Genomic DNA, 260,491 nt, shown 5'->3' on the forward strand with positions numbered 1-260,491 from the left:
CCAGTGCTCATTACATCAGGTGCCCTCCTTAATGTCCATCACCCAGTTACCCCATCCCTCCATTCCTCTCCCCATTAGCACCCCTCAGTTTGTTTCCTATGATTAAGAGTCTCTTATGGTTTGTCTATCTTTCTGATTTCATCTTGTTTTATTTTTCCCTCCCTTCCCCTATGATCCTCTGTTTTATTTCTTAAATTCTACATTCAAGTGAGATCACATGATAATTGTCTTTCTCTGATTGACTTATTTCACTTAGCATAATACCCTCTAGTTCCATCCATGTCATTGCAAATGTAAAGTTTTCATTTATTTTGCTGACTGAGTTGTATTCCATTGTATATATATACACCATATCTTCTTTATCCATTTATCTGGCAATGGGAATCTGAGCTCTTTCCATAGTTTGGCTATTGTGTACATTGCTGCTATAAACATTGAGGTGTGCGTGACCCTTAGAATACTACATTTGTATCATCAGGGTAAATACACAGTAGTGCAATTTCTGGGTCATATGGTAACTCTATTTTCAACTTTTTGAGGAGCCTCCATACTGCTTTCCACAGTGGCTACACCAGCTTGCATTCTTTCTCCATTCTTCTTTCTCCATATCCTCGCCAGTATCTGTCATTTCGTGACTTGTTCATTTTAGCCATTCTGACTGGTGTGAGGTAATACCTCATTGTGGTTTTGATTTGTATTTCCCTGATCTTGGGTGATGTGAAGCATTTTTCATATGTCTATTGGCCATTTGTATGTCTTCTTTAGAGAAATATCTCTTCATGTTTTCTGCCCATTTCTTGATTGGATTATTCATTCTTTGGGTGTTGAGTTTGATAAGTTCTTTATAGGTTTTGGATATCAGCCCTTATCTGGTAAGACATTTACAAATATTGTTTCCCATTCTGTCAGTTGTCTTTTGGTTTTGTTGACTGTTTCCTTTGCTGTGCAAAAGCTTCTTATCTTGATGAAGTCCCAATAGTTCCTTTTTGCTTTTGTTTCCTTTGCCTTTGGAGGTATGTCTAGGAAGAAGCTGCTGTAGCCAAGGTCACAGAGGTTGCTGCCTATGTTCTTCTCTAGGATTTTGATGATTCCTGTTTAGGTCTTTTACCCACTTTGAATCTATTTTTATGTATGGTTCAGGGAACTGGTCCAATTTCATTCTTCTTCCTGTGGCTGTCCAATTTCCCAACACCATCTGTTGAAGAGACTGTGTTTTTTCCATTGGATATTCTTGCCTGCTTTGTCAAAGATTAGTTAACCATAGAGCTGAAGGTCCATTTCTGGGTTCTCTATTCTGTTCCATTGATCTATGTGTCTGTTTTTGTGCCAGTGCCATACTTTCTTGATTACAGCTTTGTACTAGAGCTTGAAGTCAGGCCTTGTGATGCCCCCAGCTTAAGTTTTCTTTTTCAATGTTCCTTTGGCTATTTGGGGTCTGTTCTGGTTCCATACAAATTTTAGGATTTTTTGTTCCAGCTCTGTGAAAAAGCTGATAGTATTTTGATAGGGGCTGCATTGAACGTACAGATTGCTCTAGATAGCATAGACCTTAAACAACATTTGCTCTTCAGTCCATGAGCATGAAAAGTTTTTTCATTTCTTTTTGTCTTCCTCAATTTCTTTGATGAGTGTTCTATAGTTTTCTGAGTACAGATCCTTTGCCTGTTTGGTTAGGTTTATTCCTAAGTATCTTATGGTTTTTGGTGCAGTTGTAAATGGAATCAACTCCTTAATTTCTCTTTCTTCTGTCTCATTGTTTGTGTATAGATATACAGTTGATTTCTGTGCATTGATTTTACATCAATTTTGCTGAATTCCTGTATAAGTTCTAGCAATTTTGGGGTGAAATCTGTTGGGTGTTCCACATAGAGTATCATGTCATCTGTGAAGAGTGAGAGTGAGAATTTGACTTTCCCAATTCAGGTGCTTTTTATTTCTTTTTATTGTAGGGTTGCTGAGGCAAGGACTTCTAGTACTATGTTCAACAACAGTGGTGATAGTGAACCTCTCTGTTGTGTTCCTGATCTTAGGAGAAAAGCTCTGTTTTTCCCCATTGAGAATGATATTCACTGTGGGCTTTTTGTATATGGCTTTTGTGACTTTGAGGTATGTTCTCTCTAACCCTACACTGTGAAGTTTTAATCCACAAATGCTTTTTCTGCATCAATTGAGAGGATCATATGGTTCTTGTCCTTTCTTTTATTAATGTAGTACATCACATTGATTGATTTGTGGACGTTGAACCACCCTTACAGCCCAGGACTAAATCCCACTTGGTCTGGTGAATAATCCTTTTAATGTACTGTTGGATCCTATTGGCTAGTATTTTGTTGAGAATTTTTGCATCCATGTTCACTGGGGATATTGGTCTGTAATTCTCCTTTTTGATCGGGTCTTTGTCTGTCTTGGGGATCAAGGTAATGCTGGCCTCATAGAAAGAGTTTGGGAGTTTTCCTTTCATTTCTATTTTTGAAACAGCTTCAAAAGAATAGCCATTAATTCTTCTTTAAATGTTTGGTAGAATTCCCCTGGGAAGCCATCTGGCCCTGGAGTCTTGTTTGTTGGGAGATTTTTTTTTTCTTTTTTTTTCTTTCTTTCTTTTTTTTTTTTTTTTAATTTGACAGAGAGAGATCACAAGTAGGCAGAGAGGCAGGCAGAGAGAGAGAGAGAGAGAGGAGGAAGCAGGCTCCCTGCTGAGCAGAGAGCCCGATGCGGGACTTGATCCCAGGACCCTGAGATCATGACCCGAGCCGAAGGCAGCGGCTTAACCCACTGAGCCACCCAGGCGCCCTGTTGGGAGATTTTTGATTACTGCATCAATTTCCTTATGGATCTGTTCAGGTTATCTATTTCTTCCTGTTTCAGTCTTGGTAGTTTATGAGTTTCCAGGGATGCATCCATTTCTTACAGATTGCCTAATTTGTTAGCATATGGTTGTTCATAATATGGTTTTATAATTGTTTATATTTCCTTGGTATTGGTTGTGATCTCTCTCCTTTCATTCATAATTTTATTTATTCAAGCCCTTTCTCTTTTCTTTTGGATAAGTCTGGCCAGGGTCTTATTAATCTTATTAAATTTTTTTAGGGGTTCCTGAGTGGCTCAGTCAGTTAAGCATCTGCCTTTGGCTTGGGTCATGATCCCAGGGTCCTGAAAAACAGATATGCATTCATCAGTCAATGGAAATTTGGGCTCTTCCCATAATTTGGCTATTGTTGATAATGCTGCTGTAAACATCGGGGTGCATGCCTAGGTTGCATGCCCTTCAAATCAGTATTTTTTGTATCCTTTGAGTAAATAGTGAGTAGTGCATTTGCTGGGTCATAAGATAGTTCTATTTTTAACTTTTTGAGAAACCTCAATACTGCTTTCCAGAATGTCTGCAACAGTTTGCATTCCCACTAACAGTAAGAGAGGGTTCCCCTTTCTCTGCATCTTTGCCAAAATCTGTTGTTTCTTTTGTTGTTAATTTTAGCCATTTTGACTGGTATGAGATGATATATTATGGTGGATTTTATTTGTATTTCCCTGATGATGAGTGATGTTAAGTATCTTTTCATGTGTCCATTAGCCATCTCCTTAGCTGGGTTATTCATTTTTGAGTGTTGAGTTTGATAAGTTCTTTATAGATTTTGGATACTAACCCTTTATCAGATATGTTGTTTGCAAATATCTTCTCCCGCTTCATGAGTTGCTGTTTAGTTTTGTTTAGTTTAGTTAATTTTTTTTTCATTCACTGTGCAGAAGCTTTTTATCTTAATGAAGTCCCATAATTCATTTTTGCTTTTGTTTCCCTTGCCTCCAGAGATGTATCTAGTAAGAAGTTGCTATGGCTGAGGTCAAAGAGGTTGCTGTCTGTGTTCTTCTCATATGGAGTCATATAGTATTTGATGGTTTCCAATCTCACATTTAGGTCTTTTAACCATTTTGAATTTATTTTTGTGTATGGTGTAAGAAAGTGGTCCAGTTGGGGAAACTGGACAATAACATGGACTTTTCAAGTTTTCTGTCTCTTCTTGATTCAGTTTTGGGAGATTATATATTTATAGGAATTTACCTACTTCCTCTAGATTGCCCAGTTTGTTGTCATATAATTTTTCATAATATTCTTTTAGAACCCTTTGTATTTCTGTGGTGTGAGTTATTTCTCCTCTTTCATTTCTGATTTTCATTATTTGAGTCATCTCTCTTTCTCTTTCTCTAATGAGTCTGGTCAAAATTTTATCAAAATTTTTTTTATCCTTTCAAAGAACCAGCTTCTGGTTACATTGATCTGTTATATTCTTTTAGTTTCTATTTTGCTTATTTCTGCTCTAACATTTATTATTTCATCCCTTCTACTGGTTTTAGGTTTTGTTTGTTATTCTTTTTCTAGCTCCTCCACGTATAACATTAGGTTGTTTATTGGAGATTGTTCTCGCTTCTTAAGTTAGGCCTGTATGGCTGTAACCTTCCCTCTTAGGTCAGGTTTTGCTTCATCCCAAAGATTTTGGACTTCTGTGTTTTCATATTTATTTATTTTACAGACAGATCACAAGTAGGCAGAGAGGCAGGCAGAGACAGAGAGGGGGAAGCAGGCTCCCTGTGGAGGAGAGAGCCAGATGCAGGGCTCAATCCCAGGACCCTGGGATCAGGACCTGAGCTGAAGGCAGAGGCTTCAACCCACTGAGCCACCCAGGCGCCCCTGTGTTTTCATTTTTATTTGTCTCTATGTATTTTTAAATTTCCTCTTTGATTTCTTGGTTGACCCATTCATTGTTTAGTAGCATGTTTTTTAACCTCCATGTATTTCTTCTGTTTCCAGATTTTTTTCTTATGGTTGATTTCTAGTTTTATAGCATTATGGTGGCCCAGTATGACATCAATGTTTTTAAATTTGACTTATTTTGTGGCCTAATATGTGATCTGTTCTGGAAAAAGTTCCTGTGTACTTCAAAGAAATGTGTATTCTGCTGTTTTAGGATGGAATTTTCTGAATATATTTGTTAAATCCATGTCATCCATTCTGTCATTCAAAGCCACTGTTTTCCATGATTTTCTGTTTGGATGATCTGTCCATTGATGTAAGTAGGATGTTAAAGTGCCCTACTATTATTGTTATTACTATCAAACTTTCTTTATGTTTGTTATTAGCTGCTTTATGTATTTGGGTGTTACTATGTTGGATGCACAAATATTTACCATTGGTATATCTTCTTGTTGGATTTCTTTGTTTCTGAGTATATAGTGTCCTTCTTTGTCTCTTGTTACAGTCTTTGTTTTAAAGTCTATTTTGTCTGATACAGATATTACTACCCCAGCTTTCTTTTTATATCCATGTGCATGATAAATTCTTCTCTACCCCTTAATTTAAAATTTTTTTATTTTTTAATAGATTTTATTTATTTATTTGTCAGAGAGAGAGAGTGAGAGAGAGTGCACAAGCAGACAGAGTGACAGGCAGAGGCAGAGAGAGAAGCAGGCACCCTAATGAGCAGGGAGCCCCACGCGGGGCTTGATCCCAGGACCCTGGGATCATGGCCTGAGTGAAAGGCAGTGGCTTAACTGACTGGGCCACCACCCAGGTGTACCCCCTTTACTTTTTTTTTTAATTTTAATTTTAATTTAATTTTTAAAAAAGATTTTATTTATTTGACAGGCGGAGTTCACAAGTAGGCAGAGAGGCAGGCAGAGAGAGAGAGGGGAGGAAGCAGGCTCCCCGCAGAGCAGAGAGCCTGATGCAGGACTTGATCCTGATCAGGACCTGAGCCGAAGGCAGAGGCTTTAACCCAGTTAAAGCCAAAGGCAGTGCCTTTAACCCAGGCACCCCTTCTTTTTTTTTTTTTTTTTAAGAAATTTTTATTTAAATTCCTGTTAGTTACCATACAGTATAACTTTAGTTCAGGTGAACACTATAGTGATCCAACACTTCTGTACATCATGAGATGCTCATCACAACAAGTGCTCTCCTTAATCCCCATCTCCTGTTTAATCCACCCCCACCTCCCTTCTGGTAACCATCATATTGTTCTCTATAGCCAAGTGTCTGAGGGGTACTTGGCAGGCTCATTCAGTAAAGCATGCAACTCTTCATCTTAGGGTTGTGAGTTTGAGGCCCACATTGGGGTATAGTTTACTTAAAAAGATAAAATAAAGAGGCTGTTTCTTAGTTTGCCTCTCTCTGTCTCTTTTTTTCACCTTTGCTTGTTTGTTTTGTAAACAAACAAATAAATTCCACATATGAGTGAAATCATATGGCATTTGTCTTTCTCTGACTGACTTATTTCACTTAGCATAATACTCTCTAGCTCCATCCATATCCTTGCAAATTTCATTCTTTATGGCTGAATAATATTCAACTGCCCATACACATTTACATTCAAAGTAATTATTGATATATATGTACTTATTGCCATTTTATTACTTGTTTTGTCATGGTTTCTGGAAATTTCCTCTGACCCTTCCTTGTCTTTCTTTCCTTCGTGTTTTACTGATTTTCTTTAGAGATACATTTGAATTTATTTCTTTTTATTTTCTGCATGTTTATTAGTGGTTTTAATATATTGTTGCCATTAGGTTTGTATATAACCTTTTCTGTATATAGCAGTCTATATTAGGTTGATTGTCATTTAAGTTTGAACCCATTGTTTTCTCCTTTCCTCCTCATGTTTTAGGTATATGTTATTATATTTTATATTTTTTGTGAGTTCCTTGACTGATTTTCTTACAGAAATACTAGTTTTCACTGTTTTTGTATTTCTTACCTTTAAACTGTCACTTTTGGTTTCTCCTTTCCACACAAAGTATCCCCTTTAGTAGTTCTTTCTTTTTTTTAAAGTAAACTCTGTGCCCAATGTGGGGCTCAAACTCACAACCTCAAGATCAAGAGTTGCATTCTCTCAACTGAGCCATTCAGGCCCCACCCACACCTATAATATTTCTTGCAGGGTTGGTTTATTAGCCATGAACTCCCTTAATTTTTCTTTGTCTGGGAAACTCTTTATTTCTCCTTCTAATCTGAATTCTTCTAGCCTTGCTAGATAGAGTACTCTTGGCTGCAGATTTTCCCCATGCAGTGCTTTGAATATATCATGCCACTGTCTTCTGGCTTGCAAAATTTCCGTTGAAAAATCTCCTACTAGTGTCCACAATAGCCAAATTATGGAAAGAGCCAAGATGTCCATTGACAGAGGAATGGATAAAAAAGATGTGGTATATATACAGTGGAATATTACTCAGCCATCAGAAAGGTGAAATATTATCATTTACATGGAAATGGATGGAACTGGAGGGCATTATGCTGAGTGAGATAAGTCAAAGAAGGACAATTATCATATGGTTTCACTCCTGTGAGGAATATAAGAAGCCACACAGAGGGTCATAAGGAAAGGGAGGGAAAAACAGAATGGGAAGAAATCAGGGAGGGAGACAAACCATGAGAGACTCTTAACTATGGGAAAGAAACTGAGGGTTGCTTGAGGGGAGGTATGTAGGGTGATGGAATAACTGGATGACAGGTATTAAGGAGGGCACATGATGTAAGGAGCATTAGGTGTTATATGCAACTGATGAATTACTGAACTCTACACCTGAAACTAAAAATGTTCTATATGTGGCTAATTGAATTTAAAAAAAGAAAAATCTGCTAGCCTTTTGACTTTCCCTTCTAAGTTATTGATTTCTTTTATTTGCTGCTTTTAAGATTTTTTTTATCACTATATTTTGCGAACATAATTACAACCTGTCTTGGTGTGGGTCTGCTTTTGTTGATTTTAATGGGAGTTCTCTGTCCCTCCTGGATCTGGATAGATGTCTGTTTCCTTACCCAGATTAGGAAAGCTTTCAGCGATTATATCTTCAAATAAATTTTCTTTCTCCCTTCTCTCCCAAACGTTATTATGTTTGGTGGAGTCACTGAGTTCCCTAAGTTTATTCTCCTTTTGTATAAATTCTTTTCTCAATTGTTCAGCTTTATTGCTTTCCATTTCTTTGTCTTCTAGAGCATTGGTTCCTCTGCTTCTTCCAGCCTACTGTTCATTGCATCAGGCATGTTTCTGAACTCATTTCTTGCACCCTTCGTCTCTGATTCTTTTTTAACTCTTTATCTCCTTGGAAAGGATCTCACTGATGTCTTCCATTCTTTTCTCAAGTCCAGTGAGTATCCCTACAATCATTGCTTTAAATTCTTCATCAGGAGTGTTACTTATATCTGTTTCACTTAGATCTCTGGCTGTGGCCTTATCTAGTTCTTTCATTTGGATAAAACCCTGTGACTTCTCATTTTGTCTAAGTCTCTACTTGCTTTTCTGTGTTAGGAAATCCAGTCCTGGGTCATCTGGGTGGCTTAGTCGATTATGCCTCTGACTCTTGATTTTGGCTCAGGTCATGAGCTTAGGGCCATGAGCTACAGCCCTGCATTGGGCTCTGCGTTCAGCAGGGAGTCTGCTTCTCTTCTTCTCCCTCTCCCTTTACCCTTCCCCACTGCAAATAAATACATGAATAAATCTTAAAAAAAAAAAAACAAAAAGAAAGACCAGTACTATCTCCTGCTTCTGAAAGTAATGGTCTAATGAAGAAAGGTCGTGTAGTGCCCAGGACCTGGCACTTCAGAGAGTATTTCCATTTTGTGCTGTGTGCACTCTGTTGTTGTGTTCTGGCTGCTCTACCCTTCAAGCCAATCAGAAGAGGCTCTCCTTGCTTGCTGTGAGCAGTGTTTAGTCCCTGGCCTGAACGTATTGAGTTTTAACTAGTTGTGCTCTGAACTGCTTGTGAAATGAGACCTGTCACTACTTCCACTGAAACTGAGGCCCAGCAAAACTTTCTGGTTAGGAGATGTGGTGTGGGCAGGGGTTTGTGAAGGTCTTCTGTGAAAGGAGCCTTCCATGCTGGTGGAATGAGGTAAGTGTGATGTAAGTGTGATGTAAGTTTGACTGAGAAAGGCAGTTCCTTTGGAGCTCTGAGGCAGGGATGGGTGGCTTAGTGTACACAAGTTAGGCAGCCAGTGTCCATGCTGCATTGCTTCCCACAGGTGGCTCTGTGTTTATGTTGAGGGCAGGAGAAAGAAATAGCACCTGCTAGTTCCTTTATTCTCAGACATGCTCTGAGAAGAGCAAATAATCTCCCTGCACTGTGCCTCAGGCACTCTTCAGATAGCTTCATACTGTATGCCCCTGGGGTTGTTTGCCTGCCTTCTCTCCTAAAGCAGCATAGTGTCCTCCAGGCTCTATTGTAGTCAAATCCAGTGACCGTTAAGCTCCAGTGGTTGCAAGAACACATGAAATTGGGCCTTCCTATTTTCCAAGCAGTTGGCTATGGGAAAACGTTCTTCTTGTGTGTTCCCCTGTGTGTTTCTCTCTCTCTTGCCCTTCTCCATGACTATGTCTCACTCCCCTCTACAGCAGCCAGCATCTATTTCTCCCCTAAACCATGTCTCTGCACTTCTAACCTTCTCCAATGTGGCCTCTCCTCTCCCTTTAGTTGTGAAGTCTGTTCTGTCTGTCTTCAGGTCAATTTCTGGAGTGCTTAGGATAATTTGATAGTTACCTAGTTGTATTGATGGGATGAGGCAATCCTAGTGTCCAAATCTGCCATCTTCCTGTCATTCAATCCCTTTATTTTCAATCTGCATGTGTCTTTAGGTCTGAAGCGAATCTCTCATAGGTAATATATAGATGGTCCTTGTTTTATTATGCTTTCCATCACCCTCTGTCTTTTGACATCATTCTGTGTCTTTTGATTAGAGCATTTAGTCCACTGACATTCCAAGTAATCATTTTCCCCCAAATATTTCATTTATTTTACAGAGAGAGAGAGAGGGAGAGAGAGAACACCCACAAGCAGGGGGAGCAGCAGAGGGAGAGGGAGAAGCAAGTTCCCTGATGAGTAGGGAGCTCAATGTGGGGCTCAATCCCAGGACCCTGGGATCATGATCTGAGCTGAAGGCAGATGCTGAACCGACTGAGCCACCCAGCTGCCACATCTGCCTGACTTATTTTGCTGAACATAATGTACTCTAGCTCCATGCACATCATTGAAAATGGCAAGGTTTAATTCCCTTTGATGTCTGAGTAATATCTATCTATCTATCTATCTATCCATCCATCCATCCATCCCACATCTTCTTTATCCATTCATAGTTGATGGACATTCGGGCTCTTTCCATAGTTTAGCTATTGTTGATAATGCTGCTATAAACTTCAGTGTACCTGTATCTCTTTGAATCTGTACTTTGTTTATCCTTTGAGTAATATCTAGTAGTGCAAATGCTGGATAGTAGGGTAGTTGTATTTTTAACTTTTTGAGGACATTCCATGCTGTTTTCCAGAGTGGCTGCACAAGTTTTCATTTCCACCAACAGTCCAAGAGAATTCCCCTTTCTCTGCATCCTAGCCAACACTTGTTTCTTGTGTTGTTAATTTTGCCATTTTTTTCTGTTAGTTACTGTGGTAATCTGGCCATGTTGCTGCAGGTAAATCTCATAATATTGTGGAAGCCCTCCATGACTGCTTCCCCCTGGAGTTATCAACTCTCAGGCTTCTCTGCACTGAGCCCCCAGTGTCTCATCAATTATACTTCAGTGTAATCATCTTAAGCACTCTAGAACTTACCCAGAACTTTCCTAATCCAGTACTTATTACCATGGTGTTTTCTACTCTTGAGTCTCTGTACCAGTAAGCTGTGACTTCTTGTATCTCCCTGTGATTCTCTAACATTGAAGTCTTTGGTTTGTCCTGTGTCCTCCCATCTTCCCATCTTTTTTTTTTTTTTAATGTGACAGAGAGAGATCACAAGTAGGCAGAGAGGCAGGCAGAGAGAGAGAGAAGAGGAAGCAGGCTCCCTGCTGAGCAGGGAGCCTGATGCGGGACTCGATCCCAGGACCCTGAGATCATGACCTGAGCCGAAGGCAGCGGCTTAACCCACTGAGCCACCCAGGTGCCCCCATCTTCCCATCTTTTACACATCCAAAGAATTATTGATTTTTCAGTCTGTTCACCATTTTCACTTTTGTTGAGATGGAGTAGTGATCTCCAAGCTCCTTACATTTAGAACTAGAAACTGGAAGTCTTTGTAGTATCTTTTTTTTTTTTTTAAAGACTTTATTTATTTATTTGACAGACAGAGATCACAAGTAGGCAGGGAGAGAGAGGGGGAAGCAGGCTCCCTGCTAAGCAGAGAGCCCCATGCGGGGCTTGATCCCAGGACCCTGGGATCATGACCTGAGCCGAAGAAGAGGCCTTAAACCACTGATTCACCCAGGTGCCCCTTTGTAGTATCTTTTAATGGAAAATATTTTCTTTCAATTTTTATGAAGTCTAATTTGTCTATCTTTTCTTTTGTTGTTTATGCCTTTAGTATCATATCCAAGAATCACTCCCAAACCCTATGCAGTTTTCCCCCTATGCTTTCTTCTAAGAATTTTATAATTTTAGGTTTTATATTTATATCATGGATCCATTTAGCACTCATTTTTGTATGTGGTGTTAGGTAAGGATATAACTTCATCTTTTACATCCTGTTTTTCCAGCACCATTTGTTGAAAGACTCTCTTTTCTCCCATTGAATGGTCTTGGCATCCTTGTTGAAAGCATTTGACATTATATGTGAAGATTTATTTCTGGAATTTCTATTCTATTCCATTGGTCTAGATGTTTGTCTTCATGCCAGTACACCCTGTTTTGATTACTGGAGCCTTGTAGTAAGTTTTGAAATTGGGATGTGTGAGTCCTCCTGTTTTGTTCTTCTTGTTCAGGACTGTTGTCTGTTTGAGATTCCATATGAATTTTAGAATGAGATAAACCTGTAGATCACTTTGGGTTGTACTGACATCTTAGCAATAATAAGTCTTTCTTTTTTTTCTAGAGAGAGAGATACAGAGAGATGGGAGGGGGGAGGACAGAGGGAGAGGGAGACAGAGAATCTTTTTTTGTTTTAAATGGAGCTTATTTTATTTTTATTATTTTTATTTTTTAATAGTACATCATTAGTTTTTTATGTAGTGTTCAATTATTCATTAGTTGCATATAATACCCAATGCTCATTACAACCCATGCCCTCCTTAATACTCATCACCCCGTTACTTTTTTGAAAAGATTTTATTTATTTATGAGAGAGAGAGAGAGAGAAAGGGCAAGAGTGAGCACACATGAACAGGAGAGGCACAGAGGAAGAAACAGTCTCCCCACTGAACAGAGAGCCTGGTACAGGCCTCGATCCCAGGACTTTGGAATTATGACCTGAGCCAAACACAGACACTTAACCAATTGAGTCACCCAGGTGCCACTTAACAGTAATATGTCTTTCAATACATGAACATGAGATCTCTTTCCATTTATTTATGTATTCTTTAATTTATTTCAGAAATGTTTTTGTTGTTTTCATCATACAAGTTAAGTTAATTCCTAAGTATTAGTGAAGTTAATTAAGTTAGTTAATTCCCAAGTATTTTCATGGTATTGTAAGTGAAACAGTTTTCTTAACTTCCTGTTCAGATTTTTCATTTTTAATATATAGCAATGCAACTGATTTTTGTGTGTTGACTTTGTATCCTGCTACTTTGTTGAATTCATTTAATAATTTTAAGTTTTCTGTGTAATCTTTAGGGTTTTCTACATTTGAGATCATATCCTTTCTGAGCAGAGGTAATTCTGCTTCTTCCTTTCCGTTTTGGATGCTTTTTTTTTTTTTTCTTGGCCCAATTGTTCTGGCTAGAATTTCTAATACTATGTTGAATAGAAAAGGTGAAAACAGACCTCCCTGCTTGTTCCTAATCTTAGATGAACAACTTTCATCTCTCACCACTGAGTATTTGTTTGCTGTGCATTCTTCAGAAATGGCATTTTATTATATTGAGGTAGTTTCTTTTTATTCCTAGGATTTTGAGTGTTTTTATCTTGAAGGAGTGATGAATTTTGGGGTGCCTGGGTGGCACAGTAGGTTAAGCCTCTGCCTTCAGCTTGGGTCCTGGTCTCGGTTCCTGTTATGGAGCCCTACGTTGGGTTCTCTGCTCAGTGGGGAGCCTGCTTCCCCCATCTTTCTGCCTGCCTCTCTGCCTACTTGTGATCTCTCTCTGTCAAATAAATAAATAAAATCTTTTTTAAAAAAGCAGTGCTTAATTTTGTCAAATGCCTTTTCTGCATCTATTGAGATGATCATGTGTTTTTTTTTCTTCCATTCTATTAGTGTGGTGTATTACATTGATTGATTTATGTAGATTGAGCCATCCTTACATTGCAGGAATAAATCCTACTTGCTCATGGTGCCTAATTCTTTTAACATGTGGCTGAACTCCCTTTTCTGATATATATTTTTTGAGGATCTTAGCATCACTGTTCATAAGGGATATTGATCTGAGTATTATTTTCTTGTAGTGTCTTTCTCTGACTTTGGTATCAGGGTACTGCTGGCCTCATAGAATGACAGTGTGCCTTCCTCTTCATTTATGTGGAGAAGTTTGAGAAGGATCATTATTATTTCTTCTTTAAATGTTTGGTCAATTTCACCAGTAAAGACATGGGGCCAAGAACTTTTCTTTGTCAGGAGATTTAAAAAAATTACTGATTCATTGACCTTACTAGTTATAGGTTGGCTCAGATTTTAAAAACAAGACTTATTTACTTTAGAAAGAGTGTGTATGCATGAGTGGGGGGGGGAAGGGAGAGAGGAAGAGAACCTTCAAGCAGACTCCCAGCTGAATGTAGGAGCCTGATGTAGGCTCCACCCTACCACCCGTGAAATCATGGTCTTAGCTTATCTGACTAGGCCACCCAGGCATGCTAGATCTATTCAGATTCTATAGCTATTTGCTCTGTAGTTACCATGGACATTGTATTTAATATCTTAAGGTTATCACAGTCTAATTTGAGTTTATACTAGCTTAACTTTAACTGTTATTTTAACAGCTCTGATAACAAATTTTGCAGGCATTATATTCCTATTTATTTTTCCTTTGAGGATAGTATTATGTAGCCTTTTATTTTCATAATCACAACCACGTAATCCATGATTTACTATTGTTTTGTTTCAATTAATTGTCACCTGATCATTGTAAATGACATTTTTCTAATATTGAGGATATCTTCAAACTGAAAAATTTTTATAAAAATAAAGAGGATGAAAAATTATAATATGGCTGAAATTATATTTAAAGATTGTAGTTTTCAACATTAAAGCTTGATAACTATATAGTATTTGGTTAAATATATAAAAGGTAAAATAAGTGTTTAACTGTAGAAAACAAAGTATATTTGATTTAACAGTTTTATGTTTGAAATATTTGGATGCCAGTAAATTGTGGTTAGCTTTTATTCTATGTATTCTTCATAGTAATAAAATGCACAAAAGGAAATTTATACCACATTAAAGTACCTTGCACATTAAAATATTAACAGTATTGTCTAAATTTACTGGTATTTTTTAAAGTTCCAAATTCTGAATTTGCTTCATTTTAAGAATAAATGAGATTTGAACTGTATCACTCTTTAAAAGACATAATTGAAAATGATTGCATTGAGTAAATTGCAAATGAATATATAGACATTTGGAAATCAATGAATGAATCTAAAATCCACACCATTAGCCACATGATGTCGCTGTATACCACAAAGTCTTGTCATCAAAAACTAAAGAGGAAAGCTCCATTTTGTCACAGTCTGAGAGAAGACAAAAACGGCCGGGAAATATATTATTCGAGATATAAAGTAAAGAGAGTATGACTTTGAAGTGAGTGAGAGGTACCAAATTTGTAGTGGTTTTGCGATGCTGTTTCCCAGGCAAGAAGGCAAGGGAACCCTGCATTTGCTGCTCTGCGTTCTGCTCCTCGCAGCCTGGCAGACTGGGAGTGGTCAGGTCTACTATTCGGTCCCGGAGGAGGCCAAACACGGCACCTTCGTGGGCCGCATCGCCCAGGATTTGGGGCTGGAGCTGGCAGAGCTGGTGCCACGCCTGTTCCGGGTGGCGTCCAAAGGCCACGGGGACTTTCTGGAGGTAAATCTGCAGAATGGCATTTTGTTTGTGAATTCTCGGATCGACCGGGAAGAGCTGTGCGGGCAGAATCTGGAGTGCAGCATCCACCTGGAGGTGATCGTGGATAAGCCGCTGCAGGTTTTCCATGTGGAGGTGGAGGTGAAGGACATTAATGATAACCCACCGGTTTTCAGAGCAAGAGAACAAAGGTTTTTTATTCCTGAATCTAGACTGGTGGATTCACGTTTCCCGATAGAGGGCGCTGCTGATGAAGACATTGGTACCAACGCTCTTCTAACATACACCCTCAGCCCCAGTGATTATTTCTCTTTGGATGTACAGGCAAGTGATGAACTCAGTAAGTCACTTTCACTTGAATTGAGGAAGTCTTTGGATAGAGAAGAAACACCAGAACTTCATTTATTATTGACAGCCACTGATGGGGGCAAGCCAGAGCTTGAAGGTACAGTTCAGCTGCTGATCACAGTGCTGGATGTTAATGATAATGCCCCATTGTTTGCCCAGGCTGGGTACAGAGTCCATTTATTAGAGAGTACAGCAAATGGAACATTAGTGACTACATTAAATGCCTCTGATGCCGATGAAGGTGTAAATGGCGAAATTGTTTTTTCCTTTGGCAGTGATGTTCCTCTAAACATTCAAAAAAACTTCAAAATTGATTCCAGCTCAGGAGAAATTAGACTAATTGGTAGACTGGATTATGAAGAAACGAAATCCTATGAAATTCAGGTAAAAGCAGTTGATAAAGGAAATCCTCCAATGTCGAATCACTGCAAAGTTTTAGTGAAAGTGCTGGATGTAAATGACAATGCTCCACAACTGGCAATCACACCTCTGTCTTTGCCGGTCAGAGAGGACTCTCCACTAGGCACCGTCATCGCCTTTGTCTCCGTGTCCGACCGTGACTCTGGTGTCTATGGGCAGGTGACCTGCTCTGTGATGCCTCCTATCCCATTCCAGCTGGTGTCCACCTTCAAAAACTACTATTCGCTGGTGCTGGACAGCGCCTTGGACCGCGAGAGCGTGTCCAACTATGAGCTGGTGGTGACCGCAAGGGACGGGGGATCGCCTTCGCTCTCCGCCACGGCCAGCATGTCCGTGGAAGTGGCGGACGTGAACGACAACGCGCCGGCGTTTGCGCAGCCCGAGTACACGGTGTTCGTGAAGGAGAACAACCCGCCCGGCTGCCACATCTTCACGGTGTCGGCGCGGGACGCGGACGCGCAGGAGAACGCGCGGGTGTCCTACTCGCTGGTGGAGCGGCGCGTGGGCGAGCGCGCACTGTCGAGCTACGTGTCGGTGCACGCGGAGAGCGGCAAGGTGTACGCGCTGCAGCCGCTGGACCACGAGGAGCTGGAGCTGCTGCAGTTCCAAGTGAGCGCGCGCGACGCGGGCGTGCCTCCGCTGGGCAGCAACGTGACGCTGCAGGTGTTCGTGCTGGACGAGAACGACAACGCTCCGGCGCTGCTGCCGCGGCCCGGCGCGGGCGGCGGGGGCGGCGCGCTGAGCGAGCTGGTGTCGCGGTCGGTGGGCGCGGGCCACGTGGTGGCGAAGGTGCGCGCGGTGGACGCGGATTCCGGCTACAACGCGTGGCTGTCGTTCGAGCTGCAGCCGGCGGCGGGGGGCGCGCGCAGCCCGTTCCGCGTGGCGCTGTACACTGGCGAGATCAGCACGACGCGCCCCCTGGACGAGGCGGACCCGCCGCGCCAGCGCCTGCTGGTGCTGGTCAAGGACCACGGCGAGCCGGCACTGACGACCACGGCCACCGTGCTGCTGTCGCTGGTGGAGAGCGGCCAGGCGCCAAAGGCGTCGTCGCGGGTGTTGGCGGGCGCCGCTGGCGCCGAGACGGCGCTGGTGGACGTCAACGTGTACCTGATCGTCGCCATCTGCGCGGTGTCCAGCCTGCTGGTGCTCACGCTGCTGCTGTACACGGCGCTGCGGTGCTCGGCTCCGCCCAGGGAGGGCGCGTGCGGGCCTGGGAAGCCCACGCTCGTGTGCTCCAGCGCGGTGGGGAGCTGGTCGTACTCGCAGCAGAGGCGGCAGAGGGTGTGCTCTGGGGAGGGCGCTCCCAAGACCGACCTCATGGCCTTCAGCCCCAGCCTACCTCAAGTTCCAGGCTCCGCAGAAGAAAGACAACAACCCTCCGAATCAGAACACTTAGGAAAGGTGAGTCTTTCCCCTGGATTCCAGAATTGCTCTATTTCCTTTATTTATGATTCTTATTATTTTGATTCATAGCTTTGTCCTTATTTTTTTTATCATTATCCTGTTGTGCAATATATGGCTTGAGAGGTTAATTTCTTCATTGAAAACAATTTATTTAAATGTTTTTTTTCACATTTTGTTTTTTTCATAATTGAATCTGTTCGTGAATAATTGGACTTTGAAGGACTGAAAAACAATTCAGCTACTTTTGAAAACTTATTTCCTGTAAATACTTTTCTCAAAATTAAAAAAAAATCATAATTGGAAAAATTTTAAAGAGAATGAATATATAAAATGCATATTTCCAATTTACCTCAACCATCCATGCTGTTAGAATATGAATAGCTGTATGTTATTTAGAATAGGTGTATATTATTTAGCTGGACATTTTCTGAATTAATTTTTTGATCAGTAATTCATTTGTCTTTATCTGTTTGTGCAACAGGTAATAAGTTAGGTTTTCTTTTCCTTGCTTTTGAAAGCAGCCTGAATGGATCTTTTAATGCCAGGACTTCTGAAATTACCTATCATAGATCATTAGAATACATGACATCACTTAGGAATAACTGCTAATAATAAATATGTCTTTCAGTAGTAAAATAACCTGTTATTTGGGATAAAAATTTCACACTTGCAAAATCCATAGAGTTTTAAGGCACAATAGAGAGTTCATTGAGAATAGAATACCTTCTCTGGAGCACCTGGGTGCCTCAGTGGGTTAATCATGATCTGTGGCTCTATCTGTTGGGTGCCTGACTCAATTTCAGCTCAGGTCATGATCTCGGGGTAGTGGGATCCAGCCCAGTGAAGGGTTCTGCAATCAGTGAGAAATCTGCTTGACCCTCTCGCTTTGCTCTTCCTACCCCACCCCCAGCAGGCACTCACTCTCTCTCTCTCTCAAATAAACAAACAAACAAATAAAATCTTTAGAAAAAAAGAAAAGAATTCTCTTTCAGTTTTGTTAAATATATATATATATATATATATTTTTTTTTTTTTTTTTGAGAGAGAGAGAGAGTATGTGCAGCTGAGTGGGGAGGGGCAGAGGTAAAGAAAGGGAGAATCTTTTAAAAAAAAGATTTAGGGGCGCCTGGGTGGCTCAGTGGGTTAAAGCCTCTGCCTTGGCTCAGGTCCTGATCTCAGGGTCCTGGGATGGAGCCCCACATTTGGCTCTCTGCTCAGCAGAGAGTCTGCTTCCCTCTCTCTCTCTGCCTGCCTCTCTGCCTACTTGTGATCTCTCTCTCTGTGTCAAATAAATAAATAAAATCTTTAAAAAAATAAAAGATTATTTATTTATTTGTCTGAGAGAGAGAGAATGAGAGCGAGAGCATGAGAAGGGACAGGTCAGAGGGAAAAACAGACTCCCTGCCAAGCAGGAAGCCTGATGTGGGACTTGATGTGGGACTTGATCCTGGAACTCCAGGTTCATGACTCAAGCCTAAGGCAGTTGCTTAACCAGCTGAGCCACCCAGGTGCCCAAAAGAGAGAGAGAGAGAGAATCTTAAGAGGGCTCTATACCCAGCGCAGAGCCCCGTGAGGGGCTAGATCTTAACAATCCTGAGATCATGACTTGAGCTGAAATTAGGAGTTGGACATTCAACAGACAGAGTCATCCAGGCACACTAAAATATTTTAACATTAAAAAAATCTTAACATTTAAAAAATTACATTGTGGCGTGGCCAGGTGGTGGGACTTTTTTCCCCCCCAAAAGTGGTGAGTACTCGTTGTTATGCTAGTGGGTTGCTCAGTCATCCTTCCCAGTATCTGTATCATTAGGTTAATGTATGCAGGCCTCCCACTGTGTAGAGAATAACTACCTGCCTCTGGCACCATACTCTATGCCTGGGATAACATTTTCCACAAGTGTGAGATCACTCACTTTCTCCTGGCAGCATCCATATAACTAAGGAAGTTGGAGTTTTCCCAAAAGGTGAAGACTGATATTGATAGACTACATTTTAATTGGAAACTCCTGTGTTGTGTCATTAAAATGTAAACTTGACAAGTAAATGTTACACTTGGAAAAGAATTTTGAAACTTCAAAAGAAAATGTCTTAGACAGTGAAATGATAGTCTAAAACTGTCTTCTATTTTGTTCTTAGTTATTTGCTGTTTTTTCCCTGTATGTATGTGAGTGGGTATTGAAGTGTAGAAATTGAATTGTAGAAATAACTTCCACTAAGTGATCTGGCCTTAGCCATTCAAAAGATAGGCCATATATTCATTTTCATCTGAGATCTGCTTTTAAAGGATTTGATAAGTTAGGTGGGGAATTCTTTAAAGGACAATCCATTTCTACAGAAAACTTCTTAGCTCCTAAACAGTTAATAAGTCTCAAAGTTTAGGGAATCAGAAAAGTTTATCTGAGGCTGGGAATCAGAAAAGTTTATCTGAGGCTAAACAGGGGGAAAAGTGACTTGGGCAAATAAGTAAGAAGCTCTTTCTTGGGAGGAGTCATCCTACCTACAGTGTCATAGCTACTCACCACCTTTGAAGCTTGTATGCAGAAAACATAAATGATCACTGAACTCTGTACTACTAGAAGTTTGGTCTCTATGTTTGTAGTACAGGTAAATGGTAAGCTGTTAGAACTATATCCAAGTATACTCAGATCTCCAAGAGTCACAATTTGTCACTTAAATTCTTATTGGTTTCTTATTCCTTATTTATACTTTTAAAGTAAGTTATCTAGGGAGATATCTAAGTGAGAGTAGATTTTATTCACTGATACTTTATCTACATAGTGACTCAGTCTTCTAAACTCATGTGTCCTTTAGTATTACTTTCATTGCCTAATAATCATTATGGAGTCTACTCTATCATAAATTGCCTGTGTCATTCTACTTTGCAATTAGTGTACTCTCAAATGTCATGAAATGTATAATATTATAAGAAGTTGTCAGAGATATTCCATTAATATGGAGTCCATGATGTCTTTAAATTTATTTTTATTTTTTAAAAGATTTTATTTATTTATCAGAGAGAGAGAGCACAAGCAGAGGGAGAAACAGGCTCCCAGCCGAGCAAGGAGCCAGATGCGGGACTTGATCCCAGGAATCTGGGATCAAAACCTCAGCCAAAGGCAGACACTTAACTGACTGAGCCACCCAGGTGTCCCATGGAGTCCATGATGTTTTAAAATTTTAATTCTGTATCTCATTTTAAAACTAGATATTTCTTTTCAAGATTCTTCAAGGCACTAACTGGCATACAGGTTTCTATAATTATTACCTTGATTCATGCTTTTCCAAAATAATTCTTAAATGTTTACTTAGTTCTTCTTCATGAACTAGTACAATAGAATCAATTAGAAATTATATGTTTGATATTAAAAAATATTATTAATGTAACTTACCTCTTATGTTACTTGAGAAAGTTTAAAATACTCATTTATCAGGGTGCCTGGGTGGCTTAGTGGGTTAAGCCGCTGCCTTCGGCTCAGGTCATGATCCCAGGGTCCTGGGATCAAGCCCTGCATCCCTCTCATCGGGCTCTCTGCTCAGCGGGGAGCCTGCTTCCTCCCCTCTCTCTCTGCCTGCCTCTCTGTCTGCTTGTGATCTCTGTCTGTCAAATAAATAAATAAAATCTTAAAAAAATACTCATTTATCCATTTAAATGCTAATTGATGACTTATTCTATTCTAAATATGAATGATAAAATGCAAGTAAGTTGCAATCCCGGCATGCTTTCATTCAGTGCATGGGGGAAAAAATTGGTATGAAAACTTATCTCCTAATATTTAAATCGTATATTTGGTTTTATTTCAAGAAGCTCCGACTATAAGCAAAACTTTGGACATCCTCTTACCTCTCTACGTTCAACTTCTGCCCATGAATTTTCTCTGGTTAACTTTCAAATATTCGGCAAACTTAGGCTGCTTGCTGAATTCACAGAGATCTTTAGAATATTACATTGCCTCATCTTTCAGATATTGAATGGTGAATTATGTTCCAGTGTTATTTTTCTCTACTGATCCATTAAGTTACCAATACTTCCCAATGACAACTTTTTAAGAAACTGGGATCCAGAAATTCATCTGGAGTGGAGATCATTAAAAACATAATTATTTCATACAGTGAATATTTTAGGATAAGCAGGTAAGTTGAAATGTATAAATGATGAGGAAATTTAAAAAACAAATATAGTCTGACTTGGTGTCATGAATGTAACAAATATTTAAATCACACGGTATTGTCATATAGTAAACCAAAGTTATAAAAGAACTGCACTGTAAAAAATTAACCTTTGGCATCCTTATAAAATAACATTTAAGACAGACAGCAAGGGTATAATCACTTGATAAAGGATACAAGAGTCCTTTATCCATAATAAATAAGTAAATAAATTTGGTAAATTAATAATTGCCATAATAATGTAGAAGTGAACATTTATGTATATATGGATATGTATATACACATACATTTTGTTGTTGTTATGATCCACACCCAATGTAGGGCTTGAACTCATACCCTGAGATTAAGAGTCACATGCTACACCAACTGAGCCAGCCAGGCATCCCTATATACACATAATTTCAGTGTCTTAATGTTTTGGTGGGCACGAGTATCAAAGGCCTGAATTTTTTAAATCATCTTTCAGGAATTCTTTTTTTTTTTTAAAGATTTTATTTATTTATTTGACAGACAGAGATCACAAGTAGGCAGAGAGGCAGGCAGAGAGAGAGAGAGAGAGGGAAGCAGGCTTCCTGCGGAGCAGAGAGCCCGATGTGGGGCTCGATCCCAGGACCCTGAGATCATGACCTGAGCCGAAGGCAGCAGCCCAAACCACTGAGCCACCCAGGTGCCCCAGGAATTCTTTTTTTAAAAAAAAGATTTTATTTATTTATTTGAGAGAGAGAGAAAGCAAGAGACAGAGCACGAGCAGGGGGAGGGGCAGAGGGAGAAGCAGACTCCCTGCTGAGCAGCGACTGGAACCTACGACCCTAACCCGGAATCACACCTGTGCAAAAGGCACACGCTTAACCAACTGAATCACCCAGGTGGCCCTAATTTTTCCATAAAATGTAGACTTTCGGCCAACTGGTAAAAGTTAGGGTCTTGAATCAGATTGAGATCCCACCCTAATATTACTAGTTAATATTTTTAAGTTACTAACCGGTATGTGTTTTCACTTTCTTGTTTGTAAAAAGTAATTGTATCAATACCTGTCTTGGAGAGTTGTTGTGAGAATTTAATGGAATTAAAAAGGAATTTAATGGGCGGTGCTTGGGTGGCTCAGTGGGTTGAGGCAGCTTCGACTCAGGTCATGATCTCAGGGTCCTGGAATCGAGCCCCACACTGGGCTCCCTGCTCGACGGAAGCCTGCTTCCCCCTCTCTCTGCCTGCTTCTCTGCATACTTGTGATCTCTCTTACTGTCAAAAAAAAAAACTTAAAAAAAGAAGAATTTAATCGGATAACCCCATTAGAACACCATGCTTGTCACATGGGGGAATATTTCACTACTGTTATAATGTTAATCATTCTACTGTATTTTACTATGTCATGGATTGGAATATTTGCAAGTGATGAATTAGTATGAAAGCTGTAAGGATGTATTTTTATAAATATAAAGAATTTGACAAGTGCTCGAAGAGAATTACAACTAAAGTAGAAATTTTGGAAAAGATGAGACAAGTTACGGAGAAGGTTAAGTACATTTATTTAATACTTACCCATTTAGCCACATGATGTCGCTGTCCACCACAAGGTATTTCACCACAAAAGAAATGCCGCATGCGTTGTGTACTCTGGTGCTGCTTTTCCTCACCATCTCTGAAATACGGGCATGGTAAGGCTATTAAAAAAAAAAAAAAATGAGGAACTCAAATTCTTTTCTGAAGTTTGGATCGAGGCAAGAACGACGCAATATTTGGGAAAGGCTTGCAACGGTGTTTTCATGGAGAGAAGAAGGTTCAGGAGCCCGGCAATTACTGCTTTCGCTTCTGCTCCTTACAATCTGGGAGACTGGGAGCGGCCAGGTTCATTACTCAGTCCTGGAGGAGGCCAAACACGGCACCTTCGTGGGCCGCATCGCCCAGGATTTGGGGCTGGAGCTGGCGGAGCTGGTGCCACGCCTGTTCCGGGTGGCGTCCAAAGGCCACGGGGACCTTCTGGAGGTAAATCTACAGAATGGCATTTTGTTTGTGAATTCTCGGATCGATCGGGAGGAGCTGTGCGGGCGGAGTCTGGAGTGTAGCATCCACCTGGAGGTGATCGTGGACAGGCCGCTGCAGGTTTTCCATGTGGAGGTAGAAGTGAAGGACATTAACGACAACCAGCCGGTTTTTCCAACGGCCGTAAAAAAATTATTTATTTACGAATCCCGGCTGCCTGGTTCTCGGATTCCGCTAGAGGGCGCATCAGATGCAGATATTGGAGCCAATTCTCTGTTGACCTACAGTCTAAACTCTAATGATTATTTTACCTTGGATATTAAAAGAAATGATGCGAATATTAAATCCCTTGGACTCGTGTTGAAAAAAGTTTTAAATCGCGAGGACACTCCTGAACATCACTTACTAATAACGGCAGTTGATGGTGGGAAACCAGAGCTCACTGGCACTACTCAAGTGAAGATCACCATTCTAGATGTAAATGACAACGCTCCAGAGTTTGAGAGGTCTGTCTACAAAGTCAGTTTATTCGAAAATGCACCAAACGGTACCCTAGCAGTGATTGTTAACGCCTCTGATTTGGATGAAGGAGTAAATAAGGACATTGTATATTCTTTCAATACAGACATGTCAGCAGATACTCTTTCAAAATTCCACTTAGACCCAGTTAGTGGATACATCAGTGTAAAAGGTAATATAGATTTCGAGGACACTAAGTTATATGAAATCCAGGTAGACGCGACAGATAAAGGAAATCCCCCAATGGCAGGTCACTGCACGGTTCTGGTGGAAATTTTGGACGTCAATGATAATGTACCTGAGTTGGTTATCAAATCACTGTCATTACCCGTATTAGAAGATACTCCCCTCGGCACGGTCCTTGCCTTAATAAGTGTGTCTGACCGTGACTCTGGTGCCAACGGGCAGTTGACCTGCACCCTGTCACCCCATGTTCCTTTCAAGCTGGTGTCCACCTTCAAGAACTACTATTCGCTGGTGCTGGACAGCGCCTTGGACCGCGAGAGCGTGTCCAACTATGAGCTGGTGGTAACAGCACGGGACGGGGGATCGCCTCCGCTCTCCGCCAGGGCCAGCATGTCCGTGGAAGTGGCGGACGTGAACGACAACGCGCCGGCGTTCGCGCAGCCCGAGTACACGGTGTTCGTGAAGGAGAACAACCCGCCCGGCTGCCACATCTTCACGGTGTCGGCGCGGGACGCGGACGCGCAGGAGAACGCGCGGGTGTCCTACTCGCTGGTGGAGCGGCGCGTGGGCGAGCGCGCACTGTCGAGCTACGTGTCGGTGCACGCGGAGAGCGGCAAGGTGTACGCGCTGCAGCCGCTGGACCACGAGGAGCTGGAGCTGCTGCAGTTCCAAGTGAGCGCGCGCGACGCGGGCGTGCCTCCGCTGGGCAGCAACGTGACGCTGCAGGTGTTCGTGCTGGACGAGAACGACAACGCGCCGGCGCTGCTGCCGCGGCCCGGCGCGGGCGGCGGGGGCGGCGCGCTGAGCGAGCTGGTGTCGCGGTCGGTGGGCGCGGGCCACGTGGTGGCGAAGGTGCGCGCGGTGGACGCGGATTCCGGCTACAACGCGTGGCTGTCGTTCGAGCTGCAGCCGGCGGCGGGGGGCGCGCGCAGCCCGTTCCGCGTGGCGCTGTACACGGGCGAGATCAGCACGACGCGCCCCCTGGACGAGGCGGACCCGCCGCGCCAGCGCCTGCTGGTGCTGGTCAAGGACCACGGCGAGCCGGCGCTGACGGCCACGGCCACCGTGCTGCTGTCGCTGGTGGAGAGCGGCCAGGCGCCAAAGGCGTCGTCGCGGGTGTTGGCGGGCGCCGCTGGCGCCGAGACGGCGCTGGTGGACGTCAACGTGTACCTGATCGTCGCCATCTGCGCGGTGTCCAGCCTGCTGGTGCTCACGCTGCTGCTGTACACGGCGCTGCGGTGCTCGGCTCCGCCCAGGGAGGGCGCGTGCGGGCCTGGGAAGCCCACGCTCGTGTGCTCCAGCGCGGTGGGGAGCTGGTCGTACTCGCAGCAGAGGCGGCAGAGGGTGTGCTCTGGGGAGGGCGCTCCCAAGACCGACCTCATGGCCTTCAGTCCCAGCCTTCCACCTGGTCCCATTGGCGGGGATAGAGAAGAGCAGCTGAATGTGGACGGTGATATTTCTGCTAAGGTGAGTAGTTTTTTAAATCCTTTGAAAATGCCCTTGTTTATTATTCCTCAATGTTTTTACTCTTTTTGAAACATGTTTTGGTAATTGGTTTTCAAGGATTTTGTGGTTAAAATGTTTGAATTTCCTTTGACTAATGTTTTTGAACTGAATCAGCAGTTAAGTAATGAGAACCATACTTGTTTTTGTCATTGTAGTAGTAGTAGTGGTTGTTGTTAGTAGGTGCAGTAGTGGGATTATTTTACTGATAATGAATGGATAGAAGCCAAATATATTTTCCTTGATGAATTGTACTGTTTAGAATATTTGACTCCAATTGTGGTGTACTAATCCTTGCTCAATGCTTCATTTGGAATTCATTTGGAATTCTTTCTTACATGTGTTAGTCCAAATGTCACTGGCTCATTTTATGAATTTACCATAAATCTCACCACTTCCTAATTGTTCTTTACATCTTCAGTTCCAAATATTAGTTTATTAAGCTTGTTGTCTCCCTGAAGCCTTTTTACTCACTCATTTATGTGGAGTCTTAGTTCTTTCTTTCTACTTGAACATGATTCATTTTAGTTCTTGTGCTCACATTTGGTAATACGTTGTGTTGTTGCTAGTTTTGCAATTGGGTAAAGAAAACCACATACACAACACTCCATAAAAATAATTTTATTGCTTTAGAATCATATCTTTGTACATCTTAAGGTTCTCACTACTTTTACTAGTAAGCATTGAAAGAATCAGTAGGAAGTGAAATTTTATACTTTCTTCCCTACATCATTTACAAAATATTCTTTTCAAAAGGTTATTAATTTTGTTAAGAATTGATTTCCATCAGAACAATTTGTTGAGAATACTACTCTATATTTAATTTAGAAACTATTAGGGGAGCTTGGGTATCACAGTCGGTTAAGCATCTGACTCGGTTTCAGGTCAGGCCCTGGTCTTAATGTCCTGAGACTTAGCCCCTCCTGGGGCTCCGCCCTCAGTGGGGAGTCTATTTTTTAAACAAGATTTTTAATTTATTTATTTGACAGAGAGAGAGATCACAAGTAGGCAGGCAGGCAGAGGGGGAGGAGGAAGCAGGCTCCCTGCTGAGCAGAGAGCCAGAGGTGGGGCTTGATCACAGAACCCTGAGGCTTAACCCACTGAGCCTCCCAGTTGCACCAGTGGGGATTCTTTTTAAGACTGTGTCACCCTCTGCCTCTGCCCCCACCCTATGCTCTCTCTCTAAGATAAAAAAATAAATATTAAAAAAGACTATTCTATAGCAAACTTATTAATCATTAACCTATTTCGCAAGCAGTATTAAGTATGCTAATGTTCAAAAACTCTAATAAGTTAATGTTATTACTCCTGAGTGTTTTCCTCTGAATACCAGCCTGTCCATTAATGTGTGTTATATACTACATAAAACTCCAAATAACTGGAACCAAATAAAACAAAATGAGATTATTTTGTAGCCATTTCCCTATTTGGCATTTGATAATTTCTCCAAATAGATGGACTTCCATTCAAGTTTCCTTGCCACTGGAAACTGAATGCTATATAAGAGACTAGAAAACAAGTGATTATTTCTCAATCATGAAAGATAAAAATAGAATATTAACTTTCTTCTGAGAGTCCATTGGGTTCCAGTGTATACAATTATATGGAACATTTTACATAAATTGAACTACAACTTCCTACCTCCTGTACAAGCTTCCTTGCTGAAATCTGGTTAATACTCAGTGACATTGTGGGTGAGGCTAACATATACAAGAGAGAGATGATTCTCTTTTTTCCTGTTTTCATTTCATTTCCTGTCACTGTTCTTTGTTGACCCCTGTCCATCAAGTATTAGCCACAGCCTGTCCCACCTGAGTTCACATATTATTTCATTTGGCCTGGTTTTCATCCTGTTGAAATTAATAGGGTCATCCAAAGTTCTTCTCTCCCAGGATGTGGGACTTCAGTCTTCAAATTGAGCTCTATTCTTCCAATTCTTGTCTAACAAGATTCTCTATTAATAAGATACTTTAAAGACTTTTGAGCTTTTCTCTTTAGAGATAAATTGCTGCTACACCAGAGGAGTACTAATAGTTCTCACATAAATGTCCTTTATATTTTGTTGCATTCCTCATCTATGCATTTAGTTATTTTCAAAAGAAAGTAAGTGGACAGGGAGTCATTTTCGGTTTCTTCCAGTATGTTTGAAATTTATGATCATTTTGTACAAATCTACATTTTGGGTCCTCAAACAGAGAAATTACTCTGATTTATGTTTTAATTCAGAAAAGATGTTTTTATATGTATGAGTGTGGCTTTTCGTAAAGTGGAAATATGAAGCTATTTCCAGTAGATTGATCTTTTTGTTCTAATCAACCATGAGGGAAAGAGGTTTATGAATGAATGTAAGAGGCAAAGAGAGTTTGAAAATATTTACCATCATTTCCATTTATGTTAAGTTTCCTTATGTCAGGAAAATATATTCTGCTCTACTGATTCAGAATTCTTCATTGAGTATTAAAATTCAGGATGTGTCTAAGATTATGACTACCAAGAACCAGTATGAAAACTAAGCTAAAGTCCAGGTTTTCGATATGGAAATTGAAATATATCTTAATTAGGGCAATGTCCAAGTAAAGTATTTTTGTATCTCTGGAAAATTATAGCGGTTGCTGCTGAGACATAATATTTTCCTAACCAGCTTTGTAACCACCTTAATTTAATGCATTTTATTAGACAATTGAAGAGAACCAAACCATTCTATAGGTAAATATTCAGCAAATACTAGGTTTGTATTCTGAGCTCTTAAACTAAGAAGACACAAGTATGCTCTTTAAAAGTTCATATTTTGGGGTACCTGGGTGGCTTAGTGAGTTAAGTCTCTGCCTTTGGCTCAGGTCATGATCTCAGGGTCCTGGGATGGAGCACCAGAGTTGGGCTCCCTACTCAGTAGGAAGCATGCTTCTCCCTCTCCCTCTGTCCTTCCCCCTGCTTCTGAACTCTCTCTCTCTCTGTTAAATAAAGTCTATATAAAAAATAAAAGTTTCTATTTTATAAAAGAAGTTTCCAGTTATTTGGACCTTTGTATTTTTTACATTACACCCATGTCATTAGACACACATACCTAAATGCCTACAAAAGAGATATTAATGTAATAAATTACCCAAATGATTCCATTTGTATGCTACAGTATATAAAAGAAAGTAAAAGTATCTGCTTAATTGGGTTATTCATGAAAGTCTTCATTTTATGAAGAGGTCAGTAAATTTTAAAAATGGTTATATAATAGGGGAAATTGCTTTGTGAAGCATTTGGAAATGATGGATAGTACTTAGAGGATGAAATGAGTGTTTTTTAAGTGAAAAATAATATTTGAAGCAGGAAATGATCCACTTTGGCTAAAATACATGAGCACAGAAGTTTATGCATCTTAGATACTGGAGAACAGGATTTACAAATTTAAGAGACAGAATTTATAAATCTAAGAGAATACCCAATCTTGCTTGGAAGTGAATGTATTTTTTAATAAAATCACTTGCAATAGTTTCCCATACCAATTATATACCACAACATCCTACTTCCTTTATAATGCTCCTTGAACTTTCAGCCCTTAGATGAATTAATGACTTTCAGTTAAATGCTGGTGATTTTTCTTCCTCTTTAAGTACATTTTAAAATGTCTGAACATTTTTAAAGTTCTCTTTCAATGACTTATTCTTGGCATTGGAGGTTACCTAGATCAGAGGATTCGCTGAAGTCTTCAACGCCACCAATATGAAATCCAAAGAGGAAGACTGTGTCATCATTAATAACTACTTTCCCCCATCCTCAGGAACACACAAACTCTGTCAAGAATTTTCATAATCAACACTTAACAATTCTATGTTTACAAAGTGTGTGTCAACTACAACTAGGTCTCTATAAATACTTAAAACCTTTGCAGGAAAAAGGATTTCCACTGAAGTAAAAGCTGCCCCCGTGGTGAAACTAAGGATCACAGTCAATCAACCGTACAACCCGTGGAGCTTAATAGTATAAAATGTGTTTCTAAAGTATGCGGAATGGCTGAAAGAAAAAGACTAGGGGTGAGGGGCGCCCAGAAGGCTCAGTCCTTAAGCGTCTGCCTTTGGCTCAGGTCATGATCCCAGCGTCTTAGGATCGAGTCCCACATCGGTCTCCCTGCTCAGCAAGAAGCCTGCTTCTCTTTCTCCCCCTTCCCCTGCTTGTATTCCCTCTCTGTTTCTCTCTGTCAAATAAATCAATAAAATCTCAAAAAACACCGGTATCAGAATCCATTACTTACGGTTTGGAGCCACATGATGTCGCTCTGTACCATAAAATCGACCTGACAGCGAAAGAAAAAAATCCCTTCTGCTCTTAAGAAGAAGCTGTATCCACCATCCAGATGCTGAGAAATGGAGGATACAGCGGTATTGGACTGAACAGTTAGATTTGTCTTGATTTTGAAACAAGGTCCCTTAATAAAAACAAAGCACTGCCGGCTGGAGATGGAGTTTTCCTGGGGAAGCAGCCAGGAATCCCGGCGTCTGCTGCTCTCTCTTCTGTTCCTCGCAGCCTGGAAAGCAGGGAGTGGCCAGGTTCACTACTCGGTCCTGGAGGAGGCCAAACACGGCACCTTCGTGGGCCGCATCGCCCAGGATTTGGGGCTGGAGCTGGCGGAGCTGGTGCCACGCCTGTTCCGGGTGGCGTCCAAAGGCCACGGGGACCTTCTGGAGGTAAATCTACAGAATGGCATTTTGTTTGTGAATTCTCGGATCGATCGGGAGGAGCTGTGCGGGCGGAGTCTGGAGTGTAGCATCCACCTGGAGGTGATCGTGGACAGGCCGCTGCAGGTTTTCCATGTGGAGGTGGAAGTGAAGGATATTAATGACAACCCGCCTGTGTTCCCTGGAACGCAAAAGAATCTATTTATGGCAGAATCCAGGCCTGTTGACTCTCGGGTTCCACTAGAGGGCGCATCCGATGCAGATATCCGTGCTAACGCTATGCTGACCTACACACTGAGCCCCAACGAGTATTTCTCGTTGGAAAAACCGTCAGATGACGAGCGGGTGAAACGTCTCGGGCTACTGTTAAGGAAATCTTTAGACAGGGAAGCAGCTCCGGAGATTTTTTTAGTTCTCACAGCCACTGACGGCGGGAAACCTGAGCTGACCGGCTCCGTTCAGTTACTCATCAAAGTGCTGGACGCAAATGACAACGCCCCAGCTTTCGACAGAACACTCTATGCGGTGAAATTACCAGAAAATGTTCCCAATGGAACGTCGGTAATGAAACTTAACGCCTCAGATTTAGATGAAGGCTCGAATGCGGACATTATTTATTCATTCTCAACTGATATTTTACCAAATGTGGAAACCAAGTTTCGCATAGATCCAATTACTGGAGAAATTATGGTAAAGGGATCTATCGATTTTGAAGAGAGCAAATCCTATGAAATTCTTGTAGAGGGTGTTGATAAAGGACAACCCCCACTCTCTGGCCATTGTACTGTTATGGTAGAAGTTGAGGACACCAATGACAATGCCCCACTAATGGAATTCAAGTCCCTGTCCCTCCCAATCGGAGAAGACACTCCATTAGGCACCGTCATCGCCCTGATCAGTCTGTCTGACCGCGACTCCGGTCTCAATGGGCAGGTGACCTGCACCCTGTCGCCCCACGTTCCCTTCAAGCTGGTGTCCACCTTCAAGAACTACTATTCGCTGGTGCTGGACAGCGCCTTGGACCGCGAGAGCGTGTCCAACTATGAGCTGGTGGTGACAGCACGGGACGGAGGATCGCCTCCGCTCTCCGCCACCGCCAGCGTGTCCGTGGAAGTGGCGGACGTGAACGACAACGCGCCGGCGTTCGCGCAGCCCGAGTACACGGTGTTCGTGAAGGAGAACAACCCGCCCGGCTGCCACATCTTCACGGTGTCGGCGCGGGACGCGGACGCGCAGGAGAACGCGCGGGTGTCCTACTCGCTGGTGGAGCGGCGCGTGGGCGAGCGCGCACTGTCGAGCTACGTGTCGGTGCACGCGGAGAGCGGCAAGGTGTACGCGCTGCAGCCGCTGGACCACGAGGAGCTGGAGCTGCTGCAGTTCCAAGTGAGCGCGCGCGACGCGGGGGTGCCGCCGCTGGGCAGCAACGTGACGCTGCAGGTGTTCGTGCTGGACGAGAACGACAACGCGCCGGCGCTGCTGCCGCGGCCCGGCGCGGGCGGCGGGGGCGGCGCGCTGAGCGAGCTGGTGTCGCGGTCGGTGGGCGCGGGCCACGTGGTGGCGAAGGTGCGCGCGGTGGACGCGGATTCCGGCTACAACGCGTGGCTGTCGTTCGAGCTGCAGCCGGCGGCGGGGGGCGCGCGCAGCCCGTTCCGCGTGGCGCTGTACACGGGCGAGATCAGCACGACGCGCCCCCTGGACGAGGCGGACCCGCCGCGCCAGCGCCTGCTGGTGCTGGTCAAGGACCACGGCGAGCCGGCGCTGACGGCCACGGCCACCGTGCTGCTGTCGCTGGTGGAGAGCGGCCAGGCGCCAAAGGCGTCGTCGCGGGTGTTGGCGGGCGCCGCTGGCGCCGAGACGGCGCTGGTGGACGTCAACGTGTACCTGATCGTCGCCATCTGCGCGGTGTCCAGCCTGCTGGTGCTCACGCTGCTGCTGTACACGGCGCTGCGGTGCTCGGCTCCGCCCAGGGAGGGCGCGTGCGGGCCTGGGAAGCCCACGCTCGTGTGCTCCAGCGCGGTGGGGAGCTGGTCGTACTCGCAGCAGAGGCGGCAGAGGGTGTGCTCTGGGGAGGGCGCTCCCAAGACCGACCTCATGGCCTTCAGTCCCAGTGTACCTGACTCTAACGACAGAGAGGATCTGCAGCCAGCAAATGGAGATCCCCTTTCAAAGGTTAGTTTTAAATACCCTTTATTAATTTTTATTTTTAATCTAAAGTTTTATTTTTTGTATTCTATCAATTTCTTCCTAATTAAAAAACGCTCAGGATGAATAATTAATTATGATTGGCGTAGTTTAAAATAATTCCTTAAATTTCCTTTCTACTTCTCTTTCTTTATTATCTTTATCTGGAGTAGTATATTTTAATTACTCGTTTTCTCTATTATCTTTTCAATCATACAGTATATTCTTTACCAATTTCTTTTTTTTAAGAATTTTTTTGGTGGGATTTTATTTATTTATTTGACAGACAGATCACTAGTAGGCAGAAAGGTAGTCAAAGAGAGCGAGAAGCAGGCCTGCTGCCGAGGAGAGAGCCCGGTGCGGGGCTCGATCCCAGGACTCTGGGATCATGACCTGAGCTGAAGGCAGAGGATTTAACCCACTGAGCCATCCAGGCGCCCCTTTTACTAATTTCTTTATTGATTTTCTGGACTTTAAAATAGCACTAAGAACTTGTTAAAATTTAAATTAAATTAATCCTTTTACCACTTCAGACAATGGTAGGACCTTGAATAATAATTCCATTTGCCTGCTTCCACTTTTGTTTGGTATTATGCCTTTCAGTTATACATTTGTTCTACATACACATTATGTAATTATCATGTTTTGTACAGTTAGTTCATCTGGGATAATTTTTCTTCTGAAGAAATTCTTTAATGTTTGTCTTACTGGTGGTTAAGCATTCTCTAACTTTTTCTATATCAGAACGATGCTTATTTTTGAAAAATAATGTTGCTGAGTACCAAATTCTGAGTTAAAACTGATTTTTTTTCTGAGCACTTTTAAGGTGATATCCCTGAAATGAATGCCACTCTTGAAATAAATTGCTGTCAAGTTTATTGTTCACGCGTGTTCCCTTCTTATTTTCCTCCAGCTGCTTTTTATACTTTTCTTAGTTTTTTATTTTCAGTGGCTTTATTATATCCTGTTTTAGTTTTCTTTGATCTTATCTTGTTTGCAGGATTCAAACCTTCTTGAATATGTGGCTTTGTGTCTTTCATCAGTGCAGTAAAAATTTCAGCATTCTGCCTTCAAGTATTACTTCTGCATCATGTTTTTTATCCTCTTCTTCTGTAACTCAAGGGATATGTGTGTAAAATATTATCACCATATCTCTCCTATCTTCTATGCCCCTTTTTGTTTCTTAAAGATAATTTTTGGTCTCATTACATGCTGGACATTTGTTCTGACTAATCTTCTAATTTAGCACTTTTCTCTTCTTACTTCAGTCTCCTATTAAAATCATCAATGGACTCTAAACTTCAATTGTGAAATTTTTTAGCTTTAGAATTGTAGTTTTTCTTTTGAAAATAGATTTCATTTTTCTGGTAAAATTCCTTATTTTAGTATGTGTTTATTTCAATACAGTAATCATAGATTATTTGTGCTCTATCAGATCACTGTGATATTTTTTTCTCATGATCCTCTTGCTCGGTAAGCCTGATAGTTTTGTAGTGAGTTTTGGATATTGTGCTTGAGAAGTTACAGTTGTTGTAGGTGTCATTATTTTTCTTAAAAGATGGATAACATAAATAAATATCTCACAAATACAGATTTAGGGCATTTATGGAAAAGTTTTAATTAAATTAAGTATTTTATTTCTTTTTCTTTTTTTATCTCCTATAATGATGTCTGTCATTACAAATCTTCTGAACATTTTTTCTTTCCCACTCACTTCCCGGTTCTATTATGTAGTATTTGAAATAAAGTTAATAGAACAGAAATTTTGTACCTTATTTGAAACTTTGTTTCTTCTCCCTCACCACTAAATCATAAGAATCAAGCTTATTGAATTTTATTACTGTTTAATTACCCTGCTTTCTTCTTTTCTACCTTGGACACTGGCTAATGCTATAAGAATCTTACACCTCAGCAAGTTTCTACTAGCTTGATTTTGGATTTTAAAACTGAATATGACATAAAAGAGCATAGTTTCTCTCAATTAAATGATGAATAAATTGTGCCCAAGACAAAAAAGTTGCTTGAGGCTACACGGATTTTAATGTGAATACAGATAAAGAATCAAAAGTTTAAAATTTTAGCTCTCTTGTGTCTTTCTACTTTTAAATGAGTCTATTTGGCAGTTAGAAAGGCAATAGAACTGTGAGTAAATATTATACTTAATGTACTTTACTTTTTCACTTAGAGGTTCTTTGAAATTAGTCTCAGATTTTTCTCCCTAGAATACATATAAAATATAAATATTTTATTTTATTTTGTTTATTTATTTTTTAAGATTTTATTTATTTGTCAGAGAGAGAGAGAGAGTGAGCACAGGCAGGCAGAGAGGCAAGCAGAGACAGAGGGAGAAGCAGGCTCCCTGCGGAGCAAGGAGCCCGATGTGGGACTCAATCCCAGGACACTGGGATCATGACCCGAGCCGAAAGCAGCTGCTTAACCAGCTGAGCCACCCAGGTGTCCCTAAAATATAAATATTTTAGCACAATATTTTATAGGAATGATGAACCATTAAAAAGTAATATAAAGATATATATTATATGCACAAATATGCTTTCATAGGGTAATTTTTATAATTAATTTTTTGGTCAAATTTGACACAGCTGCATAAATTATTTATAAATCCTTATAAGATGCAACTTCACCTGTAGTCTCTGGGCAATGTGGTAGAACTATGTAAAATTTTACAGATAAGGGAGAAATATAGCTTATTAAAATTTTATTCTGGAGTTTTGTAGGTAATTTTTGTTATGAAGGTTTTGAAGAGTTTTGTTTTGAAGGTTGTTTTGAAGAGTTTTGAAGGACATCTAGATTCCAGTCCAAAGTTAAATTTTCTAGCATAGCTTTGTCTTAGAATACTTCCCATTGTATTAAGTAGAGATGCCTCAAAACTCTATCTGATTTTCTTAACCTAAATTCATGGTCAAGGAAGGAGTTTAATTTCTGTAACAAAGTTTTAAAATTATAAAGAAACTAACAAGTGAAAAGATCAGTTAATAAGGTAATCTATAATATTTGATTGAAAGAATGATTTGGAAGAAGATTTAAACAATTTTCACTACCTATGGAGATGTCTGTGGAATTAAGACAAGAGAGTCTTTAATTATTTTTTTTTTTAAAGATTTTTATTTATTTATTTGACAGAGAGAAATCACAAGTAGGCAGAGAGGCAGGCAGAGAGAGAGAGAGAGGAGGAAGCAGGCTCCCTGCTGAGCAGAGAGCCCGATGCGGGACTCGATCCCAGGACCCTGAGATCATGACCTGAGCCGAAGGCAGCGGCTTAACCACTGAGCCACCCAGGCGCACCCAAGAGAGTCTTTAATTATTGAGAACTCAACCTCCCCCGGAACAGTTGAGCATTGAAAGACTAATGCAGGGGCACCAGGGTGGTTCAGTGGGTTAAAGCCTCTGCCTTCGGCTCTGGTCATGATCCCAAGGTCCTGGGATTGAGCCTCACGTTGGGCTGTCTGCTCAGCAGGGAGCCTGCTTCCTCCTCTCTCTCTCTGCCTGCTTCTCAGCCTACTTGTGATCTCTATCTGTCAAATAAATAAATAAAATCTTTAAGAAAAAAGACTAATGCAAATGGCAATTCAAAAACTTAATATTATCTAACAGATGTGAAGATGGGTCAGATGACAAAAGTCTTGTTTTCTCTTGAAATATCTATATATTTACATGAAAATATTACAAATGAGCAAGTATGTGATACTGTTGATGCCATTTTTCCCATTGTGTATATTTTCAAAATGTTGAAATATATGCTGAAAATATTCTATAAATCACCATGCATACATAGCTAACATCATACTGTCAGTTTGGCTGTTAAATACTTGACATTTACTTTTTTCAAAAATAAATTTATTTATAGTATGGTTTTGGAGTTTCATATCAGTCATGGTTCCATAATAGAAGATAAATAAACCATAACTAATGATATTTTCAACACATTTAATATTATTTTTGTTTTTTTAGCTGTTGTATATTAAAATGTTTTCAAATTATCATTATCAGTAACAGTTAAGTAATCTGGAAAATTGATTAGTGTTCAGATTCCTTGGTGTTTGGGTAATCTGAGTCCTAAGGAGAAAGTCGTATTAGTAGCGAGAGTAAGAATCTTTGAAAAACTAAAGGAATGTTAAATATTATATATAAATGAATCCAGTAAAATTATTCTAATTCTTGCTTACTTTGAATACTGGGAAGCAAAAATATTTCAAATGATTTTGTATTTTCTAGTAATTTCTTATTTATCTTCTCACTATCTTTATATTACCATTTTCCACATTTGTTTTATAAATTGACACAAAAATAATACTTAAAGTCTCTCATGCAACTTAAACCAAAATTAAGGAATATATTTGGGGTTTATGCTTTACATGTAAAGGTGTCAAGTAATAGAATTATTGATCTCGGGACGCCTGGGTGGCTCAGTTGGTTGGACGACTGCCTTCGGCTCAGGTCATGATCCTGGAGTCCTGGGATCGAGTCCCGCATCGGGCTCCCAGCTCCATGGGGAGTCTGCTTCTCTCTCTGACCTTCTCCTCGTTAATGCTCTCTCTCACTGTCTCTCTCTCTCAAGTAAATAAATAAAATCTTTAAAAAAAAAAAAGAATTATTGATCTCCAATGTCTTCATAAGTAAGGAGGATTTTTTAATATTTAAGGAGTTCCAGGTAGTTTATACACAAGCAGAAGGTTAAATTTTTTTGTCAGTGGAAAAAATTGGTGACATTTTCTTTTGGGACATTTTCTTCTGGTCATATTTATAAGTAAGTCTAAGTGGTATCATGCAGTAAATCAAGTGGATGATTTAAAAGAGATGAAATTAACATAGTGCAGTTAGTAATGTGGTTTATTTTCAATGTTTTAATTTTTACTGGAACTCAAATATTTAATGGAGTACTCTATCTACAGGAAAATATTGGTATTTTGATTTGCTGCATTAAAACAAAGATATGTACTTTCACAGTTTATATGAACTGTGATTTATCAGTAGTTGAAGAAATGCTGCCTAGATGCCTCTAATTTGAAAAATGGCGTCAAGATACTGACCAAAAGTGTTTTTACTATGATTTTGGCCTCTAGAAAATTTAGATATCCACATACGATTTTTTAGTCAACATTAAAAGTAGGTGATATAGGGAGAAATTAAATGAATTTTTTAGCAATTTGAATATCAGACTTGAAAACAGTAACTCACATAAGAACGCTATTCAAATAGTTTGTTACTTTAAAGATAACATCAACAAAAAGCCAATATTAAGTGCTGCAAATAGGAGTGTAAAATTGTTTCATGAATAACATAGTAGTGCACAAACATCCCATCAAAATAATAGAAAACACTCAAGAAATTTAATAAGATATATTTAAATATGGAAATAAATGAAAAACTAAAACCTTTAATTTTAATTAGGAATTATAGAAAGCCACTCCCTAAATGGAATAGACCAATACAAATTAACTCTAGTAAAGACTGGTGTGGCACGACTAAAGTAGTATTGATTTTGCAATATTTTAATGAAAACAGATATTCTTTATTATAGTCTTAACGATGCGTTTAAATTAGAGATAAGGAAAATAAAGAACACCTAAAAGTCATCGTAATTGGGAAATATTTAACAAATCTAAGGCAAATAAAGCATAATAATGGGCGCCTGGGTGGCTCAGTGGGTTAAGCCGCTGCCTTCGGCTCAGGTCATGATCTCAGGGTCCTGGGATCGAGTCCCGCATCGGGCTCTCTGCTCAGCAGGGAGCCTGCTTCCGTCTCTCTCTCTCTGCCTGCCTCTCCGACTACTTGTGATTTCTCTCTGTCAAATAAATAAATAAAATCTTTAAATAAAAAAAAAAAAAAAAAGCATAATAAAGTAAAAACTCACCCTTTCATCCACATGATGGCGCTGGAAACCGCAAGTTTGGTGGTTGACTCCCCCCCCCCCCAATAAAGGGAACGGTGAGTTTATTTTCCTTAGAAAGGAAAAGGCTACTCCGTGTTTTACTGGGCTGCTGAAGCTGAAAAGGTGAGCAAATAAAAAATTATAGTAAATTGGGAATTAGGTTTCCAAAAGCTATCCTTGTTGTAGTACAATAGACATTTGAAAATTGCAGCGTATTTGCGATGGTATATTCCCAGAGAAGTCCAGGTTCCCGGCGCCTGCTGCTCTCTCTTCTGCTCCTCACAATCTGGAAGGCCGGGAGCGGCCAGGTCCACTACTCAGTCCTGGAGGAGGTCAAACACGGCACCTTCGTGGGCCGCATCGCGCAAGACCTGGGGCTGGAGCTTGCGGAGCTGGTGCCACGCCTTTTCCGAGTGGCATCCAAAGGTCATAGAGACCTTCTGGAGGTAAATCTGCAGAATGGCATTTTGTTTGTGAATTCTCGGATCGACCGGGAGGAGCTGTGCGGGCGGAGTCTGGAGTGCAGCATCCACCTGGAGGTGATCGTGGACAAGCCGCTGCAGGCTTTCCATGTGGAGGTGGAGGTGAAGGACATTAACGACAATCCGCCAAGGTTCTTCCGAAAGGAACAAAGATTATTTATTTTAGAGTCAAGAATAGTGGATTCCCGGTTTCCGCTAGAGGGCGCATTTGATATGGATGTCGGAGCAAACGCAGAATTGAGATACAAACTAAATACTAATGAATATTTTGATTTGGATGTTAAAGCAAATGAAGAAGAAACAAGCATTTTAGAGCTAGTCTTAAAGAAAGCAGTAGATCGGGAAGAAATCCAGGAACATCTTTTATTACTGACGGCAACTGATGGAGGAAAACCTGAACTAACAGGTACAGTTCAAGTATTGATCAACGTATTGGATGCGAATGATAATGCCCCCAAATTTGATAAATCAGTTTATAATATCAGATTATTAGAAAATGCACCAAATGGGACATTAGTTATTAAACTGAACGCCTCGGATGCAGATGACGGCATTAATAAGGAAATAGTATATCTCTTTAGTGATCTTGTTCTTGACAATGTCAAATCTAAATTTATAATCGATTCGAATAGTGGGGAAATTAGAGTTAAGGGAAAACTGGATTACGAAGACTGTAATTTATATGAAATTAATATTGATGCTGTAGATAGAAGTCCATTCCCATTAACTGGACACTGCAAAGTAATAGTAAAACTCCTGGATGAGAATGATAATACCCCAGAGATGGCCATAACCTCCATATCTCTGCCGGTACAAGAAAACGCTTCAGTGGGGACCGTCATCGCCCTGATCAGTCTGTCTGACCGCGACTCCGGTCTCAATGGTCAGGTGACCTGCACCCTGTCGCTCCACGTTCCCTTCAAGCTGGTGTCCACCTTCAAGAACTACTATTCGCTGGTGCTGGACAGCACCTTGGACCGCGAGAGCGTGTCCAACTATGAGCTGGTGGTGACAGCACGGGACGGAGGATCGCCTCCGCTCTCCGCCACCGCCAGCGTGTCCGTGGAAGTGGCGGACGTGAACGACAACGCGCCGGCGTTCGCGCAGCCCGAGTACACGGTGTTCGTGAAGGAGAACAACCCGCCCGGCTGCCACATCTTCACGGTGTCGGCGCGGGACGCGGACGCGCAGGAGAACGCGCGGGTGTCCTACTCGCTGGTGGAGCGGCGCGTGGGCGAGCGCGCACTGTCGAGCTACGTGTCGGTGCACGCGGAGAGCGGCAAGGTGTACGCGCTGCAGCCGCTGGACTACGAGGAGCTGGAGCTGCTGCAGTTCCAAGTGAGCGCGCGCGACGCGGGGGTGCCGCCGCTGGGCAGCAACGTGACGCTGCAGGTGTTCGTGCTGGACGAGAACGACAACGCGCCGGCGCTGCTGCCGCGGCCCGGCGCGGGCGGCGGGGGCGGCGCGCTGAGCGAGCTGGTGTCGCGGTCGGTGGGCGCGGGCCACGTGGTGGCGAAGGTGCGCGCGGTGGACGCGGATTCCGGCTACAACGCGTGGCTGTCGTTCGAGCTGCAGCCGGCGGCGGGGGGCGCGCGCAGCCCGTTCCGCGTGGCGCTGTACACGGGCGAGATCAGCACGACGCGCCCCCTGGACGAGGCGGACCCGCCGCGCCAGCGCCTGCTGGTGCTGGTCAAGGACCACGGCGAGCCGGCGCTGACGGCCACGGCCACCGTGCTGCTGTCGCTGGTGGAGAGCGGCCAGGCGCCAAAGGCGTCGTCGCGGGTGTTGGCGGGCGCCGCTGGCGCCGAGACGGCGCTGGTGGACGTCAACGTGTACCTGATCATCGCCATCTGCGCGGTGTCCAGCCTGCTGGTGCTCACGCTGCTGCTGTACACGGCGCTGCGGTGCTCGGCTCCGCCCAGGGAGGGCGCGTGCGGGCCTGGGAAGCCCACGCTCGTGTGCTCCAGCGCGGTGGGGAGCTGGTCGTACTCGCAGCAGAGGCGGCAGAGGGTGTGCTCTGGGGAGGGCGCTCCCAAGACCGACCTCATGGCCTTCAGTCCCAGCCTACCTCAGGGTCCCAGCTCTGCTGACACTGTGAGTCTCAAAAATATCTTTCACAATAAATTTTCGTTTTACATCTTTAATATTTATTATTTCTCTCTCTCTTCTTTTTAAGTTATGGTTTTATACCTATTATCTCTTCACTTCAGATATAAGTTTTGTATTGGTACTAATTCATTTACTAAAAACTACAGTTATTCTTAGAATTAATTTTAATTTGTGGCAGACAATCGCTTTGCAGAATGAATTTATTTCAGGAACGTTCCACTTTTTAAAGTTTTAAAAGTTGGCGTGAATAGATTACTTTTCTTTGCATGATAGAAATTGTTTCCCAAAATAAAATTTAATAAATATTTTTCAGTCTGTAAGACGTAGGGAGGTACTTATATGACATATTTGGAGTTATTTACTTTGAAATCTCATATTACTACTGCACTGAAATGTTTTATCATTTTTGTGTCACTTTCCCTTTTCTTTTTCACTGAATATCAATTATTTTAATGTTTTTATTACACCAATTTAATTTCCTTTTTAAGTAATATTTGTACACTGTTTCCTTTAGGTTTTTCTAAATGGTTGGCTTTTGCATACTTATGATGAATTTGATATGTATGATTTTTTCTTAACTGTAGGAGTTTTATTTATTTCTTCATATGAAATACACTTACATGGTTTACAAAGTTTTAAAATCTTTCCCTTCCACCTCCAGTATCAAGCCACTTAATGTACCTTCTTGGACATTTCTAAGGTGTGTTTTTTTTTTAGGTGATATCTACACCCAAGGTGGGGTTCGAACTCACAACTCTGAGATAAGAGTCATATACTTTACTGCCTGCCAAGTGCCCCCAAGTGCCCCTCTTCCTTGACTATTTCAAATGTTGCAATTTCTTGGTTATCTTCCCACACATCTTTTCTTTATATACAAATAAATACTCCTCTTCTATTTCAAAACATATGGTCATATAGCTTTTCCTCTGTTTTACTTAATATGTCTTGATAATCATGATGTAGCAGTACTTGAGAATGTGCCGTATCACTTCTTCCAGATTTTTGGTGCCCCACTTTGCAGATATATCATCATTTTTCCCCTTACTCTAACATCAACTTTTAGTGGAACAATGATTACTTTTTCTTTAACTTGCCTTTTTTTTGAATTGACAAATTATTATATTGGTAAGAAGCAATTCTGAGCTCTCACTGTTGGGCAAATCTTAACATATTCAAATTAGACATTACTGCTATGGTTTTTTTTTTTTTTACAATGTTATGTCAGTTTTATTTCAATTTTAAAAATGCACACCAAATTTCAAAGACAGTACAAAACTAAAAATGAAAATATTTCATCAGTACATTCAAAAGTAATATGTACATGTTGAAATGGTAGTATTTGGGATACATTCAGTTAAATAAAATATCATATTAAAATTTCACTTACTTGTTTTTACTTTTTAAAAATGTAGCAACTGGGATTCCTGGGTGGCTCAGTTGGTTGTGTGTCTGACTCTTGGTTTTGGCTTAGGTCATAATCTCAGGGTCTTGGATGAGTCCTCCCTCAGGCTGGGCACAGCGAGGAGCCTGCTCCAGATTCTGTCTCCCCCCCCCACTCCCTTTTGCATTTTCTCTAATTAAAAAAATGGGGCTACTAAGGGACACCTGGGTGGCTCAGTATATAGAGTGCATGACCCTTGATCTCAGGGTTGTGAGTTTAAACCCCACATCAGGTGTAGAGATTATTTTTAAAATGTGACTCCTTGAATTTTTAATTACACATTGGCTGCAGCATATTTCTTGCAGAGCTTAACAACATGGAGGTCTTTCACAAACTTGGTAAGAGTAGACTACGTGAGATTCAGTAATCCCTCAAAAACTGTTTATACTCAGATAAGGTGGAATAATTATCTAATACTATTATGTCTAAAATTAAATAACAAAATTCACCAGTAAAATTCCCCTAGACTGTTTTTTCATGGGTCTTGCTTTAGAACACAATGATGAGTTTATGTATGTACATATAGGTATTGATATACAGTGTTATGTTAGTTTCAGATGTACAATAGATTTAACATTTCTATACATTATTCAGTGTTCATCACAACACGTGTATCCTTCATCTCCTTTACCTATTTCCCATTACTACCCCCCCCCTCACTTTGGTAACTATCAGTTTGTTCTCTATAGTTAAGATTCTGTTTTTTGGTTGGTCTCTTTTTTTCTTCATTTGTTTTCTTTCTTAAATTCCACAATATGAGTGAAATCACATGGTATTTGTCTTTCTCTGACTTATTTCACTTAGCATTATACTCTCTAGATCCATCCATGTTGTTGCTAATGGCAAGATATTTTCTTTTTTCTGGGTGAGTGATATTTAATTCTACAAACACCCCCCCCCCCACATCTTCTTTATCCATTCCTCTTTTGATGGTCACTTGAGATGTTTTGTAATTTGGCTATTATAATTAGTCCTGCAGTAAACACAGGGGTGCATATATCCCTTCAGTATAGTGTTTAAATACCCAGTGGTGGAATTACCGGATCATAATGGCAGTTCTATTTTTAATATTTGAGGAACCTCCATACAGTCTTCCATAGTGGCTGCACCAGTTTGCATTCTCAACAGGAGTGCATGAGTGTCCCTCTTCCTCCATATTCTAGATAACACCTGTTGTTTCTTGTGTTCATTTTAGCCATTCTGACAGGTGTGAGGTGATATCTCATTGTTGTTTTGATTTGCATTACCCTGAGGAAGAGTGATGTTGAGCATCGTTTTATTTGTCTGTTGGCCATCTGGATATCTTCTTTGAAGAAACGTCTATGTTCATGTCTTCTGCCCAGTTTTAATTGGGTTATTTGGTTTTTAGGTGTTGAGTTGTCGAAGTTCTTTATATTTTTGGATACTAATCCTTTATTGGATGTCATTTGCCAATATCGTCTCCCATTCAGTTGGTCGTCCTTTAGTTTTGTTGACAGTTTCCTTTGCTATGCAGAAGGTTTTTATTTTGATGTAGTCCCAATAGTTTAATTTTACTTTTGTTTTCCTGGCCTCAGGAGGCATATCTAGAAAAATGTTGCATTGGCTGATGTAAGAGAAATTAATGCCTGTGCTCTTTATTGGGATTTATTGTTGCTTTTTGTTGTCAGATTAAAAAAAAATAAGTACCACGATACAAAATCCTCTCTTGAGTATGTTGTTTACCAATACAATTCGTTATAACAAAGTTGTACATTTGACTTTACCATAGGCAAGAGCAGTCTCTATCTCAAATACACAGAATTGTTTTTTTTAAAGATTTTATTTATTTATTTGACAGAGAGAAATCACAAGTAGATGGAGAGGCAGGCAGAGAGAGAGAGAGAGAGGGAAGCAGGCTCCCGCTGAGCAGAGAGCCCGATGTGGGACTCGATCCCAGGACCCTGAGATCATGACCCAGCCGAAGGCAGCTGCTTAACCCACTGAGCCACCCAGGCGCCCCCAGAATTGTTTTTCTACACTTCTTCAGAAAACAATGTGGGTCTAGCAGGAAATAAGTGGTCCACATTTCATGTGATAAAAATTTAATTTATTTTTATTAGTTTGGCTATTTCTTGCATTCTCTACATGTTTTTAATTGTATAAATTATATAAATACACGTGTATCATACTATTTAAGTATTTCTAGTACTGTATTTCTTTGAGGAAGTCCTGTACATTGAGAGGGAGTTCTCACCACTAAATTGGTAGTTAACACTTGTCAGCTTTTGAAAAAATTAAGTTAATTTATTTTTAAAATATAAACTCTTTGATTTATATTATTTTTAAAAATTTTTTTAAAAGATTTTATTTATTTATTTGACAGAGAGACATCACAGTAGACAGAGAGGCAGGCAGAGAGAGAGGGAAGCAGGCTCTCTGCTGAGCAGAGAGCCCGATGTGGGACTCGATCCCAGGACTCTGAGATCATGACCCGAGCCGAAGGCAGCAGCTTAACCCACTGAGCCACCCAGGCGCCCCTTTGATTTATATTATAACTAAAATATTTCTTTTCTGGAAGAGGAAGCTGTCCATAAATTGATCAAAGTTTTTCTCTACATACTCTTCTTCCTTGACTGGAATGAAGTATTTGAGCAAATAAATGAACAAAAATATAAGCTGTTTCTTATGAGAGGACCAATATTTTCCTTTTCCATGTTTATTTTACAGGAAAGATTTCAGTAAAATTGCATAATTTTCTACTGGGAGCCAATAAACAGGATTATTACAAGAGTCCCAATAAACTGGATTGTATATCACTCTTCTAGAAATTGTAATAGAGATTTGATAGTTAACTTTAATTAGCTAATTTTATTTATTTTTTATTTTTAAAAAGATTTTACTTATTTATTTGACACAGAGAGATCACAAGTAGGCAGAGCAGCAGCCAGAGAGAGAGAGAGGGGGAAGCAGGCTCTCCGCTGAGCAGAGAACCTGAATGGGGATCGATCCCAGGACCCTCAGATCATGACCTGAGCTGGAGGCAGAGGCTTAACCCACTGAGCCACCCAAAAATAGGCGCCTGTATTTTTATGTTTTTTAAAGATTTTAATTATTTATTTGGTAGAGAGAAAGAGAGAAGGGACACAAGTGGGGGGAGCGAGGGGCAGAGGGAGAGGGAAAAGCAGACTCCCTGCTGAGCAGGGAGCCCTACAAGGGTGCTCAATCTTAAGGATCATGGCCTGAGCAGAAGTCAGATGATTAATTGACTGAGCCCCCTGGCACCCCTAATTAGGTAATTTTAAAGTTGAAATTCAAAGGCACTCTTCACATAGAGCAAAATTTATGTAAAATCTTAACCACTATATAGAGTATCCAAAATCTATAAAGAACTCAAACTCAAGACCCAAAGAACAAATAATCCAATCAAGAAATAGGCAGAAGACATGAACAGACTTTCCCGCAAAGAAGACATCCAAATGGCCAACAGACACATGAAAAGGTTCTCACCATCACTCGGCATCAGGGAAATAAAGATCAAAATCACAGTGAGATAGATACCAATTCACACCAGTCAGAATGGCTAAAATTAACCAGTCAGGAAATGACAGATGTTGGCGAGGATGTGGAGAAGTGGGTACTCTCCTGCACTGTTGGTGGGAATGCAAGCTGGTGCAGCCACTCTGGAAAACAGTATGGACATTCCTCAAAAAGTTGAAAATAGGGCTACCCTATGACCCAGCAATTGCACTACTGGATATTTACCTTAAGGATACAAATGTAGTGATCTGAAGGGGCACGTGCACCCCAATGTTTATAATAGAAATGTCCACAATAGCAAAATGATGGAAAGAACGTAGATGTCCCTCAACAGATGAATGGATAAAGAAGATGTGGTGTATATATATACAATGGAATACTATGCAGCCATAAAAAAATCAAAATTCTGCCATTTGTAGTGATGTGGTTGGAACTAGAGGGTATTATGCCAAGTGAAATAAGTCAATCAGAGAGAGACAATTATCATACGATCTCCCTAATATGATGAATTTGAGAGGCAGGGCAGAGGGTTGTGGGGAGTAGGGAGGGAAAAAAATGAAACAAGACGGGACAGAAGGAAGACAAACCATAAGAGACTCTTAATCGCAGGAAACAAACTGAGCGTTGCTGGGGGATGATGGGGAAGGGATAGGTTGGCTGGGTGATGGACTCTGGGGAAGGTATGTGCTATGGTGAGTGCTGTGAATTGTGTAAGTCTGATGATTCACAGAGCTGTACCCCTGAAGCAAATAATACATTATATGTTAATTTTTTAAAAAGGGAAAAAAGAGAAAACTCTCTTAAGTCTTAAGACTGCAAGCTAGGGGCACCTGGGTGGCTCAACTGGTTAAATGTCAGTCTCTTGATCTTAGCTCAGGTCTTGTATCTCAGGGTCGTGAGTTCAACCTTGCATTGGGTTTAAAACAAACCCCTGTAAGCTAATACACTTCTGTCAAGGCTTATCTTCCTGCAAGCAAAGGCAGATTTCATTTGGGGGTATATTATTGGTTAGCACATAAACTCTTTGTTTACCCAAAATGGCAGCAATAGAAATTCAGTGATAGGGAGTAATACACAGATCTAGGTTAATTAGTTTAAGATGAAGCCTCTTATAGTGGTGGAGGAGCTTTGTATTACAGTGGTCTGTGAGGATTTTACAGGTTTATCAGAATTTTGGGGGGATGAATGTCGGCATGTGTCCATTTGAAAAATCTTTTTTTTTGTACCTATCATTTTCTCATTTTGAGGAAGAGTTTGATCATCTCCAATTGATGACATTACAGATTAATTCATGGTAAAATTGACATTTGTGCTTCATTTTGATACCAAGATAACATTTTTATAGGTGAAGATGGAGGTAATTTTAGAAACATCTTGAACAAGGGTTGTGCTGAGGAAGAAGACAAGGAAGTGATCTATAATGTCTGCAAAATAGAATTCATATTGGAGAGTAGTTAAAAATAACATTGGAAATGTTGGCATCTGATTGCACCTCAGGTCATGTAGAGGTGACTCTAATGTCATGAAATTCCTGCCTTTAGTTCAGTTCACTAATAGCTGTTTTCCTGAAGATAAATGTAGTGGTATGTGAAAAGACAGATGGACTGTTGATAGACTTTGAATAAGGTAGGTAAGGGAGGAGGACTAATAAAAAATTAATGTAGGTGACGTGTAGAATGTTCATGCCATTAAAATAAAATGAGGTTTTCAAGGGTTTGAATTTGTGGGTTAGTAATGATATCTACATAATCTTCAAATTGTAATCAAATTATTTTCTGAGAGTCATTAGCATGCATGGGTGAAAATGATAATTAGAACCATTAGAAAGGAGGGGTACCTTCGTGGCTCAGTAGGTTATGTGTCTAACTTTGGCTCGAGTCATGATTCCAGGGTCCTAGGATCTAGCCCCGAGTCTGGCTCCCTGCTCAGTGGGGAGCTTGCTTCTCCCTCTCCCTTTGCCCCTCCCACTGCTTGCTCCTACATGCTTTGTCTCTCTCTTTCTCTCTCTCTTTTGCTCTCTTACTCTCACCCAGCTGTCTCTTTCTCTCAAAAAAAAAAAAACACCTTTCTTTTTTTTTTTTTTTTTAAAGAGAACCATAGAAAGTTGGGGGGAGGAAGATGTGCGTTTGGGAATACCTTTAGTAAAAGTCTTATTTGAAACACTGAGAGTGGATGAGACATTTAATGGAAAGCCTATACAAAGTTAAGATTGAGAGAAAAGGATAAACTCATCCAGGAGCAGCTGAAGAATTAGAGCATGAAAGTATGATGATGGGTAGATATCCCACTAGAATTTGCAGTGATGAAGTATGTGAAGGAGAATTTTTTGAGAGGGAGGCTCAGTATAAAGTGTGGGAAAATTTGGAAATGCTGTAAAGAATATGCACTAAAAATTTCATCTTCCATCATTAAGTAAAAGAAAAAGCTTTGGGAGTGTTTGATATACATCAGACAAAGAAAAAATGGACTTAAACAATCTATAAGGTTTTAAAAGTGTGGATAAAATTTGTTAATTAAAAATTACATTCCATTCTTTTCTCAGAGCAAAATATAATAGCATGTCCTAGAACAGAAATATATACACGTTTCTTCTCTACACAAAGAGTGTAGTATAGTTTGCACTTCTAATTCCCAGACCTACTTCAGATCACACGTTTTCTGAACTGGTTGATAACAGTAATCAAATTATTAGGAGAGAGATTGTTTTGCTAAGAATTTTCTAATCCCTCACACTACTCTAAATTGATAAAAAAATAAATAAAAAAGAAATCAGGCAAGGTGAAACTGGCTCTGCAAATTATGAACATAAGGAGATTTACTATTAAATTAAGGCAAAATAAGAATTTGGGCGGGGGGGAGGGGGGTTGGTGCCTGGGTGGCTCAGTCCTAAAGCATCTGTCTTAGTGGACCGCAAGGTCCTGGAATCGAGCCCCGCGCTGGGCTCCTTGCTTAGCAAGCTTGCTTCTTCCTCCCCAGTCTCCCTGAGTGTTCTCTCTCTCTCTGTGTCAAATAAACAAATAAAAATCTTTAAAAAAAATATTTTTTTTTTAATTTAAAAAACTACAGCTTAGCGCGGTTATGTGAATTCATTTCTTACCCTTTGTAGCCGCATGATGTCGCTGTCTACCATGAAGTCAACCTAGTTATTACAGTATGCAAAATCCATTCCTCCTATTACGGATTAGTTCCATGAGTGCCCAGGGATGGCAAGCTCAGAAGAATTGGATTAGCAGACTCTGGATCGCACAAAATTTATCTTAGCTGCGAGACAAGATCTTCTGATGGAAATAAAACAAGTATTTGACATGATTATTACCCTGGAAAGCAGACTGGGATCTCAGTATCTGCTGCTCTCGCTTCTGCTCCTTACAGCGTGGGAGGAGGGCAGCGGCCAGGTTCATTACTCGGTCCCGGAGGAGGCCAAACACGGTACCTTCGTGGGCCGCATCGCCCAGGATTTGGGGCTGGAGCTGGCAGAGCTGGTGCCACGCCTGTTCCGGGTGGCGTCCAAAGGCCACGGGGACCTTCTGGAGGTAAATCTACAGAATGGCATTTTGTTTGTGAATTCTCGGATCGATCGGGAGAAGCTGTGCGGGCGGAGCGCGGAGTGTAGCATCCACCTGGAGGTGATCGTGGACAGGCCGCTGCAGGTTTTCCATGTGGAGGTGGAGGTGAAGGACATTAACGACAACGCGCCAGTGTTTCGTTTAAAGGAACAAAGAGTGCTGATTTACGAATCAAGACTGCCAGATTCTCTGTTTCCACTAGAGGGCGCGTCAGATGAGGATGTTGGCTCGAATTCCCACTTAACCTATAAACTCAGCTCCAGCGAATACTTCGCCTTAGATGTGAAAACCAACAGTGAGGACAATACACAAATTGGGCTCGTGTTAAGGAAATCCTTGGACAGAGAGGAAGCTCCTGAACATAACTTACTGCTGACAGCCACTGACGAAGGCACACCTGAGCTCACTGGCTCTGTTCAGCTGCTGGTCACTGTGCTGGACGTGAATGACAATGCTCCCACTTTCGAACAGACTGAATATGAAGTAAGGATCTTCGAAAACTCTGGCAACGCAACAACAGTCATCAGACTGAATGCTTCTGATCGGGATGAAGGAGTGAATGGGGAAATTTCATACTCTTTAAATAGTCTTGTTCCAACCACGGTTAGAGACCAGTTTAGAATAGATCCAAATACTGGAGAAATAGTAACTAAAGGGAATTTAGATTTTGAAAAATTAAATTTATACAAAATTCGTGTTGACGCGACGGATAAAGGTCACCCACCCATGGCTGGACATTGCACTGTTTTGTTGAAGGTTTTGGATAAAAATGATAACATCCCTCAGATTTCATTGACTTCCTTATCCTTGCCTATCCGAGAGGACGCTCAATCAGGTACTGTTATTGCCCTAATTAGCGTGTCAGATCTCGACATAGGTGCCAACGGGCAAGTGACCTGCTCACTAACACCCCATGTCCCCTTCAAGCTGGTGTCCACCTTCAAGAACTACTATTCGCTGGTGCTGGACAGCACCTTGGACCGCGAGAGCGTGTCCAACTATGAGCTGGTGGTGACAGCACGGGACGGAGGATCGCCTCCGCTCTCCGCCACCGCCAGCGTGTCCGTGGAAGTGGCGGACGTGAACGACAACGCGCCGGCGTTCGCGCAGCCCGAGTACACGGTGTTCGTGAAGGAGAACAACCCGCCCGGCTGCCACATCTTCACGGTGTCGGCGCGGGACGCGGACGCGCAGGAGAACGCGCGGGTGTCCTACTCGCTGGTGGAGCGGCGCGTGGGCGAGCGCGCACTGTCGAGCTACGTGTCGGTGCACGCGGAGAGCGGCAAGGTGTACGCGCTGCAGCCGCTGGACTACGAGGAGCTGGAGCTGCTGCAGTTCCAAGTGAGCGCGCGCGACGCGGGGGTGCCGCCGCTGGGCAGCAACGTGACGCTGCAGGTGTTCGTGCTGGACGAGAACGACAACGCGCCGGCGCTGCTGCCGCGGCCCGGCGCGGGCGGCGGGGGCGGCGCGCTGAGCGAGCTGGTGTCGCGGTCGGTGGGCGCGGGCCACGTGGTGGCGAAGGTGCGCGCGGTGGACGCGGATTCCGGCTACAACGCGTGGCTGTCGTTCGAGCTGCAGCCGGCGGCGGGGGGCGCGCGCAGCCCGTTCCGCGTGGCGCTGTACACGGGCGAGATCAGCACGACGCGCCCCCTGGACGAGGCGGACCCGCCGCGCCAGCGCCTGCTGGTGCTGGTCAAGGACCACGGCGAGCCGGCGCTGACGGCCACGGCCACCGTGCTGCTGTCGCTGGTGGAGAGCGGCCAGGCGCCAAAGGCGTCGTCGCGGGTGTTGGCGGGCGCCGCTGGCGCCGAGACGGCGCTGGTGGACGTCAACGTGTACCTGATCATCGCCATCTGCGCGGTGTCCAGCCTGCTGGTGCTCACGCTGCTGCTGTACACGGCGCTGCGGTGCTCGGCTCCGCCCAGGGAGGGCGCGTGCGGGCCTGGGAAGCCCACGCTCGTGTGCTCCAGCGCGGTGGGGAGCTGGTCGTACTCGCAGCAGAGGCGGCAGAGGGTGTGCTCTGGGGAGGGCGCTCCCAAGACCGACCTCATGGCCTTCAGTCCTAGTCATCCACCCTCTCTGGTAGTGGGGGATATGAGCGAGCAACAGGATTTAAATGATGAGCATTGTGCCAAGGTAAGTCTGAATTTTCTTAACAGTTACACGTACATGAAATAGTAAATCCTTCCGTAGAATTTTTCTTTACATTATTCATTTTTTAAAAATTTGAATAAATTTCCTTAAGATAATCTGTTCATTTTTCTGTTAAGTATTGTAATCTATTTAGTTTGTTATTAGTCTTAATTTAAACTGTAATCAGACATTGTATCTATTTGTGGTGCATTTTTAATATGCATACGTAGTAGCATTTTTCTAATTATTATGTAGAATTTTCATTTCTTTGCATTTGATCCAAATAGTGGTTAAATAGAAATTCAAGGGAACTTGCACTTGATCAAGTAAATTCATATAAAATTTATATTCCTCAGACACTGCACATCTCTTATGTTTGAATTTTATTTGGTGTGTTGCTTTTCATGGAGAATTTATTTCTTCTTCTTCTTCTTCTTCTTCTTTTGTAAATATTTCTTCTTTTTAAAGAGTTTTTATTTGGGTGCCGGGGTGGCTCAGTTGTGCCTTCCACTCAGGTCATGATCCCAGGGTCCTGGGATCAAGTTCCCATTGGGCTCCCTACTTGCTCACTGTCTCTATCTCAAAAAAAATAGAGATTGAATCAAGTTTTTATTTAAATTCCAGTTATTTAACTGTTATGTTAGTTTGATGTGTACAGTTTAGTGATTCAGCACTTTCATACAAAATTCGGGTTTCATCAAAAGTCGACTTCCTAAAAAAAAAAAAAAAAAAGTCGACTTCCTTAATCTGGGTCATCTATTTAGTCCACCCACTTCCCTTCTGATAAGCATCAGTTTGTTCTCCATGGTTAAGAGTCTGTTTCTTGGTTTGCCTCTCTCCCTCTTTCCCTTTCGCTCTTTTTTTCCTTTGCTGATTTCTTAAATTCCACATATGAGTGAAATCATATGGCGTTTGTCTTTCTCTAAGTTATTTAGCTTAGCATGATACTCTCTAGCTTCACCCACATTACTGAAAATGGCAAGATAGTTTTCTTTTTTATGTGGAGTTATATTCCATTGTATATATATATGTATAATAACAAATAACAAATAACAAATCACATTTTCTTATCCATTCGTCAGTCCCTGGACACCTGAGCTGTTTCCATTTTTGGCTATTGTGGATAATGCTGTTATAAAACATCAGGGTGCATGTATCCCTTTGAATTAGTATTTTTGTATCCTTTGGGTAAATACCCAGTAGTGCAATTGCTAAATCATAGGTTAGTTCTATTTTTAGCTTTCGAGGAACCTGCATTCTGTTTTCCAGAGTTGGTTACACCAGTTTTCATTTCCACCCACTGAAAGGGAATTCCTCTTTTTTCTGGTCCTAGCCAACACCTATTGTTTCTTGTGTTGCTGCTTTTAGCCATTCTGACAGGTATGAAGTGATATTTCATTATAGTTTTGATTTGTATTTACCTGATGATTAGTGACGTTGGTTATTTTTCATATGTCTGTTGACACATACATGTCTTTGAAAAAATGTCTATTCATGTCATCTGCCTATTTTTATGTGGATTTTTCATTTTTGGGTGTTGGGTTTTACAATACTTAATGTATGTTGGATACCAACCCTTTATCAGATGTGTAGTTTGCTAATATCTTCTCCCATTCTGTAAGTTGCCTTTTAGTTTTGTTGATTGACTCCTTCACTATTTAGGAGCTTTTTATCTTGATGAAGTCCCATTAGTTTTTGTTTTTGTTTCTCGTGCCTCAGGAGATATATCTAGAAAGAAATTGCTATGTCCACGTCAAAGATGTTACCTCTTGTGTTCTCTAGGATTTTTATTGTCCCGCTCTCCCTGCCTGCAGAGATGACGCAACACCAACACACACACAGGTCGATGCACAAGCTCTTGTTTATTCCCTGGTCGATCTTTTTTTTTCCTCTGCGGGGAAGTTCCCTTGCCTTATATAGGGCATAACAGCCAATCACAGAGGTGTTCACGTGAACAGGAGGTATCTGGGACTCCTAGGCAGTGATGGCATGCGGTGTTCCTGTGACGAGCACGAGGTCATGTGTGGCCAGGGCGGATGTTTTTCAGGCTGTCCGTGCTATGTAGCCGGCGCCATCTTAGGGGCGTGACCCTGACATTTTATGATTTCAAGTCTCACATTTAGGTCTGTAATCCACTTTGAATTTATTTTTGTGTATTATTTTATGTAAGAAAACGGTCCAGTTTCATTCTTTTGCATGTTGCTATCCAGTTTTTCCAATACCATTTGTTGAAGAGACTGTCTTTTCCCCACTGGATGTTCGTTCCTGCTTTGTTGAAGATTAATTGTCCAAATGGTTTTGTGTGTTCATTTCTGGGTTTCCTATTGTGTTCTGTTGGTCTCCGTGTCTGCTTTTGTGCCAAAACCATACTGTTTTGATCACTACAGCTTTGTAATATAATTCAAAGTCCACAATTGTGATGCTTCCAGCTTTGCTCTTGAAGTTGCTTTGGCTATTTGGGGTCTCTTTTGTTCCATACAAATGATAGGATTGTTTTTTCTAGCTGTGTGAAGAATGCTGCTGATATTTTGATAGGGACTGCATTATATTGCTTTGGGTAGTACTGACATTTTAACAATATTTGTTCTTTCAATCTATGAGTAGGAGATATCTTTATATTTTTGTCATCTTCAATTTCTTCCATCAATGTTTTACAGTTTTCAGAGGACATGTCTTTTACCTTTTTGGTTACGTTTATTCCTAGGTATCTTACTGTTCTTGGTGCAGTTGTAAATGGGATTTATTACTTAATTTCTTTCTGATGCTTCATTACTTGGTATATAGAAATGCAACAGATTTCTGTATTTTGAATTTATATTTTGCAACTCCAATGAATTCATTCATCAGTTCTAGAAATTTTTTGGTGACATCTGTTGGGTTTTCTATATAAGGTATCATGTCATCTGCAAATAATGAAAATTTTACTTCTTCCTTGTTGATTTGGATGCCTTTAATTTCCTTTCATTTTCTAATTGCTGTTTGGGACTTTCAGTACCGCATTAAGTAACAGTGGTAAGAGTGGACACCCTTGTCTTGTTCTTGACCATAGAAGAAAAGCTATCAGTTTTTTTTCTCATTAGGGTGATACTAGCTGTGGGTTTTTCATAGATGACCTTTATTATGTTGAGGTATGTCTCCTCTAAACCTACTTTGTTGAGGGTCTTTATCATGTACTTTGTCAGATGCTTTTTCTGCACCTACTGAAAGGATCATATGGTTCTTATTTTTTCTTTTGTTAGTGTTGTGTATCATGTTGACTGATTTGTAAAAATTGAATCACTCTTTCAGCCCAGAACTAAATCTTAATTGATCATGGTGGATGATTTTTTTAATGTATTAAATGTATTATTTAATGTATTTAATGTATTAAATAGATTTCGTTTGCTAATATTTTATTAAGAATTTTTGCATGCATGTCCATCAGGAATATTGGCCTGTAGTTCTCTTCTTTTTTTTAAAAAAAGATTTTATTTTATTTTATTTGACAGAGAGAGATCACAGGTAGGTAGAGAGGCTGGCAGAGAGAGAGAGAGGGAAGCAGGCTCCCCGCTGAGCCGAGAGCCTGATGTGGGACTCGATCCCAGGACTCTGAGATCATGACCTGAGCCGAAGGCAGTGGCTTAACCCACTGAGCCACCCAGTTCTCTTCTTTAATGGAGTCTTTATCTGGTTTTGGCATGAGGGTAATGCTGGCCTCACAGAATGAGATAAAAAATTCTCCTTCCTATTCTATTTTTTGGAATAGTTTGGGTAGAATAGGTATTAACTCTTTTTAAAATGTTTGGCAGAATTTGCTTTGAAGCCCTCTGACCCTGGACTTTGTTGGGAGTTTTTGATTGTGGATTCAATTTCTTTACTGGTTATTGGTCTGTTCAAGTTTTCTATTTCTTCCTGTGTCAGTTTTGGTAGTTTCTATGTTTCTAGGAATTTATCCATCTCTTTCAGGTTGTCCAATTTGTTGGCATGTGGTTTTTCATGATATTCTCTTATAATTGTTTATATTTCTGTGGTGGTGGTTGTTATTTATTCTCTCTTATTTGTGATTTTTTTTTTTTCATTTGGGTCCTTTTGTTTTTGCTAAGGCTAGAAGTTTTTCAATTTTATTATTTTTTTTTAAAGAACCTACTTCCGGTTTCATTGATCTGTTGTATTGCTTTTTTAGTTTCTTTATCATTTATTTTCTTTAATGTTTATTATTTCCTTGTTTCTCCTGACTTTGGACTTCATTTGTTGTTCTTTTCTAGCTCTTTAAGGTATAAGTTTAGGCTATTTATTTGAGATTTTTCTTGCTTCTTGAGTAAGGCCTGTATTACTATATACTTGCCTCTTAAGACAGCTTTTGCTGCATCCCAAAGGTTTTGGACCATCATATTTTAATTTTCACTTGTTTCCATGTACTTTTAAAAAAAAATATTTTCTTTGATTTCCTAGTTGAGTCATCCATTGTTTAGTAACATATTGTTTAACCTCCATGTATTTGTGGTCTTTCCAAATATTTTCTTATGGTTGACTTGTAGTTCCATAGCATTGTGGTTAGGAAAGGTACGTGGTATGATTTCAGTATTTCTGTGTTTGTTAGGGACTGATTTGTGACCCACTATGTGACCTATTCTGGAGAATGTCAAGCCCCACATCAGGCTCCACGCTCAATGTGGAGTCTGCTTGAGATTTTCTTTCTCCCTAAATAAATAAATAAAATCTTTTTTTTTTTTTTAATGGAGAAGTTTTCTCTGAGAGAATATGGAACATGATGGGCATTCCTGGGAACAGACAAACTTAAGTAAATATGTACACAGAAAATCCCAATGTGTCTAGAAACAGAATAGTCTGCTTTGGTCAAAACATATGGTTCTTACAGGAAAGAGTATGAGATAAGGCAGGAAAAGTAATATGTGAAAAAGGGTTTGGATAAGTTAGAGTACTAGACTAAGATTTTTAAAAAGATTTTATTTATTTATTTGACAGACAAGTGGGCATAGAGGCAGGCAGAGAGAGAGAGAGAGAGAGAGAGAGAGAGAGAGAGGAGGAAGCAGGCTCCCCGCTGAGCAGAGAGCCTGATGCGGGGCTTGATCCCAGGACCCCAGGATCATGACCTAAGCCAAACACAGAGGCTTTTAACCTAACCCACTGAGCCACCCAGGCGCCCCTAGACTAAGAAATTTTGACCCACCTCTGAAGTCATCTGAAAACTAAAAGTGTGAAGCAACAGGAATAAAAGGTGTATTTCAGGAAGATTTAGTGATGGATAAATGGGGTTGTGGCAAAATAACACAATAAGAAGCTCTTGAAGTAATCCAGGGTAGCAGCAATATTTAGACCTCATTTAGGCAGAATCAGGAGGCAGAAGCACTATGGAGGGCCAAAACGTTGTGGAGCCTCATGCTGGGCTCTGTTTGGTGGCCTCTAAGTAGTGCACCCTTTGAGAACGCCATCCCGCAACAAGGAAGTCTCAGATGTTCTTGTGGCCCTGGTGACTAGTACCACTTATTGCCACTGAACATAGTTGGAACAGAAAATTGGAACATGGCAACAAACCCTTCAGGACAAGATTTCAAAACAAAAACAGAGCTTCAATCTTGGCAGAAATGGGCAATGAAGAAAGAAAGTTACTAGTGTAACCAATCTTCAACCAGATCATCCTGGAGCTAGTAATGCCCTCTCTTAATAAGGACTTTCAGGGGCACCTAGGTGGCTCAGTCAGTTAAGCATCTGACTCTTGATTTCAGCTGAGGTCATGATCACAGGGTCATGAGATGGAGCCCAGTGTGGGGCTTGCTTAAGATTCCCTTTCTCCCTTTCCCTTTGTCCTTCTCCCACCCATGCTTGTGTGTGCACATGCTCTTCCTCTGGAAAAAAAAAAAAAGACTTCCAGGTCATGTGAGCAGTAGCATATAACATTCCAGCAAAAAGTGAGTTTGCAGCATGCATGCACACATTCATCTGGATGCTTCATAACTCAGGATTCTGCATTTGGGAATCATGTTCTTCCGCTTTTACCTCTCCCTGACCTAGAATTAAGGAAATATTTGTAATGAAAGTGATTTCAATATCAAATGCACAAACTACTGTCATCCAGATACTATCATTCAGAACTGAATTCAGTGACTTCCAGAATTTTATTGAACATTTATAATTTTTGCTTATTTAATAGAAGGGTATGTGTAAGTCAAAACAGAAAAGGAGGGTCGCCAGGATGATGTAAGCTTTGGAAGTGGTATTATCTGAGTGACTGATTATGTTACTTATGGCTGTAAATTTTTTGTAATATAGCTTGATTTTTTTTACTCTAAATCAGCGTCTGATTTGGATGGTCACATAATTCACTCCTGCACCCCCCAACTAGTTGGGCTAATATGTCCACAATAGACTTTCAAGAACCATTTATAGTACTTAAATCTAAACAAATGAGGATTTTTAAAAAATGTGAACCAGTAGGCTTAAGTAAGTTATATTAATATTTATTGTTTATAGAACAGGTATCAATGTACCTTTTGAGTTTATAGTCAACATGCCATCTTGAAATACTGTTTAACTCACAACTAGCTCCCCTCTTCTCCATTTTAAAAGGAAATCTAAGTTAAGACTAAGACTACCAATCAGTCTTAAATATTTTTATAAAGCTACACCACTATAAGTTATATGACTAAATGGTATTAATGACAATTAGTTTTGAGAAATGTAGTTTTGAAAATTCGACATGCTTTTATTTAGTGTTACTACATAAATGGTATGCTTCTGTGTTTTTATTGTCAATTTTTTGCTAATTGAAAACATATACAAGTTAGATAAAACTCATTTAGGCAGGTATCAAAACTGGAAAACAATATGGGTGTAATTATTTAATTTGCACTTGGAAACAAAAGAATGAAACATTCAAGAAAATTTGCTCTGTGAAGTAAAATTAAAAAGGATAAAACACCTCAAACTTGATTAAAGGACTGCTCTAAGTCTGACAAATGAGCACCAACATTTATCTAATGAAATAAATTTGTTATGAAATAAGGATCCAAGTTAAATTGGAGGTTGTAAAAACAGGTAGATATCCATAAAATGTGGAGCTTAGAAAGGATGGAAAGAATAAAGAGATAAGAATGACAAACTTTTGGAACAGAGTTTATAAATTCTGATGAAAAGAGAAATTCAGAATACCTCCTCCATGCAAAATTCACTTAATACAAATGATTCTTCTTCAAAGATTCCCTAAACCTTCTATTATTGTATTTTTTCAGAAGTATATGAATTAGTTGCTTATATCCCTTGATTCCTAAAAACAAACAAATAATGCTTCTAAGTTTTTCTTCCGCTAGTAAATACTTGAGATCTTGGATTCCTAAGAGGGACCAAGAGTTCTCTTAACAGAAACCTAAGAAAATGGAGTAACCTGAACTCTGAGCAAATATTTTAAAATATTTTAGTGTTCCTGCCGTGATTCACTTTATTGTCAGATTTTTATTTTAAAACTGTAAGAAAATGTGTTTTCAAGGCATAAGGAGACCACAGTAATGGTCACACTAAAGATTTAGAAGTTAAGTTTCTTACTGCTTTCAGTAAGCATGAGAATTGTGGTCCTGTGCTTTAACGAAACTGAAGGGAAAAAAATCAGAGGTTAAAATAAACAACACTTATTAATAGAAAGTTAGTATTTGTAGTCCGTACTTACTATTTGGCCACATGATGTCGCTCTTTACCGCGAAATTTTCTCATTCAAGACAAGACTAAGTCATCCGTTTTCATACTGGAAAGACGACTCATTCTGTTTCTCTAAGCCGACGAACAATGGCGAGCGCTTCAGGATAGTAAGGAAGAGATGAGAAGATTCCTCCAGATTTTGAGACACGTTACGATTTGAATGAAAAAAAAAAAAAACAATTAATTTGAAATGGTGTACTCGAATCGAGGCGACCGGGAGCACCGGCATCGACTGCTGTTTTTTATAATTCTCACAGTCTGGGAGACTGGAAGCAGCCAGGTCCACTACTCGGTCCTGGAGGAGGCTAAACACGGCACCTTCGTGGGTCGCATCGCCCAGGACTTGGGGCTGGAGCTGACGGAGCTCATACCACGCCTGTTCCGGGTGGCGTCCAAAGGCCACCGGGACCTTCTGGAGGTAAATCTGCAGAATGGCATTTTGTTTGTGAATTCTCGGATCGATCGGGAGGAGCTGTGCGGGCGGAGCGCGGAGTGTAGCATCCACCTGGAGGTGATCGTGGACAGGCCGCTGCAGGTCTTCCATGTGGAGGTGGAGGTGAAGGACATTAACGACAACGCGCCTGTGTTCCCCCAGACACAAAAGAATCTGTTTATAGCAGAATCCAGGATGCTAGACTCTCGGTTTCCACTAGAGGACGCTTCGGATGCAGATATCGAGGAGAACGCTCTGTTGACTTACAGACTGAGCCCGAACGAGTTTTTCTCTCTGGACGTACCAACAAATGACGCACAGGTAAAACCTCTTGGACTTGTATTACGGAAACCTTTAGACAGGGAACAATCTCCGGAACTTCATTTATTGCTCACGGCCACTGATAGAGGCAAACCTGAGCTGACTGGCTCCGTTCAGTTACTCATCAAAGTGATGGACGCCAATGACAACGCCCCCGCTTTCGATAAAACACTCTATGCCGTGAAATTACCAGAAAATATTCCCAATGGAACTTTGGTAATTAAACTTAACGCCTCAGATTTGGATGAAGGCTCGAATGCTGATATTATTTACTCATTCTCTAGTGATGTTTCCCCAGATATAAAATCTAAGTTCTACATTGATGCCATAAACGGAGAAATTGTAGCAATAGGACATATCGATTTTGAAGAAAGTAAAACCTACAAACTTCGAATAGAAGCGATCGATAAAGGCTCCCTACCACTAGCTGGTCACTGTACAGTTCATGTGCAAGTTTTGGACGCTAATGATAATGCTCCTGAGTTGACTGTTACTTCCCTGTCTCTCCCTATCTCAGAGAATGCTCAGCCGGGCACAGTCATCACCTTGATTAATGTGTCTGACCGAGATTCTGGAGCTAATGGGGAGGTGACCTGCTCACTAACACCCCACGTCCCCTTCAAGCTGGTGTCCACCTTCAAGAACTACTATTCGCTGGTGCTGGACAGCGCCTTGGACCGCGAGAGCGTGTCCAACTATGAGCTGGTGGTGACAGCACGGGACGGAGGATCGCCTCCGCTCTCCGCCACCGCCAGCGTGTCCGTGGAAGTGGCGGACGTGAACGACAACGCGCCGGCGTTCGCGCAGCCCGAGTACACGGTGTTCGTGAAGGAGAACAACCCGCCCGGCTGCCACATCTTCACGGTGTCGGCGCGGGACGCGGACGCGCAGGAGAACGCGCGGGTGTCCTACTCGCTGGTGGAGCGGCGCGTGGGCGAGCGCGCGCTGTCGAGCTACGTGTCGGTGCACGCGGAGAGCGGCAAGGTGTACGCGCTGCAGCCGCTGGACCACGAGGAGCTGGAGCTGCTGCAGTTCCAAGTGAGCGCGCGCGACGCGGGGGTGCCGCCGCTGGGCAGCAACGTGACGCTGCAGGTGTTCGTGCTGGACGAGAACGACAACGCGCCGGCGCTGCTGCCGCGGCCCGGCGCGGGCGGTGGGGGCGGCGCGCTGAGCGAGCTGGTGTCGCGGTCGGTGGGCGCGGGCCACGTGGTGGCGAAGGTGCGCGCGGTGGACGCGGATTCCGGCTACAACGCGTGGCTGTCGTTCGAGCTGCAGCCGGCGGCGGGGGGCGCGCGCAGCCCGTTCCGCGTGGCGCTGTACACGGGCGAGATCAGCACGACGCGCCCCCTGGACGAGGCGGACCCGCCGCGCCAGCGCCTGCTGGTGCTGGTCAAGGACCACGGCGAGCCGGCGCTGACGGCCACGGCCACCGTGCTGCTGTCGCTGGTGGAGAGCGGCCAGGCGCCAAAGGCGTCGTCGCGGGTGTTGGCGGGCGCCGCTGGCGCCGAGACGGCGCTGGTGGACGTCAACGTGTACCTGATCGTCGCCATCTGCGCGGTGTCCAGCCTGCTGGTGCTCACGCTGCTGCTGTACACGGCGCTGCGGTGCTCGGCTCCGCCCAGGGAGGGCGCGTGCGGGCCTGGGAAGCCCACGCTCGTGTGCTCCAGCGCGGTGGGGAGCTGGTCGTACTCGCAGCAGAGGCGGCAGAGGGTGTGCTCTGGGGAGGGCGCTCCCAAGACCGACCTCATGGCCTTCAGTCCCAGTCTTCCTCCGTGTCCTGGGTCTCTAAATGCAACGGAAGATTCAGAAGCTTCTTTGGAGTCCTCTGGAAAGGTGGGTTACTCAAATATTTTATTCACTATATATTTATTTTCGAAGTGTGAAAAACATTCTTATTTGCAGACGGGTCTCTTGAATAGTTTTTACTCATTCTAGAGATCTGCGAATATTTTATTTATTATTCAGAAGTTGAATACTTTAAGTTTATACCTGCCTTTTGTATTTTGACTTCCAAATACGAATCATTAAAAGCCATTCATTGATTACTATTTAGTGGGTGCTGGAATCAATTTCATTTAAAACCTGTCATGGGAATCATATTGAATTCCTAAAGCGGTGCTGCCACTGCACCTGAAAATTATTCGGTGAAAAGTAACTTAATTGCTACACATTAAGTATACTTCAACACCAGTCCATCATTTATTCATTTCTTTAAAAAGAAAATCTTATATATTTATTTGAAAGAGACCGCGTGCGCGAACACGAGAGAGAGGAGGGCAGAGGGAGATGGAGGATTAGACTCTGTGCCGAGCTGGGATGTGGTGGCTGGATCCCAGGAATCTGGGATCCTGACTGGAGCAGAAGGCATAGCCTTAAATGCTTAACTGACAGAGTCATCCAGATGCCTCTCATTTCTAAAGTTTGCATGATACTTTAGTATATAATCTATTGTTTAAAAGAAACCCAAAGTGGCAATATATAACTGTACTTTTCTACCTTTCTCTGGTTGGATACTAAAGGCATGGTTGGCCAGCACTACTCAGTGTTTATTATTTCAATGAATAAATTTCAGTATACCCTAGAAAACACTTACTTTACCTTAGGAATCTAATTCTGACAACAAATGCTAGAAATATAACTTTCATTTCAACTTTTGTAAAATATGTTTCTATATACTTGGTTGAGAATATTGTGGTATATTGATTGAGAATCTCGTTTACATTTAGAACATTTCTTGAAATTCATCTTTTATCTGATATTGGAGAAAATACTTCCTTGAGGTACTTTCTTTTTTCAAAAGACTTTTTACTTTTTACTGAAATTTTTGTTAGTATACATACATGTTTGTGCATTACAGATATATGTATATTCTAAACTTTTGGGACGCCTGGGTGGCTCAGTTGGTTGGACAACTGCCTTCGGCTCAGGTCATGATCCCAGAGTCCTGGGATCGAGTCCCGCATCGGGCTCCCGGCTCCATGGGTAGTCTGCTTCTCCCTCTGACCTTCTCCTCGCTCATGCTCTCTCTCCCTGTCTCTCTCTCAAATAAATAAATAAAATCTTAAAAAAAAAATAAACTTTGAATTCTCTTGAAATTTAGTCTATAACTTTAAAAAGTTACTCCTATCAGGGGAGATGATGATTTACTTTTTCTCTCAATATTCTGAAAGACAGAAATCTGGAGATGGTAAATTGCACCTTTAAACTCATTACATATTAAATTTATATTTCCTGAATTGTGGCATGTGACTTTCAGATTGGTGGTTCTTCATACTGTGTTTAGTCCAAGTTTTTGTTTTCTAATTTATATTTTAGAAACTTCATTTGTACTTATGTTGAGTTTTGTTACATGACTTATTTTTCTATTCCAGTATTTTTTTATTGTGTTAGATTTTTAACAAGATATTCCTAATTGAAAACTCAGGAGAGCAAAATCAGTAGCTTTGAGAATAGAGTTACAATAAAACCATGAAAGTGCAAGTAAAAATCACTTAAATAATATGTTTCAATATTTCTTTTCCCTTTTAGAGGACATGTTTGGCATATGTTACAAAGCAGTTTATTTTCTCTTCATTATACATATACATATATATGATTTATTTATTTGTTTATTTAAAAGATTTATTTATTTGTCAGAGAGAGAGCACACACACACACACAAGCAGGAGGAGCAGCAGGCAGAGGGAGAGGCAGACTCCCTATGAAGCAGGGAGCAGGATGCCGGACTCCATCCAAGGATCCTAGGATCATGACCTGAGCGGAAGGCAGAAGGCAGACACCTAACAACTGAGCCACCCAGGCGCCCCTTTTGCACTGTATTTCTTTCATAACTTGAGTATTCTCTGAGCTCCTGTAATCAATCCTGTCCATGTCTGTCAGCATAATTCACCTTAAATCAAATATATTTGTCCTTGTACTTTTCATGTGCAAGAGCAACTGAATCAGAATTTGAATGGACTTTAACTTAAGATCAGTCTAAAGAAGTAGAAAAGTATAAAAACAATTTATTAGAATAGATGAATCAATTAATTAAATGAATTGGGCCCAGGTATTTGATTATATGTTATGTGGATTATGTGGATTGAGGAGTGCTAGAAATTTAACCACCCTGCCCCACTCCTTTAGTCTCTTAGAGCTAGTATGATTTATTATTTACTAGGTCTTCTATAATTATACATTTTATTCTTTATTATTGATGGCTGTATTGATATAATTGGTAATTTTGTCCTTAATATTTGTTTTCTCCTGATTATGGGCGATCGTCATATGCAAATTTTCAGAAGATCAGTGAACATCTAGCAAGGAATTTATTTACCTTTTACATCATCAGGAAGCATGAGCACACTGTAATCTCTTTTATAAGGCACAACATCATTAAAGTAAATAAATTAACCTTTGGATAAGACCAAAGTTCCTATTATTAAGTTTTCCCTTCTTGGGAAAAGAGAATTTTCTCTTTTTTTTCAGTAGTGTAGATATATAAAAGAGAATTTCAGTTGCTGAATATTAGGTTCCAAGAACTTTGAGAAACAAAATATTTTTACTTCAGGTAGTGATGAAGAGCTTTATTGACACTGATAAAACTATTAGATAATTCCAAAATTGTAATGGGGTCCTTGAAAAGATTAAATATAACAAAGATGAAAGCACTTGTCTCTGCAAGTGGAAATCACACACTTTTGAATTATTTTATTTAGAATCACAATTAAGGTTATTTTTGCCCATGTAAGATGCATATCAGAAAGTGAAACTTCTCCCTGTGTAACTGATTTCTCACTAAAAGTACTTTTCTGTTTTCCTAAAGACCGGAACCACCAATCAGCCTGTGCAGTAGTAACTGTGAAGGCCTTGCACAGTTATAATATTCTACAGGTAATAATTTTTTTTAACCAAAAAGCTTATTGTGGTCTTAACACAATGTGAAAATAAATGTGGCTAAATTGAGGCCTGAGAATATTGCCATTTATGAACCACTCACTCCCCTTAAGGTACAATCCTAGGCATATAATATATCATAATTCATACAACCACCATATTATTATTGTATGAATGTTATAAAACTGAAAAGAGACAGAGAGGTAAAATTATTTTCCCCAGGTCACACAACTAGTAAGTTTAAGAATAGGAATCAGAATGGAGGCATTTCTGATGTTAAAGCCAGTGATCTCTCAACGAACTAGTGATGACTGAAATTTAGGGGTTTTAAACAACTTAGAGAATTGATTCTTCAGATTAGTGTCTACTAAGTTTTATTTAATCTCAGATAATGACAAAGAGAAGTGAATTGAGTATCAAAACTTGAAAATATTTGGGGCTCCTGTCTTCAGCTCAGGTCATGATCTTAGTGTTCTGGGATCAAGTCCCTCATGAGGTTCCTGGCTCAATGGGGAGTCAGCTTCTCCCTCTCCCTCTGCTCCTCCCCGCCACTCGTTCTGTCTCTCAAATAAATCAGATCTTAAAAAAACTGGAATTGGTCTAAAATTGTCGTCCAGTAAAATACTAATACACTCAGTATATACAAATATTAAGACTATTTTCCAAAATAGCTAATGATAATCATTGCTGGGGAAGAAATTGCTTCTCTGAGGTTCTCCACTCAGGAAACCCTGCATACTCAGGAGTATGCAGTAATTATTGTTATATACAAAGGAGACATCATGTGAACTTTTGGAGATCTGTAGAGATACAAATCCATCAAAATACAATGAAAAGCGATGACTGAAAGACAGGTTAAAAGCACGGAATTGTACTTACACATTCAGCCACCGGATGTCGCTGTCTTCCACGAAATGTTTTTTAGAACAAAGGCATAATCTTGTTTCTCAAGGATAGAAAGGAGCTACGTTCTCAGATCTCAGCCATTTATGATAAAATTAGATGTAAGAAGTCGAATAGGATAATTTAGAGAACATGTTTCTTCTAGACCGCTGGTTCATCAATTTGTAAATCGGCAGAGAGACAGGATGTTGGTCTACACACCCAGCAACCAAAGAGCTTTGCGCCTCCTCTTGCTTCTGCTTCCCGCAGCCTGGAAGGCGGGGAGCGGCCAGCTCCACTATTCCGTCCCGGAGGAGGCCAAACACGGCACCTTCGTGGGCCGCATCGCTCAGGATTTGGGGCTGGAGCTGACAGAGCTCGTACCGCGCCTTTTCCGCGTGGCGTCCACGGGTCACGGGGACCTTCTAGAGGTAAATCTGCAGAATGGCGTTTTGTTTGTGAATTCTCGGATTGACCGGGAGGAGCTGTGCGGGCGGAGCGCGGAGTGCAGCATCCACCTGGAGGTGATCGTGGACAGGCCGCTGCAGGTTTTCCATGTGGAGGTGGAGGTGAAGGACATTAACGACAATGCGCCGGTCTTCTCCGTCTCAGAACAAAAGCTTTTAATACCCGAATCTCGACTGCTTGACTCTCGATTTCCGCTAGAAGGCGCATCTGATGCGGATGTTGGAGAGAATGCAGTGCTTACCTATAGACTTAGTCCAAATGAGTTTTTCATTCTTGATATTATAAACAAAAAAGACAAAGGCAAATCCCCAGTGCTTGTTCTAGAAAAAATGCTGGATCGTGAAGAAAATCCTCAGCTTCAGTTGTTATTAACCGCAACGGATGGAGGTAAACCGGAGTATACTGGATCTGTTACTTTGCTGATCTTGGTGTTGGATGCCAACGATAATGCGCCTGTATTTGACCGATCCGTTTATGAAGTTAAGATGTATGAAAATTCAGCGAACCAAACGTTAGTAATATGGCTAAATGCGTCTGATGCAGATGAAGGAATAAACAAGGAAATGATATATTCATTTAGCACTTTGGTTCCACCCAGCGTAAGGAGGAAATTTCTAATGAACGAAAAAACGGGAGAAATAAGAGTAAATGATGCAATTGACTTTGAGGACAGTAACACTTATGAAATTCATGTAGATGTTACAGATAAAGGAAACCCACCTATGGTTGGTCACTGCACCGTACTAGTGGAAGTTCTGGATGAAAATGATAATTCACCTACGGTAATTATCACTTCTCTGTCACTCCCGGTGCGAGAAGATGCTCAGGTGGGAACTGTCATCGCCCTTATCAGCGTGTCCGATCGTGACTCTGGTGCCAATGGGCAGGTGACCTGCTCATTAACACCCCGTGTCCCCTTCAAGCTGGTGTCCACCTTCAAGAACTACTATTCGCTGGTGCTGGACAGCGCCTTGGACCGCGAGAGCGTGTCCAACTATGAGCTGGTGGTGACAGCACGGGACGGAGGATCGCCTCCGCTCTCCGCCACCGCCAGCGTGTCCGTGGAAGTGGCGGACGTGAACGACAACGCGCCGGCGTTCGCGCAGCCCGAGTACACGGTGTTCGTGAAGGAGAACAACCCGCCCGGCTGCCACATCTTCACGGTGTCGGCGCGGGACGCGGACGCGCAGGAGAACGCGCGGGTGTCCTACTCGCTGGTGGAGCGGCGCGTGGGCGAGCGCGCGCTGTCGAGCTACGTGTCGGTGCACGCGGAGAGCGGCAAGGTGTACGCGCTGCAGCCGCTGGACCACGAGGAGCTGGAGCTGCTGCAGTTCCAAGTGAGCGCGCGCGACGCGGGGGTGCCGCCGCTGGGCAACAACGTGACGCTGCAGGTGTTCGTGCTGGACGAGAACGACAACGCGCCGGCGCTGCTGCCGCGGCCCGGCGCGGGCGGCGGGGGCGGCGCGCTGAGCGAGCTGGTGTCGCGGTCGGTGGGCGCGGGCCACGTGGTGGCGAAGGTGCGCGCGGTGGACGCGGATTCCGGCTACAACGCGTGGCTGTCGTTCGAGCTGCAGCCGGCGGCGGGGGGCGCGCGCAGCCCGTTCCGCGTGGCGCTGTACACGGGCGAGATCAGCACGACGCGCCCCCTGGACGAGGCGGACCCGCCGCGCCAGCGCCTGCTGGTGCTGGTCAAGGACCACGGCGAGCCGGCGCTGACGGCCACGGCCACCGTGCTGCTGTCGCTGGTGGAGAGCGGCCAGGCGCCAAAGGCGTCGTCGCGGGTGTTGGCGGGCGCCGCTGGCGCCGAGACGGCGCTGGTGGACGTCAACGTGTACCTGATCGTCGCCATCTGCGCGGTGTCCAGCCTGCTGGTGCTCACGCTGCTGCTGTACACGGCGCTGCGGTGCTCGGCTCCGCCCAGGGAGGGCGCGTGCGGGCCTGGGAAGCCCACGCTCGTGTGCTCCAGCGCGGTGGGGAGCTGGTCGTACTCGCAGCAGAGGCGGCAGAGGGTGTGCTCTGGGGAGGGCGCTCCCAAGACCGACCTCATGGCCTTCAGCCCCAGCCTTCCTCCTTGTCCAGTACAAGACGGAGAAATGGAAGAGCAGTCTATTGAAGGGGACTATTCTAGGAAGGTGGGTTATTACTTTTTTATTTCAATATGTTGTTTTGTGAATAATATTTTACTAACCGCTTTCCACCCTCATATATGTCTCAGAATATCTCCATCCTTTCTGATATAGCATATTTCCGTAAACCTCAAATATTTCTAGTAATATCTAATCTAACATAATTTATTTTAAAAGCTCATTGGGGGGGGGCATCTGCTGGCTCAGTGGTAGAGCATGTGACTCTTAAACTCGGGTTGTGAGTTCAAGACCCACGTTGGGCATGCAGCTTACTGTAGAAAATAAAGAAAGAAAAGTGAATTTTGTAATTTGTCTAGTGTATCCTGTGCAGCAAGTTTTTCTTGATACTTCAATTTTTAATTATTCAGCTTATTTTTAAGTATTTATATTTCCAATACAAATATTTGATGTAGTTTGTAGGTTTGGGTTTTTTTTTCATAAACTAGTGTCTTTTTTATTTTACAGGTATTTATGAGATTAGTACTTTATTTAACTAGTAATTTAATTTACTAATAGCTTAACTTTCAAATCTGAATTTTGAATCACCCTCTTACCTTTAAGACTGCTCTGATTGTTTGTCTTTAGGGTGGATATGTACGTTTTCCCTCTTATTAAAGTCCCCTGCACTTATAAAGAGTGCAGGGAGTGGGGCTCAGGTCATGATCCCAGGATCCTGGGATGGAACCCCATGGGGGGTGTCCCTACTCAGCGGGGAGCTGGCCTCTCCCTCTCCAGTTCCCACTATTTGTGCACACACACATACTCTCTCTCTCTCTCAAATACATAAGTAAGTAAAATCTTAAAAAAATATCTGAGGGTGTCTGGGTTGCTCAATTGGTTAAGTGTTGGACTCTCCATTAGGGTCAGGTCATGATCTTGGGGTCCTGGTATGGAGACTTGCTCAGACCTCCACACCTGTCAGGGGAGTCGGCTTGGGGACTTTCGTCCCTTTCTCTCTGCCTCTTCCCCCTTCTTGCTTGGGGTGTGCGCGAGAACACACAGGTGCTGTCTCAAATAAATCTTAAATATCTGTAGTGCAATATAGCTTATAATGCATACCATATCCTCAGTATTCAGTGTTCATATTTTATTTTTAATGGTACTCTATGTAGACTTGAAGTTCATTTATAAATATCCTAATCTATAAAATTTAGGGTTTTGAGCTTTTAAAATGTTTTTTCATTTTTATTTTGGTAGTGATGATATCTCTGCTGTGTGTACTATTCACTTCTTTGAGCGGAAGAAAATTTTTATAGTTCTGTTGTAAAATGAAAGAGTTTAATGAGCTGGTTATAATCTACACTCTTATCAGCATGAAATATTGCTTATTATGTTCAAGTCTAAGATTTTGCACTGTGACGAAAAAGTCATGATTATGTTTAATAATGGAGAACATTTGAAAATCCCTTCTAATTTTAAGGAGGTTGAAAATAATTACTTTAGTCCAAATTAATATGAGAAATTTGAAAAGAATGCTGAATTGTTCTATTAGAACGTTCTCTATTGATTTGAGATTGTAGGGTGCATTTAGTTTATAGTTTCTCTAGTCATCTTAAACAGAGTTGTGTTGGATGAGGTAGACTGTGAAATGCAAGACAATTAAAGTGCAGGGTGCCAACACTATCCTATTCAATATTCCTTTCTGAGACTAGTTGTTACCCGACACCTATGATTTCATTTTTGTTTATTTTACTAAATCATATTTTATGAAAAAATAGTAGTGCTAACTAGTTTATCATCTCAACTCTGGTCCTTAACAATACTTTTTCCTTTCTGTATGCAGGCTGAGTTTTTATTCTGTATGTGCTTCACAAATAGCTTCTAATAAAATGTGAAATCTCCTTTCAAGTTTAGGAACACCAAAAAGACAGTTGTGGCAGGAATTTAAGCACAGCATTGCCTATTTATGTTAATACTTCCCATGGCCAGTCTCCTATTCTCAGAGATTACAGATGGTAAATTAATGCAGAGTATTTCAACTTGCATATAGAATTCCTTTCCCTTGTATCTGCCTTCTCTTTCCTCCCCCTTTTAAAATTTTATTTATTTATTTATTTGACATTGAGATTGAGAGAGAGAGAGAGAGAGAGAGATCACAAATAGGCAGAGAGGCAGGCAGAGAGAGGTGGGGGAAGCAGACTCCCTGCTGACCAGAGAGCCGGATTCGGGCCTCCATTCCAGGACCCCAGGATCATGACCGGAGCCAAAGGCAGAGGCTTAACCCACTGAGCCACCCAGGTGCTTTTTCTGCCCTTTATAATGTCACTTTGTCCCTCTTGCAGAAAAGTCTTATCCAAAGGTATCTCTTCATCTGAGCAATTAATGAAACATAGAATTGTGTGTTTACCAATTTATTCCTATTTATTTTACTTCACTTTTTGGGGGGACATGTTTAAAATACAAGCATTCACCAAAAGTTTAACACAACCAGTTACCATTTTATCCAGCAACCTAATAATTTTAAAGTCTTTGGAGGAGGAAATGCAGATAGGGGAAGAAATGAGGTGAGATTTCAGGAGTAGTTGAGAGATAGCAAAGACACATTTTACTGTTTTTAGTTTGCCATTGTCTTCCTCTATCTGTTTTTATTTTTAAAGATTTTATTTATTTATTTGAGAGAGAGAGAGAGTACAAGCGGTTGGAGTGGCAGAGGAAGAGGGAGAAGCAGGCTTCCTGCTCATCCCAGGGACTCCATTCCAGGATCTTACAATCAAGACCGGAGTGGAAGGTGATGGGTAACTGACTGAGCCACCTAGGTGCCCTGTCTCTGTTTTATGATAAATATTTTTAAACAATTCATGGATAGTTTCGTTCATTTAACTCAGAATTATGGAAACTTCAGGATGAAATAAAAATATTTCAAGTTAAGGATTTAACATTCTTTCCAAAAAAGAAACTAGTCAATTTCTTTTAAAACGACGACATCTTGAGGTGCCTGGGTGGCTCAATGGTTAGCGCCTCTGCCTTCAGGTCAGGTCATGATTCTGGGGTCCTGGGATTGAGCCCCACATCAGGCTCCCTGCTCAGTCGAAGCCTGCTTCTCCCTCTCCCACTCCCCCTGCTTGTGTTCCCTCTCTCACTGTCTGTCTCTCTCTCTGTCAAGTAAATAAATAAAATATATATATTTTAAAAAACCTGTGACATCTTAGGAGTGCCTGGGTAGCACAGTTAGTTAAATGGCCTGCTCTTGGTTTTGGCTTGGGTTGTGACCTCAGGACTTCCTGAGATTTAGCGCCCCCATCAGGCTCTAGTCAGCATAGAGTTCGGTTGAGTTTCTCTGCCTCTGCCCCTCCTCCCAGTGCTTACACTCTCTCTCTCTCTGAAATAAATAAATAAATATTAAAAACCTCTAACATTTTAATTTTATAATCATGTTTAATATAATCTTTATTAAATGGCATTAAAATGAGGCTAATTCTGAGTACTCTATGGCTGTTGATGGCATAATATTTGTTATAGTCCATTTTAAGATGAGTAACCAACCCATTTGGCTTTATTGGTATACTACAATTATTGAGCTATATGATAGCCTTGGTATTCTGATGGGTTTAAAAACTATCTTTGATGTGTACTTAACTAATGAAACAATTCCTTAAAGCAAAAATGGAATGGACCTCCAGCCTGGCATATTCCCAAAGGGACTAGATTATTTATATCAGCAAAAACAAGGAGTCATGTCTTAGTCATGTCTTTTTCTGAATTTAGTAACCCAAATGTCCTAAAATTTTTTTTGCTCCTCTTTATGCAATGTCTTCAGCTTATGGTTTCCACAATTTAAAAAGGAATTACAAGTAGTGAGAACTATAAATCTTTTGCATAGATTTATGATCATTGAATCCCTATTTTTAGATGTATTCCAAATGAAGACCGCAGCTCACTTTCTCAAAAAAACCTAAGATTGCCTTGGGTGGCCATTTACAATTTTTTTCAGTAGAGAAATTTGGAATTTTCCCAGTGGCTGCCATCTTATCAGAAGGATTTCAGATATTGGATAGTTGGGTTCTTAACAATCTTGAGAATGGTTAAAATATTTCTCTTTTACTATAAGACTGATCAGCTTTATTGTAATTGGTAGTTGTGATGCAAATTTCCACATGGTTTTTGCATTGGAGATAAGAACAGGAAAATAAAAATTGAGTAAATGAATTAGATTTAGAATGCTTTTGTACTCTAGACTCTGTAAATCAATTCTGGAATAAAATGGGTATAAACAAAGAGAAAATATAACTTGAATTTCTGATTCAGTGGGTTTTCCTTGGGAGGGTTAGAAAGTATTTGGCAGATAGCAATGGATATAATGTAAATTTAAGTTGTCCATCAGGATGGAAACTACAACATTCATCCTGAGCAGATAAAATAATTGAAAAAGCTTTAAAATGAGCCAACATAAAAGTACTTTGTATTTCTTGGAGTCAGTACTTGGTAAATTCATTAATATCAAAGAAAATAAATCTTTGGATAAACTGGTAAGTAGCTTGAGTATCAATATTGATTTGAAACACCATTATGTTGAGGTGGTAACTTAAGAGAACTTGTATCTTGAGATATTCTCCTCACAGCTGAATGAAATGTTTAGAATAATTTAACATGGTATAAGGATTAAGCAATAGAAATTGTAGGAGTAGCAATGGAGTAAGCTCAACAAGAGGCCATTCCGAAATGACCACTTTCTAAAAATCTAAAAAACACACCATCTCTAGTAATCTTCAAATATGGACTTCTTTTAGTGTTTATATACATGATAATATAGTTCAGTAGTCGGTTCTCTTAGATGTCTATATCCAAGGTAAAACTGATAGGATTCTAATTTGTAAGGCAAAAACTACCTTTAAAGAAACAGTGTCCAGACACAAGGAATGTATAAAGAAAGAACTAAAGATCTACAAATTAAAAATGGACCAATATATGAAGGAATTATGAGAGAAGCAATAGAAGTGAAAGAAATAGTATAAACACGTACTTCCATTTTGAGCCACAGGATGTCGTTGTTCTCCAAGGAGCGTATTCTTTAAACAGAAGAAAATTACGGTAATTCACAGACCAGAAAGAATCTCCACGGTTCCGGTGTTTTAAAGACTGTACACACCCATATTGTTAAGATCAGTTGGGATCTCAGGAACAAGGACTCAAAAGAAAGATCTAAAAGGACTACATCTTTACTTTGATGAAATGTTGATTTACTAACAAGAAGCAAAGCAGGATGTTAGCTTCAGGACGAGGTGGCCAGGAAACCAAGCGCTTGCTGCTCTGCGTTTTGCTCTTTGCAGTCTGGGAGGCCGGCAGTGGCCAGGTCCACTACTCGGTGCTGGAGGAGACCAAACACGGCACCTTCGTGGGCCGCATCGCCCAGGACTTGGGACTGGAGCTGGCGGAGCTGGTGCCGCGCCTTTTCCGAGTGGCATCCAAGGGTCACGCAGACCTTCTGGAGGTAAATCTGCAGAATGGCATTTTGTTTGTGAATTCTCGGATGGACCGGGAGGAGCTGTGCGGGCGGAGCGCGGAGTGTAGCATCCACCTGGAGGTGATCGTGGACAGGCCGCTGCAGGTTTTCCATGTGGAGGTGGAGGTGAAGGACATTAACGACAATCCGCCTGTGTTCCCAGCAACACACAAAAAATTGTTTATTTCCGAAACCAGGGCTCTTGACTCGCATTTTTCACTAGAGGGCGCCTCTGATGCAGATATCGGGGCCAACGCTCTGCTGATTTACAAACTGAGCCCCAATGAGTATTTCTCTCTGGAAGTTCCCACCAACGACGATCAGGTAAAACCGCTCCAATTAGTACTAAAAAAACCCTTGGACAGAGAGGTCGCTTCAGAGCTTATGTTGGTGCTCCAAGCAACTGATAAGGGCAAACCGGAGCTGACAGGTAGCATAGAGTTGCACATCACAGTGCTGGATGCAAATGACAACGCCCCAGTGTTTGACAAAGCAGTCCATCGTGTAAAATTACTGGAGAATTCGAGAAACGGTACACTGGTTATTAGACTTAACGCCTCGGATTTGGATGAAGGTTCAAACAGCCACATTCTTTATTCCTTTGCAAATGATATCTCCTCTAATACAGACACCTTTTTCCTCATTGATTCAGCCAGTGGAGAAATAAAAGTAAACGGAAAAATAGATTTTGAAGAAACTAAATTATGGAAACTTCAAATAGAAGCAGTTGACAAAGGACATCCCCCGATGTTTGGTCACTGCACAATCTTGGTAGAAATCTTGGATATTAATGATAATGCTCCGGAGTTACTGGTGACGTCGCTGTTATTGTCTGTTCCAGAGGATGCTACAATGGGAACTGTCATCGCCCTTATCAGTGTAACTGACCGTGATGCTGGTGACAACGCGCAGGTGACCTGCTCACTAACACCCCACGTTCCCTTCAAGCTGGTGTCCACCTTCAAGAACTACTATTCGCTGGTGCTGGACAGCGCCTTGGACCGCGAGAGCGTGTTGAACTACGAGCTGGTGGTGACAGCACGGGACGGAGGATCGCCTCCGCTCTCCGCCACCGCCAGCGTGTCCGTGGAAGTGGCGGACGTGAACGACAACGCGCCGGCGTTCGCGCAGCCCGAGTACACGGTGTTCGTGAAGGAGAACAACCCGCCCGGCTGCCACATCTTCACGGTGTCGGCGCGGGACGCGGACGCGCAGGAGAACGCGCGGGTGTCCTACTCGCTGGTGGAGCGGCGCGTGGGCGAGCGCGCGCTGTCGAGCTACGTGTCGGTGCACGCGGAGAGCGGCAAGGTGTACGCGCTGCAGCCGCTGGACCACGAGGAGCTGGAGCTGCTGCAGTTCCAAGTGAGCGCGCGCGACGCGGGGGTGCCGCCGCTGGGCAGCAACGTGACGCTGCAGGTGTTCGTGCTGGATGAGAACGACAACGCGCCGGCGCTGCTGCCGCGGCCCGGCGCGGGCGGCGGGGGCGGCGCGCTGAGCGAGCTGGTGTCGCGGTCGGTGGGCGCGGGCCACGTGGTGGCGAAGGTGCGCGCGGTGGACGCGGATTCCGGCTACAACGCGTGGCTGTCGTTCGAGCTGCAGCCGGCGGCGGGGGGCGCGCGCAGCCCGTTCCGCGTGGCGCTGTACACGGGCGAGATCAGCACGACGCGCCCCCTGGACGAGGCGGACCCGCCGCGCCAGCGCCTGCTGGTGCTGGTCAAGGACCACGGCGAGCCGGCGCTGACGGCCACGGCCACCGTGCTGCTGTCGCTGGTGGAGAGCGGCCAGGCGCCAAAGGCGTCGTCGCGGGTGTTGGCGGGCGCCGCTGGCGCTGAGACGGCGCCGGTGGACGTCAACGTGTACCTGATCGTCGCCATCTGCGCGGTGTCCAGCCTGCTGGTGCTCACGCTGCTGCTGTACACGGCGCTGCGGTGCTCGGCTCCGCCCAGGGAGGGCGCGTGCGGGCCTGGGAAGCCCACGCTCGTGTGCTCCAGCGCGGTGGGGAGCTGGTCGTACTCGCAGCAGAGGCGGCAGAGGGTGTGCTCTGGGGAGGGCGCGCCCAAGACCGACCTCATGGCCTTCAGCCCTAGTGTTCCTCCTTGTTCAAATTCTGGAGATAGTGGAGATCAACAGATATTCGGGAATGATGTAAGTACAGTAATTCTGAATGTATTTAATGCCTGTTGATGTCAATCGCATAATATGTTTAGCGACATTTGTGTAAGTTTATTGCTTCATTTATTTGTTTTTATTTTCTTGGGATGGTTTATTTTTAAACACACTGGAAGTCTAGCCTTTTTTATTACTTTTCACCAAAGTCTTCATGAACACAGCAGAACATTATTTAGTTGTTGGAAATAATAATAGTGGTAGTAACAGCAGTAATGAAGTAGATGGCTAGAGCTGTCTGTAAATGAAGGAGGCTAAGTTATCCAGGCGAGAATCACTGATGGGAAATGGAGGATGTAGGCAAACCTTAAATATTCTAGTTCGCAATTTTGCAACAAGTTCACTCTTTCTGTTGAATTCCGTATTCTAATTGGTGTCCTCCACTCATTGTGTTCATGTATTAAAAATCACCATAATAATGCATAACTTCATAATTTAGTTGTTTTGAGTTTTAAATGTGTTTGAATTCTTACCTTCCTATAAACGATAAGTTTATTTATTTCTAATGAGCATGGGCTGTTGAGATGGCTTCCTTTAATAAATAATTTTGTTTCTTTATAATCAGTGGCATGCTTCTGAGATACTGAGTGAAGTTTCAGTCTTACCTTTGGGGAGGACTTTACTTTTTTGTCTTTAATCCTTTAATGACTTCCTGCCTATTTTCTTCATCATCTTTGGCTGCTTCAGATAAACTATACTTTTTCTTTATTTCCTAGTGTAATTTCAGTTTTGCTAATTGCCTACCTAATCTATTGCTGCTCTTCTCCAGATTAATTCATTGATTTCCTTTTTTATTTGGAAGATTTATTTGATATTTGATCATATTCATGTTTCTTCCATTCATGGTACCCATTGTAGATCTGTATGGAAACATTTTAGGGTAGGGTAGGAAAATTCACATTTCCTTGTGCTTTGAGTTTAAGGGAGTCTTCCCATATATGGGGAAAGGTGGTACTTCTGTCTGTGTCCACCAAGCCACTAGATCTTTGAAATGACATTGATTTAAGTAGCTTAAGCATAACAACAACCAGGATAAAGTCACTTGCATATGACAGTGATGGTGTTGGTCACATTTCACAATTTGATGTTGTATACTTTAGATACATTTGATTTAAACTCATGATGTGAATTGTCTTCTTTAAAGAGATCACAGAGAACTTGTATTTAGACCTATAAGCATCTAAATCAATTGATGTGAATTTTTATTTTGTTCTTTATCTTTTTTTTTGCTCCAGTGTACAAGTTAGAAGACTTTATTTTTATTTTTTAAAGATTTTATTTATTTATTTGACAGACAGAGATCACAAGTAGGCAGAGAGGCAGGTGGTGGGGGGAGGGGAACAGGCTCCTCGCTGAGCAGAGAGCCCTATATGGGGCTCAATCCCAGGACCCTGGTATCATGACCTGAGCTGAAGACAGATGCTTAACTGACTGAACCACCCAGGTGTCTCTCCCATGAAAATCTTTGAATGTGTGTGGGTATTTGAGAATTCAGTCTTCTTCAGTTTTATTGTTGTCTGTGAGATTTGTGCTGACTGAACAAATGATCTGTGATCATATAAGTGTGTATACTTCAATGAGCCATGAAAGCAAAGAGTGAACATCAATGAGTATATCCTATAATTTTGTTAATACAGTGTTGGGTAGTATTTTTAATCTATTGTTTTTGAAGACTCTCCTGAGTTTCCAAGAATGGTTTCAAGATTTGTTTCTCTGGGATGCCTGTGTGGCTCAGTTGGTTAAGCAGCTGCCTTCGGCTCAGGTCATGATCCCAGCGTCCTGGGATCGAGTCCCATATCGGGCTCCTTGCTTGGCAGCGAGCCTGCCTCTCCCTCTGCCTCTGCCTGCCATTCTGTCTGCCTGTGCTCGCTCGCTCTCCCTCTCTCTCTCTCTGATAAATAAATAAAATCTTTTAAAAAAAAAGATTTGTTTCTCTGTTATGTTTTCAATAAAATATTACTAGACCTGTTATGCTGTATTAGTGAATGATGAGGACTAATAGAATATTAAACCATGTACTCTAATACATGACTAGCAGGATATACAGTAGAAACTTAAGACTGGTGGAAGCTGGGTGCCACTCAGTCATTAAGCATCTGCCTTCAGCTCAGGTCATGATCCTAGGGTCCTGGGATCAAGCCCCATATAGGACTCCCACCTGGGTGAGAAGCCACTTCTCCCTCTTCCACTCACCCTGTTCATGTTCCCCATCTCGCTGTGTGTCTCTCTCTGTCAAATAAATAGATAAAATATTAAAAGAAAAATAAATTTAAGACTAAACAGATTGGGATGCCTGGGTGGCTGAGTCAGTTGCGCATCTGACTCTTGGTTTCCTCTGGGATCGTTATCCCATGGGATTCAATCCCTCATGGTCCCCTCATGGAGACCCTGGTGTGGAGCCCCAGCTTGGGCTTCATGTTCATTGGGGAGTCTGCTTGAGATTGTCTGCCTCTGCCCCTCCCCCTATATGCTTTCTTTCTCTCTCTAAAATAAATAAATAAATCTTAAAGAAAGGTTTGGGTTAGTAAAACTCTGGCACAAAGTTCTTCAGTTTTTCAATCGATTTTACAAAATCAGTGTTAATAACAATATTGATGTGAACTTCTTGGCATTAGCTTATTATCAGATCTCAAGCTTATCCCTAAAGATGAGTTCAAAGATAGCATAATCTCTTTTGTATGAATTAGTTGAGATGGTGCTATCTGAAACATCACAGCTAAAATGCAAAAGATGGGTCATTGCTTCATACAATAATCAAACTCTATTATGACTTGGTGTTCATCCAGGGTCTTTTCATATACTAAAAAATACCATATTACTGGAAAGTAATTGCTAAATTAACATCTGGTTTTAGTTCAGACATGTAATATTATCTACTTGGGTATACTTTCTGTTGTTCATCTCTCTGTTTACCTTTGAGGATTCCATATTGTATGTACTATCTCAATCCCCAAAGTCCATAATGAAGAGGTTGGAGATCTCTTGCTTCCTTTTTCTCTAAGATAAATCTAACAGTCTTCTGATAGTATGTTAAGTCTACTGTTAATGTAGTCTGATGTTATATTTTGATTAGAGGCCCTTATAACTGATTGTTTCAGGGATGCATAAGATAATTTTGTGTTGTAAAATGTGACAAGTATGCTTGCTTTATTAGTTTTTTTAAGAAAGATTTTTCTATTTACTAAGAGTGCTAGCAGGATGACAATATGGGGAAAAGAATAAATTCGAGGGATGCCTGGGTGACTCAGTGGGTTAAGCCACTGCCTTTGGCTCGGGTCATGATTCAAGTGTCCTGGGATGGAGTCCCACATTGGGCTCCTTGCTCTGCAGGGAGTCTGCTTCTCCCCCTGCCTCTGCCTGCTACTCTGTCTGCCTGTGCTCACTCTCTCTCTCTCTTTCTGACAAATAAATAAATAAAATCTTTTTTAAAAAAAGAATAAAGTTGAAAAAAGAAACAAAATCTAAATTAGCAATAGTGTCTGTGTGCATTCAAGACAAGGAAAAATACTAAAATGCAAACAAATATACTAGTAATTTTTTCTTGTGCCATTTCAATATTTTTAAAGTGGGGAGGAATCATCAATCATACAACAAAATATTCAAACTAGAGTGATATTTACTCTAAATCACTTTCTACTTTTAACTTCCATTGGATTCTCTTTTGACACCATTAAATCCAAGGCTACATAAAAAGACAAAGACACATAACTGAGTTACATCTTCAGGCAATGATAACTCATATCAACAATACTTATGTTCTACTTGGTATTTTATGAAACTGAATTTACACAAACATTAAAATCACTTGGAATTTGGTTGAATTGTTTGATCATTTTAAGTGTGTGTGTGTGTGTGTGTTTAGCACAGTAATACATATTTAGAGGAGGTCTAATTAAAAATCCTTTCCCTTGTTTTGGATGAACTTATGATCTCAAACCCAGAATTCCTTCGACAAGAAAAAGGTCATTCAGCAATTTATTGAGTGCCCACTGTGTGCTGGGAACTTTGCTATGTGCTAGCCTACCTCATGTCACACCCACAATGCTACAACAGCTCCCTGCTGTTCTCCTGGGTTCTAGTCTTATTCCCTTCAGTCCACCTTGCATACCTCACCAGTCTCAGCTCTCTTAAGTCTTTTTTTTTTAAAGACTTTATTTATTTATTTGACAGACAGAGATCACAAGTAGGCAGAGAGGCAGGCAGAGAGAGGGGGAAGCAGGTTCCCTGCTGAGCAGAGAGTTCCCTGGGATCATGACCTGAGCCCAAGACAGAGGCTTTAACCCACTAAGCCACCCAGGCACCCCAGCTCTCTTAAATCTTACCTTACTCTTTTGGTCCAGCACATCCATTGGCTCCCCAATACCCCCAAGGTCAAGTCCAGTTCTTTAATCTGATGGTTAAGTCTTCCATGCTCAGGCTATGCCCTCTCTAACAGAATTTCCTATCAACTGTATTGTCTCTTTGGTCCTCTCCTGTGCCTGGTACTCAGAGGTGCTATTTAATAAGCACTTGTTAAGTGATAGGGAAAAAAAGCCAGCTATTTTCATGAATATATCCTGACAGATAAACAAAAACCAATGTAAATGACTTGGAAATACCAGTATGACCCACAGATTTTCATGGTGACTTTTATTTATTTCACTGAATTATAAAAAAATTATTTTATAATTGAAAGACATCTTCTTCCATATCATTGACACCATCACATAAAGTGTCACTTGATACCTCATATTATACAGTTAGCAAAGTAATCTCCCTAATAAATCATGTATGTCAAATATAAATTTCATTTATATAAATAAATTTTTCCATTGTGAATTCTGTTTTATACACTAAATTTGAAAACATATTTTTGTTTTTCAATGGATATAAGATTGCTTGCAACAAAATGCAATTAAATGTAAATAACAAAAAAGAATTGCAACTAAAGAAAATAGGTATGAATAGAAGGCGCAAGTGCACAGAGATGAGAACACAACATACAGAAATTAAAGACTAAAGAGTTGTTACTAATACCTCAAGTTTGTCTTTGAGTTTCCTAGCAGCCAAAATAACAAAAAGAGATTAGAAGTAAAACAATTCAAATTTGATAACATTCTAATATGAGAAACAATATCTTTAGGAAATGTTTAACCATAGTTTTTCATAAGGCTACCTGTAGAACTAAACTTAGTGTGTATTATGTAGCTAAGTAAAACCACAATTATATAACTCTCAATCAAATGTAGGAACAAAAATTTCTACTTTTTGTTAAGAAAAAAATATCATTTTCCACATACCATCACTTTCAATGGGACTTATACTACGAATGTTACCTCAATAGGCACTTTGGAAATATTATTTTGAGGATAAAGATGAAGCACATCAAGTGAATTATATTTTTCTCTTGAAAATTCTAGTGTACGATATAGTGCACAGTACTCACAATTCAGGCGCAAGGTGTCGCTCTTTACTTGGTTGAAATAGCTGTTTCAAGGGTTGTTCTGAACTGCTAGGAACGCCCCCCACACACAAAAAAAACGACTCCATCATGCCGAACGCTACTGTTAAAGGATACTTTGAAACTTCTCAAAAATTCAGCTAGATTTTTAATCCCAAACCGGAGTCTCTGCTGCTGTAAGTTTAAAGAACCTTATTTTGGAAGTTAATGTCGTATGCGATGTTCGGCTCTCAAAGAAGGGGATTGGGCACTCAGCGTCTGCTGCTGTCGCTTCTCCTCCTTGCAGTCTGGGAGGCCGGCAGTGGCCAGGTCCACTACTCGGTCCTGGAGGAGGCCAAACACGGCACCTTCGTGGGCCGCATCGCTCAGGATTTGGGGCTGGAGCTGGCGGCGCTGGTGCCGCGCCTTTTCCGAGTGGCGTCCAAGGGTCACGGGGATCTTCTGGAGGTAAATCTACAGAATGGCATTTTGTTTGTGAATTCTCGGATCGACAGGGAGGAGCTGTGCGGGCGGAGCACAGAGTGTAGCATCCACCTGGAGGTGATCGTGGACAGGCCGCTGCAGGTTTTCCATGTGGAGGTGGAGGTGAAGGATATTAATGACAATCCACCGGTCTTCTCTCTCAAAGAACAAAAGCTGCTGATTTCTGAATCTAAGCAACCCGGCTCTCATTTTCCTCTAGAGGGAGCTTCCGATGCGGATATAGGAGAGAATGCTCTATTGACTTACAGACTAAGTCAAAATGAGTATTTTTCTTTAGAATTACCAACACATAGTAAGCAGACTAAAAGACTGTCGCTTACATTAAAACAATATCTGGATCGAGAGAAAACTCCAGAACTTAATTTGCTATTGACAGCTGCAGACGGGGGGAAACCAGAGCTCACTGGCACCGTTCAGCTTTTCATCCAAGTCTTGGATATTAACGACAATGATCCGGAATTTGAGCAATCAGAATACAAGGTGAGATTGATGGAAAACGCTGCTAAAGAAACATTTGTGATAAAGCTAAACGCCACAGATCGAGACGAAGGAGTCAATGGGGAGATAGCCTACTCTTTGATGTCAGTGAAGCCCAAAGGAAAACTCTTGTTTATACTAGATGAAAATAACGGAGAATTGAGGGTCAATGGAACTTTAGATTATGAGGAAAACAAGTTTTATGAAATTGAAGTACAGGCCACAGATAAAGGGAATCCCCCAATGGCAGGTCACTGTACAGTCTGGGTAGAAATATTAGACGCCAATGATAATGCCCCTGAAGTCACCGTGACTTCCCTGTCTCTCCCAGTACGAGAGGACACTCACCCTAGTACTGTCATTGCGCTGATCAGTGTATCTGACCGTGACTCTGGTGCCAACGGGCAGGTGATCTGTTCTGTAACGCCAAACGTCCCTTTCAAGCTCATGTCCACGTACAAAAATTACTATTCATTGGTGCTGGATGGCGCTTTGGACCGCGAGAGCGTGTCGAGCTATGCTCTAGTAGTGATCGCACGGGACGAGGGGTCGCCTCCGCTCTCCGCCACCGCCAGCGTGTCCGTGGAAGTGGCGGACGTGAACGACAACGCGCCGGCGTTCGCGCAGCCCGAGTACACGGTGTTCGTGAAGGAGAACAACCCGCCCGGCTGCCACATCTTCACGGTGTCGGCGCGGGACGCGGACGCGCAGGAGAACGCGCGGGTGTCCTACTCGCTGGTGGAGCGGCGCGTGGGCGAGCGCGCGCTGTCGAGCTACGTGTCGGTGCACGCGGAGAGCGGCAAGGTGTACGCGCTGCAGCCGCTGGACCACGAGGAGCTGGAGCTGCTGCAGTTCCAAGTGAGCGCGCGCGACGCGGGGGTGCCGCCGCTGGGCAGCAACGTGACGCTGCAGGTGTTCGTGCTGGACGAGAACGACAACGCGCCGGCGCTGCTGCCGCGGCCCGGCGCGGGCGGCGGGGGCGGCGCGCTGAGCGAGCTGGTGTCGCGGTCGGTGGGCGCGGGCCACGTGGTGGCGAAGGTGCGCGCGGTGGACGCGGATTCCGGCTACAACGCGTGGCTGTCGTTCGAGCTGCAGCCGGCGGCGGGGGGCGCGCGCAGCCCGTTCCGCGTGGCGCTGTACACGGGCGAGATCAGCACGACGCGCCCCCTGGACGAGGCGGACCCGCCGCGCCAGCGCCTGCTGGTGCTGGTCAAGGACCACGGCGAGCCGGCGCTGACGGCCACGGCCACCGTGCTGCTGTCGCTGGTGGAGAGCGGCCAGGCGCCAAAGGCGTCGTCGCGGGTGTTGGCGGGCGCCGCTGGCGCCGAGACGGCGCTGGTGGACGTCAACGTGTACCTGATCATCGCCATCTGCGCGGTGTCCAGCCTGCTGGTGCTCACGCTGCTGCTGTACACGGCGCTGCGGTGCTCGGCTCCGCCCAGGGAGGGCGCGTGCGGGCCTGGGAAGCCCACGCTCGTGTGCTCCAGCGCGGTGGGGAGCTGGTCGTACTCGCAGCAGAGGCGGCAGAGGGTGTGCTCTGGGGAGGGCGCTCCCAAGACCGACCTCATGGCCTTCAGTCCCAGTCTTCCACCTGGTCTGGATAAAGAAGTTGGAGAGGAAAGGCAGGAGGCAGGATCAAATCACCCTGGGCAGGTGAGTTCTATAGATTTCCTCTTATTTTGTAGTCTGTGTTAAATTTTTAAAAATCCACTTCATTTCACAGAAAAACGTAATGAATATTCTGTATTTTGAGTATTAACGTTTTAGACGACTGTAAATGTTTTAGAAAACAATTTCTGTTAGTCAAATGCCAACTGATAAAAATCTAGTTTTAATTATGCGATACCAGGTTTTTTAGCCAATAAATGCCCCATGTCTCCAAATGTTTTGGTAGAAAATGGTAAAGGAAGATGCAAAAATGACTCTCCTGTCAGCACTTTATTAGATATAATGTATAATTTTCAGTTATGTACTTGGACCACTTATTTCATCTCTAAACCTCATTACTCTAGATAATTCCTGTGGCTATTTACATTTGCTTGTCCTCTTTGTCTTTTAACACTACCTTATGCTTTAACATTTTCACATTATTAGATAGCTTGACTTTTCTCACTTCCGGCTTGTATCAAAGATTGAACACTCTTTTCTTTAAGTCTGAAAACATTTACCTTTTTCTGTAGAGTTAAACATGGGTCATACATTTGTTTTCCATTAAATAATCTTTAGTTTTGCCTCAATTGATAATATAAAACCTGTTTTCATATTATTTGCAGTTAAAAATTCAGTCTTGCAGTATTGTTTGGTGGTTTCATTGAAATAATGGAACTTAAAAGTTCTGCCGATTAATTTTATCGCATGTAATGGGTACAGATTTATCGACAACATAGTCAAACAGAGCTCCCAGATTTATGCTTACAAAGTTTACTAGGCAAATAAAGTTATTCATATCACTCCACCACATCTTGGAACTCTCTGAAGAGATGCATCTAGAAGATGCATTTAGAAGACATGCATTATAATATGTGCAATATATGCTGGTTGACAGTCTGACCCAAATTTTGTGGATTCATCTAGAAAGGAAAATGTTAAGTCTATTAAAGTGAAATGTAGGTTATCATTTTCGCTTATCTGGCAATTTAAATTTCCTGTCTTTAAATGCTTTATCTCCGATGTTTGTGAAATTTTCTTTTAATGTGCTATAATCTTTTCTGATGATTCTAACCAAAGGTCATTTACCTTAGGTCATTCTTCTAATTCAGTGATCCCTAGCTATATGTAGAGTGGTGGAGTAACAGATTTCTTTGAGAATTTGTTTTTTTTTTTTTTTTTTGACAGAGAGAGATCACAAGTAGACAGAGAGGCAGGCAGAGAGAGAGAGAGGGAAGCAGGCTCCCCGCTGAGCAGAGAGCCCGATGTGGGCCTCGATCCCAGGACCCTGAGATCATGACCTGAGCCGAAGGCAGCGGCTTAACCCACTGAGCCACCCAGGCGCCCGAGAATTTGTTTTTAAAAAATATTTTATTTTTTTATTTGACAGACAGAGATCACAAGTAGGCAGAGAGGAAGGCAGAGAGAGAGGGGGAAGCAGGCTCCCTCTGAGCAGACAACCCAATTCAGGGGCCGGATCCCAGGACCCTGGGATCATGACCTGAGCTGAAGGCAGAGGCTTCACCCAATGAGCCCCTCAGGCACCCTTTCTTTGAGAATTTGATGAAATTCATATGTGGCTATTGCTCCTCTTTAGCTTTAGGGGCTAAAATTTCTTTATTCTATAGTAGGCAACCAAATTAAAACACAAAATGTTTCATACTTAAAAGATTAAGCTATCATATCACTTATGAAACTGTAAATGTATAAATGTGAATGTTAGGTAGGGCACACATTATTATCCATCTCCAGATGAAGTTTTTGGAATGGCTCAATGTCATATAAATTAATAAAGATATTGGAATATTTTAAGTACATGCTAAATTTGTGCAAATTCTTATTTTTACAGTATACAAGTAGTCAATGTACAGTTTTAGATAATTCCAAATTATATGAGCTATTTTCTACAAATTTTGTGTCTTTCATACTTATTTTTAGTTTCAGGATTACAATTCAATGGTGTAAAATTATAATTTTAATATAATTTCCATCTTCTAGTTCAATAGTTTAAGTATTAAGCTAATTTTAGATGTTCTTTATCTCTTTAGTAATTTAATTATGTCTAACAGTGTGTGAGGACTACATAACTAACACACTACTTTTTCAATAAAGTTTCTAAGCAATCATTGTACATTGACTTTTTTTGAAAATAGAAGATAGAAAATGAAGAATCAGGGTAGTGGTGTTAGACAATTTAAATAGCCCAAAAGCATAAAAATTCAAAATTTTTAGATTACTTTAGAACCAGTTTTATAGTTGATTTAAGTTATCTTTTACTTGTGGGATGATTATTATTACTTCCTGGTTTTATAAAGATTTCTTATCTCACTTCCCTTCATTATTATATGTAAAAGGATTGGTGACAAATTGTTGGCTTAAAGATTTTGACTTGAATTTTAATGAGCTTATAAACTCTGTATTTGTTTACAGTTAGCTGTGGAATCTTTTCTGTGTTTTGTTTTCCCTTAAAGCTGATCTTGAATTAATTAATAAAATTATGAAAAGTCCTTTGATTCTCTCTTGCATCATAGTCATCATTCTGATTAGTTTTCTTTCTTTTTTTTTTTTTTTCCATTCTGATTTTCTGAAGAGAAGCAGATTTTGAGGGACTACTAACTGGCCTGAAGGGCACATTTAAAGGGAGACCAAAAGTTCATTTTGAAATTTATATTCATTAGTTAGAGAGACTGGGCTCCAAAGCATCTCACAGACGTTTTTCATATTAGGGATCCACAGCCACTTTAGAATACTGTGAAATCTGGAGGTTTTGATTCAACATTTTACATGAAAGTGCTTTCCTCCTGCTAAAGTGAAACCTTACAGGATCTGTACCCAAGCTTCATTTTAATATGTTATGGGAATAAGAGCATTGTATGAAAAGTCATTGCATTTGAGCATCAAGGAACCAAAAACGACATATTCCACATTTATGATGAATTTTTATATCCAACGGAAGTATGAATAAAATAATTTATATGAATGAAATATTTAGTTAGTAGAAATACTTTAGTTTCTTTTTGGGGGGGGGGGGTTTCTCCTAAAGTCCTACAGTGAAGTGCTTGTGAAGGATAAAAGTCGTTACAAGTGAGAATTGTAAGCAAAATAAGGCCAAGCGTGATGTATATTATTCTTTATTTTATTCTCCATGATAGGCAAAGAGTTGCTTCTGACATTCTGTATTTCAATGATTATGATAGACTTTGAAGCAGAATATTTTAAAAACTGCAGTATAATAGAAATGACTGTGCTTTGTTACTAATATTTTATACATTAAAAAAATAAGCATTTACAAAAAAATCCATGAAAACATCCAAAGGTCAAAAAATTTAATGTGTCCCGAGAAGTGGCTAAACTAGAAAGAACCTCACCATCTGTCTTGTACTTACATAATCAGTCACATGATGTCGCTGTACACTCAGAAGGTGAAAAGGAAAAATTTTGTCTGCGCGCCCAGATTCCAACCTTTGACAGAATAGGATCGACTCCATATTGACCGGAATGCTGGGTAAATTTTACTATATCTACACCTACAGGAAGGGAGACTGCTCACAAAGGTTCGCAGGTGAGCGATCCCTTAAAACCAACAGTCCCACCTCGGAGATCTTGTTAACTACAATGGTGTTTTCCTGGAGAGGAGGCCCAGGAGCCCCGCGATTGCTGCTGTCGCTTCTGCTCCTTGCAGCGGGGGAACCCGGGAGCTGCCAGGTCCACTATTCGGTCCCAGAAGAGGCCAAACACGGCACCTTCGTGGGCCGCATCGCGCAAGACCTAGGGCTGGAGCTGGCAGAGCTGGTCCCACGCCTGTTCCGGGTGGCGTCCAAAGGACGCCGGGACCTTCTGGAAGTAAATCTGCAGAATGGCATTTTGTTTGTGAATTCTCGGATCGACCGGGAGGAGCTGTGCGGGCGGAGCGCGGAGTGTAGCATTCACCTGGAGGTGATCGTGGACAGGCCGCTGCAGGTTTTCCATGTGGAGGTGGAGGTGAAGGACATTAACGATAACCCACCAGTGTTCAGAGAAGAAGAGCAAAAGGTACTGATTTCTGAATCTGCCCCGTTAGATTCTCATTTTCCTCTAGAGGGCGCTTCGGATGCGGATATCGGTGTAAACTCTCTTCTGACCTATAGGTTAGGTCTAAATGAGTATTTTACTCTTAAAATAATAACGAAAAACGACAAAAGTATATTGCCTGAACTAGTTCTACGGAAGTCTTTGGATAGAGAGGAAACTCCGGAACTTAATATATTGCTGACCTCCCAGGATGGAGGTAAGCCCGAGCTAACAGGATCTGTTCAGATTAAAATAAGCATTTTGGATGTGAATGATAACGCTCCAGAGTTTGATAAGCCTGGCTATAAAGTAGTGCTGTTTGAAAATGTCCCAAACGGCACGAGAGTGATTCACCTCAACGCTTCTGATCCAGACGAAGGGGTGAATAGAGAAATTTTCTATGGAATCAGACTGATTTTGCCAGTGAGTGAGAAATGCATGTTTTCAATAAATCCAGAAACAGGTGAAATCAGAATTTACGGGAAATTGGATTTCGAAGAGAATAATGAGTATGAAATTCAAGTTAACGCCATTGATAAAGGGATTCCTTCCATGTCAGGTCATTGTACAGTCCTAGTGGAAGTTCTGGATCTGAATGACAATACCCCTGAGGTAATGATAACTTCGCTGTCGCTCCCGGTGCTAGAGGATGCTCAGGTGGGCACCGTCATCGCCCTGATCAGCGTGTCTGACTGTGACTCTGGCGCCAACGGCCAAGTGACCTGCTCACTAACACCCCATGTCCCCTTCAAGCTGGTGTCCACCTTCAAGAACTACTATTCGCTGGTGCTGGACAGCGCCTTGGATCGCGAGAGCGTGTCCAACTACGAGCTGGTGGTGACAGCACGGGACGGAGGATCGCCTCCGCTCTCCGCCACCGCCAGCGTGTCCGTGGAAGTGGCGGACGTGAAAGACAACGCGCCGGCGTTCGCGCAGCCCGAGTACACGGTGTTCGTGAAGGAGAACAACCCGCCCGGCTGCCACATCTTCACGGTGTCGGCGCGGGACGCGGACGCGCAGGAGAACGCGCGGGTGTCCTACTCGCTGGTGGAGCGGCGCGTGGGCGAGCGCGCGCTGTCGAGCTACGTGTCGGTGCACGCGGAGAGCGGCAAGGTGTACGCGCTGCAGCCGCTGGACTACGAGGAGCTGGAGCTGCTGCAGTTCCAAGTGAGCGCGCGCGACGCGGGGGTGCCGCCGCTGGGCAGCAACGTGACGCTGCAGGTGTTCGTGCTGGACGAGAACGACAACGCGCCGGCGCTGCTGCCGCGGCCCGGCGCGGGCGGCGGGGGCGGCGCGCTGAGCGAGCTGGTGTCGCGGTCGGTGGGCGCGGGCCACGTGGTGGCGAAGGTGCGCGCGGTGGACGCGGATTCCGGCTACAACGCGTGGCTGTCGTTCGAGCTGCAGCCGGCGGCGGGGGGCGCGCGCAGCCCGTTCCGCGTGGCGCTGTACACGGGCGAGATCAGCACGACGCGCCCCCTGGACGAGGCGGACCCGCCGCGCCAGCGCCTGCTGGTGCTGGTCAAGGACCACGGCGAGCCGGCGCTGACGGCCACGGCCACCGTGCTGCTGTCGCTGGTGGAGAGCGGCCAGGCGCCAAAGGCGTCGTCGCGGGTGTTGGCGGGCGCCGCTGGCGCCGAGACGGCGCTGGTGGACGTCAACGTGTACCTGATCGTCGCCATCTGCGCGGTGTCCAGCCTGCTGGTGCTCACGCTGCTGCTGTACACGGCGCTGCGGTGCTCGGCTCCGCCCAGGGAGGGCGCGTGCGGGCCTGGGAAGCCCACGCTCGTGTGCTCCAGCGCGGTGGGGAGCTGGTCGTACTCGCAGCAGAGGCGGCAGAGGGTGTGCTCTGGGGAGGGCGCGCCCAAGACCGACCTAATGGCCTTCAGCCCCAACCTTCCACAGTCAGGAGAAGATTGTTTAAATCCTTCCAGTGAAGTAAGTCATTAATATAATTTAAGTATATTTGTTTCCTTTAATAATTCTTTGTTAGGATGTAAATACATCCTCTCTTTTTTCTTCGTGTTATCTTTTAACCAGGGAACATCTTCCGTGGTATGATCATTCTCTCATTTTGAAATTTTTGTGTGTTTCATGTTCATTGGAAACTTGCATTTGAAAACTCACTTGAAGTTTCATGTATTAGTGAGATACATAGGTGAAATACTGGCTTTGGATCACCACATTTTAAACTTCCTAATTCTATCATTTTTCCTGTATTATTGGCCTTGAGAAACATTAGTACATAAGAGTAAAAACTGCATAGGTGTTTGAAAACTCAAGTTTATTTTTTATGATATTTTATAATTTCATGATCAGAGAATATTTGCAAGAGAAGTACAAATAATTTTCAGATACCATTAACTGGATTCTTTTGCCATTCCTTATATACATAAGCTTCTAAAATATCCTCCTGAATACCATTTTAATTTCAGCACAACGTCCTTCAGATATTATAATAATAATAATTTTGTTGTTAATTCTAAGGAATAATTTTGTTATTGTTCACACAGAGTGCCTTCTTTCTTTTAAGTGAGATTGGCTACTTACTGTACTATTCTTCTTTACATAAAATATAATAAAGTAATTGCATATTTAATATATTATAATATGCACCTGAATCAGGGTGCATCTTGTAATTGATGGTTTATAATAACTTTATTGACTGTTTTTCTTTCTTGGTAGCACATAAGTAACGGTGCATCTTAGAATTAATGACTACTTTTGAATTCCGTAAAATACAGTAATACTTACTGATCCCCTGTTATTTTGTAGAGCCTATGCTATGATCTCTAACTGTATCATTTCATCTAGTTCTCTAATCAGTCCTGGGGCACTTAACTGGCTCAGTGGGTGGAGTACTCGACTCTTGATCTCAGGATCCTGAGTTTGGAGCCCCACCTTGGTTGTAGAGATTACTTGATAATAAAACCTTTTAAAAAAGAAACCAGCCTTATGGTGCGAGTACATATTTATCATAGTCACTTTGCTGATGAGGAACCTGAAGCTTAAGCCACAAATAGAGAGTGAGAAGTAGCCCAAACTCAGTTTCAGAGGATCCCAAACCCATTATGGTGCACTACTGCTCTGAGACTATTATCAGTTAAATCTTTTTTTTTTTTAAAGATTTTATTTATTTATTTTGTCAGAGAGAGAGCGAGCGAGAGCAAGCACAGGCAGACAGAGTGGAAGGCAGAGTCACAGGGAGAAGCAGGCTCCCTGCTGAGCAAGGAGCCCAGTGTGGGAATCGATCCCAGGACGCTGGGATCATGACCTGAGCCGAAGGCAGCTGCTTAACCAACTGAGCCACCCAGGCGTCCCTATCAGTTAAATCTTTTATTTATTTTTTGAGATTTATTTGAGTGAGAGAGGGAGAGTGCATGTGCACAAGTGTGGGGGAGGGGCAGCGGTAGAGAATCTCAAGGAGATTCTCCACTGAGTCCAGAGCCTGTGAGACCATGACTGGAGTCGAAACCAAGACTCAGACACTTAACTGGCTGAACCACCTTGGTACCCCCCAGTTGAGTCTTCTAAAATGTATTTAGCTTACTTCACATCTTGTAGTTTTTTCCACAAAAATATCCAGAGGCTTCTATGACTAGAGACTAAAGGCTTAAATCCTTCAAGCTAGTAGTGAAGGAATTAAACTTTCCTGCCTTTGCTTACTACTGTCTCAAATATCTTTAGTTTTTGAATATGAAATATAACATATGTTCAATCAGTAATTTTAAAAAGATTTTATTTATTTATTTATTTATTTGAGAGAGAGAGAGAGAGAGAGAGAAAGAACAAGCATGAGTGAGGGGGCAGACACAAATGGAGAGGGAGAAGCAGACTCTCCGCTGAGCAGGGAGCCCGATGCGGGGCTTGATCCCAGACTCTGAGATCATGACCTGAGCTGAAGGCATATGCTTAACTGACTGAGCCACCCAGGCACCCCCCAATCAATAATTTTTTAATACATATACAGTATTAAAATATACCACCTAGGTTATTCCCTGCAAGGTAGAAGTAGGGGTGGGTTCCAGAGATTAGGCATGTTTTATCGAAGAGTGCCTTGAAAGACAGATAACTTTTTCACTGGAAAGTTTTACTGATGGAGAGATTAGTATGAATAAATGAGCAGAGTTTGCTTTAGTGACTGTGTACTTGAAGGATGTAACAGGGGAGATTCTTCAGGTAAGAAATCTAGTAAGGAATTTTTCAGAATTTTCTAGTTATCAGGTAATGGAGACAAATCATGACAGTCAAAATAGATTGAAAGAAACATGTACAAAAGGCATTAGCATATTTAGAAGCAACCTAATAATGAATGATTCATTACAAATGATAAGAGAAAGACAGAAATTGGGATGACACCAACTTTTTTGTTTGGTCATTTAGGATGATGAGATTGCCATTAACCAATATGTAGAATACAGTTGAAGAAATACTTTGTGTATGTTTGTCCAGCTAGCAAATAGAAACATTTAAGAAAATGTTATTCTTTCGATGCTAAGAGAATGTCATTGTGATTAGAAATACAGGTCAGGAGCTCAGGGACAGATTATAGATCTAGATTTGGGAGTAAGTCCCTTATGGGAAAAAAATCTATGAAAGTATAAAATCAGAAAAGACAGATTAAAAAATGAGAACAACGTGTCCAAGTAAAGAATTAAAGTGAATATGTATGTTCATTCTTGCGATTGCTGTAGCAAAGTACTAAAACCTGGGTGTCTTAAGATAACAAAATTTGGTTCTCTCACAATTTTGGTGGATCAGAAATCCAAAATCTAAGTGTTGCCAGGGCTGTACCCTCTGAACCTCGAAGGGAAAATCTGTTGTCTCTTGCACCTTCTGATGGCTATCAGCAGTTCTTGGCTTGTGGCTACATCATTCCAATCTCTATCTCCCTGGTCATATTGCCTCCTTTTCTGCATATCTTCTTATCCATATGTTTTTTTAATAAGGATACATGTGATAGTACTTTAGGGCTCACCTGGGTAGTCCAGGCTAAACTCCTTCAATCAATAATTTTTTGAATACATATACAGGACCCTAAACTTAATCATGTCATTTGCCAAGAAAGTAATACTAATGGGTTCCAGGGATTAAGACTTGAGCATATCTTTTAGGGGAGTCACTATTCAATCCACTATAATAGGCTTAAAATCATAAGTAGGCTATACAACAGACAGCAGAAATAAAACTCCAAGTACAATATATCAAGTAACTGTTAGAAGTTTAAGGTAGAGAGAAGGGTTAAACAGAACTTGCTTTTCCCACAAGAAGTAGCAAATTTAAATGTGTATGTATACTGTGTGTACATATGTATGGGCATGTGTATATGTAAAATATATATGTGTGTATATACATACATATGGACACATGAGTGTGTTTGTAGTGTGAGGAAAAGAAGCAAGTATAAAAAGATACTGAAGATGCAACAGGTAGATTAAGAACGAAGATGAAAAAAGGGGAAAAGAAGAAAGAATGAAGATGAAAATGAGGGGTGCCTGGGTGGCTTAGTCCTTAAGATGCTCCCTTCCACTCAGGTCATGATCCCAGGGTCTTGGGATCAACTTTTGCGGTTGTTGTCATTGTCATTGTTGGGCTCCCTGCTCCGCTGGATGCCTCCTTCTTCTCCATCAGCCTCTCTTTCTGCTCGTGCTCTGTCAAATAAATCAATAAAATCTTTTGAAAAAGTATGCAGGTGAAGATGAAAAATATGGGGGCATCTGGATGGCTCAGTCAGTTAAACGTCTGACTGGATCTCAGTTTGGGTCTTGATCTCAGAGTCTTGATCTTAGGGTCGTGAGTTCTGGCATGGAGCCTACTTAAAAAGAAAACAGAAAAAAAGATGAAAAATATGGAAGAGGATAGAAGAGAGAATAATATTTTAAGAGCATAAGGTTGACTTTAAAAGTAAGGATAATTTTCCTTAATAGAGAAAGAAAAATGTTGATACAAAAAAAGAGACTCTGAATTCATATGTGATTACTTATCTCTTTGTGTAAGTTATCTGAGAATGACATGGTGGGAATGAGGTTGGGAATTTGAGAAGGAAATATGGAAGAATCTCTGTATGCAGGCGAAAAGAGTTAATTAGGAATTCATTTGCAAGCCCACATCAAATGTGAGAGTAAACTTGTAGAGAATATCGTGATCATGGTGAAGTAACATCCCTAAGCGGAGAAGCTAAGTAAGAGGAGAAAATGGTTAGGCTGTGTGTTGGAAGCTAAAGAAAATGTTAGAGGAGTAATAGAAGTAGGTGAGTGCTTTCGGGGTATCTGACATATTTCACATAGTAGACTCTGAAGTCTAGGTTAGGTGGAGTGGAAAGGAAAACAAGGTAGAGCTTGATAGACAAGAACAACTACAAATAATACAGGGACTGTTCAGGGATAGGAGTAAAGTGTTAATGAAAGTAATGTAACAGGAGAGAAGGATGGGGGTAAGAGAATATCAGATACTCTACTCAAATTTTCAGAGATGAGCAAAGACACAGAAATGAACTAAACTATTGTTTCATGGAGCATTGTGCACAGGACAAGCAAGATAATTATTGGAGCTGTACTCTATTTTGCCTGGAACTTTGTGGCTTGGTAAAGATAGTTGTAGCAATAGGTAGAAGTAATATTCCCTTCCTTTCTTTTTTGCTAAAGATATGTTAACATTTTTGCCTACCTGTTGATGTTTGGAAAATCAGAGTCAATTGAAATGATAGTAAAGTTTTTCCCAGGGATGGGGAAGAGAAGAGTGAAGCTTAACTATTGGTATTAATTAAAATTCCATCAGATTTGTAGGATGCTAGTTCTTGGCATCTTTTATGCAAAGAAAATTTTAAAATGTTGTTATATCTTAATGATCTAAATTATTGTGTTTATGCACATGCTCACATACAAACTCATACACATTGATAAGACACTTCGTTTAGATACAAATATTTTATCCACATTTCATAATTGGGAGAATTTATATGAATGGTTTATTTACACAGCTGGTATACCACTTAATATTTTCCACGATAATCCGTTTTATTCTTATAATTGATTATATTTCCATTTGGACTTAATGGCCATTGTGTGAACAGTTCTAAATAAATATTACAGGAGAAAGACATTCCCAACTGAAACCACCAAAGTTAGGCAGAACTGGAGACTTGTTTCCAAAAGTGAATACCAAATACTCCTCCTTCAAAATTCTGCATGGGAGATCCTGGCTGGCTCCTTCAGCAGAGCATGTGACTCTTGATCTCAGGGTTGTGAGTTCAAGCCCCACATTGGGTGGAGAGATTACTTAAAGATAAAGTCTTTAAAAAAAATTCTACATAGGGGCACCTGGGTAGCTCAGTGGGTTAAGCCGCTGCCTTTGGCTCAGGTCATGATCTCAGGGTCATGATCTCAGGGTCATGGGATCGAGTCCTGCATCGGGCTCTCTGCTCAGCAGGGAGCCTGCTTCCCTTCCTCTCTCTCTGCCTGCCTCTCCATCTACTTGTGATTTCTCTCTGTCAAATAAATAAATAAAATCTTTTTAAAAAATTCTGCATGAAAGTTTTACACTTGCAAAATATATTTGTGGAAAAACTGAATTCAAACAATTCTCAACTAGCATCGTATACAGGGCAGAATATAGCGACTTACTATTTCTGGAAAGAAAGACATTTAATCTTCGATTACGTATTTGCAGTGAAAAATCTCATGAAATGAAAACAAAACAAAACAAAACAAAACCCTCTGCATCAATGGAAAATGTGAAGACCTAATCATTTCTACAGTTACACCTTCATGCACATGGTGTCGCTCTTTACTGAGAACATTTCCGAGAAGAACGTGCCTCTGCTTCCTCCTTCCTGCAGAAAATTGGGCAGATAGTGGAAAACCTCTGTTGAATCCTCCCCCTCAGAAGCCCGCGAGAGTCAGTTTGCGGTAAGGTATAACTTATACTTCAGATTACCTTTGAATCCTTTTGAGTGTACCATGCTGTTCTGGCGAGGAGGCCCAGGAATCCCGAGTCTGCTGCTGTTGCTTCTGCTCCTCGCAGCCTGGAAGACTGGGAGCGGCCAGGTCCACTACTCAGTCCTGGAAGAGGCCAAACACGGCACCTTTGTGGGCCGCATCGCCCAGGATTTGGGACTGGAGCTGGCGGAGCTGGTGCCACGCCTGTTCCGGGTGGCGTCCAAAGGCCCCGGGGACCTTCTGGAGGTAAATCTGCAGAATGGCATTTTGTTTGTGAATTCTCGGATCGATCGCGAGGAGCTGTGCGGGCGGAGCGCGGAGTGCAGCATCCACCTGGAGGTGATCGTGAACAAGCCATTGCAGGTTTTCCATGTGGAGGTGGAGGTGAAGGATATTAATGACAATCCGCCTGTGTTCCCTGAAAGTAAAAAAAGAATAATCATTGCAGAATCTAGACCCCCAGAAACTCGGTTTCCACTAGATGGCGCATCCGATGCAGATATTGGAGTAAACTCGGCCTTGACCTACCGAGTGGATCCCAACGAGTACTTCGCTTTGGACACACAGAACGATCGTGAACAGACGTCTTCGTTGTCACTTGTATTGAGGAAATCATTGGACAGAGAGCAAATTCAGGAGCATAACTTAGTATTGACAGCCACTGATGGGGGTAAACCGGAGCTGACCGGCACAGTTCAGTTGCTGATTACAATTCTGGATGTGAACGACAATGCCCCAGAATTTGAACAGTATATTTATAAAGTGACAGTATTAGAGAACGCATTTAATGGAACATTGGTGATCAAGCTGAATGCCACAGATCTTGATGATGGTACGAATGGAGACATAATCTACTCATTTAGAAGGCCTATATCGCCTGCGGTGTTATATGCATTTATCATAAACCCCAACAGTGGGGAAATTAGAACAAGAGGTAAACTAGATTTCGAAGAAAAGAAGTTGTATGAAATATCGGTGGAAGCAACAGACAAGGGGAATATTCCAATGGCAGGTCACTGTACCATTTTCGTGGAAATACTAGATATAAATGATAATGCCCCAGAAATTACCATAACTTCTCTGTCACTTCCGGTGCGAGAGGATGCTCAGGTGGGCACCGTCATCGCCCTGATCAGCGTGTCTGACCGTGACTCTGGTGCCAACGGGCAGGTGACCTGCTCACTAACACCCCACGTTCCCTTCAAGCTGGTGTCCACCTTCAAGAACTACTATTCGCTGGTGCTGGACAGCGCCTTGGATCGCGAGAGCGTGTCCAACTATGAGCTGGTGGTGACAGCACGGGACGGAGGATCGCCTCCGCTCTCCGCCACCGCCAGCGTGTCCGTGGAAGTGGCGGACGTGAACGACAACGCGCCGGCGTTCGCGCAGCCCGAGTACACGGTGTTCGTGAAGGAGAACAACCCGCCCGGCTGCCACATCTTCACGGTGTCGGCGCGGGACGCGGACGCGCAGGAGAACGCGCGGGTGTCCTACTCGCTGGTGGAGCGGCGCGTGGGCGAGCGCGCGCTGTCGAGCTACGTGTCGGTGCACGCGGAGAGCGGCAAGGTGTACGCGCTGCAGCCGCTGGACCACGAGGAGCTGGAGCTGCTGCAGTTCCAAGTGAGCGCGCGCGACGCGGGGGTGCCGCCGCTGGGCAGCAACGTGACGCTGCAGGTGTTCGTGCTGGACGAGAACGACAACGCGCCGGCGCTGCTGCCGCGGCCCGGCGCGGGCGGCGGGGGCGGCGCGCTGAGCGAGCTGGTGTCGCGGTCGGTGGGCGCGGGCCACGTGGTGGCGAAGGTGCGCGCGGTGGACGCGGATTCCGGCTACAACGCGTGGCTGTCGTTCGAGCTGCAGCCGGCGGCGGGGGGCGCGCGCAGCCCGTTCCGCGTGGCGCTGTACACGGGCGAGATCAGCACGACGCGCCCCCTGGACGAGGCGGACCCGCCGCGCCAGCGCCTGCTGGTGCTGGTCAAGGACCACGGCGAGCCGGCGCTGACGGCCACGGCCACCGTGCTGCTGTCGCTGGTGGAGAGCGGCCAGGCGCCAAAGGCGTCGTCGCGGGTGTTGGCGGGCGCCGCTGGCGCCGAGACGGCGCTGGTGGACGTCAACGTGTACCTGATCGTCGCCATCTGCGCGGTGTCCAGCCTGCTGGTGCTCACGCTGCTGCTGTACACGGCGCTGCGGTGCTCGGCTCCGCCCAGGGAGGGCGCGTGCGGGCCTGGGAAGCCCACGCTCGTGTGCTCCAGTGCGGTGGGGAGCTGGTCGTACTCGCAGCAGAGGCGGCAGAGGGTGTGCTCTGGGGAGGGCGCTCCCAAGACCGACCTCATGGCCTTCAGTCCCAGTCTTCCGCCTGGTCTGAGTTCTACGGAGGGAACCGGTGAAAGAGAACCAGACATAGAACATTTGAAAGAGGTGAGTTCGTATTAAAAACTGCCTTACTCTTTTAGCCTAACTCACAGCTTTATTGTTTAAGGTTCTTCATTCTCAGTTGTAACATTATTCTTTAATTTTGCTTGTCGTCATGGTATTTAATAGTATTATTGACATTATGGATTGAGTTATTGTTCAGACTGGGGCTCCTGGGTGGCTCAGTTGGTTAAGCTTCGAACTCCATTTCCGCTCAGGTTCCGATCTCAGGGTCGGGAGATTGAGCCTCAGGTGGGGCTAGCTCTAGGCGTTGAGCCTGCTTAAAGATTCTCTCTCCCTCTCTCTGCTTCCCACCCCCGGCGCCTTGTTGAAATAGTTAAGTAAAAGCCACAATAAATTATTTGTAAGGTTTTTCTTAGTAACAGTTTGTATTTATTTCCTATGTACACATTTACAGGAAATCAGACATTATGAATACTTGAGCGTTCTGAAAGCTTTGTTTTAATAAGGCTAATTAGAATTATAAAAAAACATTTTATTTATTTATTTGACAGAGAGCTAGAGAGAGAGCACAAGTAAGCAGAGTGGCAGGGAGAGGGGCAGAGTGATAAGCAGGCTCCCTGCTGAGCAGGGAGCCGGATATGGCTCCATCCCAGGACCCTAGAATCATGACCTGAGCTGAAGGCAGCTGCTCAACCAACGGAGCCACCTGGGTGCCCCTGATTAAAGCATTAAAAAATTTTAAAAATTTCAAATGAATGTCTTTATTTTAAAAATTCATTGATATACCACATATGTGTTTTATTTATTTTTAAAAAGATTTTATTTATTTATTTGACAGAGAGTGAGATCACAAGTAGACAGAGAGGCAGGCAGAGAGAGAGGGGGAAGCAGGCTCCCCACGGGGTAGAGAGCCTGTGGGGTCTCCATCTGAGGACCCTGAGATCAAGACCTGAGCTGAAGACAGAGGCTTAACCTACTGAGCCGCCCAGGCACCCCTATGTGTTTTATTTTAAAGACCTCATAACCTTGGGACGCCTGGGTGGCTCAGTTGGTTAAGCAGCTGCCTTCGGCTCAGGTCATGATCCCAGCGTCCTGGGATCGAGTCCCACATCGGGTTCCTTGCTCCGCAGGGAGCCTGCTTCTCCCTCTGACTCTGCCTGCCACTCTGCCTGTGCTCACTCTTGCTCTCTCTCTCTCTCTGACAAATAAATAAATAAAATCTTAAAAAAAAAAAAAGACCTCATAACCTTTTATTACAAAAAATGCCCTTTAAAAGTTCATTTTATTTATTTATTTATTTATTTATTTATTTTAAAGATTTATTTATTTATTTATAAAGATTATATTTATTTATTTGACAGACAAATCACAAGGAGGCAGAGAGGCAGGAAGAGGTGGGGGGAAGCAGGCTCCCTGCTGAGCAGAGAAGTTGATGTGGGGCTCCATCTCAGGACCCTGAGATCATGATCTGAGCTGAAGGCAGAGGCATTAACCCACTGAGCCACCCAGGTGCTCCTAAAAGTTCATTTTTTTTTTTAAGATTTTATTTATTTGTCAGAAGAGGGAGAGCGAGCAAGCACAGGCAGACAGAATGGCAGGCAGAGGCAGAGGGAGAAGCAGGCTCCCTGCCGAGCAAGGAGCCTGATGTGGGACTCAATCCCAGGAAGCTGGGATCATGACCTGAGCCGAAGGCAGCTGCTTAACCAACTGAGCCACCCAGGTGTCCCCTAAAAGTTCATTTTAAAAAACACTTTATTTATTTACTTGAGAGAGAGAGAGAGAGAGAGAGAGAGCGCATAGAGGGAAAGGGAGAGGCACCCCCTACCCCCAAACAAGGAACCAAATGCAGGGCTCCAACGCAGGGCCCTGGGATCATGAAGGAGCAAAGACAGACACCCAGCTGACTGAGCCACCCAGGTGCCCCAGTTCACTTTTGTTTCTTAAAAAAAAAGAAATCTTCTTTGATTTGGTCCCTTCTCATTTCCTTCTTGTCATCTCACCATTCCCATCAGGTATCCAGTACAAAGGAAGCTTGTGATTTTCTTTGCATATATTTATTTTCAATCACTTAATTGCTCCACACAGGTGTATGTCTTTTAGATTTTTTTTTTTTGTTATATGTTTTAGAAAGTTTATTAGGACAGATAATGCACTTTATACTTTTTAGTCACCAATGTCTTTGGAAATCCCTACAAATCTGTTATTTTTAATAGCTGTCTAGTTCCCCGTAATGCAGAGTGAATCACTGATATATTCAGTTATTTACCTGTTGACGAACCCCGCATTTCAAGTGTTCTTTAGCCCTCATAAGCCATGCTGTACTATTATTTACATATTTCTATAATATTGGTGCTTTTATTTCCGTGAAATTCACTTTCAGATGTGGAATGGACGCATTGAAGTGTATTAATAATTTTAATTTTAGAATGTATTGCTAGAGTACTGTTCAAGTACTTTTAATTGCCACCAACAAGTTATGAGCACCCTTTCTTGTCTCTAAAATCAGTCGTGGTTTTATATCTCACTGTTACTTTAATTTTAATTTCATATAACACCAGTGAATTTGAGCATATTGTCATTTATATTTGGTTCTCTTTGATTTGTTACGTAAATTACTTGTTCATTAAAAACTTGAAAAGTTTTTTTTTTTGTTGTTTTTCAGTTTGGGAAAGTTCTTTGTAAAATGTAGATATTAACTGTTATCTTCTACCTATTTCACAAATATTTTTTCCTCCTATACAATTTATGTTGATTTGTTTATAGTATATTTTGCCAGATAAAAATGTTTTTTGTATTTCTATATTAAAATATGTTTATTTTTCTTTTATGGATTTTACAGTCTCCATGTTTAGTTAGGAAGATGTTAATTTTTTAAGGAAGATTTAATTTTTATATGGATCATCCAATAATTAAATTAGTAAACATTTATTTCTAATTTAAGTTTTTTTGAAAAATTGAAGTATAATTGACATATAGCATTATATTCATTTCAGATATACAATGTAATTATTTGACATTGGTACATATTGGGAAATGATCACCACAATAAGTCTAGTTAATACTTATTACCGTACATTGTTATAGAATTTTTCCTTGTAATGAGAACTTTTCAGATCTACTCTTTTAGTGACCTTCAAATATGCAATTCAGTATTATTAAAAATAGTAACTATTCTGTGTATTATTTATTTTATAATCAGATGTTTGTACTTTTGCCCAACTTCAACCACTTGCCTACTCCCTTCCACTGCAAATGGCAAACACCAATGTGTTCTCTGTATCTTTTAGTTTTTTCTTTTTAGGTTCCACATAAGTGACAAAGTTTTTCATTTTCTTTCTTCCTTTTTAAAAAAATTTTTCATTTATTTACTTGAGAGAGAAAGAGAGAGAGCATGCATAAGCGGGGGAGGAGGGACAAAGGGAGAGGGAGAAGCAGACTCCCACTGGTCAGGTTGCCCAATGTGGGGGTCCATTCCAGAACCTTGGGGTCACAACCTGAGCGAAATACAGACACTTAACTGACTGAACTACCCAGGTGCCCCCTTTTATTTTTCTTTTTTAAGATTTATTTATTTTAGAGCAAGAGAAGGAGAGTAGGGGAGAGCTGGGGGGAAGGGCAGCAAGAATCTTAAACAGACTCTGCTTAGCACAGAGCCTTTTCCATCTCACGACCCTGAGATCATGACCTGAGTGGAAATCAAGAATCTGATACAACGGACTGTGTCACCAGGTGCCCCAAAATAATTTCTTTTAATGTAGTTATTTATTGCTGTAAATTTCCCTCTTAGCCCAGCTTTTGCAGCATCCTATAAGTTTTGGTACATTGTGCTTTCATTTTCATTTGTTTCAAAATATTATTTCCCTTCAATTTCATCTTTGGCCCACAGTTTTTTAGGAGTGTGTTATTTTTTTTTTAAGGAGTGTGTTATTTAATTTCCACATATTTGTAAATTGTCTAGTTTTCCTCCAGTTATCAACTTCTAGTTTCATATGATTATGGTCAGAAAATCTACTCTATATGATTTGAGTCTTTTAAAGTTTGCTGAGACTTATTTTGTGACCTAGCACATGATATATCCTGGATAATGTTCCATATGTGCTTGAGAAGAATGTGTTTTCTGCTGAAGTTGGTGGGTATGTTCTGTACATGTCTGCTAGGTCCATTTGGTCTAAAGTAGAGATAAGGTTCAGTGTTTTCTTATTTATTATCTGTCTGGGTGATATATCCACTGATGAAACTGGGGTTTGAAGTCCCCTGTTATTCCTGTAATGTCTATTACTCCCTTCAGATACGCTATTATTTGCTTTATATATTTCTGTGTTCTGATGTTGGGTAGATGCATAAAAATTGTTACATCCTCTTGATGACTTTGACCTCTTTCTCACCATATGATGACCTTCTTTGTTTCCTGTTACAGTTTTTTACTTAAAGTCAGTTTTATCCAATACAAGTATAGCTATTCCCACTCTCTCTTTTTATTTCCATTTGCATGGAATATCTTTTTCCTTCTCTTCATTTTAAACCTGTGTATGTCCCTTGAAAGTGCTGGAGGCGGCATATAGTTGGATCTTGTTTTTAATCCATTCAGCTATGCCTTTGATTGGAGAATTTAATCCATTTTCATTTAAAATAATAATAGGTAAAGGGGCGCTTGGGTGGCTCAGTGGGTTAAAGCCTCTGCCTTGGGCTGAGGTCGTGATCCCAGTATGCTCAGCAGGGAGCTTGCTTCCCCCTCTCTCTCTGCCTGCCTCTCCGCCTACTTGTGATCTCTATCTGATAAATAAATAAAATCTTTAAAAAAATTTCTAAAAAAATAATAATAGGTAAGAACTTACTATGTCCATTGTTTTCTGGCTGTTTTATAGTATCTCTGTTCCTTTTTTCCCCCGTCTTGCTATCTTCCTTTGCGAATTGATTTCCTTATCTTTATCTTGTGTGTATCTTTGATTTCCTTTTCTTTATTTTGTATCTACTATAGTTTTTTTATGGTTACCTGTACTTTAATTGAAGCATTTTATAGACATAGGCCTATTTTAAGCTGACAACAACTAGGCTTTTTTATAAAGATTTTATTTACTTATTTGAGAGAAAGTGAGCATAAGCGGTGTGAGGGGCAGAGGGAGAGTGAGAAGCAGATTCCTTGTCGAGCTGGGGGCCCAATATGGGGCACGATCCCAGGACACTGAGATCATGACCTGAGCTGAACGCAGACACTTAACCAACTAAGCCACCTAGGCACCCCAGTTGGCTTTCATCACATGCAAAACTCTACTCTTTTACTCCTACCCATTTTATGTTTCTATTGTCATAATTTATGTCTTTTTATAGGGTGTATCCATTAACAAAATTATAACTATTTCTATTTTAAATATATTTGTTCTTTAACCCTGAGAGTATGGTGGTTATCACACCACTATATTACAGTATTGGGTATTGTTAATCTGACTCTATACTTACTTTTACCAGCATATGGTATGTTTTCATATGTTTTTATGTTACTGGTTATCATCGTTTGATTTCAGTTTGAAGAACTCCTTTCAGCATTTCTTGTAAGGCAGGTCTAATGGTGATGAACTCCCCAAGCTTTTGCTTATTTGGGAAAGTCTTTATCTCACTTTCATTTCTGAAGGATAACTTTGCTGCATAATGTTTTCTTGGTCAGTGGTTTATTTTTATTTCAGGACTTTGAATAACATCACCCCATTCTCTCCTGGTGTGCAGTGTTTCTGGTGATAGCCTACTGGGGGTTCACTTATAAGAGAGAAATTGTTCTCTCTTTTTGCTCTTAAAATTCTCTTTGCCTTTAATTTTATGTAGTTTTATTATAATTTGTCATAGAGAAGATTGTTTTGGAGTGACATTTTGGGGTGAACCTATTAGCTTCATGAACTTGGATTTCCAAATCTTTCCCCATGTCCGAGAAGTTCTCTCTCATTATTTCCTTAAATAAGCTTTCTACCCCTTTCTCTCTTCTTCTGAGATTCCAGTGATGATTTCTTTTAAAGGTGTCTCCAGGGCCCATGAGTGGTTCAGTAAGTTAAGCATCTGTCTTCAGCTCAGCTCATGATCCCAGGATCCTGGGATCAAGCCCCATATCAGGCTCCATGCTCAGTGGAGACCCTGCTTCTCCCTGCTTGTGCTCTCTCTCTTTCTCTGTCAAATAAACACGTAGAATTTTTTTTAAAAAAATTTTAAAATAAAGTTGTCCCATAAGTCCTGTATACCCCATAGGTTTTCTTCATTACTTTTCACATATTTTTCTTTTAGCTCCTTGAAAAAAATTTTTAAAATTTAAATTCAGGGGCGCCTGGGTGGCTCAGTGGGTTAAACCTCTGCATTTGGCTCAGGTGATGTTCTCAGTGTCCTGGGATCGAGCCCCGCATCCCCCTCATCGGGCTCTCTGCTCATCAGGGAGCCTGCTTTCCCCTCTCTCTCTGCCTGCCTCTCTGCCTACTTGTGATCCCTGTCTGTTAAATAAATAAATGAAATCTTTAAAAAATTCTAAATTCAATTTAGTTAACATATAGTGCATTATTACACGAATAGAATTTAGTGATTCCTCAGTTGCATAAAATACCCAGTACTCATTACATCACGTGTCCTCCTTAAGGCCCATTATCCAGTTACCCCATCCCCCCACCCTCTCCCCTCCAGCAACCCCCAGTTTCTTTCCTATAGCGCTCCTTTTGACTGGAGATTTTTATTTTATTTTATTTTATTTTGGAACCTGGTAATTTAAAATGCTCTTTGTTGCTCCCTCTAGTGTCTATCTGCAGCATTTTAGTTTTCTATGTTCTATGGCAATAGTTGTCCCTTGTTTTCAGTGATCACTAGGCATCCAGGGTATGCTGGTTTCCTGTCAGCAACCCGAGTCAGATAAAACAGATACCAGTTTCTTAGGCAGCTTTCCAAAATCCCAAAAGTCTGGACACATCCTCACTTTTCTCCCTCCTTCGTCCCCTTGGTATTTTCTTTTGTTCTCCATAGCCTTCAGGCATCCAAACTATGCCAGTTCGATCAGTTCTCTGATTGGGGCAATATAGAAATTAGTCCTTTAAGGCAGCCTTCTGAGAAGTTGTTACATTGGACACATGCTGTGCTCTTTTCTTTCCTCTGGAAGGGCCAGTAGCAAGCCAGGGTATTCTTTCTTGGTGGGTCAACGTGGGTGCAGGGCTGATGTGAGCCAAGTAAAATTTATTCTTTGTACTTGTTTCAGCATAGCTATTTCAGCCTTGTGTTCACCTGGGAGTACTCCAGCTTTGTAACTGGACTCTGGAATCCTCATAAAGGAATTTTGGTCTGTATATTGTTGCTAATTGTATTTTTGTGGGAGAATAAGGGCTAGGAATTCTTATTCTGTTATTTTGCTGGCATCATTTTGATACACTCTGAGTTAATTTTTGTAGATGGTGTGAGGTAGTGGTCTACCTTAACACTTTTGCAAGTGGATATACAGTTATCCTGGCACTGTTTATTGAAAAGAACTATTCTTTCCCTGTTGAAATGTTGGGGAACCGTTGTTGGAATTCAGTTGATCAAGGAATGAATTCCTGTCAGTAGGGCACAAGACTCTTGATCTCTAGGTTGTGAGTTCGAGCCCCATGTTGGGTGTAGAAATTACTTAAAAATGAAATCTTTAAAAAAAGAAAGAAAAGAAAATCAGTTGATCAATAAATGTGGGAGTTAATTTCTGGATTCCCATTTCTATTCCATTGATTTATATGTCTGTCCTTATCCCAGTACCACACTCTCTTCGTTATTATACTTTTGAGGCAAGTTTTAGAAATTATTTGTTTTCCAACTTTGTTCTTTTTCTCAAGATTTTCTTGGCTCTTCTGGGTGACCTGCATTTCCATATGAATTTTAGGATCGGTTTGTCAGTTTCTGCAAGGAAACCAGCTTACTTTTGATAGGGAGTATGTTGTAGATCCATTTGGACAGTATTTCCATTTTAACAGTGTAAAGTTTTCTGATCCATGAACATGGGATTTTCCCCATTTAGATGTTTTTTAATTCCCTTCTTTTTAGTTTAATTAATTAATTACTTATTTTTAAAGATTTTACTTGTTTATTTGACACACAGAGAGAGAATAAGCAGGGAATGCAGCAGAGGGAGAGGGAATAGCAGACTCCTTACAGAGCAGGGAGCCCAAAGGGCTTGGATCCCAGGACCCTGGGATCACGATCTGAACTGAAGATAGATGCTTAACCAACTGAGCCACTCAGGTGCCCCTTCTTTAATTCCTTTCAACATTGTTTTGGAGTTTCCAGAGTACACATTTTATATTTCTTTTGCTAAATTTATTCCTTAATATTTTCTTTTTTTAAAAGATTTTATTTGTTTATTTGACGAGATCACAAGTAGGCTGAGAGTCAGGCAGAGTGAGAGGAAGGGAAGCAGGCTCCCTGCTGAGCAGAGAGCCCTACATGGGGCTCAATTCCAGGGCCCTGGGATCATGACCTGAGCTGAAGGCAGAGACTTTAACCCACTGAGCCATCCAGGCGCCCCCTTTTTAAAAAACATTTTTAAATAGATTTTTCATTGCATTTTTTATTGGTTCATTTTTACAATAGTTAGTCTATAAAATATAATTGATGGGTTTTTATATTAATCTTTTATCCTATAACCTTTCTGATGTCATTTATTTGTTTTACAGTTTTTAGTGGATTCTTTAGGATTTTCAATATACAAGGACTGGTCATCTCTAAATGGAGATAGTTTTAATCTTCCCATCCATTGCATCTGAATGTCTTTGATCTTGTATTCTTCCCTAATTGGGCTAGCTAGAGCCTCTAGCACAATGTCGAATAGAAGTGGTTAGAGAAAACTTTCCTGACTTGTCGCTGACCTTAGGCAAAAGCACACTGGTTTTTACCTGTAACTATAATATTACCTTTCAGTAGGTCTTTGAAAATGACCCCTCTTTCATTTCTGGTTTTACTAATTTTAGTCTTGTGGCTTTTTCTCTTCGTCAATATAGCTAAGGTTTTGTCAGTTTTCTTGATCTTTTCAAAGAACCAACTTTGGCTTCATTGTCTTCCTCTTCAGTTTTCCACTCTATCTCATGAATGCCCTTATCAGGATAAGGAAATTCCCTTCTCTTCCTAGTTTGATGGCTGATTTTATTATAAAATGGTGTTGGATTTTGCCAAATGATTTTTCTGCATGTATTCAGATGATCATATGGTGTTTGTATTTTAATCAATTGATATATCACTATGAGCTGAATTGTGTCCCCCCAAAATTCATGTGTTGATGCCTGAACCGAAGTACCTCAGAATATATTTGGAATTATATTTGAAGATACATATTTTTAAAATTTATTCCATTTTTTCAGTGTTCCAAGATTCATTGTTTTTGTACCACAGTGAGTGTTCCATGCAATACATGCCCTCCTTAATACCCACCACCAGGCTCACCTATCCCCCCATCTCCCTCCCCTCTAAAACCCTCAGTTTGTTTCTCAGAGTCCCAGTCTGTCATGGTTCGTCTTCCCCTCTAATTTCCCCCAATTCACTTTTCCTTTTCTTCTCCTAATGTCCTCCACGTTATTCTTTATGCTCCCCAAGTAAGTGAAACCCTATGATAACTGACTCTCTCTGCTTGACTTATTTCACTCGGCATAGTTTCTTCCAGTCCCGTCCATGTTGATAAAAAAAGTTGGGTATTCATCCTTTCTGATGGAGTTATAATACTACATAGTATATATGGACCACATCTTCTTTATCCATTCATCTGTTGAAGGGCATCTTGGCTCTTTCCACAGTTCGGCAATTGTGGCCATTTTTAAAGAAGTAATTGATGTAGGCTTGCCTGGGTGGCTCAGTTGTTGGGCATCTGCCTTTGGCTCAAGTCACCATCCCAGGGTCCTGGGATCAAGCCCCACATCAGGTTCCCTGCTCAGCAGGAAGCCTGCTTCTGCCTCTCCCACTCCGTCTGCTTGTGTTCCCTCTCTTACTGTGTCTTCCTCTGTCAAATAAATAAATAAATAATTTTAAAACGAAATAACTGAGTTAACATGAAGTCATTGAGGTGAATCTTAATGCAATATGACTGATGTCCTTTTAAGAAGAAGAAATTCGACCTCTGCCTCTGCTCACACCCTCTGTCTCTAAAATAAATAAATCTTTAAAAAGAAAAAGAAATTAGTTCATCAACACACACAGAGGGAAGACCATGTGAAGTCACAGTGAGGAGATGGCCATTTACAAGCCAAGGAGAGAAGCCTTGAAAGATATTAACACTGGTGATACATTGATCTTGGAATTCTAGCCTTCAGAATTACAAGAAAGTAAATTTCTGTTGTTTAGCTCACCCAGTCTGTGATACTTTGTTATGGCAACTTGTACAACCTAATATATATTACATTTATTGATTTTCAGATGTTAAACCAACTTGATGATGGTGTATAATTCCTTTTATATATTGCTGAATTTGGTTTTCTGGTATTCCATTGAGTATTTTTGTGTTTATATTCATAAAAGATAGTGGTCTGTAGTTTTCTTTTCTGGTCATGTCTTTTGTTTTGGATATCAGAGTAATACTGCCCTCAGAAGGGGCACCTGGATGGCTCAGTGGGTTAAGCCTCTGCCTTAGGCTCAGGTCATGATCTTGGGGTCCTGGGATTGAGCTCTGCATTGGGCTCTTTGCTCAGCAGGGAGCCTCCTTCCTCGTCTCTCTCTGCCTACCTCTCTGCCTACTTCTGTCTACTTGTGATTACTCTCTCTGTCAAATAAATAAAAAATCTTCTAAAAAAAAAAGAATAAGCCAGGAAGTATTTGTTCTTCTTTTTTAAGAAAAGATTTTATTTGTTTATTTATGAGAAAGCAGGGGAGAGGAGGAGCAGAGGGAGAGGGACAACAAGATTCCATGTTGAGCTCTGAGCTCTACGTGGGACTCAATCTCAGGACCCTAGGATCATGACCTGAGCCAAAACCAAGAGTAAGGTGCTTAACCAACTAGCCATCCAGGTGTCCCTTGCTCCTCTTCTATTCTTTGGAAGAGTTTGTAAAGAACTGCTATTAATATTTATGAGAATGTTTGGTAGAATTCATTCATGATGTCTTTTGTGTTTTTTTCCTGTGTAGTTCTAATTCAATCTATTTACTAATTCAATCTAGTTAGTAATTCAATCTATTTACTTTTCATATGTCCACTCAAATTTTCTATTTTTCTTTTTACCCAATTTTGGTATTTGTGTATTCTAAGAATTTTTTCATCTAAACTACTCATTTATTGGTACACAGCTGTTCATAATATTCTATTATCTTTTTTATTTCTTTAAGGTTTGTAGTAATGTCTTCTTTCATTGCTGGTTTTAGTAATCTTCATTTTCTTGACTTTTCTCTTGGTCAATCTAGGTAAAGTTTTGTCAATTATGTTGATCTTTTCAAAGAACCAACTTGTGCCTTTGTCATCTTTCTCTACTGTTTTTCCTCTTTTTATTTATTTTTTCTTTAATCCTTTAAATTTGGTTTGTTTTTATTTTTCCAGTATCTTAAAGTAGGAGGTTAGGTAATTGATTTGAGGTATATCTTCCTCTTCAGTGTCAACACTACAGCTATACATCTTCCTTTGAGCATTGTTTTAGTTGCATTCCATAAGTTTTCATATATTGTGTCTTTCATTTCATTTATCTCAGCATTTCATTTATCTCAGAGTGTTTCCTAATTTCCCTTGTTCTTCTTTGACCCATGGTTATTTTAGCACATGTGATTTAATTTCTACATATATCTGAATTCCCTAAATTTCAGTTTGTTATTGATTTCTAATTTTATTCCATTATGGTCAGATAACACATTTTGTATGGTATCAGTCCCTATAAACTTACTGAAGTTTATTTTATGGCATAGTGTTGGGAAGGGCATTCTAATGTGCAACATTTTTTAAATGATTTTTTAAAGTTTTTTTTAAAATTTATTTGACACAGAGATAGAGAGTACAAGTAGGCAGAGCAGCAGGCAGAGGGAGAGGGAGAATTAGGCTCTCCGTTGAGCAGAGAGCCTTATGTGGGGTTTGATCCGGAACCCTGGGATCATTTAACCGACTTGCCACCCAGGCACCCCTCATGCGCAGTCTTTCAGATTTCACTTAGTCATGTAAGAATGGGTCTTGGGCTTGGAACACTTCCTTACCAAGAAATGGAGTCTATACAGCCTGTGATAGTCTTATTATCTTGTGTGGGAATATCTTTCCCTCTTTCAGACTCACTGAAGCTCTAGTCTCTGCTTGGAGCATGTGAATCATGTGGTATCTGACCAAGCCCACTGTTACATCTGTCCTCTGTGAAGAAGAGAAAAGGTCTTTCTACTGTGGTACAGGAGGGGTGCACAGAGAAACCCACTGGCCATGGGATACTGATGCCCAGTACTGAAGCTGATCTTGGTCTGTCTTTTCTCTATGTAAATACAATGTTGTTCCATCCCGCTTGACTGTATTGTGTTCTTCTTGGCAACTCTGATGCCAAGATGCAATGGGCAGAAGTATTTAGAGTCCTCCCTTGGGGTTGATACCTGGTGCACAGTAATTTGCTTGACACTTAGCATGTGGTCTGTTATGGAGAATGTTCTTGTGCAGTTGAGAAGAATAGATATTGTGCTGTCAGTGGGTGAGTATTCTGTAAATGTCTTTTTTGGTCTAGTTGGTTTACAATGTTTTTAAAGCCTTCCATTTACTTACTGATCATCTGTCTAGGTGTTATCCATTGCCAGAAGTAAGGTATTAAAATCTCCAGCTTTTAGTATTGAATTGTCTATTTCTTCTTTCATTTCTGTTAGCTCTTGCTTTATGTATTTGGGGGCTCTTTTGTTAGCTGTCTATATTCTTATAATTGTTATACTTTCCTAATCAACTCTTGTCATGATGAAATATCTCTCTTTATTTCCAGTAATATTTTTGTCTGATATTAGCATAGCCACTGCAGCTCTCTTGTGGTTGCTATTTTTATAATATATGTTTTTCCATCCTTTACTTTCAATTTATCTGTATCTTTGAGTCTAAAGTTGCCTTCTGTTGATGACATATAGTTGGACCTTGTTATTTTAATATCTAGTCTGATAATTCTGCCCAAGAGTGAACCTGGTGATGTAATAGCGGATCTCACAGTGAAAGATCCCCTTGTGATTCTGGCAGTGAGCATATGTACATGTCTATTTTCTAATCTTTCTTGTAGTATTTATGGAGATCCCATTTTGGCTTAGTTTGGATTACTACTCATTATTGAAAGTAGTTCCTTTAAGACTAGCTGTCTGCAGGTGAAGAATGTAAATGGATGGGCCAGCAGAGCTCTGGACTAACATGAAGGTATCTTTATTAACGTTTGGTAGAGTAGTTTGTGTGTACCTTAGTTTCTGCATATCTCCAACTGGTGAGAATTGGCAGCTGCAGAGCAATTTGTTATCCAGAATTTTTTCTTCTCCTTACTACATACATCCTTAGCTTCACTCTTGAAATAATAGTGCTTCTGCTCTCTGTCACATTTAGTCCTGCTTTCTCTTATATTTTGTGCTGACAAATAGGATGAAAGGAGAATCCTGCCTGATTCAGCCTATGTACCTAGATCTTTTTGTTCAGTCTGGGGAGGTAAATTTTCCCTTCACCCTTCAGTCTTGTGGCTGCTCTAAGAATTAAATTAACATGAGACAGATTAACAGGAGAAAATAAAATTTAATTAAATACATGCAGGGGAATCCACATAAACGTTAGAGATTCCAAAGACAGTTAACAAAATGAAGTACATATATGACTTTCTGAACTAAAGAGAAAAGGGTAGGATCTAAGGCTTCAAAGGGGCAGAAGGCAATTCATAGGAAGGTGGAAAGAGTAAATGTCTGGTAAACAAATGTGTGCTGGGTCATTAAAAAAATATATGACATTGGGAAAACTTTGATCAAACAGGCCTTGCTAGCTTCTTCCCTGTCTACCATATCATATTATGCTGCAGTTATCTATGGTGATAGCTCCCTTCCTGGAACACATCCTGTAAATTATTTTAGGCAGAAAGAGGGGAGGTTTTTTTTTTTTTTTAAAGGCCCTCTGTTTCTTAAAAATAACCAGCCTATGAGGAGCACCGGTTGTCGTATATAACTTTGAAGCATTTAATTTTACAACTGAAACTAATATTGGACTGTATGTTAATTAACTGGAATTTAAATGAAAACTTGGGAAAAAATAATCAGCCTAAAATAATACACCAGCCAAACAGACACATTTTGGGATGGCAAATTATGCATCCCTGTCATTCCAAACAAAGAATCATTTGTTTTGTTTTTCAGTATGAACCACTACTCTGGAAAACTCCAGTCTATCAGCTCTTCCCAAGTCTCCAGTGGGACGAATTCACTCTTAGCATTTTCTCACATCTTGGTCCAATTTTCATGGTACTTGGTAATTTCTCTTCATATATATTATGCTAGAAGTTCATTTGTTTTATAGAGTTTCATCAAAGATGAAAGCTGATCATGTCACTGAACCTCTTTAGTTTTAATTTTTTTTATTTGATTTTATGAGAAGAAAATTATATTGCCTATAAATTTATCATCTAACAATATATGTTATTCTCCTTTCTAACACATATACACATTTCTTTATTTTATATTGATTAGCCTAGCATATCCAAGTCAGTATTGAATAATAACTATGAGATGAAGTATCTGGTTATGCTCATGATTTTTCATGGAAATTATTCTGATGTTTTATTGTTTAAATTGAAGATTGGGGATGCCTGGGTGGCTCAGTCAGTTAAGCATCTGCCTTCGGCCCAGGTCATGATACCAGGGTCCTGGAATTGAGTCCTACATTGGGTTCCCTGCTCAGCAAGGAGCTTGCTTCTCCCTTTGCCTGCTGCTCCCCATGCTTGTACTCTCTCTCTCTGACAAATAAATGAATAATATCTTTAAAAATATATATATATAAAATGAAGGTGGTCATTTTTTTGTGACAGCTGTCAAATTTTTATCAAATTGCTTTTAAGCATCTATCGTAAGGATGCTCTAGTAATATTTTGTTTAGCATGTTTTGAAACTATAATGTGAGATTTGTGTAGAGTCTTTTTTAGAGAATGTTGATAGAATCTTTGTCAGATTTTTATTTCAGGTTAAGCACTATCTAATAAACTGATGTCAGTTGGGTTAGTTGGTAATGATTGCAGGCCTTCCTTTTAAGCTACACTTGATGAAAATTTTCATCCACAGCTCAGAGGAAGATCTAGTGTGACTGCTTACCAAATATGTGCAATACAAAATTTGAATGTAGATAAAATATATTATATAATTGAACAAGATAGGTTAGCTTTTAACCCAGTAATATTCAGCAAATTGGAGTAAAAAAGAAAAAGTACAAAAGTCTAGGACTTTTTGATCTGTGGCTTAAGACCATCTAGAAAAAAATAGGTATTAATTTTAGTTTTCAATCCATCATGAAAAAAAGTATTTGATTGTGTTTTAAAGAGATAGATGTAATTTTAGACTCTATTCCTTGATTTGTAATATTTAGAATGAAAGTAATGCAGCTGGCTGGGTCCAACGATGCAGAGGGATGTCCCACAGGACCAGCCAAGAGGGTCCTTTGGCTTCATGCAGGATGGAAATCAAATGTGAGCCCTGAGAAGTGAGAGCAGAATTTATTGAAGATATGTGGAGAGAGCCGATACAGACAGTCTGGGAGACTCAGAAAGAAACAGGGAGACTGTCTCATCTTTGCTTGGCATTTGGGGTTTAGATCGAAGACAGTGGTCTGGTGTATGTGTCCCCTCATACATTTCAGGAATTAGTCAAAACAAGGATGAATTCTTAGACATCTTCTGTAAGTTATTGAAGCTCTGGAGTCAGTGGTCTTGGAAAACATTCATGATAACCTCTCTTGGGTACTCCTTGGATGTTATCTGTTGTGCTGGAAGACTCTGAAGAAATCATTAACTCTTTGACTGTTACAAGGAGGACATTAGGCATGTGTAAGAATAGATCTAGACAGGGAGACTGAAGGGACTGCATGAAAAAAGTGCTTTTTTTAATTCCTTTTCCTTCTTCTATTCTTGCTAGGACCTATACCCTCACCTTACACATGCCTTAATGTATGTTCTCCTTATCAAGGAGAAAAGATCTCTTTTTGCTTCAGATGTGACCAACCTGGAGTATGACTTTAAGTTCTGAGGGCTACACTTTGAAGAGGAAATAGAAAAAGATTTTTAGAAAAAGGTAGGTAATTTTGGGGGGTACCTAGGTGGCTCAGTAGGTTAAGCCTCTGCCTTGAGCTTGGGTCATGACCTCAGGGTCCTGGAATTGAGCCCCACATCAGACTTTCTGCTCAGCTGGAAGCCTGCTTCCCCCTTTCTCTCTGCTTGCCTCTGCCTACTTGTGATCTCTTTCTGTCAAATAAATAAAATTTTAAAAAAATCTTTAAAAAAGATAATTTTTGGAAAATTGGCAAATAATTGTAAAAGGTAGTGCATAAACACAATATAGAGTCAGAGTGAAGATTCATGAAGAAAGGTTTGAGATACTTTATATGGTATTATGTCATGGAGAAAAACAAGTTACTTGGGATTAGAAATTTGAGAAAGAAATTCTGTAGTAATATGTTAGATGCAAGTAAAAAAAAAAAAGTAACATAGGATGTTGTATATTGAGAGTGCGTTAGCCACTTAATTTGTGTGCCCAGAGCGTAGCTAGATACTTAAGAAACAAAATTTGAGTGATGTAGATCTCTACCCCCAAAGAACTATTCTGTGAGACTTGATTTGGGATAAAAAAAAGAAAAAAAGACTTGATTTGGACACTTGATCAGCTTTTACAGGATGAAAATTTGCTTAATGTGACACTGATATCTTGTCTTTAAATTTACTTTAAGTATGTAATATGTTCCCAAGGAGTAATCTTAAGCACTAAGAAAATCTGGTTTAGGGACACTTGGGTGGCTCAGTTGGTTCTCTCTCGCAAATAAATAAAACCTTTAAAAAATAAAATGTGTTTTAAAATCTTAATTTTGCAGACATCTGTGTGGTTCTGCCTGTTAAGTGTCTGCCTTCAGCTCAGGTCATAATTCTGGGGTCCTGGCTTCAAGTTCTGCATTGGGCTTCTTGCTCAGCAAGGAGCCTGCTTCTTCCTTTGCCTGCCTTTGTCCCTGCTTGTGCTCTCTCTCTGATAAATAAATAAATCTTAATTTTGTTTTAAAAGCAATATCCTTTTGTTGCAGGTCATTGAGCACAATGGCCAAGAAATTCTTAAGACACAATATGGTGTAACTTAGTAATTTATTTAAGTAAAACAGGACCCATGGGCAGAAAGAGTTGCACTTTTTGCTATATGAAGCTGGTGGCTAAATGCTTAGTGCTCAATGGGGAGGGGACATGAAGGGAGTATTAAATCATAAATGTTTCTTTGAATTTCTACTCATAACACTACTTTTGTAAGATTTCTCTTGTGCTTATCATTCAGTTTAGTATTAACTAACAGATATACAGGCAGTAATGAGACCCTTTAAGGATGTATTTGATCCTTATTAATACTATGCAGGCTAGTGGTCAGTCTTCTGGGTTAAATGTGAACATTTTTCTGCTTCTATCCCTCATCACTTTTGTGGTATGTGTTAGATTTACTATTTTCTCATTTGGCTGCAAGATCTCTGGTAGGAGCTTACGCGTTATGGCTAGAAATCTCTTGAATTTATAATTTAAGGCTAAGCTTGGTTGGGAGAGACTTATAATAATGTCTTGGCAATAGAACCCAAGCAGAAATCAAAACTGTTTTTGTATTGAGTCCACTTAAAGTTGTACTTGTACCTGAGTAAAGCTCAAAAATGTCTGAATAAGGGGAAACTACGGCAAATGGCATAAAATGGCAAAAGAGAAGTTCGCTAAAGAGAAGTTCGCTAAAGAGAAATTTTACGAGATCGTGGATTTAGTGTTCACCTTGTTATCTTATACAAAAGGAAAGACTCTTGAGATATTCTCATCTTCGGGATATCTAAATATTCCAAATATCTCCTGAATATTGCTTTCCTACAAATCCCATTTATGCCTACAGATAGTAGATAGGGAGATAGATAGGGAGGCAGGTGACAGAACAAATCCCACTAGGTGAGTGCTATTCACTTATTCTTGACAGAAATTAAATCCTTTAAAAATAATCATCAGTGGCAGGTTAGACAGAGAAATGGGAAGAGAGGGGAAGCCAGAAGTCTGAGAGGTATGTGTAGGGGTAAGAATTTTTGTCAAGATTTTTCATTCGATTCTCAGTATGTTTTTCCTTTTCCCCACTTACTAATCCACACCCACACATATTGTCCTAGACAGAGCTCGGAAATTCTAAACCCAGTATAACTGGAAACTTGATTGCAGGTCTTAAAATCAGGGGCCTTCCAAAAGTTGAGTGCGTCTCTCCAGATATATTTCAGGGGCTGCTAATGGAAAAGTGAAAAGTATAGCTTTGCACCCCAAAGCTGTTAGCATTAAATGAAAATGAGGAAATGCAAATCCTAATCTCTGACACTGAAGTAGATAATTAATTCTGATTCTGAAATTTGGTGAATAAATTTAATTTTTATGGGTTGTTTCACATCCTAATGAGCATTCCGCAAGATGGCTATACTTACAGCTCTACCTAACACTTCAACGGGGCTGAATATTTTCTGCTTTGATTTTATCCAAGACTTGGCGTCAATGATTTTCTTGGTTCCTTAACTCAGAAAGACAAATTAGTCTAGGACATTTACTACTTAAATTGCCTTATGTTGCTGCTTGCCCTGCTTCCCTGGAAGAGATAAGTGGTTGGGTTTGTATTGTTCCCAGGGAGGTGATTGGTTCCCAGTGGCATAATGAATTTACCAATCCCACTTTAAGTCTTAAAGCCAGAATGCTGAAACAGCCTGCCTCCCCACCTCTCATTTTAATCAGCAATTTAAGAAATTATTGTAACAGTGTTCAAACATATACCCAAGTTAAGAGAATTGTGTAATTAGCTCCCTAGTATCCAGCTTCAGCTTCAATAATTATCAACACTTCTAGGCAGTTTTCTGACCAGAAAATACATTGCCCTGGTAAGGCTGGGTGGCTCAGTCAGTTAAGCATCTGCTTTCCGCTCAGGTCATGATCCTGGGGTCCTAGAATCCATTCCCACATGGGGCTCCTTACCCAGCAGGGAACCTGATTCTGCCTTTGCCTGCTACTCCCCCTGCTTGTGTCCTCCCTCTCTCTCTTTCTCTCTCTCTCTCTTTCTCTCTCACAAATAAATGGGTAAAATCTTAAAAAGAAAGAGAAAGAAAAAAAGAACATCACAGTGAAAGCTTCAATTCTTGATCAGTATTCAGCTTTTGTCTTTCAAATTTTGGTTCCTGAGGCTTTGGACCCTGCAACTGTATTAAAAGAAGTTTAAGAAATTTAGTACTTAATAGTCATTTGAGGGCACTCTCTTTTTTCAGCTCTCCTCCTCTTCAGGGAAATCGCCTTCCCCCTCAGGGAGATCCTCTGGTTGTAGGGTGCAAGAAGAAATTTGGAGATATTTCTTATAGCTCAGAGATGTTTTTCATAGAACTGATCAATATTACGATTTCCCTCCAGGAGACCGACCTAAAAAGGAAGTTGGAGAATGTATGGACAGCTAGTCAGTTCCTACCCTGCCTCAATGCTATTTTCCAAATATCTACAGAGAGTAAATTTACAGACTAGTTCCGTGGTCACACAATGGAGAGTATCTCAGTGACTTTCTTCCCACTCCACTTGTCACGTCCTGCTGGGGATGAGTGTCAGTCTGAGTTTCAGGAGCTTGTATTGACTGGTTTCTAACCTCTCTTAACCAGAGAGTCAAGGGCGCCTGGTAAGGCACTCCGCCCCAGGACCTCCTGGGGAAAGAGAAACCGCTGACCCGCAAAAAGCCAAACTGTAAGCTTTGCGCTCACCCACCTGGGTGCCTCGAAAAGCCAGAGTCCCAGGGAAGCTTGAGGAGGCATCTATTTCCCAATTTGCCCCTCGCTGATCGCCTCTATTGAAAATTTGGCTCCTGGTATAAAAGAAGGTGCAGGAGAGGCTTTAACCCGCCGCGGAGAGTCTGGGAATCCAGCATGTGATGCCCCTCAGTCCTTAGTTTGGGGGCTCCTGTTTCCTTAAGCTTCGAAGGCGTGGTCATTCGTGGCTCGGATCCCGCCTCTCTCCGCCTCCGCCCCGTGGTTTTTCTGGCAGTTCCGCTCTCTTCGCCCGCACCGTAGGGGTTCTGGGGGGTTCGAGAGCCCTGGACTAGCCCCGGACTGGACGTTCCGCCGTCACACCGTGGCGAGAGAAGCCCAGCCCAGCTCAGTCCTAGTTACGCGCGGTCTTTAGGCGTTGGCTGTGGAGGTTACGCGGAGGCTGGCCTTAGGGCGTTGTCCTTCTGTTCGAGGGAAGATGGGTTAGCTTCTCCCAGCGTCTTCCGTGCCCCGCCTGGCGCCGGCCGCCAGGACTTCGGAGAGATCCCTGCCAGCGGCGAGTGGAGACGGTGCCTCCCTAGCCCGAGCTGTTTACCTCGTCTCTGCACCCCTAGGCGGCGCTGCGCTCCTCCTCACCCGCCAGCTCCGCTTTCCCAGACGGCTGCCGCACTTCCAATCCAGCGAGCAGATCTTCCAGCCGGCCAGCCCTGGGCAACTCCAGTGCGTCCAGGCTGCCGAACGTCGGCGCTCTGGGCATCTCTAGCCCGCGGCAGCGGGCAGCCGGCCCTTGCTCTTTCTAGCGGTTCATGCTCTCCGGGAGTCCGGAGCATGGTCCTGGGTCGCAGTTGGTGGAGCGAGGACGCCGAGAGGGAGGATGGTGGGCTGGAGGGTGGCGGTTCTGTGTCTGTGGGTCTCCTGCGGCTCTGCCGCCGGACAGCTGGAATATTCAGTGCTGGAGGAGACCGTGCGGGGCGTAGCCGTAGGCAATGTTTCCGCGGACTTGGGGCTGTCGGCGGCCGCCCTGTCCTTGAGGAACTTTCGCTTCCTTTCCAGACACCGAGAGCCCTACTTCGGGGTGGATCCGGCCAGCGGTAGTTTGGTGGTCCTAGAGCCGGCGGACCGTGAACGGCTGTGTGAGACCAAAGCTGTCTGCGTCTTGACCTATGAGCTGGTGCTTGAGGACCCGCTGGAGCTCCACACGATGAGAGTTCACATCGTGGACACCAACGACAACTCGCCTCTCTTCCCTGCTGGCGACGTGCAGCTGCACATCCCCGAGTTCCTGATGCCCGGAGCCCGCTTTACTCTCCCCAATGCTCAAGATGCTGACGAGGGAAGCAACGGGGTCCTAAACTACAGTCTGAGCCTCAGCCAGCACTTTCACCTGATCATGGGATCGCGGGTGGACGGTAGTGAATACCCGGAGTTGGTATTAGAGAAAGCGCTGGATCGGGAGCAGCGCGCCACCCACCAGCTGGTGCTCACTGCCAGGGACGGCGGGCAGCCGGCGCGCTCGGGAGACGCACACGTTACGGTCCTAGTGGTGGACACAAACGACAACGCGCCTGTATTTGAGCACACAGTCTACCGCGCCAAGGTACCAGAGACTGCCCCCAACGGGACTGTGTTATTACGAGTTCAGGCCTCGGACCCAGATGAAGGCTCCAACGGGGAAATCCGGTACTTCTTAAGCAACAGCACTCGAGCAGCGCTGAGACACCACTTCCACGTGCACCCTAGAAATGGGGAGGTGCGGGTGGCTGCTTCTCTAGGTCCGCCTGAAACGTTGTTGGAGGCTTACATTGAGGCGAGGGATGAGGGCACCTTCGGGTTAGCTAGTACTGTCAAATTGCTGGTGGAAGTGACTGATGTGAACGATCACGCCCCTGAGGTCAATTTCCTGACTCTCTCCAGTTCGATTTCTGAGGACGCTCCCCCTGGCACAGTGATTGCTCTCCTTAGTCTCAGGGATGAGGATCTCGGTCCCAATGGTAAGGCCATCTGTAGCGTGTCCAGCGGAGGCCCTTTCAAGCTGAAGTCTTCCTTTGACAACTACTATAGCTTGCTGACTGATGGGCCGCTGGACCGGGAGCAGGTCAGCGAATACCAGGTCCTGATCACTGCCTCAGATGGTGGCTCGCCCCCCTTGAGCACCCGCAGGAAACTGACTGTGTTTGTTGCTGATGTGAATGACAATTCACCAAGCTTTGCTCAACCACAACAGGAACTTTTTGTGGCTGAAAACAATGGTCCTGGGGCGTCTCTAGGCCGGGTGTTTGCCCAGGATCCAGACCTGGGGAAGAACGGCCTTGTCTTCTATGAGTTGTTGGATATTATCTCTGAAAGGCAGAAAGTCTCTAGCTTGGTGGCAGTAGAATCACCCAGCGGGGCTATTACTGCCAAAATTTCCTTTGACTTTGAGCAGCTCAGGGGGTTTCACTTCCAAGTAGAAGCCCGGGATGGTGGTATTCCTCCCAGAAGTGCAACAGTGATCATGAACTTGTTTGTGATAGATAGGAACGACAATGCTCCAGTCATCTTGTTTCCTGTGCCCAGGAATGGCTCTGTTCCAGTAGAAATTGTGCCCCGCTCTGCCAGGAGTGGACACTTGGTCACAAAAGTGGTAGCGGAGGATGCAGACAGTGGCTCTAATGCTTGGCTTTCCTACCATATTTCTCAGGCTTCTGACTCCAGGCTTTTCAGAATTTCAGCCAGTATGGGAGAACTCCGAACTGCCCGCTTAATTCTTTCCACTGATGCGGTTAAGCAGAGGGTGGTGGTGGAGGTTCGGGACCATGGAGACCCACCACTTTCCTCTTCCGTCACATTGGGTATACTCTTGAGCAACTCTGCTCCTCAGGTCCTCTCAAACTTTGAAGATACTTGGGAAACAGGAGGCCACCTTTCTACCCAGAACCTGTATTTAGTGATTGCTCTGGCCTGTATTTCCTTTTTATTTCTGGGGTGCTTACTTTTTTTTGTGTGTATCAAGGTGAACCAGAGCCCAGTTTGTTGTTCTCAAAGGTGCTGTGGCTCTCCAGAGGAACTGAGGTATGGGAGGAAGATGGCTTCAAATCCTCTGACATCAGCCACAATAGATGTCACTACAGTTGAGAGACTTTCTCAGACCTATCTCTATCGGGCCTCTTTAGGACCTGGTTCTGATAATAACAGTTTGCTGTTGCGTGGGGAATACAGTGCTGCTGACCTGAGAAATCTGGCTACTGGGGTAGGACTGAATTTGCCAATCGCCTGCATTCACATTCGGAATAGGAAGGGGGATCAGTTAAATGTCAATGCCATGGTAAGCAAATTTGGAGGGATTTTATTCCATTGGCCAGGAGGTGACTGTTTGCTATGTTCTGAAATGCTTCTTAGGTGAGTCTTTGGCAACACTTAATCCATTGAATTGAACACTTCTGCTTAGCACCCCCTGTGCTAAGAATTCTGGGAGTATATGAGTAATAAAAGACTGTCCTTGACCTCAGGGAACTTATAGTTTATTTTTGAGAAAAAAGGGTAAGAAATTCAAACCCATTAAAGAACAATAAAAGTAACATAATGTAAAGGTCTAAAATTAGAAAGAAAGTACCAGTTTTGGGTACAGGTAATAAATGACCTGGAAAGTCTTTAATTCCTTTTGGGAATTGGTTTAAGGATTATTTAAAGCATAAATCCGTCATTCAAAAAAATATTTTGAGCAACAGATATGTGTAAGGCATTCTGATACCAAAAGTGGGAATGAAAAATGTGCAATACTCTTTGCATAACATAAGCATAATATCATGGAAGATGAGATATTTCCTCAAACTATAATAATACACGATTTAATGATGATAACCTAAAAAAAATGTAAAAATAAATTGCAACGGATGTTCAAAGAAAGGAGAGAGACTGTGAGAGAACATTTGGGAATGGAAGAGGGAATCAGAGAAGGCATGGTGGTAGAGATGGCATTTGAATTAAATCTTGAGTGATACACCATTTAATAAAATGCTACATATTTTCTAGGTCAGACTTTAAATAAATGCCATTTTGGCAAACTAGTCTTTTTTGACAATGACACTCTAAAACATTAGATAATAGCTAATTATCTAATTATTAATATCTAAAATATCTAAAATTAGATATAGCTAATAGCTCCATATAGCTAAGTATATGGAAATTATAAGCATGCCTCAGAACACATATTTGTATTGGTGGAATATAAAACTATTGGGTATAGGACTTGACAACCTTTAATTTTGTGTTTTTATTGATATATTCCACAAAAATAAAAGATGAGTTAATTGTTTTTTTAATTGTAATTCCAGTACAGTTAAAATACAATGTTAGATTCAATTCAGGTATACAATATAATGATTCAAAATTCCATATATTACTCAGTGCTTTAAAGAGAACTGTTACATCAGAAGCAGTTGTGTGTTCAAATTTGCCATTCAAAATCCATTTAACTTAGAATTAATTTTCGTATTATTTTAGAGGGCAGTATACTTTGAAATAAGTAAATACCATATTTGAGAATAGTACACCTAATGAAAGGTAAATTATTCAAATACTTAAATGTATCCATAGTGGCCCTTTACATTTCAGAAACTTTCTGAATAGCGTGAGGACAATCTTCAGCAATTTTTTTTTTGTTCTTTTTAATTTTTTTCTTTGTTTTCTCACTTTTTTAAATCTTCAGCAATTTTACAGGATGACTTTCTGACTTCTTATAGAGATCATGGATACAAGGGAAGGAGATGCGCAGAGATTAGGAAAGGGAATGGAAGATTCCTTGTTTTACTATTCCAGGTAATAGGGGAAAAGTGAGTTATAAGTTATTCTTCTCCAAATAATGATGTTAACTGCAAATAGATTAACATGCCTTATAATTTTGCATATTTAATATTCTCACATGACAGAATGCAGTATATGAGATATGATTAGTAAATGCTTGTTGAATGAAAGAATAAATACATTTGATAGTGTATGAATTGGGTGTAACATAGAACAGTTCAACATAAGGGCAAAGATTTAACTCACTTTTCCAATTTACATGTATATATTTAACATTTTAAAGATCACTTTCAGATATATTATTTTAATGGTTATTTTCTTCTTCATATATAATAGAACAAAATAATGGGATTTTCTGGTCCTAGAGCTAGCTTGAAAGACCTCAGTGCTGTGTTTTGGCACTAAATATGATTGCAGTTCCTACTGATGACAAAGTGATTAGTAGGAATGCACGTCTTTGCATTGTGAAAGTCACAGTGGATGCAAATTAAAATGCAGTTGATTTAAAGGGAGAATATTGGTGTGCTATAATGTTAATATTTCAGGTATCAGAACACTTAGTGTATAAACTCTCTTCCTATCAAGAAAATTCATAACTTATTTCTTTTATTTCATTGCTTTCTCTAACCAAGAGAGATGAGAATACCAGTAATGTCTGAAATTTGGGATTTGGATATTGTTTGAAAAACACATTTTGAGTAGACTTGAAAGGAAATGGGTCTGGAAGTTGGAAAATTCTTTTTTTTTTTAATTTTTTATTTTTTATAAACATATATTTTTTATAAACATATATTTTTATCCCCAGGTCTGTGAATCACCAGGTTTACACACTTCACAGCACTCACCAAATCACATACCCTCCCCAATGTCCATAATCCCACCCCCTTCTCCCCAACCCCCTCCCCCCGGCAACCCTCAGTTTGTTTTGTGAGATTAAGAGTCACTTATGGTTTGTCTCCCTCCCAATCCCATCTTGTTTCATTTATTCTTCTACCCATTTAAGCCTCCATGTTGCATCACCACTTCCTCATATCAGGGAGATCATATGATAGTTGTCTTTCTCTGCTTGACTTATTTCGCTAAGCATGATACGCTCTAGTTCCATCCACGTTGTTGCAAATGGCAAGATTTCATTTCTTTTGATGGCTGCATAGTATTCCATTGTGTATATATACCACATCTTCTTGATCCATTCATCTGTTGATGGACATCTAGGTTCTTTCCATAGTTTGGCTATTGTGGACATTGCTGCTATAAACATTCAGGTGCATGTGTCCCTTTGGATCACTACATTTGTATCTTTAGGGTAAATACCCAATAGTGCAATTGCTGGGTCATAGGGCAGTTCTATTTTCAACATTTTGAGGAACCTCCATGCTGTTTTCCAGAGTGGCTGCACCAGCTTGCATTCCCACCAACAGTGTAGGAGGGTTCCCCTTTCTCCGCATCCTCGCCAGCATCTGTCATTTCCTGACTTGTTGATTTTAGCCATTCTGACTGGTGTGAGGTGATATCTCATTGTGGTTTTGATTTGTATTTCCCTGATGCCGAGTGATATGGAGCACTTTTTCATGTGTCTGTTCGCCATCTGGATGTCTTCTTTGCAGAAATGTCTGTTCATGTCTTCTGCCCATTTCTTGATTGGATTATTTGTTCTTTGGGTGTTGAGTTTGCTAAGTTCTTTATAGATTCTGGACACTAGTCCTTTATCTGATATGTCGTTTGCAAATATCTTCTCCCATTCTGTCAGTTGTTTTTTGATTTTGTTAACTGTTTCCTTTGCTGTGCAAAAGCTTTTGATCTTGATGAAATCCCAGTAGTTCATTTTTTCCCTTGCTTCCCTTGCCTTTTGCGTTGTTCCTAGGAAGATGTTGCTGCGGCAGAGGTCGAAGAGGTTGCTGCCCGTGTTCTCCTCAAGGATTTTGATGGATTCCTTTCGTACATTGAGGTCCTTCATCCATTTTGAGTCTATTTTTGTGTGTGGTGTAAGGAAATGGTCCAATTTCATTTAATCTTCGACAAAGCAGGAAAGAATGTCCAATGGAAAAAAGACAGCCTTTTCAATAAATGGTGCTGGGAAAATTGGACAGCCACATGCAGAAAAATGGAAAATTCTTTAAAAGGAAAAATGTAGGGATACCTGGGTGGCTCAGTTGGTTAAGTGACCAACTCTTGACCTCAGCTCAGGTCTTGATCTCAGGGTTGTGGGTTTAAGCCCTACCTTGGGCTCCATGTTGGGCATGGAGCCTACTTAAAAAAAAATAAATAAGGGGCGCCTGGGTGACTCAGTGGGTTAAGCCTCTGCCTTCAGCTCAGCTCATGATCTCAGGGTCCTGGGATCCCTCCCTCTCTCTCTCTCTGTCTGCCGCTCTGCCTACTTGTAATCTCTCTTTCTGTCAAATAAATAAATAATATCTTTTTAAAAATATATAAATGAAAGGATAAATATAGCTAATAACACAGAAAAATATCTCCAGCCACCAAATATTTAAACTTAAATGAGTGACAGTAACAAAGACGAACTGTTGATACATGCAGGAATACTGCACCATTCCAGTCATCCACTTGAGCAGTCTTTTTCTGTCAATGTTGATATTTTACTTTTTAGGTAGTCCACTGTCTGCCAATAACTTTGTGGACTGGATAATTCCTTACATATAAAGTGTGATGTATAAGAGCATGAATAAAATAACTTCTAGAGAGCTGGAATATTTGTAATTCACCCAGGCACTTTGCTACTTTCTTCTTCCTCTCCAACTGCGTATTGATCCAATCATGATTCTTTAGAAAAGAATGCTTGTCATAGTGTTCACTGAGTGCCTTAATAATGACTACATAATTCTAGAAAGGAAATATTTATTGCTTGAATTTTATAAAACAAAAATCCTTTGGAAAGAGTGCAATTTCCTAACAATTTTAACTGCGTGCCTGAGTTATACAGAATCATGTTGATGTATATGTGTTTCTATTTTGTTCAAATAGTAAGTCCTTCTTTTTTTTAGTTAAGTTCAAAATTTTTAATTCCAGTGTAGTTAACATACAGTATTATGTTATGTTATGATGTCCTGTGTTAGTTTCGGGTGGACAATATAGTGATTCAGCAATTCAGTACATCACCTGGTTCTCATCAGGACAAGTGCACACCTTAATCCCCACCACCTGTTTCACCCCCACCCCACCCCCACCTCCTCGCTGGTAACCTTCAGTGTGTTCTCTATAGTTGAGAGTCCATATCTTGGTTTGTTTCTCTCTCCTTTCCCACCACCCCCCTCCCCCGCTTTGCTCATTTGTTTTGTTTCTTAAATTATACATGTGAAGGAAACCATATAGTATCTGTCTTTCTCTGACTGTTGTGAATGTTATTTCACTTAACATTATACTGTCTAGACACTAATCCCTTCTGTTAGTTTACAGTGTATATCAACATATTTTACAATACTGGGGCACTTGGATGGCTCAGTTGGATAAGTGTTCTAGCTGTTGATCTCAGCTCAGTTCTTGATCTCAGGGTTGTGAGTTCAAGCCCAGTGTGGAGCTTACTTATAAAAACAAGCATATTTTATAAAAGTAAAATCTATCAGTTTGGGAAATTCAGGAAAGCAGTTTTATCTGTACTTCTCCTATTGATAATATTTTACAGATCAAAACAAAATTGATGTCCTGTGCAACAGTAGACAACATGTGTCTCGTGTTAATTCTTTCTAAGATTTTTGATGGGCAATTTAATTTTGTTTAGATTGGTATCTAAGATGTTACCTCTGAGATGTAAATTTCTGCTTACCATTTAAAATTAATTATGTTAAAATTAATTACAAATTTTTTAGAATAAATATATTAATGTGGCAAAAATGCTCAACAGCAAACAACTGACTTAAGTATTCCATGTGAAAATTATAGTTTGGACACATCAATGTTATGTTAGTGTATTGTTCTTTTGGAGTTGAAGCAGTTTGCCCTTTGCCAGGATAGGTAGGGTATAGAATGTTTCCCCTTTGCGGTATTATTAGTTAACAGTGGTAGAATGTTTTTGACATTTCCAGGTGTTTTTATTTGTTAAAATATATGCCATTAGTAGGCTTTCCCATAGGTTAATTAGATATTTTCTCACATCTGTTTTGACTTTGAAACTGATAACTGTACTTTGAAAACCCTTAGAGTGCTGTAATTAAGAAAGCTTGCAGAGCATATGAAATACATTTGGGGGGCACCTGGGTGGATCAGTGAGTTAAGCTTCTGCCTTCAGTTCAAGTCATGATCTCAGGGTCCTGGGATCGAGCCCCACATCGGGCTCTTTGCTCAGTGAAGAGCCTGCTTCCCCCTCTCCCTCTGCCTGCCTCTCTGCCTGCTTGTGATCTCTCTGTCAAATAAATAAATAAAATATTTTTTAAAAAAGGAATACATTGGATTAAAAAAACTAGACAGTACAATAGAATTCATTGTATAATAGAGAAACCTCAAACTGGTAAGAGGGAAGGAAAAAGATCTTAATAATTGAGTAAACAGAAGGAAAAAACAATGCCTGGAAAATATATGAATGATAAAATTTTAACAACATGACTGATAACGAAGTCTTGGTGTTTGTTGCCTTCAATATTTACAGTTAGAGGAAAACAATAATATCCCAGAGACTAAATACATTTTGCAGGGTTAGGGTGAAGATGGATTAAATTGCGAAGAGGCTTTTACATTGGATATAATGGATATAATATGAATATCAGAAAGAATTAACATTTGGAAGAATGTCAAGTGAATGTGGATCATAGCCTAGGGTTCTGACTGAAGTATTATGGGAAGTAAGGAGTTTGTGGGTAAAGATTTTTTTTAAAAACAAAAACTAAACCATAAAAGTGGTTACTCACTTTGTTCCCAGTTTTAGTAGACTAGATGAGAATGGTTCAGGATACAAATAAATTGTATGTCTCTTTTATACTGCATTTATGAAAAAGAAAAGAATTAGGATAACAATTTCCTCCTCAAGCTAAAAACACAGAAGATCATTATATATTCATCTGGAACTTGTCTTTGAATCTAGGAATGAATATGCAATCACATATGCTCTCTCCTGTGCTGCAGAGAAAAAGGAAAAAATTTTTTGTTTCATCCTAAATTCTTGGCTGTTCTAGAACCATCTGTTTGCCATCTACATACATACTGTTTTCATAGAAGAGCTGTAATAATGACATATCCTCAAAAATGTTCTCTGAATTCATGCACATTATGCTTATTCTTTAGAATCTCTAAGCAAAAATTACAGCTGTTTTATTTAGTCTAAAAATGATGTTCATACAAAACAAAAACAACCAGTTAAGACATCATCATAGTGGGGTTTTGCCTTTATACTTAACCCTCAAGATAAGTTTGTCATTTTCTTTTCTTACAAGGGTTTGGGGTCAAGGTTATTAAACAAATTCAAAGGTTTTTTTCTCTCTTTTCTATTCTTTGAACATGTTTATTTAGATTGGTGATATTTCTTTCTTAATTATTTAGTGGAATCACTAGTGATGGTCTCTGTGCTTTAGTTTTCTTTGTGGGAAAGTTTTTTTTTTTTTAAAGATTTTATTTATTTATTTGACAGACAGAGATCACAAGTAGGCAGAGAGGCAGGCAGAGAGAGAGGAGGAAGCAGGCTCCCTGCTGAGCAGAGAGCCCGACGTGGGACTCGATCCCAGGACCCTGAGATCATGACCTGAGCCGAAGGCAGCGGCTTAATCCACTGAGCCACCCAGGCGCCCCTGTGGGAAAGTTTTAAGTCATGAAATTATATTTCTTTATCAGTAATAGAATTGTTTATATTTATATTTTTATTGATTTATAAATTATATTTCCCAAAATTATGTTAATTTCATCTAAGCTGTTTTTTGTTATGATGTTGTTATAATGTCTTGTTGTGATCTTTTTAACATCTGTAGGATCTGTAGTGCTATTCCCCTTTTCAAACCTGATGTTAGTTATTGTCACTTCTTATTTTTCCTGACTAGACTGGGAAGTAGTTTATTAATTACATTGGCTCTTCCAAAAACTAACTTTTGACTTTGGGGATTCCATTTCTTATATATTTGCTTTCTATTTTATTAATTTCTGCTCTTAACTTTATTTCCTTCCTCATATTTTCTTTGTATTCATTTATTGAGATTAAAGTTTTTTCAAATTAAAGTTTTTTTTTTCAGTGTTCCAAGATTCATTGTTGATGCACCACACCCAGTGCTCCACTCAATCTGTGCCCTCTTTAATACCCACCACCAGGCTCACCCATGCCCCTAAACCCTCTCCCCTCCAAAACCCTCAGTTTGTTTCTCATAGTTCACAGTCTCTTATGCTTCATCTCCCCCACCAATTTACCCCACTTCACTTTCCTTCTCCTAATGTCCTCCATGTTATTCCTTATGCTCCACAAGTAAGTGAAACCATATGATAATTGACTTTCTCTGCTTGACTTATTTCACCCAGCATAATCTCTTCCAGTCCCATCCATGTTGATACAAAAGTTCAGTATTCATCCTTTCTGATGGCTGTGTAATATTCCACTATATATATGGACCATATCTTCTTTATCCATTCATCTATTGAAGGGCATGTTGGCCCTTTCCACAGTTTAGTGATTGTGGCCATTGCTGCTATGAACATTGGGGTACATATGGCCCTTCTTTTCACTACATCTGTATCTTTGGGGTAAATACCCAGTAGTGCCATTGCATGGTCATAGGGTAGCTCTATTTTTAACTTCTTGAGGAATCACCACACTGTTTTCCAAAGTGGCTACACCAACTTGCATTCCCACCAATAGTGTAAGAAGGTTCCCCTTTCTCCACATCCTCTCCAACTCTTATTGTTTCCTATCTTGTTAACTTTGGCCATTCTAACTGGTGTAAGGTGGTATCTCAATGTGGTTTTGATTTGAATCTACCTGATGACTAATGATGATGAACATTTTTTCATGTGTATGTTAGGCATTTGTATGTCTTCTTTGGAGAAGTGTCTGTTCATGTCTTCTGCCCATTTTTTGACATGATTATCTGTTTTGTGTGTGTTGAGTTTGAGGAGTTCTTTATAGATCTTGGATATCAGCCCTTTGGTTGTAGTGTCATTTGTGAGTATCTTCTCCCATTCCATGGGTTGCCTCTCTGTTTTGTTGACTGTTTCCTTTGCTGTGCAGAAGCTTTTGATCTTGATGAAATCCCAAAAGGTCATTTTTGCTTTTGTTTCCTTTTCCTTTGGAGACATGGCTTGAAAGAAGTTGCTATGGCTGATGTTGAAGAAGTTACTGCCTATGTTCTCCTCTAGGATTTCGATAGATTCCTGCCCAACATTGAAGTGTTTTATCCATTTCAAGTTTATCCTTGTGTATGGTGTAAGAAAATGGTCGTGTTTCATTCTTCTATACATAGCTGTCCAGTTTTCCCAGCACCATTTATTGAATAGACTGCCTTTATTCCACTGGATATTTTTTCCTGCCCATAGAGTTGGAGGTCCATCTGGACTCTCTACTCTGTTCCACTGGTCTATGTGTCTGTTTTTGTGTGAGTACCATGCTGTCTTTGTAATTAAAGCTTTGTATTAAAGCTTGAAATAAGGCAATGTGATGGCCGACCTTTGTTTTTCTTTTTCAACACTTCCTTCGTGATTCAAGGTCTTTCCTGCTCGTGGTTTCTTACCTTTTCTCTCTCTATTGAATAAATAGAATATTTAAAAACAAATAAATAAAAAGCTCTAAATTTCCACTAAACTTGGTTTTAGCTGCTTCACACAAATCTCACTTTAACTGAAGCACAACATTCATAAAAGTTCATGTAACGTAAGTGTACAGCTTAATGAATAATCCAAAGCCAACCCAATCATGTAACCACCACAGAGGTAAGGAAGTAGAGAAATACCAGCAACCCACCCCACCCCATCCATCTATCATTATTCTCTTCTGATTTAACCATTATCATGAGTTCCAACGCCATAAAAATTAAATCATATAGTATCATTATGTTTTTGTGTCTGGTTAATTTCATTCAGTATTATATATGTCTCCTTTCTCCCACAGCAAAAATCCCAGTTTTCATTTATATCAACCTAATTACTCATTTGTTACCTTATACTAAAACAACAGACTCAGAAAACAATACCAGCACTACACCAACAATATGATTATAGTATCAATTTAGTATTTTTGTCATTATTTTCGTTTGTAGGGTGTATCCCACTAGGTATGAACAAATTATTGTGTATTAAAGTATCTTGGAATAGTTCATCTCTGTGTAGTTAAGCTTCCAAGTACATACAGAGTTAGGTTCATTTATTTTAAGTTGCTTTCAAATTGAGGCCTGAAACTAATACTACACTGTATTTTAGCTAACTGGAATTTAAATAAAAACTTGTAAAAAATAGGGGTTACTGGGGCACCTGGGTGGCTCAGTGGGTGAAGCCTCTGCCTTTGGCTCAGGTCATGATCCCAGGGTCCTGGGATGGAGCCCCGCATCGGGCCCTCTGCTCAGCAGGGAGCCTGCTTCCCCCTCTCTCTCTGCCTGCCTCTCTGCCTACTTGTGATCTCTCTGTCAAATAAAGAAATAAAATCTTTTAAAAAATAGGACTTGCTTTTTAAAATTTAATTTTTTTATAGTTTGTAAAATATTACAATGGTTCTGAACTAAATTTATAAAAGAAAGTATATTTAGAAAAGTCTCGTATTTGCTATGCTTGTTCCTCTACTTTAGTCCTTCTTTCCTCTTATAAGTAATCAGATTTTTATCCTTTTACTATTTCTTTTTGTATGTATATATATGTGTGCATGTGTATATATATATGTGTGTGTGTATATATATATATATATATATATAAGCAAATATATATGTGTGTCAGTCTTCAGCTTTTTCAGGTAAATTATAAACTACAAAACATATTCTTCTCCGCTTTGGTTTTTCACTTTAGAATATAAACCTGTGATCATTCCATAGTAGTGTATAGAGATACTCTTTGTCTTTTAACCAACTGAGCCACCTGAGCGCCCCATTTACTCTTTGTCTCTTAATGATGTCTTTTGATTAACAGGAACTCCTAATTTTAATGAGATCCAATTTTTTGTATTTTCTTTTTACTTAGTACTCTTTCCTTCCTTTTAATGAAACGTAGCCTACTTCAAGGTAATGACAACATGCTTCTATATTATCTCCTAGAACATTGCTGTCTAATGGAACTTTCCATATGTTGGAAATTTTCTATATCTTCATATATAGGGCATACGGCTACTGAGCACTTGAAATGTGGCTAGTGAAACTGCGGGACTGAATATTTAATGTTACTAAATTTAATTCAAGCTTACGTTTAAATAGCTGTATCTTCTTAGTGGTTGCCATAGTTCCAGCAGCTTTCTTGTTTTAACATGCACTTCAGAATCTTAATCCATCTGAAATTGTATTTTTGAGTATTGTGTGTTGTCAGAGCTGAGATTGTTTCCATGTGTAAATCCAGTTGGATTGTCTGCATATACCGCACCATTTAATAAAAAAAGACCACCCTTTCTTACTGTTCTGCAGTGCTATCTTTGTCATTAACCAAGTGACTGTATATTTCTGCCAGTTTCTAGACTTTGATTCTGTTTCATTGGTCTAGTCCTCTATTCTTGTCCCAATACTGTCCTATATTAATATGTATCAATATATTATTGTGTAAATTCTCCTGCTTTGTTCTTCTGCCTCCACATTAATTTAGCTCTTTTTGGTCCTTTGCATTTCTATAGAAATTATAGAATCAACTTGTCAATTCCTACAAAAAAACTCTGCTCTTCTTTCAATTGGAATTACACTGAATGGGCAGAAAATATGAGGCATATTGACTTTTTGACAAAATTTTAATTGGATTTTTATTTGCTGTGTAAAAAAATATGGGATTTATTAATATAATGATAATATATCCATAAATAGCTGGTCTGCTAACATTATATGTCCTTTTACTTATTTTATTTTTTCCTCTCAGTGTTTATGTGTGATTAATGTGTGTGGAGGGATATTTTGTGCAAGTTCATTAGATATTTGGTATTTTGAGGCTATTGTAAATGGCATTTAAAAATTTCATTTTATAATTGTTTTTGTTGCCGGTATATAGATATAAACCTAACTTTTATATTAAGTTTGTATCATGTCCTTGCTAAATTTTGAAATCTCACATTTTATGTTATTTTATATTTTCTAAACACACTGTTATGCCATTTCCAATATTCTTAGCTTTATTTATTTATTTTTTAAATTTATAATCATATAGTTTCTGTATATGGTTTTGTGGCATTGCTGAAGTGATGATAGCCTTGTTTTATTTCTGATCTCAGAGTGAAAGTTTCTTGTATTTAATATGAGATAGACTTTTTCCCCAGAGGTCCTTTGTCAGGTTAAGGAAGCTTCCTTCCTTTTCTAATTTACTAAGAGATCTTTAAAAAATTATGAAAGGTTATTAAATTTATCATATATTTCTCTGCTTATTGAAGTGATTGTATGATTTTATTCTTTTATTCAAATCATGAATCACATTGGTTGATTTATTAATAAACAAATATTGCTTTCTTGGAATAAACCTTGGTTGGTTTTAATGTATTACCCTTCTTTATATGACTGGATTTAGTTTCCCAACATTTTGTTTGGAATTTTAAAAAGATCTGTGTGTCTATGATAGAAAATCTGTGTCTATGATAGAAATTAGCTTGTAATTTTCCACTCTTGTAAGGTTTCTGTAAGAGTTTGTTATCAAAGCTATCCTGGCCTCATCTAATAAGTTAAGAAGTTTTACTTCCTTTTCAATTCTTTGGAAAGTTTGTGTAAATCAGTGTTTTCTTCTCCCAGAAATATGTGGAGAATTCAGAAGTAAGCTTTCTTGGATTAAAATTCTTTTCATGAAAATGTTTTCAATTATAAATTCAGTATCTGCAATAGGTATAGAGCTATATAAATTTTATATTTCTAGTTCTGTCAGTTTGGCAAGTTGTTTTTTTTTTCAACAATAACATTAAGCCTATATATTACATTATAAAATTTAGGCTTAATGTTATTGTATTTCTCATTATTTTAGTGTAGTAGGAACCATAATGGTGTTTCTTTTTCTTTTTCTTTTTTTAAAAGATTTTATTTGTCAGAGAGAGAGAGAGCACAAGAAGGGGGAGCAACAGGCAGAGGGAGAAGCAGGCTCCCTGCTAAGCAAGGAGCCTGATACAGGACTGGATCCTAGGAACCTGGGATCATGTCCTAGTTCAAGACAGATGCTTAACCGAGGCATCCTAATGGTGGTTTTTGTTTTGTTTTGTTTTGTTTTTTACATTCTTCATATTTGTATTTTTGCTTTCTTTTTTTTAGAATAAGTTATGCCAAAGATTTATTGACTTCAATAGCCTTTTTAATGATCTTCTTTTGATGGCCAGAAAATAAAAGACCTATATTTATTTATTTAGAGAGGGAGAGAGAGAGAGAGAGAGAGCAAGTAAGCAGGGGCTGAGAGAGCATGAAAGAGAATATATATATATATATATATATATATATATATAAGATTTATTTATTTATTTATATTTTTAGAATGAGAGAGTGAGAGCATGCACGTGCACATGCACTCAACTTGGTGGAGGGGCAGAGGTAGAGAGAATCCCAAGTAGACTCCCAGCTTAGGCAGGGCTCGATTTCACCACCCTGAGATCATGAACCTGAGATGAAATCAAGAGTCAACTGCTTAATCAACTGCCCCACACTAGTACTGCAGACCTATCACCCTTAAATGAGCAATAGCAATACTGACAACTGACTCTTCGAGGAAAAAAAATGGAAGCCAGAAAGCAATGAAATGACATATTTAAAGGACTTAAAGCAGACAACTGCAAGCCTAGAATTTTATGCCCAGCAAAAATATCCTTCAGAAAGGAAAATAAATAAAAATATTTTCAATCAAAACTGAGGAAATATATCCTAAGCAAATTTTTGCTGAGGTAAACAGTGATTTCTTTAGGTATATGGAAAATATTTTCAGATAGAAGCTTAAAAAATACGGAAAAAAGGAAGGAGGGGGGAAGGAGGAAAGGAGGAAGAGGAGAAAGAATGAAGTAGTGGAGGTAAATAGTGACTGAATAAAACAACAATAATACATAGTAAGATTTAAAATATAAAAAGAGGGGCACCCGGGTGGCTCAGTTGGTTAAGTGGCTGCCTTCAGCTCGGGTCATGGTTCCAGGGTCCTGGGATCGAGCCCCACATCGGGCTCCCTGCTCAAAAGAGAGCCTGCTTCTCTCTCTCCCCGTCTCCCTGACGCTCTGCTTACTTGTGCTCTCTCTCTAGCTCTGTCAGATAAACAAACAAATATATATATATATATATATATATATATATATATATATATATAAATAAATAAAATAAAATATAAAAAGAACTGAAATATATGAGAATGATAATGTTCTCATATTTGAAGAAACGTAAATAGAATTAATGAATTTAATAGAATTAAAATTTAATACAATTAAAAGATTCTAAGGCCATTGTGTCATCCTAGAAGTGGTAAAAGTAAAAATTTACATTAGACTTTAATAAGTCAAGGATGCATGTTATATATTCTAGGGTAATCCATTTAAAATATTAAAAGAATATGTGAGGGTGTCTGGGTGGCTCAGTCAGTTAAGTATCTTCCTTAGGCTCAGGTCATAATGGAGCCCCAGGTCGGGCTCTCTGCTCAGCGGGGAGCCTGCTTGGCCCTCTCCTTCTGCCCCACCCCTCCTGCTCATGCTTGTGTGTGAGGGCATGCAACACATACTCTCTTTCTCTCTCAAATGAATAAATAAAAGATATTTTTAAAAAAGAGTATGAGACTGGACGCCTGGGTGGCTCAGTCAGGCCACTGCCTTCGACTCACGTCATGATCCCAGGGTCCTGGGATCGAGTTCCGCATCCAGCTCCTTGCTCATCAGGGAGCCTGCCTTTCTCTCTGCCTCTGCCTGCCACTCTGCCAGCTTGTGTGCATGCACTCTCTCTATGTCTCTGAAAAATAAACAAATAAATAAAATCTTTAAAAAAAGAGTATGAGACAAATAAGTTATTAATGGGGAGACAATAGGATAAAAATATACTAAATTAATTTATATAAAGGCAGGAAAGGGGGGGAAGACAAATTAGAACAGCTAGAATAAAAAAAATAAGTAGTAAGATGATAGCTTTCAATTGAAGTGCATCAGTAGTTACATTAAATGTTAACAGGATAAACATTCCAATTGATGAAGGTAGACTGGTTAGAAATTAAACAACCATATGTCGCTTATTGGAGACATACCTTTATTAGAAGGATAAAGAAGTTGAAAGTAAAAGGATGGAAAGACATTATTTCATGCAAACATTTATCAAAAGGAAACTATATACAGTATTTGCTATACAAACATGACATAGTACACCTTAAGGCAGGAAACTTAATAGTTATAAATTAACTATTACATATGATAAGATGGTCAGGAAGATATAATAATTGTAAATTGCATCCTACACATTTTAATAATAATTATTAGGTTATCTTACTTTAGGACACCTGAGCAACTTGAGTGTTTACACTCAAAGGGAAAAATGCTGGGTTTCCCCCCTAAAATTCCTTTTGTAGTTTATATGCCTTTTGAAGCTCTATAGTGATCTTTACCCATTTCTTCCTAGTTGTAAAATGAGAGTTTAGAACTGTCTCTGTTTCTTTTAATTATCTATTCCACTGTATAGTTCCTATCACTCCAAAAACATCTGTTCATGCTCTCAGCTTCTAATATTGGCTAATTCTTTCTGTTGATGATTGTGATTAAGAATATTATCTTAACTTCTCTGCTGGATCTGCTTCTGTAATTGTTGTAGGTCATGAATTATTCTCTGAGACATAATTCTCTTTGGTTCCTATTTCTAGCCAGAGTTGGGACTATTTTGGAAAATATTAAAAATAGTCCATTAGGTCCAATAATTAATCGCAAGTTGTCTCTAGTCCCCAATTCGGTACCCAGAAATAACATAGACACTGAGGAAGTTAATAAGAGAGCTTGTTTTTCATTCCTGTTCTTTTGATTTGGAAAATGTCATGTAATAGGAAAAAAAAAGATTTTATATTTGTCTTCTTCTCTGAAAAAGAAGGACATATTCTCCATCTCCTTCAAAGTTTTTACAGGATACCTTCCTAAGCTTAACAACAGCCTGAGCAAGGTAGTTTATTATTAAGGTGTTTGAGATGAAACGCATCTCCCAAGCACCCATTCTCCACCACCAAAGATTAGAGTATTGGGAAGATTATAGCTGTGCTGTCTGCATTCTGGTGTGTGGTGAATCACACCTGGTGACCTCTGATGCTTCTCAACTTTTGTTGAACTAAAAATCAGATTGGCCTGAGTTATAATGATACTCCTTGGAGAGCAAAGGGCTTTGGTTCTTATGTATTGTGCTTCGTCATCTGTGACCCTTGGGTTCATAGTTTGTTCATACTGATTTTTGCCACCGAACAAGAAGATTTACTCTCTGGGGGCACCTGGGTGGCTCAGTCATTAAGCATATGCCTTTAGCTCAGGTCATAATCCCAGGGTCCTGGGATCGAGCCCTGTATTGGGCTCCCTGCTCAGTGGGGAGCCTGCTTCTCCCTCTCCCACTCCCTCTGCTTGTGTTCCCTTTCTCACTGTGTCTCTATCAAATGAATAAATAAAATCTTTAAAAAAAAAAAAAAAGAAGACTTACTCTCTGGGTAGTGAGGAGTTGAAAGTAGTTCCTGTTCATATTTGCAGTTACGATATTCTGTATTCAACCTATTTAAATGAGCAGAGGGATAAGCTGTGAAAACTTATCTGTATTTTAGGCATATTTCAGCTGCCATCTGCCTCATTCACTTTTGCCTCTCCTCTGAAGTACAATGTCCATTTTCATTCTATAAATCATTTACAAATTAATTTTATCTATATAAACTATTTTATCTACTTATCTATTGTTCTCATGCAATGTTCTGCCGAAGGTTGTATCCTAGAGTGGTTTGATTAAACTTATGTTGAGGTTTTTTCTCTTTTTTGTCTATACGATGGCTGCATAGTCTCCTATTCAAAAGCTTACTTAGGGGCTTTTAGAAATCCAAGAAGAGGAGAAACTCAAATCAATTTTTGTGCTTGAAGATTTCATTTATGGGTTATAACATCAATAGAGTTTGTTTTACATCTAAAATAATACACAAATGTTGCACAGAAACTGTAAATCCCAAGAATCCCCCAAGGTATTAAGTAACCTAAATTTAGATTCATAACTCTATGCAGTTAAAGGAGTGGAATAACTTCCTTTTTTCCCCCATCACTTCTTTTTTTTTTTTTTTTTTAAGATTTTAATTATTGGACAGAGACACAGGGAGAAAGGGAACACAGACCGGGGGAGTGAGAGAGGGAGAAGCAGGCTTCCCGCTGAGCAGGGAGAACAATGTGGGGCTCTAGGATGCTTGAATCATGACCTGAGCCAAAGGCAGACGCTTAACAACTGAGCCACCCAGGCATCCCTCCCATTGTCTTTTTTTTCTTTAATTTATTTTTTTTAAATTTCTTTTCGGTGTTCCAGAATTCTTCAGCTCGGGTCATGATCTCAGGGTCCTGGGATTGAGCCCTGCATTGGGCTCTCCACTCAGCAGGGAGCCTGCTTCCCCCTCTCTCTCTGTCTGCCTCTTGCCTACTTGTGATCTCTCTCTCTTTCAAATAAATAAATAATATCTTTAAAAATATATAGAAACTTTGCAACTGTGGAAGACCATTTAGTTCTTCCTATGCTATTGCTTATGTTATTATTTCTGTATTAAATGCCGAACAATATTAGTCCCACAAGACAAAATTACAATTTCTTTTTTTTAAAAGATTTTATTTATTGATTTGACAGACAGAGATCACAAATAGGCAGAGAGGCAGGCAGAGAGAGAGAGAGAGGAGGAAGCAGGCTCCCTGCTGAGCAGAGAACCAGATGTGGGGCTCTATCCCAGGACCCTGGGATCATGACCTGAGTCAAAAGCAGAGGCTTTAACCCACTGAGTCACCCAGGTGCCCCCAAAATTATAATTTCTGATTAAGCAGTCAAAAGGCCATTTGTTCCTTTAGAGTTGATTTTCCTTATAGTATCTTTTCATTTTGACCCAAAAGAACTTCATTTAGAATTTTTTTGTAATGCATGTGTGCTGCAACAATTTCTCTTCCTTTTCCTCTATGTGAAAATGTATTTATTTCTCAAGTATTTTGGATGATATAGAATTCTGGGTTGATAGAGTCTGTTCTTACAGCATTTCAGAGATTTTATTCCACTATCTTCCCACCTCTATGATTTCTGATGAGAAGTCTATAGATATTTGAGTCATTGTTCCCTTTTTGTAATATTGTTGTTTTTGTTTCTCCCTCTGGGGGGTGAGGGCACTAATTTCAAGGTGGCTTTTTTTTTTTATACTTATCTTTGTTTCAGAAGTTTGACTGTGATATGTTCATTTGTGCTTTTCTTCATATTCACCCTGTTTGGAATTGACAGAGTTTATTGAATCTACAAATTTATGTTTTTCACCAAATTTGGAAAATTTTTAATTTTAATTTCTTCAAATATTGTTTGGTTCTCTTCTCTCTCTCCACTCTGGATTCCAATTATTTACATATGATACATCTTGATATTGGTTTTATCATAGTAGGGTTAAGGTTTGGTCTTTAATAATATTCATTCCTTATATTCCTTTCTTGTCCAATAGGTGTCTGAGACTTTGTTTATTTTATTTCATTTCTTTTTCTCTCTCAATTCATATTTGATCATTTGTATTGCTCTGTTTTCAGGTTCACTGCATTTTGCCTTTGTTATTTCCATTCTTCTACTAAGCTCACCCAGTGAATTTTTATTTCAGATATTCTGCTTTTTAGTACTACATTTCCATTTGGCTCTTTTTTATATTTTCTATTTCTCTGTTAAGATTTACTTTCTTTCCATTCATACTAGCACATTTTCCTTTATTTTATTAAATATAGTAGCTACTTTTAAGTCATTGTCTGCATTATCTCAGGTTTGATGATGAACTTCTAAACGGTCTTTACCCTTGAGAATACATCACATTTTCCTGGTTCCTTATATGCTAAGAAATTTTGAATTGTGTCCTGGATATTACATATATTTTGTGGAGACTGCATTCTATTTTATTCCTTTGAAGGATGTTAATATTTTCTAGTAGAGGAAGAACTTGATTGAATTAGAAATATAAATTCTCTCTTGTTTGTGATGGGCAATAGTTCAAATTTTAGTTTAGTTCTTTTAGCTTTAGCATTGTTTTCTATATGTATGGTTTGGGGCTCTCTAAAGACATGGGAAGAATTCAGGTACAGACTTTAAAGATCCCTTTTTTGGTTCTCTCTAGCTCAAGTCTCCTCCCCTACTCCCCTCCCTGCTTGCTTGTTGCCACTGGCTCCTTCCTCTTGTTCCTTATGGAAGAGAAACTGAGGGCTATCTGTGCTTCAGTTTCCTCAAGCTTTGCCACAATCATGACTGTCTTCATTCCAAAGCAATGGAAACTCCATGCTAATCCCTTTTTCCAAATTTTGACTCCATCCCACTTCCCCTCAAATCTCCCTGCTTATTTTCAGGAGCTCTCAAAGAGTTGCTTTATAAATTTGTCCAGAGGCTACATTTGTTTTCTGTGAAAGGCCTGTTGTGACCTTACTTAGATATACTGGATTCAGCTTCAGATCTTATGTTTTTAAGTTTTTGTTAAATGTCATATTTGTCCAATAATTAAATATCATAATTTCTTTATTTTTGGCTAAAGCATTTGGAGAGTGAGATATCAAGAAATATATGTTCTTAAAGGAATAAACTTTAACCCTGTTGGATATAGGGTAAAGATGATATAAAACACTATGATAAAACCAGTCCATTTAAGTAAAATAAATTCAAAGAAGTAAGCAGACTTTTTCAGTGAACATTTAGGATTCATGCAAGTCATATGAAATACATTATAATGTGAGATCTTTTTATTAAGGAAAACAAAATACTGCTGTGAATGTGATTCTGTGTTTTTTTTACTACATCATGAACTCAGAATTTTGGAGACAAATCTGAAGTCAATGAATTGGCTTGTTTACTATTGATTGAGAGTATAAATTGGCACAAAAAATGTAGGGCAGCATTTTGGCCTAATTAAAAATTAAATGTGCATACTTTTAACTAAGTACCTTTCAGAATAAACACACAGGCATATGCATGCACATACTTTCAGAAATGTACCTAAATATTCAATCATGGAATAAAAATAAATTATGAAATATCCATACATAACTGAATATCCATCCTTAGCTATTAGTAGGAATGAAACAGAATTTTAGGCACTGTCATGGAAGGATGTCCATCATATATCTTTTGTTTGGTTTTTGTTTTCTTTTAAAGATTTTATTTATTTGAGAGAGAGGGAGAGAAAGCAGGAGTGGGGGAGGGGCAGAGGGAGTAGCAGGCTCCCCGCTGAGCAGAGAAACTGAGTGGGGCTCCATCTCTGATCTGTCTGGACCCTGGGATCATGACCTGAGCCGAAGGCAGACACGTAACTGACTGAGCCACTCAGGCATCCCTGTCCATCATATATGTTAAGCAAAACTAAAAAACCTAAGTTTCATGATAGTGTATAGCATATGGTTACATTTTGTAACCATATATATATGTATATATATACATATATATGTACATATTTATATGTGTATAAATAAAAAGTCTGTAGGGATGTACAATTATCTGTTAAAGGTGTAGTCTATAGGAGAATGGGATTTGAAAGGACTTTCACTTTTTTATTTTTTTTACAATTCTGGGTGAATTGAATTTTTTTTTTTAATTGAATTTTGTATAAGAACCTCTTATTGAACCTAAATCAAGTAAATACAAGACCAATAAAAAATAAAAATAAATTACATAGTATAACTAAAGTTATGTCCTTTAAAAACCTTAAATATATGGATATGTTGTATTTAATTGTTCAGAAAGCACATGTGTATAATAGAGGCTCTTTTTTACAGCAATAAAAGCTATATTTTGGTGGCTAGTGGTCCCCAGATATTTTTTCCTTTATTAGTTGCTTCTAAGAATATCCAGAACACAAGTACACTTTGCTTTGGGTAGGTCTTCTGTACAATTTTGTAAGTATTTCAGAAAGGGAGCTATATATAAGAAATAAGGAGTATTGCTATGGCAGAAAAGGAGAGTCAGGCCAGTACAGGAAGCAACTATCAAAGGATAGGGGATAACTCTGCCCCTTTACCACAGTGTTCACATTCATTCAGAAGATATTTATTCAATTGTAATTTTATTTTTAAAAAAGATTTTATTTATTTATTCAGCAGAGAGAGAGAAAGAGAAAGCACAAGCAGGGACAGAGGAGAGGGAGAAGCAGGCTCCCCACTGAGCAGAGAGCCCCAAATTTGGGGCTCAATCCAAGAACCCTAGGATCATGACCTGAGCCGAAGGCGGACGCTCTGCTAAGCTTGACTGAACCACCCAGGCGCTCCTATAATTTTAAATCTTCAGCCCAGACCCTTCTGCTGAGTTCTAAACTCTATCTGATTGCCTAACATCTCTGCTTGGCTTTTTTCAGGCAGTTCACACGGGTCTAAAATAGAATCCTTGATTTCCAGACCTGCTCAAACCATCTCTTCCCATAGTCCTTAGAAACTGGTTCCGTTGTCCACCCAGTTCCTCATGGCGGAAGTTGGGGGGTCATTCTTGACAGCTACCTCTCTAAAGGGTATCTTGTCATTGCTCTTTAATTAATCAGTCCTATAAATTCCACCTCTGAAACTTAGTTGACAGGTGTCCATCTTCGACCAACAACTGCTACCTTGGTCCACATCACCATCTTATCTCCCCTGAATGGATGCAATAGCCTTGTGACTAGTTTTCCTGCACCTTATCTCATTCTCCATATAGCAATTATGGTAATATATATATATGTATATATATATACATATACAATGTATATACATATACATATCCAATGAATCATCTCATGTACTGCTTAAAACCTACAATGGCTTTTTACCTTGGAATAAATGGAATAAAATCCAAACTCTTTATGGTAATGTACAAGACTGTAAGATCCCTCCCCTGGTTGTTTCCCATCCATCTTAGGCCCATTGCTCCTTATGCTTTAGCCACACTATCTGTCTTTCTAATCTTCAAGTCTGGCTGACTTTGTCTACTTTAGTACCTTCACACTTGATGTTCTCCCAGCAGGGAATGCTCTCCTCACTAGTCTTTGCTTGGCTAGCCTCTTCTTATCCTTCAGGTCACAATTTTTAAACGTCACCTCTTCCTGAAGGCCTTTGCTGATAGCTATTTCTAAATATATTTCCTTCAGGGATCCTTTATCATAATTTCTTGGTTGTTTCTGACATTTTTACATTTTGCCTACTTATTTGTTCACTTGTTTATCATCTACCTCCCTTACTGCACTACTCCATGATCAATATCATGTCTGTTTCTTTTGCCATTGTTCCTCCAGTAGCCAGCAGATTGTCTGATAGGTAATGGTTTTTCATTCAATATTTGTAGCATGAATGAGTAAACTCTGTGTCTTAAGCATGTTGAACAGGGAAAATATCTACATGTATTACCTCAATTTGACATATAAATTAAAACTGTACATAAAAAGTACCAAGAAAGTGTTATAGTTATAACACTTTAGTTATAGATATATATCTATAACTAAATACAGATTTAATTATATATATATAGTTAACTATATATAGTTATATAGTTATTTAGTTCAGTCCTTGCCACAAAGTTAATGTTCAATAAATGTCAAATGAATGAAAAGTTCCTCAGCATCTGAGGGTGGACATGATTTTTGTGTGTGTGTGTGTGTGTGTATCTAAACAAGTATTTAATACATATATTCCAAACATCGGGAGAATAAACTATTGTTTAGAATGATGTTTGTTCTATGTAAGAAAATAAAGAATATCACCTGTGTGTGCTCATAGAATAAAAGCATTCCTATTCTACTTTAACAGTTCATTCCAATTCATTATTCTATCAGATATCAAGTAAGTTCTTTTCTTTAAATAATCTCTACCCTCAATGTGGGACTCAAACTCACAACCCCAGGATCAAGAGTCACGTCCTTTGTGGACTGAGCCCGTTGGACACCCCAAGTAAGTTCTTCGATGGAAGATCTGCATTGGAGAGACAGCTGGGACATGTTTTATTTTAATAAAAATATAGTGAGATTGTTTTGTTCAGACTTATCTCTGCCATTAAGATTCTTTTTTTTTGGGACGCCTGGGTGGCTCAGTTGGTTAAGCAGCTGCCTTCGGCTCAGGTCATGATCCCAGCGTCCTGGGATCGAGTCCCGCATCGGGCTCCTTGCTCAGCAGGGAGCCTGCTTCTCCCTCTGCCTCTGCCTGCCATTCTGTCCGCCTGTACTCGCTCTCTCTCCCTCTCTCTCTGACAAATAAATAAATAAAATCTTTAAAAAAAAAAAAAAGATTCTTTTTTTTTTTTTAAAGATTTTATTTATTTATTTGCCAGAGAGAGAGAGAAAGGGAGAGAGAGAGCACGAGCAGGCGAGCACACAGGCAGAGAGAGTGGCAGCAGAGGCAGAGAGAGAAGCAGGCTCCCTGCTGAGCAAGGAGCCCGATGTGGGACTCGATCCCAGGACGCTGAGATCATGACCTGAGCCGAAGGCAGCTGCTTAACCCACTGAGCCACCCAGGTGTCCCTGCCATTAAGATTCTTATACCCTAGGGGAACCTGGGTGGCTCAGTGGGTTAAGCCGCTGCCTTCGGCTCAGGTCATGATCTCAGGGTCCTGGGATCGAGTCCTGCATCGGGCTCTCTGCTCAGCAGGGAGCCTGCTTCCCTCTCTCTCTCTCTGCCTGCCTCTCTGCCTACTTGTGATCTCTGTCTGTCAAATAAATAAATAAAGTCTTAAAAAAAAAAAAAAAGCCTCTGCCTTCCGATCAGGTCATGGTCTCAGGGTCCTGGGATCAAGCCCTGTTTCTGGCTCTCTGCTCAGCAGGGAGCCTGGTTCCCTCCCTCTGCCTGCCTCTCTGCCTACTTGTGATCTCTCTCTGTTAAATAAACAAATAAATAAATTTTAAAAATATTTTTTAAAAAAGATTCTTAAACCCTAACTTAAGGCCATTTTTTTCTCTAAAAATTCTGAGATTTAAAAATTAAAATAAACATAAGGTAAAATTAAATGGAACTGAAATGCACATATTTCTCAAGGGTATGTTCCAAAATAACTCTGTATGGTGAATATTATATCTAAATAATAGTAAGCATGATGGGCGCCTGGGTGGCTCAGTGGGTTAAGCCGCTGCCTTCAGCTCAGGTCATGATCTCGGGGTCCCAGGATCGAGTCCCACATCGGGCTCTCTGCTCAGCAGGGAGCCTGCTTCCTCCTCTCTCTCTCTGCCTCTCTGCCTACTTGTGATCTCTCTCTGTCAAATAAATAAATAAAAATCTTAAAATAAATAAATAAATAAATAATAGTAAGCTTGAAAATCACATAAATTTTTCAAGTATAATGTTCCTACTTGTATTGGTACCACCTTGAGAAATTGTCATGGATGCTAAAAATTGAGAGCCACTAAACTTACCTAAATCAAGGAAGAAAAGAAATGTCTCCATCTAGACATTCAAAGTTTTCTGCCTTTAAGATTAGTGATGAGTGAGGGTTTGTTGGAGAATTATGAAATGTCTGCTTGCCTACAGGATTTATGCCACATACTTAATGTTGACTCAATAATCTTCATGCATATTAAAATATTTCTTTAATGAGATTGGCACATACTAGATTATGAATCCTTGATGAATTTGAATTTAAATCTAGCTTCATTAGACCAACATACAAGAGTTTTTGAAAAAGTTATATGGAAATAAATGTGATTTCCTACTTCCTGTATTTCCAAGTTAGCACTTCTTGTTTAACACCACTGAATCCCTTCTTTTTTTTTTTTTTTTTTTTTTTTTTTTCAAAATATATTGGCCCTGGGGGAAGTAAGATTAGGGAATAATTAATGATAATTTTGTGTTTGTCTGCAACCTACAATTGCCAGGTTCTCAGAATTATAAACTGTGTTTTCAACCAGAGATGCAATATTCATTCTTGTACCCAGGAAATCACAGCCTGACTTTATCGAGGTGATTGCTACTTTCTTAACACATCAATATTGACCTGTGGAAAAAATGACTTTTTGTAATTTGAAAATCCTCTTTATTCCTCAACTCTTTGTAGCTTAAGGAGCACTAAATCCACATATTCTAAGAGACAGAGCTGTCCAGTATATACTATGTATACATTGATTTATGAACCCATGAATGTTTCATATACAGTTGAGATTTTAAATGAGCTTATAATAATTGGATCACAGGAATACTAGTCTTGCTTAAGGGTACTATAGACAACTAATCATGGGAGGTTATGATGAAATTTTAATTGTAAAGGATATTGAAAATCCTAGGGTGACAACTCTGTTATAATAGATGTAACATTGAATTGGAAAGAGAGAAAGTGCAATTTTTACCCATGTCTTCTTGAAATCAACTCCGTATTTCTAGTAAATTATTGAGCTATTCTCTGCCTCAATTTTATATCTTTGTTAAAGTTACCACTCCATTGTCTTTGGTTCACTGGATTTATTGGAGAATTCTCCAATAGATTTAGATTTTTTAAAAAAAAAGTCACAGGTTAAAGTGTTGATTGATTGGGGAATTTTATGTATATTTTTTTCCTGTTCATTGCTGAAAACCTGAAGTTGGTATCAGCCAATTATAGATGCCTCAACTTAAATGATTTTAAGATCTTTTGAGACCATTAATTCAGAGATGCTGTATAAATAGAACCAGTACTAGATTTTCTTCCACTCTACCTTATTATGTCAGTTAGGTAGAATAAGCATTTTTTTGCTTGTAATATAAAAAAAGAGAGAGAATGCAGAAGGTTGGATTCCCCCCCCTTTTTTACTCCCTTCTTCTCAGGTTATTTGGATAATTTCATGAGACTTCTATCCCTATGCTACCCCTTCTTTTTTCTGGCTAATAATCACTGAGAACTTATATACTGAAATTTTTACATGCTTTATCTCAATAAAGTAAGTACTAGTGTTTCTTATTTTACTAAGCTGAGTATTAGGGAAATTAAACAAATTTTTTAAGGACACGTAATTAGTAAACAGTAGAGCTAGATCTTGAATCATAGAATTTGATCTTACTTTAAGCAGGAGTACTAGAAGAGGGCCCTACCTAGATGCATGATTTTAGCATTCAGTGTGATTTAAAACCTTGAAGGAGCTGTTGGAGGGGGGTCTATAATTGCTAGTGGAATTTATAATTTTTATAATTTATAATTTTATAATTGCTAGTGGAATCTTAGATCTTACTATCTTAAAGATGCTTTGTAAGAAATTCTGAGGTTACTACAAATTTAAGAATCTATATGTCTTTCCTGAATCACTTTTAAAAAAAGAGCTTTTTTTAAAAAGTTATTTATTTATTTATTTGTGAGAGAGAGAGAGAGAGAGAGTCATAGCAAAAGAGAGCACAAGGGAGGCTTCCCACTGAGCAGGGAGCCTAACTTGGTGCTAGATCCCAGGACCTTGGGATCATGACTTGAGCCAAACACAGATCCTTAACTGGCTGAGCCACCCAGGTGCCCCCAAAAGACCTTTGATGAAGAAAGTTTTTTAGATAACCTTAATGATCTCATCAAAATACCTTAAAAGATCTTTTTTTTTTTTTAAGATTTTATTTATTTATTTGACAGACAGAGATCACAAGTAGGCAGAGAGACAGGCAGAGAGAGAGGAGGAAGCAGGCTCCCCGCCGAGCAGAGAGCCCGATGCGGGACTCGATCCCAGGACCCTGAGACCATGACCCGAGCTGAAGGCAGAGGCTTTAACCCACTGAGCCACCCAGGCGCCCCCCTTAAAAGATCTTTTAATATTCATTGAAAACACACTACATATTAACTTAGCTAATTTAAAGGATTTATATTTTACCCAACTTACAATGTATTGTATACATAACCGCTGAAGGAATTATGTAACAACATCTATCTCAAGGAATACATGAGTGGGATTTATATCAGAAAAGTCAGAATCATTTGTAAAACTTCATTTGGAAATTTAAGCAAAATATCATGGGTGGGAAGATGATAAAGAAAAGCTTGGGGTAGGAAATAAAAATTTATTTTGTATCATAATTTTATCAAGTCTAATCATTAAAAAAATCAGAAGATCCAATCAAAGTCTCAAAAAGAAAAAGAAATTTGTAATTATGGAAACAATTGAATAGAATCCCATTTGAAATACTTGGAAATTAATAGCTCTCGAGTCCAAATAATACAATTTTTTAAACAATTTTATTGATTTATTTGACAGAGAAAGGGAAAGAGACAGACAGCAAAAGCAGGAGAAGCAGGCTTCCCTCTGAGCAGGGAGCCCAATGTGGGCTCCCTGAACCCTGGGATCCCAGAACCCTGGGATCATGACCCAAGTTGAAGGCAGACACTTAACTGACTGATCTACTTGGGTGTCCCAAATAATACAATTCTTAATCAGGAGTACATGTGTAATGGTCAGATATTATAGCAGAATCTCAAGAAACAGAGGCATGGAAAAAAATTTCCTGGAGATTCTGATCCAGTATTTATATCAATACCAACCTCACTGTGCTGTTGTGAGGATTAAATGAGATAATACGTATAGAAATAATAACTGTTAAGTGCTAAGGCATCAGGGTGAAAGAGGGATCCCCAAAGCCAACAATTACCTCATACTTTGAATATATGAACAGATACTTCTGAGAAATATCTGAGAGGTACAATTTTGTTTGTTTTTTTTTCTAAGCAGCAAGCAAATTATGGCCTTCACTTAGAATGAGCTCAAGTCATATCTTGGAAAACAGTTTAAATTCAAAGAACCACAATAATATGTATGGTGGTTTTTTTTTTTTTTTTTTTTTTGAGAAAGAAAAAAAAAAAACATCCAAATCAATGAATGCTTTGGCTAAAATGCACTTGGGAACAAAGATGTTCGTTAGTGCCAGATTCCTGTCTTAGTTCATTCTATGGCTAAAATCCCAAGAATTACAAGGAGAAACAAGGCCAGACAAGGATTTCTATTAAAATAAGAGGCCTCAAGTGATGAATGGAAACTTGGAACAAGTTTTAATGGCAATGCTAGAAGCCAGAAATTAGTTTAAATACAAACTTAGTAATTTCTGGCAGGTATTGAATCTCAAATGGAATATTGGTGCTATTTTCAGTGAGTTACAAACATGGCTAACCTAGGCAGTTGTTTTCATTCCAGAGAACTCAGTTTGTTCCTGGATTGGCTTGGACACTTGATGCTTCCTTGTCCTGAGTCGTTGATAAAATGTTAAATAGGCTAAGACCAGTCAGTTGGATTGCTGTATTCACCCAATGAGATTTAACGTTCTAAAGCATTCCATTAATAAACACTCTTTGGCAGTGTTTTTCACACAGTTAAGCAATCACCTAATTATACTGTTTTGCAGCTTTTCTTTCTTCATTTTGTCTGCAAGGTTATATTGGGAGATTTGGTTTAACTGTCTCTGTGAACTTCAGAGAAGTTGTGCCTGTAGAATTTCCCTTATCAAAGACTCTGGTAACTGAAAATCTAGAATGCCAATGTGAAATATTTTTTTAAGTCTATGCAGTTGGCTTGATGTTACCAGTTTGGTTTAGTAGTCCCTAGCATGAATGCCGTCATTTCTAATGCTCATAAACAATCACTTTATTAATATCAGAGTTTTGAAGGAATTTATATCAAATTCAAAGGCACTCTTTAAAAAAAAAGTAGGAAATTTAGTTCCCTGGTCACATCTGTAAATTCTTCCATTACCCTGGAAGATCATATATCTTGTTAAAGACACTTGACTTACTTCTGGCACCGATCTTGAGGTTTAAGTTCTGCTTAAACATTTCCTTTGATGAAAAACAAAGAATCTGGGCAATACATTTTCTAAATATCTTTCAACCTTTAACATTCTATAATTTTTGTTAGGCTATCTCCATTGAGAATACTGATAGAGAAGCAGAGCCAGAAACTAAATGAACAGTTTGGTTTTATCTGTTAATATTGCACTGTCTGCCCAAACCTTTAACCTAGTCTCTCCTTTTACTGTTACTCATCCAAAGATAGTCTGAGTCCCTTTGTTTATTCTAAGCAATTTTTATATGCCTCAGTTCAGAATCAATAGTATATTAGTTTCTCAGAACTAAAAATGTAGAGGTTTCTCCCTGAAAGCTAATGCCTTCTGGAGGGAAGGGAATGTGAAAAAAATTTAGCTGTCATGTTACATGAAAAATCTTTTTTATGTCCCCACCCACTGGGTGGTGTATCTATAGAGAATGCTGTATCCATATAGGGAAGTATTTGACTTCTGGAGATGCATAAAGACAGAAGTCCTGGTCCTTTATAACGAAGTGAAAATTTTTAACAACTTTGGGGCTGCACTAATGAAGATCCTTCCTGATTTGGCAGATATTCTCATCATGGTCCACCCAAAAAGCCCGATCAAACTAATGGAGTATGTCCCCTTGCCCCACAGCCAAAAAACTCCAGATGGTTTGGTTCTGATCATCTCAAAGTGAGATTATTTGTAATGATGCAATAACAAAGGAAAAATTTATGTGAATTGGGAGAGTTCACTGAGTGCTGGTATTTTTCTTATAGCCTTAATTCAGTTGTGTTGTGATTGGTTTTGCTCTTGTGTCCAGTGACTTCATGATAGACTCATTTTACAAATATAATGAAGGGATATAATTGAGGAATACTATCTCAAAATTATTGTCTACCATGGGGATAAACAAAACTGTGTCTACCGTGACACAAAACCTTGCCTATCATGGAACTTCTCTTAACCTGTCACTTTTTTTGTTAGTTACAAGCATCAAGTACTTGTACTTTATGATTACAATATAAAGTAGAAAGAATGATCACTTAATACTTTTGGGCAGAGTCTTTTTAGAGTTCAGCAACTTTATTAGTGGGATTCAGTTCTCCAGGGGTATATACAAATATGAAATGCAAAGTATATCAAATTTTAAAGGAAAAAAATCCACAGTAAATTCATTTCAGACTCTTGAGCCCCTTCTCCATTAGACATAGTCTGTCCATATACAACGAAGAGGACAAGCCCAAACTGTAGCAGCTCTTGAATTTGCCAAAAAGGATCTGAAGAAAATGACACAATTATCATTTATTGAAAGTTTATAGGGTTTCCCACACTGTGAAGAATACACAGAAGTGGGGCGCCTGGGTGGCTCAGTGGGTTAAGTCTCTGCCTTTGGCTCAGGTCATGATCTCAGGGTCCAGGGATCGAGCCCCACATCAGGCTCTCTGCTCAGCAGGGAGCCTGCTTCCTCCTCTCTCTCTGCCTGCCCCTGTGCCTGCTTGTGATCTCTCTCTCTCTGTCAAATAAATAAATAAAATCTTAAAAAAAAAAAAAGAATACACAGAAAAAGACTTCTTTTGCAGGTTGCTTATAATTCAAGTGAAGAGATACTATTAAAGCATTCGGATGAATGAAGAATGACACATGTCAGCATTCAGAAATATGTGGTAGACTGCGGAAGAGGGGGGAAAAGGCCATTATGAGACTAGACGTTTCTTGGATTAGATGAGTTTTAAGATGGATTTTGGAATGTATGTAAGACTTGGGGAGAGCAAAAAGAAGAAGCTGTTTCTATTTCAGAGAATTGCAGAAGTTGTATATTTAGTTCTGTTCAAAAAACATTAATTAAGTGCCTAGCACTGTGCTGTGTGCTGGAGATTACAGCATGTTTGGGAACTCTGCTGTGCTCTGTTGCTCAAGTATTTTCACGTATCCTAAAAAGTTGAATCTCTGGAGACATGTGGGTGGCTCAGTTATTAAGCATCTGACTTTGGCTCATGTCATGACCTCAGGTCCTGGGAACGAACCGCCACATGAAGCCCTGTATCAAGCCCCACATTGGGCTCTGCACTTAGGGGGGTCTGTTTACCCCCCTCCCTCTGCCTCTCATCCCCGCTTGCACATGCTGTGTCTCAAATTAATACATGAAATCTTAAAAAAAAAAAAAAAGGTGAATCTCTTGTGAGGAAGCAAATCCCTTGAAGGAATTCTCATGACAGAAGTCCCTTTTCCTTAGTGATACAAAAAGGGACTGGTTTTCGTTTTCAAAATATAGGCTAAGCTCTAGAAGTAATTGGGAAAGCTTAACTTTGGTGCACACTCAGCTTCCCATCATCACTGACTTCCGCCATGCTATATAGATACTGTCAAGTATTATGTGATAATAAATTGTTGCATTTTAATAATAATAATAGTTATAACATACTTGTCAGTCACTATGTAAATTGCTTTAAATACAACATCTTGTATAATCATAACTACCCTTACTTAATATTGTCTGTCTTCCCTGATTAAAATGAGTAAACTGAAACTTACATTTCAGTGCATGTCCAAGGCCATATGGTTAGTCACTGGCAAGTGGATGACCAACTCCAAAGTCTGTGTTCCTAAACACTGTGCTACTCTGCTTTTTAATAGGGGTTCTTGAAGGTCCAAGGGAAGGAGTACAAAGTAAGGGAAGCAGTGGTCAAGGCATTAACATTCATATTGTCGACAGGACACTTGCCAGCAATCTGAGCAATCTCATTCCACCAACTAGGAAGGTTGGCAAGAGGCTTAGTACAGTAGAGTGTGGAACAAAATCATTGTAGTGCCAAATATAGTACAATCTCTCTAGGACAATGTCTTTGAAAAGATGACTGATTTGTGTTGGCTTTCTGTTTGCCTTCTCAATCACTGAGGGTGTAAATACTAGTTGAAACTTATGATCCTGACACATCAAAATGGATAACCTGGCAGGTGTCCTTCCTGAAAGATGACAAAATTGCTAAAAGACAAGCCTTGTTTTTTCTCTAGAGATGTGACACTTGGGGGCTTCCATTAAAGACTTTACAAAGCCTCTGTCACTTTAAGTGTCACTCTTCCTTAAGTGCCTATGATCTTTTCAGGGGCACAGATCCATGCATGGTCAATACCCAGTGGCCAGGTTTCTGAGCTGTGGGCAGAGGTGGCAGTGACTGTCAGGCCCTGGGAGGAGATGAAAAAAGAAAAGGTCACTCTTCCTGACAACTTATAACTTGATTCCACTTATAAGCCATTTATTTTCAGAAATAAGTAATGGGTGAAGACACAGGCCAGGCCTACAATTCATGCACTTGAGAGTTTAAGGCTTTCTGAGATCAAATTACCACAGCAAACAGAGACAGAGTTATTGTAGGGACATTTGGGGAGGAAGCAGACAGAGAAGGAGAAGCCAGAGACCTAAGAAAAGAGACAGGAATAGTATGTGATGGAAATTGCTTCCCACTCTGCACCCTTGAAGGAATGAAGAGGACAAATAAGAAGCAGCAGTGATAGGAGGAATCTGGGAGCATCTCTGGAATCAAATTGGTTGGGTTGTGGAGTGTTGTCAGCAAGTGCACTTAGTGGGTGGGAAGGAAGGGAGGTCCTAGTTCAGGTCTTTGAAATCTGGGTGTTAGGATCATTGCCTTGGCCCCTTCAGCCATCCCCTCAAGGAGGGAAGAATGCCAAATGTCAGCTCTCATTCTGGCGTTATTCCAGCCCATAGCTAGAAAATGACCCACAGAGGGAGATGGAGGAGTGAGAGGATGCTGGGAGATGAGAAAGGGACAGGACTTTTTGGTGAGTGCTTTTTGCACGTGGGGCAATGGATTTTAAATTCCTGTGGAAGAGGAGAGGAGATGGCCTGGGAAGAGTGGGTGTCTGGAACAGAGAAGAAGAGGCAGTGACACAGCACAGAGACACTTCCTCTGATCCTTTAGCCTTCTCATTCACTGAAGAGAAACTGGTTGTCTCTGTAGCAATACAAGGTTGAGTCTTAGGAGAAAGGAGGGCCAGAGGTGGAAAGAAACCTCATATTTATGGGAGGGGAGCTGCAGCCATCGAAACTGCTGACTGTTGTAAGATAAATCCCAATGTCCCCCATTTTGCTTAATAACAGCAGATTTTTCACTGCAAAGCATTCATGGAGTCCAAATTCTAGCCTGGCTTGGGAGATCAAGAATCACCCTCTTGATGTAATGGTTTTGCAGGCTCTTGAAGACATTGTCATCTGTTCAAGAAAAATTTTTAAATCACTCTTGAAAGAACAAAGAAAATGTCTTGGAGGATAAATTAAAAAGATTTGGAGTAAAAGAAGGAAAAACTTGAGGGAAGAATTTCTTTAAAATTTTACCAGATTTCCCCACTATGATACAAAGGGGTCAAATAAAACCTTCGCCTGCAGTTTTATGGAGCCAGTTTTTAAAATAAAATTTTGGATGTTTTCTTGGTTATTTGCCAAGGTACACGCTGAAAGCTAGCGCCACTTGGCTACTAGCAGAACTGAGTATTGGGATCCCAGGATGTTTAGGGCTTGCGCCGCAGAAGAGAACCGCACTTGCCATCCTCCTCCCTTTGCCCCAGGAGTTGAATACTTTCTGCACTATTCAGGAGTATTGTAGGGAAAACGTTGGGGTCAGGTGAATAATCCCCATGGTCAGCAACCCCAGAGCGCCTCCCTTGCGCTTGTTTCTCTTGAATGTGGAGCCGCCGCCCAGATGCCCCTACTAAGCTAAGGCCCCGAGTTTATTTTCCTGAGTCGCGCTTGGAAATCTTTTCCTGGGAAGGTGATAGCCCAAGTCCTAGAAACAGAACTGCTTGTCCTAGAATAATCTCTTTACGAGACGCGTTAGCCGGCGGAGGGACCGTGGAGACTGGCTGAGCAGGGAGCGGGGGGCAGGGAGAAAGGGAGTGGCCGCGTGCCCGCGGTCTGCCGGGATCCCGCGGGGCCAGGCTGAGGGAGCCGGGGCTGGAGTGGCTGGAGCGACCGATCGCTCCCGGTCGCCGTCTGCCACCTTGGTGCGGAATCCGAGCCGGACTTGCGGAGCGCTCCTTCCCCTCCCCTTCTGCTTCCTTTTCCCTCCCCCAGGAGCGGCGGCGGCGGCAGGCAGGCAGCGGAGCCAGGCTGAGCGGCTCTGAGGCAAGCGGAGGAGCTGGGATATGGGGCGTCGGCGGGGGCGGAGGGGCCAGGAGCCCTCCGGAGGGCCTACGATCGGAGCGGCCCCCGGCGTTTGCTAACGCGTGAGCCGTGGGGGAGCGGGCGCAGGGTGGCACGAGCGGAGGCGGAGGCGGGGCCCGGGCGTGGAGCACGGCTGGGAAAACTGCTGCCTCCGGCCCTGCCCCGCGGCTCCCACCTCCGCCGCGGCCGGTGGCTATGGAGCTGGGGGGTACCCGACCTGGGGCGACAGAGCATCCCCGACTCCGGCCGCCCATGTCCTGGCTGCTGCCGCCGCCGCCTCTCCTGCTGCTACTGCTGCTGCCGGGCCCAGCGGCCTCCCAGCTGCGATACTCGGTGCCGGAGGAGCAGGCGCCCGGCGCGCTGGTGGGCAACGTGGCTAACGCGCTGGGGCTGGAACTGCGGCGCTTGGGGCCCGGCTGCCTGCGCATCAACCATCTGGGTGCGCCCAGTCCGCGCTACCTGGAGCTGGACCTGACGAGCGGAGCGCTCTTCGTCAACGAGCGCATTGACCGGGAGGCGCTGTGTGAGCAGCGGCCTCGCTGCCTGCTCAGCTTGGAGGTGCTGGCGCACAGCCCCGTAGCGGTGAGTGCCGTGGAGGTGGAGGTGCTGGACATCAACGACAACTCGCCGCGCTTCCCGCGGCCCGACTACCGGCTTCAGGTGAGCGAGTCGGTGGCCCCTGGAGCGCGCTTTCACATAGAGAGCGCGCAGGACCCCGACGTGGGCGCCAACTCGGTGCAGACCTACGAGCTCAGCCCCAGCGAGCACTTTGAGCTGGACCTGAAACCCCTGCAGGAGAACAGTAAGGTGCTGGAGCTGGTGCTGCGGAAGGGCCTGGACCGAGAGCAGGCCGTCTTGCACCACCTGATTCTCACAGCTGTGGACGGTGGCAGTCCAGCCCGCTCGGGCACGGCACAGATCTCCGTGCGTGTCCTGGACACTAATGACAACTCTCCCACCTTCGACCAGTCCACTTACCGCGTCCAGCTTCGGGAGGACGCCCCGCCAGGCACGCTGGTGGTGAAGCTGAATGCCTCGGACCCGGATGAGGGTTCCAATGGCGAGCTCAGGTACTCCTTGAGCAGCTACACGTCGGACCGGGAGAGGCAGCTCTTCAGCATCGATGCCAGCACTGGGGAAGTGCGGGTAAGTGGAGCGCTGGATTATGAGGAGGCCTCTTCCTACCAGATCTATGTGCAGGCGACTGACCAGGGTCCAGTGCCCATGGTGGGTCACTGCAAAGTGTTGGTGGACATTGTGGATGTGAATGACAATGCACCAGAGGTAGTGCTCACGGACCTGTACAGCCCAGTGCCAGAGGACGCTGCATCCAACACCGTTGTGGCCCTCCTCAGTGTCAATGACCAAGACTCGGGCCTCAACCGGAAGGTGAGTCTGGGCCTGGAGGCCTCTCTGCCTTTCCGACTGAACGGCTTTGGAAACTCCTACACACTGGTGGTGAGCGGTCCGCTGGATCGGGAGCGTGTGGCCGCCTACAACATCACAGTGACGGCCACCGATGGGGGAGTACCCCAGCTCACATCCCAGCGGACGCTGCGGGTTGAGATCTCTGACATCAATGACAACCCACCAAGCTTCCTCCAGGACTCCTACTCCATCTACATCGAGGAGAACAACTTGCCAGGGGTGTTGCTCTGCACTGTGCAAGCCACAGACCCAGATGAGAAGGAGAATGCGGAGGTGACCTACTCCCTCCTGGAGAGGGAGATTCAAGGGCTGCCAGTCACCTCCTATGTCTCCGTTAACAGTGCCAGTGGCAGCCTTTATGCTGTCAACTCCTTTGACTATGAGAAGTTTCGGGAGTTCTTTGTGACCGTGGAGGCCCAGGACAAGGGGAGTCCACCACTGAGCAGCACTGTGACCGCCAATGTGTATGTGGTGGACATGAATGACCATGCCCCCCACATCCTGTACCCTACCTCAACTAACTCTTCAGCAGCCATTGAGATGGTGCCTCGGACTGCCCCTGCTGGCTATCTGGTCACCAAAGTCATAGCCATGGACTCAGACTCTGGCCAAAATGCTTGGCTCTTTTACCATCTGGCCCAGACTTCTGACGTGGACCTCTTCAAAGTCGAGCTACACACAGGAGAGATTAGGACTACCAGGAAGATGGGAGATGAGAGTGGAACTACTTTCAACCTAACGGTGGTGGTCCGAGACAATGGAGAGCCATCACTGTCATCCTCCGTGGCCATTACAGTGGCTGTGGTGGACAGAGTCTCCAGAATCCTCCCGGATACTCAGAGACATGTTAAGAGTCCGCGGACATATTCTGAAATTACGCTCTACCTGATAATAGCATTAAGCACAGTGTCTTTTATATTTCTTTTGACAATCATTGTTTTGAGCATCATCAAGTGCTACCGCTACACGGCATACGGCACCGCGTGCTGTGGGGGCTTCTGTGGAGTGAGGGAGCGCTGCCCCGCCGAACTCAACAAACAGGCCAATAACAATATCGATGCCAGGTTACCCCATGGCCTCAAAGTGCAGCCTCACTTCATTGAAGTGCGAGGGAATGGCTCCCTCACCAAGACCTACTGCTACAAGGCCTGTCTGACAGCAGGCTCAGGGAGTGACACTTTCATGTTTTATAACACAGGGGTGCAGACAGGACTGGGGCCTGGGGGAGCCCAAGCAGCCACGAGTGACAGCAGGCACCTCACAGGCCAAAGTGGGCAGAGTGCCGGGAACCTGATTATTCTCAAAAATGATGCTGTTTCTCAAAATGAGGTGAGATAGCAGTCAAGGGGTCATGCGTTTTCACACATCCCCTCCCCACGCCCCAAGTGTCATTGGCTTCATTGAGTTACTAACAGTGACGGGGTTACCTGGTAAACTGAATATATATAGTACCTGTGACTTGATTATAATCTGTGTTGTTCCCACGCTAGAAAAGTAACATCAGAGAATTGTTTTACTTTGTTTTCTTTCCAGACGTATGAAGCCTTGACCATAACAATGTTGGAGAAATAAGGATTGGTCTTAAATATTTGATGTTAAAACAGAGCTCTGCAGAGGGCTGGAACAGGCTTGAGAATAAGATGATGCCATACTGGGTAATGTTTTGAGATTCAAGGAGAAATGGCCTCTGCTGTATCATCTAGAGGGAAAGTTCTCTTCGGAAGTACTCTAGGAGTGTTGGTTTTCAAAAAGCTCTGAGACCTCTACAGGTTGTGGTGGTCGACTCTGCATGCTGTCCTTGTTTATACCTTGAAAATTATCCAGTTACTATTTCTGGTAATTGCGCCGAACTGATATGATAGGATCTTCTGGCAATTCATGTCAGAGGTCCTGTAGACCATGGATCTCACCTTGCAGCCCAAGTGTGCTTTGGCTCATTGATATGGTAATTCTACTGTAGGGGGTACCTGAGGAAATGAAGGATGGTAAGGCGAAGAGACCAAGAACGGATTTGTCTGATTGGGCTACGGAGGTATTAGAACAAGTGGACTGAGGAAGTGGGGATGTGGTGGATACCAGGACAAGCTGGAATTGGGGAGAAGGAGAAAAGAACTCTCCTGTTTGTCACCTTTCTTGGCATAGGGCACGTTCATTGTAATATGATGTCCCTGCAGTAGATTAAATGTAATCTGTAATCTCCTGACTTCCTGTGGACAGTTTCAAAGGTTTTAATGAGATGTGAAGTAGCCTCTCAAGTCCTTTCTATCTTTGTTAAATGACAGAACTTCAAGGAATAGTCCAACATATTCCAAAGCACATGTTCATTTTCTGGATCTAAGATTTAGTTTGCAATGGCTAGAAAAGCCTTGGAAAGTGGATGGCTTGCTGTACATCAAAGACAGGTGTTGATAAATGCACAGGTTTTAAGTTTTGTGTTTTAAAGATTTATTTATTTATTTGAGAGCGACAGAGAGGATGAAGGTGGGGGGTTGGGGAGGAACAGAGGGAGAGAGAGTCCCAAGCTGACTCCATGCTAAGCACTGAGCCTGACTCAGAACTCGATCTCACAACCCTGAGATCATGACCTGAGCTGAAACCAAGAGTCGGACACTTAACTGAGTGTACCACCTAGCCGCCCCTTAAGTTTTAAGTAGGCAAAGGTCACTTGCTCATTATTATGAAGAAGGTATGTAAATTACTGGATGGTGCATGAATGTGTGGATGCATTTGGGTAGTGTGTCTCCATATGCATGCTTGAAAATAGAAAATAGAGGTCTGCTTTGTGATACTTTGAAGTTGTATTTCAGAAACCAGAATTTTGTTCCATCCATAGTGATAAATTGTTATCATCCCAAGCAACTACTTTGTAGCTAGGACTTTCAGAGGTACTACAAAAGGAATTAATAATATTTGTTCCTCCTATATTTTTGTGATGTATTTTCATACAGTTTCATATTCTAAATCCTCCTAATCTTGAGGAAAGTAATGCATACAATACAGAATAAAGCCCAGATGGATAGAGTATTTCCCACGTACATTGTAAGTGGATGTATCAGAGAAGCCTGCTAGTCAATATTGAGCAACCACTGGAGGCCGATTGCAGATTAAGAACAGGGGGACAAAATCAAGGAGTTTCCAGAATTCTTTAGATCATCGCTTTTGGAGGCATGTAAAAAGGCTCAGCTTTCAATAAGGATGCTGTAGACATTTGCTTAACATATTCTTGTGAAGCCCCTCTGGGCCTGGGTGGGCTGCAGGTGGTGAAAAGGCTGGGAGAGCATTGCTGCCAGCTGTGAGCTGGAAGCTCAGCTGAAGGACACTCTTCCCCTCCTCCAGGCTCAAAGCTTGGGGCAGTTTGATACATGAACTATTTCTGTCTTACACTGACCTGTGTGTTAATACGGACTTTGATACACAAACCTTTAACTGAGGAGAAAAGTATGTCAGAAAAGTGCTTGTTCCTGTGGGATTTTGGCAGGAGAATGAATGCATGATTTTAATCAAGGCAGATTTCTGCCAGCCACGTTCAAAAGTCCGGTGAAGAGCCCTAAGATCTCTAGCTCCTGAAATTATTACAGTTAGGAGGAGGGAGTGAGTCAGGTCAACATGGCAGAATGGAAGCAGAAGTCACTCAGCTCTGAAAGTCATGACTGCTAGATCAACTTATTAAACTCCCAGGGTAGGCTTTCTCTTTTCCCTACCCAGTTATTGCAGATGACGGGGAAACTTCATGCCGTGTGCTCACGTTAAATGAGATGAAGATGATAAAGGATGAGTAAGGGAATCTGCACTCAGTGACCACTATGCTATATAAAAATGTTCTGCTCTGTGATATATGTGTGATTTCATTCCCTGTAAATCATACATGAAAGAAACACTTACCAGCATCTAGCATATAAGGAAATAAGCTCAGAGAGGTTAAGTAACACACACAGTCATTCTGTTAGTCTATTTTCGGTCCTGCCTGTCTGATTTCAAACATTATGCTGTTTCAAATAGTATGCGTAGACAGAAATCCCAATGTTTATACTCCTTTTGTTATGTGATTATCTGGCATTTTGGCTACTACGTATGGGTTCACCTAGTAGGGTAAATTGACTGCTTTAGGAGAAAGAGTAATTCCTTGCATAAAAGTAGATCACAGTCGGGAGGATCAATATGTAAAAATGTTACTATCAAGCTGATATCTTTTTGTTTATCTGCTTCACTTTGGCATAGACTGTGGCGATCTTTCATCTCTGTTCTTTTTCTGATTTCTCTTTTTTGCTTATTAAAAAGCATTTAACATCAGATTCTAATCTTTTGATAGATTTTACCCCCAGTGAGCTGATTTTATGAGCCATTTGTGCAATGAGCTCTCTGAACTAACTTTTTGGCAATGGGGCAGAATTTCTCTTTGGAGATTTCTGAAAACCTGATATTGAATGTGGTTGGCGCCCCTTTCAGAGCCTCCAAGAAAAGGAAACCAAATCTTAAAGTAGATTCTGTGCCTTTGTGGTCCTGTGGCTCCTCATGAGTCACTCTGAGTGCTCTGGGCAGATATGTCCAACTGTGCTTCTGTGGGAGCGGGTGGCATAAGATGTGGAAATCACAAAACACTAGCAGAAATCAGTTTGCTGCCATTTATTTTCAAGCGATTTGTAGCCATCGGATCTTCTGTATTTCTGTCACTGTTTATACACTTGTACCCCTAACTGGATGCAGTGATTTGAAAGAGCTAATTCTTCTTCTAGTGGCACCTAATTTTTTCCCCTAGGACCAACCTTTCTATCTGGTGACTCTGTCCTGTATCAGAATTTACACTTAGTGCAAAGGGACATGGTGGTGAATTCATGAAACCTGTGTGATGGTCAGAATAGGCAAAGAAATTCTATCTGTGAATTTCTATTCCAGTGTTCCATCCTCTCACGGCTGCTTTTGAGTGGTGGGCTACTTTGTTTTGCCATTTCCATATTGGTTATAGGACTGTTCTGAGAAAAGGTTCTCTTTGGTCTGGTAATGTAATAATTTCTTCAAATTACCTCCTTCCTTGCTTTTTCTGCAGATCTGCTGAGCCAGATGGAATTATGGCTGAGCTCTTCTCTGTCTCCTTATCTTGCAAATATTCTGATTGATGATGAAACCTATTTATTGTAGCTTGAATGTCATTGGCTTACCCTTTCCTCTGACCCAGGGGTGAGCTGTCACATGGGCATCTGGTCTACCTCCAACCACTGCAGGGACACAGCCTGGCATATTATAAATTGCCCATTGGCATGCTGTCTGCTTGACAGAAAAGCAGAGTCAGTTCTGGATACTTGCCTTGGTTTGCCACCAATTTCTGCTCTCAATGAGAGGTTAGGATGATGTCATTTCACAGATATTTGAGGAAAACTTGCCATTACTGAGTCCAGAGGTTTCGATGAATTTAATGGAGATTTACAGGTGTCTTTGAACGTGACTTTTGTTAGGAATTCACCTGGTTCAAACTTTCTGTGTATAGTAAGTATGAATATAAATTTAGTTTGTCCATATGATCATATTTTTAGCATTATAACCTATAATCATGATTTCAAAAATCAAAGGGCAAGAGGATTCCTTAGCAAAATTTCAAATCTGCTCACCTAAAAATTACAATTTTTTTCTTTCAGGAATTTGAACTTGACAAATGCAAAGAAATATCTGACATTGCAAAGGTGAAGAAAAATGTTAGTTCCTTGGCACACAAACAACATCAGTTCCTTTCTGGCCTTGCAGGGTCAGGACTTTGGGCTCCAGGGAAGTGAAACTGTGAGTGAGGAAGTAACTGCTGTGCTAGCAGGCTGTGCCTCCAGAATTAGGCAAACCTAGCCTTTTCTGTTGTACTAGAACCCATTAGTATGTTTCAGTACTATATTTTTTTACTTTCCTGCTTCACGGATTAGCAAGTGACTTCAGAGGAAAGTAGTTCAATTGAATTCTTGTATTTCTCATCTTTTCAATTGCTTTACTAGAAGACTAGTATGTAATATAACAGTGATTATTTTAAATGTTATACTCCTTCTTGCCTTATTGACCCAACAGTTTATATATTCATTTTCTATTGCTTTGTAAGAAATTGACACAAATCAGTGGTTTAAAACAACTCCCATTTACTATCTCAGAGTCCTACAGGATGTGAGTGGGTTCTCTGCTTAGGTTTTCACACAGCTGAAGTCAATATGGCACCTTGGCTGAGCTGTCTTCTAGAGGCTTTGGGGAAGAATATGCTTTCAAGTTCATTCAGGCTGTTGGCAGATAATACTTCTTTGTGGACTCCATACTTACCTAGGGGTTGTGCTCAGGTCCTTGCCTCATGATACCCTCCATCTTTGGAGCTAACAGTGGAGAATCTTCTCTCCTGTGGAATCCCTCCCATGCTTCAAATCTCTCCAACTCTGTCTCTGACCTCTACACCCAGATTTAAAGGGCTTATGTGCTCAGATCAGTCTGGCCCAGATGATTTCCCTGTTGTAAAGCCAAGTGTGTCATATGATATAATCCAAGCAAAGTAAGAGCCATCATATTTATTCTTGGAGATTATGCAAGGCACATACATCAAGGTGTGAGGATCTTGCGGGGCGGGGGGGATTTTAGGATTCTGCCTCTCATAGTTTATACTAATGATCACAGAGTATCAGTGTGAAAAATCTGCAGGATACATCCTTAATAGAGTCCCTATAGGAAGAAAAGGAGACATTGCATGTAGTTTCATGTCTCAGAGGACGGTTTACCAATAGCATCAGCATGGATTTCCATGACAAGGAGTGTCGTTTCCTGAGTGGTCCTATGATTTTTTTTTTCTTTTTGAAGGAGATAAAGTATTTTAAACCTATTTTATTTTAAAATTTATTTATTTTAAAATTTAATTTTAAATTTGTCTTGAAAGAGGTGGTTCACCCTTCTATAGCTCAGATATTCTATGGTGTAAATAATAAATAATATCATTACAGGATAAATTAAATCTTTGTTATAATTTTGGTAGAAACTTAAATGGCTTCTTGCTCTTTATTAATGCTACGTCACCTGTATGGACTACCTAAATCAGTTTTTCCACATCTGGAGTTTTGTGGCTATTAGTCTCCTGAAGGACTAAGCTTTGAAACAACAGAATGTAGTGGGGCTTTCCACCAATAGGAATTAAGCATAGTTCTGGAATTTATCATCAAGTGTTAGAAAACTAAACAATCACACTTCATTCATATACTAAGGAGTATATGTCCCCAATGTGTCTGGTATATCAGTAGTCAACTTTTTTTTTTTAATATAATTTTTTATTTTTTATAAACATATATTTTTATCCCCAGGGGTACAGGTCTGTGAATCACCAGGTCTACACACTTCACAGCACTCACCAAAGCACATACCCTCCCCAATGTCCATAATACCACCCCCTTCTCCCAAACCCCCTCCCCCCAGCAACCCTCAGTTTGTTTTGTGAGATTAAGAGTCACTTATGGTTTGTCTCCCTCCCAATCCCATCTTCTTTCATTTATTCTTCTCGTACCCACTTAAGCCCCCATGTTGCAACACCACTTCCTCATATCAGGGAGATCATATGATAGTTGTCTTTCTCCGCCTGACTTATTTTGCTCCTACACTGTTGGTGGGAATGCAAGCTGGTGCAACCTCTCTGGAAAACAGCATGGAGGTTCCTCAAAATGTTGAAAATAGAACTGCCCTATGACCCAGCAACTGCACTATTGGGTATTTACCCTAAAGATACAAACGTAGTGATCCAAAGGGGCACGTGTACGCGAATGTTTATAGCAGCAATGTCCACAATAGCCAAACTATGGAAAGAACCTAGATGTCCATCAACAGATGAATGGATCAAGAAGATGTGGTATATATACACAATGGAATACTATGCAGCCATCAAAATAAATGAAATCTTGCCATTTGCGACAACATGGATGGAACTAGAGCGTATCATGCTTAGTAGTCAACTTTTAAACTTGAGTTTTTCTGATTTTAATCAAGCTTGGGTGAAACACACATGTATTTATTTATTACTTGAAATTTTGTGTCATTTAAAAATAAACCAGTATCTGGGAAACTCAGATATAACAAAGAGAAAAAAAAAGTATAGTTGGCCTTTGAACAATACAAGGTTAGGGGTGCTAGACCCAAGCACAGTTGAAAATCCAAGTATAAATTTTGATTCTTCAAAAACTTAACTACTAATAGGCTACTGTTGCCCAGCAGACTTACCAAGAATATAAAGAGTTGGTTAATGCATATTTTGTATGTTATGTAAATATTTTATATGGTGTATTTTTATATATTTTATATGCTTTATATTATATATAGCATAAATATATTTTTATATTTATATATATTTGTATTTATATAATATATAATATATTTAATAATAATATATAAATATATAAATATTTATATATTATAAATATATAAAAAATATTTTTATATAAATATATAAAAATATAATATATAAATATATATTATATATAATATATTATATATTTATAAAAATTTATATTTATATTTATATAAAAATATAAATATATTTTTGTATTTATACTATATATATAGTATATATATTGTATGTTATTTATATTGTATATACTTTATTTTACAATAAAGTCAGCTAGAGGGAAGAAAATGTTATTAAGAGAACCATAAGGAAGAGAAAATACATTTACAGTACTATATACGGTATTTACTGAAAAAAATCGATATGTAAGTGGACCAGTACAGTTCACACCTATGTCGTTCAAGAGTCAACAATATATGTATTCCATGTAAATTAGTCTAAAACACAAACTTTTGTGGGACACCTGAGTGACTCATTCGGGTTAAGTGGCTGTTGGTTTCAGCTCAGGCCATGATCTTAGAGTCCTGGGATGGGCTCCGTCCTCCGTGAAGAGTCTGCGAAAGTTTCTCTCTCTTTGTCCCTCTGTCCCTGTTACCCCACTCCCCCGCAGTCCCCTGCCTGGCTCACATTTTCTCTCTCTCTCTCTCTCTCCCCCAAATAAATAAATAAATCTTTTTTTTTTTTTATGCACAAACTTTTGTGTTAGGGAGACCTAAATGTAACAATCAGCCAAACCCACCAATCAGGCAAGTGATTTAATCTTTCTAAAGCTCAGATTTCTTATTTCTATAAATTTAAGTACATTAATGTTACTCTTGCATAATAGTTTATTTGTTCAGAAACATTTTTAAAACCTACCCAATACCTGAACCATGTGAAGCTCTGAGGACATAGCTCTGTATTATGAATATCTGAGGATCTTCATATGTTTTATGGATGAAACAGATACACTTTACATAGAATTAATGATCTAAAAAAAGTGTTAGGGTAAATGCAACAGTATGTTTAGAGTGCTTATCCTATTGCCTAATATCGTGTGGAAACTTAAAACACTGTATATTCTTCCTTTCCTTTTCCCTGCCCAGTCTTACTACCATAAGATATGTCATAACTACAATTCTGATAAATGAATCTGAGAAGCACCTTGTTGCTGATGGACTATTACAGAAAATAGCATGACAAGTTATAGTTGAGGAAGTGAGGTTGTGTAGTGAACTGAGTTCCTTTTTTTTTCCCCAAGATTTTTATTTATTTATTTACTTGAGTGGGAGAGAATGAGAAAGAGAGAGAAAACACAAGATGGGGAAGGGGCAGAGGGAGAACAGACTCCCCGCCAAACAGGGAGCCCGATGCGGGACTTGATCCCAAGACTCCAGGATCATGACCTAAGCCGAAGGCAGTCGTCCAACCAACTGAGCCACCCAGGCACTCCGGGAACTGAGTTTCTCAGTCAGTCCTACTAGAACTGTGCTTTTAAGCAAAACAAGGTTGGTACTTTCAGTCCAAAGATGAAGTCACAGCAGTTTTCATCACAAATGTTACCCAATCACAGAAAAAATGGCAACATTTACCTAATGGATATCCAAGTCTTTACTAAAGGAAGGTTCTCACCGTTGACACTAGTGCTGCTGATGGTAAAGGGAGAGATGGTGATAATTGGATTAATAGGAAATATTTTAGTTGTTTTTCCAGCTTTACAGAATGAGTTGCAAATCGTTTCTCTTTTGGTCACTGCAACACCACTAGTAGAAAATGAGAACCCTTTCGTTTCATCTGTAGAGTTTTATGCTACTTTAGATGGAACATCCATAGAATGCTGTGGATTTGACCACCAAGAATGATATTCCTATCTTGCCAGCAGAGTGGAAGGGACCGAAGAGGGCAGTTAATGTATGGGGACATTTGCAGTGAAGTATCTTAGAGTTGTAGCTTTTTCTGGGCCTTGACTTCAGCTAAGTTTCCAGTCACCGGCAAGTTTGTCAGGGAGTTGAGATGCTGATCACTCCTTTCCTAGGTGTTGTGGGAAAGTGTGGCTATGAAATACTCTGCATCCTTTGAATAACAATAAAAAGGATAAGAACTGGGGCACCTGGGTGGCTCAGTGGGTTAAGCCGCTGCCTTCGGCTCAGGTCATGATCTCAGGGTCCTGGGATCGAGTCCCACATCGGGCTCTCTGCTCAGCAGGGAGCCTGCTTCCCTCTCTCTCTCTCTCTCTGCCTGCCTCTCCATCTACTTGTGATCTCTCTCTGTCAAATTAAATAAAATCTTTAAAAAAAAAAAAAGGATAAGAACTAGAATTACTGACATTTTGAAGTAGTTTATTGGTATTTCTGTGGCTTTGTATCTACAAAAATGATCATTATAATCCAGAGGAATTTTTAGAATACAATCTCCATCTGTTCATCTTTCCACTCAAATAGACTTCAGTATTCAGTGACAGAGCCCACTTTAATCTCTGCCCATGAAAACATGTTGCGGGGAACATCCATCAGAGGTTTTTTTGGTAAAGATTTCATTTATTTTTGAGAGAGAGAGAGAGCACGCATGCACAGAGGGAGGGGCAGAAGGAGAAGCAGACTCCCCACTGAGCAGGGCCCTGTGGACCCCGCCCGGGATCGTGACCTGAGCTGAAGGCAGATGCTTACCTGACTGAGCCACCCAGGCGCCCCTCACAGGATTCTTTGATAACAAAATTTTTGCTAATACATACCAGATAGTGATGGTGGTTCGTTTTGTCCCCAGTGATTCCTGAGTACCTTCTACGCAACCTCTAACTCCTCCAACAGTCTTCAGGGGCCTATATTTTCCTTTTTCGTCCTCTCCACTTGGAATTGACAGTTTGTGGACAAAGGGTGACAGATCCTTCCCGTACACAGGTGCTGCAGACTGAGCCAGACCGTTTTTGCATTTCAGGCACTCCCTGTTAAGCAGTAAGAGCTGAGCAGCAGTAATTGAGGGAGGAGGCCAAACACTCTGCAAAGCAGGGAGCGGGTGGGATTTTATGAAAAGGACTGTGTAGCAAAACAAGTTCAGACTCCCGTCGTGGTTTGTTTTCCTCTCCCTGGGATTCCTCTCCAAGCAGCAGCAGAGGCAGTTTTCAGTCGCTGGCGTGCGACTGGGCCCCATCCATCCTGGGTGGGACATGCTGCAGTCTGCAAAGCCGGCGGCAGATTGCAGTCCTCTGCGGTGTGGCCGGCCAGCAGAACTCATGGAGTCTGAGCCCTGTTCTAGCTAGAATACCAAATGGGAGAACTTCCTTTAGTGAAGCATTTGAAGGCAAAACAATGAAAGCTTTCCCCATCTCAAAATAGCCTGCCCTCCCTCTAGGGCTGCTTTAGGAACATGGACCTGTTTTGAGCAAGGCGAAGACACAGCTAGTCCTCACAGCATCATTAAATCTGGTTTTTCCATGATATGGAGTCTGTGGAAGGACTCCGATGAGCTCATTTTCTCCTGAAGTGCTATATATATATGGATAGCATCTTAGAGTTGCCCATAAAATGGCTCCTTCGATACTTTTTTCAGATATGAGAAATATTTCAGAAATAGGCTAATCAGTCACAGGGCAATCACCACTCTGCCTTATTAACAAAACCTCCCTTTGTGATTTTTTGCAGCCTCGACAGCCCAACCCTGACTGGCGTTACTCTGCCTCCCTCCGAGCAGGAATGCACAGGTATGTAGTTCCTTCCTTTTTCTTTCTGTCGGGAGAACTTTAACTTTGTACGGCTCGGACACATTCTGTGTCCAGGGGCTGGAAACTGCTGTCAAACTGAGAAGTTTTAGATACTTTTCCAGGAGAAAATAGTTCCTTTTGTCTCCACATCTCTAATTGAAACATTGGAAGTAGTGCCAAATGCTTATCAAGGGCTGGCAAATCAGAGTTCCCTGTTAAGTTACAGAGACAGGCTTCTGGGTACTTTCTCCCATTGAAAGTTCTTTAGGGAAATAATTACAACTTCCTCTATCCCTTCCCCACCTGTACTTTCTGTCCCTCCCCTAGAAATTCTTTAAATTATTTAAATTAATCCTGATGATTTTGGATCCGAATATAAGTATGTGTTTTCTACCTTAGTTTTCTGTCACACGTCGACTCTTATATCCTATTAACCGCAATAACTGGCTGTCATTCTTGTTCATGTTCATCCATTTTAGAATCTCCGTATCTTTCCCATCTTGTTACTCTCTTGTTCCTATCGATGGCGTGGGCTCTTTAGTGGATGAGCCATGTGAAAGGCCTTTATTGAATATCTGGAGACCAAATCTATCTTATTTTAAATGAAAGTAGAGTAATAGTATGACTCTAAGACTCAGATTAAATATAATTTTGGTTTCTCTACTTTGTCTCTTTGACAGTAATTGATTAACTACCATTATCCCCAGAGCTGATTTAGTGCCATAGGGCCAAATAAAAGATTCTTTACTTTTGAGTGTCTTTGGAAACCAGGAAACTAATGATCACGACCCGCAAAAGGATTTTGTTTCAAGGGAGGAATGAACTCTAAACTTAAGCCCCTCAAAATGTCTGGGCAACAGTTCAGTAGATCTTTAACAAACCTACATCAGTCTCTTAAGGGAGAGCTTACAAAGTATGTGTTAAGTTAATGAAAAATTAGAGCGCCTGGGTGGCTCAGATGGTTAAACGTCTGCCTTTGGCTCAGGTCATGATTCCAGGGTCCTGGGATCGAGCTCTAGGTCGGGCTGCTTCTCCCTCTCCTTCTGCCTGCTGCTCCTCCTGCTTGTACTCTCTCTGTCCAGTAAATAAAATCTAAAAAAAAAAAAAAAAAAAAGTCAATGAAAAATTAGTTTTAACTCCATTTAGAAATGCATTAAAGTGAAATAAATTAACATAGTCTCAAGCATTACATTATAAGTCAAGCAGAGATCATTATAATGGGTGCTATTTCTCACCAAGAACCAATCAGTGAAGGCCTGAAGATCAGTAGTGGGCATATCGAGATGTCACATTGGAACCTGGGTCATAATTTTAGCCCAGAAAAACTTGTGCGGATGTTTGAATACTAGTGGCAGGAGGGCTCTTCCTGTTTGTTAGTGACCAGCTTATGCTTTTGCCTGCATCTGAGCTACTGCTGCAAACCATGCAGTAGGGAAAAGCATGGTTTATAATACCAGCTTTTTCTCTCCTGGCTGAACTAACTAGTGCTTTACTTGAAAAGTGTCAAAGCCACGAGATGTGCCTTTAAAGCTACATTTGAAATAAAATGCTAAAACATATCACTTCCTTACTCCATTTTCAAAGCGGGGGGGCAAGTGTGTTCCTATTCAGGTTTCAACTAAGATATAAGTAGGATGAGGAATGAACTAAAAAGTGCAGTTAAATGTAACTTATTCCTCATAGTACAGTATACTGAACATATATTAGAGTTGTAAACTCAAAGAATACTCTTCTCTTTTTACACATGTGCTTGGCTTCTTGGCTGTTCTGGCCTCAGACCTCATGTAACTGTTTTTTTGAAAATTCTGCTTTGAGTTGAGCTGGTTCCAGGGTGGTTACATCTCCAGAATGAATCTGACTAAACCCATAGAATTTACTGGAAGAATCTGGGAACACATGAAGGATATTAATATTTGGGGGGAAAGATTCTAGAATGTAGGTGAAGGGAAGAATTGCAGTAGGGCAGAGCTTAATGAGTGAATTTTGATTAGATATATTATTCAGAGTCAAGAGTGAAAGAATATTCAATTGATAGATGAGCTTCCCCCACAATAGTTCATCTGCTTCGCCGCTTCTCATAACCTTTCAAATAGTAGTGTAAATTTTGAGTAACTTAATTTGCAAGATGAACCAATGTCTTTTTGAAAAGAATCCTCTAGGGGCGCCTGGGTGGCTCAGTGGGTTAAGCCTCTGCCTTCCTATCAGGTCATGATCTCAGGGTCCTGGGATGGAGCCTGAATCAGGCTCTCTGCTCAGCAGAGAGCTTCCCTCTGTCTCTCTCTGCCTGCCTCTCTGCCTATTTGTAGTCTCTGTCAAATAAATAAATAAAATATTAAAAAAAGAAAAGAAAAGAATCCTCTAATTCTGATGAGGATTCTTTGGGTTGATGTTTACTCTTACGGTCCTGTTTGTTCCTTCCTTCCTTCATCCATCCCACAAGTATATGAGGGTCTCCTATGTGTGAGCATTGAACATATATAAATGAATATGATGTTTGCCCCATTCCTGAAGCGTTTATGTTCTATCTCTGCTTGCCTCCAAGGGAGTCCCAGTTCATGCCTCACTCCCTACAATATTTCATGCTGAGTTAATCTCTTCTGAATTGGGATCCATGAGTGATGGTGATAGGCTTCCTCAAGTCCCAGGAAATATAGGGTGTGTGGTCTATAAGTAAAAAATACAGAAAGAGTAGAACATGAAATACGTTAAGAAGTAATTGGGTAACTAATTTGGAATAATGCTACAGTCAACAAATAATTTTCAAGTATTTTCGTCTTTGCTATAGAGGACTCAGAAACAAGAGAATCAGCAAGAGAGGCCTGGGGCTTCTGAGAACAAGTTCTCCTCATCTGGTTCAGCAATAAGGTGTTAAAATGGCATTAGCCCTCTGATGGGCTTCCCATTAGATTTACTGAACACCATGTGGCATTAATGACAACCAGAATTGCCACAAAGATAAAACATGTTTATTGCCCAAATAGTATAACAAGCAGGAAGTCAATGATGCTTTTGCAGTTTATGTAAGGTAACTGCTCAGTAGTCATTGCTTCAAGTATGAGTACAGTGTGTTAGCCGTAGTGCTGCCTTCAGAGAGCCATGTGCTTTCTCAGGGTGGAAGAAGATCTGGAAAGTCATTTATGGTCTAACCATTATTTGGGTCTCTGTGTTTACTCAGCTCTGTGCACCTGGAGGAGGCTGGCATTCTGCGGGCTGGTCCAGGAGGGCCTGATCAGCAGTGGCCAACAGTATCCAGTGCAACACCAGGTAAAGACCCAAGGTCTCTCTTCTTGCTGGGTTCTAGAAGACAATTAGATGACTTGTTTGTTTGTTTTTTAAGATCAGGAATGCTAATGGTTTTCTTTTTAGTTTTCTTCTTTTCCATCCATGTATGACTTCCTTATACTCTTGCATGATTATTTTGATTTTCTACTTAATGTCCTTCAAGAATTAAAAACAGAGAAGAGTACACATGTATATAAAGTTCTACTGTAAAGTAACGAGGGGTCTTTCATGTGCTTAGGCTATCTGAGCCACACAGAGAAGATCTGGTGGCCTCGTGTGCAGAGGTGACACTGTTAGCAAAGATCTTTTGATTGAAGATGTTGCAAACCCGTTCAGAGTGGTAAGCAAAAGGGAGACACATAGATCTACGGATAGATACATGCAGTGGAGTTTCTCATGGAAGTGGAAAGTATAAAAACCAAGGTACTACTCTCTTTGACTCCAGGTCAAAGTCAGACCTGCTTCTTTCTGCATACCTACATCATTCTGCAGACTGACTTTTACTGCCTTGACATGTACATTTGCACACGTGACTGTCTCACAGTTTCTTAGTTTAGAGGACCAGTGAGGGCTGATTCTAATCCATACTTTCAGGAAATAGAATCTGCTAGATTGGATCAAGAACCCAGTGGCTGGGAGAGCATAGAAAAATTCCTTAAGCTCATAATTCCTTAGTTTCCTTATTCTCCTCTAATCATACAGTGTCATACAATAAAAATATGGCTTTGTAGGCCCATCCCTGTGACAGTTTTCAGAAAGGAAGGATTTCAGAGACTGCAAATGGTGTCTATCATAATCCTCTATTAATAGAACATGATGATGATGATAATAGTTCCTGATTATTGAGCCATAATCTACCCAAACATTGTGCCGAGCACATTAAACATGTGATCTCATTTATCCCCCATGACAGCCTTGCAAGGGATTTATTATGACTATTTTACATATGGGAAACTGGAGACACAGAGAGGATAAGAAACATACCCAGGTTCATGTAGTTTGTTAGTGGCAGAGTAGGATTCACACCCAAGTGTGTCTAGCTCCAAATCCAAGTGTGTGTAGCACTTATATTCCTAGCATGGCTGGCCTGCAAGAACCCATCCAAATTCAAATATATACACAGATACATTATAGATGACACAAGTGTGCGTGTGAAACATTCTTTCCAAAAATAATCAGGTGCCTTTCAATGATTAGGCTATCCGAGTAACATGTGCAGCTAAGGGCCCATTTTTGCTGGCAACTCTAAGGGCTTTCATCGATTCTAATCAGCCAGCAATTGCTATTTATGAATGTGGCATGATTCAACTAAAAGTCACATTTGTCAAAAAAAAAAAAAACAAAAAAACAAAAAACAAAAAACACACACACAACAGAAAATGCACAAGTTAAAGCAATTCATTAGAGAGTAATATTGCCAGATGGCAAGAAGAGGAACATAAAATAGTTCATTGACAAATCTGCATCCCCAGTGCCAGGGATGGAGTGAAGAAGTGATGGAGGAGGAAGGGCTGTTGGGCTGCCCAGTACTGCAGCATGGGAGGCACCTAGAATGTTAAGATCTTTTCTGAAAGCAGCTACACCCACGCCCTGCTCACCTGCCTTCATTTTAGGGCTTTTCCTGTTCTCGCGGGGCTTTGTAGGTCACTCTGGTGAGCCAGGAACTAAGTCGGAATACATTTTGCCTTTCATTGATGATGCTGGTGGCTGCACGTTCCTAGGCAAATGCGCAGTAGGAACCGTCCGCCAGTATTTTCATTTGCATCTGGCCCAGATCTCTTTACTTCAGATCTGAAAGAATGTTAGGAACCCCTTTTCTTGACAGAAGATAAGGAAGGAGTATGGGACTCCTGGGTGGCTCAGTTGGTTAAGGAAGGAGTCGCCATTGCTCCCCTTCAGTATTGTCTAATCCCTTCTGTCCAGGACTGTGCCTGGCTCCAGAGGCACGAGTCACCATCCTCATGGACTGAGCTGGACACAGCTTCCATCTTCCACCACGTAGTCCACGGGTGACCTCACCATATTTTTCCACACACCTCCTCACCAGTGACTTGAAGTTAAAGGAATGCCCCTCTGCTTTCTGCACTGTCCTTTCAACATTTTTAGGTTTTAGGACTCAAAAATATGTTCTGCAGAGTCAGTAAGGAATATGGCATAAGGATTAAGATCATGATTTGGAATCAGATCTGAATCAAATTGCAATTCCAGACTTCCTTGCTGGGTGAGCAAAAGCAAATTGCTTAAATTCATGTTTTCCAATTACTGTTATTTATCTGTGGTGATAACCCCATGAATTGCCGTGATTACTAAAGAGGAAAGAACTGAATATAGTGCTTGACAAACGGTGTTAATAAATGCCTAATTTTATTTTATTTTATTTTATTTTTTCTGGAATGGTTTTGCATGACCCCTGACATGGCCTAGGCTGATGACCTGGTGGCCAGAATTCAGTAATTCTCATTTCTGGACCCAGAGACACACCCTCTAAGGTTGTCTGGATCATCCTGACATCTGTACAGTCCAGGCACTCTCCCTACATCCCTACCCCAGCTGCCCTTCCGGAGATGGAATGAGGAGGCTTCCTTAGCTCTCCACAGAGAAAAGGAAAATGCTTCAAAAACTTGTTTATTTCCGACCCCAAGAAGAGCCTGCCTTTCATTGATTCTGTTGCCCTTAGTGCCTCATGATGAAGGTGCATTTGCTTCCAGAAGGTTTCCTCTTGTTGTCTGGGTCTTCTTACACGTGTGTCTGAGACCCCCTCATGAACCACTACCTTTTTACACCTAAAAGAGCTGCAGCCTGCGGCTGTGAAGAGGAGGGGGCCGTCTGTGCCTCAATCCTCATTTACATGTCTTCCTTGTTTCTCCTCCATTGATGCATTCTTTTGCTTTATCACTGAACCGTTCATTTATCTTCATAGTCCACAAAAACCTAGGATAAGATGTCACGCTCCGAAAGGATCCATGGGGACATCACCAGGTGATGTCTCTTGCAGGATAAACAAGTCAGGGATCAAATTGGTTAATCCTGATTCCTGGCCCCCTTCTCCAGCCTCACCTCTATGTGAGCAGACCAGGACAAGGGCTTCTTTAGCAGCTTCCCGGGAGACTGAGCAGAGGAAAGAAAATGGGCTGAGGAGGGAGAGCATCCAGTTACAGCTTCTTGGGGTGGGGGGTGGCGTTAAAGGGCCAGTCATTCCCGTTTACAACTCTCACTTTTTCAATGTGAATGTTCTGAAGAGGTTTTAATGGGTGCCCTCTTGTGATCAGTTCCAAGAGGGAAGCCTGAGAGGTTGTAAAAAGACTGCCCCTGCCTTTGAGAGAGCCTGTCTGGCTTCAGCGCACCAGGCTGCTTTGCTATCCCCTAGTGCTTCTTCCGGGCCCCCTTTTCTACTTTTCATTACCTCAGGCAACAGATTATTTTTGGAGTGGGAGATCCTATTTTCAAAAGCGCTCAGGGACTTCCAAAAACACACCGCACTGCCAAAGATAACACTATACCTTGTCAAGGAAGACCCCAGGGGATCGGGACTAGGCAGTGGAAGGTTAATTAGGCAGACCGGATGGCTAAGGCAGGGAGGCCTAGGGGACCTTAGTTTAGAGTGACCGGACAGTGGTTCTCAAAGTACAGTACTTGGAGCAGCCACACTAATTCCTTCTGAGTCAGAAATTCTCAGATTGGGGCCTAGAAGTCTGTGTTTTAAAAAGCTCTCCATGTTCTCCCAATGTACCCCAAAGTTTAAGAACTGGTGTAGAATTGAGAGGAAATATTCCTGAGGTTGTGTGGTATCTTTGGAGGCTCAGAAACCGTGCAAGGAAGGCATCTACTCATGATTCTTGCAGGAAGCAGAAGCCCTTTCCCTACATTAGAGAGAGAATCACTAAGAGTTCAGGCTCCAGGTCAGAGTAACCCTTCTTTGAATTCTAGCTCGGCTGCTGTGCTGTTCTAAGTCCCTTATTTAGGGTTTCTGATTCCTCCCCTGTAAGATGGAGATAATAGTGGCGCCCACCTAATAAGGTTGTAACAAGAATTAAATGAGATAATACATGCATGCTCCAGAACCTGGAGAATAACATTTGGTAGATGGTAGCACTTTTTGTGATTTTCCAAGGTATGAGTCTATCTTTCACATTGACAATTTAGGTCTGAGTTGTTCTGAGTTGTCTGTCTCTGTGGGAAGGCTCTATTCTGAAGATTTTTCTTAATGCACCTGTTTTTGGTTTTGTTTTTTTCTTTTCCCTGGGGGATTATTTTTGCCCTGGTTTGCCAGATGTCTTTACTCTGTGGATGATGGACACAGTTTATGTGCCCTAGTTTTATGCAGGGTGGGGGTGCGGAGTGAGATTTGTGCTTTTATTTGTCTTAGGGTTTCCTACCTCTCTGGCAAAATCACCTTTCCATGAAGGGGCTTCATGTAGAATCCATCTCTGACTCTTCTCCTGAAAGAAGTCATGATTCTTGAGTTTTTTTGGAATCCGTTCAGGAGCGCTGCCAACACGAATTTTCCCACTTCATGAGTGAGTGTGCAGCCTTAGGCCTCATTTGAGGATTTAGAAAGCCTGCTGTTCCACTAACCTGCTCACCCTCAACTTCTGCTGTTGTCATGGCAATCACGGTCCTGGGAGGTGTGTACAGATCCTTATTAGGAAACAAAATGAGATCAGCAATCTGTGTGTGTGAGGCGACTCCCTCATTCACATCCTCCACTGCCACTGGAGGCTCAGGGCCAGGCTGAGAGGCCTCTAGCTGAGGAATGTGAGTCCTTGGAAGGTGCACTTTTACTTTTTGGGGGTTCGGGGCTCATCAGTTCTGCTGTAGTTCTCTCTGTAGCTCGTGTTTTGTGTTCTGACCTGGCCTGGAGGGAAGGAGCAAGACAGTGTGGGAATGGGGAATTAGAAACCATGAAACTTAAGTCTTTACTTGCTTTATTCATTCACCTTTGCCTCCTCCTTTAGAAGAACACGCTGCACCTTCCATTTTTAAGGATCATGTAAATGAAAAACTAGCATGAAAATTTCCTGGTTTTCCCACAATTGAACATTTCTGTTTACTGGTTTTTTGTTTTTTTTTTTTTTTTAAGATTTTATTTCTTTATTTGAGAGAGAGAGCACGAGCACAGAAGGAGGGGGAGAAGCAGACTCCCTGCTGAGCCCAGAGCCCAACGCAAGGCTCTATCCCAGGACCCTGAGATCATGACCTGAGCCAAAGGCAGACACTTAACCAACTGAGCCACCCAGGTGCCCCTCAACATTTCTTTTTAATAAATGGATTCTGAGATAGTTCTTTCCCTCAACCCTGTGTTTCCTCCACCTCCCTCATGTTTTTCCACACCATTTTTTCCAGGATTGATTAGCTCAGGGCAGAATACAGTGAGGGTTGGGACCATGATACAAAATAAATAAATTTCTTCCTTAAAAGTGACCCACCAACAGAGTTTATATGCCTCCTGAAAATCCAGTCCCATCTGCACTCCAGCTTACGCTTCTGGGCATACATTTTAGAGGGTATAGTGAGGAAAGAAGAGTAGCAAGAACTATTACCTTGGGCTCCACTTTCCTTCAAATCCCCCAGAGGCAGAGAAGCAGCTAAGGCAGGTCAGGCAATGGATACTCATTATAGTTCCTTAGGTTATCATTGATCCGTTTAATGTGTCACTAGAGCATACAGACTGGCCCCTGAAAACTTCATCATGAGAAACAACTTTTGAATCGTGTCTTTGGAAAATAATACCCTTTTATCCTTCTTTTGTTGAAGAGTGTTGCATGGAACAGTAGAGTTTCCTAATTACCTTCTCTCCTAGTTGTATATGTACACCATGGTTGGTAGCTAAATTTTTAAACCCCTTATCAAAAGGGAAATTCAGGTTTCTACTGGGAAGATTCTGATGTCTCAAAGGACCAAGGGAAGGCAGCAATCACCAAGTCTGCCACCTGACTTGGCTCAAAGATGACAGGCTCCCCGTGTAGCCTGAGAGCGCTATGGCAAAGTGGTCATGAGTCTATACTTCATTCTGGAGGAAAGCTGGCTTGGATTTTTTGGAATTGGTGGGCTTAGAGCTCCTCTCTGAGAGATGCTTAGACAAAAAGGACCTACCTATAACCTGGTTTGAGGGCAGAGGAGAGGTAATAGCTTGTAATTACTTTAAGCTTTGCAGCCCTAGCAAGCATTGCCTAAAGCCTCACTGATTCTAGTAAAATAGAAATGAAAGCGTATCCCCAGCAATAGCAAGGCTCTTTAATGACAAATATTTTCAGAGAAACTCAGCCCAGATTCCAAAAGTACTTGAAATGTTCATTTCCACAGAGGCAGTCAACTTTAAGTTGAAAAGGTCATTGCCTAATTTGGAGAAACATATTCAGGTCAAGCACTGGTTAGAACCCAGGGCCCCTTAGGGAAGGTCCACAAGAGAGTTCATTGCTAGGAGACCTGGACTTGAGTATGTGGACTGGAGAGATGCCTCTTCTGCCTCTGCACATAGAGCTTGCTACCCACAGTCAGAAAAGGAGAGGGGAGGCGCCTTGATGGCTCATTCACTTAAGCATCTGCCCCGTAGTCCTGGGATCGAGCCCCACCTTGGACTCCTTGCTCAGAGGGCTGTCTGCTTCTTCCTCCCCCTCATGCTGTCTCTCTTGCTCACTCTCTCTCAAATAAATAAATAAAATCTTTTTAAAAAGAAAAAGGAGGGGTGCCTGGGTGGCTCAGTTGGTTAGGCAACTGCCTTTGACTTGGGTCATGATCCCAGGGTCCTGGGATCAAGCCCCAGGTCGGGCTCCTTGCTCAGCAGGGAGCCTGCTTCTCCCTCTGCCAGCTGCTCCACCAGCTTGTGCTCTCTCTGTCATAAGACAGAGAGTAACTAAATAAGTAACTAAATTAAATAAGTAACTAAATTTTTAAAAATTAAAAAAGAAAAAGAAGAGGGAGCAAAAATCAATGGCATTCCACTCTAATCTCAATGAGACCAAGAGTTTCCTCAGCAGTGGGCCTGCCTTGAATGGTTTATCTCCAAGGGAGTGGGCAGGTGAAAGATGGGAGAAGGCAGTCCTGAGGATGGCAGTACCAAAAGAAATAAAGTGGGGCACCTGGATGGCTCAGTGGGTTAAGCCTCTACCTTGGCTCAGGTCATGATCTCAGGGTCCTGGGACCAAGCCCCGCATTGGGCTCTCTGCTTGGCAGGGAGCCTGCTTCCCCGTCTGTCTCTGCCTGCCTACTTGTGATCTCTGTCTGTCAAATAAGTAAATAAAATCTTAAAAAAAAAAAAAAAAAGAAAGAAAGAAAGTGAAAAAGTACACCTGGAACTAATATAACACTGAATGTTAACTACACTCGAACTAAAATAAAAACGTAATAAAAAATTTTTAAAAGATTTTATTTATTCACCCGACAGAGATAGAGATCACAAGAAGGCAGAGAGGCAGGCGGGGGGGGGGCAGGAGGGGGGAGGAAAGCAGGCTCCCCACTGAGCAGAGAGCCCAATTTGGGGCTTGATCCTAGGACCCTGAGACCAGGGCCTAAGCTGAAGGCAGAGGCTTAACCCACTGAGCCACCCAGGGTGGGCCTTGATCCCAGAACCCTGAGACTGAAGGCAGTCTGAGCTGAAGACAGAGGCTTAAACCACTGAGCTACCCAGGTGCCCCAAAACTTAATAAATTTTTAAAAAGGATGTTTGTGGGCACCAAGGTGGCTTAGTCGGTTGGGTGCTGCCTTTGGCTCGGGTCATGATCAAGCTCCACGTCGGGCTCCCTATTCATTGGAGAGCGTGCTTCTGCCCCTCACCCTGCTCATGCTCTCTCTCTCTCTCTCTCCCCCCCCCCACCCCCCGTCTCGGTCTCTAGCTCTCTATCTCTCAAATAAATAAAATCTCAAAAAAAAAATTTTTTTTTTTTAAATGATGTTTGTACCAGGATGGAAACACAAAATTGAGAGCTTTATAGAAGTCAAACTTTGGGTGTCTGGGTTGCTCAGTTGGTTAAGCAACTGCCTTCAACTTGGGTCAGGGTCCCAGGATCCTGTGATCAAGCCCTGCACTGGGCTTCCTGCTCAGCGGGGAGCCTGCTTCCCCATCTCCTTCTGCCACTCATGCCTGTACTCTCCTGCTCTCTCTCTGTCAAATAAATAGATCGAGCCTTTAAAAAGAAAAAAAGAAGAAGTTAGACTCACAGGTGTAACTCTAGAAGGTTAGAGTATAAAAAGGTAACTTTTAGGAAACAAATTTGTATCTACAAGAAAACAGGGATGATGAGAAGCTTATTGTTACTAGAGTTACTAGAGAAGCTCTTAACTGTCGAATCCCAACAGTGTACCTGGCCTCTGGATTATAGCTGCCAGTGAATGTAATAAACAACCAAACAAACTTAAAAAATGTAGGAAGTCTGAATAAACATGTTTGTTGTTGATGGTCTAAGAATGCTTACTTCCAACATTGGACCAATCCTGTGCCCAGAGCTGTTGCTCTAGCTAGCATCATGGGCCAACCTGAGCAGTGAGGTGGCATTTCCCAAGTCTTCTCTTTTATGTTTTTTGACTCTGCAGTATAGATACTGTCTTGCCCAAAACACATGTGTCACATCTCTTTTCCTATAATCATCTAGGGTCAACCAAAAGTCTGTAGCAAGGCTCAAAGCCTCAGCCTGTGTGAATTAATGATTTACTTTACATGATGCAAACCAAACTACATGTCAGAGAGTTTTGGGGGGAAAAGAGTATCACCAGGTATGTAGACAGCCCTGAGGTGGACACCTTTGAGCCTGTGAGATTGGATCTGTGTTTAATGATAAACCATGGGATACAGATAACCTATTAGGAAGGAAGTATGTATGTTGATGAGGGGTCTTTGTTGAAGTTTCAGAATCTTTAAATCCTGTGTTGTTGCTCCCTGTTGTTATAAAATAATCTTTTAAAACAAGAGAGAAGAAGACTTAATGAATTATTATTTATTGAAACTGTGACAAGCACTTTATATGGATTGGATACTTAAACAAGAGAGAAACACATTGTCATTCCCATGTTTTAGATAAGGAAATTGAGATTCATAGAAATTAAGTGATTTTCATACATTTACACATTTAGTGTTTTTTGCTCACTGTTATAGTCCCAGTGTCAAGCAAGGTGTCTAGCACATAGTGGTGTTTAATATTTGCTCACCCATATCTGCCCATATATGCAGATATCCCCCATGTCTGCCTGCTAGTGAACCCTGTGCACCTAACTAACACATTACTGATACTTTGTCCCACATGGGAATAGTTTGGTAACTTGGACAACACTATCCATTGTCTGAGTTCCAGGCTGACTGTGAGTTCTGTATTAGTTTCTCATTACTATTTTTTTTTTTTTTTGACAGAGAGAGATCACAAGTAGATAGAGAGGCAGGCAGAGAGAGAGAGAGAGAGGGAAGCAGGCTCCATGCTGAGCAGAGAGCCTGATGTGGGACTCGATCCCAGGACCCCGAGATCATGACCTGAGCTGAAGGCAGCGGCTTAACCCACTGAGCCACCCAGGCGCCCACATTACTATTTTTTTTTAAAGATTTTATTTATTTATCTGAGTTAGAGAATGAGAGAGAGAGCATGAGCAGGGGGTAGGAAGTGGGGAGTGGGGATTGAAGGTGGGGGGGCGGAGAGGGAGAGGAGGAACTGGCTGTCTGCTGAGCAGGAAGCATAATGTGGGGCCTGATCCCAAGATTTCTGGGATCATGACCTGAGCTGAAGGCAGACACTTAACCGACTGAGCCACCCAGGTGCCCCTTCTCATTACTATTATAACAAGTTACCACAAACTTCATGGCTTAAAGCAATGCAGATTCACTGTTGTACAGTTGTGGAGGTGAGAAGTTTTACTTGGCTTAAATCAAGGTGGATTCCTATTACTATATAACAAGTATCCACTTTCCTTCAGTTTCTAATAACCTGTTTCTCATTTGCATTAGAGCTGTATTAGAACTGACAGCCTCTTTAATTGTCCATATTTCTACTACCATCTTGTTCATGACCATTTAGGTATTCCCTAAGATGATGATATGTTTTCTCTAACTTTTCTCACTTCTTCCTGAATCCTCTCTAGCAGTGTCTTAGTAACTACATTTCTACTAAGAGTCTGTTCAAAGTATGCTAGGCACTTTATCTCATACTTCTCAGAATTCTTCCAATCTCCAACCATTGCTCAATTCCAAAACCAAATCAACATTTTTAGTTATTTCTAATAGCAAGACTCCACTTATAGGTACCAAAATCTGTGTTAGTTTCCCAGGACTGCTGTACCAAATTACCACACATTAGGTGGCTTACACCAATACAACTTTATTATCTCATAGTTCTGGAAATCAAAAATCTAAAATAGATTTCCCTGCATTTAAATCAAGATATCAGCAGGGCTCCATTCCTTCTGGATGCTGTAGAGGAGGGGCTCTTTCCTTGCTTTTTCCAGCTTCTAGAGGTTGCCTGCATATCCTGGTTTCTGGATCCTTTATTTTCCAGGCCAAGAGGATAGCATCTGCAGAACTCTCTTTGACTCTGACTTTCCTGCCTCCCTCTTTCCCTTAGAAGGACTCTTGTGATTACATTGGGCCTACTTGGATAATCCAGAATAATCTGTCTTAACATCCTGAGTTTAATCACATCTGCAAATTCCCTTTTGCCATATAACATCACATTCACAGGTTTCAGGAATTAGGATTTCAGCATTTTGAAGGGGACCATTAGCTCAGGGTCTTTCATGTTCAAGCAACTGTGGCTGTGTGCGTCTGTGTGTTGTAAACTTCAGTAGAGATAAAGGTAAAATAAAGTGCGTATCAGGACCATGAAGAAGTGTGGCGAGAGTCCGTGAGGATTAGACTTTACACAGCTTTGGAGGCTATTATTAATTGTCTGAACTTTGGTGGAAACTAATTAATCACCTCCCTTTCCCTCTAAGTCTTAATTAATTAAGAGTAGATTCAAAGAGCCAACTGAGGAATCAAAGTTCAGAATCAGATTTATTATTGGTAAAGATGGTGTGGGGAATATGGTAGAGCCTCCACCTCCCAAACACAAGGGAGGAAAATCAAGAATGGCAGACCCCTCTCTTGGTGAGGAGGAGGAGGAACCATCCTGATTCGATTACCAAATGGAGCTAGAGCAGAGAGTAGCAAAGAGTCAGAGGAGAGGTATACTGTGAAAAAACAGTGACTGTTAGTGCTCACTTTCCCCAACCAAAAAGCATGATCCATTTGAAATATGACTTATGTAAATCTCCCCAATTGGACAGATAACTTTTTCTTCCTGGGAAGAATAAGTATGGAAATGGAGCTAAAGGTGAGAACCCATTTCCTAGCCCATTCCCCATGAATGGATGTATTGGTTGCTGGGTGTTTCTCTATGGGCAGAGGTGAAAATGGAGAGAGAGGAGGAAGATGGTACATTGTTATGTTAGAGGCTAAGAGATATTGTTCTGTCTCAGGCCTAAGTATTTTCCCAAGAGTTAGAGCAGTCAGGAGAAGACAGGAACTCTTTGGATCACCCACAGCCTGATCTGGAAGGAGTCAATTAAAGGGCACAATAGCTAGTAGGAAAGTCACTGTCCCCAGGGTGATGCCAGGAGATAAGGAACAGTGTATATTGCCTGCCCTGTGTATGTATCTAGCACCTGTGTCTAGGTGAAAGCAGATGAAAGCAGGTCTTCAGGACTTCCCTGAAGAAGAAAGTGGGGAGCCTGATTGGTGTGCACGTGTGCATTGGGAGTTGTGGGCAGTTCGGGGGAGGAGATACTTCAGCCGGCATTCATCTGCTTTTCCTGAGTGTGACGTCCTGTGTCAGGGGCAAACGTTAGGATGGTTACAGGACAAGTCTGTGGATACACAGGACACAGGATTTGTTTGTGGGTTTTCTAGGAGCATTTTGTATTACAGACCTATTCTCATACTAGCTGCCTCCTTGAGATTGGAGCAGACCAGGCACCTCCAAAGCCTAGAGCCTCTCAGCCCCCTCAGCAGCTCTGTCTGGAGACCAGATCCCTCCCAGTGCCTCTGACAGTGATTAGGCCTGAGACCCATGACAGAGCCTCCCTAGAGGCCAGCATCCCCTCTACAGGGGATTGCATCACCAAGAAGTTAATCCAGTTGTCCTCCCTGAGTTCTGCAGTGAGTGGGGTTGCGTTTAATCAATCGTCAGTGCCACGTCTGTTTCCTTCTGTTGGACCAAGTATAAATTGATTCTAAATATTTGCTTTGGGGAAATTTCTTTCGTAAGAGTGAGCTCTCTCTAAATTGAGGGATTTTGAGATATAAATGAGCTTCTTTTGTCTTCTCTCCCTCAGGGTTGCAACCCTGCATTTAGGATACTAACTGTTTAAATGGTTGTAAATTTTTTTGGTTAAGATTTTATTTATTTGTTTGAGAGTGAGAGACTCAGTGATCACAAACAGGGGCGAAGGTCGTGCTAATACCATACTGTTTTGATTACTATGTCTTTGTGTAGTGTATCTTGAAATCTGGGATTATGGTATCTCCAGTTTTGTTCTTTTTTTTTTTTTTTTTTTTTCAAGATTGCTTTGGCTATTCAGGGTCCTTTGTGGTTCCATACAAATTTTAAGATTACTCTAGTTCTGTGAAGAATGCTGCTGGTAAGGGCACCTGAGTGATGACTCAGTTAAGTGTCTGCCTTAGTCTCAGGTCATGATCTCAGGGTCCTGCTCAGCGGGAAGTCTGCTTCTCCCTTTCCCTCTGCCTGCTGCTCCCCCTGTTTGTGCTCTCTCTCTCTGTCAAATAAATACATAACATTAAAAAAAAAAAAAAAAGAATGCTGCTGGTATTTTGATAGGGATTGCATTAAATCTGTAGATAGCTGTGAGTAGTATGGACGTTTAACAATATCTGTTCTTCCATTCCATATGCATGAAATATCTTTGCATTTGTTGTGTCATCTACAATTTCATTCATCAGTGTCTTCCAGGTTTTCAGAGTACAGGTCTTTCAACTCCTTGTTTAAGTTTATTCCTAGGGATTTGTGGGGGGGGGGGGTTGTTTTTGTTTTTGGTGCAATCATGAATGGAACCGGACTGTTTTCTTTATTTCTCTTTCTGCTACTTCATTATTAGTGTACAGAAATGCAACAGATTTCTGTATATTGATTTTGTATTTTTAAAATTTCTTTTTCATTTCTAGTAGGATTGGAAACTTTTTAGAAATGTGGAACCAAAAGGGAGGTGATTACAGCATTTTTGTAAAATGGACTGGCCTTGGAAATGTTTTGAGCTAATGCTGGTGCACTTGATCCGATTTTGTCGGTGAAAATGGGGAGAGGGAGGGCAAGTATGTTTAAATTTTGCCTTGGTTTGCTTCTTAAGGGAGGCAGCACAGCCTTGCACAATGCCTCAGGTCCCTGTTCTGCTCAGTCATTGTGCCTCAAATTTATTGGGGTGTAGAAGGGGAGAGACTGTTGCTGTAAGGATTAAATGAGCTAGTGCAGGCAGAATGCTTAGTGCCGTGCTTAGCTCATGGTTAACATTCAAAAAATGTTATCATTTATGCAATTTAATATTCCTGGCACTTAGCACAATGCCTGGCACACAGTAAAAACAGGATTCAAAATGGTTTTGCTAAATTAAATGAAATGGTATAGGAAGTGCAGGAAGGTGTGGAGTAATGGTGGTGCAGAGGATTTTCCCCTGATGACACTCCTTCTCTTGTCCTCCTTCTCCTATAGTGTTCTGATGGCACCTCCATTTTATACCCTCTGTGCAGGGAGATCACTGCTTGTCTAGAAATGGTTGCTCAAGGCTGAGAAGTGACACAGCAACACAGGGCCTGGGATTGCTGCCAAATTTTAAGAAGCGCAGACTGCAACCAAGTGAGGGGGAAGGGGAGAGAAGAAAAGTTTGAAAAGCCAGCTAGACCCACCCAGAAGCAGTTTTTTTGTTGGGTGAAAGGACTGTGGTTCCCAATTTCTGGTGGGGCTGGCAGCAGGAAAGATGGAGGAAGGGTCCCTGTCTAGTTGTGGTGCTGCAGAAGGGACCCGGCAGGGGGTTCTTTGGTCCAGCCAGGGCTGCTTCATGGGGCCTTGTACCTAGAAAGGCCTCTTTGGTTTAATATTATGCTGTTGCCATCTTTGAGTACTTAGGGGAATTTTTTATGGGCCCTGCAAGTTATGTAGCTGGTGCTGGGTCCAGACTGTCTAGGGCAGCGATGTTTTGTTTCAGCTAATTTTTGAGCCAGTTTTTGAAATTTGCAGTGGATTAAGTAGGGGCTGGGCTAGTCATCTTTTTCATCTCTCCCTGATTTAATTATAAGGCCAAAAATTGGGATGAATGAAATCCATACAAAACTACAGTAAAATGACTAGTACCTTACCTCCCATCTCCAGTCACGCTCCCAGGAAGTCACCACTATCAATAGTTTAGTGTGTACCCCCAGCTTTTTGATAAACATGAAGTTCAAAGTGCTGTAGAATAAAATAACATGTAAATTGTATTACTGGTATGAATATTAAACAGTACAGCATCATTTGCATGAAAATATTCGTTTCCCTCAATCCCACTTCCCTTCAGTGAGACAACCACTGTTAACAGTTTTGTGTGTATCCTCAAAATATTTTAAGTTAACACTATTTATTTGTTTATTTATTAATATTTATTTATTTGTCAGAGAGAGAGCGAGCATAAGCACAGGGAATGGCAGACAGAGGGAGAAGCAGGTTCCCTGCTGAGTAGGGAGTCTAATGTTTCCATCCCAGGACCCAGAGATCATGACCCGAGCCAAAGACAGACGCTCAACCCACTGAGCCCCCAAGCGCCCCAAAAGACTTTATTTTTTTGAGCTGTTTTAGGTTCACAGGAAAATTGAGTGGAGAGGACAGAGAGTTCCCATATGGCCCCATCCCTGCAGGTGCACAGCATTCCCGGCTCCTGATATCCAGGACCACAGTGTCCATTTGGCACATTCGAGGAACCCACGATGACAGGCATGATCACCCAGAGTCCATCGTTCACACTAGGATTGCCTCTTCCAAATATTTTTCAAAGTAATTTTTAATTACTTAATTCAACTAAGCCAGCCTGGCACTCCTGAATGTTTTTTTGCTTGTTAAAAACAAACAGCTTTTTAAAAAGCAAAATGAGATGTTATGCATAGTAATATACAGCTTTGTTTTTTAATAAACACCTTTTCAAGTCAGTGCATATAGACCCACTTCATTTTTTTAAAATAAGGATATACTGTGTTGTATGCCTGTATTATTATTCATTTATCCAGTTTCTTATTGGTATCTCTGTTTTTTAAATAATGCAATGTACATTCCTATACATTTATCTTGTGCACTTCCTTGTGCATTTCCTTGCAAATAATATTAGTAATAGCTTACCAGTATTAAGTACTTAAGCCGTTTGTTTACTTAAGCCAAGCACTGTCTTAAGCACCTTACATGTAGTATCTCCTTTACTCAGTATAGCCTCTCCCAGAGATGAGTCTATTATTACACCCATTTTAATGCCTAGGAAGTTGAGGTACGTAGGGTTAAGTAAGATCCCATATCTGCCTAGTTAAGTGGTGGGGACAAGATCCGAAACAGGGCTCTTTAATTTCTCGACCAGTGCTCGGCACACACTGTCTCTAGAAAGTTTAATGCCATCTCTTTGCCAAAGTTTCTCTACCTTGTTTATTCTTTATTTTGCTTTTGAAAACCTATTTATTATTTTTTTAAATAAGCAAAAAACATTCGGGGGTGCCTGGCTGGCTTAGTCGGAAGAGCATGCAAAACTTGATCTTGGGTGTAGAGATTACTCTACACCCCATTACTCTATGCTCCATGTTGGGTATAAAGATTACTTAAAAATAAAATCTTAAAAAAAAAAAGTCATGTATCAACTGGGGTCCAAGGGTGCAGGGGCACCTGGCTCCGGGGATCCCAAACAGACCAGGTGTGGTTCCTCGCGCCGACAGAATCCAAAGGCAGAAAGACGAGGGGTGGGGAAAAAGAAAGGAATTTATTTCAGGGAGGCCAGCACTGTGAAGACAAGACAGTGGATTGGTGTCTCAAAGACCATCTCCAAGATGTTGCTGTCTCCAGTGTGGGGTCAAGGTCGGGGTGTGTGTGTGCTGGGCAGTAAGGGTTAGGCTGCTCACTGTGTTGGGGGTCAAGGACTCAGGGTCTTACTGGAGTCAGGGCCTTAGTTAGTGCTTGAGGGGGCAGTTTCAGTTCCTATCAGGGGCCACTTTGCCCGCTGGGAAAGATAAGCTGGAAAGAAGAACCTAATAGGTTAGAAAGTACAGTCTGAGGTCACAGCAGAGGCAGTGAAGTCCCCTTTCACTTAAAACAACATTGTGTTTATTCATTTGCCTTTTCCTGCACTTTAGCTCTTTGAGAGCAGGGCTCAGTGTCCTAATAGTATTCATATCCCTGCCCTTATTCCTAGTGCAATGTCTCATTTATTGTCCATGATAAATATGTTTAATGGCTTAACAGTGCCTCTTGGAGGTAGCTGCTGTGTCCAGCCTGTGGGTGAAGAAAACCCAAGTCAGTGTAGTGGAAAAAAGAGTGGAAGGCGGAATGGTAGGGCTGCAATTTGAACCCAAGGCTTTTGATGCCCCATCTGTTGGGCGGTCCACTGTGTCCAAACTGCCTCCTCCCCGCCAGCCTCCAAAGGCTCTGGAGAATGGCTCCCTACCTAGTAACCCTTCCCAGAAGCTGGGAAACTTCACAGCTACGGTTCTTTAATGATCTCTGGGAGGGGCAGAGCCAGATGGGAAGAGGGCCCCTGGAAAAGAGAGTTCCTGGCAGTACTGCATCCAAGAATCAATGGGGGGGGGGGGGGGGCGGGGTCCGTGGGGAGTCAGGTTCCTCAGAGGGATGCTATGTTGTAATAATACCTATCCTCTATTATGGCTTCTGCACGCCGGGCATTGTTCTGCGTGATTTATGAGCATTGTGTCTTCTTAATGCTCACAGTTCCATTAGGTGGATATTGTTATCTCTATTTTACATATGAAAGAATGCAGGCTGGGAGGAGGAGTGACTTGCTCAAGGTTGCACAACAAGTAAGTGATAAAGCTGGGATTCCAACTCCAAGCTGTGTGTGTGTCCCCCAAACCTCCATTTTAAGCCTACTGCTATCCCTAGGTTATAAGAGCCTGTTGAGGCTGGGGACAGTTTAAAAAGAAAGCTATAAAGGGAAATTGCCCTCTGGACTGTGGGGGACTCTAGCAACCAGGAATAAGGTTTAGAGAACCTTGTAGCTTGAGCCCTGCCAGGTTAGGGGGTCATGGAAAGAAATATATATATTTATTTTCTAGCTGACTTTGGAGAGCTTAGACGATTTGAAACCAGCCATTCCAATTTTTGAATCTAGGTTCACAGCACATGATGCCTTTCTACTCTTAACCTAGAAATGGTAAAATTATTTCGGGCACAAAGCAAGAGCTGTGGCTTTAAAAATACGCTGCTGGATTTATCTCTTCCGCTCCAAGATTACTGAAAATTAGCCCAGCTGTGGCTCGAGGCAACAAAGAGCCACAAAATCTCCTTCCAGATCCTGCAGACCCTCACTCCCAACCCCACCCCCGAAGGACGAGAGACAACCAGGAGTGGCAGCCTGGGCTGGGGGTGGGGGAGGCTGGATTCAGATCATCCCTTCTCCCATCACACTCACACCACCGCCTCCCGGCTACTCCAAGGATCAGGATGCTAGGTCTGTGAATGAGCTCTACTCTCCTCCCTCATCCCCAAGGCTTCACAGAAGTAAAATAATATAACAAATCGATTACTAAGCTGGGGAATCCGTGTGAGAAGAATTTTTCAGCTTTATTATCAAATCCCTGTGTGATTTAGAGCAAATCACCTTGTTGCAAATTAAGCTTTCAGTTTCCTTACCTTTAATATGGAAACTCTTTTCTATATATGTAAAGGGTTATATACGTGTGTGTATAGAAAAGGGCTATATGTATATATGATTTATGTATATATAAGGGTTTCCATATATAAGTATAGAGATAAACATATAAATATGCAGATATATATTTAAATATATAAAGATATATTATCTCCTTTTCCCATGAAAACTGAGATATTAAGTGATTTGCGAAACATCACATTATCTATATGGTATAGCCTTATTTTTTTTTAAAGATTTTATTTATTTATTTGAGAGAGAGACAGTGAGAGAGCATGAGCAAGGAGAAAGTCAGAGGGAGAAGCAGACTCCCCCTGGAGCTGGGATCCCGATGCGGGACTCGATTCCGGGACTCCGGGATCATGACCTGAGCCGAAGGCAGTCATCCAACCAACTGAGCCACCCAGGGGTCCCTATGGTATAGCCTTATTAAACTTACTATTCTGATCATAGAGCCTAATATCTTAGAGGACAGGCATTATATTTTTACGTTGTCTTGTTTCCATGGAAAAGTCTTTCCACCATCATTTGAAGATCTAAGAAGCAGTGCAGAAATGGTGGAAATGCTAGCCCAGGGTGGCTTGAGATTTCTAGCCCCCTCTCTCTCTAACCCTGGACAGGATTTGGGTTGCAGACCATAGTTCTCCTGTGATTTGTGGGCTGTAATTACTCAGATTAACGTTGCCCAATTCATAAAGGCTGAGCGAGGAAGAGGAGGCGGAGCTTGTTCAAGCAGCCCACAAGCCCCACCGATGGGAGGTGGGGGTGGGGACGCAGCTCGGGACGCCGTACCGCGTAGTCTTTCCACAGGTTTGGTGGTGGATGGTTTTTGCCTTTTGGTTAGGCTGAGCATGTATGATTCTACAGTCTCCCAAGTTCTGCTATACACACACACACACACACACACACACACACACACGAGAGACATACAGGACATACAGACACATGAACTGGTTGCTCAAAGCCAGGAGGGTACAAACAAATTCAAAGCTGTTTGAGCTGCAGTGGCCAGCTTGGGTAGGGAGAGGAGTCAAGGAATGGCGAGAAGGGGGTGTCCCTACACAAAAAGCCTGGACGTTCACCTGCAAACCCAGAATGGGCAGAATCATCCGTGCTTTGACTTTCCCCTGGGCAGCCAGAGGCAGCAGCAGCAGCCCCAGGCAGATAACAAGCGAGCAATCCAGGGGAGCTGTCTGGCTGGGCCGGAAATGGCTGTAATCATTTAATAGCCTTTGCTGGCTGCATGGACGTAGCAGAGTAGGCAGGAGGCAGGCTCCAGAGTGCTGTCTGGCAAGATTGCCCCGGCTTTAATCAAAATGATGGGTTTTCTGGAAGCTCTTTATTAACCTTAGGACCAAAATCCCAAGGATGGCAACAAAGGGATGAATGGGGAGGAGATGGGAGGGCTGAAACCTGCAGAATGGGCTGGGATTTTCCTGAGCTTGTCACTCCTGCATTCGTGCCCCTCCCCCAGCCTCCACCCCTTTCTGCTGATTCTAGCTTTGAGGTTTCTGCCTGCATCTCTGTCTCCCAGATGGTGGCAAAACAAATAGGATCAAAATAATTGCAAGGGTCTTCATAGACAGCTTAGAATGTGGTGCAGTGAGACCACCTAGAGTCCATCCAGCCCTAGGCTCTACCTGTTCCTAACCGCAAGACTGTTGGTCCTTAGTGTCTTCATCTGTAAAACAGACATATCTATAAAACAGACATGGACATTGACAATATTTACTTCATATGGTTCTTGTAAGGAGCAAAAATTATATTGCGTGTAGATCTGCGTAGCCCAGTGCCACACACATAGGAAGATCCCAGTAAACATAAAATACAACTATAATCCTGTGGTGTAGACAGGAAGGTGATCATCTCCATTTTATGGATGAAGAAACTGTAGTTCAGAAATATTTATGTAAGTTGCCCAGGACTGCGTGCTATTAGATGAGAGAGTCAGGGCAAGCTTTCAAGTTCAGAAGCAAGATGAATGGAAGAGAAAAGAATTCAGCCACCCTCCCGCATTCTCTAGCCTATGCCCCTCCAAGATCTTTCCTGAAAACCCTATCCTTGGTCAGAATGACTTGGTTTTGTTCTTTTGGGGAGAATCAAGGTCAATCAGAAAAACCGCTGTGCTAGTCTGGAGCCATTCAGAATAGGGGTTGGGGGTGAGTTTACAAGTCTGACATTTGCTTCACAGTTTTCAGGACCTTCCCCAGTATCTGCATTGGCCAAGCCTCCAGCCCTCTCATTCCCATTCCCTGAGGCCAAATTCCTGCCAGAGTTCCTTTAGCAGAAAAAAGGAGTGGAGGGATGTTGCCAAAAAGAAGTGGGGCAGTGCCTAAGGGAGGAGGTGTCTAAAGTGGCTTATAGGGTTAAATGTTGTGGGCAGTTACCTCCAGAAGGCAGTTTTTAAAATAACAGATCTATACACATTTTAAAAAACATGTATGTTGTTCTGATTTTTAAATGTATTCCTTCCTATGGTGGAGAAATCAGCCAATACTGGGTGGGGGGGCAAAGCCATTTACTATAATTATGCTTATATGCTATTAAAGCCTTTTTAAATCCCATTGGGTTGTAATCTGAAATGTCAGGGAAGGGCTCTGTCTAAGAATTCAGACCCCTGCCGGCTTGGTGTGTATCTGAAGTTCTCTTCTGGGCTCTAACAGTCTTAACTGCCTGTTAGTCTTGTCCTTACCGGTGAGCTAGATCCCCTGGGACCAGAGAACAGGGACTTGTGGGAAGTCACGGGAGGGGGAAGGGAAGCAGCACCAAATGAGGAAACATTCCCTTAATTGACTATTTGCTGGTGCTGGCCTTGGTCTCTCTTCCTCTTTCATCTTCTTGAAAGAGGAGTCTCTCCTTGATTTGGCCAGGAAAGTCCCAGCATTTTACGGGCAAAGCCCGCCAATGGTCTCTAGTCCAAGATTAGGAGGTCAGTAAATGTTGTTTGTCAGATCCTGAAGCTATTATTTTGCCTGAATGAGACCCTGGAGATGTTTGCTTACACTTTAACTAGAACAGGTCAGTCACAATGGTCTGTGAGAGACTTGAGAAACCAGATTTCGCTCTGCTCCGCAGAATCTGGATCTGAAGGGGATGCACGGGAATGGATCTCTCTGATTGCTTCTTGGAGTTTAAGGCTGAGTCAGACCAACCAAGGCTCCTAGCAAACGCCCAGAAGCTCACTGACATGTAAAAGCAGCTCATTAACTCTTAGCAGTCCTGCTGTGAGGGGCTTGCTTGGCCAACCCGCAGAGCCATTCACGTCCTTTAATTCTGCAAGATAAAGTTATCTCTGAGCTCTGCATCTCCAGATGACATTCCTGAGGCCTCCTGCGGGGTTCTGGCTGTGGTTGAAAAGAGTTTCTATCCTGGTTTAGGTCAAGTCCAGGACTATGGAGTGGTAGGAAACCCAGTTTTCCTGCTGTCAAATCCCAGGTTTTTTTGTTTGTTTGTTTGTTTTTAATATTTTATTTTATTTTATTTTATTTTGACAGAGAAAGAGAGAGAGAGATCACAAGTAGGCAGAGAGGTGGGCAGAGGGAGAGGGGGAAGCAGGCTCCCCGCTGAGCAGAGAGCCCGATGGGGGGCTCAATGTGGGGCTCCATCCCAGGACCCTGAGATCATGATCTGATCTGAAGGCAAAGGCTTAACCCACTGAGCCACCCAGGTGCCCCAAATCCCAGTCTTGCTTTTGTTTCCATCTCTCAGGGACAAGGCCTGCATTTGGAAGGTAAGCAGGTAGGTTCTGGCTGAGCTCAAATGCAGATTTATCTCAGCTGGGTCAAAGAAATTAATCTCAGTCTTGGAGAAAAGGCATCCATGGCCCTATGTCCAGAGAGCTAGCAAGGAAGCTCCACCAGGGGAAGGAGGTTTGGGGGAGAGAAGAAAGGTTCTTGCTTCATTTCCCTACTGCTTGCTGGTACTTGGACTAAATTTGCAATATTTTTAACCTACGTTCCTCGCCCCGAGAGCTGTGCCATATATAGTTGCCATATGTGATTAGGTTTACTGGGCTCTCACATCGAGCTAGTGATCAGGCTTAGCGCTTTCCACATGTAACTTCACTGTCTTTAGGGACAGGAGAAGTGCAGTGAGCTGAGAGCTGCTGGAGTGGCTGCCGCTTCTCATACAGTCTTTTCATTCACCTACTTCGCAAGTATTTATTAAACACCTATTTGAGGCCAGGAACTGTGCTAGATGTTGGCTGTGTAGTGGTGAATAAAACAACTATGTTTTCTGCCGCAGTGACAGATGGAGGTGAAGGGGCTGCTTGGCTAGGAGGGTCATAAAACGCCTCGGCCATGGGGTTATGTTTAAGCACAGACTTGAAGAATGAGAAGTCACTCTAAGAATGGAGGGTAGATCATTCTAGACAAAAGGAAACTGTGTGTATACAGTTGTACTGTGTGTGTACAAACTGTGTGTGGCTGTGAAGCAAAAACAGTCCCAAAGGGTGTTTGATGAACTGAAAGAAGGCCTGTGTGATAAGAGGGAGACTTGTAGATGAATTGGAGAATAAAAAAATAATAGATTTTTGATATATTTTATATACTATGTTAAGGCGTTTGCCCTTTTTGTTGTTGTTAAGGCAATAGAAGGCTTCTGAATAATTTTAGGCAGGGAAGTGATGTAATCTGGTTTCTATTTTGAAGGATCTTACTGTATGTACCCTATATGTCAGTTTTGTTTTTTTTTTTTTAATTTATTTGGCAGAGAGAGACACAGTGAGAGAGGGAACACAAGCAGGGGGAGTGGGAGAGAGAGAAGCAGGCTTCCCACTGAGCAGCGAGCCCGATGCAGGACTCAATCCTGGGACCGCGGGATCATGGCCTGAGCTAAAGACAGATGCTTAACCAAATGAGCCACCTAGGCACCCCCTTTTTTTTAAAAAAGGGGACAGACTTAAGGAATGAAGAGAATTCTGGCTCCTGGGGGGAGGGCTGGAGAGAAGGCTGAAGGGGAAGAGGCTATTGCTGTAATTCACATTCAGGATAATGGTGCGCTGAAAAAAAAAAGGGTAGTGACAGCTCAGATGCGGAGAAGAGGACAAAGTCAAGGTACACTGAGGAGGCAGGAACGACAGATATTGATGGATGATGAATGCAGAATGGCTCTGAAGTTTCTGGCTTGAGCACTAAGGTGAGCGGAGAGATGCAGAAAGGACTAGATGGGAGGACTCAGGAGTTCTTTCAGCTTGAGATGCTCAGTGAGGCTTTCAGAGGAGATATGGGATAGGCGTTTGGAGACATGAGACTGAAACACAGAGGGCTAAGAGCTCTACATGGAAATCTGTGTCTCATCAGCATCTTTGGACACTGTGGATACCCATGGACTTGGCTGAGATCCCAACAGGAGTGAAGAGATGAAGGTCTAGGGCCAAAAGAGAAAGGTCAGGACAGGGAACTCATAAAAACCAGTGTCTCCAAGAAGGGACTGACAAATGCCACTGAGGGGTTCACGACAGTGCAGACTAAATTGTGACTACTGGCTTTAGCAATAATGTGATTAGTGGGCTTGATATGGGCACTGTTACAAAAGTAGTGCTACGGATGCCAGATGAGAAGAGACAGGGAAGTGATAGGTCAGGAGATGGAGAGAGCAGATGTAGAGAATCCCAAACTGCAATCAAACACAAATGCTTTCTTGGCAGAACTTTTCACGATTCCACCAAAGGAGCAGTGTCAGATACAAGAACACTACTGGGATGTCAAAGCATTTCAATGTCATGGCCTCTGGGATTACTTTGCCCAGACAGATCATTATTCTTTCTCTCTAGCTCTGACCCCTACTCTTCTAGAAGTCATTGTGTCTTCCAGCTGGGCTCTTGGGAAAGTCTTACATCAAAAACCCCTGTGGATGCATAATAATTTCCCCCAGTCTCATTATTCCAAATTTCATCTCTCCTCTGGAATCTCCTTTGACTTTCTCAGATGTTTCACATGTCCCTTGGTCATTGCATTTACCCAATTGCCTTATGATTGCTGGAGTGTCTGTCCCAGCTAGACTCTGAGCACACTGAGGTAGGAGACTGGGTTTGGAAAGCCAGTTGGCTCCCAGTGCTTTACCCTAGTAGACCCATGTTTACAACAGGATGCTCTCCTCCTGTGCTGGTCAGTATCCCCCTACACCCACACATCTTTCCATTGCTTCTCTGCTTCATCCAACCACCCATCAAGGACACGGTGAAAGAATAGGGATCAAATCATTGATTCAACTAATTTATCTTTTGTTCTGGACAGAGTAGGTGTCAAAATACATGTGTAGCCAAAATTCACATGCCAAGATTTTAGCATATTCTTCTTCTCCTTCTTTTCCCATCTGAAACTGCATCAGGTACCTCTAATCTAGGTTTTTTCCCCCATTACCTGAAGACCATTAAAGCATTTGGAGTATAATTGTAGACAAGTGTTCTGCAATTCCTTGGCAGTTCTTAGTTTGGTGACGTCGTTTGGTAGTACAGAATCTACTTTGTTAGGTGCCTCTTCTGTTACCAGCTCTATTGAAACCTCCATTTTAAAAATTATGACCGCAAACTCGAGACCCCAGAGACTGTTAGAAGTGGCTTGAGAAACAGTAGCCTTAGTTGTAGTTGGTGACACCAAATGAGATTCAGGTATTTCAGTGATGATTATAAGAACAAATGCACAGGGCATCTTTCATTGTAGAAAAGGCTAAAAAAAAGTTAACAGCACTAATTGCTCCAGGGAATGCACTGTTTACAACAGCTCTTAGAACTTCCGAGCTTTTGGGTTTTTTTGTTTCTTTTTCTGAAAGAGATTCTCTTTAATAATATTGCTTTTCTTTTTACTGAGATATAGAAATACAAAATTATATTAGTTTCAGGTGTATAGAATAATGATTTGATATTTGTACACATTGTAAAATGATCATCACATTAAGTGAAGTAGATGTCTGTCACTATATAGTTACAAAAGAATTTTTGTGTGTGTGATGAGAACTTGAAGATTTACTCTTTTAGCAGTTTTCAAAAATACAATACAGTATTATTAACTGTCATCACCATGCTATATGTTACATCCTCATGACTGCTTTATTTATAACTTCAAGTCTATACCTTTTACCTCCTTTATCCATGTCATCCACACCTGTTGCCCTCCTGCCTCTGGCCTCCATCAGTCTGTCCTTTATATCTGTGAGCTTGGCTTTTTGGTTTTGGTTTTGTTACCGTGCTTGTTTTTTCAGATATCACATGTAAGTGAGATCATATAGTGTTTGTCTTTTTCTTTCTGACTTACTTTGCTTAGAATAATGCCCTGAGAGTTCATCCATGTTGTTGCAAATAGCAAGATTTCAGTACTTTTTATGGCCGAATGATATCCCATTATATAAATTGTCAAACCTAAAAATAAAATAGCCAGTTATTTTACCAGTAAAATGAGTTTATTAGGGAATAGCAGAGGAATTGCAAATGGGACAAGAAAGTTATGGCAAACCACAGGCAAGTCCAAAGAGACAAAGGAAACATAACCTCTTAACAGGTTTCAGGAGGAAATTGGGGAGGGTTGTTTCAAACAAAAGTTCTTGTCGGGGTTTGGGGATATGGGGGTGTGGGGGTGGGGGGGTGCCTGGGTCATTCAGTCAGTTAAGTGTCTGACTCTTGATTTCCGCTCAGGTCATGATCTCAAGGTTGTGGGATTAAGCTCAGCATCCAGTTCCATGCTCTATGGGGAGTCTGCTTGAGATTCTCTCACTCCCTTTTCCTTTGCCCCTAAAAAAAGTTCTTTGGAAAAGAACAAGAGTCTGAGATTGTGGTGGTTTCACTTTGATTTCAGGTGGTGGTTAGGGTGTTGTTGCTGGGACAGGAAGAGGTTGTCTTTTTTTTTTTTTTCCCTTAAAAGCAGGAGATAAAATTCCTATGTGAAAAGTATCTCTTTTTGTCAAGGTAAGAATCACCTTTCTTCGTTCTTCTGGTAATGCAGGCTGCTAGGAGTGGTAGGTGTGAGATATCTCTCCTCTTAGGGCTTCCTGACTCCCATTTTTTATTTTTATTTATTTATTTATTTTTTAAAGTAAGCTCCATCTGCAACCTGGAGATAGAGATGTCTGCAACCAGGAGATGGAGAGTCTCATGCTCCAGGGACTGAGCGAGCCAGGCTCCCCTCCTGACCCCATTTTATTTTATTTTTATTTTTTAATTTATTTTATTTTTATTGACCCCATTTTAAATGAGATTTTCTTTACTCATTTTTACAATATACACCACATTTTCTTTTTTTTTTTTTTTATTTTTTTTTTATTTTTTTATTTTTTTTTTATTTTTTTTTTATTTTTTTTTTTTATTTTTTTTTTTTTTTAAAGATTTTATTTATTTATTTGACAGAGAGAAATTACAAGTACACTGAGAGGCAGGCAGAGAGAGAGAGAGAGAAGGAAGCAGGCTCCCTGCTGAGCAGAGAGCCCGATGCGGGACTCGATCCCAGGACCCTGAGATCATGACCTGAGCCGAAGGCAGCGGCTTAACCCACTGAGCCACCCAGGCGCCCCACCACATTTTCTTTATCCATTCATCTATATATGGACACTCTGGTTGTTTGCATATTTTGGCTATGTAAAATAACACTGCGGTGAACATAGGAATGCACCTTTAATTTCAAGCTAGTGTTTTCATTTTCTTTAATTATTATTATTATTATTATTTTAAATTATTTGACAGAGAGAGAGACAGTGAGAGCAGGAACATAAGCAGGGGGAGTGGGAGAGGGAAAGCAGGCCTCCTGCCATGCAGGGAGCCCGATGTGGGGCTCGATTCCAGGACCCGGGGATCACGACCTGAACTGAAGGCAGATGCTTAACGACTGAGCCATCCAGGCGCCCCACCATTTTCTTTTACTTTTTTATGATTTATGTATTAGAGAGAGAGAGAGAGAGAGAGAGCGCTGGGGGAGGAGCAGGGGGAGAGGGAGAGAGAGTCTTTTTTTTTTTTTTTAAGATTTTATTTATTTATTTATTTGTCAGAGAGAAAGAGAGAGAGAGAGAGAGAGAGAGAGAGAGAGAGAGAGTGCACACAAGCAGGCAGAGAGGCAGGCAGAGGCAGAGAGAGAAGCAGGCTCCCTGCCAAACAAGGAGCCCGATGCGGGACTCGACCCCAGGACCGTGGGATCATGACCTGAACCAAAGGCAGCAGCTCAAGGTACTGAGCCACCCAGGCATCCTGGGAGAGAGACTCTTAAGCAGAATCCGTGCTGATTGCAGAGCCCAACATGGGGCTCAGTCTCAACCACCTGAGATCATGACCTAAACTGAAACCAAGAGTCAGAGGCTCAGCCGGCTGTAAACACTCAGACCTCCCAAGCTAGCATTTCCTTTGGATCAATACCCAGAAATACAGTCACTGGATTGATGGTATTTCCTTATTTATTTATTTATTTATTTTTAAATATTTTTATTTATTTATTTGACAAAGAGAGAGAGAGAGAGAGATCACAAGTAAGTAGAACAGCAGGCAAAGAGAGAGAGGGAAGCAGGCTCCCTGCTGAGCAGAGAGCCCGATGTGGGACTCAATCCCAGTACCCTGAGACCATGACCTCAGTCGAAGGCCGAGGTTTAATCCACTGAGCCACCCAGGTGCCCCAGTATTTCTATTTTTAATTGGGGGGGGGACCTCCATACTGTTTTCCAGAGTGGCTGTACCAGTTTGATTCCCACTGACAATGTACAAGGGTTCCCTTTCTACATGTCCTCACCAACACTTGTCATTTCTTGTCTTTTCGATGATCTCCGTACCGACAAGTGGGAACTGATATCTCACTGTGGTTTTGATTTGCATTTCCCTGATGGTTAGGGATGTCGGGTACCTTTCCATGTACCTGTTGGCCATGTGTCTGTCTTCTTTGGAAAAAAAGTCTATTCAAATATTCTGCCTATTTTTCCATCGGATTGTATGCATTTTTGCTGTTGAGTTGTATGAATTCTTCATATATTTTGGATATTAACCCCTTATAAGATATACGATTTACAAATATTTTCTCCCATCCAGTAGCTTCCCTTTTCATTTTTTTGATGGTTTAGTTTGTTGGGTAGCAGCTTTTTATTTATTTATTTATTTATTAAAAGATTTTATTTATTTATTAAAAGATTTTATTTATTTATTTGACAGAGAGAGATCACAAGTAGGCAGAGAGGCAGGCAGAGAGAGAGAGAGGGAAGCAGGCGCCCTGCCGAGCAGAGAGCCCAATGCAGGACTCAGTCCCAGAACCTGGAAATCATGACCTGAGCCAAAGGCAGCAGCTTAACCCACTATAAGGCACCCAGGCACCCAAGGGCAGCAGCTTTTTAGATGTAGTATAGCTTCTTTTTGCTTTTTTCTCTTTGACTTTTAGTGTCAGATTCCAAAAGGCACCTGGGTGGCGCTGTGGGTTAAGCGTCTGCCTTTGGCTCAGGTCATGACCTCAGAGTCCTGGTATCGAGCCCTGCATCAGGGAACCTGCTTCCCCTTCTCTCTCTGCCTGCCTCTCTGCCTACTTGTGATCTCTGTCTGTCAAATAAATAAATAAAACCTTAAAAAAAAAAAAAAAAGACTAATGTGATTGAGCTTATTGCCCATATTTTCTTTTAAGAATTTCATGCTTTCAGGTCTCACGTTCAAGGCTTTAATCGGTTTTGAATTTATTTGTGTGTGTGGTGTAAAATGGGGGTCCAGTTTCATTCTTTTGCATGTAGCTGTCTGGTTTTCCCAGCACCACTTACTAAAGAAACTCTCCTCTCCCCACTGTATATCCTTGCCTCCTTTGTTGTAAACTAATTGACCATCTTTGTGTTGGTTTACCTCTGCGTTCTCTATTCTGTTTCATTGACCTAAGTGTCTGGTTTTATGCCAACACTATACTGTTCGATAATTATAGCTTTGTGATATAGCTTAAAATCAGGAAGCATGATGCCTCCAGCCTTATTCTTTTTTTCTCATGATTGCTTTGGCTCTATAGGGTCCTTTGTGGTTCTATACAAATTTTAAGATGTTTGTCCTATTTCTGTGAAAAATGCCATTGGAATTTTGATAAGGATTGCATTGACTCTGTAATAATATTAATTCTTCCAGTCCATGAGCACAGAATATCTTCTCATTTATTTGGGTCATTTCTTCAATTTCTTTCATAAACATCTTGAGTTTATAGAACAGGTCTTTCACCTCCTTGGTGAAATGGATTCCCACTCCTTTTATTGCCTAGTCTGCTTTAACCCAGTACATTTCCCATCTTATTCTCAGGCAAAAGAATCACAACCGTATTCTTTAGGAAATTCTTCACAAGGAACCAAAAGTATGTCACTAGAAAATTAGATTTTCAGACCTTCTGGTGAGAAAATCTGCCTTCCTGATTGTTTCCAAATACTGACCTTTCCCTCAGGCTTGAAGAAAGAACTCTTAATTTCTCAGGGTGGGGGTCAGGCTCATCTGTGCAGCCTCCCCTGTCTCCCCCAGACTCGTGTGGCCTGGAGGGCGTGTGTTGACTCCTACTGACTTGTGACCTTCTGTTTTTCAGAACCAGAGGCAGGAGAGGTGTCCCCTCCAGTTGGGGCTGGTGTCAACAGCAACAGCTGGACCTTTAAATACGGACCAGGCAACCCCAAACAATCTGGTCCCGGTGAGTTGCCAGACAAATTCATTATCCCAGGATCTCCTGCAATCATCTCCATCCGGCAGGAGCCTACTAACAGCCAAATTGACAAAAGTGACTTCATAACCTTCGGCAAAAAGGAGGAGACCAAGAAAAAGAAGAAAAAGAAGAAGGGTAACAAGACCCAGGAAAAAAAAGAGAAAGGGAACAGCACGACTGACAACAGTGACCAGTGAGGTCACCTCATGGAAACAAGCCACTTAGCCAGTTTTTGTAATAATGGCAAATCTCTCCCATGTAGCAACTCCCCACTCCTTTCTCCTGTCTCCATGAGCCCTCTCCTATAGACCTCAGAAATCTGCAGAAAGTTCCCTGTGTCTATGTAGATCCCATTGAACAGGTTTTGTCTTGAAAGCTTTACTAAGTCTGGTGTTAACTCTTTCTCTCCACTCTGGCTTGTTTTCAGAACCTAAAAAGCAGACCCAAGTTTCCTTTCTCCTCCGCCGCAAAGGAGAGGCTTCCCAGTCCCGCCAGTGAGAGGTTGGAAACTCTCTGCCCTGTGCTCCGGGGATGCTGTCTTGATGACACTTGCAGGGCAGGCACAAAGGTTTTGAGATTGAGCAGCTGGGGTTCGGGGGGCCACTGGGTTGGTGTGATCGCCGGCGGTGCGGGAGGGGGCGCCAGATCTCAGCTGGGCGGGGCCAGGTGAGACTAGCCCGCATGAGGAGGGCTGGTGGGAAGAAAGGCAAAAGAATGGCAGGAGTTGCCAATCCAGGGGGGCAGCACGAAATGAAAAGGGACCAGACTTTCTAAACCTTGTGACTCAAGAGGCGGTGGCCACCCTCCCGCAGACAAAACTGCCCCCCACTGACCAGGCCCTAGGAGGCCTTAAGTTTGTTGCTGTGGTGTCGTGATCCCTACAACTCACATCACACCGACAAACCAACAGCTCAGTGTTGCACGGGGCCAACCAGGGCAGATCTGATGTGTTTTCGGATATCCTTGTGCTCACTTTCTTACCCATTCTTTTGCACACAATGTTTATGAAAAGGCCTGGTCCTTTTCCAACACATATGCAAAAGCAAAGACAAAAGAAAACCCCAACACCTCACTTTATGCTGTTTGTTGTTTGATAGATTTATTTAAAAAAGAGAAAAATCTATAGCTATAAATCTCTAAAGAGAAATATGATGACTACAGTTCCCCTCAACTCTCCTCAAAAGAGAATCCAATCTACAGCCATTTAAATGACCATTGCTGCTACAGAAGTGCTTTAAGAGAATTGCCTGGAACATCTGTATTATACTGGCCACCTGCCAATCACAGCTTTACTCTTTCAGGTCACTCTGGGGCTGCCTCTTGCATGTATTAATTCCTGAATAAAAAGATCTTTCTCTCTCTTTTCTAAGAAACAATTCTGTGCACTTTGAATACACAACCTTCTCTAGCCAACTATATCAAGACCCTGAAATTGAAGAAAAATTATTGTTTTCTCAAACACACAGTGAGCCGACTTTTCAATCCTCGAATTCTGTGCTTTGTCTTGGTGTGCTAGCCCACACCTCCTCTTTGGTTTAGTTTGCCTTTTTTAGAACATTCTGAATTGCTAATCTTGCTAACACCTATGATGTTACCTGAAATCAATCTCCCATATGTATGCTGTATGCTATTATAAGACTCCTGAAATATACTTACTCTGTGCTTGTGTATGTGAATGTTAATGCAACTATTACCTAGAGTGAACTTTAAGCTTTATTGTTGAATGTAATTCCATCCTATTTCCTTTTGTACACCTGTGAAAAAGTGGAGTAGTGTTTTTTTAAACCATTGTTTAATCAGCTTTTGTGTATTAAAGACACAGTAAAATTTCTTTCTTAAATCAAGACACTGGTGATTCAAGGAATTTTATTTATGGTCAGCCAAGAGCTGTCTCTTGCCAAGACTCCTGCTGGCAAGAGAATGGATAAAGCTGTTTTTTTCTAGTAACAATTCTGGAATGAATACCACAGTTATTCCCTGAAGGTATGCAAGCACAAAATTTACCAATCTGACCTCGCTGAAGTCGCAGAATGCTTTGAAATTCTAATGACATCTGGAATATCAGCTCATAGAGAAGAATAAAATTTACTGTCACCTTAGATAAGAAATTTTAATTTTGTTAAAATGTACAATTTAGAAGTTTAATTATATTATCTTTTCAAAGTTATCATAAAAGAGGTAGGAGTCTGTTATTAAAACAAAAACATTAAATCTCAAAAAAAAAAAAGCCTGTTTTGTCTACTTTAGCTTCATTCTCCCATATTTTGAAGGGTGTGTAACTTCAGCTCTGCAGGATTGCATGGGGTAAAACTTGTTGCCAACACATGTGAACCATTGCTACATTGTAGGTTGTGATCATTTTGCCCCATCGAACCCATGTATCTGACCTTACGTGCCTTTTGAATACTAGGAGAATCGGGCTAATTTATTAATGATGATAATTATAATGTATCTGTACAGCACTTTTTACATTTGCAAAGTGCTTTCCAGTCCATGTTAGTTACTAGTTATTACAGCTGTAAGGATAAAACACGTCATGTGGATTCATTTTTAATTGGTGCTATTGGTATTTATTCTGTTATTGCTAATAAATGAAAATGGTGGTATGAAAGAAATGGTGGTCATTTCTAAGTATAAGAGTAGGAGAAAAACAGAACACTGATTATCATTAGCTGTTGTCATTGAAGAGGTTTGCAGTATGAAACTTACACGGTATCACTCTCTGGCTACCTCCTGGGCTTTTGTGTTCAGCACTAAGGCCAAACACTCAGGGGAATCAAGACTCACACCCCACAATCTGATCAGAATGGGAAGCCAGGAGGCTTCTGGGTCACTTCCCAGTACACAGTTTCGGTGTTCTCTAGGAAAAATCGCACCAAACTGATTTTTATCTCTAGAGCCCTCCGGGCATCTTTATTCATTACTTGCTTAGCCTTTGCTCCCCTCCACAATTGGGCAGTCAGATAATGCCCCCAGGAAATAAACCTTTATTGAGTACAGGACACATGCTAGTCACAGTACAAGGTAGGTTCAGTTCACAGCCTATGTTCCATAACAAATAGATTATATTTTCCTTCTGTAGTTAAATTTTATGAGCAGTTGTTCTCAAATGGGCGCAGTTCTGCTCCTCAGGGGACTTTTGGCAACACCTGGGGATATTTTTTGGGTTTTGTTACTTGGATGGAATGCTACTGGCATCTAATGGGTAGAGGCCAAGGATGATGCTAAACACCCTGTAATACACAAGACAGACCCCACCACAAAGAATTTTCTAATCCCAAAGGTCAATAGTACCAAGGGGGGAAAAACCTAGAGATAGAGTGACCATATATTTTGTTGTTGAATCCATTTTTGAGATGGAAATAATAATCAGGACACAAGATATAAGCTGGGACTATCCTGGGAAAACAGAGATGTATGGTGACTCTGCTTAAAGAAAGAGACACTAATGTTACACCATATGTTACTAACTGGAGTTTCTTTATTTCTTTATTTAAAGATTTTATTTATTTATTTGACAGAGATGATAAGTAGGCAGAGAGGCAGGCAGAGAGAGAGGGGGGGAAGCAGGCTCCCTGCTGAGCAGAGACCCTGATGTGGGGCTCCATCCCAGGACCCTGAGATCATGACCTGAGCTGAAGGCAGAGGCTTAACCCGCTGAGTCACGCAGGTGTCTTAACTAACTGGAATTTAAATAATAACTTGAAAAAAAAAAACCTGGAAAAGAATGAAACAAACCAGTATCGCTCTGTCACTCACTAACTGGGGACCCTTGGGCAAACCATTGTGTCTCTCAGTAGTTCAGCCTCAGTATCATCATCTATCAGATAGGAATAATCATGATACAGACCTTACAGATTCGTGGGGCAGACATAGCAAGACAATCTCACAAAGGTTTTAGCACAATGTCTGGCACACCACAGTGCTCAATAAAGAGTTGTTATTCTTAATAATCCTTTTCTTCCATCTCTTCACCCCCCCTTTTTTAAAAAGATTATTTATTTTAGAGAGAGCACATATGCACATGAAAGGTGGGCAGTGGGATGAAGGGGGGTGGGGGAAGGGCCAGAAAGAGTGAGACAGCATGCATCACACCCAGAGCTAGCCAAATGAGAGATTTGATCTCACGATCCTGAGATCATGACCTGAGCCCAAATCAAGAGTCACACGCTCAACCGACTGAGCCACCCTGGTGCCCCATCCACTCACCCTTTTTCAGAAATGTAGCTGTTACATTCAGGACACTTTTCCTACTGATTAAAATGTGAGTGATGGATTACAAGTCAACTTAAACTGCAATAAAAAGAGTTTTACTCCTTTACATTTTGCTCACCCCCAAAGAAAAAGCAGTCAAGTCAGTTTCATAACACTTTACCTACCTCTATCATGAACAATAATCAGGTCTTTAAGTGGTCAACAGACCAGTTTGTTTACAGCTCTTCCACATTAATGATCAGGGATCTGAAAGCCAGACCAAAGGGCTTAGAAGTCACTTTTCGAGTTCCAGTGAATAAATTCCACGTGAGCCTAAGTGCAACAGCTTGACAGAGAAAGAGGAGTCACCTCCAACACCTTCTTTTGGCAGATGGTCAAAACGCCAAAGATCCACAAACTTGCCTAGTGTCTTACAGCTAATCAGGAGCAAACTAAGTTTATCTCCTGTAAGCACCCAGCTGCTTAATGTGGGTCTTACAGAGAGTGCGGGATTCATTCTTTTGAAGAAATACAATTCATCTGATTTTATTTTATTTTTTTAAAGATTTTATTTATTTATTTGAGAGAGAGACAGTGAGAGAGAACATGAGCGAGGAGGTCAGAGGGAGAAGCAGACTCCCCATGGAGCTGGGAGCCTGATGTGGGACTCGATCCCAGGACTCCAGGATCATGACCTGAGCTAAAGGCAGTCGTCCAACCAACTGAGCCACCCAGGCGCCCAATTCATCTGATTTTAAAGGATGAGGTTCCTCGAGGAATGTCAGAGCCTTTACTGAGGACTTTTAGGCTAAAGTAAGATTCTAATTCACAAGATGTCCTATTGATGTATTTTAAGTTTTATAAGTTCAAAACCCAATCCGGAAGAACCAATGTAGTTGACCAAATACTAAAGCAATTCTAAGGTTAAATCTAGATTTTAAAACGTCCAAAACAACAAGAGACATGCTCAAACACACAAAAAACTACAGATAAGCTTCCTTAGGATCTGAAAATCCCAAGAGCTTCCTTAAGAAATGGCAAGCTGGCCACTCTTGACCCTGTTTCATCACTTTTATATGTGTTTGCTCTCCTTGCAGAAGCAGAAGATCAAATAATTGCTCCCCAAATTAGCATGGCTGTTGGCTAGCAGGACATATATTTGCAAGCTGGGATGCCCCTTCTGATTTTCTATAGACATACGTACACATATGGACAGACTCTTCTGTTATAACAAATCAGGGGGCTTTAGTAAATGAGCAGTGTGCTCTTCTACCTTTGAAGTTGGGCCTCAAAGAGGTATATCACAACCTCACTGTCACAACCAGTTGGGTAAAATGTGTGTTGGTTCCCATTTTCTATTGGGTTGACCCAGGGGGAAATGCCTGCTGCAACATGAAATCTTAAAAGTCTTTCGCTTCAAAAAAAGTCTATGAGTTTATCTCTGCGCCTAAGTTCCTGTGAGACAGAGACTGACTGCTAGATTTACTTCCATAACATAGAGTATAATCTGCACAAAGAAATAAGGGAGATTAGGCAGTGAAAAACATAAAGCCCAGCAATTTGTTAGGTTATGCAACTATCCTGTCGCTGTGGAATCATCAGTCCACAAGAACATGAACAATTCAACCACTTAGCCAGCTGCTGGTCTTAGAGCAGAGCTAAAGAAATTGACAACTGGGACATAAACATACAGAAGACTTGATGAAACAGTTCTCATTTTTAAGCTTGGCTTTCACTAGCCTAACTTGATTTAATTTTACGTGACACTGTATTTTTATTATAAAAGCATACGTTCTTCCTTATAAATCAAAGAATCTTACAGTTCTCTTTCACACAGGTGTCCAATGTCAACATGTTCAGGTGTGGTTTTCAGGTGTACACATTTTCCTCTATGTGCACACACATGAACACACACACATACAGACACACACAGGAAGGAGATTAGTCAATAAGCAGGTGCTCTTCTCCCTTTGACGTTGTGCCTAAGAGGGGTCTATAACAACCCTATTGTCATGACCAGGTAAGTAAAAGATAGAAAATTAAACTTATATGATACATGTGTATCACATTATGCATATGTAATTGTTTTTTCAAATTAAAAAAAAGAATACCGTGCTCATTACCCTAAAGCTTTTTTTTTTCACTTACAGTAACATGGAGACTTCTCCAGTTTAAATCACTCCTTTTAATTCCTATACAAATTTCATGTAATGGTCAGATCATAATGTCATAGTAATTTACCTGTTCTTTTAATTAATGGACATTTAGGCCAATCCAGATTTTTGCTACTAGGAACAAAAATGGCACTTGTGTGCAATGATAAATTCAGTATCTGAGCTTTACAAAACCTGGTCTAGGTGTATCTACAAGAGGAATTTTATAAGGCCATTCATGAGCTTTATGTGACTCTCTCCATAAAAACCACAGTCCTCCATCTGAACACATACTCAGTTTGGGTACTCAGCATTAAATTATGGCTCTATTTATATAGATGAATGATGAAAACAGAAGAGACATTCATGAGAAAGATAGAAGTGAGAAAAATTTGTTTTCATTTACTTACCCAAAATAATTTCTTGGAAGCTCCATTTCACCCAAAGACTTTTCTTCAACCAATCACAGAGTGAGCTGCACATATGAAAGAGGGAGCCTAGAAGACAACTCAAATACTTGCTTACATTTGCGATGTATTAATACCATCTGGTTGAATACTGCATAGAAAGTAGTCCAGTTGTCTTCAAGGTTGTTACATCTTAGCTGAGAAGTAGACATATGAACCTAGTACCTATGGTACAGATTTCATTTTAAGAAAAATTGTTTATCAATAATGACTCTGAGACAGCCAAGGATCAAGGTGGACATTCATGTGTTAATCTCAGTTACAAAACCATCTGGTTCATAGCTTTGAAAGATCTGCCTCACTAAATTATTGATACAAATCAGCCTTTCAAGAAAGAATTAACAGTCTCAAGTCCTTAGGTTTATTCCATTCTCTATGGCTAACAGCATTCATTACCCAGATGAAATACACATTTCCTCTCAACTGCAGTAACTTTCCAGATCACTTTCCTCTTTGTCTTCCCCAGGCCTCTGGCCAATTTTCCAAGAGCAAGAGATTCTAGAAGGCTCCATCTTCCTTTCAGAGTGTTTATAGTGGCGCAGCTAGCTCAGAGCCCCATCAGATGTCTGATAAGCCAGTCTGGGAACGGAGGTGGGTGGTACACATGTTTGGGAGCATAGACCATGCTGGATCTAGCATGGAATGCTTGGAGGGCAGAAAGGTGAGTTTCTACAGGCAGAGCTTCCATCAGAAAGGTAGGAGCGTTCAGTTACTGTCCTTGCATAGATACAGAATGAGAGGGCAGAGGGGCTGCAGGACAGGTCCACTCTGTGTGCAGAGATGTTCCCCGTAGAACAGATTTTTGGTTGCAAGTTAAAAAAAAAACCAAATCCATCTAGATTAAGCTGAAAAGGACAATTGATATAAAGGCAGAGGTTGTCTCATTGAAACCAAGAATGGGAGTGCAGCTGGGACCCCAGAAGAGACCTGCTGGTCTTAGAGCAGAGCTAAAGAAATTGACAACTGGGACATAAACATACAGAAGACTTGATGAAACAGTTCTCATTTTTAAGCCAGAACTGTTATTGTCTTTTTAAAATTTAATCTTCTCTCAAATTATCTTTCTTAATCTGTTTCATTCTTACCTACCTCTACAGACCATTTTTTTCTCTTCTCATTTCCACAGCTTCTAAATGTATTTATCCTTAGTGGGCCTCAAAACCTTACCTTCTCTTTCCAAATACCCATTCTAAATTCTTCATGGAGAGAAAAAACTGATTGAATTGCCTGGAGTCCGGTGGTCAGCTGTGGTCCCATCAGCTATGGGCCAGGGGCTACAGATAGAAAAGAGAATTCCCATTAAAGGGGAGATCAGACATTAAGAGACAACTCTAAAAACTTGCTGACCACTGATATTCCTCAACTGTAAATTATACATCAGTGTATAGTATCTTAGAAAGTTAAGGCCTATTTGAAACTTATTTAACAAGTAAGAAAACCGAGGAAGGGAAAAGTCTTATTCAAGGTCACAGCCAGTAAGTGACAAAACAAAGTCATTCTTCTTTTATCAGGGACTACAAGACAGAGGCCACTGGGAGTGAATGACGATACACATTTCCTGATATCCTTCACAGCTGTAAGTAGTCTAATTTAAGGAGGCCATGTTTATTTTATTTTTTAATATTTTATTTGTTTTTCAATTATTTATTTATATTACCTGGAGAAAATGGTGGCAAGTGGGTTTTTTTGTTTGTTTTTGTTTTTTAAGACTTTATTTATTTGACAGAGACAGAGTGAGAGAGGGAACACAAGCAGGGGGAGTGGGAGAGGGAGAAGCTGGCTTCCCACTGAGCAGGGAGCCGGATGAGCTGGATCCTAGGACTCTGGGATCATGACCTGAGCCAAAGGCAGACGCTTAACCAACTGAGCCACCATATATATATATATCCCTGTGTATATATATATACAGGATAGTACTAGTCTTTCTGTACCTTGCTCTTTACTACATACATACACATCTTTTGAATTACTTGTATATATTTCCTGACATGGTTATACTATAATTTATTTAACCAGCCCCTGTTAATTGATAATAAAGGTTTTGCATATTTTTACCACTGTAAACAGTGCTACAATGAACACTCTTTTACCACGTTTGGCACATTAATCCAATATTCCTGCAGGATAGGTTCCAAAAAGTGGAATTACTAAGATGTAAAAAAATACGCACATTAAATCTTTTTATAGATACATATTACAAACTAGGCCCCTGGAAATGCAGTATACTCCTACCAGCAGTTCATGAGAGTTTCTTGCCTAATGGATATTATTATTCCATTTCATCTCTGAAAAGAAGATAAGCAAAACATTGTGGTTTAGTTTGTATGTTTTTGATTACTATAGAGTTGCACGTTTTTTTCTATTAGATTATGATTTAACTGATCTGATTTAGGGTTTTAGCATAAGCTAAGTGATAACAGGCTTTTCTTTTTTGTTAGGCAATTGCCTGACTTAAGTTTGACTGCTGAGGCATTCGCTTTAATAAAGGCCTCCATTGTAAAGATGGCTATGTTAAGTAACTGCCAGCCCCAAGACTCCAAAAACAGCCAGCCACCGCCCTCAACCCCCATCTTGATTGATTTCTATACCCGACCTTTCTGGTAGCTGCTCCCCTCGCCCCCTTTAAATTCCCCTTCACATGTTTTAAATTCACCAATAAAGAGTGAGGCCACCAGATTCTCGCCTCTGGTAAAAACAGAACCGCAGGTGTGCAGGCACGCTCGCTCGCACACGCACGCTCGCACACGCACATGCGCGTACTCTCCCTACGCGACCTTTCTCTCTGGCCCAGCTACGCATCATAGTCTCCATAATCTGTAAGTGGGCAAGGTTTTTGTTTTTGTTTTCTCCCACAGAGTTTTCTTATAGTTCTTGCTGGGGGCATCTTGCAATCATTAAGAACCACAAGGGCCTGTCCAGCCACAGCTGTGGTTATTGATAGGCTGAGATCAGTCAGCACAGAAAACGTGTCAAATATTTACCAGGATACAAGAGGTCCTTAGGAATCCAAGCAGAAAATTTGGCCTCAAAACAGTGAAATATTGATGGTGTTTTTTGGCCCAGTAGATATGTTAGATAGATTACAGGGTGTGATCTCAGAATCTATTCAGTCCATATATTTGTGTGACAGATAATTACTCTATAAAAAATGCAGACTTGACATTTCAGTAGAAGGATGCATTAGGCCTGTGTAGGCGGGGGCGGGGAGGGGCTTGCTGATCAGCGCTTAGAAACTGTGAAGCACAGTGGGCCACCTGCCTTTCTTCTAGACTTCTACCCTTCAGTATTCATAGCAACTCTGAGACGAAACCAGAACCTATGCAAGATTTTGTATTCCATTTTCCTCAAAAGGAGCCCACATGTCCTTGTTTCTGAGTCCCTGAGCCCACTGGTAGAGGTTTGACTAACTCCCCAAGTAGCAGACCTGGAGCCTGTTGGGTGTTGGAAAATTCAAAATAAAACTCCTTTGAGATAGACTTCTTTCACCCGTTCATTAAAATGGTTACACAGCTTAATGCAACAGTGTGTTCCCAAGGGTGCCTGCCAGTCACCAGGTGTTCTCATTTGCTTTCTTACAGATACTTCTTGTGCCTTCCCTCATGGCCTCTAAACTTCACCTCTGATTCTGCTGGTTGCGCTGATAAAATCTTCTGTGGGCTTAGACACATTTCTGGCTGACAGGGTTCTGCCTCAAACCTGCACTTAAGTCTTTTGCTTTCTTTCCTAGGGCTTTTCATGGAGCATTGGTGCTTGAAGGCACTGGTTGACCTCCAAGTGGGGGATTTACCACCTCTGGGTCAACTTTCAACCAATGAGTGCTGAGAAACAAATGTTTCTCCCGGTTGATCCTTAGCCGAACAATTCAAGAGACATCCTACACCCCACTTGGGGTTCTGGCTGTTTGACGCTTGGTTGCTCACAGTGGTGATCTCGATAATGTGTCCTGGATTGGCTTTTTTGGTCTCACTTTTCCTGGTTCTTGGGATCATCTCCCAAACTATGATCTGTGCACAAACACTTGTCTCAGGCTTTGCTCGAGAGTAAATTGAGCTCAGATATATTGCTAATTGGATATAAATGAGTAAGAGTAGTTTGACAGTTTCGGGGCACCTGGGTAACTTAGTCAGTTAAGCCTCCAATTCTTGATATCAGTTGGGGTCTTGATCTCAATCCTAGGGCCCTGGGATCATGACCTGCGCCAAAGGCAGGCACTTAACCGACTGAGCCCTGCCGGTGCCTCAAAATCTTTTTTTAAAAAGTTTCCATTAAAGGAATTAGGGTAAATTGTACAGTGAACCCTCATGTGCCCATGATCCAGCTTTGAACAATTTACCATCATCTTGCCAAGTTCATTTTCTTTCTCTCCCCACTTTCCCCCCCGGAGTGTTAAAACAAATGCCAAATATTTATCGTTTCACCTGTAAAAATCTGTTACTTTGAAAGTTTCAGTGCTTCACTGATTGGATCTGACATGGTATATTTTAAAATTCTAGTAAATGCCCAAAGGAATACAAAACAATAACAAATAGCAAAAGAAAGCAAATACTCAAAAGGTTTAAATTGGATGAATTAAAGGAAGCCTGATGTATTATAAATATATGCAATAGAATAAGAAAGTAATACTTAATAGGTCCTTAGAAAGTAAAGCCTAAAAATGAATCCTTGAACTGCCCAGAAATGGGAAAAACATTACTTTTAAAAAGATGCAAAAATATTCAGAAAACATTAAATAAAGCTGTCCAATCTGTGTGGCCTACATAACTAGAGCCAATTCCTGAATAAAACTAGAGTTATAGGTAGAGTTGCCAGATTTAGTGAATAAAAATGTAGAATAGCCAGTTAAATTGAAATTTTAGGTAAATAATTATATAATCATATCATAATTATATATATGATTATCATATCATCATATATAATCATATCATAGATATGTTCCATGTAATATTTGGCACATATTTATATAAAGATATTATTATTTTTGTCTGTATTTCTCATTTATCTGATAATGCCTAGATTCTACCACAAGCAGAATGAATCAGAATTTCTGGGGTTGTGGCCTGGGCATTACTTTTTAAAAAATTCCATAGGTCAGAATTACCTACTTCTGAGATTAAGAACCACTGCTCTAGAAAATGCTAATTTTAGCCAAATCAATTAGGTCAATTCCATCAGGAGAATTGACTTTTAAGTGGAATGGTATCAGGTGAACTAAATCCTCATCACTGTCTTAGCATGCTGCTTCGAAAAGGTGTCCAACCCTCTTGGTGTGCTATGTCCTTCTAAGACAGTAAGAACCTGATTGATTTTGTAGACATTACTTATAGAGTCCCACCTTGAATTTGGCATCTGCCTCTGGCGATCCTCTTTGCCTGAGTGAGGCATCTTCCGGGAGGAGCAGTTTTCCTTTTTTGCCCATTAGCTAAGTTCTGGAACTGAAGATGTGAAGGTTTTTTCTAGGTTGAAGGCTGAAAACACCCTGGTCTCAAGTCAGCCATGGCTCAGAAATCCCCTTGGACGTTTTGGGGCAGTTTTACTTTTCACTTGCATACATGGAGAAGCTGTTAGAGTAACTTGGTGACTTGCAAGTGTCAACCAGAGGCAAACTAACATACCCTAACTTCTACCTAAGTTGATTTAGAAAGGGTAACATGATGAAATTTTCCAGTATTGTTTAGGGTTGCTCAGAGAAACAGGCTTGTATGTTTCTAGACTTTTCCCAAAACAAAATGTTACCTGAAAGTACTTCTTTGTCCTTTTCTGTAGCTAAGGTGCTATCTGTCTCCCCATCAGCTCCCAGTGGCCCTGGTGGCAGAGAAGAATGGTTTGTTATTTGATGCCAAATTGAATCTGCAGAGATTCAGTGAACTAAGACTAGAAAATTATTACAGTGACTCAGAATGTGTATGTCTCTCTGTGATTTTAAGCATTGATAGCAAGGGAGACTTACTTTTAATTTCCTTTTAAATATTAGGATGTTTCAAAATGTCCACAGTTACTGATTAGGCCAGTGTGTTTTTGATCTTGGTGATAGAAAGTAGCCAACTTTTAAAGTTAAAAAAAAATTCCTCTGGAGACTGTAAGTGAACTCCCCTGTTTCAAGAGCACCCTTGGTAGCCATAGCAAAAACATGAGCACTCTTCTGCTCAGTGGTACTTGTCAAGAAGATGTTATTGTTGCCCTGGGGCAGCTGGGTGGCTCAGTGTGTTAAGTGTCTGCCTTCCTCTCAAGTCATGATCCCAGGTTCCTGGGTCGAGACCCACATTGGGCTCCCTGCTCCACAGGGATCCTGCTTCTCCCTCTCCCTCTACCTGCTGTTCCCCCTGCTTGTGCTCTCTGTCAAATAAATAAATAAATAATCTTTAAAACAAACAAACAAACAAAAAAAACCCTATTCTTGTCACCCTTTGGTTGTCCCAGGCCATTGCTTCCAGTGAGAAGAATGGGCGGCACTGGCAACACCACTATCACCCAATGTTCTGGTCTTTGGGGAAGGTCTTTGGAGAAGCATGGGCTTCAGGACTAGATTTGTCCTCAAATTGGGTAGAAAGCTAGCACCTTTTGATTCCTCCTGCTGTGGATAATATCCAAGGCAGTGGAAGGAAACTCTCATGTTAGATCACAATTGTCCTGTGTCTCAGGCCTCGGAAACTGTGTTGGCAGGGTTTGGAGGGGGTCTCCTTGTGGCCCTGTGCTGAAAGGAAGACACCAGTTTTAGCCATGTGAGAGCCCAAGAATTCTGAATGTTTCTGATGAGACCCCCTGTACCTTACCCCAGAGTCACAGCCTTACCAACACTATCTGCCCTCATGGCCATCAGCATTAGCTTTCTAGTTTATGTCCATTTCCAGAAGTTCAGAACTCTGCCATCAACTCTTTGCCCCCAGAGAGTAGCTCCCGTGTTGTTCTGTGGGTTTCTTTTCTTTTTTAAAAAATATGATTTCCACCTTCTTCCATTCTTTTTTTTTTTTCTTAAGAAAGAGCAAATGAGGGGCGCCTGGGTGGCTCAGTGGGTTAAAGCCTCTGCCTTCGGCTCAGGTCATGATCCCAGGGTCCTGGGATCGAGCCCCACATCAGGCTCTCTGCTCCGCGGGGAGCCTGCTTCCTCCTCTATCTCTGCCTGCCTCTCTGCCTACTTGTGATCTCAGTCTGTCAAGTAAATAAATAAAATCTTAAAAAAAAAAAAAAAAAGAAAGAGAAAAGAATGAGCAGGGGTGGGTTGAGGGTGGGGAGGGGCAGAGGGAGAGAGAGAATCTTTTTTTTTTAACTTTTTTAAAATTTAATTTCTTTTCAGTGTAACAGAATCCATTGTTTTTCCACCACACCCAGTGCTCCTTGCAATACGTGCCCTCCACAATAACCACCACCAGACTCCCCCAACCTCCCACCCCCACCCTGCCCCTTCAAAACCCTCAGATTGTTTTTCAGAGTCCATAGTCTGGGAGAGAGAGAATCTTTTTTTTCTTTTTAACTTCTGCAGATTTATTAATTGATTTATGTAGATACCAACTCTCCCTTCTTGACTAATTAGCCTCTAAATTCCATAAAGAATACATTCTGTACCATGATAACTTAGTTTCAGTGTATCACTAAACAAAAACAACGAACACCATTGTCATTCCAATCAATTATGTAAAACTAGATATAGTTTGAAAGTAAAAGAATTTTAAGCAAATTATAATTTAGAAAAACAACTTTATGAAACAGAATGTCTTTCCTTACCTCCTGCCATTTGAAGTATCTCTTTAAAGAAAATGATTGCATTTAATTCATGTGAAATAAATCACAATTACTGAGCATTTTCAATCATTTCTATATTTTTAAAAAAATAAACATATAATGTATTTTTATCCTCAGGGGTACAGGTCTGTGAATCGCCAGGTTTATACATTTCACAGCACTCATCATAGCACATACCCTCCCCAATGTCCATATCCCCACCACCCTCTCCTGTCCCCCACCCCCTAGCAACCCTCAGTCTGTTTTTTGAGATTGAGTCTTTTATGGTTTGTCTCCCTCCTGATACCATCTTCTTTCATTTTTTTCTTTTCCTACCCCCAAAACCCCCGACATTGCATCTCCACTTCCAGAAAGAGAGAATCTTAAGCACGCTCCATGTTAAGCCTGAGGTGGGGCTCAATCTCCTGACCTTGAGATCATGACCTGAGCTGAAGTCAAGAGTGGATGCATAATTGACTGAGCCACCCAGGTGCCCTACAGCTACGTCCACTTTTGAAACCCTTCCACTGTGCCCTCTGGTCAGTCACCAAAATCCCCTTTATCCTCAGTGTCTTCTCTGAAAATTCACCTTCTAACTAAAACCTGGCTGTCCCTGAAGACATTACTTCTTCTTCTTTTTTTCTTTCCCATAATGTAACTGTGGTTTGTCTTTTTAGCTCTAAAACTACTGGGGCAAGAAAGAAGAAATTCCCTTCCTGCTCCTCATTGCCACTTCCATATCACTCTACCCCCTTCCCCCTGAATGTCTAACAACATTCAGCTTGGAATCTCATGTCATAGTTTTTCCACCTCCTGCCTCTCCTTGGGGCTGCCATCTACTGACCCTGTTTCACTGATCCTCATTTCTGGAAGATTTTAACTGTTGACGCTTCATCACCCTCTCTGGTGTTATTCCAGTCATAATTCTTGGTGAAATTGATCTCACAGAGGTTTGTCTTCTAGTAGCCTCTCTATCCCTTGACCTTCTCTCCTGCAGTTAGTCCGTGTTCTACCTGCCTCAGCCACTTACTCCCAGCCAAAATCAGATGCAGACTTCATGTTATTCATACTTCTTATTTCTCTGTTAGCCATTTTAAGCATCCAGCTGTCTGGCTACTCCCTCCAATTTTTCCAGCTCATTCCCTGTAGCATCCTAACTTCAAAAATAACTACAGCCACTCCAAGACATAAAATCCCATTAGTCCTGCCATCTTTCATCATCCCTACTACCCCCATGACCTTACTTATCCTTATTGAGCTAAAAGCCTATGGCCAGTCATTATAAGCATTCCATTTTATATACCCTTAACTCCCTTTCTTGCATTTTAATACACATGCTTCTAAACAATCCTACTCCTCATAAATCCAAAACTTTGTCTATACCAGGCCTCTATTCACATTGATTGAAGTGATTGTAGAGAGGTGCTCAGCTGGTGGAGCATGTGACTCTTGACTTTGGGGTTGTGCATGAGTTTAAGCCTGAAGATGGGTGTAGAGATTACTTAAAATCTTTTCTCTCTTTCTTTCTTCCTTTCTTTTTTTTTTTTTTTTTTTTTTAAGAGAGTGTGAATGTGGTAGGAGTGGTTAGGAGCAGTCGGGTAGAGAGGAAGGGAGAAAACCTTAAGTAGGCTCCATGCTCAGCGGAGCCCAACTCGGAGCTCGATCTCATGACCCTGAGATCATGATCTGAGCTGAAATTAAGAGTCGGATGCTTAACCAACTGACCCATGCAGATGCCTCCAAAATAAAATCTTAAAACAAAAGTCTTAGGAGAAAATACCACAATATTTTGGGCTGTTCTCACATTCTATTTGTAATTACAAATTTCAAATGGACTTCAATGCTGCCTGGTGATCATATTGTATTTTCCTAGTCCATAAGCTCCTACTCTCACCTACTTGCTTTGACAACATTATACTCTCTGCTCTTCTCAACCTTCAGCACACCCCAACTTTGATCAGTAGACCATCATCTTTACTCATTGATAAATGAAGCAATCAGAAGACTATGGCCACAAATTTGCACCACGTTGACCTTCTGGTCTGTCTTTGTTCCTTTCTCCACTACCTGATGTTCTGTGGCTGTTAGCTAAATTGTTCATGCTCCTTGCTAAAGCCACCTTTCCACAGTACTCAAAATCCCCTCCCACATCATATACTCAAAGACATTGCTTTCTATCGCCCCATATGTATTATCAATCTTCTCCTTTCTACAGGATCTTTCCTATCAGCAAACAGTCATAGTGTTATTTCTCACATCTTAAAATAACCATTTATTGACCTCATTTTTCCTTCTAATTACAGCTCAGTTCTCTCTTCTTAAAAAAAAAAAAATTTCCTTGGAAGAGTTCCTTCTACTTACCACTTCCAATTCCTCTCCTAATCTTTTTTTTTCCCCCCAAAGTGAGAAAAGTTACATATAAAGAATTAGTACTCATCAGGCTGCCTAGGTGGCTCGGTTGGTTAAGTGTCTGCCTTCAGCTCAGGTGAATGACTGTAGCACTGACTGTTAGGTGAAATGAAACAATCTTTAGAAGAAAAGTTTCTCAATGTAACAGTTCTCTGAAAAAGAGCTGGCAGAGATCATGGAGAGGATCACATTCTAAAACTTCTTGCCTGGGCCCATGCAAAGGATTTAGGAGCTCTGTAAAGTGGACACCTTGTGAGATTAGGGGGCTAAATGATCATGATGGTGATTACTGGAAAAAGCCTCACCATCATATAAACACAAGTAATGCAAAGAACTAGTTTGCAAACGTCAGTGTATCATGTGGAGGTCTTGGAAAATGCTTTGAAATGCTTGGAAAATGTATTGGTTTAGTTAAAATTAAAGTTTTAATGAAAATCTCTCTACAGGAAAGTTTGTTTTTCTATTTCCAGGCACAGAGTAGGCATCTGTAACCACTTCAGAAGAGGGGAATAATTTATTTTTTTTTAAAGATTTTATTTATTTATTTGACAGTCAGAGATCACAAGTATGCAGTGAGGCAGGCAGAGAGAGAGGGGGAAGCAGGCTCCCCGCTGAGCAGAGAGCCCGATGTGGAGCTCAATCCCAGTACCCTGGCTGGGATCATGAGCAGAGCTGAAGGCAGAGGCTTTAACCCACTGAGCCACCCAGGCACCCCAACGGGAAGAATTTAAAACTGATTTCTGTTATTGCAAATTATGGGCAGAGCATAAAGCAGTATCTTCAGAGCTATGAAGAAGTAGTCTCAGTATTTCCTCCCACCATCGTTACAGTGAATCAATCTAAATACTTTGATCTAATACCAAGAAATTGTGAATTTAGAAGTTTTGCCAATTTATTCCATGTTTATAGATCAGCAATCTTGGCAGTTCATATAATCTTACTTCAGGTAGCAGTATTTAAAAGGAATCCAAGCTGAATAATATTTTCATAATGGATTATCACATTAGATCAGGTTTTTTTTTTTTTTTTTAATTTTATCACTTCATTGAATCTACTCTGCCAGGGTCACAGGGGAACCTCCATCTTTCCCATCTCATGTTTCATCTTATTAAACTCTCAGGATGTGTCCTTCCTCCTTCTTGAAACTTTTTCCACTTGACTTTCAGGGCACATTCTCTCCTGGATTTCCTCCTACCACACTGGCTACTCCCCCTGAGTCTTATTGGCTGGCTTCTCATTTTCTAGACCTCTGAGTGATGAAGTACCCTATGACTGGCCAATCTTTTTTTTTTTTTTTTAAGATTTTATTTATTTATTTGACAGACAGAGATCACAAGCAGGCAGAGAACAAGGCAGAGAGAGAGGAGGAAGCAGGCTCCCCACTGAGCAGAGAGCCCAATACGGGACTCAATCCCAGGACCCTGAGACCATGACCCAAGCCGAAGGCAGAGGCTTTAACCCACTGAGCTACCTAGGCACCACTATGACTGGCCAATCGTCACTATCTTCACTACTTTCTTATGTGATCTAATCCAGTGTCATTGCTTTAATTATAGTTTTCCTAATCTTTACTCTAAAATTCATATTTCTAGGTGTGCCATCTCCCCTAACTCCCCAGACCCAAATATTCAATTGCCCTATCAATTTAATTTATAACTTTAACAAGCCTTTGAAATTTAATGTGTACAGAAATCTTGATTGGCCATTCGGAAATTAACCCTGACTTTCCCCATATCAGTAAACAGGCACCACCAACCACATCCAGATCCATCATCAAACCATGTAAATTTTATCTTGAAAATATGTCTCAAGTCCAGCCAATTTTTAATGACTCCAGTATGATCATCTTATTTTATTTTATTTTTTTAATATATTTTTTTAAAGATATATTTATTTGACAGAGATCACAGGTAGGCAGAGAGGCAGGCAGAAAGAGAGGAGGAAGCAGGCTCTGTGCTGAGCAGAGAGCCAGATGCGGGGCTTGATCCCAGGACCCTGGGACCATGACCCAAGCCAAAGGCAGAGGCTTTAACCTACTGAGCCACCCAGGCACCCCTGATCATCTTATTTTAAACTACCATTGTTTTCCACCTATTTTCCTGCACTGGTATTCTAATTGGTCTCCCTTCTTCCATTCAGACAACAACCAGACTTTTCTTTTCATAACATAAATCAAATAACCATTCAAAACCTTTCTTCTTTATAAAACTTGCCATATCTCACATAATATTATATATCAATTTGTAGACACCCTAAACATAGGGACTTTGTATTATTCATACTGTGTACTCAGAGCCTAAAAGCCTATTAACTGGATACTTAATAGATGATCAATAAATATTTCTTATTTAAAATTATTTTTATTAACATATAATGTATTATTAACAAATAATGTATTATTTGCCCCAGGGTTACAGGTCTGTGAATCATCATAACCCCAATGGCCATAACCCAACCACCCTTTTCCTACCTCCCCACACCCCCAGCAACCCTCAGCAAACCTCAGTTTGTTTTCTGAGATTAAGAGTCTCTTACGGTTTGTCAATCAATAAATATTTCTTGAATAAATGAATCACCAACTATTAAAAAAAACCTTTGGTATCTGATAGTATAAACCTGGTAAAACAGATAAACGATTATCTGATGATATCTTCATAACTGTATCCTAGGATCAGACTTAGAGCCCTTTGTACCACATTTTCCTAACGTTATAATAAAGAATTACAACTTTTCATCCTTGATGATCTTTTCTTCAGTGGCATGACCCCTGCGATATGCTATATTCCAGGGGAAGGTAACTTATAAACTATCCTTGTAAGTACAAAAAAGAAATGAAGATATGTATGGGACATATATGGGCTTTTATCTGTGGGCATTATTTTTTTTTTAAAGATTTTATTTATTTGACAGATAGAGATCACAAGCAGGCAGAGAGGCAGGCAGAGAGAGAGAGGAGGAAGCAGGCTCCCCGCCGAGCAGAGAGCCCGATGTGGGGCTCGATCCCAGAATCCTGGGATCATGACCTGAGCCGAAGGCAGAGGCTTTAACCCACTGAGCCACCCAGGCGCCCCTCTGTGGGCATTATTTTTTACAGCGAGCTAGTATGATAGAGAGTTTGAAAAATTGATGCTGTAATTCCCCCAGAAATTCCCCTCTTGCCAAGATGCAATTTATATTTTTATATGAGAAGGAAAGACAAAGACCAAACAGAGCTGTTAAGTGTCAAAACATAAACCTAAAATCATAATCATCTATTTATTCTTTCCACTAAGACTTTTTGAACTCCTACAGTGCACCAGACATTAGGCTAAGCACTGGGGAAACAGCGGCTAACAAGACAGATCATGTCTGTGCTGTCTTAGAATTTACATTAGAGTGAACAAGGAAACAGACAAAACAATTAAAAATTGTGATGAGTGCTTTTAAGGAAATAAACAAGATATTGTCCTACAAAAAAGTCAGGGGGACAGGGGAAGGCAGAATATTGTCCCTTGAAAGATATGTCCAGAATTGTAAATATGTTATATCACATAACAAGTGGGAATTACAGTTACTAGTCAGTTGACCTTGATGTCAGGAGATCATCCTGGAGTATCTGGGTGGACCCAGCATTATCACAAGAGTGGAGAAGAGAGGCAGGGGAGAAAGTATCAAAGTCAGATTTGAAGCTGCTGGACAGCTGACTTTGAGGATGGATGGGAGAAGGGGCCATCTGCCCAGACGGGCAGGCAGCCTGTAAAAGCTGGCACAGGCAAGGGGATGGGTTCTCCTCTACTGCGTCCAGAAGGAAAGTATTCCTGTTGATACCTCAATTTTAGTCCTGTGAGACACATTTTGGACTTCTGACCGCCAGAAGTCCAAGATAATAGATGTGTTGTTTAAAGCCACTAAGTTTGTGGTACTTTGTTATAGCAGCACATAGAATAATATCACAGGGGCTTTTTTTTTTAGATTAAAAAAATATTTTATTTATTTATTTGACAGAGACACAGCGAGAGAGACAACACAACAGAGGGAGTGGGTAAGGGAGAAGCAGGGTCCCCGCAGAGCAGGGAGCCCAATGCGGGGCTCGATCCCAGGACCCTGGGATCCTGACCTGAGCAGAAGGCAGACGGTTAAGGACTGAGCCACCCAGGCACCTCATAGGGGCTTTTGATAGGAGATTCAAAGAAAGCTTCTCTAACAAAATGTTACTAATCTGAGAGTGGAAGGGTTAAAAGGAGCATGTCATGAAAAGAGCTGGCAATCATTCATTCCCGGCGGGAAACAGCAAGTCCAAAGGCCCCAAGATTGAAAAGAGATTGACATGTTCTAGACACTGATGAAAAGTCAGAGTAATTCAAGTGTGATAGTGGAAGGAGCAAGTGGTTAATGAGAGATTAAAAATTATTAGTTTATTCAGGGCTTTGTAGATAAATTAAGGAATTTACATAATGCTCTCAGTGTAATGGGAAGAGACTGAATGATTTTAAATGTAAGCACAAAATGATACATCCTGTGTTTTTCTTTGGTTGTTGTTATTGCAGTATAATATAAGTAACACATACCAATATAGTGTATAGCTCAATATATTTTCACAGAGTGAACACACCTGTAACATCCAGATCAAGAGCTAGGATATTACCAATTCCCGTGAAGCCTCCCTTGAGCTCCCTGCTAGTCTCTATCTCCACCAAATAGAACCACTATTCTGACTTTAATCATCTTAGAGTAGTTTTTTTCAGTTATTGAGCTTTATAGAAATAGAATCATATAAAATGTTTTCTTCGGTTTCTGATTTTTTTCCTACTGAACACTATGTTTGTGAGATTTATACATAATGTTGCTATAGGAGAAGTCTTTAAAAATGTCATGTTGTATATATTTCTGTTTTTGGTGATAATATCTTTTCCATGCTAGCATTGAGATACATTTGGGGTGCTTCCAAATTTGAGCTATGATGAGCATTCTTCTTTTTTTTTTAAGAGTTTATTTATTTGACAGATGGAGACCACAAGTAGGCAGAGAGGCAGGCAGAGGGAGAGAGGGGGAAGCAGGCTCCCCGCCCAGCAGAGAGCCAGATGCGGGGTTCGATCCCAGGACTCTGGGATCATGACCTGAGCTGAAGGCAAAGGCTTAACCCACTGAGCCACCCAGGCACCCCTATGATGAGCATTCTTGTACATGTCTTTTTTATGCACATGTAAGCATTTCTATTATGTATCTAAGAGTGCTATTGTTGAGTTGTAGGGTATACTATAAGATACTTGACTAAATGCTCCCAGGTTTCCAGAGTGATTGTACCAACTTACACTTTATCAGAGTGTGTGATAGTTGAATTTGTCCAATCCTTTCCAACACTTGAAAGTGTCATGTTTTATTATTAATTAATTAAGCCATTATCTTGGGTGGGTAAAGGCATTTTATTGTCATTTAAAATTCCATTTCTTTGATAATTAATGATGTTGAAAACCTTTTCATATGCTTGTTGGCTATTAGGGTGTTCCTTTTTATTACATGCTTGTTTGCTGACTTACTACTTGGGTTTTTTAATTTAATTTAATTTTTTATTTTTTTACTTGGGTTTTTTAAAAAGATAATTTTAACTTTCATGGAAAGATTATAATTATATTATCATTATATAGTCAATTTTAAGGACTCATTTGGCTCCTGGTGCAACATGAATGAAACTTGTTATATGCATAGAAAATTTATATTACCAGGGATGCATGGGTGGCTCAGTCGGTTAAGCAGTTGCCTTCAGCTCAAGTCATGATCCCAGCGTCCTGGGATGGAGTCCTGCATCACACTCCTTGCTCAGTGGGGAGCCTGCTTCTCTCTCTGCCTGCTCTGCCTGCTGCTCCCCCTCCTTGTGCTTTCTCTCTGACAAATAAATAAATAAAATCTAAGGGAAAAGAAAGAAAAAAAATTATATTATCAGTGCTCATGTAGAGAGGCAATGCTACAAAGACACAGGCATTCAACACACCATCAAAGTGCAGTTTATCTCTAGATTAATCATAGAATTGTGAGTCAAATCATGCTTTCTGAAAGATGTTGATCTATCTTCTTAAGACATCCTCTTGCCCCCTGCCATAGCCAACTTTAAGAGTTTCACACACTCTCAAGAGTTGAATTTATTTATTTATTTTTAAAAGATTTTACTTATTTATTTGACAGAGTGTTAGGCAACACAAGCGTGGGGAGTGGGAGAAGAAGAAGCAGGCTCCCTACTGAGCAGGGAGCCTTATGCAGGACTCCATCCCAGGACCCTGAAATCCTGACCTGAGCTGAAGGCATACACTTAGCAACTGAGACACCCAGGCACCCCAAGAGTTGAATTTATTAATGCAGTGGTGTCCTTTAAAAATAAGCTTTACAGAAATTTAATGTTTGAAGGAGAGAAATGCAATGCCACATAAAACTTAGTTTAATGACCTCCAGGAAAAATTAATTTTACTAGTTTGAATCTGAGTTAGAGGAATTCTGAGACATAAATATTTGTAGGAGAAAGGACACGTCCAATTAATGGGATTTCTGGCCTCCTGCCCAAGGAGATTCTGCAAAATCCTACAAGACTTGGTAAAACGCCCCTGTGGAGCAGGTAGCCTATTTGTCCACAATGTGGAGGGCTCTTCCCAACAATAAATTAACTCTGTGCAGCATGCTCCATTGCTCTGCCCTGTGTCCTGGCAGGCTTTCTCTCATTGTCTCTCTCCCTGAGTAGCTTGCTTCACTTGTTTTGTATTAAAAATGACTCAGCCACACTCTTAGTCTTTCCTCTCATCTCCTTTCCCTAGCCCTCAACCCCCCATTTTTGTTTCTAGAGTAGCAAAGCCAGAGCAGAGCCTTTGTTTGTTTGTTTGTTTGTTGATCCAGCATACTGAACTACTGATCCTGAAAGATAAACTGCTTCTTTTCCCTTTGGAACCTTCATAAGTTACATTCTTCCTCTAACTAGGCTACTCCTGGCCCTCTTAATTCTCTGAAGCTAGTGATCCCATATATCAGTTGCTGGGGTGGGGCTGCTTTTCATCCCTGCCCCCTCCTGCAACAACTACTGCAATCCCCTCTGCAGCCCCCAGCAAAGAGACACAAGAGCAGCCACAGATCCAAGGTTGACAGGGCAGGCACTCTGCCAAGATCTGTGTGCAAATGTCTTTCTGCCACCCCTTCCTCAGCTGGTGTATATTTGAGGAGCCTAGTAAATTAATTTCTCTGGGGCAAGGGGAGGAGGAGTGGGGGAAGGGGGGCGAGAGGAGGGAGTGTCTTAGGGGCGAAAGATGCAGCCAATTCGCCCTCTGCTGGTTAAAGAGATGAATTATCACCGCCAAAACAAAGTGGGAAAGAAAGAAATTTGTTAAACATGAATAAATTACAGCTAAAACTAAGTCTAATTTAGCCTGTTGGTGCATCTTAAATGGCTACGTTCCTATTTAGCCCTACCTGCTGCCCCAGGACAGAGATTTAATTAGACTCTGATTCTAATTCCTACTGACAGTTAAAAGTTAGGCTGTCCCGAGCCCATTTTCATTTGCCCTTGAGTTTTGCCATTTTGATACACGAATTAAAACCTGCAAACATGCTCTTTTTGTCTAATTTGTTGCTAAGCAACTGGAAACATAACACCTAAACCGTCATTTCTTAAGCACACTTGTGATTCAGTCCAGTCTCTTTGCCTTAAACAGTCATTTCATGTGAACAAAGACAGCTGCTGTTTGTGTTTTTGAGAGTAATTAATAGGAAAACAATGCGAAAAAAGCAGTCTATCGTCACGCTAGTTTCTTAGGAAAACTGACAAGCAGCTGTGCGCAAGATGAGGCATTGGCCGCCATAACTCACACAGACTTTTGTACCGCCTTTGCTGGCTTACGCATTTTGTTGGAATAAACCAACACACCAAGGTGGGATGATCTAATGTCTGTCACACACACGAAGACAGGATTCACAGCATGGGCTTAGAATCCAAGAGTAGTGAGAGAGAGAAAAGATGGCATTTTGCAATAGGGGATATTATTTAATATAGACTGGTTTCTCCCAGCCTAAGTGTCCAAAACCAAAGGGTTCTTACCCCCCTCCATAGCTGGCATTATAACTTAGTCAGTCACGCGGCCCTTGGAACAAGTTGGGATTGGCCAACTCCTTTGTCAGGTGAAAACCTCTGCAGCAAGTCATGGGACTAAGCTGGGCGGTGTCTCTGTCCGTGTCCAGGGTGCTGAACTGTAGGCGTGGCCAAAGAGGGTTCCTTTTCATGACAACTTCCGGTAGGGCGGGGTTGGGCTCCTGCTCCAAAAAAATGGATCCATCTGCCACCTGGTGGTAAAATAGGAAAATGCTTTTGATAAAGTTGAGGACTTTGGATTAAGATCCTAAACTCAAAATCAAATTGTAAAGGTTTGGGATCTTAGACGCCCCCCCACCCGAAGTGGTTTTTGGGAGATCTGCCTATTAAAATCTGTAGAGATGTATAGGGAAATTGAAAATTTCCAGAGTGATCTCTCACTTCTATCACAGAAAATAATGTGCAAATAGACTGAGAATTTCCCAGGCATTTCTTCCAACACATCTTGTTTTCAGATACGTATTTGAGAAATATTTGTATATATAGGAATTTAGAAATGTTTGCTAAAATATTCACAGAGTAAATTTTACTAAAAAGCTCTATCTTTTTAGCCAAAAACAATCAAGAAAGCATAGCTGAGAGTACTGCTCTGATTTCAGCTTCTGAGAGGAAAAAAAGTGTAATTATATATTTTTTTAATTTTTAAAAAGATTTTATTTATTTATTTGACATAGAGATCACAAGTAGGTAGAGAAAGAGGGGGAAGCAGACTCCTGTGAGCAGAGAGCAGGATGTGGGGCTTGATCCCAGGACCCTGAGTTCATGACCTGAGCTGAAGGCAGAGGCTTAACCCACTGAGCCACCCAGGCCCCCCCAAAAGTATAATTATATTTAGATGTGGTAAGAAGTAATAGGAATTCTAGCAGTAAAACTTGGTCTGCCCCCCCCCCCCATTTTCTTCCTGCTAGTATGTAAGCTGTCAGTTGAAAATAATAGGATTTTTTTGGTATGCTTATTGTTTTTACTTTGTGTATAAAATTAAAAAGTGTAAAATAAAGTATTTTATGCTTTTTACCTTGTATCTTCCATATAGTGATGATTAAATCACTATGAATTACATGCAACCTTAGATGGGGAGCTTCTTAGTTTGATAAGTGAGTAGAGATTCTTTGATAGAAAGCAGGAAAAAAACAGGAGAAAGATAATGAAATGCCTCATTCAAGTGTTGCTATTTTTTAAAAGATTTTATTTATTTATTTGACAGATCACAAGTAGGCAGAGAAGCAGGCAGAGAGAGAGGAGGAAGCAGGCTCCCTGCTGAGCAGAGGGCCCAACGTGGGGCTTAATCCCAGGACCCTGGGATCATGACCTGAGCTGAAGGCAGAGGCTTTAACCCACTGAGCCACCCAGGCGCCACCAAGTGTTGTTATTTTGATAAAAAATATTGTAAGAAAGTAGATACATATTTTTAAAAAAGATTTTATTTGTTAATTTGACGGATCACAAGTAGGCAGAGAGGCAGGCAGAAAGAGAGAGGAAGGGAAGCAGGCTCCCTGCTGAGCAGAAAGCCAGACATAGGGCTCAATCCTAGGACCCTGGAATCATGACCTGAGCTGAAGGCAGAGGCTTTAACCCACTGAGCCACCTAGGCGCCCCTAGATACCTATTTTTAAAAGCTTAATCATAGGAAACACACTGAGTGTTGCTTGAGGGGAGGATGGGGATGGAGTAACTGGGTGATGGACATCAAGGAGGCACATGATGTAATGAGCACTGGGTATTATATAAGACTGATGAATCACTGAACTCTACCTCTGAAACTAATAAGACATTATGTTAATTAATTGAATTTAAATAAAAATGAAGTAAAATGCTAATAAATAAGCTATAAAGTCAAAAGTGCAACTAACCCTCAAATTTCTATGTCTATATTTGTAAACTCTCCTTTCTAATTAGTTTAATATCATTCTTTCCATCTGTTGAAATAAGTGACTGCTATATAGCCAGAGTTTTACTACATGTTCACATGTATGGATTATGGTATAAAGTTAATTCTAGCAAGTTGAGAATAAAATAAAATTATTTTTTAAAAATATTTTTATTTATTTATTTGACAGAGATCACAAGTAGGCAGAGAGGCAGGCAGAGAGAGAGGGAAGCAGGCTCCCTGCTGAGCAGAGAGCCTGATGTGGGGCTCGATCCCAGAACCCTGGGATCATGACCTGAGCTGAAGGCAGAGGCTTTAACCCACTGAGCCACCCAGGTGCCCCTGAAGTAAAATTCTTAAGTAAATAAATTTGTTAATCTCAGAAAGGAAAGGCCTATTCAGGAAGTACACTTGTCTTCCTCAGCCAACCCTGTTAATATTTAGTATTCTTAAAGATAATTTTCTCATTTGCTATTCTGAGGATTTTAAAAAAGGTTTATTTATTTTTTTGAGAGAGAGAGAGAAAGCAGGGGAAGGGGCAGAAGGAGAAGCAGACTTCCTGCTGAGCAGGGAGCCCCATGCAGGGCTCAAACATAAGACCCTGGGATCATGACCAGAGCCAAAGGACTGAGCCACCCATGTGGCTACTGTTCTGTGTATCTCAACACAGAAAATATAATGATCATTTCTGTTTTAAGGTATAAAACATTTTCAAAATATTAGTTTCAATAAAAAACTGAGGTACTGATTTAGGGTTGTTATGTGAATTGACTTCAATTGTAAAAGGGAGAAATTGGTCAGAGTTTAATGAAGAGAAAAATTGTCACTCTAGCCTAGGCTTCATTTGACTAAATTGGGAAGTTTCCCAAACACTCATCAAATTTCATGGAAAGACACCTGTAACCTATGCGACCAGTCAGCCTGGAAAACAAAAAAGCATGAATAAGGGCAAGAAAGCCATGTATTTAAAATAAGAATGTAATATAAATCTGGACTATAAGTGGTATTGGTTTATATTCTATCTTCTTATGTTACTGTGAAAGACTGAAACATTATACGCACCTGCACATGGTGAACAATAAGAGGTATTGTCATTCGAAGCAACAGATGGTAGATCAAGAGCAGCTGCAGTACATTAAGCTGCCTAAGAAAGACTCCTGGACCCCTGAAGCCTCCTGTTCCTGCCAGAATGAATAAGAAACCTAAAATGCATGAAAAGACACTTGGAAGAAAAGAATTCTAAAATAGTAGTAAAGTCTGTAACAGCAGATGTGACCCCAGTGTTTCAAAATACATTGGCCCCTAAAAATAGACAGGCTTTTTTCAGATTAAGAAGTATATATATGAAAGAAAATTAGAGGGGATCCCAGATATTAATATAGTATGATTATAACAGTAAGTATTACTAATAATACAACTATAAGACAACTTGAAGTTTGGATACAATAATAGAAATAACAAATGGAGAGATTTTCCAATATTCTAGTTAGGTAGGGTATTTTTTCTGAAAGAAGTTGAAAATAGTGACAAAATTTTCAGAACAATTTCAGAAGCATTCAAATGTATGGTGTAAAGGTAAATGAGTAAACATAAGTGCCAGATTTTACATAAATTTTGAATAGATTTTTATCTACACTAGTTTTACAATCAGGAAATCAAGAGCTGTATAGAACAGAACATGGGGTAAAAAAAAGCTTGTTATCCAGTATGAGTCAAATTACATTTCTCAGGCTTGCCTGAGTAGATTTTCAAACAAATGAACAAACAAAAATGGCACTCGTGTAATAGCATAATTCAAATTCCCAAATTCTTTGGCATATATACGTACATATGTGTGTGTGTGTGTGTGTTTTATTTATTTGACAGAGATCACAAGTAGGCAGAGAGGCAGGCAGGGAGGGAGAGAGGAGGAAGCAGGCTCGCTGCTGAGCAGAGAGCCCGATGCGGGGCTCGATCCCAGGACCCTGAGATCATGACCCAAGCTGAAGACAGACCCTTAACTGATTGACCTACCAAGGAACCCCTAACCACTGCTTTTAAACATTGCATGGAAAAAATATTGTCTGGAAAAGGAAACAAAATGTATACTGCTTAGGAAGAAAGAAAGAAAACTGTTGGCATATTACATGAACAGGCATGTAGAAAAACTAAAAGTTTCAACAAAAAACTCCTGGAACTAATAAGTAATTATAGCAATGTTGCAGAATATGAGAATCATATAAAAAAAGATAATCATTTTCCTATATACCCGTAAAGAACAAGTGGAATTTAAAATTAAAAACACAATACTAGGACACCTGAGTGGCTCAGTCAGTTGAGCATCTGCCTTCAGCTCAGGTCGTGATCCCAGGATCCTGGGCTTGAGTCCCACATCAGGCTCCTTGCTCAGCGAAGGGTGGGGTTCCTTCTCTCTCTGCACTCCCCCTCCTTGTGCTTACATGTGGACTCTCTCTCTCTCTTTGATGAATGAATAAAATTTTAAATAAATAAAAACACAATACCACTTACAGTAGCACCCCCCAAAATGGAACACTTAGGTGTAAGTCTAACAAAATATGTACAAGATCTATATGAGAAAAACTTTAAAATTCTGATAAAAGAAATCTAACTAAACAAATGGAAAGGTATTCCATGTTCCTGGATAGGAAGACTCCATATTGGCAAGATTTCAGTCCTTCCCAACTTGATGTATAGTTAATATCTCAGTAAAAATCCCAGCAGAATATTCTTGTGGATATTGATAAACTGATTCTAAATTTATATGGAGAGGTCAAAGACCCAGAATAGTCAACACAATATTGAAAAAGAACAAAGTCAGAGGACTGACACTGGCTAATTTGAAGACTTATTATAAAGCTACAGTAACTAAGACAAAATGGTTTTGGCAAAAAAACAGACAAATAGCCACATAATAACCCACATAAAAACAGTCAACTGAGGAGTACCCGGATGGCTCAGGTTAAGCCTCCTAATTCTTGGTTTTGACTCAGGTCATGATCTCAGGGTTGTGGGATTGAGCCCTGCCTGGGGCTCCACACTCAGCACAGAGTTGGCTTGAGAGTCTCTCCCTCTCGATCTCCCTCTATCCATCCCCTTGCTCATGCTATAAACAAATAAACAAATAAATAAAATCTTCTTAAGTCAACTGGGGGTGCCTGGGTGGCTCAGTTGGTTAGGCATCTGCCTTTGCACATGTAGGGCTCCTGCTACTTCCCCTGCTTGTCCCCCACCCCGTCAAATAAATAAATAAAATCTTTTAAAAAATGTCACCTGAGGTGCCCGGGTGGGTTAGTTGGTTGGGCATCTGACTTGATTTTGGTTCCAGTCGTGGTCCTGGTGTCAGGGTGTCAGATTGTGCGCTCGGCACAGAGTCTGCTTTTCCTTCTACTTCTGCTCCAACCCCCCCCCCATTTGCATGTACTCTCTCTGTCTCTAAAATAGATAAGTGAAATCTCTTTAAAAATAGCCAACTGATCTTTGACAAAGGAGCAAAGGCAATCCAATGGATAAAACAATCTTTGCAACAAATGGTTCTGCAAAATGTGTAGGCTTTCTCTTATCGTCTCTTTCCCTGAGTGGCTTGCTTCACTTGTTTTGTATTAAGGATGACTCAGCCACACTCTTAGCCTTTCCTCTCATCTTCTCCTTTCCCTAGTCCTCAACTCCCCATTTTTGTTCCTAGAGTAGTAAAGCCACAGCAGAGCCTTTTGTTTGTTTGTTGATGTTCCAGCATACTGAGCTATTGATCCTGAAAGGTAAACTGCTTCTTTTCCCTTTGGAACCTTCATAAGTTACATTCTTCCTCTAACTAGGTTACTCCTGGCCCTCTTAATTCTCTGAAGCTGGTGATCCCATATATCCAGCTGCTGGGATGGGGCTGCTTTTCATCCTGTCCCCTCCTGGAACAGCCACTGCAATCCCTTCTGCAGACCCAAGCAACCAAACAAATGAATCTAGATATAGTCCTTATACCCTTCATAAAAATTATCTGAAAAAAGGGAAATGGGGGCACCTGGGTGGCTCAGTTGATTGAACTCTGATTCTTGATATCAGCTCAGGTCATGATCTCGGGGTCATGAGATCAAGCCCCACATCAGGCTCTGTGCTGGGTATGGAGCCTGCTTAGATTCTTTTTTTCCCTGTATCTCTGCCCCCACCCCATGCACACGTGGGTGCTCTCTCTTTAAAAATAAGGGGGGGGGAAAGACCTAAATATAATTACAAAACTATAAAACTTATAGAAAATAACAGGAAATCTAGATAATCTTGGGTGTGGAGATGAACTTTTAGATACATTACCAAAGTTATGACCCATGAAAGAAATAATTGATTAGTTTGACTTCATTAAAATAAAAAATTTGGGGGGCTCCTGGGTGACTCAGTCAGTTGAGCATCCTGTTCTTGGCTTTGGCTTGGGGGGTAATCTCAGGATTTTGAGATTGAACCCTGTGTCAGACTCCTCGATTGGTGGGGAGTCTGCTTCAGGATTCTCTTTCTCTCTCTCCCCGCAGCCTCTCTGTCTCCTCAAAACAATAGATAAATCTTTTATAAATTAAATTGGGACACCTGGGTGCCTCAGTTGGTTGGACTGCCTTTGGCCCAGGTCATGATCCCGTAGTCCCAGGATTGAGTCCCACATCAGGCTCCCAGCTCCATGGGGTGTCTGCTTTTCCCTCTGACCTTCTCCTCACTCATGCTCTCTCTCACTGTCTCTCTCTCAAATAAATAAATAAAAATCTTTCAAAAAAATTAAATTAAAAATTTCTTATCTGCAAAAGAAACTTTCAAGAGAACAGAAGCACAAGGCACAAATTGGGTGAAAATATTTGCAAGAAACATATCTGACAAATGACCAAGATTCATAAATATTCAAAATGTGCAAAAATTCTTAAAACTGAGCAATAAGAAAACAACCCAGCTAAAAAATGAGACAAAAACCTTAACAGACTCTTCACCTATATAAAGATGTAAAGATGGCAAATAAACATATAAAAAGATGCTCCACATCATATGTCTTCAGGAAAATACAAATTAAAACAACACTAAGATGCTACTACATACTTATTATAATGACCAAAATCCACAACCCTGAAAACACCAAATGCTGGTGAGCATATGGGAGAACAGGGGCTCTTATTCATTGTTTCTGAGAATGCAATATAGTACAACCACCTTGGAAGGTATTTTGGCAGTTTCTTACGGAACTATGCATTTTCTTTACCATATGATCCAGCAGTCATGCTCCCTGGTATATAGCCAACGGAGTTGAAAACTTGTCCACACAAAGTCCTGAATATGGGTTTTTACACAGCTTAAATCATTATTGCCCAAACTTGGAAGCAACCAAAGACATAACTAAAGGACATCTTGGTTTCTTCCAAGTTTTAGCAATTATGAATAGAACTGTTCTAAACATTTGTGCACAGAGCTTTGCATGGACATAAGTTTTCATCTCCTTTGGGTAAATAACAAGAAGAGCGATTGTTGGATCTTACAGTAAAAGTACCATATAATATAAGATTTAGATAATAAGTAAATACATTGATAGTGTTGGGAAGCAAAGATTCTCACTTTGGTACAAGGCTACAAATACAGGTTGGGGTGGGAAGGAAGAAATCTGCATTAATGAATTAAAAGTGTAAGTACTATGATTACATATATATAAGTATGTATGTATGTACTAATTCAGGCAAGTATCACCCATGTATGTTGGGAAACACCAAATAATTGTTTTGGAAACAGCATATTCACATAGTTTTGAAGCATCTCTCCCCAGATAACTAATTAATTATGAAAAGAATTAAAAGGTACTTTTCCAATAGAGAAATTTGATGTAAGCTATTTTATAAGCAAATTGTCAAACTTAATATCACCTGTAATGGGATAAATGACATTATATACCTCCTAATGTGATGCATTGAAAAGGATATAAAGTCACCAAAATATTTCACTGGAATTTAATCATGAAGACACAATGACAATTCCAAATTGAGGAATATGCTGTAAAATGATACTTTAAAAGGATGGTATCATGAAAAAGAAATAATTTATTAAAAATGCTTTCCTAGGGGTACCTGGGTGGCTCAAAGAGTTAAGCCTCTGTCTTCGGCTCAGGTCACGGTCTCAGGATCCTGGGATCAAGCCCCACATTGGGCTCTCTGCTCAGCAGGGAGCCTGATTCCCCCTTCTCTCTGCCTGCCTCTCTGCCTACTTGTGATCTCTCTCTCTCTCAAATAATTAAACAAAATCTTAAAAAAAAAAAAAAAAAGGCCAGGGGGACGGCGCCTGGGTGGCTCAGTGGGTTAGCAGCCCCTGCCTTAGGCTCCGGTCATGATCTCAGTGTCCTGGAATGGAGGCCCGCATTGTGCTCTCTGCTCAGCAGGGAGCCTGCCTCCCCCCACCTACCCCCTCCCCACCCCCACCTGCCTCTCTGCCTACTTGTGATCTCTCTCTCTCTCTCTCTCTGTCAAATAAATAAAAGCAATTTTTTAAAAAATGATTTCTTTAGGGGCATCTGGGTGGCTCAGTCCTTTAAGCATCTCCTTTTGGCTCAGGTCATGATCTCAGTGTCCTGGCATGGAGCCCTGTAATGGACTCTCTGCTCAGCAGGGAGTCTGCTTCTCCCTCTCTCTCTCTCCCTCTTCACTCTAACTCAAATAAATAAATAAAATCTTTTAGATTTTAAATAAATAAATAAAATCTATTTATTTGACAGATAGAGATCACAAGTAGGCAGAGAGGCAGGCAGAAAGAGGAGGAAGCAGGCTCCCCACCGAGCAGAGAGCCAGATGTGGGGCTCCATCCCAGGACCCTAGGATCATGACCTGAGCCGAAGGCAGAGGCTTTAACCCACCCAGGCACCCCAAAAAACAAAATCTTTTAAAGAATGTTTTCCTTAAACTGTTGCAGTTTAAAGGAAAAAACTGGGAAATCATGACAATTAAATGCAATGTGCAATCCTTGATTGTATTCTGAGTTTTTAAAAATAATCACAAAAGGCAATATTGGAACAATTAAGGAAGTTAGAATATGGAATATATGTTACATATTAGTATTATATTTATGTTAAATTACCCACTGTGATAATTGTATGTGAAGTTATGTGGGAAAATGCCCATGTTGAGGTATTTAGAGATGATATGTCATAATGTCTGCAAGTAACTCATAACAAAATTAAATGCTTACATATTGTGTCAGTGAGCTATCGTCATGTGGAACAGTGTAACAAAACACCTCAAAACTTAGTAGCTCAAAACAACATTAATTCCCACTCCTGCATATGGGGTCAACAGATTTAGGCTGAGATCAGCTTGACTTTAGTATGCAAGCTGTGTCTAGTGCTGTTCTGTCCTCATCCTTGGGTCAGTGGGCTATACAGAGTGTTTTTATCAAGGTGGCAGAAGAACAAGAGGGCAAGCCCAATTATTAGAGCACATTTCAAGCCACAACTTAGTTTATGCTGTGTATTAGTTTCTAGGACTGCTGTAACAAATTACCACAAGCTGGAAGTCTTAAAAAATATAATTTTTTTAAAATTTAAAATTTATGGCTTTGGAATGAATTATTTGAAAATTGATTGTATTTTTTAAAAGATTTTATTTATTTATTTATTTATTTATTTGTCAGAGAGAGAGAGAGAGAGCACAAGCAGGCCAAGTGGCAGGCAGAGACAGAGAGAGAAGCAGGCTCCCCACTGAGTAAGGAGCCCGATGTGGGACTCTATCACGACCTGAGCCGAAGGCAGCAGCTTAACTGACTGAGCCACCCAGGCATCCCGAAAAGTGATTGTATTAAGACTTTCTCAGTGGTGACTATAGTTAATACTCTATTGTATATTTGAAAATTGCTAAAGGAACAGATCCTAAAAGTTCTCAGCTGGGCAGGTGTGTGGAGTTGAGTGAAATCAGTGATGGGAACTAAAGAGGGCATGTATTATGATGAGTGCACCCAAAATGCCTATAACACTGTTAACCATACTGGAATTAGGGACGACTGGCTGGCTCAGTCAGTTAAGTTTCTGTCTTCAGCTCCAGTCATGATCCCAGGGTCCTGGGATTGAGTTCTGAATCAGGCTCCCTGCTCATTGGGGAGCCTGCTTCTCCTTCTACCTGCTGCTTCCCTGGCTTTTGCTCTCTTGCTCTCTCTCTCGCTCTCGCTCTGACAAACAAGTAAAATCTTTTAAAAAACACTGAAATTAAAATACATTTTAAAAAGTTCCCATCACAAGAAAAAATATTTTAATTCCATGTGGTCATAGATGCTAACTAGACTTACCTTCTGATGATCATTTCTTAATATATACAAATACCAAATCATTATGTTGTACTTTGGAAACTGATATCATATCCATTATGTTACATGTCAAATATATCTCAATTTTTAAAAAGATTCCCTAAGATGCCATAAGCTTCTGCCTAATGTGTGAATCACTGGGAGAAATAACTCCTTTTTAAACAAAAACTCTGTAGACATATATTAACTAAAGGTAATCATTATCTCATTCCCTCACTTGTGATATTCAGGACTCATATTCAGAATATAGGAAGAGCTACAAATCAATAGAAAAAAGGTAAATGGTCCAGTGGGAAAAATGGGCATGATACCCAAACAGCCCTACCCCCACCCAAAGGATAACCAGGTGACTAAAGACAAATTAAAGTGTCCTACTTCATCAATAATTAATCAACAGAGAAATGCAATTACACCCACCCTGAGATAGCACTTTAAAAAGATGAGGAATGCTGGGTGTTGGTAAGAATTTCAACACCTGGAGATTAGACTGCTGATCAGATTATAGATTGGTACTACCTCTTAGTAGCTTTGGGCATATGAAGGAAAGCTGAAAAGAACATACCCTATGACAGCAGTGCCTCCTCTGAGTATACACCCCCTCACCCAAAATATGTGTACATGTTCACAAAGTGACATATACAAGGGCATACTGCTATGGACAGCAGCAATTCTCGAAAGAATGGCTAAATGAGTTTGCTATATTTATACTGAAAAAGACAAAAGCAATATCCGACAGCTAGCTGCTGGCCTGATGCTCCCAGCTGGGCGATGGTGTTCCCCTATTGAACAAAAATAATTTCATAGAACACCAACATTACACAAGGCCAGTCTGTGACTGTGATGGATCAAATTTTTAAAAAGAGCATACCATAATCCTGTCTAAATACAGACAAAAAAGAACACTGTCCAATCCACAAAAATTGATGTAATATGTTTCTATCCTGGCTGATACATCAGATACATCTTGTTTGCAAGTCATAGCTTTACCTCCTTTCTCTTACCTTCTGAGAATTATTAATACACTTGACCATAGTTATCAACTCCATTTCTGACAGCATCCCATAGAGTCCTGCTTTAACCCCCCCCCCAATCACCTTGCATGAGATTAAATACCCTAAGTCCTTTCTAACACCCTTTTACCAAACTGTCTCATGATTCTCTGGGGTGTACAGTCTCTCTTGTTCCACTAAGTCAGAAAATACAATTCTGTTTAACGACAGGTGAGTTCCTGATGCTCTGTAGCCAAAGGGTATTGACAATACTCTGGAATTCTCCACAGCGATGGAATGGATGAATGAGAACTAAACACAACGTCAGTCTCACCTTGAGCTACATACTGAAGGTAAGAAACTAGGTTGAAAAGATTATCCACTATAAACTTATTTATTTGACAGATATGACAAGTAGGCAGAGAGGCAGTCAGAGAGAGAGGAGGGGAAGTAGGCTCCCCGCTGAGCAGAGAGCCCGATGCGGGGCTTGATCCCAGGACCCTGAGATCATGACCTGAGCTGAAGGCAGAGGCTTAATCCACTGAGCTACCTAGGCACCCCTCTACTATAATGTTATGTTTTTTTTTTTTTTACCATAGTAAAAATATTACCATCCATACATTTCGTTGTATACACTTTGACATGCAACTTTTTAAGAGACAAAATTAAATTGTTTAGAGATGCACACTCAAGCCAAATGTTAAGATTTGTAATGGAGATTGAGGAATCTTTTTTGAGATGGCTTATCATTCTTAAACATTCCATGATCCCATGGTTGTAAAGGAAACTCTGAACAAGTATCCCCAAATTTCTATCTAGTCATTTTCAGGATATGTAAGTAGTCTCTTATTTCCTTTCAAATCCAAAGCCAAACGTCTTCATTTCATTTGTTCACTATGTTTTCAGGGAAACAGAATAATATACTGATTAACAACATAGACTCTGGAGTCAGACAAAATTAATTGAATTCCTTCTCTAATATTTATTCAGTAGGGGGTCTTGGGAGAGTAACATAATATATCCAGTCTCAGTTTCTTTGCCTGTAAAAAAAGAAATACTAATGTGGACTTCATAGAGTTGTTGCAAGGATTAAATTAAATAATGCAGGTAAACAACACAGTAAATATTACTGCCATCATAATCCTAAGTGTCAAGCCCTGCTTCCTGAGTGTTTGAGAGTTTTGGGAAAGGAATAGATTTGTGCAAATCAAGAGCCTAATTGGCCAGTTGCCCTATCAATATATCTACTGGATACCAGGTTCCTGAAAGAAACATCTAGCTCTTTTCTTTTTCCTACCTATCACTTTCAATAGTTCCCCGCCCCTCGCAGCCGTTCATTTGGCTCCAGGATCTTTCTGCTTCTCCCTTAATCTCAGGGCGGACTGTGCGGAGTATGCAAAGTAGCTTGCTTACTCGAGCTTTGCCGGTTGCTGCAGCGGCCCCAGCCGCCTCGCAGACAGGTGACTTCAGCTTGAGTGAGTATCCTCATTGGCTTCTTAATTCCCAAGGACTTTTTCTCTGAAAGGGAATTAAAGGGCGGGTTAGAGTCAGCCGTTGCTTCGGCAACAACTTGCATCCTCTACCTAATCTCTGGAATGAGAACATACCTATTAATACACTAGGTAGACTGGGGAGTTGAGTTGCTCAATGCAAATTTTCTTTCAAGTGCAAAACAGCTCACCGGGCGCGGTTAGCCCTTGGTGGCGCTGCGGTTAGAGACCGGCAAAGCCGACTGCCGCAGTTGCAGCAACCTGTTGGCAGAAAAGTGAAGTCTATCTGCAACAGGTGGTGAGTGGCTGCTGCGAGAGTGCGCCTGTGAGAACGGATGGCGGTGGCGCACAGAAAACTCCTGCAGAGCAGGCAAGTAGGGTCTCTTCTCTTTATGTTGTGCGTATCTGTGGGGAGTGCGGCCACCATCCGCTATTCAGTGGCGGAAGAGATGGAGAGCGGTTCATTTGTGGCTAATGTGGCTAAGGACCTGGGGCTGGAGGTAGGGAAGCTGGCTGCGCGCGGGGCGCGGCTGGTTTCTGAAGGCAACAAACTGCATTTCCGTCTCCACCGTAAGACCGGGGATCTGTTCGTGAAGGAGAAACTGGATAGGGAGTCACTGTGTGGCAAAGCTGACCCGTGCGTCCTGCACTTTGAAATAGTCCTGGTGGAGCCGCTGCAGTCCTTTCGGGTTGAGGTCAGGGTATTTGATATCAATGACAATGCCCCGATTTTCCTGAACAAGGAGCCGCTTTTAAAGATTCCAGAGAGCACGCCCCTGGGTTCACGTTTTCCTCTGCAGAGCGCCCAGGATCTGGACGTGGGCCTCAATGGTCTTCAAAATTACACCTTGAGCCGCAATGCGTATTTCCACCTGCACACCCGCTTTCGCAGTCATGGGCCCAAATATGCTGAGCTGGTCTTGGATAAGCCCCTGGACAGAGAGGACCAGCCGGAAGTCAATTTGACAATTACGGCGGTGGATGGGGGGTCCCCACCCAAGTCGGGCATCGCGCACATCCGCGTGGAGGTTCTGGATGTCAATGACCACGTGCCTCAGTTCTCTAGGCTGGTGTACCGTGCTCAGGTACTGGAAAATAGCGCCAACGGTTCCTTGGTGGCCACTGTGAGTGCCACAGACCTGGACGAGGGCTCCAACAAGGAAATCACTTATTCCTTGGCTCAAAATCCAGAAGCAGTTCTCCAAACATTTCAGGTTGACTCTCACACTGGAGAGGTTCGACTGAGGGGGCCCCTAGATTTTGAAGCAATTGAAACATATGATATTGACATTCAAGCCACCGATGGAGGGGGCCTCTCTGCCCACAGCAAAGTCCTGGTGGAAGTGGTGGATGTTAATGACAATCCTCCTGAGGTGACAGTTTCCTCTGTGTCCAGCCCTCTCCCTGAGGACTCCCCACTACAAACTGTAGTGGCCCTTTTCTCTATTCGAGACCGGGATGTTCGGGTGGGAGGAAAAATCACCTGTTTCCTCAGAGAAGACCTTCCTTTTGCGGTCAAACCGACTTTCCGGAATTCTTACTCATTGGTTACTGACAGAGGCTTGGATCGGGAAGAGGTTTCAGGCTACAACATCACCATTGTTGCCATGGATACTGGACCGCCCAGTCTGTTCACAGAAACTGTGATTGAGGTGTTAATAGCTGACATTAATGACAATCCCCCAGTATTTCAGGAAGACTCCTACATTTTGACTGTTCAAGAAAACAACAGCCCAGCAATTTTTATTGGCAAAGTTTACGCTGAGGATCTAGATTTGGGTGAGAATGCCCAAGTAACATATACTCTGCTGCCTCCACAAAGTGGAGATTTATCAGTCTTTGCTTACATCTCCATAAATTCAGACAATGGGAAGCTCTATGCGCTTAGAACCATGGATTATGAGGCCATTCAAAATTTTCAGTTTGTGGTAAAGGCAACTGATGGGGGCTTCCTCTCACTGAGTAGCCACGTTACTGTCAGGGTGGTTGTTCTGGATGACAATGACAACCGCCCAATGATCTTGTACCCACTGCAGAATGGCACCTTACCCTGCAACGACCTGGTGCCCAGGTCGGCGGATGCAGGCTTCCTGGTGACCAAGGTAGTGGCTGTGGATGGTGACTCAGGTCAGAATTCTTGGCTTTCATATCATCTCCTTAAGGCCACTGACCCTGGGTTATTCTCTGTTCAACAACAAAATGGAGAAATCCGTACATTGCGGCAGATATCTGAAAGAGACCCTATGATTCAGAAACTGATCATTCTTGTTCAGGATCATGGCCAACCAGCTCTTTCCACTACTGCCTCACTCAACATCTTGCTGGTAAATGGTTTTTCTGAACCCTATCTGCAATTCCGGGATCCTTCCAAGAATCCTACAAGGGTAAATCCATCCACTAAATATTTGGTCATTTCTCTGGCTGTGCTTTCCTTTCTCTTTCTCCTCTCTGTCACGGTGATCTTTGGTATACACATCTACCAGAAGGTTAAATACAGAGAAAAGTTCACAGTTCAAGAGCATTTCTATGATGACTGTAATTTCCCTAATAACCTGGTACAAAGAGGGGCCAATGGATCATTATCTCAACCATGTCCCTATGAAATGTGCTCAGCCACTGGCACCAGCAATAGTGAGTTTCGGTTTCTTAAACGCTTTATGCCCAACTTCCCCTTCCCGCATGGCACTGGAGAGACAAAAACAGAAGCTGGCTCCCGTTTACCACCAGACTCTAATAGGAATAGGTCTCAGGGGTCAGAGGACCATGGCCAAGTACCTGACAACAGTATGTAGATTTTACTCATGAGCTATATGTAGGCATTATTTATGTCTCTCCCAAAAGTTCATTAGTCCTGGCCCTAGAAATGCTTAGTTCCATAAAGATATCCTGTTATTTTGCCTTTAAATTATTTTCCATTTGCCAGTTACGTATGCATAGGGATGAAAACCAGGTCCTAGTTTTGATACATCAGAAAGCAATTAGATTTGAGAAGCAGACATATATTTTATTATCACTCAGAAATTTTAGATTTTTGCCTCTCAGTATGTGGAGATCATCTTTGACTCAATATCTTGCCTGCCATCGTTCATAACAATGCAAATGCCTGGTGAATGGTGGTCCTTATAGGTAATCAGATGGAAGGAAAAGTAAAGAAAAAAAAAAAGGATTGACTTATTTGAGAAGGTGAGTAAAGGCAGATATAAGACCAAAGAGATTCAGTTCAGGAATGTTTCCCAAAAATAAGTTACAGGTGATTTCTTAATGGTTGTTTAGAGCCTTAGGCAACTCTCAAACCTCTCTTTATACACTAAAGTCTATTTCATTCCGTATCAGAGAGAAATTATTTGAATGTGGGGAATGAAAGGTAGATGAGGGAAAAAATAAATTAGGCTTACTGTAGTTAACAGGTGCTAGCAGACAACTATAAAATAAAAAAGATATAAAAGAAAAAAGTGATCATAAATACCAATTAAGTAGCCTTAAGGAAAGATACATTGTCAGATATTACCAGATTTGATTTTTCAATTTTTTCAGTTTTATTGATATATAACTGACATATAGCACTGTATAAATTCAAGGTATATGGCATAATGACTTGACTCACATGTATTGTGAAATGGTTACCAAAATAAGCTTAGTTAACAAACATGTCCCTCAATTTGAGATTGTCTTTGTCTTCTTCAGATTAGATTTATGTTATGCATTATTGGGAAGACTACCACAGAAATGATACTGTATCCTTCTCAGTGCATCATTATTGAGGTACCTGATGTCAATGTGTCCTACTTAGCAGTAATATTAATCTTTTTAAAAAATTGTGGTTAAAAGCAACACAAAATTTACCATATTAAACATTTTTAAGAATACAGTTATACTTAACATATAAAAATAGTGTTAAGGTGATATTAATTTCCATCACTTGGTTAAGATAATATCTGTAAAGTTTCTGTACTATAAAGTTACTGTTTTTTCTTGTAATTAATAAATACTTGGTGAGAGACACTTTGAAATTATGCAAATATCATGTTTCTGCTTAAACTTTTGCCTGCTAATTTGAGTATCCATTACTAGATATTTCCTATGGCAATTAACACTGTGGCATTAGAATGATAATTTTCTATTTCCATGATTCCTTTTACATTAATTAATTGAAATTCTTCTCTAAGAAAAACTTTTCCTTTCTCCTCCACTTATTCATTATGTAGTTAATTTTTAATGTATAGACTCATGGGTATATATTTTATTATTTGGGTTATAATCCAATGTTATTATTTATTTTGTTGTTCAGCAAACCCTTTATCTAGAATGAAAAGCAGTTTTTTAAAACTGGAATTATCCACATGAACACATTTTGACCAAAATAAGTATTTCTTTATAACCATATATGCTATATGATCTTAAGTATAAGTTTCTCAAATCTTGTTAAGGTTTCTTCATAATGATGTTTTAACTTTAAATGAAAATTACATTAACTTTACTTAATATTTCCATTAAATTATAAAACTATCAAATAGATACTAAACTATGAAAAGTTTAAATTTTATTATATGGGCATGTTTAGATATTTATAAGCTATGTATAATAGAGGTGTCAGTTATTCTCCTAAAAATAAGTAAATACGTTGCCTTCTCTGTCATGTCTCTATATTTTGTTGTTGCTGGTTTATTTTTTAATTTACACACAATTAGCCAACAAACAGTACATCATTAGTTTTTGATGCATGTTCAATGATTCATTAGTTATGTGTAATTTATTTTTTTAAAGATTTTATTTATTTATTTGAGAGAGAGAGTGAGCAAGAGAGAGAGAGAGAACACAAGGAGGGGGAGGAGCAGAGGAAGAAGAAGAAGCAGACTCCCTGATGAGCAGGAAGCCTGATGTGGGGCTCGATCCCAGGACTCCAAGATCATAACGTGAGCTGAAGGCAGACACTTACTTGACTGAGCCACCCAGATGCCCCAGTTGTATATAATTTAAAGATGAATTTGTCTCATGGTGCCTGGGAGGCTCAGCTGATTAGGTATCTGACCCTTGGTTTGGTTCAGGTCATGATCTCAGGGTCATGAGATCCAGCCCCAAGTGGGGCTGTGCACTGGGTGTGGAGTCTGCTTGAGATTCTCTTTCTCTCTCTCTCTCTGCCCCTCTTCCTGCTCTCTCTCTCTCCCTCTCTCTCTCTCTCCATTTCTCTCTCTCTCAAAAAAAGATGAATTAGTTTCATTTGTGGAAGCAGAATTCATCCATGTAAATCCCATATAAAGGTCTATTTTCTTTTTCTTTTTAAAAAGATTTTATTTATTTGGGGTGCCTGGGTAGCTCAATGGGTTAAGGCCTCTGCCTTCAGCTCAAGTCATGATCCTAGGGTCCTGGGATTGAGCCCCATGTCGGGCTCTCTGCTCAGCAGGGAGCCTACTTGCCTCTCTGCCTACTTGTGATCTCTGTCTTTTTAAAAGATTTTATTTATTTATTTGAGAGAGAGCACAAAAGCGGGCAGAGAGGCAGAGGGAGAGGAATAAGCAGACTCCCTACTGAGCAGGGAGCTTGATTCAGGGCTCCATCCCAAGACCCTGAGATCATGACCAGAGCAGAAGACAGATACTTATCCCAGGTGCCCCTTAAAGGTCTATTTTCTATACAGTTGAATGTCATCAAAGCATGCAACTGATCAGACACCTGCTCTTCAACCAAATTAAGTAACCTGTAAAAATAATATTATTAAAGTATTGGTTGTGTTTATGTAACACTGAAACAAAATATTAAAAAGTAAAAACAGGGCGCCTGGGTGGCTCAGTGGGTTAAGCCGCTGCCTTCGGCTCAGGTCATGATCTCAGGGTCCTGGGATCGAGTCCCACATCGGGCTCTCTGCTCAGCAGGGAGCCTGCTTCCTCCTCTCTCTCTCTGCCTGCCTCTCTGCCTGCTTGTGATGACTCTCTGTCAAATAAATAAATAAAATTAAAAAAAAAAAGTAAAAACAGTTTTCTGTTAAGCTGGTGAAATAAGTTTATGCTTCTATGTACCATGCTCTGCTCATATGAATATAGAAAAAATAGATAAAATTTTAAAATAAAAAATTAGAAAGTATGAAACAAAAATGGAACAAACATAAAATGATGAACAGGGATGAAACCCTTGCATTTCTGAGCTGCAGGATGAAAGCTGACATTTGTTGCTATAAGTTTGGTTCTTTTTGGCTATCAGAAAAAAAATTCTCTATGCAAGATGGAGAATAAAAGCCAGGGTCACTGCTTACAGCCAGAAGCTAGAATGGGTCTATCTTTTTCATGAAAAAAAGGTTGAAAAAACAAAATACTTCTCAAGTTATGACAAACACAAATGGCTTTCCATGTTCGTATTCCATTCTCATGGATTGGAAGAACAAAATACTGTTAAAATATCCATACTACCCAATGCTATCTGTATATTTAATGCAATCCTATCAAAATGCCAACAACATTTTTCACAAAACTAGAACAAATGATCCTAAAATTTGTATGGAATCACAAAAGACCTGTAATAGCCAAAACAATCTTGAAAAATAAAAGCAAAGTAGGAATTACCACAATTCGAGATTTCAAGTTATACTACAAAGCTGTAGTAATGAAAACAGTATGGTACTGGCATAAAAACAGACATGTAGATCAATAGAACAGGATAAAAAGCCCAGAAACAAATCCATGATTACGGGTCTATTAATCTTTGACAAAAGAGACAAGAATATGCAATGGGGAAAGGACAGTCTCTTTAACAAATGGTGTTGAAAAAACTGGACAGCTATATGCAAAAGAATGGGCCATTTTCTTACACCATACACAAAAATAAACTCAAAATGGACTAAAGAGCTAAATATAAGACCTGAAATCATAAAAATCCTTGAAGACAACACAGGTAGTAATTTCTCTGACATCAGCAATGCAACATTTTTCTAGATATGTCTCCTGAGGCAAGGGAAAAATAAAGCCAAAATAAACTATTGGGAATACCTCAAAATAAAAAGCTTCTGCAAAGCAAAGGAAACAATAAACAAAACTAATGGACAACCAACGAATGAGAGAAGACATTTGCAAATGACATATCTAGTAAAGGGTTAGTATCCAAAATATATAAAGAACTCACACAGCTCAACACCCAAAACCAAATAATCTAATTTTTTAAAATGGGCAGAAGACATGAACAGACATTTCTCCAAAGCAGACATCCAGATAGCCAGCACACAAAGGAAAAGATGTTCAACATTACTCACCATCAGGAAAATTCAAATCAAAACTAAAATGAGCTATCACCTCACATGTGTCAGGATGTTTAAAATAAAAAACACAAGAAATAACAAGTGTTGGCAAGGATGTGGAGAAAAAGAAACTCTCATACACTGTGGGGTTACAGACTGGTGCAGGCACTGTGGAAAACAGAATGGAGTTATCTCAAAAAATTAAAAATAGAATTATCCTTTGATCCAGTAGTTGCACTACTGGGCATTTACCCAAATAATACAAAAACACTAATACAAAAGGATATATGCATCTTTATGTTTATTAAAGCATATTTACAGCATTATTTATAGCAAAATTACAGAAGCATCCCAAGTGTCCCATCAATAGATAATGAAGAGGTGATACATATATGATGTGACATATGTATGTGTGTGTGTTTGTATATACATGTACACAATGGAATATTATTCAGCCATATAAAGAATGAAATCTTTCCATTTGCAACAATGTCGTTGGAGCTAGAGAGTAATAAGGCTAAGCAAGTTAAGTCAGTCAGAGAAAGACAAATACCATATGATTTCATTCATATGCGAAATTTAAGAAACGAAGTGAAAAAGACAAGCCAAGAAAGTCTTTTTTAAAAAAAAGATTTATCCATTTATTTGAAAGAGAGAGAGAGAGTTTGCCTGTGAGTTGGGAGAGGGACAGGAGGGAAGAACAGATCAAGAGGAAGAGGGACAAGCAGACTTTGCACCGAGAGGAGCCCAAAATGGGGCTCCATCCCACGACCCCAAGACCATGACTGGAGCTGAAATCGAGTCAGCCAGCCAACCAACTGAGCCACCCAGGTAAGCCACCCCATCAGACTCTTACCTATAGAGAACAAACTGAAAGTTACAAGAGGGGATATGGGCAGGAGGATGAATATAATAGGAAACAGAGATTAAAGAGTACACTTACATGATAAGCATTGATAATGTATAGTATTATTGCTTCACTATGTTGTACACCTGAGAGTAATATAGCATGGTATGTTAACTATTCTGAAATTAAAATTAAAAATTTAATACACAATGAATCACTGAACACTACATCAAAAACTAATGATGTACTGTATTTTCACTAACTGAATATAATAAAAAATTTAATAATTTTTTAAGAAGAAAGTCTTAATAAAGAAATAAAAAATATGAATAAGAACCAAATGGAAATTTTAGAACTGGAGATACACAGTAGCCCAAATATAAAGTTTAGTGGATAGGCTGAACAGTAGAAGGGAGGAAAGAGACAAAAGAATCAGAAATAAAGAGCAATCAAAATTACCTAATCTGAACAAGAAAGAAAATATACTGAAAAATAAATGCACAGAGCTTCAGAGATATATGGGAAAATAATAAAAGATATAATATTTGTGTCATTGGTGTCCTAATAGGAAAGGAGAAGGAAGATAGGGGTACTCAAAGAGACAGATTGAAAACCTACTCAAATTTGGCAAAAGATATAAATGTGGATATTTAAAAAGCTGAGCAAACTTCAAACAGGAAAAACCTAAAGAAATCTACATCAAACTTCTGAAAATTAAGACAAAAAGTCTTGAAAGCAGCTAGAGAAAAATGACACATTACCTATAGGGGGAAGATAATTTGAATTATAGGGGATTTTTCATCAGAAATAATAGAGGCTAGAAGCAAGTAATACAATGTTTTTAGTGACTGAAAGAAAAGAACTGTCAACCCAGTATCCCATACCATTAAAATATCCTTCAGGAATAAGACATCAAGACATTCTCAGATTAAGGAAAACTAAAAGACTCTGTCATCAGCAGATTGACCCTAAAAGAATGGCTAAGACAAGTTCCTCAAACAGACAGGAAATAATTTGAAAAGGAAACTTGAAATATCAGGAAGGAATAACAAGCACCGTGAGTTTTTAAAAAATGGGTGAACACAATAGACTTTCTTCTCCTCTTGGGTCTTCTAAATTATGTTTAAACAAAAATGATAATACTGCCCGATGTGGTTCTGAACATATATAGAGGGAATAAACAAGACAATATTATAAACAAGATAGAGAGTAAAGACACAGAGGGGAGGTAAGATCTTTATACTGCATTCAAACAGGTGAAATGATGACACCAGTAGACTGTGAGAAGTTATCTATGTATAATACTTAGAAGCAACTGCTAAAAAGCCTTATAAAGCAATATACTCAGAAACACTATAGATAAAATCAAAATTTTAAAAGTGGTCAAGTAACCTACAGAAAGCTAGAGAAAAGGAAAACAGAAACAAAAAACAGAAAACAAAAAATAATTGGGGCGCCTGGGTGGCTCAGTGGGTTAAGCCTCTGCCTTCAGCTCAGGTCATGATCTCAGAGTCCTGGGATCGAGCCCCACATCGGGCTCTCTGCTCAGCAGGGAGCCTGCTTCCTCCTCTATCTCTGCCTGCCTCTCTGCCTACTTGTGATCTCTGTCTGTCAAATAAATAAATAAAATCTTTAAAAAAAATAAAATGGCAGGGTTTCCTTGGTGGCTCAGTTGGTGAGGCATCTGACTCTTAATTTTGGCTCAGGTTATGATCTCAGGGTCCTGAGATTGAGCCCATATTGGGTTCTGTGCTCAGCCAGGAATCTGCTTGAAATTCTCTCTCCTTCTTCCTCTGCCCCTCCCCCTGCTTACATGTGCATGCACTCTCTCAAATAAATAAATAAATCTTTAAAAAAATAAAATGGCAGACTTAAGCCCTAGTTTATGAATAATTACACTAAGTGTAAAAAAATCAAAGTACACCAATTAAAGACAAGTTGGCAAAATGAACTAAAAAACATTTCAGTATATCTATCTGTAATAAATTCACTTCAAATATAACAGTACAGGCTAGTTGAAAGTAAAAGGATGGGAAAAGATAAACCATAAATATCTTAATAAAAGAAAGCAGGTATGGCCATATTAATACCTGAGATTTCAGAGAAAGAGAATTACCAGAGGCAGAAAGGAACATAATAGAGTGATAAGAAAGTCAGTTCATTAAGAAGACATACAGATCCTAAAAAACAAAAAAAGAAGACGACATAGGGATCCTAAATATACATGTATGAAACAACAGAACTGCAAAATATGTGAACCAAAAACTGATAGAACTGAAAGGAGAAAAAGACAAATTCACACCTGTAGTTTGGAGACCTCGACACCTCTCTCAACCATTGACAAGAAGAAGCAGACAAACTCAGCAAGAATTCAACAATAGGGGTGCCTGGGTGGCTCAGTGGGTTGAGCCTCTGCCTTCAGCTCAGGTCATGATTTCAAGGTCCTGGATCACGCCCCGCATCAAGCCCACATTGGGCTCTCTGCTTAGTAGGGAGGCTGCTTCCCTCTCCCCTTCTGCCTGCCTCTCTGCCTATTTGTGATCTCTTTGTCAAATAAATAAAATCTTTAAAAAAAAAACAAGAAATTTAACAATATCATCAGGTAGTAGGATCCAACAGACATTTATAGAATGCTTGATCAAAAAGAACAGAGTTTATATTCTTTCTGAGTGCTCACAGAACATATACCAAGCTAGATTATATCCTGGCCATAAAACAATCATCAGCAAATTTAAAGTAATTAAAATGATACAGAAATTGCTCTGCAACCACAATAAAAGCAAACTAGAAATTGGTAATAGACAAGATGAAAATCTCCAAAACACTTCAACCCTAAATAATACACATTTAAATTATGTATGTGTCAAGGAAGAAGTGTAAAGGGAAATTTAAAAAAGCATTGAAAGGAAAGGACCCTAATCAATAAAATCATGGGAAAAGGGAAAGATCACAACTAATACTAAGAAAATAGAAGCAAAATTACTAGAAATTATTGCTAGCAACTGTATGCCAACAAATTAAACAATCTGGAGGAAATGGATGCATTTCTGGAAACTTTTAAACTACCAAGACTGAAAAAGGAAGAAATAGACAATCTGAACAGACCAATAACCAGCAAGGAAATTGAAGCGGTAATCAAAAAACAAGAGTCCAGAGCCAAATGGCTTCCCAGGGGAATTCTACCAAACATTTGGAGAAGAAAAAGTACCTATTCTACTGAAGCTGTTTCAAAAAATAGAAATGGAAGGAAAACTTCCAAACTCGTTCTATGAGGCCAGCATTACCCTGATCCCAAAACCAAGGACTCCATCAAAAAGAGAATTACAAACCAGTATCCCTGATAAACACTGATGCCAAAACACTCAGCAAAATCCTAGCCAATAGAATGTAATAGTACCTTAAAAGGATTATTACCATGACCAGGTAGGATTCATTCCTGGGATGGAAGGGTGGTTCAAAATTTGGAAATCAATCAACATGATAGAGCACATTGCTGAAGGAAAGACAAGAACCATGTGACCCTCTCAATTGATGCAAAAAAAGCATTTGACAAAATACAGCATCCTTTCCTGATTAAAACTCTTCAAAGTATAGGCATAGAGGGTAATACCTCAATATCATAAAAGCTATCTATGAAAAGCCCACAGTGAATATCATTCTCAACGGGAAAAACTAAGAGCTTTTCCCTTAAGGTCAGGAATGCAACAGAGATGCCCACTGTCACCATTAGTGTTCAACATTGTACTAGAAGTCCTAACCCCAGCAATCAGACAACAAAAAGAAAAGACATTTAAATTGGCAAAGAAGCCAAACTCTATCTTTTCGCAGATGACATGATACTTTGTGTGGAAAACCCAAAAGACTCCACCCCAAAATTATTAGAACTTATACAGGTATTCAACAATGTGGTAGGATACAAAATCAGTGCACAGAAATCAGTTGCATTTCTATATACTAACAATGTAACTGAAGAAAGAGAAATTAAGGAATCAATTTCTTATCAATCAGGAATCGACAATAGCACCAAAAACCATAAGATACCTAGCAATAAACCTAACCAAGGAGGTAAAGGATCTATACTCTAGAAACTACAGAACACTTATGAAAGACACTGAGGAAGACACAAAGCAATGGAAAACCATTCCATGCTCAAGGATTAGAAGAATAAACATTGTGAAAATGTCTATGCTACCCAGAACAATCTACACATCCAATGCAATCCCTATCAAAATACCATCAACATTTTTCACAGAGCTGAAACAAACAATCCTAAAATTTGTATGGAACCAGAAAAGACCCCTAATGACCAGAGGAATGTTGAAAAAGAAAACTAAAACTAGGGCATCACAATGCCTGACTTCAAGCTATATTACAAAGCTGTGATCATCAAGACATCATGGTATTGGCACAAAAACAGACACATAGATCAGTGGAACCAAATAGAGAGCCCTGAAATGGATCCTCAACTCTATGGTCAACTAATCTTTGACCAATCAGAAAAGAATATCCAATGGAAAGGAGACAGTCTCTTCAATAAATGATGCTGGGAATATTGGAAGCCACATACAGAAGAATGAAACAGGACCATTCTCTTACACCATACACAAAGATAAACAAACTCAAAATTGATGAAAGACCTCAGTGTGAGACAGGAATCCATCAAAATCCTAGAGGAGAACACAGGCAGTAACCTCTTTGACACTGGCCACAGCAACTTCTTGCAAGAAATGTCTCTCAAGGCAAGAAAAGCAAAAACAAAAATGAACTTTTGGGACTTTATCAAGATAAAAAGCTTCTGCACAACAAAGGAAATAGTCAACAAAACTAGGAGGCAACCCACAGAATGGGAGAAGATATTTGCAAATGACATTACAGATAAAGAGCTGGTATCGATGATCTATAAAGAACTTACCAAACTCAGGGGCACCTGGGTGGCTCAGTGGGTTAAGCCTCTGTCTTTGGCTCAGGTCATGATCTCAGGGTCCTGGGATTGAGTCCTGCGTCAGGCTCTCTGCTCAGCGGGGAACCTGCTTCCCCCCCTCTCTGCTTGTCTCTCTGCCTACATGTGATCTCAATCTCTCAAATAAATAAATAAATAAAATCTTAAAACATATTTTTAAAAAAGCTTACCAAACTCAACACCCAAAAACAAATGATCCAGTCAAGAAATGGGCAGAAGATATGAACAGACACTTCTCCAAGGAAGACATCCAAATGGACAACAGACATATGAAAAAATGCTCCACATCACTTGCCATCAGGGAAATTAAAATCAAAATCACATTGAGATACCACCTTACACCAGTTAGAATGGCCAAAATTAACAATACAGGAAACAACAAATGTTGGAGAGGATATGAAGAAGGGGGAACCCTCTTACACTGTTGGTGGAAATGCAAGTTGGTACAGCTACTCTGGAAAACAGTATGGTGGTTCCTCAAGACATTAAAAATAGAGCTACCGTACAATGCAGCAATTGCACTACTGGGTATTTACCCCAAAGATACAGATATAGTGAAAAGAAGGGACATATGCACCCCAATGTTCATAGCAGCAATGTCCACAATAGCCAAACTCTGGAAAGAGTGAAGATGCCCTTCAACAGATGAACGGATAAAGAAGATGTGGTCCATATATACAATGGAATATTAGTCATCAAAAAGGATAAATACCTACCATTTGCATCAACATGGGTGGAACTGTAGGGTATTATGCTAAGTGAAATAAGTCAAGCAGAGAAAATTATCATATGATTTCACTCCTATATGGAATATAAGAAATAGGGCAGAGGACAATAGGGGATGGGAAGGAAAACTAAATGGGAAGAAATCAGAATGGGAGACAAACCATGAGAGACTCTTGACTCCAGGAAACAAACAGGGGTGCGGATGGTGGGAGAATGGAGGATGGGGTAACTGGGTGATGGGCATTAAGGGGGCACATAATGTGATGAGCACTGGGTGTTATACACAGCTAATGAATCAATGAACATTATATCAAAAACTAATGATGTACTATAAGTTGTCTCACTGAATTTGAATAAGAAATAATTTCTCAAAAAACACAAACTACCATAGCTCACCCAATATGAAATGGGTAGTTTGAATAGCCCTGAAAGTATTAAGAAAATTGAATTTGTAATTTAAAAATCTCTCTCTACTCCCCATACCCTCCATCCAAGTCTGATTAAAATAACTGGAAGGAATTTTTTTTATGCCTCACATATTAACCATTTTTTTTTTGTTCAGTAAGAACATTTAAGATCTGCTTTCATAGAAATTTTCAAATATATAATACAATATTGTTAACTGTAGTTACCATGCCATAAGATCCCCCCAGAACTTATCCTATAACTGGAAGTTTATATCCTCTGACCAACATTTCCTCATTTCTCTCAGTCCCATCCCTTGCCAACCACCATTCTATTATGATTCTATGACTTTGGCTTTTTTAGATTCCATGAACAAGTGAGAACCTACATTATTTGTCTTTCTCTGTTGGAATTAATTCACTTAGCCTAATGCCCCTGGCCCATCCATGTTTTCATAAGTGGCAGGAACATCTTCATTTTTATGGCTTAATAATACTCCCATATATTATATATTCTCATATATATATATATATATATAATATTTTCTTTACCCTTCCATCAGTTGATGATGCTTACTGTTTTTTTCCATGTCTTGGGTTTTTGTGAATAATGCTTCAGTGAACATGGAAGTGCAGATATCTCTTTGAGACAGTTTTATTTCCTTCAAATATATGCCCATTAGTAGAATTGCAAGATCATACGGTAGTTCTATTTTCATTTTTTAAAGATTTATTTATTTATTATTTGAGAAAGAGAGCAAGAGAGAGAGTGCTTGAGTGAGTGGGGAAAGGAGAAGAGGGAGAGAAAGAATCTCAAGCAGACTCCCGAATAAGCGAAGAGCCGGACCTGGGGCTGGATCTCATGACCCTGAGATCATGATCTGAGCTGAAATCAAGAGTTGTACACAACTGATTGAGCCACCCAGACACCCCTATTTTCTTTCCTTTTCTTTCTTTCTTTCTTTCTTTCTTTCTTTCTTTCTTTCTTTCTTTCTTTCTTTCTTCTTTTAGGAATGTCTATACTATTTTCCACAGTGGCAGTAGCAATGTACATTCCCACCAACAGTGCAAATGGGTTTCTTTTTGGAAGTCATTCAGGCTTACATTTGTTTGAAGGGGTAAACAGGACTATTGATAAGTTCCTGTTTTCATAGTATTACCACTAATAATTATTAGCATTTATGAAACACTGTGATGTTCCAAGCACTAGGCTGAACATTTCATAAGCACTGTTTCACTGGGGTGACTGAATGACTCAGTCTGTAGAGCATGAAATTCTTGATCTTGGGGTCTTGAGTTTAAGGCCCAGGTTGGGCATAGAGGTTACTTTAAAAAAATTCCCTTGTAAGTACTGTTGCACTAGGTTCTCACAACTTCATGAAGTATATAACATTATTATATCCACTTTTTTCACATGAGGAAACTGATGTTTGAGGGGATTAGGTGATTCTCTTAAAATATATGAAGTAGTAGAATAAAATATATGAAGTAGTAGAGGCAGGATTTTAATATTAATCCTTTGACTATAAAAGCCCATACTCTTAATCACCACATTAAAAGATGGCGTTTTTACACAACAAACTACTCACACATGCACGTACACAACCTGCAGAACTCTCTTTTAAATTGAGTATTAGTTTATGTGTACCAGATCAAATTGGATACAAGGGTTCATCCCTAGCCTTTCAGTGGTCATCCACGCCACTTCATGAAAGGCCCTGTGCTGTTATCTGAAAGACTGCATTGCATTTCACATAAGCCATGACCTTCCCATCTTTTCAGAGAATCTCATTTCTTGCAAAATCACAAGTACTTCATCTGCAGTAGAAAATAATTTCAATGGGTTTGTGTTTAAGCTGATACCATAAAATGCAGCTAGCTCAACTAGTTAAAAACTTCACCTCCTTTCCTGATATCTCATTTCTGTTCTTACTTAAATTTCCCTTTTGAGTGGTCGCCATGCCTGTGAAGATCTCTATCTTAGCACTTACCTCCTGTATCATAATTGTCTCTTTATCTGTGTCCCCCTTCCAGGCTGTAACTTCCTGGGGTGTAGGCACCAGGCTTTACTCAATTTTTATATCCCCAATACATTTTGCAGGACTTGAATATAATCCCAAACAAACACCTGCTGATGAATTAATAAATTCATCAGGTGCGTGGCCAAATGGGTGACCTGTCTGAAAGGGCAGAAATCCAGTTCAAGTTACTCTCAAATCGTACAGCTGTGATAATATGATAAAACAATTGGTAATTAGAAATAGAATAAAACCGTACACTATTAATTGTTTCTTTCCACACTGGTTAAACCAAAAATCGGAGAAGTGATATGAAGAAATTGTGTAAGAACTGTGCCACTAGAAGACGTGACGATGACGATTTTGACAGTTTCTGCCGGAAAGCGCTGTACACACCAAGTTTTCCGTTTGGACGCCTGGTGGTGCTACAGGCTAAAAAGTAGGAGGAGGAGCCTGGCATTTCCGCAGACTCCATCTTCGAAAAGACGACATCTGAAAGGTACTGGGGATGGACGCGGCTTGGGAAACGTGGGCTGCAAGCTCAGATTTCAGACTTGCCTTCAAATGAATGAAGACAAGGCAGAAGTTGACGTTATTCCTCTTACACGACTTCCCAATTCTTCTTTTATTAAAGACAACGCACTCAGAGGATGTGCAGGAAACTGTGCGAGAGAGAAAGCTGGCAGAAAAGGCGAGTGTTGAATTTTCCTTTTCTTCCGGGGCGTATTGCCGGCGGCCCAGGAAAAGGAAGGCGGCTGTTAGTGGCCGAACGTCCCGGAGATTTGGCGCTGGCTGCGGGAAAGGAAGCATCTGTGCACCTGTGGGAGGACACATGGGAGCAGAGTGGTTTCCAAAGAGATCCAAGAATATTTTAGATCCTCCCAAAGAAGAGCCTTTTCTCCCAAACAGGAAACCAGACCTGTAGGAGCTCTGCATTTCCAAACCTGTAAACTTCTTTTTTGGTTTTCTGGGCAAAAGGTACGAGTCTAGAATGTTCTCTCTTTGAGAAATTCTTCTGAAAGTTGCAGAATGTGCACCGCAGACATGCATGAGATTTAGGTGAATTTTCTGTCATTGGAAACTACACCATCAGTTCAATTTCCATTCTCACAGTAAAGTGCGATGCAATAGTGGGATAAGTAATTTGCTCATTCGTGGGGGAAAACTCGCTGGATGAAGAACAACCCAAGGTAAGTTTAACTGTTACAGAAAGGGGTGGTAGTAATCAGCACTAGTTTGGGACCTCCTAGGTCCGAATGCTGACAACCAGTGAAAACCCTTGAGAGGCATGCCCTCCGTAACCTGGTTGTCAGAAGTCTCTGCTGAAGATGTGGTCTTCATAAATCATTAAGAAACTGCTCGCTGAATTCTCCAGGCTCACTAAATCCCTGAGCCTCTGGAAAGTACTCGCCAAACATTTTAATTACTGCTGATACTTGTGCATTATAAATATGCACTGCAGGAAATTTACCAGGCCATTTCAGGACTACAGGGCAAATACTCAGGAAATTCACAACAGAAATACTGTTAGAAATTTTTTCCCTGTGAATGATGTTGGATGACACTCCTGTTGGATGACAATTCCATAGAATTGGTCATGTTGACACTTGTCTGCTCATCCTAAAAAACTTCCAGAAACAGACTTCACCTCTTTAAGGATCATCATCTAAAACACTCTGGACTAAAAAGAAAATATCTTGGTCTTTCCTTACAGACTTTTTTCCCCATAAATGTTAAAAATATTCCCTACTCTGCCAAACTAATGCAGAACAGAGAGAAGAGAGATGCGTGCTTGTGACATCACTTTATCTTCAATGAAATTAAGTTCTTTGGAGCTGAAAATAAGACATTAATTAGGTAGACACAGCTATCTTTTCTTCTGAAGCATAGTGACGCTAATTTAGAATCAGCAAGTACTGATGACTTAGCTGTTTTTATCTTTTTATTTACTTCACAAAGGTCTTGGTTTAGAAGCAGTAGCCTCTTTATTAAGTACAGAAAAAGAGTGCATTGTTTCCTCCACAGGCCTAATTTCATCTTTCACAAAGGTAAGTTAGCCCTAAAACTTTGTATAGACTATGCTGGGAGGTATCCCAATGCTTGACAAGGAAACTCATCCCAATCTATCCATAAAATGATAATCTTCAAGAGGGAAGTCTTCCCAGTGGAGGCCAGCATGTGTATTTTGTCATTTTTTGCTTTCCTTGATATTTCATAGGTGATGGCCCATAAATTGTGGGAGTCTACTTTTCAGCCAGACTGCTGTCCATCTCCTAAATTCAAATAACTATTTGATTACCAATATGTAGTTTTTACTTATTTGATATTCATTTTATTTTGATGACACTGAGACAAAATCAAATACAGATATAAAATCACAGGGGAAAAGTGATTGATAGAAATAAATGTTTCATTATTTAAGGGGTAATCCACTGAGTTGCTGTGTAGCTTATTTATTATTATGCTAAATTTGTATTTATTCATTTTTGCTAAGTTTTCTTATTAATAACAAAAATAATGCATTTTTAGCAATTAATAGCTCAGCATCTCCAATACATTAAAAGGAAGTGCCATTTAATATGGAGTGGCAGAACACTCCCATCTTTTCTTTGCATCAATGTTTAATACTCTCCAATACAGTTTAGAATTATCAAAGGCAGAGGATACAAAAGCATGATATGCCTCAGTGAAATCTAATTGTTGATTTTTAATGTATATATAATAGCTGCTGAAAAAATAAAATACACATTATCCAACACACTGGATAATAAGCATATTATGTAAATACAAAATAATTGATATTTCCATTTACCTTTCTAAAAAAATTTTTCTATTTTTCTGGAGAATTTGAAAAACTAAGAGAGGCCTAATAATGACACTGAAGGCTTAGATGGTAGAGCAGCCCAATTGCAGATACTGTACTGTATGGTCCATATTACACTATCCTGACTTTGAGAGTTGTATTGGAAGCCTGAGACTGTGGTGGTATAAATAATAGAAAGAAATATTAGTGTGATAAATTTGATTTATCACAAATTGGATTGTGCAAAGCCATGTTTGCTAAGAAGTTAGAAGGAATAAGGGAATACTTAAAGCCCAACCTAAGGCAAACTTACTCTGTTTACTCTATTTTACTTAGCATATACCATTGAGGAAACTGAACTGCTGTCGAATTCTATTCCAAATGCACTGTAGAGTGGTTCCTTCATTGCTAATTTCACAGATATTTTGGGCCTGAGAGTGGGGAAGCTATTGATGGTAGTTGCTATCTGGGGGCAGCGAGTGAATATGAGGGGGTAAGTAATATTTCTAAAGATAAAAGACAGCATTCTCAAACCAACAGATTCAGGATTTGCTACTAAATGGAAATTGGGGTGCACCTGGGTGGCTCAGTGGGTTAAGCATCCAACTCTTGATTTTGGCACAGGTCATGATCTGGGGGTCATGAGATTGAGCTCGGTATTGGGCTCTGCCCTGGGCATCGAGCCTGCTTAAGCTATCTAAGTAAATACATAAATAGAAATTGGATCCAGAGTTGGTATACAGATTGAGACATAGATGCTGAATTTGTAGTTGCTAAAGTAAAATCCTTTGCATTTTTCTGAGTTGAGATTCACAGATATAACTAATTCACCAGTGTTCTTGGACTTGAGAATATTGCCAGAAATCCAATAGAGCATTCATGTAGCAACCAAAGTCCATAAAGATGGCAGGACTTGGATATAAACAATAGTATTCATAAGTATACCTTGAATGCCGATTCCCATGTCTACTCTTGACAACTGCCAGAACAATGGTCGCAGGAAATATCCAAAACTGGAATGGCAGATTTCTCAGCGAAAAGAAATAGATTGAGTTTAATTTAAGAATAACAGTATTGGATGGTCACTACTGTTGGCCAGATCAAAGTCTGCACTGGTCTTCATCAGAAAAGTTGCTCGTTGTCAGTTATTTTGCCCAGCTGTATTATAAATTATTATTAATAATACAGATATATTATTAATTAATAATTATTTATTTATTAATAATACAGATAATATTATTAATCCCAGAAGTCTTCCCTCCCTGGCTGCCACATTGTTTGTCAGAGATTTGGATATAAGTAAGATATAACAGAGAAATATCTTTAAGGTTTTTCTGGGCTACTAAAGACTTAATGAAAACTTCTAATGAAGCATAGATATTGGTTTTTAAAAACCCACTAATAAAACCCATAGATTCTAAAGCAATATTGAAGAACAGTGTTTATTCCAAGATCAATCATCATGATAGATTTTCTGGAAAATATACTGTCCTGATGTAAAAAAACAAAACAAAACAAAAAAAAACAACCAGTCTATCCCTGGGGCACCTGGCTGCCTCAGTTGGTTAAGCATCCAACTCTTGCCAGTACCAGGCAAGATACTTATTTCACAAAGCTCAAGTAAACAGGATTTCAAAGTAAAGGTCACTCAAGCAGGGGAAATGAAGAAGCTACTTTCTTTCCCCAGAACAAATATGCAACTAATGGTTTGGAAACTTGCATAAAAATCTTGATAGATTATGGAAGAACTTAGTTGTTTGTATCCTTAATAGAGTCAAAAGCAAAGTAAGTGTTACAACAGGCCCACAGTTTCCACCTTACGTGCCAGAACACTCCCTATGAAATGAGTTTAATCTTTTGGGATTACTGTGATATTAATATAACTATAGTCATGAAAATAATAATATCAAAATACAAGTAGGCATTTATTTTCTAAATGTTAAGAAAAGGGATCTGTGGTTGCCTGGTATTTTTTTTTACCCAACTGCAGAAAATAAATGGGATATCTAAAAAACGTTATACCATTATGACAATTTTTTGGAAATTACAGGGGATAGAGGAACAGGTTAAATGATACCACAAGGAAATAATCAAACAAATTCAGAATGTAGAGCATCTTACAAGACAACAGGTCTGGATACTTTAAAGAATTCAGTATCATAAAAGGGGACTGTTCCAGAATAAATAGATTCAACACCTAATACAATCCTGAAACTTGGTTTAAAAATGAATTTTCTAAGACATTATTTATAATAAGTGGTTAAAAAGTATGTTTGTAAAAGGATCTCAGGAGTACATATGAGTCCTTATCAAAATTGAATAAAACTGAGAAAGAATAATGGAAAAATAATGAGATTTAATGGGGACTGGATTTCAGATAATATCATGGAATCATTGTTAATTTTGTTAAGTGTGCTGGTGGGATCATGATTATGTAGGATAATGTCCTTAGACTTAGGAGATGTCTTCTGAAATATTTAGAGGTGAAGTGCAGGTATTTGTATGTAGAATTAAAATGTAAAAATATACAGATAGAACAAATATGGTAAATATGGTAAAAAAAAATAAGTTTCAAATTTGGATAGAGGGTAGAAGTATGTTTAATTATTTTAACTTTTCTATATATTAGAAACA

General features: G+C 40.9%; 6 protein-coding genes across 12 annotated transcripts; all 6 read left to right on the forward strand.

The window, feature by feature from the left end:
* Positions 1-14,565: 14,565 nt before the first annotated feature.
* On the forward strand, positions 14,566-171,672 carry LOC131832160 (protocadherin alpha-1-like). The gene is given in 4 exon segments (XM_059174822.1): positions 14,566-17,007; positions 17,009-17,127; positions 168,394-168,452; positions 171,628-171,672. Coding segments are annotated over 2 exon segments (2,388 nt in total). The 5' UTR covers positions 14,566-14,733; the 3' UTR covers positions 17,123-17,127; positions 168,394-168,452; positions 171,628-171,672.
* On the forward strand, positions 21,861-171,675 carry LOC131832159 (protocadherin alpha-3-like). The gene is given in 4 exon segments (XM_059174821.1): positions 21,861-25,329; positions 25,331-25,452; positions 168,394-168,452; positions 171,628-171,675. Coding segments are annotated over 2 exon segments (2,445 nt in total). The 5' UTR covers positions 21,861-22,980; the 3' UTR covers positions 25,427-25,452; positions 168,394-168,452; positions 171,628-171,675.
* Positions 48,949-168,452, forward strand: LOC131832161 (protocadherin alpha-6-like). Its single transcript, XM_059174823.1, is given in 3 exon segments — positions 48,949-51,335; positions 51,337-51,458; positions 168,394-168,452. Coding segments are annotated over 2 exon segments (2,370 nt in total). The 5' UTR covers positions 48,949-49,037; the 3' UTR covers positions 51,409-51,458; positions 168,394-168,452.
* LOC131832162 (protocadherin alpha-7-like) lies at positions 59,098-168,452 on the forward strand. Its single transcript, XM_059174824.1, is given in 3 exon segments — positions 59,098-61,608; positions 61,610-61,731; positions 168,394-168,452. Coding segments are annotated over 2 exon segments (2,352 nt in total). The 5' UTR covers positions 59,098-59,334; the 3' UTR covers positions 61,688-61,731; positions 168,394-168,452.
* Positions 87,328-201,843, forward strand: LOC131832158 (protocadherin alpha-C2). Of its 7 annotated transcripts, XM_059174817.1 has the most exons (5): positions 154,576-157,770; positions 168,394-168,452; positions 171,628-171,716; positions 201,086-201,187; positions 201,627-201,843. In XM_059174817.1, the coding sequence occupies exons 1-5, from the start codon at positions 155,209-155,211 to the stop codon at positions 201,695-201,697; spliced, it is 2,883 nt and encodes a 960-aa protein (XP_059030800.1). In that variant the 5' UTR covers positions 154,576-155,208; the 3' UTR covers positions 201,698-201,843. The 7 variants fall into 7 exon arrangements, with proteins under 7 accessions (XP_059030797.1, XP_059030801.1, XP_059030798.1 ...); XM_059174814.1 differs by lacking the exons at positions 154,576-157,770; positions 201,627-201,843 and adding an exon at positions 87,328-89,887 and having other exon boundaries at positions 201,086-201,580; XM_059174818.1 differs by lacking the exons at positions 154,576-157,770; positions 201,627-201,843 and adding an exon at positions 95,773-98,301 and having other exon boundaries at positions 201,086-201,580.
* Positions 201,844-239,193: 37,350 nt separating this feature from the next.
* Positions 239,194-241,727, forward strand: PCDHB1 (protocadherin beta 1). Its single transcript, XM_059173472.1, has one exon. It carries the CDS (start codon positions 239,213-239,215, stop codon positions 241,667-241,669), a length of 2,457 nt encoding a protein of 818 aa, XP_059029455.1. The 5' UTR covers positions 239,194-239,212; the 3' UTR covers positions 241,670-241,727.
* The last annotated feature ends 18,764 nt before the right edge of the window (positions 241,728-260,491 follow it).

This window comes from Mustela lutreola, chromosome 5 (genome assembly GCF_030435805.1).
Source record: "Mustela lutreola isolate mMusLut2 chromosome 5, mMusLut2.pri, whole genome shotgun sequence".
Lineage (NCBI taxonomy): Eukaryota > Metazoa > Chordata > Mammalia > Carnivora > Mustelidae > Mustela > Mustela lutreola.

Coding starts and splice junctions, on each gene's coding strand:
- PCDHB1 (XM_059173472.1), top strand. CDS start 239,213: ATGGCGGTGGCGCACAGAAAACTCCTGCAGAGCAGGCAAGTAGGGTCT.
- LOC131832158 (XM_059174813.1), top strand. CDS start 155,209: ATGGAGCTGGGGGGTACCCGACCTGGGGCGACAGAGCATCCCCGACTC. Junction 168,453..171,627: donor CTCCGAGCAGGAATGCACAG/GTATGTAGTTCC, acceptor GTGTTTACTCAG/CTCTGTGCACCTGGAGGAGG. Junction 171,717..201,085: donor AGTATCCAGTGCAACACCAG/GTAAAGACCCAA, acceptor TCTGTTTTTCAG/AACCAGAGGCAGGAGAGGTG.